Genomic DNA, 288,358 nt, shown 5'->3' on the forward strand with positions numbered 1-288,358 from the left:
GTGTGTATTCTTAATTACTTTTTTGATAGCTGAGGAATTAAAGCCCTGTAAGGTAGGCTGATCTATTATTTTTCCTATTTTAAGACATCTATTTAAGGTAGAATTTGCAATGTGATGTGTAATGAGCACACATCACATTACATATGTAATGACTATGTTAATATTGGGTGCTCATTGTGTGCCAGGCAATGAGCACCCAATTCTCAAAACTCTCATTTTGTTTACACTTCACATCATCATCTGGTAGTCATTATTTTTCATGCCAGTTGAGTTGTAAAATGAAGACATAAGAAATTTCCCAAGTTGCCCAACATGGAAGAGCTAGTCAGTGATAGAAGCAGGGTGGAACCTACTTCAATATATTCCTTTTTTTTTTAAGCTCCATAATGTGAACTATCTTTTCAAAGCTTTATCTAATGCAATTAAAAAGAATCTTCAGACCTTTGCAAAAGGTGAGACTTGCCCGAAGCTGCAAAACAAATTAGTAATAGGTGTACCTTACAGATAGCTTGAATCACAGATCACTCTGTTTTTTCACACCACCATATTCTCATAGCTTGAAGCATGCAATGCACTTGAGTAGCAGGGTTTTCATGCTATAAGAAAGGTATTTAGCATGTAGCAGTGATCATTTTAAAACAATCTTTGCTTTGGATGATGATTGAATTTTAGTCCATAGCAATCTTTTTCAAAATGTTGAAAGTGTTACATATGTCTCCCCGCGCCCCCCCCCTCCACCCCCTTGACCCCTTCTAGCCTGCCCTTGCCCCCCACCCCAGGCCTTCACCACACTATTGTCTATGTCCATGGGTTATACATATATGCATGCAAGTTCTTTGGTTGATCTCTTCCCACCCACACACCCACCCCCGCCTTCCCTCAGATTCCATAGCCTGTTCCATACTTATATGTCTCTGGATCTATTTTGTTCATTAGATTTCACATATGAGTGAGATCATGTGATACTTGTCTTTCTCCGACTGGCTTATTTCACTTAGCATAATATTCTCCAGGTCACTCCATGCTCTCTTAAAGGGTAAGAGGTCCTTTTTTACTGCTGCATAGTGTTCTATGGTGTAAATGTACCATAGCTTTTTTTATCCACTTATCTACTGATGGGCGCTTGGGCTGTTTCCAGATCTTAGCTAGTATAAATTGCGCTGCTATGAACATAGGAGTGCATAGATTCTTTCTGATTGGTGTTTTGGGTTTCTTGGGCTATATTCCTGGAAGTGGGATCACTGGATCAAATGGCAGTTCCATATTTAAATTTTTGAGGAAACTCCATACTGTTTTCCATAATGGCTGCACCAGTCTGTATTCCCACCAGCAGTGCACTAGGATTCCCTTTTCTCCACATCCTCCCCAGTACTAGCCATAGCAATTCTTGAAACACCCTAAGATGAAGCTCTTTTCACACCCATTTCATTTCAAAAGATTGGGAACACCAAGTCTAGAAAAATCCACAGTGCTTAGGAAACCTATGCACAGGTGAGCAGCTCTAGAGCGGAGTAAAGTGGCTGCAGCACCACCTCAGCTTGCAGACTTGGGGCTAGATCCTGCGCGTTCTTTGGTTGCTACGGCAACACTGAGGCAGCGTCACCTGTGGCTCTGGCGCTGGGCACGCGACAGCACTCCTGTTCCTGATTGGCTGTGGTGCCCCGGCGAGGCAGAAGAAGGAGTGTTGGCATTGGCTCAGCCGGCGCCGGTTGGTGGCCTAGAGGAGGATTTGATTGAAAAAAACCAACGGTGCCGCTGGTATTGGCGCCCCGAAGTTCCAGAGGCCGGGAGTGGGCTGGGGGAGGGCGGCCGGCCCTCCTATCCGGAGCAGCGGTGACAGCCGCAGAAACGATGAGAAGGACCATTTAGAGATTGGCCTGAAGGAGGGACCTCCCTCCAGCGCGGTGAGTCGGGCAGGGGCGGGCGTCCCCCTGGGCCCGCGCGCGGTTTGAGTAGCGTCTCCAGGGAGGTGCCCACTGGTCCTGGTGGAGCATCCCGAAGCCTCAGGGAGGCCACCTGAGGCCGGGGCTGCCAGTGCGCGCCCTTGTGGGCGGGGGAGTCCCTGTGAGCCTCCTCGTAGCGGATGGGTTGGTGATGGGCGGATGGATGGTGGGAAAGTGCCACCCACGGTGTTTGCTCCAGGAAGTAATTATTCTGGTTACAGGGAGCCTGAGCGTGCCTCTTCCATTCTGCCCCCACGTCTCTGGAGACTCAGGCATAAAACCCTTATGGCGCGTGCTTTTTATACGTTCCCCTGATATGATGCTGCTCGGACTGGCCCCCTGCTTTTCTGCTCCACGTGGGTGAGCCTGTCCACCTCCATGCCTCAGGCCCAGAGGTCTGCTGATAACTGGAAAGCTTCCACCTCCAGCCTAGTATGCCTCACTGAGCGTCAGACCCCCGAATCCAACTGCCAGTTAACTCCACACCTGTGCGCCCCTAAATCCCATTTCCCCCCACTCCCACCAGACTGCCTCACCCTTGGGTTCCCTGTCTTGGGCACCACCTATTCAGTTACCAAAACCACCTTCTGGGCAACATCTATTTTTAATATATTTTATTGATTTTTTTATGGAAAGGAAGGGAAAGGGAAAGGGAGAGGGATAGAGAGAAACATCAATCAGCTGCCTCCTGCACACCTTTCTGGGGATGTGCCTGCAACCAAGGTACATGGCCTTGACGGGAATCGAACCTGGGACCCTTCAGTCCGCAGGCGGACGCTCTATCCACTGAGCCAAACCGGTCAGGGCTGGGCAACATCTTTGACACTACCACCTCTTCTGCATTGCCAGCAATTGCCAAGGCTGTACCTTCTTCCTAGCTGCCGAGTCAATTCCCACAGCACCATCTCCATTCTCCCTGTATTGCATTTTCCACCAATTCCTTGGTTAAATTCAGCACCCATCCAACTCCCCTGATTCCAGTCTGGCCCTGTCAAATCCATTTTTAAAAAATATGTTTTATTGATTTTTTTCAGAAAGGAAGGGAGAGGGATAGAGAGTTAGAAACATCGATGAGAGATACATCGATCAGCTGCCTCCTGCACACTCTCTACTGGGTATGTGCCCGCAACCAACGTACATGCCCTTGACCGGAATCCAACCTGGGACCCTTGAGTCCGGCAGGCTGACACTCTGTCCACTGAGCCAAACCTGTTAGGGCTCAAATCCATTTTCATTCCTATTGTTAGATCTTTCTAAAAAAACATATAAGGATATTTCCCTGCCTGCAAAAATTCAAATCCAGTTAGGTGTTGTATTGGCAGTTCCATCTTGTTCCCAGAACATGCCACATTCTCTCCCATGCATCGTAATTTCACCTGTAGCTCACACTGCCTGCAGAGGAATCCACTTTTTGCGCCATCTCCAGCCCCGTTCTCACTCCCCAGTCATTCTCTGTGTGTTGCCTGATTACTTTTCTGTTTCCTCCTCTGGACTTTCTCTGTGAGGGCAGAGGCCCTGTTTGTCTTACTCACACCATTTGCTGTATCTATCACAGTACCTTGTACATAGCAGGGGTTCTAGAAATACTTGTTAAATGAATGGCTCTCTAAAATGAGAAATGATTGTTTTTCATTGGCCTCCTTATTAGTTCCAGAAAAGTCAGAAATAACTTCTGGCCAATGAAGCTTCTGCTTCTAAGAGCTGAATGTTGAACTTACAGGTTTTGCTCAGATTTTGAGATCCTTAATAGTTGGATATTATTTCAATTCATAGTCTGTATTTCATGCCATAATCATGATGCTGATAGTTGTTGTTATATGGCATAAGTTTAAAAGGGAAAACAGAGAGAGCACATCACAGTTTGCAAGAGAGAAGCTTTAGAGTCAGACATACATGGGTTTGAATCCTGGCTCCAACAGTTTCGCTCTGTGGCTCACAGCAAATTAGCCTCCTATTAGTTTCTTTATCTCTATTATGGGCTAATATTAACACCTGCCTCATAGGATTGTTTTAAAGACTAAATGTGAATAATCCATATCAAGTGCACCATGCCTTATACTTAGTTTATTTTCACATGTTTACAAAATGGATACATTTATGTGGATGTTGGTAGCAGCTTTATTCAGTCACCAATACCTGCAAACAACTAACATGTCCTTCAGTGGGTGAATGAATAAATAAACTGTGACACATCCAGACAATAGAATATTATTCAGTGAAAAAAGAAATGAAGTATGACACTGTGAAAAGACATGAAGAAACCTCAAGTGGATATAATTAAATGAAAGAAGCCAATCTGAAAAGGCTATATACTATATTATTTCATCAATATGACCTTCTGGAAAAGACAAAACAATGGAGACAGTAAAAAGATCAATGGTTGCCAGAGGGTGGGAGACTAGGGGAGGGGGAAAATGAATAGGCAGAGAAAGAAAGGTTTTTAGGGCAGCAAAAATACCTTATCTATAATAATAAAAGCCTAATATGCTAATTAGACCAGACATCCTTCTGGACAAAGCCGGGGCTGCAGTCTCGGGATTGAAGAAGCCACCGTGGCTGCGAGGGAGGGATCCAGGCCACCGCCCAAGGCTGCGAAGGCCTATTCTTGCACGAATTTATTTGGTGCATCGGGCCTCTAGTGATATTATAAGGATGAATACATTATACATTTGTCCAAACTCATAGAATGTACAACACCAAGAATTACTTAACTTTTCAGTGCCTCGGTTTCTTCATCTGTTAAGTGGGAGATACAACACTATCTACCTCATAGGATTGTCTTGAGGATTAAATGAATACGTCACAGTGCTTATAAAAGTGAACCCTAAAGAATATTAGCTTTAAAAAATTAAAATGAAGACTGTGACATTGAAAATGAAACTTTTTTTCATTTTATGTCTAGTATTTGTCACCAATGGATCTCAGTCAGTGAATCTAGTCAAATGATTTAAAATAAGCATGATAAGTTCTTCAAATTGAATAGTAATATTGCCAATGATAATATTTACAACAGCTATCATAATAGTAACTTATATTTCTATAGCCATCACCAGTTTTAAAGGGGCTTCCCTTTATGTAGTTCTGACCACCATCTTATAAAGGAGATGTTGTTAATTCTATTTTTGGTAAATTAGGAAACTGATAAAGAGGTCAGGGACTTTCCGAGGTCACTCAGCGGGCAAGTGGAAACCATTTGGCTGCATTCCAGCAGTGTCACCGGCAGAATTCACATCCCCAAACCTTTAACCTCTCGTCAGTGGAGACCACGAAATTCATTTAATGTGCAGGTGTATGTTGTACTTGATGTAGATATGAACATCCATCTTTCCTTTAGGAAATGTTACTGTCCCTTTCATGTATACTTGAGCTAGTCCATATTTAACATGGATATTGTAAATAAGATATAGAGAGATTTTTGTCTAACCAACATTTTGTAATAACTTGATACTGACCAACGGGCAAACTTATTTCGTGATAGTTTTTTCATTATTTTTTTTTCTCCATGTCTAAACAATGATACTCCAGTTGTACTTGGAGCTTCCAAATCATATTTCACAGGATTTGTTCGTTCATTCATTCATTCAGCAATCATTTATTGAATTTGTTGTTTGTTCTAACTAGTAGTGCTGTCCTGGATGCTGAGGATGAGCAAGCTAACTATCATTTCTATTCGTGACTAGTTTACAGTAGACTAAGGAGACAGACATGCATATTTATTCAATTATTGCCTGAATCTTCCCCTTTATTAAGAGCTGCAAGGCAGTGCCGGGTGGGGCTGTGACTATATTAAGGAGGTCAGCGAAAATTCCCTTAAAGAATGGATACTTGAGTTGAGACATGATGGATGAGCCTTCCAGGCCTTTCTGTACCAATCTGACCCTTGTATCCAGGAGTAAAGTCCTGAGGCATTGAGGAGAAGCAGGTCTGGGACAAGGATTCAGGGCCCTGTATGAGTGGAGCTGGCTAGGGGGTCAGAGGCATCATCTCATGAAACACCTCATACTTGATACTTTTTGTTTTTATCCTAAGAGACATGGAAGTTCATGAAGGCTTAACTGGTTAAATTTGTATCACACAAGGGGTGCTTTCGTTGCTGTGTGGAGAATGGATTTTTTGTTTTTGGGAGGAGGGAGAAGTTGAAAGTGGAGGGACCCTTTAAGAAGTGATTACTGTAGTTCAGGTGGTGATGTAGACTAGGGTGTTGGAATGAGCATGGAGAGACGTGAACAGACCGGAGCCATGTTGAGTAAGACAAGAGTCAGGATTTAGTGATCAAATGAGCAAGGGGGCGAGGAGGAGGGCGGTGTCATTTTCCTGAGGTTCATGCCTTTATTTGAGACTATTTTGTCCCATAAGTTGGCTGTAGTCTTGGAGGTCACCGCTCATTCATGTACCCATTATTCACTTCTTTCCAGATTTCTCAGCTCCAATCAACTCATCTACTCACCATATCCCTAAACTACTCTCAGGATCTAGCCTCCAAACCTCTGGTTCCCTCTCCTGGAGTATTCTTCCCCCACCCCACCTATTCTTATGGACCTTCCTCAGGTCCCCAGGGTTCATGAGCCTTTCCATAGCTCTTCAGCCACAGAGATCTTCTTTCCCTCGAATTCATTCAATTTGTAATCTCCTATGGACATTCATTTTCTCTGCTTTCTGACATTTCTAGTGTTTTCATTTAATCCCTTGCTTTAGGCCGAACTGTTAAAAAAAAAAAAAAAAAGACAAAATTTTTCGTATTAACTACATATTTATGACCCCCTCCCTCCCCCCCCGACACACACACTGAATTGTGGATGGATTTTTTTTGTAGTGCTCAGGAGTCTCTTCTGCACAGAGCAGAGTAAATAATAAAGTGCACTTAGAATGGAATGTTATTAGGGGAAATATTGTTTTATCTTATGGCTCAGAAAGTACTTCCGGTTTCTTGCAGTCCTGCCAATTGTTGTGAACATCAGTGTGTTTACCCGGTGTTCCCATCACCCTTCGAAGGTGTAGGGCTGAGCCCATACTCACTGATTACTAACTCATGACTCACTTATTATCGTGGCTTATTCCCATGACGGTTAACTTTTGGGGGCAGACATTTGGGATCATGTCTTATTCAGTGTCGTCGCCTCAATACCTGGCATGTACGAGGAGATCAATAATTATTTCTTAAAGGAACGAATGAATATCACTTTCACAGTTTTCTCTCACACAAAAACAGGAAATTGAATGTAATTTTATTGTGTTTGGGGCTAATGAGAAAAGGGAGATTTGGTGTGCTGCTTTAGTTATTTTCATTGACTGGCTAATAGAAACTCTTCCTTCATATCACCTGGACCTTTTCTCTCATTTACTTATTTATGTTCATATATTTTTATTGTTTTCAGAGAGGAAGGGAGAGGGAGAGAGAGATAGAAACATCAACGATGAGAGAGAGACATTGATCAGCTGCCTCCTGCATACCCCTTACTGGGGAAGGAGCCCACCATCAAGGCATATGCTCTGACGGGGAATTGAACCATGACCTCCTGGTTCATAGCTTGATGCTCAACCACTGAGCCACACTGGCCGGGCAATGGACCTATTTTTCCTTTTTAATATCACTACTTAATATATGGGCCTCGGGTTCATTTGTCCTAACACAGGCACAGGCTAAACTCTGTCATGCGTGGACTTGGGTTAGCAGCCACACAGACTGGAACACAGACATAACACAAATAACATTATGCAGTGACTGTTGAGGGGATTCATAGAAATTGCATTCATATCTTCAAGTATTTCCCTGTATCACAAAATATATGAGTTTGCATGGGAATAAAGCTTGAAAATAAGAAAGTTGTAATGGCATTTTTTGCTGCATATTCTATTTGATTTTGGAGCAGCATTCTCAGACCAACTTGGGTAGCTATTAGCCAGAGGAAAATGAAGGTAAACTTTTGAAGGAGTATCTAACATATAGCCTCTGGTCAATAAATATTTGTGGGAATGAGTGGGAGACAGTCAGAATACTGTACTATTCGAACGTTTGATTCTTTTAGCCTCCAAGTGCTTATTTAAATGAAAAATAGAAAATTGTTTACAGTATAAACTCTTTGCACAAGGAAGGTGTCGAGTCTGTTGACTCAGGAGCAAGGCCATGATGATACTTGCCCTTAGCTGGCGAGGCGCTCCTGCCAATGGAGGTTCTGTAGCAACTGGGTCTTTGTTTTCCACTCTGATGGTGATATTACTGAACACCACCTACCTATTTCACATGAGTGAACCGGGATGAGTGAATGGATGTTTGTAAGCACTCCAGGGTCCAGGAGGTGGAGTTATGCAAGCATCAATTCTTATTATATCACTCTTGGTCCTCGGCTAAGGGCCAAAGTCAACAAATCCCCTCTTTCCCATCTACCCCAGAGTTTGCCATTAAGATTTAGGCCCTGCAGGTGAACTGGGCTTTGTTCTCCTTCTACTCCCAGGTACATTTTAGCTCTTTGGGTCACAGTTTATTCATGTGTTAAATGAAGGACGTTGAATCAAGACCTGCAACTGGTGACCTGTAGATCTGCTTTGTATGTCCCGTGCAAGTGTTTCAATTTGTTTAGCTTCATTTTTTAAATATATTTTTATTGATTTCAGAGAGGAAAGGAGAGGGAGAGAGAGAGACAGAAATATCAGCTATGAGAATCATTGATCGGCTGCCTCCTGCACACCCCCCACTGGGGATCAAGCCCACAACCCAGGCATGTGCCCCTGACCAGAATCGAACTCGGGACCCTTCAGTCCACAGGCCAACGTTCTATCCACTGAGCCAAACCAACTATGGCTGCTTAGCTTCATTTTTAATGTGATTTTGAGTCCCTTTAGGGAAGGTATGTCTTCTCAGGTTTGACTGAAGCCCTGCCACTCTCTGTTATCTCCTCTACATCTGTCATTCATTTACATTCTGTTCCTGGGCATGGAAGGTGTCAGACCCTGATACTAGATGTTCTCTAAGTTTCTTCCTTATAGTAACTGTCTCTGTTCTGCTAGCTCCACATGTAGTTCATTGAAGAACAATAACAATGTTATGTAAGGGATAAAATCCAGCCTACAGTTGAAAGGACAGAACAGGACTGATAGCTGTGTCCCTAACCCCTCTTCCAAGAAACAAACCACAGAATGTGTCCGTTACCCAGCCCACCCTTAAATCAGCCAATGGGAATGCAAGGGGAACTAACCCAAGGCCAAAAGTATGCTGACCACCCCCTGTCTTTGTGTAACCAGACCCTAGCCACACCCTGCCTTTGCGTCACTAGCCCCTAGCCCTCACCCAACCAATTAGAAGTATGCCCCCACCTCCCGACCCCAAGCCCTATAAAATCTTTGTTCTCTTGAGACTCGGGGCTCTCTCGCATCCTGCCGCTGCATCGGTGGAGGCAGAGGTACCGGGCTCGAGCTTGAATAAAGGCTCTTTTGCTCTTGCATCGAACTCGGCGCTCCCTGGTGGTTCTTTGGGGATCTTGAAATCTGGGCATAACAAAGTTTAGAAACAGACTCCCTCTTTGGGCTATAATAGGTATGAATAAGTCATGTTTCTTATAGAAGTTCTTTAATTTTCCTATCACTTCACTTTTAAAATGTGTATGTGGCACCAACCAAGTGGCTAGGTTGGTTGGAGCATTGTCCTGTATACCAAAAGGTTGTGGGTTCAATCCTGGTTAGGTGTTCAGGAAGCAATGGATTGATGTTTCTCTCTCTTTCCCTTCCCCTTCCTCTCTCTCTAAAAATCAATAAAAACATATCTTCAAGTGAGGATTAACAAAAATAAAAATAAAAGGAAGAGTGTGTGTCTTTTATTTGCCATTAAGTTGTCCAATTTAATGTAACACTTTCTGTGCAGGATACATAGTTTTCTAACACACAATTAATTTGAAAAAGACCAAGTACCCATATCTGTGAGATTAAGTGCAATTTTATTCTTGTTAAAAAAAAAAAGAACCCTTCCTCTATTCTTAGAGCACTTTACTTAAATAAACTGCTCAAGTGGCCAACACATTTTTAAGTTTTTTAAAATATAATTTTAGACTCACATGAAAACTATAAAAATAGTACAGTGAGTTTCCATATACCCTTCATTCAGCTTCCCCTAATGTTAGTGTCTTGCAACAATTATCAAGATTTGGAAAATAATGTTTAACCAATGCATTTAACACATTTTTTTGCTTATTTCTGGTTGCTTTATGTGAGTTATATCTTATTTTTATCACTTTTTGCAAAGAACTACTATGAAAGGAATTTTAAGAAAAATATATCCATAGTAAAGGAAGTGGAGAAATGATTTTTCATTTTGCATTGCCAGCTAGTTACAGGGCTGGAGGTTCTCTAAGTTTCTTTACTGTTTACTTGAGCACAGACAGAACTGTAACTTGTCATCTAGTGGGAAGTTAACCATAATTCATCAATAGAAATAAGGACACCTTTGTGTTGATACAAGGAAGTTTCACTTCCCTTTGTGGTAAGGTTCATAGCAGTTTATTTTAGTTCTTTTTCAAAATAATAAACCCGATGTGGCCAAAGTGGCAATTACCTTTGGTTGTACCAAACTCTCTTACTATAATTACTTTCTAAGTGTTGTCTTTTTTAACCAAATATAGTAAATAAAATAAGGTGCAACCCTAAGTGATTAGAAGGAAAAGGAGGCATTGTGGGATTTGAAGTATTTCCATAATGAATCAAATGATTTTGTAAAGATGAGGCATTTGAAAATATTTGGAGCAGCCAAGTCAACTGTGGGATAAAAAAAATTTCCAGGTAGAAAATCTGAAAACCATATCACAAATATCATGATATGTAGTGTAGTGGGTTTAAATTGTACAGTTTAGATGAATTCCACTCAACTAGGTGATTTAACCATGGCTTGGATATCTTTCTCTGTCATATGTGTTTATCCTGCAATTACCAAGCGATTGAAAGCAAACGAGCTGTGTGTCTCTGGGGACTTCTTTTAGAATCAACCCAAATTTCAGGTGACAATAGAAGATAGGAATTACATTTGTTTCTTTTTTTTTTTTTTTTTAATGGATTAAAAAATTCATCAGATTTGCGATGATTTCTGTGCTTTACTGGGGCTGTAAACACCAAACCTGTGTGGCTCTCCTGTGATGTATGGAAAGATATTATCTCTCCCATGGGAGATAGGATTTGGTTCCTAGGACTGAGGTACCAAGGATAGATACCAAAAGTTTCTGTTGTTAAAGTAATATGCATTTGGATTTTACATATACATTTACATATAAATTTACATATAAAAATATATGATATAAATATAAATCTTTTTTATCAGAACACACACACATACACACACACACCATTTCAGCTTTTCCATTTAGAATCAAATGAAAGTCGATGTGAGCACAGTTTGTGTAGCAAGTATTGTAATTTCTTTGGCCTCATCTCATCTATAAAATAAATGACAGAAAATGAGTGGGTTTCTAATTGTAATTTTAGCAGAAGAACCCTTTTCTTAAATGAAACTGTACACAGAACCCCCAGAGAAGCAGGACTTGCTAGGGTTCATGCAAGTGGGGAGTCCATGCTCAGCCCTACTTGACCACACCTCTCCGCTCCCAGGCTCACTCTCGCCCTCTTATGGCTGTCTTGGGATTGACAATACTCAGGCTGTGTACTTGGGGTAGTGGTTCTCAGAGAACCATCTAGGGTTGCTATGAAAACAGTATTGTTATTTGAAAAGAAAGACTTCAGTTGTCTAGGCCCGTGGTCGGCAAACTGCAGCTCACGAGCCACATGCGGCTCTTTGGCCCCTTGAGTGTGGCTCTTCCACAAAATACCACGTGCGGGCGCGCACGTACAGTGTGATTGAAACTTTGTGGCCCATGCGCAGAAGTTGGTATTTTGTGGAAGAGCCACACTCAAGGGGCCAAAGAGCCGCATGTGGCTCGCGAGCCGCGGTTTGCTGAGCCGCAGTTTGCCGACCACTGGTCTAGGCCATTGTTATTTAGGTGGTCTCCAAACTGGTATGTTACTGTCTATGAGGAGAGTGTTTTAGAGATGTTTACAGCAATTTAACATTGCTACAACAATTTTTCCCCCCTCATTGACCTCATCTGGCCTATCCTCACCCTCTACCCCCAGGCCTTCACCACACTATTGTCTGTGTCCATGGGTTATGCATATATGCATGCAAGTTCTCTGGTTAATCTCTTCCCACCCACCTACCCTCTCCTGCCTTCCCTCTGAGGAGAGATTTTTTTTAAAATACTCACCGAAGGATAGGCTTTTATTGAATTTTTAGAGAGAGAGCAAGAGAGAGAAACATCAATGTAACAGAGAAACATTGTTCGGTTGCCTTCTGTATGTGCCCTGACCAGGAATCAAACCTACAACCAACAGAGCCACACCAGGCAGGGAGAGATTTTTGAACTAAAATAATGACACAGGTTTTAAAAAAATATTTTTTTATCCACTCGTTAATTTTTATTTAATTAATACAGGGTGGGGAAAAGTAAGTTTATAGGGAAAACAATTAAGAAATAGTAATACAAGAATAAACTCTGTTTCGTGTACTCACAACTGTAAAACCTTCTTTTGCCCCACCCTGCTCATTGTTTGCCTCTCAGGTGTCTGGTGACTAAGGGAGGGCCAGTCCCTGGTCTTATGGGGTGACCAGGCAATTGCAATAGTTCATGCATAAGTTTGCAATGTAGGGAGTACAGGCTTCCCTGGGGCACTGAGAAGGAGCACCAGGTTGGGGGGCCCTAATTCTAAAATTAAATAATTGTTAAAAAGCAAATAATTCACAAACTGGAAAAAAAAAAAAAAAAAAGACCTTACACCACTTTCTACAGATTCTGACAAGTATTTTTTGTTTTTATACTGTGTCGTGCACTGTTCTAAGTGCTGTTCTGTGTGCTGGGGACATATTTGTGGATAAAACAGACGCAATCTCTGCCACACGGGGCTTATGATCTTGTGCAAGGAAACCAATAAAGGGACAAGAGGGTTTCCGATGTTGATGAGCTCCAGGAGGAAATCAGACAGGGGGGTGGGGGTGGGGGGATGGGGGGTGGTAAAAGTGGGTGTGTGGGAGTGGATATGTTGTAGAGATTGGTCAGGGGAGCCCTCGCTGAGGAGGGGACATCTGAGCTGACACGAGAGAGCCTGCCGGAGAACATGAGAGGGGAGCAGCGAGTGGCAAGTGCCCAGGCTTTCAGGCAGGAATGATGCTGGGAGGAAGCCAGCATGGCTGCCGTAGAGTAAGCGAGAGGGAAGGGAGAGGCTAGAAGAGCTCCGAGGTGAAAGTCATGGTTAGAAGCCAAGTGCAGCAGCGAAGGCCACAGGAAGGTTGTAAACTACAGAGTGGCAGGATCTGCTTCAAAGTTTATTCATTTAGTATTAAAAAATAATTTTATTTTCATTTTAGAGAGAGAGGAAGGGAGAGGGATAGAGACATAGAAACATTCATGAGAGAGACCTCCTGCATGCCTCCCACTGAGGATCGAGCCGAAACCTGGGCATGTGCCCTAATTGTGAATCCAACTGGGGACGTCTTGGTTCATGGGTCAACTCTCAACCACTGAGCCACACCAGCCAGGCTGATTCACATTTTAAATCAATCCCATGGGTTCCTGCAGATAGAGAGGAGCAAGAGTGGAAACAGAGAAACCAGCGAGGAGGTGGTGACAGTGGTCCAGGCAAGAGCTGCAGTGGCTCGGAGTACAGAGCAATAGCAGTGGGAGTGGAGACGTGGGAAAGCTGACTGACTGGTCCCGGTGGTGGCTGGAATGTGGGAGGTGAAGGAGAGGGATGGAGAACATTGTCCAGACTAGCTGGGTGGTGCCAGTGTCTAGGTGAGGGCTCTATGGTCCGGGGGTAGGGTTCCAGAGTTTTGTTTGGGGTGCATTAAATTTGGGCTGCTGCGCATCGAAGAGCTCAGGATGGGGTTCAGGCTGACCGTATACATTTGGAATTAGAAAGCCATGGGACTGCCAGAGATCCCTTAGGGAGAAGCAGGTAGATAGAGAAGAGAAGAGGGCCAGAGACCAAGCTGACTGCTAGGCCACAAGGTCATGCTAGCATCTGGAGAGGTCAAGCAAAGGAGCAGGGACATGTGACCCATTAGCTGAGAGCTACTGCAGGAGGCTCGGGCTCAGCCTGGAGCCACAGTAAAGATTCTTGTTCCCTCATCACCCACAGCTCCTCCGCTGGAGTCGGTGATCCCAGTGGACGATGTGGGCATTCCGCCCAAGCCTCTTCCATCCCTTATGCCTGTTTGTTTGTCCTGGGTATTGGCTTCAATGTTCCTTTTTTGGCGGACTCCCCCCAAGCTATCAGAGGATCCTGAGCCCCCAGACAGGAGTGCCTGGGAGAGATGACCTCTCTTGGTGGCCCCTAAGCAGTGACTGAAGACGACAGGAGCAGGAAAGCCTGGCTCCCTTCCCTCGGCCTTAGACAGAGCCTGTACCCTGCAGAGTTCTCCTGGGAATCAGGCTGAAGCTACCCTCTGGAGAGCTCTTGCCTTAGCGAGCATCCTTGCTGGACCTGTCTTGGTAACACTTTCTCACTAAGCTGTCTCCTCTGGGCAACTTGACTGAAGCTCTCAACTGCTCTCCCCGCCACCACGCCTGCCCCCTTGTCCCCGGCCCTATTCTGAGATTATAACCACTGGTATAGTGTCATCATTAAAATAATAATAATAATAATAATAATAATAATAATAAAATTAGAGGACATATTTTAAAGCTTTCCCAAATTCTCAAAGTTATTATTTTTTGGAACAGTTTATATATTAACAGCCATCAAGTGGAAAGGATTTTGTTGTTGTTGTTTTTCTTTTATCATAAAGTCAATTGTCTGTTTCTACCGATTCTGATGGATTTATTTACTGTTCAATTAAGTGAGACATTTCCAGGGAGTTATTTATTTTCACTCTTCCAGCTCAAAGAGTAAATGCGAATCTTAAACTGATAAAACGATTAGCTGATTATTTCCTGTTCACATACCGGTCAAGACATTACAGAGATTAAGCAGGGGAGTAAGGTAGGTGTTTAGCAGGATTTGCCTGCCGTGGATGTGATCTCTGGCAGAAGAAGCCTGCGAGCTTTTCCACCCATTTTCATGTGCTAATCTCTGTAGCTTTCATTCCCTACTTGTAAGACAGTCTGCAGCTGTGGTCTGAGCAGGAATGGGAAGCCAAAGGGCCAGTGTGTCTATGTGGAATTTTCCCTCTGTTGTTGAGGGAAAAGTAAAATTAGATTTTATTTATCTTGACTGGATTTCCATTTATTTTAGAACTTCTGGGGGTATTTTAATATCTGTCTATAAAAAGCACTTGGATCTTTTAAGGAATAATTTTAAAAAATATTTTTATTGATTTCAGAGAGGAAGGGAGAGAGATAGAAACATCAGTGATGAGAGAGAATCACTGACCGGCTGCCTCCTACATGTCCCCCACTGGGGATCAAGCCTGCAACCCGGCATGTGCCCTGACTGGGAATCGAATCATGACCTCCTGGTTCATAGGTCGACACTCAACCACTGAGCCACACCGGCCGGCTTAAAGAATAATTTACATATCATACATTCTTCCTCTCATCCACCCCCCTCCCTCTTGCCTTTCTTTCCTTCTTTCCTCTCCTCTCCTCTCCTCTCCTCTCCTCTCCTCTCCTCTCCTCTCCTCTCCTCTCCTTTCCTTTCCTTTCCTTTCCTTTCCTTTCCTTTCCTTTCCTTTCCCTTCTTTTCTTTTCCTTTCCTTTCCTTTCCTTTCCTTTCCTTTCCTTTCCTTTCCTTTCCTTTCCTTTCCTTTCCTTTCCTTTCCTTTCCTTTCCCTTCCTTTCCTTTCCCTTCCTTTCCTTTTCCTTCTTTTCTTTTCTCCCTCCCTTCCACTCTCCCTTCATTCCCTCTTTCCTTCCTCCCTGCCTTCCTTTCTTTTTTCCTTTCTGAGTAAAGCCAATGCTAATTCACATCTGTAGCTGAATATCATACAAAACATATTTTAAACTTCCCAAGTGGGTTTTTCTTTGCTTGTGGTAGAATCACAAAATTGTGATAGCCTCTTTTACCTTTAACAGTTTTCTGTCTGAGATTAGACATAGTAAACACATATTTGTTAAATGGGTGAGTCCATAGTGTTATGTCCTAGGCACAATCCTTAAATACCAGCGATGTGTTTTTCTTGGTGTGCATCTGTGATGAGAGGCTTGGCCTCCAGCTGTTAGTTTCAGCTCAACTCTTTGTCACAAATATGACAACTATATTGGGAAAATAATTTTTAATTCCTTAAACTGTCTGTACATTTCACAAAATTAAATGTTACTAGATTCTGTTGGATTCTGTTGCCATGGAACACCCATTGGCAATTCTTTTTGCCTCTAAATACTTCTGAAACACTTGGATGCTGATCATTGATTTCATAATACATTGAGGCATGCAGTTATAAGACAGTAATACGTGCTTTTTCATGCCCGAGAAACACACCGTGAAGTGAAGCTATGGCATTGAGGCACAGTGGAAACATTTGCATCCAGTCAAATTAACCTAATAGTATACTTAATTTTGCATTTGCTATAGAGTTGAAAGTCTGGGTATCTTCAACTTCCTTTTTGTTTCTATTCTGGAAACTAAAACAATTGAACGAGAAGTTTGTTAAGGGTAAAAAAGCAAACAAATAAATTGTTCTGCCCCTTTGTGAACTCGTATTTTGAGTGGGGGTGGGAAATAGTACTAAAGTTGATCTGGGAAAGTTGACAATGACCACAAAGCTTAATTCAGAAGACTGAAATGCCTATTGGGTTGTATTTCGAGGTGCACTCTCCCACTTGTTAAACGAACAAAATTCAACTGAGTAAATTTTAAAACTTTTTATTGGCTTTATTCAGCAGTTTATAAATTGGGCAGCAGCATCCAATCTAGCAGATAGAAAGGAGCTTTGAGTTGCTGTACAAACAGAAAGACTTTTAGAGGCAGAACGGAGCAGGAATGAGGAAGTTGTACTCGGCAGAAAGCAGGCCGGCTGCTGCAAGGTTGCTTTACCGAAAGGGGATGGTAGGAGTTTGTCAGGTAGATTACCTAACTAATGCTGGTTTGAGTTTCCACTTCTGGACGAGCTGAAGCTGTAATTAAGTCTTGGTTCAGTAATGTGGGGCTTAGCATAAGTGACTCCATTTTGGGTCTGTTGAATTGTTTTTAACAAGATGGTTGAGTGAATTCAGGGCCTGTCCAACTGTCGCAGAAGAGCTTATGACTGGAATTGATCCATGTGGGGATTCAAACACTTAGGAATTCTGGAAATCCAATGACATGTTGCGCGTTGCTCTGGACACTGTAATGCTTATTTGCAAGTGGATGAGGCTTTCTCTGGGACTCTTATGGACATGACCTGTAATGAGGGAGGAACCCCTAACTAGCAGCTATGGTCAAGGATACTTGTCAAGAAAGACAAGTAAGAAGGCATAATAGCATCAGTGGGGATGTAGGTATTTGCTTATAAATATACATATTTTAGAAACCCCAAATGAGGACACTTTTCCTGACATGCAGAACAATACTTATTTGTAGTAATGGGTCAGAATGTTTGAAATCAAGGATGACTTAGAAAATATAGGCTCTGGAGTACTATAAACCATTCTCTAAATCTACCCAGAGGCCTTCGGATGAGAGTAGTAAATGGTATTCATATGGACATATTTTTTTGCATATTTAAGTAAACGTTATAAATGACTTTTTGGCTGTATTAACTGAGAATATTTTGGAGCATCCGACCCAACTAAAGTTTTTCCCTCCGGTTTGCTTTGAAAGGAATGCAATGTTAATTCTGGGGCGTTGACGTTCTACAATGCCTGATCAAGACAGAAAGGTGAAGACCACAGAAAAATCAACCGATAAAAAACAGCAAGGAATCACCACCACCAGGTAACCCCATACTGAGTCTTTGCTAATTATGAACTCAGGCAGTGGCCAGCAATCAGATTTAATAGGTTTCTGAGAAATAGCGTGGACCCTTGACCACTGCTACTCTGGGTTGCGGTGTTTACTGTAATGTTTGACCATTTGCAAAGTTCTAAAGAAGTGTTTAGTGTGCGTATGTCCATAAAAACAGGCCTCCAGGTGGCAGTGCCATCAGTGGGTGACATGCCTAGTTCACCTGGAGTCTTCTGCTGGCTGACATTGTGGTATTCTTTCTCCTAGGGACTATTCAGATCTCAAAAGACTTCGGTGCCTTTTGAACGTCCAATCAAGCAAACAACAGGTAGGGTTTTCAAAGAAGGTGTGGACATCAATAAAAAGGGAATCACGTGTTTCCAAAGGGATCCATTCAACATCTTTATGAATGATATGCCTACTTCTCTTTTTTCTTTTGCATATTTTGTCTTTCTTTATTCAGTTGTTTCTCTCAAACCTGCCAAGACTTGGGGCATTCATAGTCTTTTCATTCTTCTCCTCTCAGGCTTTGGACCTGCTCTAGTCTATCCTTTTGCCATGTGTCCTCATTACCAAAGCTCTCAGGTTTGGAAACAGCATGTCTTCTATTGAATGCCCGATGTTCAAGTCTTCAGAGCTTTGGGGCAAGTGATTTTTTCAAAACACTCTTCACCACATTTCCCTTCTTCTCCTCTTCACCCCCCTCATGCTGCCCACCTGCTACAGCAACGCTCTTGAGGATTGCTGCAAATTGTCTCTTACTGAAAAGAGGGGAAAGGAGTGAGTTGGGGCTATTTTTATAATAGTATTTTTATATTTTTATTAGACAGAAAAAATATTTTATCTGGACCATGTCTTTTTTGTTTTGCCTCTGTAAGACTTTGGAGAGGCATGAGATTAAAGGCCATCCCTGGAGTTTTGGAAACCAACCCAGCAATGCTAATAATAATAATAAAAGACACTTATGTAGCACTGTTAACTAGTAAGTGGCTGGGATGGGACTTGACCGTGGTGGCATGGCTCCAAAGCCTGCTGTGCTATTCTCGTTTCACTTGTGTAAGAGCTCGTGTGGTGGTAACTCAACATCGATGGTCTTTGCTATATCAACCAAACTTCGCAGAGAACTGCAGCATTTCTCTCTATTTATTTATAGCAGAGAATGACTTTCTAATGATTTGAGGGCAACTAAAGGCCAAATAATGATAGTTCATTTTAGGGAACACTTACTATGTGCCTGATGCTTTTCCTGCCCTACCCTGCGTAACAACCAAAGCTCCCCCTTTTACAGGTAAGGAGCCAGAAGCACAGAGAGGTTAGATGGCTTTCCCAAGATCACACAGACAGCTAATGGTAGAAGACAGATCTGAACTCAAACACGCCATCTCTGCACTGTGTGCCTCTAACCACTGAGATACCTTTTAAATGACTTGGGAAATTCAATCATGTGCAGTTAAAAAAGTAGTGGAGTAAGCTCTGATTTGGAGTAAACGTGGCCTTAAAACATATTTTCTCCTGTCACTTCCTTCTTCTCTGTTACTAATGCCACACCCTCACTCCCCTCGCAGTAATTCCTTCCTTTTCACCCGCTGATGTCAGCAGTCACTCTTACCCTTTGTCTGTCTGAACACTGCTTAGTCTCCTTCTGGCTTACTGCTCACAACCTTCATGAATCATTGCCCCAAATCCAGCCCATTCTCCCTTAGTAAGGTGAGCAGGATGACTCAGCATGCAATTTTGGTTGTAGTTCCCATTCTCTCTCACTGCAAGTTGTTACCATATCGTCAGACTTCTGCCTTTTCTTTCTATTCCCTTCTCCTGAATTTCTTACCTATTTCCAAGACTCAAATCTAGTGATGCCACCTCCACAAAAAGCTTTCCCTTTCCCTTCCATTCTAGAAGTGAGCCTCTCTCTTCTCAAACCACCATCTTTCACTCTCGTAGCATTATTTTCTCCATTGTTTTGGAAACTCTTGCCTACGTGTCTGATTTCCTGGCAAGAGGATAGATTTCCCAATGCCAACAGCTTTGACTTAAGCCTCTGCTTCACTGTATCCTCTATTCCGTGAATTCTTGGTCAGTTTTTGCCAAATTGAACTGTGTCTTAAGAATTGGGTTACCACATGGGTATGTATAACAACTCTCTAGCCAGGGTAAAAGAATCACCAGTGGTGGTTTTGGCAGTAGTTTTCCACCTTTGAAGCTCATGCTGCACTAGATCTATTGTGTCCCCTTTCAATACCTGGCTGTTAATGAAAGTGAATTGAATAGTTTCCCTCTGCCCTTAAAACCAGTTTTAGAATTTGCAATCTGTTGTTTGACAAGTTCATATGGCTTATCTTTCTGTGAAATATTTCACATGTATAAAAATGTGTATTTGTAATGTTTTAATTACTCAGAAAGCAGGTGGTTCTATGAAAAATAACTGCTCAACTATGTGAAGGTCCCGAGGTTCACGAAATTCATTCCTAATTCTGTGTACAAAACTTTCATTCATTTTAAATTCTAAAATAATAAATCTTATTCTGAACACCCTATTCTCCTTTCTATAAAATAGTGTAGAGGCATTTATAGGAGAAGAAAGAAATTGGAGGGAATAAATCAAGAATTTATTTATAGCTTACTTGTTCCAGAAAGAGAGTAAGAAGGCTTATAAAGATACATCAAGTATGACAGATTATCGTTAATTAAACCAGGGCCATGAAGAAAGAAAAACAAGGGTTATAGCAAAGTAGAGTCATAGGCAGAAATGCCCATCAAAATGTGTAAGCGGGGCACACATTGGTTCTGAGACTTATAGTAGCAGTCAGTTTGAAATCAGAAACTTGGGATTAAGGCCCACTCACCTGAATTTAGGTTCCAGCAAGTCCTGGCCTGTTATTTGTAAATGGGCCAAGATGGCCAGTCAACCGGTTGAAGAGGAAATATACTTTGTGGGTTTGGGCAGAGAATTGCAAGAACTGAGTGTCCTTCATCTGAATCTAATGAGTCCCGCCACTTCCCTCGTTGCTTCCTGTGTTCCAGTGTCTGCCTTCGCTGTTGGTCCTGTTTGCTCTTCAGCACATTAGCGTCTGCTGCTCCATGGGACAGACCCACAGTGCGACAGAAATGGGGGCAGGCACACACCGAGGCAGATGTAGACCTGCCTTTATCATAAGCAGGGTTAGAATGATCGTCACCCAGTGACGCCAAATAATTCCAGAAAATAATTGCTCCAGGGTTGTTGCAACAAAGGAAAATTACAAAATTGGTTGGAGATTTCACCAGAGGTTTTCACAAATCTTTTTTAAAAAAAATATTTCCTATTGATTTCAGAGAGGCAGGGAGAAGGAGAGAGAGATAGAAACATCAATGATAAGAGGAAATCATTGATCATCTGCCTTCTGCATGCCCCACACTAGGGATCAAGCCTGTAACCTGGGCATGTGCCCTGACTGGGAATTGAACCGTGACCTCCTGGTTGATAAGTCGACACTCAACCACTGAGCTACTTAGGCCAGGTCATTTTTCGCAAATCTTGAAATAATCTGCCTAGAGCTGGAATTTCAGCCCTCTTTCCACCCCACCATTCCCCTACCCCACCCCCACCACATACACACACACATTTAAAGCCATAGGGAGCTGAGAAATTGGTTTGCAATAAAAAATAGGATAAAGAAATTAATTAATGACAGGTCCATTAAATGCCTCTGAAATAAAAGGTTTTGATAGATGCTGTGGAAAGAAAAAGTATAAGGTACAGTTCTAGTCGTCTACAGACCAAGTGTAGGAAAGACAGCTCCGGTACATGACAAGGCAGGACCAGAATCCTGGGTGAAGGTACAGACGTGGGTACAGATTTTAAGGAGGATGGTTCTTGAAAAATGGGCTGGTTTTTCATCAGCAGAATGGATGGGAAAGACATTCGAGGTGAAGCGAATAAAGTAATGAGATATCTGAAGGAGAGAAAAGAAGCATTGCAGAAGCCAAATGGTGACTGGACATTTCTCCTGGGAGCAGTGATAAATGAAGCTAGAAGAAGTCGCGCAGTATCTGATGGCCCATCTACAAATGCTGTGCTGGATCCATAAGCGACAGGGAATATTGACCTTTCCAAGTAGAAGTTGCATGATCAAAATTTTAGGAAGGCCCTTTGCTTTATTCTCTGCTCTCTTTCCTTCCCACTCATATTATTCAAGCTGCCCAGGTGGCTTTCAGTTTCTAAAGCACCCACAGTTTTTCTCTGCCCTCCAGCCTGTGTAAAAATCTGCCTAGAATCCTCTGGATTACTCCTGGCATCCTGGTCCATGGCCCACCCTATTCTCTTTACTTTCTCCCACAACAGACTCTTGTTCACTAATTTTTCAGCATGTTCTTATGCTAGTTTAACCCCTTCCCCACCCTCATGGGTCTGCAAACTCCTTGAGGGCAGAGGCCATGGCCATCCTGCTTACTTATTCTGAGTGTCTCACACATCATCTGGCAAACAATGTGTCTGCAACAAACATGAGAATGGATGAACTTGGCTGGAGGTAACATACCAGATAAATCAGATTCGCAAGACACTGGACAAGGTGAGCATTCATTCAGCAGCCTCACCTATGTGCCAGGCTCTGTGAGAGGTGCTGCCCTCAGGGTGGTCAAATTCGAGGAGGAAAGGCCAATGTGTTTGAACACCTATGTGCCAGGCTCTGTGAGAGGTGCTGCCCTCAGGGTGGTCAAATTCGAGGAGGAAAGGCCAATGTGTAAACTAGACATCTCACTAAACCGTGATAAGTGCTCCACGAGAGATCAGCACAGTAATGCCACCAGGGAGGGAGTGAACAGCTCAACCAGGAAGGCTTGGGCAGGTGCGCACCAGGAGGCTGTTGGAGCTGAGCCCTGAAAAGCGATCTGGAGTTATAGTTGCAGCACACGCCCAGGCATGGAATGGTGGTTCCGGGATGGGTGACTAGTTTGATGGAGCCAGAACTTAGGGCATGGTTTTTGGTTTTTTTGTTTGTTCACTTACGTATTTATATTGTATGGCCTTGTGGGTCCTTATTTCATTCTGTGGTGGATTTGTCATCAAATACTGCATAGCAAATCATTCCCAATCTTAGTGGTTGATAGCAACAAAGGTCATTTATTGTCCCTCACCCATCTGTGGGTCATGAATTCAAAGCAGCTGGTCCTGGCTCAGGTTTCTGATGGGGTTGCAGTCAGGTGTCAGCGAGGCTGTGGTCCTGTCAACATCCCTGGGGCTGGAGGACCCACTGCCAACGTGACTCACTGCACGGGCTGCCAAGGCGGTGCTGTTTGCTGGTGGAAGACCTCTCCACAGGGCTGTCTGTCCTCAGAGCATGGAGTGTGGGGAGGCCCTCCAGAATGAGTCGCCTGACATGTTTAAAGAAACAGTCATATTTGCCAATGCTATTTCAGATAAGGGTTTAACCTCCAAAAATTACAGGGAACTCATACAACTTAACAAAAGGAAAATAAACAATCCAATCAAAAAATGGGCAAAGGACCTAAAGACACTTTTCGAAAGGCCGAGGGACATATGAAAACATGCTCAAAGTCACTAATCATCCGAGAGATGTAAATCAAAACAGCAATGATATACCATCTCACCCGTGTCAGAATGGTTATCAACAAATCAACAAATGACAAGTGCTAGCGAGGATGTGGAGAAAAAGGAACCCTCGTGCACTGCTGGTGGGAATGCAGACTGGTGCAGCCACTGTGTAGAACAGTATGGAGTTTCCTCAAAAAGTTAAAAATGGAACTTCCATTTGACTCAGTAATCCCACTTCTAGGACTATATCCCAAGAAACCAGAAACACCAATCAGAAAGGATATATGCACCCCTATGTTCATAGCAGCACAATTTACAATAGCTAAGATCTGGAAACAGCCTAAGTGCCCATCAGCAGATGAGTGGATTAAAAAACTGTGGCACATCTACACAATGGACTACTATGCCGCTTTAAAAAAAGAAGGAACTTTTACCATTTGCAACAGCATGGATGGAACTGGAGAGCATTATGCTAAGCGAAAAAAGCCAGTCAGAGAAAGAGAAATATCACATGATCTCACTCATATGTGGGGTATAATGATCAACATAATTTGATGAACAAAAATAGATCCAGAGACAAATGGCAGGGGAAGTGGGGGCGGGGGGTGGTTAGAGAGCAACCAAAGGATTTGTATGCATGCATATTAGCATAACCAATGGACACAGACACTGGGGCGATGGGGGCTTGCTCTTGGGGGTGGGAATGGCTGGGGGAGTCAATCGGGGAAAAAGGAGACATATGTAAAACTTTAGACAATTAAAAAAAAAAGAAAAAAAGAAACAGTCGTGTCCTTTCAAATGTGAAAAGTGATGATGCTGGACTGGAAGACAGGGATGGAACAGTGTGAAGGAGACCTCTGAAAAGCACATGGACTGACTCAAGAGTGTGTTTCTCCTCACTGGAGATAAATAGATGTTGGAGGATTGAGCACGGTGGAGAGGGAGGGAGATTGTCTAGATCTGAATCTCAGCTCTGCCCTTTGCTAGCTGTGTGACCCTTAGGCAAGTCACTTGGCCCCTCTGTGCCTCAGTTTTCTCATCTGTGAAATGATATTTACCTCAGTGGGGCCAATCCACAGCCACCACAAGACACAACATCCTGTTTTACAGGATGAAAGATTTATATTACTATTTTGAGAGAATTCAACTGTGGCTTGCATATGGCAAAGAAGGATTCTGAGTTTTTTTATTTTTTATTTTTGCTAGCTATTTAACAATATTCTCATTATAATGCATTGTTTTATAAGCTGACTGCCTTATAGGAAGTCAGACATTCTGTTTGGATAAGGAAATGATGTCTTTATGCAGATTTCTATCAAATATTTTGATAGAATAAGATAAGCACAACATATTATAGCTTTATTTGATAAATATGGTATGTAGAATGAAACAACTTACTGAAAATTGGATGCATTATCCTGTTATATTATGATCTACTTACCTAATACATAGTAATTTAGCTAATTATAGAACATCCCTTGTTTGTACTTTGGGAAGAATAGGCTATTTGTTTGCACTATGCTCAGCTTCACTGTGGTACAAAAGCAATTCTCAAGGTTATCCCACTTGTAAGTACATATTAGTAAATGAAACGATTTGAATGCTGATAACTTGAGAATTTATTATGTAAGTAATTACCAGTTCCTGTTGTAAATGGAGCATGCTCAAGTTGTTGTGGTTGATTTAAGCACATTTTACTTTTCATATGGTGAATTACATAATACTAGAGGCCCGATGCACAAAAATTCATGCAAGAGTAGGCCTTCCTTCCCCCCGGCTGCCAGCACAGGCTTCCCTCCAGCACCCGGGAATGGGCTTCCCCTCTTCCAGCCACCAGCAGGCACCCAGGACCCGGCTGGTTCCTTCCCTCTGGCCCTGGCTTTGTTAGGAAGGACGTTACGGAATGACATCTGGAAGATGTCTGGTCTAATTAGCATATTACCCTTTTTTATTATAGATAATTTCATGAGGTTAAGACTAATTAAAAGTGATAGAATCTTCTTTACCTTTATATCCATTGCACCTGGCAAGTAGTGTTGTGTGATTGGTAAATGTTGAAGGATGGATGGATGGATGGATGGATGGATGGATAGAATGAACAAATGATGACTTTCAGTTTGGGGCTCCACTCTATACAAGCGTGTTCTGGCTAGACCCTGAAACTCCCCATCCTGGTTGCACATTTGAATCACCTGAGAAACTTCAAAATATCCTAATGCCCAGGCCTTGTGTGGACTTGTGTCCTAGCACTGTTTGAGGTGGGGGGATCTGGCACTGGACCAAACAGCCAGTTCCTGTTCACTTTCAGACTGAAAATGCATAAATAACTGTAAGATATGACAGGAGGTGTGATGAGTTATGAAGGAAAACGAAGCAGTCTGAGATAGAAAGAGTAAATGTTTAAGTCAGTGGTGTTCAATCTTGGAAAACCCCTCCATTGGGCATGGCTATCATGTTAACTATTGGTTTGAAGAAAGACTCGTTCCCTTCCCCCTCCATTCCCCCTTTTTGTTACTTTCTTTATCCTGGGCTGAATTGTTATCCTCACGTACTCTGTGCTTCTATTTCTGTAGCTTCCAGCCATTACCTTCGATAGTGCCCAAAATAGCATGACGAAGTCTGAGCCCGCCACCAGGGCGGGTGTTCACAGAGCTCGAGGTCAGTGGCACGAGTCCACCGAAGCTGTTGAACTTGAAAATTTTAGGTAAGAAATCCAGGATCTCCCTTGCCTTCAGCATCCTATTCTAATTAGCCCAAAGCTTTCTGTAAGTTTATCAAGGGGGCTGAAATTTAAAACTCATTTCAAAATTTACCACGAGGATTCTTAATAATTTTTGTCAGTGCCTAAACAATTCCCAGAAATAGTGTGTACATTACAGGCTAACTGGCTGCCGGTGAAACTGACTGGGAGCTTCGGGAAACTTGGATGACACGCAATTGGCATTTGCTCCGTGAGGAAGTGGCTCCACGGTATTGACTCTCTGAGGCTGATTCCAAGCTTCGTCTTCAGCGTGGTGTGTCCATACCTCGCCAGCCATGAGGAGAAATTAAATAACCCATGGCCATGAATGATGTGGTGGCTAAAGACGGTGGTTGTCAAAACAACCGAGCTTTTCAGAGGAAGGGCTTGCACCTCACCTTTAACACGGACAGTGTCAGCCCTTGTTTGTCTCTCCTGTTGCCATGCAGAGCTTCTAGAAGCTGCACGTTCCCATGGCCACTCCCCTCCCAGGAGCTGGTTCTGTCAGTTTTACGATGCACGAAGGTCATTTGGCACTAAGTGTCACGTAAATAGTGAGTGACATGAAATGCCAACATGAATATTCTAGAATGATCATTTATTTATTTGGCCTAGATTTTGTTTCCTTGTCATTTTATGACAGTGAATTAAGTAGTTCAAAAAAAGTCACAGGATGTTACAAGTTCATATATCTAAAATATAGTTTTAGTGAGGGATGCTAAATTCTTTAAAAATTGTTACATATTCAGTTTACCAGTGTCCATGTACTAAGACACCATTATAACCCTCGCCTGCCGAGGGTAGGGACACACTGTCCACTGTAATCTGTGAAGGCAGACAGTACAGATGGCCGTGTAAGGGTCCACAAATTGCTTTCGAGGTGGTATGTTTATGTGATCACAGCTTATTAGGCCTAGATCTTAAAGCTGGTCTACTTTAACATTACACAAAAATGTTCTATATCTTCTGTAGCAATGTGACCCTTTTGTACACTTATCGCTTATCCTCTCCCAGTTCTAAAGTATAATGTCTGGGATGTTTTTTACCTCTGATGGCTGTAATACCAGAAAAAAGAAGCCGGAGCTGGACTTTGTTACACACACACACACACACACACACACACACACACTCAGCAACCAAAAACTCTCACTATCTACAAGGAAATATGTGTGACAATGCCTGGGGTTAATAGATATAGTAGCCACCACTTTTCTACCCACTTTTTCACAGTCATTTTCTACAGTGAGTAGAAAAGTGAAAGGAGGAATTCTCTAAGTACTGCTCAGCTGTCTAAATAATGTGCCCCAGTCATTCTTTCCACATACTCTTCTCCTTCCTCTGACCAATTTTAGCTGTTAAGTGTTTGCAGGGTGTAAGTTAGTTAATGTGGTAAAATGAAATATATATATATGTTTGACTGTGATCTTAATGTTAACTTTATAACCGCATTTCTTTTTCTTATTTTAATAACTGATATTTGCCTTTGGCAATATATTAAAACCCAAGAGTCCCTGAACATTTGCATGAATACAGGTGATCATTCTTTGGTAACTTTGCAGCATCCTAAATAATTTTTTGTTATGAAATACTTTTCTGTTTGTTTCATCTCAGTATAAACTACAAGAATGAGAGGAATTTCAGCAAACATCCCCAGCATCAACTATTTCAGGAGATCTTTACAGCCTTGGTGAAAAATAGGCTCATATGCAGGTAAGATTGTCCCAGGAAAGATAGACCTTTACAAAAATGGCATATTTTACATATCTCTTGCATATGGTTTAAAGCCATTTACAAGACTGAATATAACACACATAAAGGATAAAACAGAGCAAAAGCCATTTAGAAGGAGATGACTAAACAGGCCTTGCACATGGTTTCATTGAGATTACTCTGGTTAGCTACCGAAGTTTGCTGAATTTTATGATAAATATGGTAAAATGAGAAAGGCAAGCTACACTGTTTTCCTTAGTTTGAGTTTGGCTACTCAGGCAGAGGTTATGGTCTGGGTCCTTCTGAGGGAGACTTCAGGTAACGCAGGGCAACATCCTCACAGTGCACTTCTGTAGTCTATACAGAGACTGACCACGTGGGCTGCCCAGCCTGGACCTTGGCGAAAGGGTGAATATGTGACATCCACTCGCAGCCCGATGACGACCTGTCATCCCAGGACCAACTCAAATGCTCTTTCCTTTGCTCCCCTTGGTCTTCACACAGGTGCAGTGTGGGACTGTAGAGAAGGAACAGTTGGCCAGTTCTCTAGGTTCTCTCTCTCAAGTCTCAGGGGGTTTTGGTGAGCCACTGCTGCTGCATTGCAGTCAGGATTGAGTTTTTCCCCCTTAAGTTTCTGTTCTGGGCTGCTGGAAGGAGGCTCCCAACACTTGGTCGTGGTAGGACCTGATCTTCTACTCTGCCCAGGAGGCCCAGACCCTCTCCCCGACCCAGCATTGGCTGAAAAGACGTCTATGAAAACTTTACATCTTCCCCACCACTCGAGACTTGATTGAGATAAATGAATTCTGTCCCAGTGAGATGAGAAAAAAACACACTGCTCTTATTCTGGAAAATAGGAGAGATAGTAATAATTTAATGCCTTGATTGAAAGAAAACTCTTGACTTGGTCCAGTGTAATAGCTGACATTAAGTAGAACATCATGCTAATGGGTCCTCCATGATGAATCAGCTACTAAATGCATGCCTAAGTAGTGGCCTAATGCTTGGGTCTGTTGGACAGGATTATTTAGTATTGAATATTTACATACTGGGCAGTGACTGCTAAGTATGTCGAGAATTGGGACAGCATGTCATACTTTTGTACTTGATTTAAGCAGAGGGTGATTAGACTGGCTCAGATGACACAGAAGCCTAGAATCTTGATGATGGTCATGTAATTAGGTCAGTGCTCAATTTTTGACAATATATGCAAAGATCATTGAAAGATTAATGGACATTGCAAAGGACCTGAAGTTGTCCTGTGTTATTTCTTCTTGAGCTTGAACAGAGTAGAATAATGATTAGTAGCAGAATAATTATGCCTGGAATGGTATCAGAAAAATGAAATTCTTTAATTTGTTTTGAAGACAACTATCATGGATTCTTCAAGGGATGTTTAGGAGGCTATCTGTCAGGTTGGTACTTTGAAAAAAGGAGCGGATTTCCTGGGTTAAAGCTGAAGAGACCTCTCGGTGTCCCTACACTGAAGGCACTAGATGCAGATATTGTTATGGAAAATGATTGGGCAAGGGTTGGCTTCCAACAGTTGAAAAAGATCTTAACAATTCTGAAGGCAAGAGATCTCTTGTCAGGACCTTTCCAACTTCTTAGTGATTAATGAGGCATCTTATATTGGATGGTGTTACTGGTTTGCAATATGAGCAGTCCCTGGAAATCTTCAAACCAGGAAAGGATGATTATAGATCTCTTTGCTTTCATAGTATGAGAAGGAATTTGGGAATGTTAACCATCAAGAACATCCTTTTACATCATCCTTTGGCTGCTGACAGATTGGTATGTCCAGTTCTATTCTAAAAGCAGGGTTGGGTAAAAGGTCTAAAGGTCTATTGTTTCTCAGACCATGTAACCTTGCTAAGTTGGGCAGACTACCCTTTTGTCCTTCTCTGTCTAACTTTAGACTTACAGAAGAATTAAATCGCAGGGCTGTAATTCTTTTCTGGTATGGCCTTCTTTGTGAACATCAGACTTAATGTTGACTGGAAGGCTTGGCTTCAATTCAATAAACAAATTGTTGAGCATCTACTATGTGCAAGGAAGAGAGATAGAGCAAATGGTAGAGAAGGAAGAGTAGGTAAAAATACAAAGATGAATAAGATGTGTGGTCCCTTTTTTCTAGGGACTCGGAGTCTACTTTGGTCAGCAAAACAGTTATTTTCTACCACCTATAAGGGAACATATGGTAAATATAAACTGTGTATATGAAGACCACCAAAGGCTGGAGGTTCTGGTTGTAGACATGATTGGCATATTCAGGATGTTATGCCACTCACTTTTATCCTGAGAGTATGTCTGATTGGGAATTTAATCTCATCTGTGGAGTGTGAGCTCTCCCAATTCCTCTCCCTATTTATGCCCAATTGATGTTGTTCCTCTTCCATTCCACTCCCCAACTTCAGTCAACCCCTGTCCCCCACTTCTGGATACCTCACTTCTGGATTATTTTCCTAAGATTGACCCGTGATACTCCCTTGTTCTCAGAAATGACATTGTCAGGCAGCCTCTGAAATGAAACAGGACTTGTTAATCCAGAGTCAGATAAGGTAACACTGTAAACACCTCATGGTAGATCTCAAAGGGTAAGTGAAAGTGTGGCCTCTGAATCTCAGGTTACTGCTGGTTACACATGGTAATGATCCCTATGTGGGCTGAGTATGGGAGCAAATTTTGATCTCCCAACTTTTATTTCTGCCATAACATCATTTGTCTATATAGTAGACTCTGCTGTTGCTAAACAAACCTACCTCTTCTTATCTTATCTGGAGGAAATTGCAAAGAAAGCACAAAGGGTGCTTGCTATCCAAAATAAGGTTCTGAGGTTCTGTAGAGAAGTACAAGTTGTCACAAAATTGACATATTTCCCCATTAACTGACCACTTATAAAATTGGCCTCGACTCAACTATCTCTTCTGTGTATCTGCCCCTCTGAGCCTCCTCTCTGTTGGTTCATTCCTTGCTGATTGTCAGACAAAGCAAATGTACCATAACCTACTTGTGAAATGAGCTTGTGAATCTGGCTAAAGATGTAGAATGTTATGAAGTTACTGAAAGTAACTTTGAATCGAAGAAGAGAGTGTTTACAAGGAAGATGACAAGATAGAACTTCAAATAAACATATTTTAAATAGCAAAGAGTAGGAGATGCCATTAGGAAAAATTGATGAATCTAACATATTTGCAAAAATGAACCTCTTAATGCTGCAAAAGTCAAAAGTGAAGTCAAGGATATTGGATCACCTTATACAATTTTGCTAGAAAGAGCGTGCCAAAAGAGGTCAGCAGAATCTATTCTTGCTTTTTTTTTCTGCTTGTTAGAGTTACAGTTATAATATTTAAATGGGATATTGCCTCTGCTATTTATTGTGAAATTTGGTGCTATTGTAAGGTGGGTTCATTTAACTGGCCTCTTTCTGATACAATTATTCTAGAATTGCCAGGATAGCCCCTCTTTCTAACATATTTCCAAACATGGACCTCTTTTTGCTGTAACTTTTATAGAGGTGAGTATACCCCAGGTTCTTTAATTCCAGTTAAAAGCGACCCAACTGATTCATTTAGCATGATCTTTTCTGTCCAAAAATGCAGTCACTTTTCTGATAAGAACAAGTTGATATCATTATTTTACATCATATTTCCTGAAATACTTTCTACAAATTTGAAATATTTTGGAAATGAGTTTGAAGGGAGTCTAGCTTGGGAAGATTATGTTTACATTCTATACAAGAGCTCAAGAACTGCTGGAACTAGGGGAACACATCTGGCCCAAACATCACAATCTTGTTAGAAACGCTATTAGAAGTGTTCTGGGAACTTCACAGACACCCTCACCGAAAGGACCTATGTAGTTATTTGTTTACTCATCAGACCTTTGTGGCCAGGTCCACTCCTGGGCATATATCTGATGCAGGTGACTCTTCCTTTGAACTTTTCCTGATCCTCAGCATTAGCTATCCGGACCCTGTCACAGGAGGTCAGAGGAGAGGACTAGAAGTTAGGATGCAGCAGCAGTCTCTTCAGTGTCTTGATTGGGGTCTTAAAATATACGAAGTTGATGGGAGAGATGCTTTCTCTGGGATTCTATCTCGTCAGGGAGTAGAGAGGCCACTAGGGGCCTTGGAAGGCTTCCTCCTGGCCTAGGAAAAGAGAAGCCTGGTCACCTTGGTCAAGTCTGCCAGATCGTTCTAACCTCCCTAGAGAGGTCTTTAAATCAGCCCCATAAGTTGGATAAAGATAAAGGTTCATTAAGGTCCCCAGAAGGATCCATTCACACTCTGTCCCACCATGGCAGTCCTCCGTTCAAAGCCTTCAGTGACCTTCCAGAATAAAACGTCCAAAGTCCCTATTCATATTCTTCAAAGCCCTGCAGGTGTGGCTCCTGCTCTCTCTGACTTCCCTTCTGTAACTCAGTCTTGGCTCCTTCTATTCCAACCCCGAGGGCTTCCTTGCCCTTCTTGGCACAAACCACCACACTCCTGCTCATGTACTATACGCTTGACTCTTCTGCTCTTCCCACCCAGACTCTCTCCTCAGTTCACTCAGATGCAAATCTTATTCGAGAACCCTTCTCCGTCTGACTGTCCTAAAATAGCATCCCCAGAACCCCTATAGCCTTGACCTTGGTTGTTCTTCACTGGTTAGCGCCTGATGTACATTTCTCTCTCTCTGTGTGTATTATTGGTCTTCTCCCTTTAGAACAGTGGTTCTCAACCTTCCTAATGCCGCGACCCTTTAATACAGTTCCTCGTGTTGTGGTGACCCCCAACCATAAAATTATTTTCGTTGCTACTTCATAATTGTAATTTTGCTACTGTTAGGAATCGTAATGTAAATATTTGATATGCAGGATGTATTTTCATTGTTAAGAATTGAACATAATTAAAGCATAGTGATTAATCACAAAAACAATATGTAATTATATATGTGTTTTCCGATGGTCTTAGGCGACCCCTGTGAAAGGGTCATTCAACCCCCAAAGGGGTCTTGACCCACAGATTGAGAACCACTGCTTTAGAAGAAGTGCAATGTACACCAGTGCATGCTTTGTCCAGAGCTGTACCCCTGAGGGGGCAACAGTGCCAACTCCTACTAGGTAATGAGTAAATATTTGAAAGCATTCTACCTCTGAAACTTTTGTCAACTAACTGGAAGAAACATCTAGAAGACGGTCCTTTCTGCTCACTATCTCTCTGAGTTTAGGGGCCAGTGTAATTCACTGGATGGACTTCTGATTGGGTGCCTGTGCTGGCCTAGGTTTCGGGGTAGACAGAGATAAAGAACATGGGCCCATTACGAAGAGTGGAACAAGTTAGTAAAGAGTCCTTGAATATTCTTTTATAATCAGTTTCTATTTTGATGTTACTTTTACTTTTTGAACTATCAAAAAAAATAGGGCTCTGTCTTATGAATTTGTCATAACATTTATTTTGAAACAGGCTTGAATTCCTCCACTTTAAAATCTTGAGTCAAAAGTGGCAGTTTTGTTGCTGTGCTTGGTGTGAACGCAAACGGTATGACAACACGAAAAGGGAAATCTACATAACACTCTTCCCACGAAGTTGCTGCTTATTCTGAGTGAGAGTCAGAGGGAAGCATTGCCAAGGGGGGGGTCTAGGTTGGAACCTCTGGCATTTGCACAGCCCCTGGTCAGTTAGCCCCAGACCATCCGATGCTCTCATTTATCTTGGTGCTTGAAGCTTTATAATCATTCAATAATCAATACCACAGCTCCGTGGCTGGTAGTCCCACGGAGCGCTCACATGGCATACTGGTTTCCCCCACTGTGCAAGAAGGTGAAACCCCAGCTACCCTTTCTCTGTTCACAGGCTGGGCCTCTGGTGATGGCAGAAAGTGGCCTCCGAGGCTGCAAGTGCCGTGGCAGCGGGTCCGAGGCCAAGGCCGCGGGCGCCGATCACGCTGCCATGTATTAATAGTCCTGTGAAAGCCGTGGCAGAGGTTCAGTCACAGCGGGGATACATATTTGCCTGCTTGGAATCCGCGGCCGTGTGGCTGCTATATCGGGCCCTAATCCTCAGGGGAAACACTATCTTTGCAGACAGACAGGTTTTCCAGAGTTGCCTCAGAGGATCCCCTGGCCTGTGCCGAGCATTCCTGCTCCCATAGTAAGAGTCCCTTTCTCCCCGGCCATCCCCTGGTGGAGGACCCTGGCCTGGGAGCCGGCCCCGCTGCTCCAGGCCGCAGTGGCTCTCCGGCCGGCCACCATCATGCTCTGCCCCTCTCTGCTGGCCCTGAGCGTGTGTTTCCTAGTCCCCCAACCCTTGGAAACAGAGAGGGATATCGTCTTACAGAGCACGTCACTCCCCTTGGACACCAGAGCTCCATGCGACGTGCCATGCTCTCGTGGGGGGTCAAGGGCGGGGAGCCAAGGCAGGAACAACTGCTCCTTTAGAGGTCAGTGCTCGGAGAGGAAGAGCCAGAGGACTCAGACACCAGGAATTCTATTTACATTCACCGCAGCGGAGGCCAGGACCATGCAGAAATATTAATAGCTTCGGGCTTCTGTCCCAAAAAAGCAAAAAACCCCACACAAAAAAACCCCACAAAAACACACATAAAAAATGGCAATTTGTTTGGAATAGGACTTTCAACTCTGTTCTGGAGAGTTGAAAGTTCTTTTCTGGACTTTCAAGACTTTTCTGGAACTCTTAATTTACTTACATTCTCTTAACAGTTAAAAATAATAAAACCTACGGTGGAATTTTTTTTTTCTTTTCCTTTTTTTTTTTTAAGTAGGGGAGGAAGCAAAAAACTTTCCCTACTTATTTTGATATGAAAAAACCCTGGAAAGGCCATGAACTTTGCTCAGGAAGATTGCATATAGTTAGGAAAAACACCGAGTGTACACATATTTGTTCCATGAATCACCTCTTCACAGGCCCCTGGCTTTTCCTTTAAGTAATGAAAGCAGTCAGCGTTAACCCTCCTCGGGTTGCCGGCAGCGGTTGCACTTGATGGTTCCTTCTGGTAGGGTCTCTGGGACGGAGCGTTTGTGCCACAAGTCAGCCTTTCAGCACCGAAGGGAGAGTAGTCGTGTGCCACCTCCCTATTGATAAGATCAACGTTTCTCTCTGTGACAGGACCTCGAATAACCACATCCTGACAAGTGTCCCCATAGTCCGTGGTCGGCAAACTGTGGCTCGCGAGCCACATGCAGCTCTTTGGCCCCTTGAGTGTGGCTCTTCCTAAGCCTTAGGAGTACCCTAATTAAGTTAATAACAATGTACCTACCTATGTAGTTTAAGTTTAAAAAATTTGGCTCTCAAAAGAAATTTCAATCGTACTGTTGATATTTGGCTCTATTGACTAATGAGTTTGTCGACCACTGCCATAGGTGATTGTGTGTTAGATTCAAAGTGTATTTCAAATTGGCATTATTTTTCCCGCTGTGGGGAGGTCAGATAAACTGTCGTAGTTTCCCAGTGTGGCCTGGGGTAGTTCTGCCTGGCTGGTCGCCCTGCCTGGGATGGGTTGCCTCCGTAGGCAAGGTGTCGCTGTCACGTGCCTGGGCTGGAGAAGGGTCGTAGGGTCGACTGCCGCTGTGGTGGGCAGCTCCAGCCAGAAGCCTCTGTGATGGCAGGAGGAATAGTTCTCGGCCAGCAATGCTCTCGGGACTCCTTGCCCAACTTCTCCCCACCGGGCCAGGCCTCTGCTGGGGGCTGTGTCTATAAAGAGCTGCCAATCACCCCTGGGAATATAAAGCCATGGGAAAGCAGGCTTCCCAGCCTCCTTCCTAGGAGCCAAGTCTAGGTAGATGGAAGGAATGGTGAGTGGCTTGGGGTGGAGTGTGGGTGGCATAGGGTGGAGGACGATGCCTCCAGGGACAGTGACCACAGATGTCCGTCCTGCCTTTGAGGAGGGTGGGGTTTCTGCACTCAGGTTGGGATGTGCAGGTTTGGGGGCAGAGTTGATTTTCAGGATCTTAGAGAAGGCGTCGCTGAGTTCTACACTACGGAGTAACAAATATGGGACAAGCCAGGCGAGGGTTGGCTTGGGGTCACGGCGCAATAAATGCTTCACTTGACAGATCTTTAATAAGGTAACCTTGCCCCATGCACAGCCAGCCCAGCTGGGGAGGTGGGAAGGGGAGGGAGAAATTCTGTGGAGTGTCATCTGGAATCTTCCTATATCTTTCTTAGTTTTTCTCTGCTAAGCAGGGATAGCAGACGCTTTTATTTTAGGTTTCTGACCATTTTTGCACCACGTGCATGTGGGACCAGCTTGGAGGGCAGTGTGAGACAGGTCTCACCTGGCAGGGCCCTCCGTGCACGGGTGACTCAGGCAGTGCACGCGGCAAGTTCCCGGCACCACCAGTGCCCAGCCTCCTTCCTCCTCGGTCAGGGGTCCCCCCTGTGCTGTGTTGGTGGTATGTATCTGCATGTTCCAGCCTCATGTCACCTTAGAGAACATCCTTCTAATTCCCTGGGAGGGTCCAGTGTGAGAAAGTCGCAGAAGGCTGGCATAGAAAACACCGGAGGCTCAGGGCCTCAAACTGCTTGCTGAGAACTCCCAGGGGTGTCATGGGTATTTTACATTTTCAAGGAAAACAGCGATGCTCGACATCCATCAGACACAGTGCAAGCTCCTCAGGGTAGCTGACGATTTCCACATTAAGCTCGTGCTGCTTCCTAGAGGTGATGGCATCGCCTACTGAAGCTGGGTTTTCCATGGTCAGTGTGATAAATAGCAGGTGGAAGAGGACACAGTGGGGTGCTGTCCAGTCTGATTCCAAGGCTCCAGAAGCTGCTTGGTGTCCGAGGGGGTACTCATCCCATTGATAAGTAAATGTGGTTATTTAAGCATAAAATACAGACCAGCCGATGTGGCTCAGTGGTTGAGCGTCAATGCATGAACCAGGAGGTCACAGTTCAATTCCTGGTCACAGCACATGCCCCGGTTGCGGGCTCGATCCCCAGTAGAGGGCATGCAGGAGGCAGCTGATTAATGATTCTCTCTCATAACTGATGTTTCTGTCTGTCTGTCTGTCTCTCTCCCATCCTCTCTCTCTGAAATCAATAAAAACATATTTTAAAAAAGAATAAGATACAAATATCTTCCTTTTAATGTATGTGTATTATTTTTTAGTCATTAGGACATACATTTGTATTAAGGTAAATCTAATTATTGGACCTTCTAGCTATTTGTTCTGGTTGGGGGCTGCCCGGAGTCAGTGACGGCACTGTAAACCACGTAACTGTGGGGGCTTCTATGTCAGAGTGATAATGATGGCTTTTATGTGTTTTGCATTAAAATGGGACAGATGTGTAAGTTCAAAATAACCATTCCCATTGCAGATTACGTTTGAAATAAACTAATGCTATTCCTTTGTATGTTCCTCATTCTCCTTCATAGTCGTGTGTTGTTCATGAACTGGCATGTTCGTCTTTTAGACATGAACAAACATGTTCTCTCTTGTTTTCTTCTTTCAGAGAGTGGGTTAATCGAGCCCCGTCTATTCACTTTCTGAGAGTGTTAATCTGTCTGAGACTACTCATGAGGGATCCATGTTACCAGGTTGGTTGGAAAAAATAAAGATATTTTGTGCTGGTGATGAAGATAAAATAAAACACTGGTGGGTTTTCTTTGAAGCAGACCATGTTAACTTTCTCTTTCTCTCACAACTCAATAGCTTTCAAATTTGGCAAGTATCTCATCTGCTATTTGAAAGATAAGAGAGAAGTGATTTAATGAGGACCAAAAAGAAAATCTATATATTTCTACTATATTTCCTATGGGATTAAGTGGATTACTCGTTGGTCTATGTTTTCATCATTAGCTGGCACTGAAAACCACAGGCAGTTCAGAGAGGTATGCACTTGGCCACACCTTCTAGCATGTTCAAGGCTAAGCAGCTTGCTAGGTCAAAGTCAGCTGTGACCAGTGGGGGCTCTTGGGGAGCTCTAGAGTCATGGTGGCTCCACATTTTTCCTTTAGAAGAACCATTCCCTTCCTCCTCCTGTATTTTAGGCTGGCTTTGTGTTGTTACAGTTTAGCCAACCATAATCATTTGACTATGAGACTTAGGGCATCTCTGATGGCTTTCTGTCCTGGTTGCTCACAGTTTTCTGGGAGTTTCCATTCCCCTCATGACCAACCACACAGAACTGTGTGTTCCACACATTTCTGAGCTGCCATGAGCAATGCAGTGTGGGTCACATATGATAAGGGTAGACCATATGTTCCACTTTGCCCCAGTCAGTCCCAGTGTGTGTTCACTGTTCCTACGTAATTATTAATAGCACCCTCTTTTTCCCTCCAGCATGTCCCAACTGGGGTGAGAGCAGTGCATATATAATGTGAAGGAAAGTGTTCCTGGAGGCAGGTGGGGAGCTAGTGCTTTGGCTTATAGAAATTAGGAAAATATTTGCCTTAGAGATGTCCTGTTTGTTCAGAACACTGATGACAGTTGTGTCATGCTCGGCTGATCTCCTTTCTCAGCCAAGTTCTTGATGGAATGAAACAGGGTTGATTGTACTGCTCTCCGAAGGAAAGAATGCAGTAACCTCTTTGTTTATGGGATTTCATGACCAAAACACATATTAAACTATATCTCTATCTGGTTTCATCTTTCCATAGAAGGGGATGCTCTCCGAATCGCTCCTTCTGGCAGCCTTTTCACAAAGAAGAGCATGTGCTCAGGCAGTTATTCAATATCTAAAGTTGCCAAGAATTGTTGGCCAAAGTCACAAAGCAAGCCTGGGGTTTACGACCGTTTATGCCGCAGAGTCTCAGCGAGCCTTCGCCGCGGCTCGGCATTCCTGTCCCCGCTGGTTGTATCGCAGGATCCACAGCGGCTGTTCCAAACCATCTCCACTTCTCACACCCAAACCGCCTCCTGCCCCTGTCACTCTCATCACCGTAAATCTGTTTTACAGGGAAATCTGAAGACATCCCAGTGGGAGCGCTCCTGTTTCCTCCTCTTTGTTGCTTGAAATATTTGGATTATCACGCAACTTTACTTCTCTCCTTGTTTCAAAGGAAACATCCCCCGTCCTTGCCAAGGCTTACCCTCCCATCTGTTCTCTTTCTTATGGTGTCAGTGGCGCCCCTTCTGTTTGTCTTTATCATCAATACCCTCTTTTTAATCCGTTATCCCTTCCAATCTCCCATCTTACTGTCATCACTACATTTTTTGAAAGGTCAGGACGCGAACCCACTTCCTTTCTATCTGGACGTGGAATTCTGTGTACAAGGTTCTCTCTGGAAGCCATTGAAATAGTCCATAGCAGGGGTCCTCAAACTACGGCCCGCGGGCCACATGCAAATACAAATATTGTATTTGTTCCCGTTTTGTTTTCTTACTTCAAAATAAGATATGTGCAGTGTGCATAGGAATTTGTTCATAGTTTTTTTTTTTAAACTATAGTCCAGCCCTCCAACGGTCTGAGGGACAGTGAACTGGCCCCCTGTTTAAAAAGTTTGAGGACCCCTGGTCCATAGTGTGGCAGGCTTCCATCATCATTCCTTCACCCAGAGGCTGCAAGCTGGTGGCTTGCAGATTGAGTCTTTCCTGTCAGTGTACAGAGGCTTCGTGCTATGCCTAATGGAGATTCCTGCAAGAAAACACTGGATGAAAGAGAAGTCACAATTGCTTAGCGTTTTCCTTAATTAAAGGCAGACATGCGAGGTTTCAGGTATCGTCGGAGCTCCAAGCAGCATAAAGATAAATTCCCAGCTGGATTCATTATAGTGAAACCGAAGCACATTACTTATCAAGGATAAAGGGAAAGTCTTAAAAGCGCCAAACTGCAATTACATTAGCAGCAACAGTGAGAAGACAGTTCAGCGGAGCGGCCTTGTCTCGGCCTCGCCCTCCCCAGCCCTCTGCAGCAGGGCACGCCTGTCCCGCACTCTCTGCCTGCACCAACCCCCAGCTCTTCCTCAGCCCTTTTCATTCTTCTTCTCTGTTACTTACTGTACTTGGTCCTTTTTTAAATCCTGCTTTCCTAAATGTTAACTTTCCCAAAGTCCTTTTCTTTCTTTCTTTTTTTAAAAAAATAATATATTTTTATTGATTTCAGAGAGGAAGGAGGCGGGAGAGAGAGAGAAACAGCAACAAAGAGAGAGAATCTTTGATTGGGTGCCTCCTGCAAGCCCCACACTGGGGATTGAGCCTGCAACCCAGGCATGCGCCCTGACTGGGAATTGAACTGTGACCTCCTGGTTTATAGGTTGACACTCAACCACTGAGCTGTGCTGGAAGGGCCCAAAGTTCTTTTCTTTATCATCTTCTTCCCCATCTTCCTAGCTCTTGGCTTCAACTATCATTTTTTGTTGCTGTTGCTGTTCTTTGCTCCCAACCACATATCTGCATTCTCAAACTTTCCCCTTTATTTAAGCCCCACAATTCCAGTGATATGATGGGGACAGCCATCCCGGTGACACAGTAGCGTAATGGCTCTCCAGGTGTGATCCAGGAACTGCTTACAGGTCTCTGAATTCCTTTCAGGGGTTCCATAGGTTCAAAACTGTCTTCAAGATAGTGCTCCTTTGCTCTCACTCCTTACAAGTGTTCAGTGCGGTGTCCCGGAGGCTGCAGGTTGCGTGATGATGTCATGGCTGTGACGGCTGATGAAACATGTGCTGTGTGCTCTTGTGTTTTAGGAATTTCTCACTTGCGATTTCTAATGTGGTAAATGTAGGTAGACATAACCCATATAAGCAAAGTCTTTGGGGTTCTGAAGAATGTGTAAGGGTGTAAAGGGGTACAGACACCAAAGAGTTTGAGAAGCACTGTTGTAGCACATTATATTCAATAACTTTCAAATGGACCTCTTCAATTCTCCCTCAAGCCTTTTAGAAGAGTGGTTACTATTACTCCTGGGGAGATAAGTTGAGGCCAGTGCATAGAGGGTTCTTAAAATTGTGATGGAGGAATCAGCATCGTGGAAACACTGATAAGTTAGCGCAGAAAATGATCAGGTTAGTGATTCAGGATCAAGGGCTCTGCAGTGTGTTTAGCATTGCTTTAGTTGCTGAGCAGGTTTAGGATGAGCATGTCTAATGGCAATGACATTTTGGTAGAAATAGTGGTGGACTAACAACACCCATGTTGGCGTGCAGTGTGTTCCATTTTTTTTTAAGGCATACTTTTTATCTGTGTTATATTATTGTACCCCCCCCCCCTTTTTTTAAATAATAGGAAAAACTTGGGATAGGCAGCACAAGGACATTTGCTCACATTTTGCACATCAAACTGAGGTCTGATTCACTAAAGGATTTTCTCCAGGTCATTAGGCTCAGAAGTACAGACCCCAGTCTTGTGACCCTCTGGGCTGTGACCAGGGAGAAAACACTGAGGCCTGGAGGGCAAGCAGGAGGTGTCACTGTGCTCTAAACAGGCAGCCAAGTTTGCTTTTCAGATCAGTAACCAGAGCTGTCAAGCCCAGGTATGTGCATACCTTGTGGTCTTGCTTTTCTCTAGTTGATGCTCTCAGGTTGGAGCAATCCCATTGGTGTAACCAAAGGAAATACAAGGACGACCATGGGTTTGTGAGCAATCTCCTGGCCTTGCTCCAGTCTCCATAGGAGAATGGGAGGGGGCGGAATGTTTATTTCATAAATGAAGGGTGAAGTCTTGAGTACATAGCAACAAAATTCTCTTTGCTCTTTTTAAAAATTTTTTTAAAATTATTTTTTAATCCTTACCCAAGGATATGTTTTTTATTGAGAGGGGAAGGGAGAAGGAGAGGGAGAGAGACAGTAAGGGAGAGACAGAGAGAGAGAGACAGAGAGAAGCATCAATGTGAGCGAGAAACATGGATTGGTTGCCTCCCGCATGTATTCGACCGGGGATTGAACCCATAAACTGGGTATGTGTCCTGACAGGGAATTGAACACGTTACCCTTTGGTGCATGGGACGATGCTCCAACCAGCTGAACCACCTAGCCAGGACCTCTTTGCCCTTCTTATATTTGATAACAGCACTTCTCAAACTGTGCTTCCCAGTGGTTAAGTATTCTGTGAACAGAATTGTTCTCCAATGGGTATGTTTACGAAAGGCTGCACTCTAGGTCTCCCATTGGAGCAGCATAGTAAAAGCTCTGAGGTGTCCTATGATGAAGCACTTTGTTAAACTCTGTGTAATCTAGCACCTAGCATTTCCCAAGCTAATTTGAATTTGATCACAAAACTTTTTTTTTTTGGAATTTATAATACCACCCACTGCACAGAGTAGAATGATCATCCCCATGACATAGTTTGGGAAACATTGACGTAGTCCCATATTGTTAACATTAATTTTTGGATTGATATATTTCTCATCAAGGTAAACATTTAAAGATGAACTTAAAAAAAACCCCACAAGAACAACAACAAAATTTTTAAAAAATGAACTTGACCATGACCAATCATTTAAACATTATTCTTTTCCTTGGTGTCTTCGCATTTCCTTGGTGTCTTCTCATTCAAATTTAAATCTCCTTCATGTCAGCGACTCTAAGATTTGAACCTTTTGCCCTTATCTAATTTTTCATGGCCTGTTGTACTTTTTTTCCCACCTGTATATCCTATCAGCAACTCAACATATCCAAATGAAGTCTTCTCTAACCTAGTCTAGTCTTCTCTCTCTCTTGGTGTTTGTTAATCATGGCCCTGTCTCCTGTCACCCAGGCTCTAATATGGTGATGCCTTCTTCTTTCTTCCAATGTGTCTTCCTCTTCATACCACTTCAAAGACTATCTCCGCCTCTCCATCTGCCTTCCCACTGCCATGGCAAACCACCTGGGCTTCCAGATGACACTTTGCCTCTCCAGTTCATTCTAAGACTAGAGGGGAAGCCCTTACAGCTGATTCTGATCAATCCCTTGTTCACACATTTCATTGGGTTTCCTGGTCCACATGATGAAGCCCAAATCCAGGCTCCTGTCTCAGTCCTCCCGCGGTGTGATCCCACCCTGCTTTTCTAACATTAGTCCCAAGAGTGTCCGTACTGGAGTTATGGAGGTGCTTTGCAGAGTTATGGAACAACTTGATGTTCTTTCTGCACAACTTCTGTGCACCTTGGAGCTTACTGTTCTCTTTGCTTGGAATCTCCTTTATCTTCCCCTCTTCCCCCATTTTGTTCACAGCAGATTTTCCCATCTTTCTCAGCCCATCAGAGCCCATCACTCTTATTATGAAGTTTCCCTTAGTCTTCTCAGCAAAATAGCACGTGTCCCTTCTCTGGGGTATCATAGCACTTCATGAATAACTTTCTTATAACACTGGCCAAATTCTGCCTTAAATTCCAGTTTTCTGTATATCTATCTTATTCCTGAAGTTCAGGAAGTAGGCCTCTGCCATCTACATATTTGTGTCCTCGTTAGAGCCTAACCCAGGGCTTTTACATAACAGAAATGAAAAAAAGATAATTGTAGAATGAATATTAATAGTTTTAAAATGTTATTTCTATTTTTATATGTATAAAATATCCCAACACCACTAGGGATAATGTATACAACATTCCTGTGTTCTTTAATTATAGCTTTTCTGGCACGAATAGCAATGAAGAAAATTCAAATGAATAGGTAGTCACAGAACTATTTTTAATTGAGTTATAAATGTCCCTTCACTCTTAATTTAAACATGGATATGTTTAGTGTTTCCAAATTCACTTCGCCCAGAAGAAGGAAACCTTGACCCCGGAGGCCTTGAGAGCCCGTGCCTGTCCCCCACCTGCCCCACCTGCTCCCTCGGACGGCTTCCTGGCGGGACTTCACTGTTCCCTCTCACATTCGTGTACTCAGCCTCCTGCACTTCCCAGAACTGCACCGATGGCTGATGTTTATATTTCAAATAACTTCCTTGTGTGCATGTTAAGTAAGAAGTGAGACGTCAATACAGCTTTAATTAAACAGGTTAGGGCCACCTGAACTACGTTGGCCTGAAAACAAATGTCAGTGTGAACAACCCGAGAACACTTCCTATTCATAGTTCCAAGCTAGTCTCCAGCCTCCCAACCCTTCTCTTCCTCACTAGCACTTTCAGGAAGCTTCGGGATTGTGCTGAGGTGCCTTCTGACCGGGAATTGGGTTTTAAGACCTGTGTTGGGAGACATTTGGCAAAGATGACCCTCACCCTGGCTCAGAGCGTAGGTTTAAGAAGACCATTAGCCTAATCATTTTAAGGAGAAGCCTGCAGTCTCGTCTGATCTTGTTGAAACTCAGTGTGAGTCAACAGGAGATTCCACGTTTCCACTCAGTCCCCAGGCCGGGCTGAAGCCCAGAGGAAGGGTCTGGGAATTTGGTGATCCTGGACTCTTCTCATGGCTTGTCACTTAGGCAAGTGGCTCACCTTTCTGGGTCTTAGTTGGCCTATCTGCAGCATGAGAGGATTAAAGGGAGCAATATCTAACCGTTCCTTTGAGCTCTACCTGTTTCTGATGACATTGGAGAAGGTGAAAAAGTGAGGCGTCTGGCTGAAGTTATGAGCATATTGATATTTTCTGATTCTCAATCCAAATTGCATTCTTTTTAATTAACAGTTTATCTTAAATGTACTATGACAAGCATTCAAGTTTTCCACATTGATGTTAGAATGTGGACCTTCATAAAATAATTCTAAATCTTATGAATTAATAAAGAAATTGCATGCAAAATACAACTTTCCCCGCATCTTTTATGTATGCTCTGTTGTTTCTGTTTTATTAGGAAATACTCTACAGCTTGGATGGGATTGAAAGCCTAGCTCAGGTAAGATTCCTTTTGCGGTGGCTGGTCTTGCCTTTCCATTTTGCGCCATGGCTTTGGGTGAGGATTACATAGGTATGTGACAGAGGATGGCTTTTTCAAACCATAGGCTGCCTGCCCAGGGGAGGAGTAGGCAGGGTTAATAAGTGAGAGTGTGAGGCAGGACACTCACGGGGCAGGGCGGGACCCATGACATTTTGTTCTGGATAATTGGGCTCACTTTACCTAGCCTGTTGAAACGAGAAAGTGCTATTAAAGGTCACATGTCTTTAGTTAGTAATGAAAAGAAATAGACCTTGGCTGGCAGGCCCAGTCCTCAGTGCTGCACGTACCCAGTGATGGGAGAAAATATTGGCGATGAAGCTGTTCGCAACTTTCTCACTCTTTTGAAAAGAATTACTGTGCTCACCAAAATTTTACCCAGTAAATGACAATGTGAGGAATGATTTTAACTTCATTTATTTTTCAGCTTTGGTAACTACTGAGGGAAAGTAAGTAGGAGAATACATGTGTTGAGCTCATCAAATGTTTGAGTTTGTTAATTTGCTGAAACATGGCATGGCATGGCATTGAATTGAAACAGTCCATTCTCCCAAAACCCATAGAAAAATGGTTTTCATAAGAAGTCTGTGGCCCTCAAAACTCACTCTGAATGATAAAGGAAGATGAAGTTTAATGGCAATTTAATGTTAAATCTATGTTATTTTCATTTTGGGGATCTAGCTTTTGTTTTTAAGATTTTAAAAATTTGGCTGGAGATTTACCTCATTTAATGAAATAGTCTTTCATAAAATTGTAAATGACATTCTCATCCACTTTAACCTCCATTATAATATCAGAAATTAAATTCTACTAAAAAGTCACATTGAAGAAATAAAATTCTATGTACTACATATTATGCATCTTATTTGTATCTTATACTTGGAGACTAAATTACACTACAAACCTATTCATCTACAAATTATTTGGGGACTTTTGAGAGTTTATGCAGTTTTTGCATGGTCCCTCCCTAACTTCAGGGCATGCAAGAGAAGGCAAAGAATCCAGAAACGCAGTCACCTATTTGCACTTGAATGAAAGGGACTCGGAAGCACTATTATTTGGTGAATCTGTTGCGCCACCTACAGCTCATTTTTAGAAGTGCACAATCTTGTCACCTGCTTGTGTGCTTTTGGTGTCTTCTCCTCTGACTTGTTGGTTTGGTCCCTCCTGCAGTACATGGAGATCGTGGCCACTGAGTACCTCAGCTACGGCGAGGAGCAGCACAGCGTGGGCAAGCTGGTCAACATGACGTGTGAGCATGGGGTGGGGGGGCGGCGGTGGGCGGGGCACAGCCAACTCTGCACGTGCAGAATAAGCAACATGGTGTTTGCAGCGCAGCAGGAAAAGGGATACTTTGAACATTTATGTGTTGAGACTCCATGCCAATTGTCATAGTCAGTGCCAAAATATGCCCAGAAGGAAGACTTGTAGATCACAACTGTTACCTTGAAAAGCCCAATTTCACGTTTCAGAATATTTTCATTGAGCCCAAGCTTTCGCTATATATTGCAAGAGAGACTTCCATACCAGCAGATTTTGGCAAACATATTTTTTGGTTCCTTTAATTCCTATTAATATGTCAGAGGCTATTCAATTTTCATCTATAAAGTTAGGTTAATAATGATGCCTACCTCCAAACATTTGGAACATCAAAAGCATATAAAAGAAAAAGCCTTGATGTGATTAACAATAATGTGAAATCATTGGTCTGTGTGGTGAGCTGTTCTCTGGTCACCCAGTCTTCTCTCTCTGGAGGCTCTTCCCGGCCCCACCTTCCATCCTGTTCGGGTTTGACGACCAGAGCCTTCCTGCTGTGGGGTTTCCCAGCCCACTTTCCTTGTGAGCAGGCTGGCTTCCCGCCGGTGTCTGTTTACTGGACAGCACCCTGATTCAGTTACAGGGAGAGAAGTGTAGGTGGTGAGCCCTGAGCATCAGGAAGGCTTTTTGAGAACAACCGCTTCCCTTAGCCGAGGACTCCTGCTGGGTCCGTCACATCTGCTGGCCTCCCTTCTCCTCTTTGTCAAGCTGACATCTTTATGGGGAGGGTCTTGGAAAGACAGGTTTCGCTGTGGACTTATAACGAAGTTAAGAAACTCATTTAACTTTAGGTGGAAGGAAAGCTTTGCCTTTTTGCTATCTCCCTTATTTAATTAGATAATAGTGTTATACAATAAATACTAGCTGAGCTTGAGAGGTACTTCTTTTTAAAAAAAATATATTTTATTGATTTTTTACAGAGAGGAAGGGAGAGAGATAGCCAGAAACATCGATGAGAGAGAAACATCGATCAGCTGCCTCCTGCACGCCCCCTACTGGGGATGCGCCCACAACCAAGGTACATGCCCTTGACCGGAATCGAACCTGGGACCCCTCAGTCCACAGGCGGATGCTCTATCCACTGAGCCAAACCGGTTTCGGTGAGAGGTACTTCTTGAATTAAAAAACAACCACACATCACCCAGTTCCTCCTTCCTCCATTGTTCCTTCTGTGCTATCTCCTTTCCCATTGCCCTTTCTCTGCTTGCCCATCAATGCTTCAGGCGTGAGGTGCTAGGAGTACCACCCTCCTTAAGTTCTGAATCCCTCTTTGAGTTATTTCCTTTCTTTATAGATATTTTCCAAAAGCTTGCTGCTGTCAAAGACCAAAGAGAATGGGTCACCACAAGCGGCGCCCACAAGGTGAGTGGTCCTGGAAAGCCAAGACTTAGCTCCACGTGGCAATGGCTCACATTGCGAGGCGTTCAGAGCCCTGCGGTCAAGTTCTATGTCATTATAACTCAGATCTGCTAACCGAGCCTCAATTTATAAATCTCTGCTAACCTTCTCATATTCTCTATCAGCCCAAGGAGCAAATCAGGGGTTTCTGAAATCCGCCCCCCAATATCACTTAATACCAGCTAAGTTTATTACTTAATTTAAATGTTGCAAAGCCCTGATCCTAGGTGTGTGCTTACAAATAAACAGATGCAATGTGTATATTCATAGAAATACATTCCATGTGGCACCAGAGGGAAGACTTTTAGATCACAGCTCTTGTCTTGAAAAGACAAGAAATAGAGGGAAGTGTGAGAACCAGGCTGGCCGTGTGGCTTGGCCCCTTTTCCTTTCTGTCCTGGGCAAGGGATGGCTACAAGGTGCTAGAGCCGTGGTTCTCAACCTTGGCTGCACATTAGAATCACCTGGGAATCTTTGTAAAATCCTGATTTCTGGGCCCCATCCTCCAGAAATTCTGTTTCTTTGTTACTAATGATGAGGCCCAGAAATCAGGATTTTACAAAGATTCCCAGGTGATTCTAATGTGCAGCCAAGGTTGAGAACCACCGGTTTAACAGAACTCCCTCTGAGGTTAAGCCTTTATGATCTTTACATGGAAACATTATACTGTTCAAGAAACGTGTGCTACTTAAGCAATTAAACTTTCTTTTACTCCATTTTTTCAGACATTAGTAAATTTACTCGGTGCCCGAGATACCAGTGTTCTTTTGGGCGCCCTTCTGGCTCTGGCTAGTTTGGCTGAGAGGTAAGTGTATTTTGATGTACTGTCCAGTTCTACTACTGTAGCAATTTAGGTGGCAGAGATACCAAACAGATTAGTTTCTCTAGTTACTTGGCTACCTACTCAGAAAAATAACCATGGCATGCCATTAACATATATATTTAAGAGGATTTTGTATAGAAAAGCATCATTTTAAATTTTAAGCTGTTGGAAAGGCAAATCACAGTTTAAATTTTTCTTTCTTTTTTTCCCCAACCAGAAATATTTACCTAGTCTTTCATTCAATGTTTAGTTACTTCTACTTTCAAAATTACTACAGTATTTCTTTGACAATTAAATTTCCCTAACCTTTTTTTCCATTTGCCCACCTTATTTTGACATCTACAACATTTTCAAACAATTTTACCCTTAAGAAAAACCTAAATAACCTGTCCTCTTATAGATGTGATTACTTAAAATAAAAGAGCTATAAGTATATTTTATGCCAATAAGTGAATCATTGCTTTTTTTTTTGCTCTTTGAGTTTTTTCTCCAACTTTATAGGAAACAGTTGAAATATAATTGTATGTATTTAAAGTGTACAACATGATGATTTATATATATTGTGGAATTATGACCAAGATCAACGTAATTAGTACATCTATCACCGCACGTAGTTAACTCTGTGTGTGTGATAAGAACACAGATCTGCTCTCAGCAACTTTCAAGTATACAATGCCACATTAGTACCTGTAGTCACCATTAGATCCTCAGGATTCATTCTTCTTATAACTGCAAGTTTATACCTTTACTTTAACCTATATATTCCAATTTCCTCCTCTTCCCAGACCCTGGTACCCACCCACCATTCTATTCTCTGTTTCTACTTAATCAGCTTTTTTTTTTTGTTTTGATGCTATTTTTAGATTCCACATACAGTATTTGCCTTTCTCTTCCTGGCTTCTTTCACCTAGTGTAATGCCCTCCATGTCCATCCATGTTTCTTATTTTCATGGCTGAATAATATTCAATCGTCTATATCACATTTGCCTTATTCATTCATCTGTCAGAGGACAAATAATTCATTTACATATTTTAGCTCTTGTGAATAGTGCTGACCATTCCTTTTTTGGTGAACAGCATGATTCCCTTTGCAGAAAAGGAATTAAGTTATCATCACACTATTATTAAACAGATTTATGACCTATAATGTTAATTGAATGTTGGAATTTGATGCAGCCCTGCCCCATGGAGTTATAATGCATTTTGTTTTCCTCTTGAGATAGGATGAGAGCTGGGATATTAAATAAGTGAATATGGTAAACCATGTTTTTAGTAGTTACTAATAGTTTTCAATTTGTAGCCCAGAATGTAGGGAGAAGATAAGTGAACTCAACGTTGTAGAAAATCTGCTGATGATTTTGCATGAATATGACTTACTTTCCAAAAGGTAGGATTGTTCACAGGGAAAAAGGCAATGTCTTATATTTGATGAAAATGGTTATTATTTTTTTATTATCTCATTTTTTTACATTATTAACTGAATATCATGAGTCAGCTTTGCATTTGTTTTCTATTTAAGTTTATATGAAGTAAGTAGAGCAAAGTGGTGTATTGATTTATCTTTCTTTAGTCATATTACTTCTAGATCTGGGCATAGAATCAAATTGTATAAATCTTATGATCACATCTTTAATATATTTCTTATTGCATTTATTTGCATCTTGTCTCTTTAAGGAAAGAAAATCTGACACAGCTCTATTTTTAGTAATTTCAGATTGTGTGTTGAAGAAATGATTAATTGCTTAAATCTATTTTGCTGAAGGCCAGTAAAATAAATTAAGACAGGTACTGGCCTGTTTCCTGACCTCCTGTTTTTATAACTCAAAACAGAAAATAGTGTAAAATTAAACCATTCACTTGAACTACATATTGCTCTAAAGAATTACTATATACAGATAGTTATTAGTTTGTCTTTAAATAGAGTTGCAGCCAACATCATTTGATATATAGTCAAGTAAATAATTTTTCTAAAGAAGCAAAATAGATAACAGAAAGTCAAGTAATAGAACTCTGACACTTAAATTCATAGTAAATCCCCCTAGGTTTTCTTTAAAGCCATTTTATCATTCTTTTACAAACTATCCTTAAAGACTTGGCTATCTGAACTCATTCACCCAACTAACAGCCTCCGCACAAGTGTTAGCGAACCACAGATGAATAAGGTACGAGTGAATAGCGTAGGAGAGGAGGACAGGCACGCACACCAGCGGTTTTGCCACAGCACCGTCCGTGGTGAGGTCCGTGGTGTGGTCCCTGGTGCGCTGGAGCATAGAGCAGAACCTCCGTAGAGGCATGCAGTTCCCCAAGGGCAGGAGGAGTGATCGAGGCAGAGGGAGAGAGCGAGTGGAAACAGAATATGCTCCCACTTGAAATGGTATGTGTTAGAGGATCTTGCATGGTCGGGCACAGCTAGAGCCAAGAATGCAGGAGGGAAAGTGCCAGAAACCTAGACTAGACAGTATTAATGACACATTAAAAATACAGCTAATTTTGGTTAGGCCCTGCTCTAAATCCTTCTGTGTGTTCACTCATCTGAGCTGCACAATAACCCCATTAATGTCCATATTTTATGGCCAAGGCAATAAAACATCATTAGTCAGGTCATGATGGGCTCTTTGTGCTAAAGAAGGAGTGTAGTTTTTTTAATCATGAATAGCAAGGGGGCTCACAGAAAGATTTTAAGAAGGATCAGGTTTATTTGGGGGGACGATTACTCTGAAGGCAGTTTGTGGGGGCCGTGGGGTGGGGAATACAGCTGCACAAGATCCACGTAGAACAAGGAAGGAATGTGTTGTGTAGAAAGTCTGAGAAGTAAAGAATACTTTTTACCAAAGAACATATGTTCTGAATGTCACAGCATGAAAGTGAGGAGGGAGAGGAGCTATGGAAAATTGCCTCAGGGGAAAGGAATTTTGAAGGGACTGAGAATATTGGAGATGTAGATGACAGAGGGGCTTATACCTGGAGCATAATCAAATATTACAAGAATGGGAGGCGCTGTGGGGTTAGCTAGCTGCACCACTTACAAGAGACTTGATCCCAGCAGTTGCCCAGGAAACAGGGGCACTGAAGGCTCTTGATTGGCAGTGGCAGGTTGAGATGATTTCCACTCTTATATGGTGTCATTAATCAAGATCAGGGACAAAAGAGGAAGAGCTGATTTTGGGAGGCGGATAATGTCTTTGAGTTTAGACACAGTGGGGTGAGTACCTGTGGAACTATCTTTAAAGACTTGGCTAATTCTCCTGTATTACAGTGTTTTTGCCATTTGGTATTAATGTCTTGTTTTTGCAACCATATAGTAAGTTGCTGAAGACCAGGATAAAGCTTATAGTTCTTGTGTCTTGAGCACAATACAGATCCCATTGTATGTATCTGACACCTTTTTGCTTGTTAGAAGTTTTTTAGCCAGACCAATGGGGGTACAATGAGAATATGGCTTAGAACAGCAGTCAGCAAACCATGACCTGAAAGCTAAAGTTGGCCCCCTGCCTATTTTGTAAATAAAAATTTATTGAGACACCGCCAGGCCCCATTTCTTTGTATGGTTGTCTGTGGCTGCTTTTGCACATTTTGGCGTGACTGGGTAGTTGTGACAGCCTATATGCCAGCAAAGCTGAAAACATTTGGCTGTGGCCCAGCCCTTCACAGAAAATGTATGTTGGCCTGTGATTTAGAAAACCTTAGACGTATCCTTCATGCAGTGATGATAGCTCTAGTCTAGATGTAGTCAATGACCCGCTACTGCCTGACTCTCGTCCTCGCCTCCTGCCCCTCAGGCTGACTGCGGAGCTGCTGCGCCTCCTCTGTGCCGAGCCCCAGGTGAAGGAGCAGGTGAAGCTCTACGAAGGGATCCCCGTCCTCCTCAGCCTGCTCCACTCTGACCACCTGAAGCTGCTCTGGAGCGTGGTCTGGATCCTGGTGCAGCTTTGCGAGGACCCCGAGACCAGTGTGGAAATCCGCATTTGGGGAGGCATCAAGCAGCTGCTTCATATTTTACGAGGGTGAGTGAGGGTGGGCGTTGGCCCACTTTGCCCTAGTCACTGACTGCAGATTGGAAACGTGCTCAGCTCGCTCCCTCCTCGTCTCTGTCATTCATGCTTTGCAGTCAAACACGCTCTAAATCCATGTGGGGGGCATCCGCCTTTTCAGCTCCTTGGGAGCCCCGAAGTGTTTATCGTTACATCACCAGCCCCCCAGTACAGTGCCAGGCAGGTAGGAGGCCATCTGGCTGCAAATATAGGTTGAATGGAAACTCAATAACCCAAATTTGAAAACATTTGTCTTGCCACCTTTTTCTTGAATCAGTATATGCCCATTGTAATCCCAACAAGTACAATAATGACTATTTTACTAAGATGTCTGTGTGCGCATATATGTCATTCACCTACAAAGAGAAAGCAAAGCCTACATTTAAGGAACAGATGTAGAATATTTAGTTAAAATAGGAGAAAATATTGTTAATCAAATGATCGCCATGGTTCTGACCCTGGTCCAGTTACTCTTCTTTTCTCACTAATCTTCAGTGTGGTGCCCTTGGTGGGTTGACCCTTATTATCTGTCTTTTAAAAGCAGAATTCCAATGGCATTCAAAGCCATGAGTATGAGTTTGTTGAAATCATTTCAAATTGAAATTCTCTTGATGTTGTAATAACTACTATACTACATGTAGTAGATATATGGAAATGTTGAATAACAACATCGTTTGGTACCATCAGTGGGAAGGTTCTATTACCTAGAATTATTACAAAGCATAATTCAATGCTATAGGCGATGAATCAAAGTTGCAAAGAAATATGCCTGCTGAAAGGACTCACATTGTGATCAGTGGCATATAAATAAAGCCCATGCTAATAAAAGCAGAGTGACCTATCAATTTTAATATGACTAGATATTATCAAATCAATATTATTCAGACTTTGTGTTTGTAATGTCTCCAGGGATATTGCAGAATTACATGTTATCAGTTACATTTTTTTTTTCCTGAGGGAACATTCCAAAGCATAAGAACCAACTGTAGAGATATGAACTGTAGCTTTGTTAGCGATTTCTGTCATTACCAATACAAAAAAAAAAAAATGTTGACAACTTACTTGCTTTTCTGAATATCACATAAAGATCTCAAATACTTTAAAGAACAAATTATAAATCTTTCATTAGTACTATGGCATAATAAGCTAGTCCCTTGGTCAACATAATTACAGTTGAGAAACTTTTGCTTCTGCTTTAGTTTGTAGGATGATGATGGTGATGTCAATAGTGGTTATTATTACTTGTCAATAAGATTATTACAACAGCTATGGGTTACCTCATTGGGGAAAGTTATTTTTGTGATGATGAAATTAAATTCTATAATAGTTAAGCAATAATTCAAAGACAAAAACCTATCCTTTTACCACATAGAACTGAGTTTAACTCAAGGAGCCATTTTTCCTCGTTGGCTCAAGCCATAACTATCCTTGAGAGAAAAGAGTTCTTTCACGTCTAACGAGGCATTTTCCCAGTCCATTTATATGGTGCAATGTTAGAATACTCTTCTGGGAAGATGAAAGATGTCAACACTTTTTCTATGTGAAATATGTCTCAGTGCTCTGGGAGAATTTATTACCCCACCTGGATAAACAATATCCTTTCAGAGCCTGTGCCTGCTCCTGAGCTGCCTCAAGCTGGTTCGAGGCGTGGAGGTTGCCAGGTTTTCTGCTGGCTTGAGTATGAACAGGTGTTGTTGTCAGGGCAGTTTCCAGGGAGCCTGTTCATACCCATTCACCTGCAGTCACCAGTGGATCCAGATGATGAGGGAGACTCTATCCAAATTATATTTCGGCACAGAAATCCAGGCAGAGCTGCTGTCAAAAAATAAACAAAAGAAAAAATATGGTGCCACATAAAACAAAATGGAAAAAAGCAGGTAAAATACATAAAGACTCTATTGTGGAAGATGTTGCATTACATAAACAGAAAAACAAATGTTTTATTTTATCAAAGATGTTAAACAGTACAGGAAATTTAGGAAATGAGATTAAAGATGAGAGGATAATAGAAAGGGGAGGAGAGAGGTTGCGAGCTAGGAAAGAAGACAAAGATTGAATAACCTACACAAAACTACTAAATTCACTAGAAACTGGAATTAGGAAAAGGATGAGCAAGCTTGAAAAAAATTACACATATTGCAGAGGAGAAAGACAAAGGAATAAGAGCAATTAGAGAATGAAAGATTTGTCCAGCAGAAGATGGGGTGTCAATGTAGGGTTGATTGACATTCCTGAGTTAGAGAATAAAACAAAAGGAATAAAAAATTTCAAAGATATAATACAAAAGAACTTTTCTAAAATAAATGAAGATTGGAATTTCATGAAAAAAGAAGGCACATGATGAAGACTCAGATGCATTCAGGTGAATCGACTGCAGCAGGATAGGGTTCAAGATCAAAAGTTGCCAAAGGGAACAGTGGTGAAGGACAGTCTTTTCAATAAGTTGTGCCGAGTCAGTTCAGTAATCATATTCTTAAAGAAAGAAAGAAAGAAAAAAAAAGAAAGAGAAAGAAAAGGTGAAATGTAAGAAAGAAATGACTCCTACCTCACACCATATACAAGAAAATAATTCTAGGTGGATTGGAAGGTGAAACAATAAAGATAACAGAAGAAAATTTCATGACCTGGAAGAGGCCCCTTCCTTCCTTCCTCCCTCCCCCACTTCTCTCCCTCTCCCTCTCTCGCTCTTACTCTCGCTCTGTTTTTGCAAAGATTTCTTCAGCAAGACTCAGAAAGCACTGACGAGGAAGGAGAGTTGTTAAACTGATCTGTGCACTAACTTTTCTCTTCCAGAGATAGGAATTTTGTTTCTGACCGCTCTTCCATCGGAAGCCTGTCCAGTGCTAATGCGGCAGGCCGCATTCAGCAGCTCCATTTGTCAGAAGACTTGAGCCCTCGGGAAATACAAGAAAATACTTTCTCTCTTCAAGCAGGTATTTATAGCATATTATTATGTTTTACTATTGGGTACTGTTTAATATTTATTGTCTGATTATTCTCTTTATTTTTTATTTATTATTATTTTTTTAAATCCTCACCCAAGGATCTTCTTTCATTGATTTTTAAAGAGAGTGGAAGAGAGAGGGAAAGACAGAGAGAAATATCCATGTGAGAGAAACACATTGATTGGTTGTCTCCTGCATGAGCCCCAACCAGGGCCCAGGCCAGGGAGGAGCCTAAAAACGAGGTATGTGCCCTTGACAAGAATCGAACCCAGTACCCTTCCGTCCACAGGCTGACGCTCTGAGCCAAACTGGCTAGGGCTTATTATTCTCTTTATAAAGTTAGTATGATAGTATTAATTAGGCATGATTTATAAGTTTTAAAAAAAGTGAAATTAAATCCATGTGGCTGCCCGAAACTTGTTGGTACCCAGTGTTGGACTTGCAGGTTCATGACAGCACAAACTTTCCTCCCCCTTCCACGTCCTACACACACCAAGAGGTCAACAGAAAGGTCAGACGGAAAGAGAGCGGATGTTAGCTTTGTTACTGGGAAGGCTGCGTTCGGACCCCTGGCCCCTTCCACTTAATAGTTCCGTGGCCTAGCCTCATAACCTCGGTTTTCTCATCAGTAAAACTGGTAATCATTGTACGTACTCTGATTATAAGGATCAGTTTGGATAATATACTTAAAGACCTCATTCATTCAACCAGTGTGGGCGTATTTATTGAGCACCTGCTCAATGGCAGGCACATCTTGGCACTGGGGATTCCGGTGAACCAGACAGATCCGGTCCCTGCCTCTTGGTGCACAGTAAGTGCTCACTAAAAAGGCTTCTGTGGGCTGCACGTGTACACACATTACATACAGAGGAGAGTCCCCTTCCCCCGGAGCCGGGCCTGAGGAAGGTGTGTGTTCTGGGGCTGACTGCTGACAGATTCCCTGGAGTTAGATGGTGACGTGCCGTGCGGTCCCGCAGTCACAGCGATGAGACCTGACCTTGGCGGTTCTCGTTCCAGCCTGCTGTGCGGCCCTCACCGAGCTGGTGCTCAACGACACCAACGCCCACCAGGTGGTTCAGGTATGCGTGCCGCTGCCCGGGAGGGGGGTGGCGGGGGCCTCCCTAGGCCGGTCCGACTCTGTGTCCCAGAACGTAGCTTTGGGGATCCCATCACATGGTTTTAAAATCTTTTAATATGTCTTATTTAACTTACAGAATTCCATTTTTATTCTTGTCCTTCTTTTAACTTGCTTGGCTTAAAAAGAACAGAAGTTTAGAAAGATGTTAACTGTGTTTTTATGAATAATGTTCATTTTGTTCTTTTTTTTTAGTTTTTAAATGTAAAAATGTGGTTATTCACAATCCTTGACAATTATCATTCTTGTTTCTTTTATTTTTCCATAATAATTAACAGATATATTACTTTATTAAAAAACTATAAAAGGAGAAATTACCTTTCATAATTAGATATTTAAAAGGCAGTGTATACAGATTAAAGAGATATTTAAGTACCTTTCTATCCCCTACTCTAAAGTATTTCATAAAGTATTAGATTAATATACTTTATTATTTATAATCTTTAAAGACAATTGAGGTTTTAAGGTTGTGGTTGTAGTCTTTGGTATGTAAAAGATACACTGACACTTTTAGTATTGTCCTGTTATATTTACTTGAAGCTCCCAGATTATACTAACTATCACATGACATCAGTTTGGGGGATTGTTCAGTTGCTTCTTTATGCTTGTGTGTCTCGGTGGCATTGTCCCTGGTACCTGACCACATGCCCCTTTATTCTTCCAGGAGAATGGTGTGTATACCATAGCAAAATTGATTTTACCGAACAAACAAAAGAATGCAGTAAAAACTAATCTACTACAGGTAACAAACATCTCTCTTGCTCTTCAATATCAAGTTACTGAAATGTGGGGAAATTCTGATAATCTAATCTATGATTTTTTAGAATTTTTGGCTTAGGGCTGGTCCCTGCGCTGACTGGGAGGGGAAATACCTGGTGAGGGAGGCTGGCGTGGAAGCAAATGCTGTTAAAGTAAAAGGCTTACTTTACTTTGCCTGCGGGAGGGAATTAGGTGATTTTATTTAGACATTTCTTTGCTTATCAGTTAGTTCTATAAGAACATGTATTGCTTGAGTAACAGAAAATAATGAGTTGAAAATCAAGCATGGACCCCAGTCACTAACATTTCACCTTTACAAAGGAAAGCCTGTAAAGCAGCGGTTCTCAACCTATGGGTCGCGACCCCTTTGGCGGTCGAATGACCTTTTCACAGGGGTCGCCTAAGACCATCCTGCATATCAGATATTTGCATTACGATTCATAACAGTAGCAACATTACAGTTATGAAGTAGCAACGAAAATAATTTTATGGTTGGGTCACAACATGAGGAACTGTATTTAAAGGGCCAGAAGGTTGAGAACCACCGCTTTAAAGGGATCTCTGTGGATGAGTAAAGACTTGCCAGATGGATGCAGGGATATGAGCGGGGCACCAATAGCATCTGCTACAGGGTGGAAGGGCATCCACATGGAGGGAACAGTATGTGCAAAGTGTGGGAGCCTGACAGCTTCCAGTTCAGTGCTGAGGCTGCTCAGTGAAGCTGGGTGTGTGGTTGGGGGAGAGGGTACTTCTGGAGGTGAGGCCTCATTGATAAGATGGGGACATATTATGCGAGGTATTGTGTGCTTTAAAAAAAAAGTATATATATTGATTTCAGAGAGAAAGGGAGAGGGAGAGAGAGATAGAAACATCAATGATGAGAGAGAATCATTGATATGCTGACTCCAGCACACCCCACAATGGGGATTGAGTCTGCAACCCAGGCATGCACCCTGATTGGAAACCATGACCTCCTGGTTCAACCACTGAGCCACGCCGGCTGGACTCCTGAGTGCTTTTTTGAGGAGTGGGCATCAGGGGTCGCTTGAAGACACTGGAATGATAAAGTCAGATTTTAAATAAGCCTTTATGGTAGCTGCAGCTCATCCTTTTTCCCCAGTCATTTAGAGAAGTACGAAACCTCCTTTGCCTCCAATCTGACTAAAGAGCTATTTCCCAGAATGGTGGGCAAACCTAGCAGAGAGCCTTCGGTGGTATCAGGGTCGGCAGCCACAGCTTTTGGAGAGCTACGAAGGAGGACACACGGGCGTGGGACTGAATGTTCTCACTGCCTGCAGTGCACAGCCCTGGGCCCAGGACTATTCGTGTTTTGGGGGGAGTGACTGCTAACAGAATTCCCTGGAGTTAGAGCATGGGCGTAACAAGCACAGACACAGTCAAACCCATCCTGTCGACGCGTTTTGTGAAACAGGAGAGGGTGTTAAAAAGTCACATTGAAATGGCTTTCGAGGAACCCACGTGTCCTACACACACTTAGTCGCCACGACCCTCACGGCTCCTGCAGTTCATTTTTTTACCCATCCGGCTCCCCTGGGCAGCTGTGTGTGTGTGAACCTTCCACTGCATTCAGATCACTGATTTTCTGAAACGATTTCAGACTCAAGCTCAGCAGACCCCGGTCACCCCAGGGGCGGCCTGTGGTGCGGGTGCAGACGCAGGCTGGAGGCTGTCTTTCATTTCTCGGCGCTGCCGAATGCCAGACGTTTCTTTTTCTCCAGGCCCATCTCACAGGCCTCTTTGTGAGTGTTCACAGGAGTGGCTGTAGATCGGTCTATTTGGGGAGCGCTGAAGACTCTTGACCCAAGAGACCCATTTGTCAAGTCCGAGTCCAGTGTGCCCGCGGCTATTTCTGTGTGTCATCGTGGCTCGTGTTTATTTTCTCACGGAACCCATGTAAACATGGAGGCATGCGTGGCAGGCTGGAAACCAAACCAACCCCGCGCTCCCAGAGCTCCTTGGACGCTTGGCTTTCTCAGCGGAGGGATTTTCTTTCTTGTCTCTGTGCTCACTTGGTACTTTCTAGAAAGGAATGTGTGCCAAGTCCCGAGTGAACCCAGGCCCAGATCCCTAGCATTTCTGCGGCATAAGTGCTCTTTAAAAACAAGCGTTGGCTCCCACGTAGATCAGCTACACTCATAAAACCATTTTAACGTTTACCTCCTGATAGTGTAGCCTGAAAGGTTTTCTTCCATTTCTGGAGCTGCCTTTGGAGAATCACACGTCCTTGTCTTTTCCAGTGTTATGCTTTCAGAGCCTTGAGGTTTCTCTTCAGCATGGAAAGAAACAGGCCGCTCTTCAAAAGGTAGGAGCTTCGAGAAATGTAAGCGACCAGCCCTTCCAAGACTGACCTGTCTCCAACGTAGCTGCCTTCGATGCAGACAGCAAGGGAAGATGAGTCAGAATGCAGAACCCGGGGCTCCAGGCTTCGGAGTATCCACAGAGAAAGCTGAGCTACCCCAGGGACATCTTAACATTGAAAATGAACAACATGACGGAAGAGCGTGAATCATGATATCAGTTCAACTCTCCTTAATGACATGTGGCTGCTGTAGTTTTAGTTTCTCTCTCTTTGTTTAAACCCGAACATTTTAAATGGATGGCATTAAAACCTGTGCTTGGGTTAGCCCATTCATAAGTTCCAGTTGATGTAGTTATTTCCTCTTGCAGAAAGAAGAGGATTTGCCTGGATATCTGCCAGAGGGTAGGGGTTTATGGGAAGGGGAGGAGGCTGATGTGTTTGGGTCGGAGGCTGTGCTGGTGAGCATGACAAAGGTCACCGCCTGGGGAAGCAGACCCTGGTTCCCTACTGGGGTGGTCTGCGTGCCGTTTAGCTGGGCAGGTTAGGCAACATCACAGGCCCAGGATCTTACAGGAAGGTTATTGATAAGGCAGACTAGAAAGAAAAGCTTGAGTTAATGCAATATTGTTTGTTTAGAAGCATGGAGCATTTTATGTTGTTATTCTATTTCCATATGGTGCTTGAATTTAGAGGGGGCGAAGGAAAGGAAATTATTCATTTATTAAAATCTTTAATTTCAAGGCCCCAAATCATTCATTTTGAGTGGATATAAAGATTGTAATAAACCCTCTAGCCAATACCTTGGAAATTATGGTAAATCTCTCAATTTTTTTCCTCATTTACCTGTATTTTTATTTTATCTTCATAAGACATTAAAAAATTGGGTTAATATTTACCTCCTAGGGCTCATATGAGGGTTGAATCTAATAGCATTTATGAAAGTGCCCAGTACTCAATAAACATCCAGTAAACATCCCTTTGTAACATGTTTAATACCTATACCCCCAAATATCTCACAAATAAGGTATTTTTATAATCTGTATCGTATTTATTTTTTTATTGTAGTAAAGAACACATAACATGAGATATACCCTCTTAACTAATGTTTAATGGTACAATACAGTGCTGTTGACCATAGCAAAAATGCTGTATAGCAAATCTCTAAACGTTCCATTGGTTTTCTTACCTTTATGAACTGTGGCTATAATTCACTTTTGTGAGATAAGCTGGTCTTTCCTTCCACTTGGTCCATAACTTAAGGAAGTGAAGTGTTTTTAATTAACCTGTGAATGAGCTAGATCCAACATGGAAGGAATGAGCAACAGTGTGCGTGTGTGTTTTTTCCCTGTAGACTTTTTCCCACCGACTTGTTTGAGATCTTCATTGACATAGGACATTACGTGCGTGATATCAGTGCTTATGAAGAATTGGTCTCAAAGTTGAATTTATTAGTGGTAAGTCATGAGTCTAAAACTTTGGCAGGCTGCTATGTGGTCAGGATGGAATTTATCAGAGCAACCCACTTTCTTTTTATTTATTTTTTTGGTTAGGAGGATGAACTGATGCAAATTGCTGAAAATATTGAAAGTATTAATCAGAATAAAGCTCCTTCGAAATATATAGGCAACTACGCAATTTTGGATCATCTTGGAAGTGGAGCTTTTGGCTGTGTTTACAAGGTGACTTTGCCCTTGGAGAACAACCTTTCTTATGTCCTCAAGCACACCATTATGTCCCACTTGTACACCTGCACTCAGTTGAGTTGGAGCCCCCTCATTGAAAAGTAGTGAAAATAGATATAAAAATTAGAATGATTGTTTTTGTCCACCGTATAGTTGCATCAGTGTTGTCTTATCTTAACTTTCAGCCTTAGAAATTGATGACTGATTTTTGAAGAGAAAAGCCATCGTTAATCTCTCATAAAAAATAGTCACAATGGCTTGTCCCCATGCATGGCACATTCTCTTAATTCACACCAGTGTTTCTGTATTGACGTAGTAAAATCCTACGTACTATTGCAGATTGACCCGGAAGATACCAGTGTTTGAGCTGAGCTTAGTGTAAATACAGAAAGAATTTGAAAAGTTCCAGGACTTATTTAAATGACTTGCTTTAATCATGTGATCTTATTAATGTATCTCTTTCCTCCCCTTTCTACCTCCACCTCATTTTTTTTTTTTTTTGTCTTTTTAGGTTAGGAAGCGTAGTGGTCAAAATCTCTTAGCAATGAAAGAAGTCAATTTACATAACCCAGCCTTTGGAAAGGATAAAACGGATCGAGACAGCAGCGTGAAGAATATTGTTTCTGAATTAACCATAATTAAAGAGCAGGTAAATATTTTTTCTTGTTTATGAAGGTATTTCCCTTAAATAAATGCCATCAAAAGAAAGTAAAGTTTTTATGCTATTCTTCTCCAGGCTGTTTAAGATCTACTGTTTAAAATAATTCATATTAAGGGGGTGATATTTCAGCCAGCTTTTTTTTTTCATAAGGCTTGACATTGAACCATAGAAACACGTTCTGCAGTTTATATCAGGGCAAGGGGGGCGGAACATTAGAGTTTACAGCACAGAGTGATTCTTATATGAAAAAATCCTTCTCTTTTCATTGGGAACATATCCATTTCTCTCTCCTTATATTGTAGAATATTTGGTTACTTAGTTACATGCATCAGAATATGACTAAGAGTGCCCTGACTTTTGTCAATGGAACCAAGCTGTTAACATTCCTCAAATATGGCTTATTAAGTCTAAAATATGGCTTTTCCAGATGGGCTGTTATTTATTAGCATGAGCAGGATATTCTGACATAATGTAACACGTCAATTAACTATCATTATGAAGGTTTGTTTGGGGAGAAGGAATAAACATGTCAGAAGAGAACTGGGATTTCTTTTTGGGACCCAAGAATGCGTGGGTTTGTGTTTCAGCTTTCCTTCCTTGTACATTCATTTCGGATGCTGTTCTTTTATAACGCCTGTGGAGAGCCATCCACTACCTGCGCTTCCTTCTCCACTAATTACGTTTGCACAGCATCTGTGCCGGGACACAGCGGTCACCATGAATAAGATGATCTTTATGCACTGATATTTACAGCTTTACTCCAATTTGCAAATTATAGTAAATATTATCATAACTAGCTTACTTATAACAGACCTTTATATAGTAGTAGTTTGCTCACGCTTAGTATAGCCTAGCCTTCAGCAGTGTGCTGTCTCATTATAACACAGGCTGGAACGTGGCTTCTGCCCTAAGCTGATCCAGTATCCTCATTGGAAATGAAGTCTGGGCGGAGTCCTGGCCAGTGAGCTGGGTCTAGAATATGGTCCTGGTTGCTTACCTGGATTCCTGTTGTTTAAAACCTGCTGGGGCCTTGCTAGTTGATGAGGTAGACTATTTGTTTTAGTCCATTTCCTAAGGAAAGAAAGTATCAGGGTCAAGAAAGGAGTTTTTGTCAATTATTATAATTTCAGCAGCGTTAATAACTCTCACTTCAGTTTCCTACTAATCATTTTGGAGAGCATAAAAGGGCACAGATAGTGTAAATAGACACAAACAGTGAATGTAAATACCTCAGTGGTGAAGAGAGGTAAAGAGCAAGGAGATCTGTATTCACCATGAATTGCTTCATTTTTGTTTTCTCCCTCTGCATTCTGTGTGTGGTATTGGGCCTGGGAGTCTAAGGGAATTCTTAAGCTTTCTTCTAGTTCCGCCATTCTCTGTTTTAGTTTAATGTAAGTGATAAGCACAATCAGTGTTTAATTCTATTTGATAAGGCTATAGGAGGTTGCTATTTTCAGATTAGTTTGGTAAGTAGCATAGAAAAAGAATCATGAAAAAAATCTGAATTAGATGATAACTTTTTTCCCTTTTTATTGAATTTATTGGTGTGACACTGGTTAACAAAATTATACAGGTTTCAGGTGCACAATTCTAGAACATATCATCTCTACACTGTATTGTGGGTTCACTACCCTAAATCAGGGCTCCATCCATCACCATTTATTCCCCCCTCTACCCTTCTCCACATCTCCCACCCTACTAGATAACTTAAAATGCTTAGTTTTAGAAATAAAAATAAATACAACACTTTCTTTGTTGTTTTCAAATATGAAGTATGTAAAAAGTTTGTATTTTGAAGTAATGCTTGTTATTTATTTTCTTATAGCTTTATCATCCCAATGTTGTACGCTATTACAAAACATTTCTGGAAAGTAAGTATGAATTTTCATGATATTTCCAATTAAGGGAAAGTATCTTTGTTACATATTTGCTTATTAGAATGTAAAAAAATTAAGCTCAACCACCTATTTACTTTACTTTCTTTGCTGTTTATATGACAGTTGACAATCTTGTGCATCATTTTCTTGATGAGTGAAACAGTGATGTAATCGGGGACCTAAAGAGTTATGTATAAAGTACCTAGACCCTCATCTGAGAGACACTGAATGAATAAACCAAAATAGCTATTACAGCTATTTTCATACACATAACAATGACTTCGGATCTGTAGAGAAGAAACTTAAGGATTAGTGGCTTTCTTAAGGAAAAAAAAATCGAAAGTTGTTTTTATTGAATGAGATAACATTTTTCACCTCCAAAATAAATTAGAAGAGGGCTGGCTTTGAGGTTTTTTTTCTTTATTGATTAAGGTATTACATATGTGTCCTTATCCCCCCCATTGACCTCCTATTCCCCCCCCCCCCCCACACACACACACACTCTTGCCCTCACCCCCCTGGTGTCTGTGTCCATTGGTTAGGCTTATATGCATGCATACAAGTCCTTTGGTTGATCTCTTCCCCTTACCGTCACTCTCCCCTACCTTCCCTCTGAGGTTTGACGGTCTGATTTCTTTTACTTGAAGTTCAATTAGTTGCCACAAGGTGGTGATGGAGCCCTGACCGATGCTGCAGGCAGGCAGGCTCTTTCTGCAGGGTTGATGTTGAGATGCAGCCAAAACAGTCAGTTGTTCAAAACAGCATAGGGCCTCTGGCTGCAGTAATATAAGTATTGATAAACCTTAGTACGTCACGCGTGAGCTTTCACAGTAAACCTCCATTTGAGGGAAGATTTAAGAAATATAAGACAACGATTGGGGCTTCCTCGCTGCCTCTTCACAGTTGCTATTGTTAAGCAGACCTGTCGTGTACTGTGACATACTATGGTTTTACCCATCTCCCTCCCCCTAGATGACTCAGAGGAGCTTGGTGCCGAAAATCTCCAGTAAATCCTGCACCCCTGGCTGTTGGTTCTTGATAGTAGAATAATTTCCTGTGATTTAATGCATATCCTATCACACAGAGATCTCGATTGGCTCTTAACTTGTACTGAAGTGGCACAATGTGTCTTACTTAAGCATAAAACAACACAAAGTGTTTTTTGCAAACTAACTTCCTCCAAAAAGAAATGGAAGTGATTAAAAAATACATAAAATGTGATAAAACAGAGTAGAAAATTGTGATGAAAGGAAATAAAATGTGAGAAAATAAATGAAGAATAAAGCTAGAGGTAAGGTTAGTACATATAAAAATATTTCTTGGGATTATGAAAAATTGGAAACAATATGAATGTCTATCCTTGGGAGAATGATTAAATAATGATTGGGAGAATGATTATGATCCAACTGTATTGTGGAATACTAATGTAACCAACAGAACGAATGGCATGGATCTATGTATACTGACACATAGCAAAACACTACAAGTTGCCAAACACGTGTGGTATGATTTTGTTTTTGTAAATATTGTGTACATGCATATTCTATATAAACCCCAAACATCACAAAAGATACACAGTGCATACCACTGGGAGTAGTTTCATATTAGTTTTGAAGGCGGAAGTAGAATTTTCTCCTTTGTTTCTTGGCATCCACAGCAGAGAGAGGAACACAATTAGCTATGAGGTTTTCAGTGTCCATCGGGTGGAACCAGGAGAAGCGCAGCTTTCTGTGCTCTTGAGGCGCATAACAGAAATTTCTATCCTGGGTGGTATTTCAACCCTGTCATTCATTACAAGGCCATGGTGTGATTCCATTGTAAAAGTCAGAAAGGTAACCCTATGAGACTACAAACAATGCAGTTTAAAATGCAGTTTTCTGAATGGCTGGCTTGATTTAAGGGTAAATATTAGACTGTCGAGATGAAGTGGGTTTACATGTTCTTCAGGGAATCTCCATGACTTGAGATCAGGGGTCCTCAAACTACGGCCCGCGGGCCACATGCAAATACAAATATTGTATTTGTTCCCGTTTTGTTTTTTTACTTCAAAATAAGATATGTGCAGTGTGCTTAGAATTTGTTCATAGTTTTTTTTAAACTATAGTCCAGCCCTCCAACGGTCTGAGGGACAGTGAACTGGCCCCCTGTTTAAAAAGTTTGAGGACCCCTGCTTGAGATCATTAGCTCCTTCTCTTGGGGGCCTTCTAACCATTCCATGTCACAGCGAACATAGCGTATGATAGTAGTTGCCAGTGTAAACTAATGCTGTAGCCGGGAGAGACTGTTACTGGGCTCCAGTTGTCCCAAGATCCCCCCCCCACCCCACCCTCTCACCCCCTCCAGGGCTGAGTGGATTCATATCTTAAGGCATCTCGAACTCTTTAGCGCTACACACCTATTGGGAAACTCAGATTCTAATTCCTAAGTGTTTCTGAAATATCTTTATTGAGCTTAAATTTCTATTGTCTTTTTCTTTTTTTTTTTTTTCCTTTCTATAGATGATAGATTGTATATAGTTATGGAGCTTATAGAAGGAGCCCCCCTTGGAGAACATTTCAGTTCTTTGAAGGAAAAACAACTTCATTTTACTGAAGAAAGACTATGGAAAATATTTATTCAGGTACACGTTTATTTTCATATAAAATGGTGAAGATCCGAGCTGATATTTTAGAGCTGCATGTAGTATTCATCAGTGGTTATATGTATATTTGGGGAAATAAAATTTTGTCTTTGCTGTTTCAAGCTGTGCTTAGCTCTTCGGTACTTGCACAAGGAGAAGAGAATCATCCATAGAGATCTGACGCCAAACAACATCATGTTGGGGGATAAGGACAAAGTAACAGTGAGTAAGTAGGAACATCTTAAACATTTGAATTTCAGAATTTCTGAATTATACTCTGGAGCAGAGCTGTCCCATGGAACTGAACTGTGCTGATGGGGATGTTCTGTACCATCAGCACTATCCTAGAGAGCAGCCGCTAGCCACAGGTGACTGTTGGTCACCTGAAATGTGGCTAATGTGACAGAGGATGTGAATCTGAAATTCTGTGAAACTTTAAGTTGAACATCCCTATGTGACTAGTAGCTACTATTGAGTTGTATATTACCCACACGAGAGAATAAAGTATCCTTAGGATTCATGAGAATTTAATTCCCAAACCAGCAGTCTCTAGGTATTTTCTTTCTGTAGAATGTTACTTCATTAACACAAGCTTTTATGACCACCATGTGAGCATGTTTTGTTAAGCGATTTTAACATGGTCTGTACCATACGGGTAACAAATGTACTTATCAAGGGCTATGAAAAAATTCAGCCATTTATATATTTCAACATCAGTTTTTACCAAAGTATTTTCAACTGTAGCAGATAGGCCTCATGTTGGCTAACATTTTACAAATGAGAAAATTATTTTTCCCCAACACTTGGTTAATTCTCAATCATAGCTTAACTTTTTAATGCTTTAATGATATACTAGCTTTTTCCTGCCTTTCTTCACTCATGAGCATTTGTGTTACTCTTATGCACTATTAATGGTTCACCAACGATAAGTGGGGAACCATCTCTAAATCAGAACTCTCTCTATGTTTTGATCATGACATTCTATCAGTAAAAAGTTTTTTGATAATATGCTTCCATTATATGTAGGCTTGTTTATAAATTCTATACATACATCACTGTGTAATTATTCTATAGTACATTAAGTCTACAGAAATAAAATACAAAGGGGTATCCTATATAATAAAAGGCTAATATGCAAATCAACTATCAGTCAGACATCCCCTGAGGGCTCCCAGACTACGAGGGGTGCAGGCTGGGCTGAGGGACTCCCCCCACCCCTGCCGAGTGCACGAATTTCGTGCACTGGGTCTCTAGTCTATTATATAAAAAGCCTGTGGTCGTCACGCCATCACGCCATAACAACCGATCAGCAGGAGGCTGTGTGTGTGGGTGGGCGGGGACTTGACTCTGGAGGACTTGACTGGAGGCGTGGGTGGGTTTCTGGGGCCCACTGGGGTGGAGGGCGGGTTTCTGGGTTTACATTATTATTGTATAGTAATAATTCAGTGTTGATTACCTTTCCTTTCTCATAGACCTTTTTGTTTTTCTTGGAGTTAATAATTGCCCTCTTTTTTATTTGTTTTCCTAGGGTTTTTAAAAAATTGTACCTATTATTTCTTCTTTCTAAACTTTCTGAAAACATTATGAAAGCCCTCTTTGTACTACTTATACATGATCAAGCATGACAATTTTTCTCAATTTTGTTTTCCTGGGCAACCAATTCCTGTAGCTGTTTGCTGCAGTGATGACCGGATTTGAGTTTAGTCTACTACACAGACGTTGTCTTGGAACTTTCATTTGCTCCTCTTCTGATTGGAGTTCCTGTTTCTTGTATCCTGTGTCTTTCTCTTTCTGTGTAATATTCTCAAAGGAAAGTCATTATCTTTCCAAATTTGAAGGTGTTACTTCAATCTTCTAGCATCTGATTTTGCTGTTAGGAAATTTAATGCTATTCTGATCCCCATTGCTTGATACATGGACTGTTGTTTTTTTCCTTTGGAAACTTTTAGAATGTTTCCTTTATCTGCTTTGGATGGGTCTCTTTTCATTCAATGTGTCTGGAACTAGGTGTACTTCTTGATCTGGAGACTTAAAATTTTAGTTTTGGGAAATTTTTCTGCATGATTTCTTCACTGTTTTTCACCCCTCTACTTTCTCTGTTTCTTCTTCTAGAAATCCTTTTAGTTTTAGATCTTTATATTAAATAATGTCTTAGTTTTTAAAATAATTATTCTCAGTTGTTAGCTCTTTGTATTTTTGTTTTACCATTTAAAAATATTTAAAATAAAATAGTGATGAAATATGTTTTTCAGTGTCTATCACGATTGATATAAGTATAGACATTGAAGACTCTTATTTTTAAGAGGAATTACAGTTAAATTAAAATCATACAGCATTAATTTGAAAACAAATGTATAAGATTTCCACATTTGGGGAGATTTAAATAAAGCTGCAATTCATAGAGCCTATAAAAATAGTTTGTGTGTGTGTGTGTATGTGTGTGTAAGCATGTCACCACTAAGGGGCAGGCTTGTCATATTTTATTTTTCTCTTTTCTGTGCTAGAAGGTTTATTTACTCCCAGAAAAGAAGCACAGAATTCCCAAACGATATTTAAGATACATGAGAGGTATTAAAAATGTGACCAGAAAAAAAAACTTTAGAAAAATGAAAAATTCCTTTTTTTTCCTCTCTCTTTTCACTCACTATAGGTGAATTAGATGTTTTAAGATGAAGATTAGTTTGCAGTTATTTATAGTAACATGCTGCCTGGATTTTTGCCTTCATGAGGCAGCAGAGTAGTACCAGCATATTTAGGTGTGCAAAATTTTACAAGTAGTAGCTAATTTTAATGTATAAATATATTTCCATATAGGAGACTGTATCTTTTTAAAAAAATCCTCACCTGAAAATATATTTATTGATTTGAGAGAGAGAGAGAGAGAGAGAGAGAGAGAGATAGACATCGATATGAGAGAGAAATTTCAATTGGTTGCCTCTAGTATGTGCCCCGACTGGGGATCGAACCTGCAACCTAGATATGTGCCCTGATTTGGAATTGAACCCACAACCTTTTGGTGGATGGGAGGATGCTACAATCAACTGAGCCACCGGGCCAGGGCAGAAGACTATCTTTGAAGTCATCTTTTAATCACTTGTTGCCTTGAAACATGTCCAGGTCTTGTCACTGCACTTATTTGCAGCCTTGGAGGTGACACAGACCCTGACTCAGTGGCACATTGGGCTCAACGTAGTCAGAGTTGGCCCCAAATGCTGCCACCTGCCAAGTAAGATCCACCTTGACCGAAGCTGTTGAGTGGTTTTTTAAAAGGAAAAAATCTGTAGGTGACTTGAAAAGTTCATCGAGTGCTAATATTAAATATAAATATTTGGTGTTCTAAATTGAAAATCAGAATTATGTGGTGATGTATAAATATTTTGAGATGATTCTGAACATCATATTTACTGTGATTTAGTACCAATAGATGCCATTTAATTTCACATTTTTAGATCTTCATGGTGGTTATTTATGTTTGCCTTATTTTTTAAAAAAAGTATATTTTTATTGATTTCAGAGAGGAAGGGGGAGGGAGAGAGAGAGAGAAACATTAATGATGAGAGAGAATCATTGATCGGCTTCCTCCTGCACGCCCCCTACTGGGGATTGAGCCCGCAACCCGGGCATGCGCCCTGACTGGGTCTCCAACCATGACCACCTGGTTCAGAGATTGACATCCAATCACTGAGTCACAGCGGCCAGGCAGGCTTACCTTATTTTTAATTCTTATTTATTTTTTGGCCAGATGAGGTTATGACTGCCATATGCCAAAATATTAGATTAATTCAATTAATTTGAAATTATAAAAGGTAATTTGAAATGTGAAACAGAAGTTCAATTAGTACTTTGTTCTATGTTTCAGTTAACAAGACTTACTTTAGTATTTTTTAAATGCTAAGCCTCATGTCAAAATACATAGCATACTGGAATATTGTATGTATGCCATTCATTAAGGCTGGTGGTTGTGTGGAAGATTGATACATAGGGTATTCTGTAGAAGGTTGTGAATTGTAATAACTATTATACATAATCTCAAAGTCTAAGGAAAGATGCTAATTCTGGGGGAAAAAATGCTAACATTGTTTTGTTTTATGAATCGTAGCTGACTTTGGCCTGGCAAAGCAAAAACAAGAGAACAGTAAACTCACATCTGTTGTTGGAACAATCCTGTATTCCTGGTAAGCACAATTATTTTATGGCTCTCAAACATCAGATTTAACTAGTTTGGGCTTTCATTCCTCTACTTGGCTCACAAAGGAAAGACAACTTTAGGAAAAGAAGCTTATTTAGTAAGTTTTCCCGAATTACCCAAGTAATACACATGTATAGAATTATATATCACTCTATGTGTTTAAAACAATGACAACAAAGTACTGTTCCTCTATTCCTTGTGGGGACTCTTTTATTACTTAGATAGGTATCCCACCATCTGGCAAATAATATAGGTGCTTAATAAATTTATTGTGTGAATGAATAAATGATGACATACATACTTAGACATATATTTACAAGGTTGGTTGTTTCTTGAGTAAATGAGTGTTTATATTTTGATGAATTGAGACACTTGTAGCTTCTTAGCATGATCTGAGGATTTATTTGCAATTCATTAATTATTTTGAAGTAAGGATCTTCTTTTGCCTATTTCACATCATTTGTCTGAATCTTGAAATTAGTAAATGGATGTGATAGTAGACATACAGATTTCAAGAAAATATTCTGAAATATTATTCATCAGGTCAAGTAATCAAGACACTTCCATTTTCTTTTAAATCTAGTCTATTGTTGTGCATTTGAGTCCTGGGGATAGAATTTAGAATGAATCTTCTCAAGGGAGGATGGATATTATCTATAAATAAGTGTCATTTAAAACTCTGCCCCTGTGTCTGGACAGGTTCCACTGGGGAGTCTCATGCCTATACTGCTTACCCCTGGCCCATGCCTGACATTGCAGGAAGCCTCTTCCTCCAGGTGCAGGTGGAAATGTCCCTCTAGCACCGTGTCTAAAGAAAGCTTAGTGTTGCGCTTACTTTAAAGGAGAAATGTTTAAAGGAATTCCATCGTTTATCGAAGGGTGCATTAGGATCTAAGAAGCATTAAATTGATAACTGACACAGTAAGTAGCTCCGGGGTTGACCAGCACACCCAGCACGGGGCACCAGTAGAATACGGCTGCCCAACTGTGTGGCCTGGGCAATGGCCTGACTCCTCCCACACAGTAGGTGTTCTATTTCTCTGTGCCTTCAGCATTGGTACATCTCAGGAGTGTCTTTTTGAATTGTGAAAATGAAATCATCCTTCAGTTCAATTCTGAATGGACTCAGCATAATTAGGGGAGAGCAGGAGCTGTGGTTTGATTGGATTTCGATTTATGTTGAGATATTGGGAGACCTGGAATTTTCCTCTTGGCATTGTAGCCACTGGGTATCTCTCAACCTGACAGTCACCTAATGGAAGTGCTTTTTTTTTTTTTTTTTTTTAAAGCTTTGCGGAATTAAACTGGGAAAGGGAAGGGAAGGGAAGAGAGATGTGCGTGTTTATCATCTTACCTGTCCCTTATGTAGACATCCCACAGCTTACTTGTTGGGAGTAGATGACTTAAATCCTTTTCCATGTGATATGCTAGGAGCCTTCATCAGGGGCATTGTCCCCAGGGACAATGCAGAAAGCCAGGGCAGAGCAGAAACATGGCATGCATGAGGGGAAGGCCCATGGCGCTGGGGTGGGCACCCTACTGTTCTGTGTAATGGTCATGCCATGTTCTGTGTAGTATGTAAGCATTTTGCAAAGGGATCTATAGCTTCCTCCCTTTCAGATGTTATGACAGAACTTGCTTGGAAGTGAGTCTGACTGACTAATAAAATAATAACAGGTCACACGTGAAGAACAGAGATAACAACCGTGATGCGGGTAAACGGGAAGAGGAAAGAGTTGGGGAAGCCAGAGGATGTAAACAGTGGGGAAATAGGGAGGCAGATCACCATGTCAGAGGCCGTCTTCTCACTGTGTCCTCACATGTTGGAAGGGACAAGAGAGCTTTCTGGGATTTCTTTTGACAAGGCACTAATCTTACTCATGGGGGCTCTGCCTTCATGACCTGATCATCTTCCAAAGGCCCTCCTCCTAACTCCATCACCTTGGAGGTTAGGACCACAACATACCAATTTTGGGGAACACAGACATTTAGTCCATAATAGTGGTCTTTATATTTATAACTAGAGGCCCGGTGCATGAAATTCATGCACAGGGGGCGGGTGTCCCTCAGCCCAGCCTGCGCCCTCTTGCAGTCCAGGACCCCTCGCTCCTTACCGCCTGCCTGCTCGCTGCTCCTTACCGCTTGGCTTGCTGCTTCTTAGTGCTGTCTCTGCCGCGGAGACAGGAGAGGTTCCTGCTACCACCGCTGCACTCGCCAGCCATGAGCCTGGCTTCTGGCTGAGTGGTGCTCCCCCGTGGGAACGCACTGACCACGAGGGAGCAGCTCCTGCATTGAGCGTCTGCCCCCTGGAGGTCAGTGCGCATCATAGCAACTGGTTGTTCTGCCGTTCAGTTGATTTGCCTATTAGGCTTTTATTATATAGGATAGTTTCTGCTTTATTTTTTAATTCTTTTTAAAATTTCTTCTGCTTTATTTTTATATAATTTAATGCAGATATGTATAGGTCATGAATCTTTATTTTCAGTTGTACCTTTTATCAGTGAGAAGTGGCTAGTGTACTAAATACTTCTTTGTTTGCTTGTCTCAAATATTTTCTTTGTTTTAATTTAGTATTGTGAATTCTCGTTTTTGTTTCGGCCCTCAGTCACTTCTGTTATTTCTTATTGTGGTACTGAATCTGTAATGACTGTCTGGAATTCTTGGACCTTTCTTGGGAATGACCTGTTTTTCTTTCCCAGACAATGAATCTATTCACAAAGCTTGTTAGTTTATACTTTTTATGCATTTGAGAAAGGAGAGGAAACTTTTAAAGAGACCTAGTTATCAATTTAAAAGCACCAAACTGTTCAGTGTTGGTACAATAAATTAAGGCGACAATTTCTAAATGTGGTAAACAAAACAAAGTACAATCCTTATTTCACTTTCTCTGTTTACCTTTTCTTAAAGCAAAGTACAATCCTTATTTCACTTTCTCTGTTTTCTCCCATTTAAACTGTGGACATCCAAGGAAAGGGCCGAGTATAAATTATTTGAGTAAATACGGCATCCTGGGCCTTATATTTTGAAAATATGTTGCATTTCCTGTTTCATGGGAAAGGAAACAAAGTACAAAGAGCATATCTCACAGGGTCATTCCGTTCAGCCACCAGGTTCTTTGCTAAGTTGATTCATTCTCTCTATGGAGCTGGCATCCATGGGCTACCCTGAGAGCAGTTAATCCCTGAGTGGAACACAATAAATTGGGATCTGTGTAAGGTGCTTTATTTCTTTGTTTTGAAGATCTGTTATTGTACTGAAAGAGAGAAGAAGGGACTCTTTTCATAAACGATCAGATTATGAAGATGAATTTTAGCAGTGTTGGGAATATGGACATTTTCAAGGACGAAGCTTCAATAGGAAGTAAAAGCTGCCGGCCCTCCATTTCAGTGACTTGAGTAAGAGAAGAGAAGTAGAGGTAGATCATTTAGCTCCTTGCCAACGGGAGGAGGGAAATTAGCAATTTAGTACAGGTACAATGGTAGCAAAAACGGACCCTCATTCTTTAACTTTTGCCCAGAAATCTAAGAGTCACGCACTGGACAGTTGCTTTATTAGAAAAAAAAACTTATTTTTTAGTCAGGGTAGTAGAGATAATAGCCAATTATGGCAAACCAGAATGTCAGCCAAACAAAGTGGCAAGGAAAACATGTTTCTTGTCATGTTCGTTACAGATAGTAGAGAACAGTTGTAATAAAATATGGCTTAAAACTCCTCCTCTTTTGCTCTTGAAAATCTTTTTCTTCTTTATTCCATTTATAATTTTTTAAAGCCACACTCTGATTTTAGGGAAATTACTGTAAAGATGCTTCATGTGTAGCCTTGGACTCGATGCTATATCATGCTATTGTTTTTTTAGCTCGTTGTCAACCAGACAGCCATTATCAAACATGCTCCGGCCATGGATTTTCCATGTTTTAATACCTCCTTTCCATCTCCCCATATGAACTTCCCAGGCATCTCTGCAGGGTTTCAGTAATGGCAGATATTGGCCTCAGGGAAGACTCGTTGGGTGAAAGGAACTTCTCTGTACTCCTGATAGCACACCGGATCTGTGCTTCTTATTGACAGCTTGCTTTGTTGGGGTTTCGCAAATGGTTTACTTATCAGGGATAGTGAGAAACTGAAATCATTCCTGAGAAAGCTGTCAGAGGTCACGGCCAGAGGTTTTTCATATATTCAGAGTTATGGAACTATGGAATGTCTATTTAAAAGATGAAAGAGAAATGCATTTTTTTTTTTCTTTTTCAGCCACGGAAGTGTGCAGATTTAGGATGTATTTGCCCAGCACTTTATGAGGAAATACAGTGGGGATTCAGTCTAAGAAATCTATAACTAAAAAGAATGAATTCTAAAGAGTGACTTTGAAAAATGTGCTAACTCTCTTTTAGAATAAAAACCCTTTATTTTGTCTAAAAGTCTTAAACAGAAAATAGGTTCTAATAGTCTATCAAAGGAGTACCTCATCAGAAATTGTTGATATGCTCACCAATTTGTTTTTGAGTAGAATGCTATCTAATTTTAAATATAATGTTGAATATAAGGTAGGCATCAACGTTATATTTCCATATGCTTAGAAATACAGAAAAGTGAATTTAATCTTCGTTTTAAAACGGTGTATGTACCTGTCATTAAGATGTTTTAAACCTAATTGATGGGCACAGCATTCCAGAGCAAGAATATGTCTTACAAACCTTTCTCTTATGAAGGTGAGAACAAGACCTCCAAAGGGGAAATAGCTGCTTGATGCCACAGAACAGTTAAATGTAACTCGCGAGATACACTTTTTCTTTTAAATAATGATTTTCTTCATAGCACTTATTAACTTTTTATTTACTTACATGTCAGTTGTCTCCCTTAGTAGAATGGAAGCTCCATGAGGCCAGGGATTTTTTTTTTTTAGTGTGTTCTATTCACTGCTATGTCCCCAACACCTGCAACAGTGCCTGGCACATAGTAAGTGGCCAATACATATTTGTTGAATAAATGAAAATATGACTTGGGAGCTTTTAGAATTTGGTGTCAGGCCATCTGTGTTTGCTGGCTTGGTAAGAGAAGGTTTCACGCAATAGGTAGAACCTGATCTATATGATAAAGAATGGCATTGCTTGGGGATGAAGAGAGTGAATGTGCTAGATAAGGGTTGCCATGAAATAGGAGCGAAGATCAGAAGGATTTAAATGTTAATGTAATTGACATGGGTGGGGCAGGGTGAGAGCAGGCCACCACTAGTGTTTTGAGATCAAACATACTTTTCTCAAACTGGACCCGCTGGAAAAGACAGCTGGCACCACTGTTATCACTACAGACTTTTTTTTCACTGAGGGTGGTGAAAGTTCTTGCGCTACTTGACTTTGACTTGAATAGGCCAAAGGTCAAATATGTGTTTGTCCACTCAGACCTCGTCAGGATTCAGGAATATGACAGTCCCATCCTCACTACTATGTCTGCCATGCTGCCTGGTTTTTATCTAACCCACTTATTGTCACAGCCCCCACGAAAGGTGACAGATTTCTCTGTAGAATAACGATGATGCCACTTTGCATTTGTATTTTTCATTCTTAATAAATTGCAGTGTCAGATAAAATGATCTAGAATCAATTGTGCCATCTGTGCAACGTTCACTCACCCTAGTGGGGGGATGAAATTGAACGTAACTTGACGTTTCATTGTCTAGTAAAACGCTCTTCCACATAAGACGCTTATCTAGCTCAAAGAAGTGTTGCATTAATCAATGAAATAATGGGTCAGTTTTAGTTTTAAATAGCATCTACCACTCATTCATGGAAAGTGTATTGATAATTCTTCCACCTAGAGTGTCTTGCCCCACTAGTTCATACAGTGTTACTTAGGGTTCTGAATAATACACCTCCCGAATCCACAGGAGGCGGGCGACCGAAGGGGAAATTTTGGCATCTAGAAACCAGTCATGGCCCACCTCGACCTATGGAACTCATGAGGCTATTCTGATGGGTCATAGTCCACTTTACTTATTATTTAACTAAAATGTTTACAGATAATATATGGTCATTGCAAAAATTGGGGCTGGACTTAACATGTCACATATATGCATTTCACATATATATACATATTTAAAAGAACTTTTATACTTAAAAGTTTATATTTAAAGTGCTTATATTTAAAATAACTTTCTAATCATTGATTTCATTGGTGTTAGAACACATCAATACATGTCTGTATGCAAGATGAGAGAAATGTGATGCTTTTAGAGAAAAATAAATACGCGGCTATCCTTATTTTTTTCTAAAGTAAGTGCAGAAAACCACATTTAATGCTTAAGCTGCTTTCCATGTGCCTTTCTGTAAGAAGGATGACTTGAGCACTAACCAAGGAGAGGACACAAAGAATATCGCCACTGGAATAAAATACAAGATTCCCAATGAAATTGGAATTTTAAATGAACAACTGAGTTTTTTCGATTTATGTCCAAACATTGTATTTTTTAGTATAAATACATCCCAGATGTTGCAAATTTTTAGTAATTGAAATTTAGCTGGTGATCTGGGTTTTTACTGGCTAAGGCTGCCAACCCTAGATGCAATGTAGGTCCGGCAGACTCTAAAATCTATGATGAAGGTGTGGCCTGTTTCCTTCAGTGGCATGCCCATGGCTCTTGAATGTGTCATCTAGTTCTCCTTTCTCTCTGTAAGAACTTTGTGTTTAGAACAAACTCAAACCTATGTAGATATCAAATCTCTGTAATTATCTGCCTAATGGCACCAGCATCTGTGAGTTGAGAATATTTCAGTGGTGCTGGCTACAGAACCTGTCAAGATAGGGCTTTCTGAGTCTAACAGCTTCCAGAATGGTGTTACCCATTGGCTATCTCTAACTGTGGCTCTCTGAGGCATGAATCAGTGCACTCCAAATTGATCTAGCTTCTACTAGTCCCCGCCTATGAACACACACGGCATATTGTAGTGTGTGTTCATCACCCCATCACCCAAGCTAGAAACTCGGGAGCCTGAAAGATGAGAGGGTCTTCCCCTTCCCTTATCCTCCTCCCCATGTGCAGTCAGTCCTGGGGATTTCCTCTTCTCCCATTTCCTTGGCCACCACATTAATGGAGACTCATTCTTTCTGTCCCTCCTCCAGCTCAGTCCCTCCCGCCTCCATAGAGGAGAACACCACTGGGCTGATCAGAATGCCCCCTAACTTCTGTGGCTCCAGTGGGACTAGACATATTCCATCAACGCCTTTAGGTACTTTCAATACTAGGGCCTCATAGGAAAAGATCTGAACATGGATGGATCTTGCAACTACATGCGTCCTTCTGCCTAGAGTCCTTTTTGCTGAGCTCTGCTCATCTCAGCAAGTGTCTGAATATCATATTGCTCACTCCTTCCCAGAAAATGCACCCAGGCACTTATTCCCCCTGAGTCTTCCCAACTTCCCACATCCCCTTTGATTTTCATTGCCTTCCATCCCGCCATAGTGATTGTTGTCTGAGCCATTTCTCAGAATCATTTTACCCAGCCTCAGCAGCCATAAACATGCACTGACAGGCACACACACATGCACGCATATGTGCACACACACTATGCATGTGTGTGTTTTGGCCATCCTATAATGCTAAATGCTCTACGTGGAATCATTCCAAGATACGGCACAATTTACTTTTCAGTCTAAATAAACTGTAGTTATTGGCATATAGTCTTAATTACGTCACTTCAGATTTTTATCCTCATGAATTCATATGGGTTTTTGCCTTCTTGACTGAGCAAATAGCAGATCTTGTGTTCTCAGACAGATGGTTTATATTCTTTCGGAATTTACATTTTAGTTTCTCTTTCAGTTAACAATAAGTTAGTTCTCTCTCCTCTGTTCTGAAGGCAGTCTAGGGAGATGAATGTTTGATAGCCAGAACCAGGGAACTAAATGTACTTTTTAATAGACTGAGATTAATACATTGCTGGGAGATGCAAAAATCCCTTTTCTATCTTGACTCAGTGAAGCAAATATTGTGGGGTGAGTTATTTCAATAAGAGAAACTTGTCTCCAAACATTTAGTCTTGACTATGTCCCAAACTCCTCAGAGTCCTTTTATTAGTATTTTCTAACATTTGCTGAGGAAATTTTTTAATTTATTGGTTTTCTCAGAAAACCTGCATTAGTTTGCCAGGGCCTGTAACAAAATAACACAGACAGGGTGGCTTGAAGAACAGAAATTTATTTTCTTACAGTTCTGAAGGCTAGAAGTCCAAGATCAAGATGTGGGTAGATTTGTTTTCCTCTGAGGCCTCTCTCCTTGGCTTGCAGGTGGCCGCCCTCCTGCTGCCTCTTCACATGGTGGTTCTGTGTACACACATTCCAGGTGTCTCTTCTTCTTCTTAGGACACTAGTTATATTGGATCAGGACCCATCCTAATGGCATCTTCTTAATTCAGTCCTCCTCTATATACCAGTTCTCTAATCACGGTTACATTCTGAGGTACTGGGAGTTGGGACTGCAGCATATACAATTTGGGGGGCAAAGTTCAGACTGTATAACAGAACATTTTGTTGTGTCTTCTAAATATCAGATTCTATTTCCAGCTTGTCATTACTTTTAGTTGTAATTATGAAACTCTTATCTTAGAGATTAATTGAAGTTGGATCCCAGAAGCAAAGTGATCGTTAGCAACTGTGTTGTTTGTCTCTCTTTCTTTTCTTATTCTCTTCCAGAGAAGTGATTCTCGGTCTTTTTGAGGGACCCCTGGACAGCGTTGAGAATCTGATGAAAACTATTATATCAGTCAACTTTGACAACCTATCTCAAAACTTAGTGGTTTAATATAATAACCTGTCCCCACTCCCAATACACTGCGGGCTGGTCCCAGCAAGGACTGCGCTCGTATGGTTGCCAATGGCTTGCATTCATAGTGTTTTCAAGAGCAGAAAGAGAGAGTGAGTTCCAAAGAGGGTGTTTCCCAAGTATCTCTCTGCATCACTTTTACTGACGCTTCCTTAGCCAAAGCAAATCATATGGTCCAGCCAAGATCGGAGGGGTGGAGAAGCAGGCTCCCTCTCTAGATGGGAGGACCCCGAAGCCTGTGGAAAGGGGGCACGCCTGTGGGAATGGGAGGAGTTTGTGGTCTCCAGTGAGAAGGAGGAGGAGATGTAATGGTGAGAAAAGTAAACGGAGTACACTCTCTTCTTACAAGTGTTTTCCCCCACATTGAGGAATTATCTGTTGAGGAGAAATGAACTGTCTGCAGAGAAGTCCAGATGCTGCTGTGGAGAGTGACTGGAGAAGGGTCCTGGGGCCGTGGTGGGCACAGAGCATCTGCTTCATGAGTTCTTGGAAACAGGAAGCACATCTCTTGCGTTCTCAGTAGATAAAAACACGAGGAATTTGTCTGTGGGGAGCCAAGGGCATCTTCCTCTTGAGGACATTATTTCTTGTAAGGCATGTCTTTTTAAATGTGAGCAGTTGATCAGGTGGTAACAAGGGACACCTTTTTAGTCACTTAGGACCAGCAGGGTCCTGCAAATCACCCCCGATTCCCCTTTTGCCATGTGATTGAATTGAAAACCACCAAATATGACAATGCTTAGCTCAGGGACTAGGAGTCACACTTTCCTCTGCAAATACATAATGGGAATCTTAAACCAGGAAGTCCCCATAATAGCACAGGTATAGCGGCTCCTTGGTTATTCTTAGCAGTCAGTACTGAATTATACCTACTCTGTCCTGACATTGATTTATCAATATATTTAAACCTTAACTTACTGTCCAAGTTAACCATTGATCCCCACTCCATTAATTTAGAGGGCTTAGCACAGTCCTAAGTCTACGCTGTAGGACTGAATTATCAAACTACTCTATTTGGGGTGTGTGGGTTTGACACTTTGCTGAGTTTCATTCTACAAATATGATAGAGGAAACTTCTATTAGTCCAAAATATCTAAGGGGACAACATTCCCCTCCACATTAAAAAAAGAAAAAGAAAAACATGTCAAACGTGTCCCTCACAGCTTAACTTCGTTTAAAGGCTGTCAGCATCCTTGTCCAGATCAGAAATACAATTTCAGAGAAGCTGACATGATGGGTGTTGTCATTTCCTGCAACGTATTTAAATGTAGTTTTCCACCTATTTTATATATTAAGTTGAATAGCAAAGGAAAGTGCTGTATCAGTTAGTTTTTCCCATAAAAATGCTGCGTTAGAAACCACCGCAAAACCTTAATGGCATTCGACAACAAGCATTGACTGTCAGACTCACAGGTCTGGGTCTTCTGGGCTGGTTCTGCTTCAGGCTGCAGGTTTATGGGTTGGCTGGACCAGATCTGCTCCACGTGTCTTATTATGGGCTCAGGCCAGAGAGGCAGCAGCTACCTGGGTCATCCTCTTCTAGAAGCTCCTAGAGGGACAAATGGAAGCCCTTGAACCTGTTTGGACTGAGACTTGATCTGGTGCACGGTCCCTTCCACATGGCATTGGCCAGAGCCAGGCAACGTAATCACAACCAGAGGCAGGAGTGGGTAACAAAGACTGCCTACTAAGAGGCCAGGGTGAGATGTACAAAACTTCCAGAACAGAAAAGAACGGGGGCCAGTGATTCCATGCACCACAGAGGCGTGGTGGTTTCTGGAAATAATAACTTCCCTGGACACCTGGTAGGCAGTGTTTATGGTCAGCTGAAGTCTAGTGCTTGAAATGGAATCGCTTGCTTGTGCTTGTGGTTCATCCAAGTCTGGGCGAATTCAAAGATACTTTTTAATGCGTGTACTTAAATAGTGATAAACAGTTTCACTTGTTTTCCTTGTATCTCCAACTATAGCTTAAAAAATTGGACTTCTTTCTGAACTGACCTCTCCGCTTTTCAGTGTCTATTAACATCCTCATTTTCGTTCAGCCCTGAGGTACTGAAGAGTGAGCCGTACGGGGAGAAGGCTGACGTTTGGGCCGCAGGCTGCATCCTGTACCAGATGGCCACGCTGAACCCCCCCTTCTACAGCTCCAACATGCTCTCCCTGGCTACAAAAGTAAGCAAGCGTGGGAGGCAACAGGGCCTCCTGCTGCTGATAATGCCACTCCTTTTCTGCTTAAATAGAACCTTGTGACATCAATAAAACTCTCAACAGCAGGCATTGATTTTTCCCCAAAAAATGTTTTTATTGATTTTTAGAGAGAAGGGGAAAGGAATAGAGCAATAGAAACATCGATGAGCTCAACCACTGAGCCACACCAGCTAGGCAGCAGGCATAGCTTTATTAACCACATGCTCCAGTTAATTTTTCCTCCTTTCTTCTAAATCTACATCATGTGCTATGGCACATTTCCCCCTATAATTGCGTTTATTTATAATAGAAAATTATAAAATAAGTATGTCAAATTACTTTTTGCTCTATTCTTTTTTTTATTTAAATCTTTATTGAAAGCATTACATATGTCCCATTTTTTCCCCCATTGACCCCTTCTAGGCCGCCCCCCCCCCCCCGCCCTTCTTCTCTGTACACCCTTCCACCCAGGCCTTCACCACCCTATTGTCTGTGTCCATGGGTTATGCATATATATATACAAATTCTTTAAATTCTTTTGGTTGATCACATCCACCTACCCACTCACCCCCACCTTCCCTTTGCGATTTGGTCCGTTATTCTTAATTGAAGTTTGGACTAACCATGATCCAACATAACATAGCATAACATAACATAAGATAACATAACATAACATAACATATTATATTACCCTCCACATCATTCATATGAATCTTTAGCTCAGCTTAAAGAACATAATTCCAAGCTAAAGAACTACTTAATTGATGTCAATTTTGTATTTGTTGGAATGCTTTTGCTCCTGATTAGAATTTGTGCACAAAGTTACAATGCTTACGGGGTAACTCTCGTGTGGTGGCCAAGCACTACTGCTCAAAAATATCAATGTCCCTTCGTTCCCGTCACTCCACTGCGTTTGTTTTGCAGATAGTGGAGGCGGTGTATGAGCCAGTGCCAGAAGGCATCTACTCTGAAAAAGTGACAGATACCATCAGCAGGTAATTAGGCTCCCAACTTTGAACCTAGAGGGATCCTCAAGAAATACCTCACACCTACAAGGATTTCCTTTGTAAATATTCATGCGGAGGGAGGGCTCCCAAGTAATCTAAACCTAGAAAAAATATTTTCTATCATCAATAATAGTGACCATTTGGAAGCCATGAAATGTCCAAGAGGAAGTAGTGCATTCACTTGAAATATTACGCAGTCACTGGAATGATGACTCTGAGTGCTTTGTTTCCACTTGTAAAACACATGCAGTATGATCCTAAGTACAGCAGGATGTCAAGTTGTTTATAACTATGACAAAAAGTTTAAAAATATGGCCTAAATGTGGAAAAAGGCTGGACAGGAATATATGAAATGGAAAAGGGTTATGTTAGATAAAATTATAAGCATTTTTCATTTCTGTTTTTAAATCAGTAATGTTGTATTGTATAATACATTTTCAAAGAAAGTTGGGAAGAATTTTTCTAGCTACCAATATAGTAGGAGTTTAATGAAAGGCATTATCCCTTTGCAAAGTTCTGACCCCACAGGGCTTGTCCCAGCTGACCCCGCCCCTCTCCCCTCTCACTTTTCCTCTTTTCTCTTCCTTTGGACCTTTGACCTTGCTATTCCCTCTTTCTGGAACTCTCTTCTCTGAAGCATGCATATGGCACAGGCCTTCACTTCCCTTCTGTTTCTGCTGAGCTGTCCTGTGTCAGGAAGCCAGCCCCACCCTCAGCCTTTCTGCACCCTCTTGTGCCCTTGCCTGCTCTCTAAAGCTCACAGCGCCCATCCCCCTGACGTGTTGTGCCTGTATATACGGACTTGTCTCTTTATTGTCTCTCTGTCCTCACCGGACTCCACAAGAGCAGGGACTTCTTCAGTTTAGCTCACAGCTGTTCCATGCCCAAAGCAATGACTGGCACAGTGTAGCCCTTAACTAATTAAATACTGGTTGTACGAATAAATGACTCTCATTTATCTGGCTGATTGTTATTTCTAGACCATTTTAAGTACTTAAGTTGGCCCAAGATGACTTCTCTGCCCCATTGAGCTGAGTCAAATTCTCATTATTATGATGGAAACCCTAGAGTCACCTCCTATATAGACTCTATCCATGCCCCTGCCCGATTCCCGTCCAGCTCGGTTCTGTGTCTGCCCCAGCACTGAGCAGCATCTCTGGGGGGATGTCATAGACATATTACCCTGGCTGTGCCCCTTCCCCTTCGTCTCCCCTCCCAGCCCATTGTTTGGCAGTAGGAGGCACTCCTCACATGTTTGCAGGGTTACATCTGGAGTCTCTCCTTGTGCAGCGCAGTGCTGTCCTGCTGTTCACTAAGAGCCCCAGGCCCAGCTCGGGCGGAGCTTCACTAACTACAGACTCTGAACAAACCATTTGACCACTCTTTCTGCATCTCTGTTTCCTCATTTAGTAAAATGGGGATCCTAGTCGCACCAACCTCATCAGGCTGGTGTGCTGATTACACAGGGAATATATTGTTAATATTATAGGAAATGAGCTGAAACCCCTTCTTAAATCATCTGAATTCTGCATGTCCTGGATCGTGCCTTGTTGCTAATGAATCCAGACAAATGTATTTAAACTGCTCATCTTCACAGTCTGTCCCCGTTCTCTGCTATCTGTTTTTTGTGAAGTGCCTTAAAAATCTGTCTCCGGAGTTGTCAAGACAGGAGTACCAGACGTGCTCGTTTTACTTCCTCCTTTTCATAGGTATTTGATTGCCACAAGGGGCTGGGGACGGGTAGTGCAGAGAAAAAGAACGGAGACATTATTCTGATTTTGTGGCACCGGGCAAACAGAACCATAATTTGCTTCTGACAGGCTCCCCGGCTATTGGTACCCATGCCTCTTGGGGCTAAGAGGCTGCGGCAGAGTCATATATCAACATTGTCATGAAAAGGTTAAAAGCATCAGTAGGTTCTGGAATTAACTGAATTCATATTCCTCCTCTTCCACTCAACTGAACATTCCCAGCCCCACTTTCCCCCCCTGTGCTGTGTGGGTAGCAATGGCAACTACTCATGGGCTCACTGCAAAGCCTGAATAAGATAATGCTTCTGATGCTCTTTGCACAGTACCCAGCAGATAGCAAGCACTCAATAAATCCAGCTATCGCTATTAATAACAATATTATTTATGTGTGGAATTAAGTATATAAAACCAATTGTGATAAACGTGATGCAGGGCAGTAAAGTGGCAATAAGAGATTACAGAGGAATTTGGCCTGGTCTGGAGATTTGAGGAAAATTACTATGAAGAAGGGATATGTAATCTGGACCGGAACAACTCTCAAATAGTAAATAGAGTAGAGAAAGCATTTCATAGACGGGCATCTGTGAAAGCTTTCCTGGGGGAAAGAGCTTGTTAGTTTGAGGAACTGAAAGACATTGAAGATGGAGCGTGTTAAGTACGGGAGAGAATAATGAACACATGATTAGGGACTAGGGGGAGACCAGATTGACCAGGTCCTGTAGGCCACAGTGAGAGTTTGGAATTTTTATCTCGAGTACTGAGGAGAGGACTAAAGGGCTATTAACAGGATGGGCACAGTGAAAATTTCCTCCTTAGCACAGATCAGGGGGGACAGACTGGAGGAAAAGAGTGTGGAAGGGAGAGGAAGGCCCAGCTGCCCATTGAGAGCTGATGGTGGCTTTGACCGGAGTGGGGTTGGTGTTGATGGAGAGAAGTGGGGTTGTTTCCTCTATAGGCTGGAAGTTGAGTCAACAAGTTTGGGGTACAGTCATAAGAGGATTAAAAATGCTTTAGTTAACTGGGACAACATAGTGCCATTGAAAAAATGAAAGCAATCGGATTTGTTCTGTGGAACTTCAGAAAATGGAGCCAAGATCATGGAGTAGAGAGTCCTAGGAGGCCAAGGTCAGCTCACCATTAGGAAGTAAGTGTCAGAATTAGAGGCTCACACCATGGAACAGGCTGCTGGGTGGGTAGTGTCACCGGAATGTTTAAGAGAATGAATGATCACTATTAAGAGATTCCAGATTAAATGTTTTTGAGGATAATTTTTATTCAAAATAATAAGATGCCATAAGAAGAACTGACAATTAGTTTTATAACTGACTATAAATTAAGATTGCAGCATGCATTCTGTAACAGATGTTGTTTTCATTTAAAGTTATTCAAGACTCATTGTCTGGGTTCACATCACAAATAAAGTTTTATCTTTAGAAAATTTGACACACAAAAAAACAAAATCAGTCATGGGTTGCTTGCAGTCACATATTTAATTTGCTTTGGATTTTTAGACTTTAAAAATTTAGTTCCCAAAGAATTAGGGAACAAATTCAATTTCCTGTTTTCCTTGGGAAATTGGTACCAGGGACACATCAAGGCAGAAGTGTTTTTAATGATCATTTATGACTCAGCAAACCAGGCTCAGAGCCAGTCACTAGTACTGTTGTAGAGCTTTTGAAATACAAGACAACCATTGATGGGAAAATTCACTAGACTCATTCTTAATTTTCAACAAGGTGTTGTTTCTGATCATACATCTGCTGTACCATCTTCTCACTTTTACTTCCTGCATCTTGTCAACTAGAGCTCATACAGTTTGTTTTCCTGTTTGTTGAGGTAGTAGAAAGTGGTCATTGGAACCTTTGTTTTTTCTTAACAGGCTTTTAAATTAGGAAAATATCTTAGCAACCCTGAAGAGTTTGGGGCAGAAAATAAATACATTTCATTACCAGCATTACTACTTTTACCTTGCAGTAGACTGTCAAGGGAGCATTGTCTGTTTACTTTTGAAAAAGGAAGAACATTTCTTATTATGCACAAAATATTCCAATTGCCTTATTTTTCACTGTCTCTGCCTGGTTGCATAAGCTGGCCGGCCCTTTGTTTCCCAGGCAGTGGGGAGACTAACAGAGTTAATGCTTTCAGCTCTTCTGAGGACAAATTGATCGTTACATTTTTCACTCCACCTTCAACTCTTTGCTTCTTTAAACATGAATTGAGTACAACTTAACATTGTAGCCCTCTAATTCTTTCCCTCGGGCCTCAGTGCAGAGTGGGGGCAAGGTGGGCAGGCTGATTGGAACATCCCAGATTTTTTTCTAGAATATGATTCCATGCTTATTCTACTTGAGAATCATCGAAGCATTGGGTTGCTCTTAAGAACTTCTGTGAACTATCTACACAGGGAGACATTTCAAAGCAATGAAGCTAGACTAGAACTTCTGGTGGGAGATATACCTGGTAGTCTCAGTCTGTGGCCAAATAGTTTGGGTATGGGCGGTAACTTCTTAAATGTTAGGCTAAGTTATTTAGTTATTTAGTTTGTTTGTTTGTCCACTCACTTGCTGAGTTCCTCTTAGGACCCAGACTCCATTTTACATGTTGGGGGGAGATCATGGCGAAGGTGGACACATGTCCCCCCTCTCAAGAAATTTCCAGTTTCTAGTGGTGAAAGAGACCATTACAATACAATAATTATAGTTGTTTTAAGTACTTAAATATAGACAGTGCAGTGGGAACATATCAAAGGGAGACAGTGAGTCTACCCCAGGGTGTTCTGAAAAGTCTTACTGATAGAGACTTGCAAAAGAGTGGGATTTTGGTAAGCAGTTAATGGATGTGGTTTAGGAAAAGGCAGATACCATCAGCAAAAAACAGATTCAAGCAGAAGGGATAAAATGAGCAAAGAAATGGAAGCATAGAAAAGCCATGGGCTATTTGGGAAAGTACAGGGAGGAGCATTTGTTGTGTTGCTGGGGCAGAGGGAGAAGAGGAGGCGAGGCGGTGGAGAGAGGTAAGGGACAGTTCAGGAGGGGCTTGTATGGCATGCTGGGAGTTTCCATTTTGTCCAGTTGGGCCACTGAGGGGCTATTGAGCAGTTCTGAGCAGAGGAGCGACATAATCAGTTTTGGAATATTATTCTGTAGCATTTCGCCATATGGAGCAGAGGTGGGCAAGGGATGAGCATGCCACTGAGGAGATTATTTCAGTAGTCCAAGCAAGTGCTGATGAAATAGGCCAATGGCCCTGGGATCAGAGGGGAAGGATACAGAGTCAGAAATTAGTGAAAAGGCAGAAGCCACAGGACTTAGTGTTGGTTGAATGTCGGAGGGGATGGGAGAGAAATAAAGTTGTGGATTTTCTTTTCCATTTATTAGGCTTTTATAATATGTCAGCACTTTACAGGGCTGGCTTTATTTCATCACCATGCCAGCTTGATCTTATGGTGATACCATTTTACGGATAGGCTGTCTGAGGCTTAGAAACGAAGTGTTGCCCAACATCAGAGGTAATGAAGGACGAGCCAGGATTTAAACCCCAGTGAGGTGGCTCAGAGCCTTCAGACCTAATTATGATGCTAAACTGTACCTCCTGGATGGCAAATGCAGGATGGAGAGTAATTTGGGAGAGAAGGGGATGGATAGATGCCAGAACAGAGGCCATGCTGGTTCCCATTTACCATAATATATAACTATATAATTTGTAAAATTAGTTTATGTTGCCTTTTCAATTAAAAAACAGCAGATAATTAAACTGCCAATATTATGTTGAATTAGTTTAAAAATCTGCAGACTAAGAATTTAGAATATCTGCATTGATGAAAGGCTCCGTTGCTGGGAGCCATTGTTTTTTCCCCCCTCACATAGCAGTCATAACCAACACTAGGTCAACCAAACATTTTTTTTATGAGCTTTAATCCCTTTTGCTAATTAAGTGAGGGTAGAGAAAAAAGCCCATCTAGTTAGAAGGTGAACTTCAACACTTGGCTTCTTTTTTGGTTATGAACAAAAGTAAGAAACTTGAACAGAAATTTGTCATTGCCGCACAAAGCCGGCTTTCTGTGCTTATGACCAATGCATGGGGCCTCTGCACTCACATCAGTCCTGTGCTCAGGGTAAGGGGCTGCATTCGAGGTCAGCAATTGCATCTTTGAATTGGTCTGTTGGAAGCGAAATATTATGGGACAAGGAGCATGTGTGTTGAGGGTTTGGGGCCTCAGCTCATGCTCCCTGCCTCCCTGGCATAGATTCTCAGCCATCTGCTCCAGTCCCCTGGACCTTTACCTGGCCTCCAGCTCCAGCTCCCTGTTTCTGTCCCATCATTGCTGCTGCCCCCAACCTGCTGTGGGAGGCCTGTGTTCCACCTTTACCCTCCTCCCCTTGGGGTGTTGCTGAAGGTAAATAAGGAGGGGTCAGGATGGTTCGTGTGCCCTGCTATGTCTTGGGTCAGGGCCAAGAAGAGGTCATCCCTGACCAGTACCATGGCTGTGTTTGGAGGGTGATTAAGTGGGGGTCTCTTGCCCACCTCCAATCCAGGTACCAATTGCATCCTGCTGGCACAGAGGCTGCAATGTTTGGGGTCTCCCATCTACTCTCAGGATGCTGGACTGTGGAAAGGGGAGATTGAGTTCCTACTTCCTGGGGCCCGTAGTTTCATTTTGTACTGGGAACCACACAAATTATATAGCTGGCCCTGTCTCCATGATCTCTCGCCTTCCTTTGTACATAATAAAGTTCATAGACTGAACTTTGTTAAAGATGAATTCAGAAGATGTATAAGTGTCGATCATAACCATAATAGAAGCCAACTGCCTCAGAACTTAAAAAGAAGTAGCATGAAATGGAATGTCTTAAACTCTGATTAAGATGTGTGTAGTTTGCTCATGGTTAATAAACTCAATAAGAAAGAATAATTAACATATTAGAATCTTATTTTGAAGAATAATTGTGTGTAATAATTCTTCAGTTTTGCCTGGAGACATCAGTATAGGCACAACTTGTATTAACTATGAGTTGCTAAATAGAATACAAGATGTGAAAATTAGATCTCTTTCTCAAAGTCCAAACAATTTAAATTTTACTGAAAAGCACAAATAACTTTAGTGAAGTTGGTGAATTTGAATTTAAAAATAGAGAAAATATTGCCTAGCTGATGTGGCTCAGTGGTTGAGCATTGATCTATGAATCAGGAAGATATGGTTCGATTCCTGGTCAGGGCACATACCTGGTCAGGACACATATAGGGCTTAATTCCTAGTAGGGGGCACGCAAGGGGCAGCTGATCAATGATTCTCTCTCATCATTGATGTTTCTATCTATCTGTCCTCTCTTCCTCTCTGAAATCAATACAAATATATTTTTAAAAATAGAGAAAATATTGTAGTGAGTTTCAGAAGCATTTAAGGATGCTAGCCAATGATCTTGACCACTGGTTCCCTGGGCATCTAGTGTTTAGCTGTGACATGAACAATACTCCCTTTAGTAGGCTGATTGATATTTCATACCTCCAACATCATAGAAAGTATTAGTAAGCAATGTGTCAAATTAGCTACTTTAAAAAAATTTATTACAAACAGTTTAAACCTCTTAAGTAACTGGGGTGCATGTTATATCTATGACCTCATGTTTTGAAAGACACTCACTAATTAGGTTTGTTAATATTTGCCACTCTACAGCTGGAAAAGGTCAACTTGTGACCCTCTTCCCCCAAACATTTCTCCTTTGATGCATCAGGGGTGATCACTGGGGACTCTCTCATCAGTTTCTGCCTTTGTTTCACTGACCAGCGAGTTGGTGGCGATTTTAGAAAACAACCAGTTCACACAGGAGAAGATGACTCCATCCGCCTGTCCTGAGGCCCAAGGAGCAGCTTCATGCTTAGCCTGTAGCCCTTGCCTGCGAGTGCAGCTTCGAAGAGAACAGTGCTGTCTCCCTCCCCTCCCCAAACTTGTCAAATGCCTTTGGAAAAGTCTTGGATTCAAAACTATGCTTGATGTCCATCTCACCGTAGGTTCTCTTGGGTGCAGACACCATGGTGGACGCAGAGTGGAATTTAACCTTCACCTTCCAAGCCCCCTGGCTGGTGCTGATGCCGATCGGACTGTAGTAATGAACGAATTTTCTCTTAGGTGCCTCACTCCTGACGCAGAAGCCCGCCCAGATATTGTGGAAGTCAGCTCCATGATATCGGATGTCATGATGAAGTATTTAGATAGCTTGTCTACATCCCAGCTGGCCTTGGAGAAGAAACTGGAACGGGAACGGAGGCGCACACAGAGGTATTTTATGGAAGCCAACCGGAACGCCATCACATGTCACCATGAGCTGGCCCCACTGTCTCAGGTAAGTGTGAATCTTTCAGTCTCTTTACGATGCACTCTAGTAGGTGCTCTAAGGTTGTTCACGCCGTCTTAAGGAATAACTCCTTTATTTTTTTTCTTTTTATTGAATTTATTGGGGTGACGGTAGTTAACGATATTATACAGGTTTCAGGTGCACAGTTCTACAACACATCATCTGTACACTGTATTGTGTGTTCACCACCCCAATAGTCTCCTTTCATCATCATTTTATCCCCCCTATACCCTCCTCTACCTCTCACTCTGGTAATCCCCACACTATTGTTCTGGTCTGTGAGTTTGTTCTTCTTTGTGTATGTTTGTTCCCCCACGTCCCATGTGGTTCAGTGTTCAGGATCTTGAAGAGGAGCTGCACACAAATGAAAGAGAAGAGACAAGAGATAATTTGGAAATACTTGGGGGCCAGGCGGGCAAGTCCAACTCAAGGGGAAGGACTTCCACTGGTGCCCAGGCCTCACCAGCCTTTTATTCACTTTGGTTAAGCATAAAACCCTTAGTCAGGCAGGTAATTGCAGTAACAGGCTATCTTAAAAGGTCAGTAAATATTAGGAGGATTTACTCTGAGACTATTTGATCAAGAAATAGCTTAAGCCCCCATTATTAGGACTAGACGATCGGTGCATAACTCAGGTCCTTGCCATGGGTTCAAGGGTCACCAGCATTCCGGGATCCTTGTTTGCACTTCTCTGCTTGTGAAGATAATGGGTAACCTCCTGCATCTCCTGCATTCTTTTTTTGCTCTGTCCTCCTCCCCTCTCCCTCCGCCCCCACCCCCCAAACACACACACACACACACACACACACACACACACACACACAGAGCTGTCAGCATGCTCTCCTTTTAGAAGGAAAGCCCTCCCTACTGTTAGGTGGGTTTGTCTTGACGTACTTGGAATCCAGGAGTTGAAGATTCAATATAGTTTTCTTTGCAGGGAAACTCATCTTCATTGCCTTAGATGCTGATCCCAGCTGTAATTTCACAGAGCAATTCATGGCGATTCTCCAAGGCCTAGGTTTTTGTTTAGGAGCATATATCTTGGCGTTACAGCTCTTGCAGAACAGTCAAATCTTACACTCAGGGAATTAGAGTGCACTTCGCTTATTGTTTTGCTACCTGACTTTGTAAAAACTAGGCAACAATGAGAAACACACAGATGCCATGTTGCATTCAGAGTTAGTATTTCCAGTAAACTAAAATGCAAGGGAGTTAGCTATTTCTATAGATCTTAAGTATCTGGGGCCTTCTGTCAAGTTCTGCACTGCAAAGCTCCTTGGCCAGTTTCCAATGGGATATAAAGGAGTCAGTTTATATGAGATTCATGTAGCTGATAGGTGAAGTTAGTTTAAAATCTTACAGCAGAAATTCTCTTATCTTTAGCAAAACACCTTGAGAAAGACCATTTACTTTATTCAATTTTATTCCTCAGCTTTTTAAAAAAACTCTATTGTGGAAAATTTGATACAGTTATGGAGACAAAGAAAGTGCTTGTGTACCCATCCTTGAGCCTTAACAATTTGCTGCTGTGGACCAGTCATGCATCATCTCTATGCTTACCCGCTACCCTCTCCCAAATCCAAGAGGCCATAACATTTTAACTGGAAATCCAGCTGTCAGGCCATGACTGGGCGAAATAGAGGGAGAGACCTACAGTCAAGGAGGGAGTCTTGAGGTTCTAGAAGTTCTTTACTCCTCTGTAAACCAGTCGGGAAATATTACCAATTGCAGAGGGATTAAATAGATCAATGTGTTTGAATACTATGCAAATTAAAAAGTGGCATAAACTGTGAGATAGCATCAGTTATTTAAAATGAGCAATGCCCATGTTGAAGAAGAGTTTATTGATGCAAATTTTTAATCTAATACTAAAAGTCCATTACTTCTAAATCCACGTCTGTTACTCATGCGGTTAATAGACATTTATTGAGCACCTGTTCCTAGTTAGCCTCCAAACCCTGCTGGAACCATCAGTGTCAGGGACCATAGAGAAGTGCTTTACTGCAAAGCAGAGTTTCCAGGGGTCCTCAAACTTTTTAAACAGGGGGCCAGTTCACTGTCCCTCAGACTGTTGGAGGGCCAGACTATAGTTTAAAAAACTATGAACAAATTCCTATGCACACTGCACATATCTTATTTTGAAGTAAACAGACAAAACGGGAACAAATACAATATTTGTATTTGCATGTGGCCCTCGGGCCGTAGTTTGAGGACCCCTGTTATACTACTACTTTAAAGAGCAATGAATATCTTCTTTTGTATTATATGTAGGCGTACTGGTGATTTTTCATTTCAAGATTAATCAAATGATAACTAGGAGGAAAAAATGCAGCTTTATGAAAGAACTGAGATGAAATCATTACATTTCATTAAAGACAGCATGCAGTTAATTGGCTTTATCCTCACTGGGTACCATTCTTATTTTTTTAAACTCACATCTACACCATTACTGGCAAAAGAATTTTAGTGTAAAATTGTTTCTTTTTTTCTTAAGCAGTATTGTGGTATTGTAATTGTTTCATTTCAAATATAGTGGCCTGTTCTCCCAGAGCATCTAATCTCAGCAATGCAATTACACAATCTAATGACAAATCCTAGTCAAAAGAAAGGCAAATGAGTGGGTTCAGTATAACTGTATGAATTCCCAGCACCAATAAAAAGATCTTCTGCGAATTACTGAAATTTTGCAAATTAGCAGGTAAGCAAACAATGATAAGAAGCATTAAAGGTTCTTATCTCATGGTGGGAATGCTGTTTACTTCCACATGTTAAATTATTCTGAACTATGAAAGTGTTCATTATGAGCTAGTAAAGACAAGAATTAACATAAGCCTCAAAAGCACAGAGAAGTCTTCACTAATAAGTGCATGCCTGTGTACTGTGGTTTATTTAGCTTTTATGAAAGAACCAAGACTTGCCTTTGGAAAATGTTATGATTTCTGTTTCATAATTCAAAATAATCTATCTCAAGGAGAGCACAGAGTCAGGAATGGCAAGAATTCAGAAAAAACAATGAAGTGCAATTTTTACTTAAAAGTGTAGTAATTAGCCCGGCCGGCGTGGCTCAGTGGTTGAGCTTTGACCTATGAACCAGGAGGTCACAGTTTGATTCTGGGTCAGGGCACACTCCTGGGTTGCCAGTTTGTTCCCCAGTAGGGGGCCCGATTCATATTTTCTTAATGCAAAGTTTTAAAAACGTTGTGCTATTTGTTTACCTGAAAGTTTTGTTTTCATTATGCCAAATGTCATTTACAAGTGCTGAGCACACAACTAAAGGCACGTGTCTGCAGTCCTCTGCTTGAGGTTGAATAAGCCATGTGGAAAATGATGTATTTTAAAAGGACAATATTTTAGTGAACATCTTTGCTTTTATTGTGTGGTTAATTGTTGACTGAATTTCCCCCAAGGCTGTGAAAATGCAACAAGAAATGATGCAGTGAAAGAAATATCAGGAAAAATCATGACTTGTTTTGGAAATGTTCTATATTTATTATGTTTTAAGAAAACAAAGCAATGCCTTATAGGTTCCCACACAGATATATATGCAATCCACCCTTCTATTTTTTTACATATAGTTTACATATAGTAAACTGTATAAATTTCAAGTGCTTAGTTTAATCACTTTTGATTGTAGGAAGAGCTCAGGAGATTTATCTCAGTGCTGTGGCGGATGCAATGGCGTGAGCAGACTCCGTCTGGACAAGCTTCCTCGGCACACTGGGAAGTAGCAGCGCCCGCCTGAGCAGACCCCCTAGAGCCCCTACATAGTACCCTGATCTTTCCTACTATTGGTTGCCCTATGGCTGTTGTAAACTTCTGATTGGTCCAAAATATTATATATACTGCTGCACTTACACAAACTTGGATCTGCGTCACTGAACCTGGTCTCCGGAGTCGGGCATGCTTCGTTAGGGCTCCGTTGGCCTCACCCCGGCAGGACCCCCTGCTTCATTTGACCATGCATAACTCCCACCCAAAACAAGATGCAGAACATTTACATCACTTCAGAAAGTTCCCTCTGCCCCTTTTCACCCAATTCCTGGCCCACAGACAGCCTGGGGTAATTCCCATCACTATAGATGACTTCTATTGTTTGACTTCATATAAAAATCAGACACATGCACTCTTGAGTGGCTAGCGTCTTTCAGATGACATCATGTCTGTGAGATTCACCCATGTTGTCGTGTATTGCAGTAATTGGGTGCTGCAGGGAAAAGGAGGATGGGGTTTCATGGAAAGCTTTATTGATGATGTAAAATTAACTGAGTTCCCCTCCAAGGTACTATCTTCTTCCATCTTGCCATGGAAGAAGTTCAGCAGGACTAGAATTAAGGCCACTGCCCCAAATTTCTATTCCATATTCAAGTCCAGTCCAGCATCTGGCTAGCTTAGCTTGTGTTCCCAGCTGCAGTCCATTGCTTAAGGCCACATGGCAAGCTTAAGGACACATGGCAGACTAGTGCATGGGGCATGTGGGTCATGGAGCTAGAGAGAAAGGGGAGTAAGGGGAACAGAGCAAACAAGAGACAAGGAAGAGAGAACTCTTTGTCTGGGGGTTTTGCCCTTCCAAGATTTCACAGGCTTACATTGGGGTCCACCCTTCTAGCCAATGAGCTTCCTCCCAGGCTAGACTGACAGGCCAGCACCTCCCCTACATCGCTCCGACTTCACTGCACATGTGTCCATCTCCCCCTTTGTTCCGTCTCTTCCCCAGTGATTGGCAGGGAGCATGAAGCTGTGGCCTCCTGAGGAAGCTGCCCCATGACCATGCTTATAATGTTTGACCTCCCCTTTGCTCTCTTCCTTATTAATATTAATGAACTATCTAATTATGATGATAGCATTTTGTTATAATTTTGTGACTAGAATAATGAAGAGATTGAGTTTTTTTTTCCACATGGGTATTCAGTTCTTCAGACATAATTTCTTAAAATGCCTAATCTTTCCCTATTCATTTTATTAGGCATTTTTGTTAAAATCATTTGACAGTATATATGTGGACCTATCTCTGAACTCTTTTCTGTTATATTGTAGGTTTTTAATATGTTTTGAAATCAGTTGTGTATTTCCTCTGATTTTGTTCTTCTTTTTTAAATATATTTTTTATTGATTTTTGATTTTTACAGAGAGGAAGGGAGAGAGATAGAGAGTTAGAAACATCGATGAGAGAGAAACATCGATCAGCTGCCTCCTGCACACCTCCCACTGGGGATGTGCCCGCAACCCAGGTACATGCCCTTGACCGGAATCAAACCCGGGACCCTTCAGTCCACAGGCCGACGCTCTATCCACTGAGCCAAACCGGTTCCGGCTGATTTTGTTCTTCTATGTCAAGTTTGATTTGGCTGTTCTAGGTCTGTTGTATTTCCTTATTAATTTTAGAATCAGTTTGTCAATTTCTTTAAAAAAATTATGCTGGAATTTTGATTTCTACCTGTTGTTGTACAACACTTTGAAAAAAATCATTATTATATTTCCCTTATTCAACAAAATTTTTTTTTGAAATATATTTTATTGATTTTTTACAGAGAGGAAAGGAGAGAGATAGAGAGTTAGAAACATCGATGAGAGAGAAACATCGATCAGCTGCCTCCTGCACATCTCCCACTGGGAATGTGCCCGCAACCCAGGTACATGCCCTTGACCGGAATCGAACCTGGGACCTTTCAGTCCGCAGGCCGACGCTCTATCCACTGAGCCAAACCGGTTTCGGCTATTCAACAAAATTTATTGAGCATCTGCTTTCTTCTGGGAATTCTTGTTTGATATTATAACAGTGAACAGAAGAGTCAAAGAAATTCACTTTCATAGTTGGGGAAGGCAAATAATACATACAAAATAAATTTAAATGTTATGGGCAAAAATTATAAGAAGGCAAGGTAATAGAAAGTGATTATTCATGTGGAAAGAGGCTATTTTAAATAGAGATATCGTGGAAAACCTCTATACTTATGTGACATCTGAGAAGAGACCAGGATATATTCAAGGGATGAGTCATGCAAATATCTGGAGGCACAACATTGATAGCTGAGGAATCAGCAGAGATCATGAGGTGATAGTGTTCCTGCCAAGTTCAAGGAGTGAGCAAGGAGGCCTGTGTGGCTGGAGTGGAGTGAAGCAGGGGGACTGTAGGAGATGAGGAGGCTATAAGTCCACAGTATAGACTTGAGTGATGTGAGTTTATTGAAAGAGAATGACATAATCTTTCAAAATGATATAGCAGGCTGCTGTGTAGTAATAGACTGCTGAGAGCCAAAAGTGGAAGCAGGGAAATTGGTTAGGAGGAGATTGCATCGGGACAGGCAAAAAATGATGTAGACTCTTTTCCTTGATTTCTAATTCTTTGTCTATTAGTTTTTTTTTTTTTATCAGTTTGGTATTTTAGAAAAAACTTTTCTGTGCTGTTTTTAAGAAAGCCTTTTCTTTAGAATCTTACATCATATATATATATATATATATATATATATATATATATATATAAATATATTTTATGGATTTTTTACAGAGAGGAGGGGAAAGGGATAGAGAGTTAGAAACATCGATGAGAGAGAAAGATCGATCAGCTGCCTCCTGCACACTCCCTTCTGGTGATGTGCCTGCAACCAAGGTACATGTCTTTGACTGGAATTGAACCTGGGACTCTTGAGTCCGCAGGCTGATGCTCTATCCACTGAGCCAAACCGGTTAGGGCTAAAATATATATATTTTTATTGACTTCAGAGAGGAAGGGAGAGGGAGAGAGAGATAGAAACATTAATGAGGAGAGAAAATCATTGATTGGCTGCCTCCTGCACACTCTCTACTGGGGATGAAGCCTGCAACCCAGTCATGTGCCCTGACCGTAATCAAACCATGATTTCCTGGTTCATAGGTCAGCACTCAACCACTGAGCCACATCGGCCAGGCTCAATTTGGCATTTTGATATTCTGTGCTAAGAATGCTGTTTAATAAGAATTAGACCCTTCCTTATGTAATTCTGTGTTAAAAATGGAACAGTAAGTGGGGCTCCAATTTGCAGGTCTCATCTCTATTGATAAAACCCATGTCTAATTTCATTCTGTTTATTGCCTTAAGCTTTGCTGATTTTCAATTACATTTCTTGTTTTTGAGCAATCCAAATTAGAATGTCTTAAAACTTGACTGCTTGATAATTCTCTGTGCATTGTTTCTTCTACATGTTAAGTGGCATTGCCTGATCTGGCCTCTTTTGAAATGCGTTGGAAATATTAATAGACATTCAGTTGTTTTTATCTGTCTGCAGTCTTGGAACAAAATGGTGGTCGGTAGTTGATGTAGACCATATTGTCTGTATTTTTAATAAGTGATATTTTTAGATTATGACACTGTTCTTCCCCTCATCTTTATTATTATTATTATGTCTAGCAAATCTGTCTCTGAATTAGGAATACTAGGTTAGTTATGGGGTGGCAGGGAAACATTGCCAAACATGGTAAATTTGATTCTAGGATTTTAGACTGAATTATTATAATTAATTCATTTTCTAATTTTATTTAAGTTAGTGACAGTTCATTAATATGTTCTTATGCGTTTAAGAAGTTCAGAGAATGTTGTGATCATAATTATGTGCATTTAATGATATTAAAGTGAAATGTTTAGCTTTGAATGAATATTTTTAACAAGTTCAAAACAAAAAAGTAATTAATATTCAAATGTGAAGAGACCATTTTCCTTTATTGTGTAATATTTATAAATTTAGCTATTTTCAAGGCTCAAACACTAGCTTTTCTGGCTTAAATTGAACATATTATTCTCGTACTTGATGTGTGGGGCATGGGAGAAGGGAAATGCTTCAAGATTTTATCAATGAGATTAAACATTATCCAAAGAACTTTGGAGCTAAAAGAGCTCCATCCTCCATATTGAGGGACCAGACTCCAGCCTTACTGCACCAGCCTACCTCTCTGTGATGGCAAAGCCAGGGTCCCAGAGCGCGTTCCTGGAAGGAGCCTCTCATTGCCCTTGCTGAGTGGACAGTCCACTCAGCTATGGCCGGGTCTATGTGGCCCCTTCAGCCATCTGACCACACTGGCTGACTTTTTAAATACTTTAAAATTCAGTAACTAAGTTTATGTACAGTGATATGCAGTTATTAATCTGTCTCTTGTTTTGAGTTTTCTTTTAAAATATGTTTATTGATGTCTGAAGGGAAGGGAGAGAGAGAGAGAGAGAGAGAGAGAGAGAGAGAGAGAGAGAGAAACATCAATGATGAGAGAGAATCATTGATTGATTGGCTGCCTCCTGCACACCCACATTGGGAATCGAGCCCACAACCCAGGCATATGCCCTGACTGAGAATCGAACCGGGACCTCTGGTTCTTAGGTCGACACCCGCCGGCTGGGCCTCTTTTGAATTTTCTTTGTGCTACCAGCCATAAAAAACATAAAACTTAGTTTGTCACCTAAAAGAGATCACCTCATCCTGGTGAATTTCTGTCAAGCACTGGATAACCCTAAATTCATGTATTTAAGGTCACAATTATTAATTGAATAAATGGAAGAAATGCAGTAAAGATATAACAAATAGAATATGAATATTTAGAACACAACATATATAGTGCATTCTTTATGGCTCTACAGTAAAGCTTCTACAGGATGTAGCTGGTGTTATGCTTTATATTTATTTCTTGCTTTTCTTTGTCTTGTTATAAAACTAACATTCTGGGCAATTTAAAAATATTGCACTAGTTTTAATAAACTAGGCTCTCTTAATTCTTTTCCTACTGCCACAGTTAATTTGGGCATTGCCAGTCTGTTACTGTTAGAATTGCTATTCAACTAAAAAATGTATTATGATCTGCTCCACACATAAACATTACATTATAATGAGCTAAACATAATTGTGTTTATATCAGCAATTGTGACAGGAAAATGGCTTCTCTAATGGTAATGACTACCACGTCAACGATCATTTTATTATAAAATGTCTATTGTCTTCTCCTTGCTGCCATATCAATACTCAGAATGTGTCCATCCATTCCTAGGAGATACAGATGCCAAAAAAATCTAAATTCACTCTCCTATTCCCAGAAAAACCCTAAGTAATTAGAAAGTACAAAAAATGACAGCAGTCAAATTCTACCCCCCAAGGTGTTCTCCCCGCCCCGCACCCCCCCAACTTGCTTTAATAGGTTTATGTACTTGCTGAGGCAACTTTTGAAAACATCTTAATGGCCTCAACTATTATCGCTAAAAATACCCAACCATGTCTGCCTTTGCCCAGTGCCTGCTGGGTTACAGGTGCTTGTTGTCATTGCTGGGCCGGTCATCTCTAAGACAGGTGCACTTACAGCCTTGTCTACGTGCACAGAGGGAAAGGGAAGGGACAAGTTCGCATCACCGAACAGTCCCTTCACCTCTCAGAAATGTCACAGTGTAGGACCCTGCAGCTAGGGGCAAGATTAAAAACACAGCAGTTACAAAACCTGCTCACCCTATCAGGGAATTCACCTGTTTTCCTAACCCTTCTCTCCCGTGGATATCAACACAGCAACTACTTATCGAGCATTTGCTATGTGCAAGGTATCCAGGGATTTAAAAGGGACTGAAATAGCCCAGAAGTCTTAAGGGAGTGAGTGGGATAATAATGTGAGTACTTAAATATCTACAAGCAAAAACTCTGGAAATCACACTTGGGAAAGTGTGTCTATTGTGGCATTTAGTTTATGGCACCTACAAATGTTGACAGGAGTTCCCTTTATCGACATTTAAGCCAACACCCAATTACCCATGGTTGCAATTTTGACAATTGCAAAGGACTTGATTTGCAAGCCAACTGGTTCTTGGGTGTTGGTGGCAAGTCAGACCTCCTTAAGTCTGGAATAGCAAACTTGAGCTGGAAGAAGAAGGATCTGTGGAATAGGACAGAAAAAGGATAGGGCCCGGAAAAGGTTGAGTGGGTTTTGCAGGCAAGGAAAATAAATATCGGGGTGGCGGGGGGGGGGGGGGGGGCGGGGGAGGATCATGAGCCTGTCTCTGTAGCAAGCATGGCTCATCATCGGAGTTGACTTGTGACTAAGCAATCTGACACACTTCACAAGCAGATTTTTTTTCTTTTAATAAATGCACTCTTTTGCTTTCCTCTCATGCTCTTCAACTTGTACTTACCTTTCTTATGGCCTTTCTTCCTTTGTCTTTTCATCTTCCCGGTCTATGTCTTAGGGTCAGCATTGTTTAGCCCAACAGCCTAAGGTTTTACACACTTACCACAAATTGTCACACACAATAAAGGTTTTAGGAACTGGGACTCAACTGAGTAAAGAAACAGTACTTTTCCTGCTGAGTCATATGTGGTTCCTTTCCCTGTCTTTTTCTTAGAAAATGAAAAACTTTAATAAGTGATATTTTTAGATTATGACACTGTTCTTCCCCTCATCTTTATTAGTATTATTATGTCGAGCAAATCTGTCTTTGGATTAGCAATACTAAGATGATGGATTAGGAATTTAATGAGAGCAATCTTTCTTTTCCCCTTTATTCTTATTGAACTGTCAGATATAATCTTGCAGTTTCTAATACTTGCAGTTTAGGGAAATGTGGACTCACATGGCCAGATGGTAAGCTTGGGGCGCTTTCAAATGAAAACACAGCAGTTGGAGGAGCCCGTGGCTAGCGAAGCTCTGTAGAGAGTATTGACTCTGGGCAGTGGCCTGGGGTCCTAAGTGGTTTGAAGTCCCTTTGCTGTAGGTCATTTCTTAGGAGCCCTCATCTCTCTCTCTCTCCATGGCCAGGCTGTATCTGCTACTAATTACCCTTGAACTTTGAAGAAACTAAGCCTTACTTACTTATTCTCTGTGGTGCTGAGAAGATGTGATAGCAAATCTTTTCAAAATAACAAGAGAACTCTCAGTTTAATTGATACACGTTGGTTCCTTATTACTGTATTTTCTTTATTTTTTGTTGATATTTTTATTGATTTTTAGAGAGAGAGGGGAAGGGAGAGGGAGAGAGAGAGAGAGAGAGAGAGAGAGAGAGAGAGAGAGAAACATCTATCAATGGGCTGCCACCTGCATGTCCCCCACCGGGGATGGAGCCACAACTTGGGCATGTGTCCTGACTGGGAATTGAACCAGCAACCCTTTGGTGCATGGGACGATGCCCAGCCAACTGAATCACACCAGCCAGGGCCTTAGTACTACATTTTTTCCCACCAGCTTACACAGACCTTTGTTACTAAGCATCTTGCCACATCCATTTTTTTTCATCCAATGGTACCTTTACCAAAAAAAAATATATATCTATATATCTATCTCTATATCTATCTATATCTATATCTATATATCTATATCTATATCTATATCTATATCTATATCTATATTTATATATTTGGACTGAATGAATTCTATGGCAATTCTACAGTTGGAGCCTCTGATGCTACCTCAGCACACATATTTGTAATGCTACTTTAAGTATTTTAATATATGTCCTAACAAGCTTTGTAACCTGCAGAAGGAACACAGAAGTGTCTGCTAACGGTTGCGTTTCTCTCTCAGGAGACCTTCGAGAAGGCGAGCCTGAGCAGCAGCAGCAGCGGGGCTGCCAGCCTGAGGAGTGAGCTTTCTGAGAGCGCGGATCTGCCCCCCGAAGGGCTCCAGGCCCCCTGTGGAAGGGAAGAAGACAGGGCCTGTGACGAAATTCTGTCGGATGATACCTTCAACCTGGAAAACATCGAGAAAGGTCATTCTAGTGAAGGGCTGGCAGCACTCTGGACTCCTTTCCGTTTCAGGGCTCATGTGCTTCTTCTTTTTATTAATGTGCAGATATATACTCAGAGCTCGACGATGACTTGGACATTTCCGACAACTCCAGCAGCTCCAGTTCCAGCCCTTTGAAAGAATCTACATTCAGTAAGTGTTCTTTACCAGTTGTGGACTCCAGCAGGTAGTAGGTTGGGCGTCAGGTAAATGTCACCCCATACAGAACCCAGTGGTTTGTTTCCCAGGTGCAATGCTAATTGGCACAGGTGTGTCATCACTCTGAGCCCCCAAACCAACCAGCACTGTGGTTTTTTTGTTGCCTCAGTGGTCAAATCGTACCTCAGTTGCAGGTTAGATCTCCAGCCTCCGTCAGGCCTGGTGTGGGAGGCAATCAGCCGAAGTGTCTCTCTCACATCGATGTTTCTCTCTCTGTCTCACTCTCTCTCTAAAGATCAATGGGAAAAATATTCTTGGGTGAGGATTAAAAAAAAACAAAACCTAGAGAATAAATTAGTGTTGGTATAGACTAAGTTTTGTAAAATTTTATTTACATTAATGTAAAGGGATGTATTATTCTTAAAACACTAAAGTAACCTAAATAATTTAATTGTTTAGAACTATGAAAAAATATGTTATATAAATTCAGTCCATATATGTTAATTTAACTCTTAATTTGAAACAGTAAAGAAAACAGTCACATTGGGATATGGGAAAGAAAAATAATAGATATATTAAGATAAAATTTAAAGATGATAAGGAGAGAGAGGATTCAATTCACTCAACAAATCTGAAACTGAAAGAAAAGATGTTATAATAGAAAATGGAGAGAAAATAAAAACTCTTTTAAAAGAGTAAGTTCATGGGATATTACATCGGGTAGATAGAAATACTCTCTAAAATAAATGAAAATAATTCTTACCAATGACTGTGTGACTTCTCACCAATGACTATCTCAAAAAAGAAGGTTTAAAATAGTCTCCCTAAGGATAAAATTAGAATCCCAGGGATTTAGCTTCATTCTTTGTCCCTTTTCAAACTTAATTGGAAAATTGGTGACTAGATGTTTCAGATTTTCCAGGATAATCCCAATTTCTGACACTCTGCTCTGTTTTTCCTATAAATTTCAGACTGCTAAGGAAAAATGTCTTTTTAAAATTTTTAAAATATATCTTTCTTGATTTTAGAGAGGAAGGGAGAGGGATAGAGAGAAACACCAATGATGAGAGAGAATCATTGATCGGCTGCCTCCTGCATGCCCCCTACTGGGGATCGAGCCCACAACCCAGGCATGCACCCTTGGCCGGAATCAAACCTGGGACCCTTCAGTCCACAGGCCGACACTGTATCCACTGAGCCAAATCGGGTAGAGCCTAGGCCCTAGGGAAAATGTCTTGCTTTGTAATTGGGTAAACATGAATATTGTACTGTAAAAATATCCATGCATATTAATATGTGTAGCAGATTCCAGAAGCAGTTAATTACTGACTGTTTTAAGATGAATTAAGTGTTGTATATCTCCAGTAACAATGGCGGGAGGGTCAGTGAGAAAGAAAAAGTTGGACCCTTAAATTTGCACGTGGTAGCTTGCAGCTGGCTGTCTTGGCAAAGCTTTGGATGATTGTGACATAGATGTGTTATCGTTCTTTGTTAGCTATTAATAATGGAGTTTCTTTGCTTAGCACCTTTTCTTTATTAAAAAAGACCCTAGACAAACCTGTCAGGTAAATATTAATTTGCAACATTATATTTTAGCTGGTGCTTTCATAAATGAAGATCGTCTTTATACTGTGTACAATTTCTCAGATAATAGAATGCGGCACGTTTTAAGCAATCAACCAACCAAATAAATGATTTGCAATGGGAAACTATGTAATTATTTTTATTTTCTTGTTCCAGGCACTTTAAAGAGAAGTTTTAGTGCTTCAGGAGGAGAAAGACAATCCCAAATGAGGTATGTACACATTGAGCTCTTAGAAATACTTTTAGACTCCATGGAGTTGAGTTATTGCTGGCTAACCGGAAACCTGATAGCTAACAGTTACCCTGGGCATGTGGAAACGGAGGCTGTGAGAGCCCACCCTCCCAGAACTGATGTAGTTTACCAAGCAGCATATTGGGAAGAGTGCTAAGCTTGGACCTGGTTTTAGTCTGGCTTTGTGACCTTCAGCCAATCAGTTCATTTCTTTGAGCTCAAGGGTGGGACAGGGAGGTAGGGCAGTTGTGCTTTTATGAGATCATCTGGAACCCTGACTCCTTATATTTTGTTTTGTGTTTTTGTTTTTTTTTCACATCTCCAAGGAATAGGTTTTATCCTCATGGTCAATGTGGACCACATCACACCCACCTGTGGCCAGCGGGAAGTGGAAAGGGAGACACGCCCCTTCCTTTTAAGCACATGACCCATTTGTGCTCATCCCTTCTGCTCACATAACCATTGGCCAGAACTTTGTCATATGACCACTTCTAGCTGCAAGGGAGGATGAATATGTGTGAGGGATTCTGTTTTAAAAGGAATAAGAAATTGTTGTTTTGGGATAACTAGAAGTTTCTACAAAAGTTGATTCCTGGGCTTAGGACTAAAACAAAACTATTCAACTTGGCCTTCCGCAAGTCCCTGGCTACAGACCTTCCTGGGAGCAGTTTCCGTGGCACTGGGGGAGGCTGGTGTGAACAGAAGCCTGGTTGTGGTGGTTTTAGAAGTGACAGGGGGAAGGTGTAGAGCGATTGAAGAAAGTGAGGGGTGAGCTGGGACAGTTAGCTGGTAGGGAATGTCGATGGAAAAGGACCTTCTAGAATCTTCTGCAGGCTGAATGGGACTGAGGAGAATCAGGCCCTGGAGAGGAGAGATTTAGGATGGAAGAGAAGTGATGGTGGACAGTTGCCAAGTGGCTTGGAGCCAGAGAGGGGGCCTGGGAAAGGTGAAGTGACAACCGTTTCTCTGTGTCTGAGAAATGGAGGCAAAGATAGACTGTAGCTTAGAAAGCAGAGAACAGGGATATTAAGGGAAGTAGCACACTTGGTGGGTTTTGTTTATTAGATGATTGGATGGTCTAGATTTGAGGAGTGTGATCAACCAGGGAGAAGCAGATAAACATTTCTGAATTGATATGGACTATATTTTTTGTTATCTTGGCTAAATACCTAGAGTGACATGGTTGGAGCATATGATAGGTTTCTGCTTAACTTTTTAAGAAACTGCCAAAGTGTTTTCCGGAGGGGTTGTATCACCTTTCCATCCCCACTTTGAGAGAGATGAACTTCATGTGTATATTGAGAGGGGGTGAAGCAGATGATAGTGTTTGTGGAAATCATGCTTTGATGTGTGTATCTCTGAAACGATAAGGAGTAAGAGGGAAAATAGAACTCACTGTTCATGATGGAGGAACTCTCACAAAATATTATCTACTTTCAAATAACCATATGAATAGACATCCTTATTGTTAACATTTGTTTGATGTTTTGTGCATCAACAGAGTTAGACAAAAGCTGGGTTAATGTCTGTCAGGAAAAAGCCATTCCAAATTCAATAATTAGGACTTTATTTGCAATTTTCAACTTTAATCATTTTCAGTGATCCAAGTGATATAAAATCTTCTTCCTTTATTACTATTGCTTCCTTTATTACAAGAATTGGGAATGGGCTTGACTTTTATCAGTTTCTAGCTGGGTTTTATAGTCTCACTCGGTATATATATTGATAGTTCTAATCCAATAAGCCATAAAATTTTATTTCCATTTACAAAGAAATTATTCTGTTTGGTGGAATTTGATAATGCACACAGGGGCTTCAGCCTCTTCCATTGTCACATACACCCCAATCCTGCTAAGCTGTGGTCACTGTATCATGACCTTAAGAACATCAATTGATATTTATTACTGTGTGTTGGTACATAATAGACTATGCCCGGTCTTTTATTGCATTGTCTAGGACACAGTGCACTGCACAGAGGTTCCAATCCACAAATACCTGTAATTAATAGTTGCATGATTTTTATCTTGGCAGAAATTCTATATTTCTCACTGTACTAGGACTGAAATCTCACCTACTGGCTTGAACTTACAGCCTTTGCCATAGTCACAGCCTAAGGCCCCACTCCCTCTTTTCTTTAAGATTCTGTTGCTCAGGCAACAAGATTTTTCCATGCTTGCTTGCGTCCTGTTGCTAAGGCAACAGGGTATAGTTGGCAGGCTAGTTTATGCCATCGGATGTTTGTGGCAGCAGAGATGCCTGTGGTTCACAACTTTGATAAATCAGTGAATGCATAATTGTATTCAGGGGTGGGTGCCTGACTCTAGTCTTTGTATATAAAGATGAATATGGGCATTTGTAACCATCCAGTATCCTACACGTGGCCAGAAAGGCCCTTTTGTAATCTCAGGACCTATGGATCTTGCCTCCTTTTCTTTTCAGATATAGTGGAAGGGGAGAAGGGAGGGAGGGCAGGAGTGGTGTGAGGAGAGCGAAACATTGATGTGAGAGACACATCGATTGGTTGCCTCCCTCAGGTGCCCTGACTGGGGCTGGATCAAACCTGCAACCCAGCTATGTGCCTTTGACTGGGAATTGAACCCATGACCCTTCTGTATGCGGGGGAAACGCTCTAACCACTGAGCACACCAGCCCGGGCTGAGCTTTGCCCTCTTTGAAGTTTCTGAGGGCAGGCAGAGGCCATCCCTTTTCTTTCTTTATACATCCCCTTATCCCAGGGCTAGGGAGAGTACATTAACTGTGCAAGACTGGCGAGATTCATCTACTTTTTAAGGCTCTGGAAACATGGGCTGGAAATGGGACAGAAAAAAATAATGGGATCAAGAAAGGGCTGGTTTGGTGGGAGGGTTAGGAGGAATGGAAAAGGATAGGGAAGGAACTCACAGTTGGATGTAAAGATTTTAGCATTATTCTAGTACTTAGATGTTAGGTGGTAGGTAAGGAGTTCTAATTTTGTTATTCCTCATAACTTAGGTATATGTTGCATGCATGTATCAAGATCTCTATGATGAATATGAATAGGGTAGGGTAAGAGAATCACCAATCATGTTTATTTGAATCCCTATATGAATGCATTACTACTCAGCAAATGACTATCAGGCGCCTCATACTTGGTTGATGTTGTATATATTTTTGTTGGATTGCATTAAATTGGAGTGTGGTTCTTATAACTTGCGAGGACACAGATTTTTTTTATTTAAAAAAAAATCCAACTATTAAGAAACGGGGTCTAAATTTTAGTGGAAAAAAACAAGGTTGAAGGTTATTTATAGCTGTCCTTGGTGGGGTCTTAGGCCACTTTCCCTGGGTTGAAGGTGCTGAGACCAACTTGCAGAATGATCAGAAAATCTAGAATTTTAAGGCAGTGCAAACAAGTGATGTTGATAATACTGGAAACTTTAGGAAAGATATAATCCTTTTAAATGAAAAAAATCATCTTATCTCATAGTTTCTTCTTTAGACATCAGGGACAAAGTGTAGAAAAATAATATATCTAAAAATTAAATATTTCTTTTCAATACGAATCAATATATTCATTTTAGTGTAACAAGAAAATCACTCAAGATGCTAAGAGATTTAGGCTCCTAGTCACTAGAGCTGATAAACAACTCTGACGGGACAAGGCTCTTCTGTTGCTCAGTGGGCTGTCAGGTCCGCTCTGGGTTCAGATATGTTTATTTTCTTTTTTACTGAACTCTTGAGAGTGTCTTAGGGGGGAAAACTTTATTCATTTTTATAATCTATTTTCAAACCATAGGCTTTCAGTAAATGTTGGTCAAGTCCAAGTTGAACAAGTCCTTCTAATGACCCCTAATTCTGTTTTCAGGGACTTCACTGGGGGAGTGGTATCAAGACCAAGACCAGGTAATTTAGTGTTGACGGCAATGAAATCATGCATGCCTCCCTGAAATTCAGTGTAATGTATGTTACAGTTTCTTATCTTTCCCCCTTTTATTTCTTCAGCTTTGCTGCCTCTTGACCTGCTTCTGAAAGTGCCACCCCTCATGCTCAGGGCCCACATTAAGGAGGTAGAGGCCGAGCTAGTGAAGGGGTGGCAGTCCCACAGCCTCCCCACTGTGATCCTCCGCAATCTCAAAGATCATGGTAGTACTTATTAGATCAAGTTCATGTCAAGCGCACAAAGAGTGAACACAGAATTCTAGTTGGGCCTGAAATGTCTGAATGATGCTTGGGAGGTAATTTTAATTCAAACAGCAGAGGAATCTTGTTTTGTCTATCATTATTTGGCATTTAAGAATATCAAAATGCTTTCTGTGTTCACTTATTTGATGTAAATATGGGCTGTTTTTTTTAAAAATTTGCATTTCTGCTTTGGTGGGAATAGTAACCAGTTGAACTATTGGTGCTTAAAGTGCATACATACGAGAAAAAAAATATAGTAGCTATATTTTGCATACATGTTTCTATAAGCTCTAGACCTATATGATACAGGAGACTAAAGCACATTTTTTTTCTCTCTCCTCTACTCTGATACAGATAGTTCTTTTTAATTATTTGTATTTGATTAAAACAATATTGTATCACATTGTTTCCTTAATAGTCTAATAATTATGGATTCTTAAAATAAATATAACTATTTACAATAATGGTTTGAAGGGGGGAAAAGAGTTTCTGATTTCCATTAAGGAGGACCGAAGTACAACGGTAATGGTAAAATTGTCAGCTAAACCTGGACAGTTCAGGAAAAAGTTTAGTGATTGCGCTTTTAACATGAGTAGGAGTATATGACTCAAGTATAAAGTTCTGTTTGACTACTTTGGTTAATTTGGAGTTATTGCTTAATGCTATTTTCACTTTAACTTCCTTAATTCACATGTTTTTGTAGTGTTAACACATGTAGTGAACAAAGGTGATGTGAATTGATTTCCTGTAATATTAGTCCATCTCTCTGTATTTATTAGAGTTACTTTGAACAGTTTTTGAAACTTTGGGGCTATTTACACTGTCAACATAGATGCAAAAAAGGATGGTTTTGTTATTAAGATGCCCAAAGCTCTCATGTTGACTGTGCTCCTCTGCTCCTACTATTTTGGCATAGGGTAAGTTCATAGCATCATTGTGAAGCTAAAACAGACATTGTTGATTAATTTTTTAACAGCAAGAGCAGATCATACACACACACACACACATGTAAATGACTCACAGTTCTGTTGTGACCCATAACAGGGATTCCTTTTCTTAAAGGGCATGATTCCTTTTCCTAAAGGTCAGATTAAGATTTGACTTGATGTCAGTGAAATTGATCAGATCTTTGGACCTCTTTTAACACAGTTTACATGTAACATACTGTTTGTTATACTGTTCAATTTTTAAAATATTCACTGATTCATATATATGTTTTAATTTAAAACAGAATATGGTATAGCATGTGTGAGGTTGTCAGTGAATGCTAAAGTTTACCCATAAAGGAGATTAATAATCTAGAACACATTCATGCATATGACAGTTGGAGTTACAACTTATGGTAGTAGGTGGTAGGTTTCTATTTTCCAGTGGAAAAAAAATTCTGTATATTTTCCATCCTAAAACAATTGGTACCAGCCCCACCCTCATCTGCAAATCATGCCCCTCTCCAGTTGTCCCCTCTGTATCTCTATCCTAACTCAGAGAATAAAAAGGCAGAGACACTGTTGCTCTGGTTATACTTTAGGTTTTTGTTACCCAGAATAGGTATAGCACTGGAATGTGTGAATGATTTATTTTAAAAAACAACAACAAGCAGATCATATTAGTAGTTCATTTATTTAAAATTTGATTTCATTTTCTTGGATAAAAAGAAACATACTGGAAATTATGTATAACCAACAGCTACAGCTCTGTATTACCTAAATGTTCTAGAAAAAATGGTCAGGGAGGGGATTTATGTCAAAGCCTGGGTATGCCCCCAGGACTATAACTAGTATGTGAACATCATTTTCTATGGGCTCTGGCAGAACAAAGGGTGAGAACTATTATTTTAGAGTCCCACGTGGCTGAGTTGTAATAAGATCCTGCCTACATTGTACTCCTAAAATGTGGACTTCTAGGTCCATATTGTGATGATACAGCAGAATCAAAACTCCTGTAGAACAAATAACTCTGGAACCATTTCAGGTGAACACAATGACAATGAAAAGTTTTACAACGTATATTTATATTAATTTCAGAGAGGAAGGGAAGAGAGAGAGTTAGAAACATCAATGATGATTGTTGCCTCCTGCACGCTCCACACTGGGGATTGAGCCTCAACCCGAGCATGTGCCCTGACCAGAAATCAAACCATGACCTCCTGGTTCATAAGTCGATGCTCAACCACTGAGCCACACTGGCCAGGCTTATTCTTTCTTTTTATGCTAATTAGATTGTGTAAATGTTTTATAGACTTTCTTTAGGTTAGATAATAGACTATAGTTCTCTGCTAATAGAAATAAAAATTTAGGAATTCCCATGGTGCATAGGTGAAAATACTAACAATAATTAACATGGAATCAATGGATGAATAAAAATTTTAAACATGTTGATTATTTTAGCTCTGCTTCCCTAACTTTAGTCACTTATAGATTTTCATTGCACAGCTGACCATACCTGAGTACCATCTGCACTACTATTTTTCTGATATTTTTTAAATTTTTTGAGAGGAACATTAAATTTGATTTTAAATTATAGTTTATATTTAATATTATTTTGTATTAGTTTCCAGTGTACAGCATAGTGGTTAGATAATCATAAACTTTGCAATGTGTGCCCTTCCTCCCTTCCCCCCTCTGATATTTCCAGTACCCACCTGGCACCATACATAGTTTTGACTGGATTGACACTGATATTTTCTCTCCCTTGCTCAGTTCTCATTTCCTTTTTTTTTTTTTTTAATATATTTTATTGATTTTTCACAGAGAGGAAGGGAGAGAGATAGAGAGTTAGAAATATCGATGAGAGAGAAACATCGATCAGCCGCCTCCTGCACATCTCCCACTGGGGATGTGCCCGCAACCCAGGTACATGTCCCTGACCGGAATCGAACCTGGGACCCTTCAGTCCGCAGGCCGACGCTCCATCCACTGAGCCAAACCGGTTTCGGCTCAGTTCTCATTTTCATCAGCATTAGTAGGCACCAAATTGATGTATGGAGATTCTTATTCTCTGTGTTTTGACTAGAAATTGTCACTTCATGATATCTGGGCTCTTAATTTTGTTCTCTTACTAGGTGACAGAGAATCTATTTTTATACTTATCTTTTGCTCATAATGATCTGATCTAAAGAAAATAGTCAGTGTCGCTCCCAAATATTCCAGAGAGTACAGCTAATACTCTCTTCTAATGAGCAACCATTCAAATTAGTAGCTTACGTTCAAATTAGTCATTCACAATAGGTACTTAATACTAAATTTCACAATTGCAAAAATGATTCTGAGTCCATGCCTTCTCTCATTTTACTGCATAACAATTCTTTTAGCATAGAAAAATGTGCTCCCCAGATTTTAATCAAAACTTATAATACTAGTTTATACTATGCAATTTGGCATATAATTATATACTTCCTATATTGCTTGTTGGGATTTGGTTATATTAGCTCTACCTTCCAACCAGATTATAAGTGTCTTTAGTAAAGTTTGCATATATTTGGATCATTTCCTCTGAGATCAGGCCCTTGAAAACTTACTGAGTGACTGATGCAGACCTACCCTCTATCCATCCTTGTCTATCCTTGCTAATGGGAACAGCTGCATAGTAATCTTATGATTACTTCAAGGATGAAAACAATGATATTTTAATGTTAGACTTCAGATTGTAGAAAGGGTAGGTGACATTTCCTTTGCCACCGATAATTTGCTTCCTACTTCTTCCTGCCAAGTGAGGCAGTGAAGGAGTATAGACCAGGTCCCAGAAGGATGCTGCCAGAGATAAAGATTTTCTTTGTCATATTCTTTGTAGGATAATGTCTTTCCAAAGAGGTACTCAGACTCACAAAAGTTACCTATGGTCCCAATCCAAGACCAGGTGCCAACTGCAAATCAACTGTTCAGTGGCAGCTCACATCCCGTCCTGAGGGTTTCTGCTCTGGGGGAAAGGCCAAGCTACACCCCCTCTGGTAGGAGGAAAGGGAGGTCAGTGTGGCTTGGGTGATGGGGGTAGCACTCTGTTCAAAATAGCTGAGTCAATACAAAAGCCAGGCTCTCAAGTTCCAAATTGGCATTATTCATTATTTTAATAAAATTAAAAAAATAGTTTCGGAGTATATTCACCTATCCTTTTAGTTATCATCATACTAGTATAGTTACTTGAGTATTGAGGACAGAGACAAGTCAGTCAAGACTAATGACAAGGGGCCTCTTTCTTCTAGCTGGGCCACCTGCCTGCCCTCCTGTACATCCGGGACCTCACCCATGCTTGACTAACATTCCCCACTATGGACTCCATAGATTATTGGGGATGCTGTAGATAGTGAGTTATGTAAATAATTTATGTAAATAATTTTTTCAAACCATATTGGAATGCAAAAGCACAATTCTTAGAGTTATTCTTTAGCAAGTGTTCCAGTTTTATTTAATCTATTAATGATGGAACCAGATGGAGAATAAAAGAGCTGGTTCCAAGAGCATTTAAGGAGCAGGGCTTAATATAGTCAGTCAAGAAAGAAAAGCCGAAATAACATTGCTAAATTAAGCTTAAGACTGGTGAAGTTTCTATAGAGGAATTAAACCATGTGTGTTTGTGATTAACTTCTTGTTTGGCCTATGAAGTCATACCAATAGGTCAGTTTCTGCAGGTAAATCCCTAACACTACAGGCTGTAAACTACATGCACCTCTATCGGTGTGGATTGTTAGTTAAATATACTGAGACGTTACCCAAAAGTGTTAGGTTAAGATCAAGTGAGGTTAGGAAATGATCTAACATGATGCCAGAGAATTAATCAATGATCATTTTGCCTAGTCTTTCCATGATTGGGATAAATTTTTCTTGTTCAGGTAATTGAATGGGGTTGGGGGCATCTTTTCTTTCTGTTTTTTTTTTTTTTTTTTAATTTTTTTTGATTGATTAGCCTTTGGATTCTCAATGCTGAACATAGTGTGGTTTTCACACCACAATATTTTATTCTTGAGAATTTGGGCTTCATCAATCGAGTTGACTTTCAGAGAAAAAAATAGTTCCCTTTAGCAGGAATAAATGAGTCAGCATGACTTGGTTAGTCATTGTAGCATTGCATAAGAAATAACTAAGTGAGAAGAGTCAGGCTGTATAGACCAGACCAAATGCATATGTTATTTTTAGTCCAAAAATTCAGGAATAAAATTTAACTTTCTGTATTTTCCCAACACTGACCTTAATTGTTATATTGAGCTCCCTTCCAGATATCAGAAAACATGGTCAAGTACCCGAAATCTAAGTGTCAATGTGTTGGTGATTTCTTAATTATATCAGGTTCACAGTCAGACAAACCGAGGATTGCCCTTCTCTCTCTCCTTCCCGGGGTGATATTTTTATGCCAAGGATTTAATTGGCGTCATGGTACTGGGGCTTTGAGACCACCTGTGCTGGGGTCTGATCTGATTATCGAGCGTGGTTACTCTTTCGCATTGGCATCCAGGGACGTGACACAGCCCCTCCTGACTTCCCGTGACAGTCCATGTTTCCACGGTGGCTGTGGAATGAAGGCAAGACCTTTGTAGGGAAAGCTCTCGCCCTGTTGGCTTCCCTTTTCCAGGGGCTGGGAGGTTAGTCTGACATTTCTGGGCCTGGAGATTTGAGATCTCAGCACAGCCTCTTTGTCTCTGACACCCCAGGGAGCTATCTCTGCGGCCCCTCCCAACCCGTGCCATTGCCGATGATGCAGGTAAGTTCTGCATGACCAGGGCCTCTCAGAGTTCCCCTTGGGAACCAGCACCCAGTCTTGCCCTCCTGAACCCCCAAACTCAAAGACAATTCCATCAACCAATTCTTTCCTCCTTTCTGCTCCCACCCAGACTTCATCTAAGGTGAGCTGTAATTTGAGTCTCTTCTGAGGCTTTCTTTTCTCCTTTTCTCTGTATCCTCCCTCCTCAGAGAATCTTTATGTCATTCAGGAAGGGTGGGAAAATGAGTTTATTCAGCAATTATTCTTTTGAATCTCTCTGACTTCTGCTTAGACAGATTATTATTTTTTTAAGCCCAGGAATGTACTTGCTCTTTTCCTTGGTTCCTCTTTGCCACTCCATCCTGGGGAAATGCTGGTCGCACTCTGCTTGCTCATCAAGGGGAGTTCATGAGGTGGAAAGGGAGTGTGGGAAATAATACAACGGAACATTTTCGACAGCCTCTTATCATGTGTATTGTGTAGTCATTTCTACGAACTTTGACTTTAAAAATATTGAGGTTATAGTTTATATTTTGCAGAATAACTAAAGAGGTAGCAAGTTTAGAATTGGGGACCCCCTACCTAGGAGAGAGAGAGAGAGCAGGATGAAATGCATTACATCAATGCAACTAAGTCAGAATTTAAGAGCGAAGGGCTTCAAAGCAGCCTTGCTTCTTTGGCCTTCAAACAGCTCCTATGGTTCAAATGCAAGGGGGTTGAAGGGAGCCTGATCACTCAGAGGGTGAAAGAAGCTGAGACTTTGATGTAGCTCCTGCCATTTTGTGGGAAATCCCACCAGGTATGGCTTTAGGGGGACTTGGCCCTACTTGCAAGCACTCCCTGTTGGTCTATGATGGGAAGATTCCGTGCCCAAGCTCCCGGTCTTCTCTCTCACTTCCCTCTCCCTTTCCACCAGATGTTCTCTCTCAGTGACTGGAGCCCATACTTTCGCACCCTCCTTGGCTCCTGTTCCCCCCAGACAGTCACACATGCCAGTCCAAGCCAAGCCTCTGACTTCAACTCTAGGCCTCTTCTCATGAGATCACCTTCCCTGAAATACAGTGTCCCGCATGGCTCCTCGCCATCATATATGGTCCCTGGCTATCTCACCAGCCGTACCCACACCTCCTCATTGTACTGCACGTTGGGTAAACTGGACACTAGCTGCTCTCCGGAGGTGGCCCCACTTAGCTGACTCCTGTCCTTTGCTGGAAATGTTTCTTCTACTCAGAAGCTTTCACTCAAGTCCACCTTCCCTCATACCAAAGCCTCCTCATTCTACATGGGCTTCACAAAAGGAACCTTTTTATAACTCTTCGCCCTCCATTCCACGGTTGTTTGGGTGAACTTCCCATGGTCCTTTGTTCAACTTCTAAGCACAGAAGTTGATTGTTGAATATTTGTAGATTTGAACTACAATTCAGTTACTTCATTTCATCTTACTTAAAAGTGAAGGAAAGAAACCAGAGTGAATCTGTCCACCATACTTAAATGTAAAAGGTCGTATTGTCTTTTAACGGAGAAGTTGGTCCAAAAGAGCGAAGCCCGTGTATGTTTCAGCCCCATTCACAAAGGGAAAATATTTTTCACTTCTTCAGGGAGCTCCTGCCTGAAACTTTCTATCCTCCAGTTGTTCAAAAATTGCTGACTCTCAGCAGAGAGAATTCAGGAAAATAGTAGGTTGATACTATATCTTGGTCAACTGGGGGAATACAATGTAATCCATCTTTTGCTCAGTTTATAGCAATTAACAGCTTGCACTGTGAGCTGTAGTTTTAATAGAGTGGAGCCCTAACTGGTTTGGCTCAGTGGATAGAGTGTCGGCCTGCGGACTGAAGGGTCCCAGGTTCGATTCCGGTCAAGGGCATGTACCTTGGTTGCGGGCACATCCCCAGTAGGGGGTATGCAGGAGGCAGCTGATCGATGTTTCTCTCTCATCGATGTTTCTAACTCTCTATCCCTCTCCCTTCTTCTCTGTAAAAAAATCAATAAAAAAATATATAAAATAAATAAATAGATTGGGTGTATAGTGTAAATCAAGTCTCAGAGAACAGGGATGGGCCATGACTGACCTGGTATTGTAACGTGCCAGGACCTAATCAAGCAGAAGATAGTGCACGGCACAGGTGACAAAGGCCTAATGCTTTTTGCGTGAATAGTTAGGATGCATAGTGTTTTCAGTGTACTGATCTGAAAGATTTATTGAGAGAGAATGCTTTAAATCTCAAAATGATATGGCTAACATTTGCCATGAACCTGGTAGTTATTCATATTTAAATAAGAAATACAGGTTTTGAAAGGTATCTATTTGGATTTTTATCCCTTTTTGTTTTCCTAAAATTATTAAGAGCTTAAGTATACATTTTGGGGTGAGGGAATATAGGAAATTATGAAGATTTGATCATGTAGAAAAGAATAATAGTTCTCATACCCAGAATTAGCCGAAGTTGTTCAGGAAATCAAGAGAGTTTGCAAATGTTATAGCTAGACTCCCTCTTATTATTTCCAGTCTCAAAGTTCCTTTTTCTCTCCAGCCATAACTCACATCTCAGTAAATTTTCCAGAGCACACCAGGAGTGCTGAACTGGTCATGGGGTCCTGCTTTGCCATGATACAGCAGCAGCAGGTACCCGAGCGACTGTTCTCGTGGTACCTGAGACTAAACATTACCTTTAATCTAGGTGATGGAGTGGGAAATAACTTTAAATTGAAAAAAAGCAGCAGATTACGTGATAATGCTTTTAATATATAAAATGCAATAAAAGGATTAGTATTCAGAATATGTAAAGAGCACTTACAAACAAATAAGAAAACAACAACAACACCACATGGGACACAAATAGGAAATTCACCAAAGAAGTATAATAACCTCGTTGCCTTCAGATACACACACACACACACACACACACACACACTCCTAGAATCGGATTGGTAGAATTGAGAAATATAATATATAATGTTGATCACGTTATAGATAAATGGATTCTCTTCTGATCAGAGTGAAAGTTGAGTTAGCCACTTCAAAATGTATTTGTTAAAATAAGAAATATGTATACATGAAGGCCCAACTAGTATTTAATTTCTCCTCAACTTCCCTGAAAGACCTTTTGTAATTATGGACAACGAGACATGTGCATGTACACACTGTGGCATCACTTATAAGCATGAGAAATTGAAAGCAAACTCAGTACCCATCAAGACAGAGGTGACACCCTAGCGGTTTGGCTCAGTGGATAGAACATTGGTCTGCAGACTGAAGGGTCTTGGGTTTGAGTCCAGTCAAGGGCACATACCTCTGTTGCAGGCTCCTCCCCAGCCCGGGCCCTGGTTGGGACTTGTGCAGGAGGCAACCAATCGATGTGTCTCTCTCACATTGATGTTTCTCTTTGTTTTCCCCTAAAAATAAATGGAAAAATATCCTTGGGTGAGGATTAACCAAAAAACCCCCACAAGACAGAGGTGGCTAAGTAAACTGTGCTGCATGCAGAGTGCTCAGTGCTACTCAACAGTGGGTATGAAGAATGAGCCAGAACTCTGTGTTGGCAAAAAGAATCTCCATGCCAGACTGAATGAGAAAAAATCGAACAAGTCTTATGATGTATCACCATGTATTTTTAAAAAGAGAAAGAATTCATAAGCTAATGCTGTAGATTTTCTACAATAGTAGTTCTCAAAATCTTTTGGCAATGACCCTCAATAAGAAACACATTTTATATCTTGAATGAGTGAACTCTTGCTACATGCAGTGCACTCTGAAAGTTTTCTATCCTGTTCCACTTCATTCCATCCCATTTTTCAAAATGCTGGTCATGGCCCAATAAACTCGTTTCAGGATCAACCACAGTTTGAAAAATACTGTTGTGACGTTAAAGCTTATGTATGTAAATGGAGGGAAAAGTGACTTGGCAACACACCAAGCTGATAGCAGAGGCTACCTCTGGGGAGGAGGCTGATGGGTGGTGGTTCCAGGGGGTCTCCTGCTCTTCTGTAATACTTAGGTTGTTAATATGTTTGTTTGCTTGTTTTACAAGGGACATGTGTAATTAGACATTTTTAATTTATTTTTTAGAGAGTAAGCAATCAAAACTACTTTCCAAAGACAAGGATCTATGGACTTGAGGGAGAATAGTCAAAGGTTCTTAAGAAAAACAAGTTTACGTTATTTTGCGTAATTGAGTAATTCAGAAGATGGGCATTCTAGCTAACCATCTCTGTTTTTGTATCTAGGGCCACAGATGAGCACATTCTTTTTTTTTTTTTTCTGCTTTTTTTTTTAAAAATATTTTTTTTATTGATTAAGATATTACATATGTGTCCTTATACCCACGTTACCCCCTACCTGCCCCCCACCGGCTCATGCCCTCACCCCCCCCCCCCCCCCCCGTTGTCTGTGTCCATTGGTTAGACCTATATGCTTGCATGTAAGTCCTTTGGTTGATCTTTCCCCCTTACCCCCACCTTCCCCTACCTTCCCTCCAAGGCCCGACAGTCCAATCAATGCCTCTCCGTCTCTGAATCAGTCCTTGTTCATCAATTTATGATGTTCATTATATTCCACAAATGAGTGAGATCATGTGGTATTTATCCTTCTCTGACTGGCTTAGTTCACTTAGCATAATGCTCTCTAGTTCCATCCATGCTGTGGCAAATGGTAAGAGTTCCTTTTTCTTCTTCCTCTTCTTAAAGAATACCTTTCAGCATTTCATATAATGCTGGTTTGGTGGTGGTGAACTCCTTTAGCTTTTTCTTATCTGTGAAGCTCTTTATCTGACCTTCAATTCTGAATGATAGCTTTGCTGGATAAAGTAATCTTGGTTGTAGGTTCTTGCTATTCATCGCTTTGAATATTTCTTGCCACTCTCTTCTGGCCTGCATGGTTTCTGTTGAGAAATCAGCTGACAGTCGTATGGGTACTCCCTTGTAGGTAACTGTGTTTCTTTCTCTTGCTGCTTTTAAGATTCTCTCTTTGTCTTTTGCTCTTGGCATTTTAATTATGATGTGTCTTGGTGTGGTCCTCTTTGGATTCCTTTTGTTTGGGGTTCTCTGCGCTTCCTGGACTTGGAAGTCTATTTCTTTCACCAGGTAGGGGAAGTTTTCTGTCATTATTTCTTCAAATAGGTTTTCAATATCTTGCCCTCTCTCTTCTTCTGGTACCCCTATAATTCTGATGTTGGTACACTTGAAGTTGTCCCAGAGGCTCCTTACACTATCTTTGTATTTTTGGATTCTTTTTTCATTTTGCTTTTCCAGTTGGGTGTTTTTTGCTTCTTCATATTTCAAATCTTTGACTTGATTCTTGTGATCCTCTGGTCTGCTGTTGGGAGTCTGTATAATATTCTTTATTTCAGTCAGTGTATGCTTAATTTCTAGTTGGTCCTTTATCACAACATCGAGAGTCTCACTAGATTTCTTGGGGATCTCACTACATTTATCGGCAGTTTCCATAAAATTCTTGAAAAATCTTAGAAACGTGGTTTTGAACTCTATATCCAGTCGTTTGCTGTCCTCCATTTCTGTCATTTGTGACCTGTTTCTTTGTCTTCGAATTTTGTCTGCTTCCCTGTGTTGGTAGAGTGGTTTTGTGTGCTAGGTGTCCTACAGGGCCCAGTGGCTCAGCCTCCCCAGTTACCTGAGGTGGACACTCTTGGTGCACCCCCTTGTGGGCTTTGTGCACAGTCTTGTTGTAGTTATGCCTTGATTGTTTTAGGTGTCACTGGGAGGAACTGACCTCCAGGCCAATTGTCAGTGGGAATCAGCTGTGCCCAAGTGGGAGAACTTCTGTGCTGAAGACACCCTTCTGGGGCAAGACTTGCTTCAGTGGGGCTTTGGCGCTCACTGAGTCTGCCCCCTGAGTGTGTTCCTTATGAATCTGAGGAGTTGTAATCTGGATGGTCCCACTCTGACCACTGGGTACACTGGCTCTTGGATCTAAGGAGGTGCTAATTAAGCCTCTTCCTGAGGTTACCCAGCAGGAGATATGAAGAGATATGCAGATTCCCCTTCCTTTTTGGGGAGTTTGGAGGTGCCCAGATGAGGCCCAGCTGTGAAACAATGCAAGCTGCTGTGGGGCCTTGGGCCTTCTCTTGGAAGTTCTGGGTCTGTCTGGCCCAGCTGCAATTTGTTAGGTAATTTTCAGTTAGCAAAGGACCCAGGCATTCATATGCAAAAGTCTTTGCAGCAGCCTGGATGGGGCGGGGTCTCGGAATCAACAGGGCGGAGCAAGCAGCTATGGCTGATTCTCAGCCCTGCCCTAAGGGGCCGTGCGTCTCAGTGTCCCGGTAATCGCTGCCAGCACCTCTGAGGGAAAGCCCCCCTCAAGTCCTGAGTTCTGCCTGCTGCCAGACAGTCCAGTTTCTCCCCGTATGAGCCCTGGGACCCCAGAGATTTCCCGGAACCGGAGTTCAGAGCAGTCGGGAGCTTGTGACTCCCTCCCGATTCAAAAAGACAGCCGCGTCCTCAGGTGCCAGCCCCTTTCCCCGCGCGCCGGAGCCTCCGTACCTCTGCACTTTACTTTCGTAGCTCCTCTGAGTCTGTGTGTTCTTCTCTCTCCTTCTAGTTGTAGAATTTCCACTCAGCCAGCCTTCCTGTGGTTCTGGATGATGACCGTTCTGTCTTTTAGTTGTATTTTTGAAGTTGTTGTCGGAGGCAGCAATTTCCGGTGTTTTCCTATGCCGCCATCTTGGTTTCTCTCCTGAGCACATTCTTGTGGCAAGGTAGAGTCAAACCCATGTGACATCCCACTCAAAATGTCATCACAAATCTAAGAACACTCTGCCAGGCTGGGAGATTGTAACTCGTTTCCTAGAAGTATGAAGTCCACATATCAAAAACATAAAGTGGGCAACATAAAAATGATCAAGAACTAAGCTGTTTAGTTTATGAAAATGCCAAGTTAATATTCCTGGTGCAACATCAACTTGGCCACATTACATGGTCTCTAATTTTTGCTATGGGTCTAGACCAGTGGTCAGCAAACTGCGGCTCGGCAAACCATGGCTCGCGAGCCACATGCGGCTCTTTGGCCCCTTGAGTGTGGCTCTTCCACAAAATACCGACTTCTGCGCATGGGCCACGAAGTTTCAATCGCACTGTATGTACGCGCCCGCATGTGGTAATTTGTGGAAGAGCCACACTCAAGGGGCCAAAGAGCTGCATGTGGCTCGCGAGCCACAGTTTGCCGACCACGGGACAAACAGTTGCGTTTTCACAATTGTTTCGGCAAGAAACCACCACTGGAGAAAATATGGCACATGTACTCTCAGTCATCTCTGCAGGCTGTAGCTCCAGCTCTCTGTTTTCTGTTTTAGAGCTATCTTAATTCTTTCTGATTTACCTTCACCTTTTTACCCCAAGAGTAATTTATGAAACTTCATTCTAATGGTCAAGTAATTAGTGCTTAAAAGGAGTTAGACACAGTTTTTAGGGAAGATAGATCCTTTAAATTTTAAACATTTAAACAAAGTATTAAATGCAGATGAACTAGAACTAGATTGTTTCTTGCATGAATGTCTTAATTAACTCAATAAAGATACCCATAAAGAAAATAGTATTTGACACCAACCTTGCCTAAAACTGTGAAAGTAGTGTAGCTCTATGATGAGAATTTGGGATAAATTATAAATGTGTCCTATTGAGACCTGGACAGAAATCCAGGTGAAAATTATAATTTGTAATAATCAAGAGTTTGAAAGTTACTTAATTTGAACTTTTGTTACTTAGAATTTTTTTATTGGGGGGATTTTTTTCCTCTCTCTGTAAGATTGTCTATTCAGTGTTTGCATAAATGAATTAAACACTTAAAAACATGATATTCGCTGGGGGAATGTCAAGGGGGGAAAAATAGGAGACATATGTAATACTCTTTGTAATACTTTAAGCAATAATAATAATAATAATAATAATAAAAGAAAACAAAAAAACATGATATTTTCTTAACTGCACATATCTGAATCCCAGCTTTTCAATGGCTGCCACTGACTCCTGGTGGCAGCCTCATGTAATTGCAGGCAAAATTCCAAGAGATAACTGGTCTTCCAGATGTTAGAAAGTAGAAGTCCGAGAAGTAAAAGGAAGAACTTGTGCATCTCCTATTATAAAATATTGAAGTGTTACAAGGTCCCTACATATTGTCTCATTGGTAGGATGAAGGTCTTTGCTTAACTTTTATTTCAGAATTTTACCCCATTTTCTACTAATAATCACTTTTAAGAGAGACAACCAGGGTCTTGACTAACTGAAAACGTATCATCCACAGCATCTGCAGGCATCGCTGTATCCCAGAGGAAAGTCCGTCAGATCAGTGATCCCATTCAGCAGATCTTAATTCAGCTGCACAAAATCATCTACATCACGCAGGTCAGTGTTTTGGCCTTTCATTTCCTCCTCATCTTAAATATAAATCTGCTGCTAATATTGCTTTACAGACTTCGTGGAACGTTTAGTTGAGTGAGTACTTGTTTTTATCCTCCCCAGCTACAAATATCTGGGGACATTATGGCTTAGCAGCAGAGCTAGGGAGATAGAATAAAGAAAGCAAACATGGCTGGTTTTCCCTGTGACCTCCTCCCTGCTCTTTCACTGTTAGTGCCCAACCCAAACCAAACTTCAGTGCGAATGTGCCGTCAGTGTGGGGTGAAAGTGAGGACCGAGATGGGCTTTTGAAACAGCTTTACTGCAGGCAGGAAAGAGGAAAGTAATGTCCAACCACAAATCCTGAGGATGCTGGCTTAAAACCAGGACATCTCAGAGAAATGTAAACTGTAAGCACAGAAAATGCAGGATTGTGAAAACTCCCTTTTTCTAAACCTCAGCAACTGTCTGGCCCCGGGGAAGCGAGCACTGTTTAAAAATGGCTACCATGTACTTACAGAAGTGTGTCTGGCTTGGTTTGTCTACTAAGGAGAGGAAGAGAAATCTAGAAAATAAAGGAGGAGCAGAGAGGGGAGTCACTACTTAAAGTCCCGAGGCAGAGCACACAAAAGGGACAGAATAGAAGGGGACATCCCAGCCTGGGCTGAGGTCTGGACCGCCCTGGAAAGGTCAGAGAAGTCCACGGAGGTGCTGTTCTAGGGAAACTCGCAGGGCAGCCTCCCTCAGGGGGTTGGGGTGAGCCACCGATGAGGAGGTGTCCTACCATGGAACTTGCTGGAAATCAGCACGTGAGCATGGCGTGATGGGGAGTGCCCTCTACAGGACCAGGAGGCTGCCCACGGGTAGGTGCCGCCCCAGGGACTCTCTGGGAAGCCACCTGCAGGGTTGAATCTGGCTGGGGGGACCCCATTGCTCTGACTGCTTCATGCTAAAGGCCCGGGGCAAGGCAGGAGCATCCCTGGGAGCAGGGACAAGCTCCGCCCTCCTCCACTGTCTTTTCAGTGCATCCCTTCAGCGCCCTCTCTGATACAGCTGACCATCCTGCCAGCTGGCAGGGGAGAAGTAGTCCAGTATCCCAAGCAGGGCTGTGAAGGGTGTATTTGGAGCTAAGAAGCAATAAATTGACAGCTGGCACATATAACCTGGGGGAAGCGGGCAGACATGGGAGACCTTTCTCTGGGACCTCCCCATCTACAAGTTCTCAATAGGAGGATGGGGGTGGGGGACTTGGTTAATAAATCAAATATAATGTGCCACATCTCTATTGAGTACAGATATTATATTCAAAATTGCGTTTCCACTTAAATACTGACATAGATATATGGGGAAAGCATTCTTAACTTCAGTGTTATGGAAATAGCTTTAAATAGCTTATTGGTTGCCTCAATGATTAACTCATAAATTGAGAGAAAATATCCTTTGAAATTTAAATACAGTGTTCATATGCCTGTCTTGCTAATTTATATATAATAAAAAACTTTTTAATGGATGTATTCTATAACTTTATTAGATTTCAACCTATTTTAAAGCAAGAATGAAACTATTAAGATGATCTTACCATTATACTCTCACACTGCCAGCATAACAAATGGTTTCACATTTTTTTGGCAAGATGGCATTCCTTGCTGTAAGTTCAGATATAACCATTGTGGTTTTTTAAATTGCATTTCCAGGACCCTTTAAAGTTTATGACGTTGCACATAGTAAGGAATGATTCCTCTTTGGGGAACTTTACATTACAGGGCTAACTAAAGTCAATGCCTTTCAAACACAGGAGACAAAGACAAGTCTAACCATTATACTAGTGAATTTGCTGGAGGTTTAAGACCAAGATCACTTTCTCTCTCTCTGCCAATTGCTCAAAGTAAAATGGAATTGACAAGACAAAATGAATCAACAAAAAAAATCTTCTTGTCCACACATTTATTTACTAGTCAAACTCTCAGACTTCTGCTGTGGAGGCCAACCCGGATTGCAGGGCCGGGCCGGTCCCTCCTGACAGCCAGCAGATGACCTGACAGGGGAAACGGTTCACTTTTGGCTGGAGGTGGCCTTTTCTCTCCAGTTTCCATGGAGACAGATCTGTAGAAATCATCCAAGAGCAACTATTTTAAAAGGCAGGATGTTAAAATCCTTACCCTGCCTTCACTGATTTGACATGTTTTAATCAACGCTGAGATGTAATCTTAAGACCAAAAAGCTGAGAATGAAATCAGTGGTTCATTTCCATCGCTGGAAGCCAAAGTCAATCTCTGGGTATATCAGGTGACCAAGTACATATGTTACCTTTTAGCTGAGTCTCTGTGTGTTTTCCCTTAGGTAAGACCTGCCTAGCCAACATCAGCTTTGGATGTAACTCAGCATTTAGGGTTTGGTTGTTTTGTTAAATAAATGCTTTGAAAATTAGCATAGAGCTACTTTCAAGAATTAAACATCTGTCTCCCAGAGAACAGACAGGCAGTTTGGCCAGAGCTGCTTTGCATTTTGCATCTCTATCTTATCAACCACAAACGTTGCCAACAGAACAAAAATATCTGGTTGGGAAGAGCACTGTGCCGTCCTCAGATGCAAGTTGCACTATGGACTGTGAAACATACTGCCTTTCCCATAAGTGATGACGGATGGAAAGAGAACCATCCACACCCTCGCAGCTGGATCTTCTGGGTCCTAATGGCGAGGGCAACAGGTTAAATAGAATTTAGGGTAACACTGTGTTTCTCAAACGAACTCAGGCTTGCAGGGTTTGTAAATTCTAAGAGAAAGTCTTACATTCTGTGTATTTATTTTGATGATAATCTTGGCACATTTTACTTTAGCATTTAGAGAAATCTCTTAAAGCAGTAATATGTCAGAATAGGGTTTTTATTATGGAAAAGATATTAAGTCACTATCAGATGGAGCCCCACGGACTCCAAATGGTCTGCCGATGTATTCTTGGAGATACTAGAGAATGATGTTCTTTAAAAAGAATCCATATATTAAGCAAGTTTGGGAAAACCTACTATAAAACATATGTATCGGATTTCATTTTCCCTTTTGTTACTTTGTAGTGAAAACAAACAAATGAAAATCAAGCTTTTTGACGTGTGAGTCATTATCTTTTCTAGACTCATTTCTTTCATCAGTAAAATTCAGGCAGCTTATGGGGCTATTGTGATAAAGAAAAGAAAGACCATGAGATGTTTACAAATGATAAAGTACTATACTACAGTACAGCTTGTGGTGACGCTATTTGCTCCAGATTATTGGTTGTGCAAGAGGACTCACTACCTCAGGAAGCATCCTTGCATGTTATGTAATGCCTTTAAGCTCCATTTTCCTCACATATAAAATAGTACCTGCTTTATAAGTTTGTTGTAGGAAAAACGTGCCTTATTGTGCATAAAAGAGTAATCAGAGCGCCTGGCACATAGAAATCATAGGTATTCATGTTTTATTCTTAGTACTATAGTTTTTATATATTTTTATACTTATGTCATCTGCAACTGGGTAAAATTTTAAATTCTTTCGTGAAAACTTTAAAGATGCAGTGCTGTCCAGTGATAGTTATTCTAATAAGATACAATATCTTTTTAATACCGCCCTGTGTATGAATATGAATCTTAGGTTGATGGAATTTTAGCTTACTCAAGAAAGTTTTCATGAGGATTAATTCAAGCCATCAGGAGAAGTAAAATAAGGCTCATTAAGTTAAATAAATAATAAGGATTTTACGAGCATCTGAATTAGTAAGTTGATACTGGTAGCTGCCAGTACTGGGGTAAGCCACCTTTAAAGGAATCTATGGACCACTGATGATTCACATCTTCAAAAGTTTGCCATAGCAGACAATTAGGTGTATCAGAACAGACTTTCTGCCTTTCTCTCTGACAGTGGGGACCATGCTGGGCAGCTACTAGACAGTACCAGGCCAACACTGCCACCTGGTGTTTAACTTAGGGAAGTGGCAACTTCTGGTGGGTAACAGTAGGAAATTATCAAATTCAAAAGTATCTCGCTCAGGCACTTTCCCCATCTCTTTTCCACTCCAACCCATCACCCCCTTGCTAGGAAAGCATGCACATGCTCTCTCTTCATAGTCTGATGCACTTCAGGTTAAATTCACCCACTTTTGCTAGTCTCTCATGCACACAAATGTCATTTATACTCATTTTCCTTCTCATCTGTCTTCCAACTGTTTGCTCATTAATGCTGAGAAATCTGTCTCTCTACATTTCTTGATTTCCCCTTTTTATTAAAGGACAGCATTAATTACGACTTTTTGCCTGGGGTAGGAAATAGTAATCGCGTCTGGCTCAAGGTAAAACAAGCCATAATATTGATGTAAAAGTAGATCAGCAGAGGTTCAGTGCAGTCAACCTATAAAACCTTTCAGGGTACACTGAAGGGCTTCTGAATCTCCCATCTTAATTCTTCTGTAATTAAACTGCTTTGACTCAAGCAAAGTCAGAGGATTAACTAGGATTATAGATGCATTTTAAAACTTTTTTCAATTGCATTATTCTTATTTTATATCATTACCATGCTTCATAATGGATCCCATATTCTATTGTGTTTGAGCTTATGAATAGTTTTTCTTTGCTGTAAAATCAGTGGTTGTGAGCTCCTGTAGACCCTGTTCAGTGCTCTACTATTACCTTTTATATATCTCCCTGTTTTGTGGAACTTGAATAATAGATGTCCATTGTATTAGTCAGGATATGTTAAGTGATGCTGCACTAACAGATGCACCCTGGAGTCTCTTGACTTGTCACAATAGAGGTCTACTTCTCACTCAGCTAACGTTGGCTGTCATTCACCTGTGGCTCTGGCATCAGGACTCCAAGCTTCTTGCCCTAGAGGAGGGGCAGGGATGGAGGAAGAACATTGGTTTTGCATGGCCTTAATCTTAGAATGACACATGTCATTTTCACTGGTCACAAGTAGTCACATGGCACCAAACTAAAACTGTAAGAGGGGGGTGGAGTAATAATCATCTCTGCTACATTACTCTTTCTTTTGATCTGAGCTCTGTGTTTTCTTTTAAATCGTTAGAGTTCCTACTACCACATTTTTCTTCCTATTTAGTCTTTCATTTTTCTTACTGGTTCCTTTTCCTCTCCTTGCAAGACCTCTCCATATTTCAACAAACCAAATGCCATTTTCACCAGGAGACTCCTTATCATGTTGACCCTATTTTTTCTCTGTTATCCATCTCCCAAACTTCACTTTACCCCTCTGTGCTTTTTAGGACCTTTGATTTCCTTGTATAAATCCGACCTGCAAAGTAGTAAAAAAACCAATTTTTTGAAATCCCCATTGACATCCAATCCCACATTTTCTAAGATTCTGCAGTGACTTCCAACTACTTACTTATTAAACCTAACTCATCCTGGCTTGGCCCTCATGTGTACTAATTCATTCTCTCCTTCTCTCTCTCTCTCTCTCTCTCTCTCTCTCTCTCTCTCTCATTTTTTTATTTTTAGAGGCTATTATATATATATTTTGATATTTTTATTGAGATCAGAGAGGAAGGGAGAGAGAGAGATAGAAACATCAATGATGAAAGAGAATCACCGATCGACTGCCTCCTGCACACCCCCCACTGGGGATGGAGCCCGCAATCCGAGCACGTGCCCCCAACCAGAATTGAACCTGGGACCCTCCAGTCTGCAGTTCAAGGCTCTATCCACTGAGCAAAACCAGCTAGGGCCATTCTCTCCTTCTTGATAAGACTGGTCTCTACAGTGTCCAGCTGTATACTCAGGAGCACTCCCAGGCAGGCATCTGATTATGTGCTAATGCAGGTATGTGCTTCCTGGTCCTAAGTATGAGAGCCTTCAGGACAGGGCCTTGGGTAGAGAGTAAGCATGGTTTTTGCCTATGAGCATGAGCCAGACACCTAAATGCCTGATAGAATACATTCTTCCTCGTCAAGTCTGTTCTTTACAAAAGTCAATTTATATGTGCAATTAATATAATTTAGTTGTTATATGAAAAAGAATGTCAATACAATGAAAGAACAGTAAGATAAATTAAGCAGCCTTTTGAAAGGCAGCAGAGTAATATATTTTTTCTGGATTATAGAATTAAAAATTGCAACATAGACTCATGCTATTTGGAGTACAATTTAAATTCTTAATTTAGTCCTGTTGAGCGAACACTGACCCCCAGTAAATGCTTCCCCGGAGTCAGTCAGCTGTGCAGTGTGAACAATTTGCTTATAATGATTGTTTTCTCACTTTATACAGCTTCCTCCAGCGTTGCACCACAATTTGAAAAGAAGGGTTATAGAGAGATTCAAGAAATCCCTCTTCAGCCAGCAGAGTAACCCTTGTAATTTGAAATCTGAAATTAAAAAGGTATGGTATTCTACATTTAGGAATTCTTCTTTGGCTAACAAAAACACATCCTTTGAGTTAAATTTCCCACCTCCTTTGCCTGTTACTCTCTCCTCTATTAAAGGGTCTTATTATTTTCTTAGTCCATTCAGGCTGCTATAACAAAAACACCATAAACCAAGGAGCTTATGAACAACAGAGATTTATTGTCCACAGTTCTGGAAGCTGGAAGTTGAAGATCAGGGTGCCAGCCTGAGGACCCTCTTCGAGGTTGTAGACTGTCTACTTTTCATTGCATCCACACGTGACAGAGGAGACAGGGGAGCCCACCTAGGCCCCTGTTATAAAGGCATTTTTTAAAATAAGAGCACTTACAGAAGGCTTCCTTCCTCTGACCTAATTACCTCTCAAAGGTCCCACCTCGTAATACAATCACCTTGGGGATTGGTTTCAACATATGAATTTGGGGGGGACAAACATTCACATTGCTTCAGACACTAAGTCAAGAATATGTCTTTGCTTCTCATTTTCTCACCTTTATGTCTGAAGTCACTATTCTCAGAAGACCAGCAGAAAGTTCTTTCCATATTATTGCATGTTTTCCTAAGACTAAATGTTAGTAAATATTTTTACTCTAAATAGACTTTAATCTTGTTTTAGAGAACTCTATCCCAATTTTTTACTAGAATGTTCTTCAACAAGTCCCTAAATTGAGCTTTGCCAGTCTGAGCAAGTCACGTAACCATCTCAACCATGATTTTTTATCACCTCTGAGAACCTTACAAATAGGCTGAACTATTTGTAAGGTTCTTTCCATCTTGACATTCTGCCACTTCCTAGACTTCAGGTGCTAGTAAATATTTCTATTCATACATTCAGAAACTAAGTCACAACGAGGTCAAGTCAACCAGACAGGAAGAAAATGGTTTGTTTCTGTTTAACAACATGGTGACAGGAAATCCCTTTGTCCTGCTCAATAGCATTTTAATACAGTCGTGAAGATGGTCATAAGCTCCCATACCTGTCCCCAAAAGACCCAAGGCCCGGGCAGTTCGGGCCCACCTGGGTACAGATCCTTGGTCCCACTCCATTTTCATATAATTTTAAAAAGTTTCATCAGATACTTAAACGTTGGCACAGTCATGATTCTAATGACATTTCTTAGGGTTTCTTTTTCCTTCAGTGTCTCCAATTTTAGACATAAATGTGCTCATTATTTAGGCTCTTTGATAAGAAATTCAGACAGTGTGTTGGCTCTGTTACCTTACATCGGTGGTGGCTGCACATACACACACAGGAGATGGAAAAAATAAAAGGCACAGAAGCAGGTAAACAAAGCCTAAGCCCGCCTCACCAGAGATTAGAGAGCCGGGTTTCTTCCATGGGCTGTGTTGGCAAATAAGGCCAAGCAACAAAGCTGGGGGAGATCAGAACAGAAGTGGGGGAGGCCGCAGATCAATATTTATTTTAATATATTTCTGTATCATCTCACTCATACCAATAAATAGATTTTAAAAAGACAGAAGCTCCAATCTCCCCTGAAAAGATGAAAAGGTTTTTATATCCTTATTAAAATGATATTCAGAATAACCCTGGTTGTACACAAAACTCATTTGAACAGAAATCCCAGCTTTAGGAGATGAAAGCGCCAGACACGAACGGTCTGGTGCACAAAGGTGGTGCGGCTCTTCCCCCGAAGTAATTTTCCATCCGTGCGTGTCTTCCAAGCAAATCATTTTCTCTTTGATTACTTAGGTTTTCACTTTTGATCCCTTCCCTGCTGTCTTTTCTCTCCTAATAGAAGAGAGACTTCCTTTCGTTAAATTGCACCCCAACCGTATCTGCCTGCTTCTGTATTATGGCGGCATCTCTCATTAGAGCACCTGCCTTCTGTCCTTGGTCTGGGGAGGTAGAAGCAGGGATGGATGGGTGGTGGCGGGTGTTCAGGGAGCATGGGTGAGGGGACCCAAAGGGACATCAATTCATCTTTAATTTCACCTTGGTTAAGAGGCAGATTAAATTCTCCTATGAAGAGAGCTCCGGTCCCCTCCTCTGACAGGAGCTTGTGGTGGTTCACGCACCATGGTGTCTACCCTCCTGAGTCAGTTGGTCCTCATCTCCTAGGTGCTAAAGAAATCTTCATCCTGGGATGTCAACATATTTTCTATCCTTCGCCACTGAACTGAGAAGCCAACTCCTTCATAAAAACCTTCCATCATTTCCCTGTCCAGAATTCATCTCCCTTTCCCCATACTTCAGGCCCTTCTCACACATATTGCTGTGTTTTAAGTACCTTGTCATCTGCCTTACTTTCCTGTTTTTCCCAAAGGCAGTAAATGTGTCTTATTCTTCTTTGATTCCCTCAGGGTCTTGCACAGTGCCTGGCACATGGTAGGTGCTTGATGTGTAGTTGTTGAATATAGAATATATTCCACATATATTCCATATAATATATTCTATGTTGGTTCTATATAATATATTCACATATGAATATAGAAGGAAGCCCTTCTGCCCCACCTAAATCTAAATGAGAAAAACCAGTGGCCTTTGTTTTTCCTCCTTTCTGGCACAATCTCTTGTTAATGATGACTTTTGTTCAGAGATGGATTTTTCATCCCCTGTACAACCACAGAAGAGTGGCCAACTAGCCTTTGACTGACACGGTCACCCACCAGGGCCCTGGAAGCAGTGAATGGTGAGGGCACCTCAAATGCATTTGATTTCCACCTTCCCCTCTGGAACTTCTCCTGAAACTTAGGGACAGGTCTCTAGTCTGAAGGAGTCGTTACGGGATCACTGTGGCTATGACCCAGCAGGCTATAGAGAGGAATTAAAAATAAATAAATGAAAAGGAAAATCCCTTTTCTAACAAATGAAGGTCCTTATTCATAACTCACCTGAGGTGCTTCTTCAGTCCAGTGGGCTCCACCTTGGCCAGAGCTGCAGAGGAATAAAGCATCCGAGTCATTGTGTAGGTGTCTCTGAGAACTAGAACTTCCAGTATGGGAGGAAGGAGAAAAAACAAGATAGCAGATAGTCACTCAAATTAGAATAGAAAGTATCAATATGAATGAATACGAATCACATCTTTTAAAAAATACAGATATTTTCTAATGTTTTCACTAAAGTGGTCTAGAAACTAAACAAGCAGCAACGAACTCCCTTAACACCCAAGTTTTCAGGAAAGTAAAAGGATAGAACTGTATTTTTTTCTAAAGTGTAGTGTTTGGCTACATGGAGATTGAAAAAACACAAATGGTTTGTTTTTACAGCATCCAAAGTGCATTCCTGGGATATATGTTGCTAATATGAAATGTTTTTTATTAAGGTATAAAATGCGTAATGCACACAGAGATACACTTACAGCTCCCTGAACTTTAACACATATGTTCCCCTATGTGTTTAACACATATGTTCCCCTAGGTGACCACCACCTACACTGACACAGAACAGTTCTTCTCCCCCAGAAGGCTCCTGCCTGCCCTTTCCTGGCCCCTGCCACAGTGCACTTGTGTTCCCGATTTCTATCCCCATCAGTTAGTTTTGCCTGATTGTGAAAATGTATTATCAGTGAAGTCATATGCTTTGTATTCGTTTGATTCTGGTTCGTTCGCTCTACCCATTTGCTGTGGGTGTCCAGAGTCTGTTCTTCCTCATTGCTTTGAAGAAGTCCATTGGGTAAGCACACCACAACACGGCATTTCTATTTTCCCGCTACCAGGGAACATTAGGGCCGTTTATAGTTTAGGGTATTGTGAGCAAAAGTGCTATGAACATTCTTATACATTTCTGTTGACGGACAGACATAGTCATTTCTTTTGTGTAGCTACGTAAGAGTGGGATTGCTGAGTCATAGGGGAGGCATATGTTGTTTAATACATACTGCCAAACAGTTTTCCCAAGTGATTGAACATGATGTATTTTATTTTATGGTTTTTTTTTGTTATTGTTGTTAATTCTCACCCGAGGATATTTTTCCATTGATTTTTTAAAAGAGAGTGGAAGGAACAGGGAGAGATATATAGAGAGAAACATTGATGTGAGAGAGACAAATCAATTGGTTGCTTCCCATAGGCACCCTGACTGGTTCCGGCAACTCAGGTATGTGCCCTTGACTGGAATTGAACCCTGGACCCTTCAGTCCACCACCCGGTGCTCTATCCACTGAGCCAAATGAGCTAGGGCACTATGATGTATTTTAATTCATTAACAGAGTATGTGACTCTAAGGTAACCACTATTATGTGGTCCAAATTGTGCCATATGTTTGTTAATATGAGTCGACATTTTAAAAATATATTATGTCAGCACAGGCACTCAACCTTGGCCAGTCCACATGCTGGTTGGAATTAAAAGTGAGAGGAGGATAAAAAATGTTTATAGTAAAAAATTTCATTAAAAATTTCAGCTGCACAGAAGGGCATTAAACAATTGCAACTTCAATAAATTCTGTCATTTGGTGAATTACTCTTTCCTTTAGATCAGTGGTTCTCAACCTTGGCTGCACATTAGAATCACCTGGGAATCTTTTTAAAATCCTGATTTCTGGGCCTCATCCTCCAGAAATTCTGTTTCTTTGTTACTAACGTTGTGGCCCCACCCCATAACAAAGAAACAGAATTTCTAGAGGATGGGGCCCAGAAATCAGGATTTTAAAAAGATTTCCAGGTGATTCTAATGTGCAGCCAAGGTTGAGAACCAATGCTTTAGAGTGTTGGGAATCAATGTGTGGAAATTAAAATTAATTAATAGTTATTCAGGCAAATGTATTAAGAAATGTGTTTGCTTTGGTAGAAGAAGAAGGCATTGTTCAAAGCAGATAGGTGGTTTGGGCTAAACATACTGTTCTGTTGAATAATTGAAGTTCATTCCACCTACGCATGATTAAAAAAAAACAAAACAGCACATTTTGATGTCCCAATCCGTGACATTATTTTTCTATCTATTTCTTATTTCGCTCTCATAAAGCTATAAAGTGTAGCGTTTTTTTTTCTTTTCATATGACCAGGGAATTATCTAACTTGCTCTCGGTGTAACTTGGCTGTTTCTGATTTATACGTTATTTTGGAAGGAAGAAGATGTGTGTTTATCTATTTACAAGGGATTGAAATGCACAGAGCACTAAATTTTCTGTGCAGTCGCAGGGAAATGGAAAAGCTCACATAGAGGCCTCCTGCCATTTGCTTCCGAGTGTAAAAGATGATGTGGTTTTGCTTTTTCTGTTCCAGTTATCTCAGGGATCTCCAGAACCGATCGAGCCCAGCTTTTTCACGGCGGATTATCATTTATTACATCACTCAGCAGGTGGAAACAGTCTGTCCCCAAGTGAACCGGCAGGTAATGGTCCCCAGCATGGGCAATCTGACGCTCACAGAGAAATATAGCTGTTGGAGCGAGACCTACCTTTAAAGATTATAATCTTCAATTTAAAAGAAAAATAGAGCTTATTTTGATTGTCTAGAGAAGTAGTTCCAAGGGATACAGTAGGAATCTAGAAATCCCCTAGTCGTGGCAGCTTCCTTGATCATTAATACTGTAAACAAACAGCAGAATCCGTGTGGGTGAATTATATTTCCTTTTATTTCTTCTTGCTTATCTGGTCATGACAAATCAAATGCCCCAAAGCATCCAGGGAAATAAAAAGCAGAAATGAAGAGTTTGGATATTTAAAATGGAGAAAATTTGAACCTTATGTGAAGGATCCACATCCGACATATTTAATTTTTTTCTTTTGCACAAATCTCACATCAGGGGGCTATATACAGCATAGGGACTAAAGGTACAGATTCTTACAGATTCTAGACATAGATGCCTAGATTCACATCTGGGCTCATCCATTTAGTAGCTGATTTGGGCAAGTTATTTGGCCTTTCTGCATCCAGTTTACTTGCCTATAAAATGGGGATAAAAATGGTACCCGTATCACAGAGTTAAAGTGAGGATCTGTGTAAACTCGGAAAAAGTGCTTGGCCATGAGTAGGGGCTCAGCACATGTTACATGTCTTGTGACATTTGAACTCTCAGAAGTTTTCAAGCTACTTGAGGTTTCAGAATTACCCATAGTTTTTGAGTCCCTGTAAACTATAGTCACATCACTCAGTAGAATGGATAGAAGTCAAGTTTACAGTTAAATGAAGACTTGTCATCTCAGCCTAGAAAAATACTCACTTTGGTTGTGTCTTTGTGGTTGCCTAATGTAGGCAAATTATTTCACGTATTTATTATTAAATGTTCCCTAAGTCTTCGATTCTTGGGATAAAGCTAGCCTGTGTAGGCAGAATTTCACGTGAAATAGATCCCGAGAAATCCATAAGGTGAAGATAAACTGTTGTCTAAAGTCATTTGCTTTTGAAAGCATCTCCCAGGCAGGCGAGTCAGTCTGCAGGTGAGCCTTCTGACAACAGCAGCTCTGTGAACTGAAGAGTCTGGCAGAAGTCTCTCTGTGGCCTAAGAGCAAGTGGACAGATTGGACCAGGACAGCTGGACACCCCACCCCAGAGCAGACCAGGAATATCCCTTGTCACAGCAGGCTGGGCAAAAGCAAAGACAGCAGACCCCATGGGCTTTAAAAGCAAGCTTCCTCACACCTCCCATGCTCATGCCTCCCCTTGACCTTCAACCCATTTTTTTTCTTCTCTCTCCAAACTGGCAGGGGAGCCCCAGGGCATCCACAAGTCAGTGTTGATTGATTTGAGTGGAAGCTGGTTGATGTTGCTTTGGGTGGCATCAGCGTGGCTTACGGTGTTAGCATATCATACTCAGACCAAACATCAAAACAAGTATTGCCTTTATTTTATGGGGTTTTTTTTGTTATTGTTAGAAAGGAAGGCAGCTCCTCCAGGCAATAAAAGGCCACTTTGGGAGAACAAACTCCATAAGACTGTGCTTCCTACAGCTACTTTTAGCCATATATAATGTGTATGTGGATTACACATACACTGTTGTCTAAAGTCATTTGCTTTTGAAAGCATCTCCCAGGCACTTATCTATTCTCTACCTTGTGGACTAGTAAGAGTTCAATGATAAGAACATTCACCCATCAGGTAGTTGCAGTTTGGAATCATCTCTCTCTCTCTCTCTCTCTCTCTCTCTCTCTCTCTCTCTCTCAATGGAGGAATACCCTAAATCTTTGTGTATTATTTTGTGATGGCTACCTCAAAAGCACCTATGTATTAAAGGAAGAGAAAAAGTTTGACTGCTCTATTTGGAATGTTTGCAGTACTCATCTTCATCATTAAAAAACTGACCTGTTCTCCCTGCAGTTGAGCCATAATTGCCAATAAAGTCTAACTAAGAAAATGTGAACCAAACGTCAGACTTTCCATCATTTATTGCAGGCCTCCCCACCAGCTTTGACTTGGAGGAGGGAATAACGTATGAGCAGATGCAGGTGAGGTTTCGGCAGTACCTCTGGATGACTTTATTTTGTTGCTTTTAACTCAATGCTAACCCGATTTTTTTTTTCCAACTGTAGACTGTGATTGAAGAAGTCCTAGAGGAAAGTGGTTATTACAATTTTACTTCTAACAGGTGAGCTCTAGAGTTTGCTTTCCAATTTGAAATATCATTTGAGATCATTGGATATTAGATCTAGTTTCTCTATATTTGATTCCAGAGGGCTTTCCCAACTTTTATTTTAAACACTTTTATAAAATATCTTGTCTCGGACTAGATACACCATTGGTAGAATATATGTTTCTCATCTTTTTTTACAGATGCAGTGTTGTGGAAAAGAAAGGGTGACCACTTAGTAATAATTTACTCCCATAAAAATATGAGCACAGTAAAATTTTTAGATTTTTTTTTAAAAAAAGCAGTTGTTTGCTCCATTCCATTAGAGCTGTAATCTCAGATTTCCATCCCTGAAATCTACCCATTGCTTGTATATGATGCAAGAGGAAAAATGCAGCAAAACAATCACTTCTGGTCACTTATGTTTGTGAGAGAGGGACTTGTTGTTATGTGTTGCCATTTGAGTACACTATACAGGGGTTGTATAGTATCTTCTACTATAACCATTATTGATGCTCTAAAAATATACTCTATTTTGTCAATTTAGTCCAGTTCTGGATTCCTACAGTTTTACTCTTGGGCATGGTGTTGGACACAAAGATTTGAGTATAATTAGTTTATTTAAGAGGCAATTCCAGGAAGCACTGGTAGGGGAAGAGATCATTCAATTAAAAAATCAACTAAATATTAATGATCTCTTCCCCAAGCAAGTTACCATTGTAGATGACTGGAGCTTGATCCCACCAGAGAATCTGAGAGCCTGTGTAGAACATGGGCCTCACTATTCCTCCAATTTCCATCAATTATTGTTTGAGGCATTTCCCCAGGAGATGTTAGTTACCCGGCATTTCTGGCCTTCTAGAAAGTGGACAAAGCCTATTCTAGAGGCCAGAGAAACTCTCAAGGAAAAGAAATGAAGATGCTGGCCATTGGAATCAGGCCGGCATGCTTCGAAGTGGTAAGGATGAAGGAATATGGGAATTGACAGTGTCTACTACACACCAGTTGTCTCTTGAGTTTTCCAAGAAGCCACACAGAATATGCATGGATAGTAAGCAACCACATACACATTATATATGGCTAAAAGTAGCTGTAGGAAGCACAGTCTTATAGAGTTTGTTCTCCCAAAGTGGCCTTTTATTGCCTGGAGGAGCTGCCTTCCTTTCTAACTAGTGAAACTATCTTGTGACATGATTTAAATTATTCAAGAAGTCTTCCCCAAAGATAACTATTAGTAGCCATGGTGAGAGAAAGAGGGCCCAAGAACATCCTGTGAAGGTCATTATATGGAAATTAGATTCTTTGTGAGGTAAGTTCAGTTTCCAACATTGTTTTTCCTTCTGTTTCACGAGTTGTTCTTATGAATCACACATGAGATTATTCAACTGCTTGTTCTTTTGGTGTGGCAATATATTTCCAAAATACTACCTTCATAAATGTAGTTCTGTTTTGATTTGTAACTGAAGTGATGAGTAATTCTCATTTTCCAAGGATATATTGTTAATAGAAATCTCCATCTCTGTGTTCACTAGCTTTCCAGCATTCCTGGAGAGATGTAATTTTTCACTGTCTACTCCCGGACTGGGAACACTCAGCCTTCCATGGATAGTGTGAATGTCTCTGTTCTTGACTCTTAGCATCTTATTTCAAGTGATTTGTCTTAAGTGTGGGCAAAAGTAATACTTGTCAGCTTTTAATATGTATCTTCTCAGAGACTCAGGATCATGGGCAATAACTATCTTCATATTTTGCAGAAAAATCAACTAAATATTAATGAAAAAAACAGGTGTTTAAGGAACTTAGAGAACTTTTTACATGAGCTAATTTTCCTTTAAAAAAAAAACAATTTCAGCCTTATTTTGAAAAATTTGCTTGTTTTTCAGTTCTACTATCACATTTTAAAAATAAAATCAAACATTACTTCTACTTCCAAAGACATATTCCCGTATTAAAAGACATTTCAGATTCTCTTATTATGATAGATAAAATGCTTAATAACAAAGGCAAAAAATTATTCACATTTGTATTCAGAATTGTGAATAGAATAGGAAGACATGATTTAAATGATCAACTTCAAGCAAAATAGGATATATATGAAATATTCTTGAAAATGCTTTAAATGAAAATGATTCACCCATGTATAAATCCATATAACCATAACACTCCCTTTTCTGCTTCTACTAGCAATGCCTATGCACATTAAATATCCATTTTATATATACATCAGTTAAATGGGAGTGGGGGGAGCAATGCAAGTTGATTCAATGTAGATCTCTTTTTATCTTGCAATATCCCTATTTCTCAACACATATTTCTTGGGAGAAAGACTCTTTACAGTTGACCAGTAAAAATAACCCTTGGTTTTGCTTAAAGCCATCACTTGTATACTGGTATTCCAAATTAATTCCCAAGAAATAATTCAAGTTCTACTTAGAAGAACCTAATACTTTAGAAGCTGGAAATACACATAATTTCAAATAATCAAATCAGCTGTGACAGTAATGATTTTTTTTTATAATCAAAGGATAGAGGATGTTAACTATCACAGAACATGTATAGGTATTTAGAATCAGTAGGTTATGTTTTCCCAAATACCTCTTAGAGAAGAGCTAATATTACTAGAGATATTAATAGATGTTCCCTGAAAAATAAAGTTTCATGACCAAATATATTTGGGAAACTCTGAATGTACAATTTTCCATTTGTGAAGAATGTTGACACACATACTGTATTAAAGACTCTGAGATGGACTGTAGGAAAGAAATCTGTTGACTTTGTTTAGCCCAGTAATTCCTCAGCTTTTACTGGGAACACAAGTTGAGAAAAACTGCCCTAGCAATATGATTAGAAATGGGAAACATTGTTTTATCTCCTCTGCCAGTGTCTACTCAGATCTGCTATTGTTCTCATTATCTTCATCATCATCATCATCATCATCATCATCATCATCATCATTATAAAATGTTATTAAATTACAATGCACAGCGAATTATATACCTAATTCATGTTTACAACTTAAGACTGTCCAAATTTATACACACATCTACAAGGCATCAAGATAGCAACTAAAGCATTAAGCCAAAAGATGACACATTTTCAGCTTAAAGGCTTTATTTAGGGATAGAGCCATGCCACTGGCATCTAGCTATTGGCTATCTTTTGGGAAGATTTCTAGAACTATTCAAATAATGAGGATAGTGCTGGGGCAGTTGGTAGAAAGAATCTCTCTGGCACAAAATGCTGTATTAGTTTTAAAAAATGGTAACAGAAACAGAAATAGCAGCAAGAAACCATAACCAAATAGGGGATTCTTCATTTCTGGGCTTCTGGGAAGGGGAGGTAGGCCAGAGTGGAGAGGAAGAAAGCAGGGTAAAGAAAATGAAACAAGGTCAAAACAAACTTGGCCAGCCCAAAGCAGATCATTTCTAGGGTTATATGATTAATCATATTTGACACATAAACATTTAACTTTCTTACCAGAAAGATACAGCCTAGCATGCCTTAATGTTCTCATTGTTGTTTGTGAGAGTAAAACTGAGTTCTGTGAACAAATAGATGACAAATATATACTTAGAGGTAACATTAATATTTTATTTTGTAACGATAAAATATGTGTTGAGAAATAGGGATATGCAAGATAAAGAGAGGTCTACATTGAATCTATTTGCATTGCTCCCCTCCCCCCATTAACTGATGAATATATAAAATATTTAATGCATAGGCACATTAAATATTCAAGCTACTTTGAATAGGTGTTTATTTTTGCACTATACAAGGTTATCAGTTCCTATTGAGTTCATAATTTGAAAAAGGCATTGTGTTGGTCCTGAACATTAGTAAAAGGTTACTTTCTAAAAATCTCCTCATTCTATTATCATTTAGAACTGCTTTTTTACTTGTTGTGATTTATTTACTTATACACCTGAGCAACTGCTCTGGAAATGGAATGTGTAAGCTAAAATATTCATGACTCTATAGAACTCTCTCCACTTCTGAATCTTCTAGGTATCACTCCTATCCATGGGGGACCAAGAACCACCCAACCAAAAGATGAAAATGCTGCACTCTGAATGAACTTGGTTTGCCCAGTGAAGTTCAAGTTCGGGACTTCTGCCACCACTGCAAGATGCCTGAGGACTGGGTGCTGTTAAAAGCATGTGGAGGATGCCATGGTGCTGGCAGGACCTATTTCTGGAGGTCTGGTGGTAGGCTCTGTGAGGGCTGCAGTGCTTGGAGGCTCAATTCCTGGGATGCATTACACACGGGACGACAGGGCTCCCAGTGTGCTCCTGGGAGAAGATGCTGCAAATTCACCTGTGGGAAGAAAACCCACTCCTCACAGAACTTTCCTCCAAGTTAGAAAAAATGAACACCTTGTCATATGTTTCAAAGAAATATTTTATACTTAGAATTGCTAAGTTCAGAGACATCTAGCCTTCCATGTATAAAAAATAGTTTTAGATAAAGAAAATTATAGGACTCAAAATAATAACATATTGGGTGATTCACTGTATCTCCCATTTTTTTAATCTTAAAAGATATTTAAAATGTGATTGAATTTTTTTGTTTGTTTGTTTTAATGAAAGGATTGGTTCTCTCTTAACCACTTGGGTGCTAGTGGTCTTGAACCCGGATACAGTGTAGACAGTATTGTAACCTTGCACAGCCTCTGGGAATAACTATCAAATAGTCATATTTAAGTTAGAGTAATAGACTATATGGATATACAGTGTGTATATGTACATATGAGTGGGGCAGAGGGGATTTGGATTAGGCTAATGCTTTGCTGCTAATCAAACTTATAGTGTTTTTAGAGCACTTTAAAGAATTCATAGAATCTGTGAAAGAGATGCAATATTCCTTATTCTAAGTCCCCCCCTTACTAAAATTACATTGTTATAAAATTTCTTTTGTTGAAAATTTGAAATGAAAATAAGTTATATAATAAAATTGAAGTTCCTTGATTCATTGAGACATCCCTTAAAAAGAGAAATCAGAATACCAAACAGTGTCCCATTCCTATATAGAAAGAATTTACGATGGAAACTTTCTAGATTCTTATTAGGCTATAATATCTTCATTTGGCTTCCTATAACTTCTGTAATGTCAAGAAATGCCCTTATTGTCAAATCAGACTGCACTTCTAACTCCTTAAAGAATATTTTAATGCTATATAATTAGTAATCTGAAATTAGTCTTTTTGTTTACTTTTCACTGAGTTCTGTTATCTTTTACATTGGTATATTTTTAGCATGATTGAATAGGATTTATTTCAATATATTTGCAGCGGTTAAAACACTACCTTTTGTATAGAATGGGAAACTATTTTAATGTGAATCCATCTTGTTTTACAATTAGCATGTTTAATACTTAAATGATACCCAAATTCCCTTTAGCTAATGCCTTTGAAGACTGTCAATGAATCTTTGTCTTCAAGCCAAAGTAATAACAAATACAGTGCAATTTATAGATTCACATCTAATTTAAAATCATAGATGCAAATATAGTAATGAAAAATTTCATTTTCAGCTTTCAAACCAATTCCATCCAAATGTGAAATTTACATGTGAAATCAAAATGCTGTGGTTTTGTTGATTTAAACCAAGCAAAATTTTATTCCTCTTCCATTTAATTTGAACCGGAACTATTACTTTTTATGTGTGTGTTTTTTTAAAAATATATGGCACATTTTCTCATTGTATAGGAGGCATAGGCCTAGAGGGGCAGTACTTAGCAATAACCCAAGCTCTGTGGTGAAAGTTTGAACAATAAAGTTCTTTATCAAATGACAATATATAGAAAAGAATAGTCTTCAGAGGTCACAGGTTGGTTAGAGAAGAGACATTATGTCTGGAAGACGGTCTTCAGTGCATGTAGTCAATCTCATTAATGCACTGAGCAGAAGATTTCCATCTCACACTTTCAGGCCAGACGAAGAGCGTGGATTATTAGGAGCCAGTAAAAACGAACAAAAATAAGCAAATGCATGTCTTGTTCAGCAGCAGCTTCAGGCCCAGCACTGATAAGTGGATTCTTTTGCCAAAATAATGGAGGTGTGCTGTTTGAATCCCTCCCTTTAACTACCAGTTACTGAATCAACATTCTCCCAGGTAAGAACTAGCCTTTAAGAGGAAGTTAGGTCCTGGTAAGGAACCACTTTGTGCACGGAGCACATCCCAACAGCAAAGTTAACTTTCAAAAGCCTAGTCTTTCGAATAACAAGCTCCGCTCCCCCTTACAAGGGAACAAGAAGGATCGTTTTGTTTTGACGATCTGAACTGTCTTCTAGTGCAAAGAAATTGTTACTTGAACTTAAGAGACCTCATCATGTTTCCTTGATTGCATTTTCAAAGGTTCTCTTTCTTTTGTACAAGTTTTAATTATGGGTTGCGAAATGAAATCCCTGTGAATCTATCTCATGCTCCATCGCTGAGTATTTGTATGGGACGGAATATGAGTCAGTCTTTTCAGATCACCTTTGTTACACAGGCACTTCAGTGAATGATGTTATGATCCACCAGCTCTATCTGAATATGTGTATTTGAAACCTTAGTTTGCTTCTTCAGAGCAAAATGTTCCTTCTCAGGGAAGTGACTGCAGCAGGTCTATGAGCTTCCTGGTTGTTAACCTTGTCTCCTTCCAGATGTATTTCATTAGAGATCTTCAGGACATAGTAATATGCACACTAGACCCAGTGCTCACGGAGGAATTTCAGAAACCCAGAGAAATGCTGCTTGAGTTTAATATGGTCAGTGTGCACAATCTGTTTCGGCATTCTGAAGCAGAACCTCATTCGCAAACGCTGTTATAAAGTTTACCCAAACGGTGGCACTGACTAGGAGTTAAGGTCTTCCTAGAGGTACCATCTATGACTTAATAAATACCATTTTTTTCCTTTTTTTTATTGTCTAAAGTTTTACATATGTCTCCTTTTTCCCGGCTTGACCCTCCTCCCCCAGCCATTCCCACCCCCTCACCCCCACCCCGCCAGAGCAAGCCCCAACCGCCCCAGTGTCTGTGTCCATTGGTTATGCTAATATGCATGCATACAAGTCGTTTGGTTGTTCTCTAACCTCCCCCTCCCCTGCCATTTGTCTCTGGATCTATTCTTGTTCATCAAATTATGTTGATCATTGTATCCCACAAATGAGTGAGATCATATGATATTTGTCTTTCTCCGACTGGCTTATTTCACTTAGCTTAATGCTCTCCAGTGCCATCCATGCTGTTGCAAATGGTAAAAGTTCCTTCTTTTTTATAGCGGTGTAGTATTCCATTGTGTAGATGTACCATAGTTTTTTAATCCACTCATCTGCTGATGGGCACTTAGGTTGTTTCCAAATCTTAGCTATTGTAAATTGTGCTGTACCATAAATTTTAATGTACGAAAACAAATATAGGGCTGCTTGATTATGTGCAATTGCAGCAATATCCTTAATCATCACTCATATTGAAGACATGTGAAGGCGATAATATTGTTTAGTCAACTCTGTCAGTATTAATATGCGTAGAATCCACATCCTTTCTTTGATTTGCTGAATTGTGAAATATATTTATGGCTATTCCTTTGCTTGGAGTGGCAAGGAACTGAGTACAATCGATATGCTGGCTTCCTTTAGAAGTAGGCCCCGCTTCTACCTGAAAGCAGGAAACGCTTCTTTATAAGCTGCTTTTATTGTTTGCCTTTCACTTGTCTAATGTTGTGTATTCATGAGCACACAAAGCAACTGGAGAGGCAGGCAATGCAGCTGCAGAGGGTGCCTGAGCAAGGGATGCTTGGTGCTTTTAGAGATTGACCTTGACTTTGGGTAAATTTCTGTCCAAATATGCAATTGTTCATGTTTAGCAACTAACTGTGATAAGTGTATTCCATATCTTTATAATTTCTTTCAGATTGCACACATTGGTGGAAGTGGGCATCATTTTGTATATCTTTTCAATTGAAACGTGCTGCTAACTGTATACTTCACCTTGAATGCTGTTTTTCATGTTGATGGGAAGATTCAAACGTCTCAGGGAAAGAACTTTGTGATAAAGAAATCCTTATGTGTGTGATTATTATAGCTGGTTACGTTCCTGCCACGGTGTTGCTTTGAGGTTTGCAAGAGGAACAGGAAAGAGTTTATAATTTTGATGGGATGGATGTTGCCAGTTTACACATGCTCTGGGTCAATGCACAGTAGTTGTTTTTTTTTAAAAATGAAGACCAAACACCCTAAAATGATAGCAGCATTCTTGATATGTGAGGTATGCTAGAGTTTTAACTACATATATGCAGTGATTAATAATATACAACAATTTAAATACAATTTATTGCTTTTATCCTAAAAGTAAATGAGCTCTATATTCTCCATTGAAAACTAAAAATCACTCCTCTAAACATGACAAGTTGTCTTTTTTCATGTTGTACTATGGCCCTCTGCCCTGTGCCCAGAAACTGCATTTAGGGGTAGCAGATGTGTGTTATAGCAAATGTATGACTTTTTAACTGCTGTTCTTTGGAACTAGCTTACCTTTGTTTTCCTCCGAACAAAGTTTTGTCTTTATAGAAAAATCAGTCATTTTGACAGTTCATCAGCGAGTCTGGGTTGATACTCAGAATTGATCTGATGAGCTCACACATGAAAAATTAGCTGAAGTTTTTGCAATCATATGACAGAATGGTCCCATGTCACAAGTAGAGAGGTTTGGACTAGAAGTAACAAACCTAGAGGAACACATACTTTAAACCCTTAGCACCTTTAAGTCAGACTGTGAAAGTCACATTCAGAATGATATTCTTCACCCATGAGTCAGTTCCGCATTTCAAGCACCATCGAGTCAGGATTCTGAAAGAGAACATAAGGCTTATCAATGACTATTGAATTTGCTTTCCTTGCCCTCCACATCCTCTGTGTCTGCCTCCTACGTCAGTGACTTGTGAAGGGAATGCGGCTGGTTTGGGGATAGCTCATGTCAGGAATGAGTACCTGAAGTGTTTGTATGAGTCCAACATTACATCGCGGGGGGTGAGGACATGTAAGCTCTCGGGAGTGAAATCCCAGCTTATCAAAGATGAAAGATGGATCCCTCACGGACATGGGATGGTCCCCCAATAAACACTATTTTGAGAAGTTGGAGTCCATGTAGAAGGCAAGTAGTTCCCCAGCGCCTGATATTGCCCTGCAGGCTCCTCACAGGTGGTGAGCAGTTGGCAAGGGACCAGGTAACTCCATGCACTGGACTGACTCATGTCACTCCCCAGAGTGCAGTGTCATTGGACTGTGGTCTCTGAGCTCTCGCCAGTCAGGTGACCCCCAGAGTGGCCTCCTGAGGCTCCCAGTAACTTGTTGGTCAAATCCCTGGGGCAGGGTCCCTATGCAGCAGGAAACACCTCAAAGAAGCACTTCTGTCTGCCATCAAGTGAATGCAGTTCTGCCTCTGGGAACCATGGTTTCTCCCCTGTCTTTCCTCTATGGCCTCAGGCCTGTTTCCTCTGATAATGCACATTTTATAAGAAAGATATGTGGACCTTAGGTAAGTGCAGGCAGATTGGAGTATGCCGACACTTAGCTAGATTAGATAAGAAACATTTGAAGGTATTTCAAGCAAACCACGCACTTGACTGATGACTCATGGAGAGATCCCATCAGTTCGCTCTTCCGAAATGGGAAACAAAAACCAGTTAAAAGAAAAATCCTCTGAGGGCATTTTGTTTACTGGCATTTAGTGGACCAAACGGAATTGGAATGCTTCCTGTGTTTTATTGTTCTCAGCGGTGAGTTCGTCAGGATCGACAGGAACAGAGCTGCTCTCTGCAAAGGGCAGCCCCTGATCCCACGTTGCTCAGGATTTCTATTATCTGGGCGGCCGAGGTCTGAGACAAAGGCCTGGGCCCACAGGACGGAAAAGTACTGCCGATTTGCGCTCCTCACCTCAGCCTCTAAGAGGGTATCTCCTGGAACACCCCCACTCCATTCCTCCCCCAGAAGAGACTGTTCCCGGGTGTCCTGCTGGGGTCCCTGAGTTTTTTGAGATGTTGGCAGTTCTGTGACCACGTGTGATGTGGAAGGCAGAGGATGGCGGACCCCCCTGCACATGGTCCCGTCCTCCCCAAACCTCCCAAACACCTTCCTGTGTGAGCACATGGAGCCTGAGCTGCTGATGACCTTGAGGCCTTGGAAGCAAAGGAAAATGAAACGCCTTTATAAAGGACTTATAAAAAAATGCAAGCAGCCTTTATTGTTGCTATCGCCTTAGATATGCTCTGTAAAATGCTAAAGAAAATTAAAAATGTATTTTCAACCTTACTGGAAATTGTTTTTCTTTTATCAGGCGTTCATAGCAAATGGTCATATTTTTTCTCTCACCAGCCCCCGAATCTCTCCTTTTATACTTATAAGTCTTTTGATTTTAAGAAAAATGTTCCAAATAGGCAATGATGCACATGTTTAATCTCAAAAGTGTCCTGCAATTTTAATTGGTGGGTCCCTTCCTGCAGCAGTCATCTATTGTCACAAATGTGGCACAGTGAAGCCCCTCAAAATTAATGGCTTGAAATGACAAGCATTTATTATTTCTCATGAAGCTGCAGGTCAGCTGGGTGATACTCTGCTGGTCTGAGTGGGGCTCAGCTGATTTCCACTGGATAATCTCCGGTGTCTGTGGTCAGCTGGCAGGTTGCCTGGGGTCTGGCTGGTCTAGGATGGACTCGGAGGGGAAAAGGAAGCTCTCCTCTGCGTCTCTCACATCCCTCCTGCAACTTAGCAGACGAGTTCTTGTGGCTGGCAGTAGCAAGGGCTGAAGAAAGAATGTAGACATGCAAGACTCCTTTGTCAAGCTTCTGCTTATGTCAAGTTTTCTCCATTCTCATTAGCCAAAGCAGATCACATGATCAAACCCCCCCACCCACCCCCGTTAGTGTAGGCAGATGTATCAGGTTTTTATTGCTGCGTAACAAATTGTTATAAACTTGGCAATTAGAAAAAGTACGTTTTTTAATCTCTCGAGAAGTTTGGCCATGGCTTTGCTGTGTCCTCTTATAGGCTAGAACAGGGGTGGGCAAACTTTTTGACTCGAGGGCCACAATGGGTTCTTAAACTGGACCGGAGGGCCGGAACAAAAGCATGGATGGAGTGTTTGTGTGAACTAATATAAATTCAAAGTAAACATCATTACATAAAAGGGTACGGTCTTTTTTTTTTTTTAGTTTTATTCATTTCAAACGGGCCGGATCCGGCCCACGGGCCGTAGTTTGCCCACGGCTGGGCTAGAATCAAGTATGGGCAGCGGGCAGGCTCTCATCTGGGCCTTGGGATTCTCTTCCAAGCTCCTATGATCACTGGCAGACTTCAGTTCCTTGTGTTTGTAGGACTGAAGTCCACAGCAATTAGATGTGGCCAGTAGGAGTCCCCTGCCATGTGTAGACAGTTTACATCAAGGCAGCTTGCTTTATCAAACAGTAGCTAGAGAGTCTCTCTCTCTCTCTCTCTCTCTCTCTCTCTCTCTCTCTCTCTCGTTGACTAAAACAGAGGTTTATAACATAACCAAATCAAGGGAATGACATCCTGTTACCTTCACCATATTCTAGTTGTTATAAGCAAGTCACAGGTGCAGTCTACACTCAAGGGGAGGGGGTTATATAAGGGAATGGATGTTAGGGCCACCCTACGGCATGTCTGCCACAGAGTGCAATACCGAAGCGCACACACATAGGTAGACCTGAAAAATTAGGGCCATGAAATACAAAATATCACAATATCCAAAAAGCTGGAGAAGAAAGAATTGTGTGAGGTAGTCTCATGAAAATGACCTCAAACTGCAGAACCTCGGCCCCGTCCCAGGATTCAGTTGGCTGTCCCCAGCAGGCTCCTCGAAAGGCAGGTCCAACTCAGCAGACAGACAAACCTCAGCCACTGGCATGAGAAGCAGGAGAGGAGATCAGTCTTCCTGAGGCCAGAGGAGCTTTGGGGGCATCCCTCATGCCCTCCAGACTCAGGGCAGTAGACTCTGCTATTCTTAATTTGGTCCTTTATTAAATGGGAACAAATTGATTGTTCTCAGTAATTATGTTTATATGGCAAAGAGCAGGAATTAAGTGAATTATAGAGCATAGCTTTTTATAACTACTAATGGCCATCTTTAAAAAAACACTTCATAAGTAACGAATAAAAGAAAATATCGTCCAAATATAAGGATTCTGTCCCTCTGCTCAAGATTGAGAGTATAACTCATATTCACTTTGCTCTTCTATGAATCTGTTCTTACAATGCCGATTTAAGTTGCTATCGTACTTTAAAGACTGAAATGGCATGAATTAATTCTGTGCACACACTGGTTTTACCTCTTGAGCCATGGAGACTTGCCACGGACATTTTAACCATCTTCCCACGTGCAGAACAGTTGTTTACATAACCCAGGAAAATAGTTGTAATTGTCCTAATGGGTATATAGGTACATACTGTGAATTGTTTAAGGATCAGGAAACAGATCACTTAAAGTCTAAAGTTCCCTAAATGTATTTGCACAGAAAACAAGAAGTGACCACGAGGAAGGATCTGGGCCTTTGGCTCACATGGACCTGGGTTAGGATGGCAGCTCACGATTTCTCTTGGATGATCTCAGACCAAGGACTTGACCTTTCTAAGGCTTAGCTTCTACATCCGTACAATGGAGATAGTAGGAGATTCCACTTTAAAAGTCACGGAGCCTAAGCTGGATGCAATGCAGGTAAACTGCTCAGTACCAGGTTAGCCTGTACCCACCCAGGTCCAACAGACCCTGGGCCGTGTCTGTGCGCGTGGCCTCCTGGGGCACTTTCTCCCCCAATAGCCTGCATCTGTGGCTCATTGACGGGAACTGCCTTCAGGTGGCAGGAGCTGGTTTGGCCTGCCAGCAATGGTAGCATCGGAAAAACTCTGCCTTCAGACGCAGCCGTAAAACACTGGCAGATCCATAGGAACACACCTCCAGCAGCCTCGTGCCTGACTGGGACATTGGTGAGGTGTGTTCTTCACTGCTTCACAGCTCCCCTGAAGAACGAATCAGAGTCACCTTCGGCGGAACTGTACATGTTCAGGTACCTTAGCCGGGCTTCCCTCCTCTTTTTCCCCCTCGCCTATCAGTCTTCCTGGCAACACTTTCTGGTGAAACTGCCCCAAATCTCAGGACATGCTTCTGGGGAAACGCCCGGAAGGCACTGGCAGAATATAAATGGCCAAACTAATTAGCTTACAATTTGTGTGACTAGGCATGTGGATTGACAACTCTTCATGGTACATGTGCCTAAGGAAATGAGGCATTGATTGGTGTCACTGCGGTGTGTTGGGTATGGAGTCCCTATTAGGCAGGAATAAAACTAGGCATTATGATCTGGTAGTTGGGGCCACACTCCCTACCCCAGGCTGGCGGCCATTTGTGGCTGTTAGAGGAATAATATCAGCTGCCTAAGAAAAGCACCTGCCTACCCTCCCACAATGTCTTGGAGCATTCCTGCCTGTCTTCGGGGAGCCAGCTGCCTCTCTCTGTGATGTATTGTTGTACGTTAGATTCAGTGAGGTCGGAATTCCAAGAAAAGGAGAGGACATCACAGGAAGCAAGAAGAACCATTAGACAGGGGTCCTTCCCCTACCTCCATTGGTCACACACAAAAGGAGTTACCTCCCTGCTGTCTGCGACAGAGGAAAGCTTGGCTGACCCTCTTTTGATCTCTATGAGAGGTGGGATGTTTTCTCCTTTATCCTTCACTAGTTTTACTTTGAGAGTGTTTACACTTAAAATCATTGAGTTATGTAGACCTCTTTGAGGTTTTTCCAGAAAACCTCAAGCAAAGTAATGAGCATCTTGGTGTCTGCTAATTATTTAAAAGTGCTTTTGGATGACGTTGATTAAGCTTATTGTGAATCTTTTAGATCAGTGGTTCTCAACCTTGGCTGCGCATTAGAATCACCTGGGAATCTTTTTAAAATCCTGATTTCTGGGCCTCATCCTCCGGAAATTCTGTTTCTTTGTTATGGGTTGGGGCCACAATATTAGTAACAAAGAAACAGAATTTCCGGAGGATGAGGCCCAGAAATCAGGATTTTAAAAAGATTCCCAGGTGATTCTAATGTGCAGCCAAGGTTGAGAACCGCTGTTTTAGATAGTCCTGGCTCCTGCCTTTCCAAAAAGTGAATTTTCATGACAAACAAGTAACATTCAACATGAAGTACATAACAAATGACTATTGATTCACGTCCAATGCATATCAGCATCTCTGGTCAGTTACACATGAGGCACTATTTTTATTGGACATTTTTTACGACAACTTTCAGGGGTTGACATGTCCCATTTTGTTCCTTTCATCACCAGCCTGGTTGGATCTTATCAGTAGCAACGTTAGGGTTTTGACATCAGCTGCTCCAACTTGGAGAGAGTATTCCAAAGGAGAAAAGTGCAGAAAAGCAGGGAGGGGTAGTGAAGTTCTGCTTGTTCAAACTCTGCTTGACACTCAGTGCAATTGTAAGGAGGAAAAGCTCTCACTCCTGGCCATGTTCTTAAAGGAATCAAGAGAACGCTACCAGAAACTGTTTCCCAGCCCCTTCTACTCCCGACACTTGTTCTGCTCCTACATCCCTGTACAATAACACACACACACACACACACACCACGACCCCTCTCCTCGCCCAACCACCACTCTTGAGAAGGTGAACAAAATCTCCCCAGTCCTTTTCCTATTGGTTAGCATTTTCATTGGTCAATTGAGGTAGCACCAAGCTTTGGCTGCATTTCCAAGTATCTACTCAACTCTTTCACTGTTCCCTCTTTTTCTTATTCTAAAATTCAGAGTGTGTTGGTTCATATGCTAATATTAACTCTATGTCTACTAGGAAACATTGCTCAGTCAGTCTACATAACTCAATGACTTTAAGGGTCAACACTCTTTATATCATTGAATGCTAAAGCTTATTTTCTTTTCTCTTCCACTTTCTTCTAATTATTCAATATTTTTAATGTGCATTGCCTTTAGGGATAGGAAATGTAATAGAAACATTGTTTTCCCATTTTTTATCCTGTTCTCCCCCTCAGAAACAGAAGTGATTTGCTAACTTGGAAACAAAATTTCTGACTACATCTTGACCCAGCATTTTTATGTTAAAAAGTTTTATTGAGCTACATGGATTAAAAACAAGCATACAAATAGGAGGTCGACAAATCATGTGAATCAGAAGGTCTTTCATTCATTCAAAGGTTAATCAGATCGATTTAAAGAAGTGCTAGGTTTATTGGGAGCAATAAGTTTACTGCTCTCAATAAATTCTCACTGGGGAGGGAGAGAGTGTTGAGTGGCTGCTGTGTGGCATGCGCTGTGCAAGGCACTTTCCATATGTCTACTTAGTCAGCACAATGGCCCCCGGGAAAGAGGTTATAACTAACACTATTGGGAAGAATTGAGATTCAGGGAAGTGAAGATGCTAGTAGCTAGTGGGTAAAAAAAAGTCAGGACCCTGGGAGAAAACTTAGATTCTGCATGGCTCCAATTCTGCTACTCTTCTTATCCCTACCAAGAAAAACCCTTAGTTGATATTGTATACAAAGGATTACTAACTTTATGAGATTTTTAGAATTCTCTGTGTGCCTTATTAAATGGTAACATCTTGTCTATAGCTCATAATGGCTGCTTTGTATGAATATCTTAAATAATTATAGGAAAAGATGCTCTATTATTCATCCTTTTCAAAAGCACAAATGCTGACTACATTAGAATTTCAATAATTCCCTGATGCTGAAGCCCAAGCTACCCCAGAAGACAGCCCGGTTTTTAATGTTTTCACTAGGACCCAACTTTCCATAAAGTGCTTCGATAACCCTGCTCATGGAACCTCTTGATCTGTAGTGAGTTTTCAAATATGATTTTCTAATTAAATGGATCAAAAGCCAATCAGGCATTTTGGCTTTAAAAATCAATGGGGGAAATATCAATGGATTGAGGCTTCTCCTTTTTCCAAGGTGAAGGAGATATACCACTGGCTGTGTGACCTACGGGGAATGGCTTCACCATTCTGGACCTCAGTTTTCTGAGATAACAGTGCTTTTCTTGTTGTATTATCATGAGGTGCTAACATATCAGCAATAATTAATTCAATGAGTAGACAGAGGAAACATTAAATAAATAAAAACTACTAGCCTTATTAACTGTAGTTTCCCAAAGGTTGAAGGGCAATCTTGCTGAACATAGAAGTCTGTTTCCTAATTTTTAAAGTGGTCCAGCCAGCACTGCCTCTTAAGGATGTCTGACCTTGAAAATGGCTGTTCCAATGGGACAGTGTCAGAAGGGTCTGCTGGTACCCCAGCATCCTCTTCAATTCTCAGTTGCAAGAGATAGACTACCAAGTAGTTCAAAGAGTAAAAGGGAATTTCTTGGCTGATATAATTGAAATATTCAGGATCAGACATTGCTAAATTCAAAAGCTCAGAGGTAGCAACAGGACCTCTCTCTCTTTCTCAATCATTCTCTGTTTTTCCCTGCTTCCTCTCTCTTATACTCGTTTCTGAGTTTTGCTCTTCATTATGGCCTTACTTCCAAGCAGGTCTTCTTCCCACACTGGTTTAAAAGAACACTAGGATTATATTCTTCCAGTTCCCAGTACATCAGAAAGATTCCCTTGTCAATTTGAGAGAAGTTCCAGAATGAAGTCTCAGAAAACCAACCTGGGTAACAGATCCAGTGCTTAAACTAGAAGAGAAGATAAATGAGTTGAGATGATTGGCTTGGGCATGTGCTCAACCTTGAGGCAATCACTGTGGCCAGAAAAATGTGATGCCCATCCCTGGAACCCAAAATAAAGGAGCCTATGGAACACCACGGCTTGAGAGTGGGAAGGGGCAGTTATCCAAGAATGATAGTGGGGAAATGATGAATCTAAGGATAATGAGGAGCAGGATTTTTTTGGCAGACAAAAGCAGATCCTTATGAACTTGGTTTAGTCTCATCAGAAAGCATTTACATCTGATCATAGACAGGGATTTCTGGCCAAATTGTTCCTGCCTCACCACTTCATCACCTCAGTTTGCTTACAGGTACTGAGATAAACTATCTTTTAATCAAAAGATTTCAGCAGAAAAGCAATATAATCAAAGCAAATCAGGAAGCCCGGGGAACGACTGTCTGCATAGCTCTTGTGTTTCATTTGTCAGAGAGCCCACTGGGAAATCTAGGCAGAATAGTAACACCGAGCAAGCTGGAAGAATAGATGCATCCTTCCCTGGGGGCAGCAACTTTGCTGTAATAATACCTGTTAATTCCTCGGCCTTCAGTTCTACAACATCTCAAAAGGACTCAAAAGGACCGTGCAGGGATGCTAGTCTTGTTTCCCTCCACCACACTCCTCCATTTGGGCCAGAGCATGGCACAGCCTTTCCCTAAACTCTTCTCAGTCTGCCTCATTGATTGTTAACCTGCAGGTTCAGGCCTCCAAGCCTTGGGCCCAACCTGATTAGAGCAACCAGTAGACACTTTTACTAGAAGCTCAGAGTCATACACACACACAAAACTCTTCCTCAACCCACCACTGATGGGATCTGGCATTATTCTTGCTGGCCCAGCAGGTGTGTCACATAGAGCTCAGGCCCAAGCCAATCTGCATATCCCAGGTGTTTCAGGGGTTATCTGCCTGACTGTAACCCAGGCCCTGGCTTGACCTTCAACCTCAACTCATTTGGCTGAGTCCAACACAAACTTACCACCTGGAACCTAACATACAGCCTGCTACATGCCAAACACCAAGTAAGCCCTTAGATAATGACTCACACATCAAGTCAAGCTTTTCAGTCCCCCTCAGGATAATAAAATATGGGCAGCAGCCCTCCCTCCCTCAGCTCACAGAGGTCTCACTTTTCCTACTCTCCCACTTTAACTCTGTACTGTGCTTCTAAGGTCCCAATGGGCTTTGGTGCCAAGCCTGCCCACATGACTTATGGCACCGAGGGAGTTCTCCCTCCATCAGTAAAGCAAAGCTGGGTTAGCCTATCTTGTGAGCCAAGAGCGTTCATTCACCCTTTTATTTATTTATACAACAAATGTTCATCACACAGTCCAGTGCTTCTAAAACTTGAATATGCATACTAATTGCCTGTGGATCTCATTAGAATGCAGGTTCTGATCCAGTCGGGCTGGGCTGGGTCCTGGTCTTCTGCATGTTTAATAAGCTCCCAGATGATATACCTGCTGAAATTTCATGAATGAGCATTTCACTGATAAAGAATATAGGAACTCAGTAAATATTTGTTGAAAGTTAAATAAATGAAAACCTGCATCAAAGTTTCAAATGATAGTTTCAGTTTAGATAGTAAGAAAATAGAGGCATGATGTTGGCGGGTTATTGGTAAATGACAGGTAAGGGGCCAGACTCTTTAGCCTTTGCCAATTGAGTCTTCCCTGGTGCATTCTCCTCATTAGTCATCCTAATAGCCTTCGCCCCACTGCCCCTGCCTCTTGCTAAGGGAACCATAGACAACCTTAGATTAGCATTTCAATTACCCGACTTAAATTTTTTTTTTTAAATCTTCACCCAAGGATATTTTTCCATTGATTTAATTAGAGAGTAGAAGGGAGGGAAGAAGGGGAGAGAAACAGAGAAACATCGATGTGAGAGAGACACATTAATTGGTTGCCTCCCACATGCGCCCTTACTGGGGCTGGAGAATCTGCAATGGAGGTATGTGCCCTTGACGGTGAATTGAACCTATGACCCTTTGGTCTGCAGGGTGATGCTCTAGCCACTGAAACGAACAGGCCAGGGCTTAATTTAAAACACACACATATTTTTATTGATTTCAGAGAGACAAAGGGAAACGGAGAGAGAAATAGAAACATCAATGATCAGAAAGAATCATCAATCAACTGCCTTCTGCATGCCCCCTACTGGGATTGAGCCTCCAGATATGTGCCCTGACTGGGAATCGAACTGTAACCTCCTGGTTCATGGGTCAATGCCCAACCACTGAGACACACCTGTTGGACCAATTATCTGACTTTTAAAGCCTGTTTTTTTAAACCATACTCACAGTTTTTCAAGAATCTTGTATAAGCATAGCTTTGCATTTACACACATGCATACGTGCATGTGCATACACACACACACACACACACATGCACATACATGCCAGATGATGCCTATTTTCCAGCCATTTTGGTGTAACCAGTAACCTACATCCCCCAACCTTACTAGACACCCAGACTTTTATTTTTTTTAAATATATTTTATTGATTTTTTTACGGAGAGGAAGGGAGAGAGATAGAGAGTTAGAAACATTGATGAGAGAGAAACATCGATCAGCTGCCTCCTGCACACTGCCTGCTGGGGATGTGCCTGCAACCAAGGTACATGCCCTTGACCGGAATCGAACTTGGGACCCTTCAGTCCACAGGTCTATGCTCTATCTGCTGAGCCAAATCAGTTAGGGCGACACCCAGACTTTTGATGATCTTCCATGTCTATCTGGATTTCCACCAACCTCACATCATTTAAGCCAGGTCACAAAAGAAGCTGCCCAGGAGGTCACGTAGAGACAAGACCTCTCCCCACCTCACCCCTATTCATCTTCTTCCCCTGTGTCTGGCTTGATTTCTTTGCCAACACAGATTTCCTAGCTGGACAATGCCAACACTCCTTTGTACCCTCGGAAAACTCCTTTTTCAGCTCACAGCATAGCTTGTGGAGAGGTTTGCTCGGGAAGAAGGCACACAGCAGGAAAAGGTAGGCTGTTTCACGGACGTCAGTTGGAAGCCCATTCTCCGTGGATAATAAGAATCTTGCCTCTCGAAGAGCTCATTAGAGATCCCCGAGAGGCCTAGCGAGGAGGCTGGGGTTGGGCGAGGGGGATAACAATGCCTGGTGAAAATGTTAGGGCTGTCATTCCTGCCTCAGAACTCTGGCTCTCCACATAATGAACAATTTGCCCCTAACTCGCTGGAAATGATGGAAAGCTCATGCATTAGTTATCTCCCTGCCTGCAGCCAAGAGCCGTGCTTCGCTGCATTCCTGTAGATCTTAGACATGATAGCCCCAGACAGGCACTGGGAAGACCTCTGCTTTCTCGGCTGTTGTGAACTGGGGGCATATCTTTGAGAGTAAAATGTAATGGGGAGGTTTCCTACAAGCACCATCTTAAGCAACTTAGGCTTTGTTCCCAAACCTTACCCCTCAACAAGTTAAATTTCATCTGTTCTCTCTGAAATGGGCCCTCCTTCCAGCTTAAATAGCAAGTGAGTTCAATTAAAGTTCCCTTTCAGCTGGCATACCATTTCAGTTAAAGCTGCCATCCGCATGAGCTCACCTGAGAACATGGATATAACATGGCCATGTCCCATTACCATCATTCAGTGGTGAGCTTTAGGAGACAACTAACAGCATTCAATAACTTTTTAAAAAATTATTTATTTGTTTTATATTTATCTTTATTGTTGAAAGTATTAAAGATGTCCCCCTTCCTCCCCCAATGACCGTCTACACACCCCCACCTGTCCCCCGACCCAAGCCTTTAATGATTTTTTTTAGTAGGCAGTGTCTGGCCTCAAAGTTTCAATGTCCTTGCTGTTATCACCACTGTAGATTTAACAGGCGTCAGTGGGCTAAAACTACTGTCTGTGAATGGTCCCTCATTGTAATCACTAAATCGGGAATATTTATTGCAGGATGAGCCTGGAGAGATGATTCTTGGGCTTCACTCTGCAGGTTATAAAACTTGTCCAAGGTCTAACTCAGGGAAAAACCCATACTGGGGGGAACCCTCAGGCTGAATTTGGGAGGATGCATTGAAAAGGCCATACTTGATTTAGAAACGGCTTGGATTGGGCTTGTTCCATTAATGCATGTTAGTTTTTGCCTGTGCCTGGTGACAATATGGCATTTTCAGCTTCCGAGTTGGATGACCATAGCTCCAAACTGGAAGATTTTAAGAGTATCATTGTTCTCTCTAGGGTGCTACTATTATTATTTTAATTAAAATGCCCCTTTCTGTTTGGCATCTCACTTTCCCCAGAAAAAAAGGAATATAAAAAATATGCAAAAAGGTAAAAAGTAAAACACCTAGACACCTTTAGACACCTTTAGATACCAGGTTTCAGCAAATGTAGCCTGCAGGCCAAATCTTGCCCACTGTCTAGTTTTGTAAATACTAAAATGTAATGGGAACACAGCATGCTCATTCATTGGTGGATTGTCTCTGGTTGCTTTTAAGCTCCACTGCCTTAAAACTGTTTAATAGCTCCAAAGAGTGACCCTCAGACCAGCAGCAATGGTATAATCTGTGAGCCTCGTTAGAAATGCAGAATCTCAGGCCACACTCCAGACCTATGCAATCAGAACCTCATTTGACAAGGTCCCCCAGGTGATTCTTATGCACCTTAAAGTTCCAGATGTGCAGTGTCAGGTCAACCTAAGTCCTGCCCTCTAATTCCAACCATTTCTCTCCAGAATCCAGTGGAAAGAATGAGGAAATGTGGGCTGTGAAGCCCAGGATTACAATTGTTTTTTATTTTTAGTTAAAAGAGAAAAACAATGGCATGCTAAGAGCTAAGAATATTCATTCAAATGTCCTCTGTTTATTCAACAGGCTGCCATTGCTTCTGGAAGCTGTCAAGGTTTATTTAGGCTGGAGAGAAACTTCTCTTTCATTCACCAAATACACAGAGAGATGAGTCCTATTCCATTAGGAACTGCTTGAGAAATAATTTCCTTTCTTGCTTTTTTTCTTTTTTAAGGCCTTTGTCTGCCCAGAGGACACAAATGCTTCTTGGATTCTTGCAGACAAACTGTTCATTAGGAAGGAACACTGAGCTCTGGGGACACGGGATGCAGTACAGCAGCTGTCGCTGTGTTGAGCCTGCAGTCCCTTTTACAAATGTAGTTACTTGTCTGGGGCCACTTCCCAGGAGAGGTGGAGGGTGAACAGGCTGATAGGAGAGCTGTCCAGGCTGCTCCATATCTGGGACTCCCTGCTGCGGGGCCCTGAGAGGGGAGCCTGCCCAGGGCACTGGGCTTGTTTGCTTGCTGGTTGAGCTGTCACCATTTGTTGAGGAATTTTCATTAAAATACAGAGAGGTTGTTGAAGAAACCAGGGTATATAGATAAGTGCCTGGGCTTTAGAAACAAATAGACCTGCATTATATCCCAGCTCTGTCATGTACTTACTTGCTTTGTTTCCCTGCCTCCCTAAATGAAAACACTTAAAACATTCAATGTTATTATTATTACTAGAGGTCCAGTGCACGAAATTCGTGCACTTGGAGGAGGGAGCGGGGGTCCCTCAGCCCGGCCTGCACCCTCTCACAGTCCAGGAGCCCTCAGGGGATGTCCGACTGCCAGCTGCGAGCCTAAGCTGGCAGTCAGACATCCTTAGTGCTGCCACAGAGGTGAGAGAGGCTCCTGCCACCACTGCTACGCTTGCCAGCCATGAGCCCAGCTTCTGGCTGAGTGGTGCTCCCCCTGTGGGATTGGGCCAAAACTGGCTTTCTGACATCCCCCAAGGGGTTCTGGATTGTGAGAGGATGCAGGCCAGGCCAAGGGACCCCAATGGTGTATGATCAGGCCCAGGAGAAATGCAGGAGGTTGGCCAGCCAGAGAGGAACTGTGGGAGGGCTCTAGGGTGTGTCCAGCCCATCTCACTCAGTCCCAATCGGCTGAACCCCAGCAGCAAGTTAACCTACCAGTCGGAGCATCTACCCCCTGGTGGTCAGTGCATGTCATAGCGGCCTTAGCATATCAGCATATTATGCTTTGATTGGTTGAACGGCAGACCAGTGGACTGAACACTTAGCATATTAGGCTTTTCTTATATAGGATTATTAATATTATCTCCCACAACTGCCTTGTGAGTACTTTATGTCTTGATGCTTTCACATACTTTCATTCATTTTCTCACAGATGTATATTGAGGGTCTGCTCTGAGCCAGGAATGCTTTGGGCTCTTTGGCGGTGAAGAAAAGAATGTGATAGCCAATTCTTTCAAGTTGGTAGGAGGAGAAAACTCAAAGATGTCAGCTTTGCAAGGACCAGACCTTGCTGTATTTTCCTTTGTAATCCAAGCCCTAGTGTGGAGTAAGACACAACACAGACACAATGGGAAAATGTATATGGATGTGGACATGGGCATGCGAGAGAGAGAAAACATGTCACAACTTACCCTTGGCCATGCTTCCTCTTCCTCAGCTCTCCATTCCTCTCACCCCCACCTGCTCCTTCCTGATGGTTCTTATTACCCACAGAGTGAATATCCGGTCCTCCACACTTGGGCTTTACCTACCTCATTTCCATTCTTCTTCTCCCTGTTAAACTGTTTTGGAGCACATTGTCCCAAGGTTGTCTCTCATTCTCTGCCATCTTTTCTTCCTGTGGACTTCCTCTTTTTTGTGCTGCCCACTCTTCAAGGTGCGATTCAAATGCCACATCTGCAGCCAATGCTGCCAGCAGCTCACCTCTAACCCCTCGGCACCTTTTCCTGTGTGTGTCAACTTAACTTCCAGCGGCCAGTCTGTGTGAGTCGGCCTGCGAGCTCACTCTGGCCATGGAGTCCATTCTGCCCATGTGCCATGCTGGCTGCCAGCACAGGGAAACTCACCTAATGTCCCTCCCCTGGGACTTAGCATCCCCACCAATAACCAGCAGGATTGCTTTTGGGCTGAATAATCCCAAGCTATGTGTGGCCTGTGGGCCCCCAGATCATCTAGCATGATTGATCTTGATAACATGGCCCTTATTGCTTTCCTTCCCCTGTCTCTGTTCCCACGCCCCTATTGGTGTGTCCGGAGATCACCTCCAAAACAAATTACTTATCCTCATCTCCTCAGCTCAGGGTCTGCTTTCCCTCCTCTCTGTTTTCTGAGAACTCCCCAGGAAAAAGAATAGCTTCCCACCTATTGTCCTGTAACATTTGCACATATCTCTGGTACATTATTTATCACAATGTATTACAATTATTTGTTTATGGATTAGACTGGAAGGTGGAGGAGGCAAGACCCTTGCCATTTAGATCTATGTGGCCCCCTTGCCTAGTGTTCGCCTGCCATATAGTTATTTCTTGAACTCAAGTGGTTTCCATCAACTTCCCCTTCTCAGGTCCTTGCTCTACCCTGGCATGGCTGGGGTGCATCAGCAATTTTCTCCCAACCCCTATTTGCACAGATACCTCCTCTGAGAGCTAGCAATGTTATGCTAAGATTCCCAGGACTTCAACCAAGCATAGCAATAAGCAGTTACTGAAAAATTACAGAATGGTCCCAAGGTTAACCAAATTTGCAATTACAAAAAGTTTAGCCTAATAGCCCTTGGGGAATTGTGCATTTGTGTGATGATTACTAACAGGAAGGTTTGGCTAATGAGGATGTGTTCCTGACCCAGGGAGGAAGGAAACTTGCCAAGAAGAGCGGGGGTAAGTCCTAGTCATGCTGAGTCTTCCAGGTTTCACTGGGATAGAGTCAGGAAGAGCATCACTCCCACCCTTACAACAAGAATACAGGCACACAGAATACATCAGATAGCAAAAATCACAGGGCCACCAACTACCTAAAATCTTGGGAAAGAAAGGCACCTTCAAGTGTTTATAAAAGTGTTATACAAATATTAACTTCTTATTTTTTATATTGCACTATGTTTTTAAAAATATTTTTATTGATTCAGAGAGGAAGGGAGAGGGAGAGAGAGAGAGAAACATGAATGATGAGAGAGAATCATTGATTGGCTGCTCCTGCAGGCCCCCACACGGGGATTGAGCTTGCAACCCGGGCAGGTGCCCTGACCAGGAATTGAACTGTGACCTCCTGGTTCATAAGTTGGTGCTCAACCACTAAGCCATGCCAACTGGACTATTGAATTATTTTTTAATTGTAAGATGTCCACAATAGAAGAAGCTAGATAGGTGCATGGTATACAGGAACTCTTATCTTTCCAACATTTTGGTAAGTTTAAACTGATTTCAAATTAGAATTGTTAAAAACATGTTAAAATTCATATCTATAATACTATCAAGTTTTTGTTTATTGGAAAAATATTTGGAAGCAATAACAAAATACTACCAGTGCTTGTGTGGTTGATGGGATTAGAAGAAGGAGAGTAACATCCTTCTTCCAATTAATTATTTCTCTTAATTTTCAAAAACATACTCTGAGGTAGCATCACTGTCCACATTTTATAGATGAGAACAAAGGCTCAAAGAGGTCAAATATCTTACTCAAGGTTACAGGTACCAAGAGAAAGATCCCAAAAATTAGCCTAATTTTTCCAACTCCAAGGACCATGGATGATGCTACTACAGGGTGGAACAAAAGTAGGTTTACAGTTGTTTGTATGAAAAATGATACAATAACTAATAAATAATAATACAAGAAGAAATTACCTTTCTTGAACTCACAACTGTAAACATACATTTGCCTATGCCTATACTTCTCCCCCCTCTTTTCTCTGTTTCTGACTCTCTTCTGGATTATGTAGTTATATTACCATTTTATTAGGAAAAAAATAGAAAAACACATAATACAGCATAATAAAAAATAAATGAAACCTAGTATCTGAAGATAGTAAAGTGCTGAAAATACAGCAAATGAGAGGAAAAAAATAGAGTTCCAGGCCTGAGTTGCCATGTATTGATGACAGGCCACTGCTTGGTTGCATTTGTTAAAACCCCTGGGAATATTACTGGGATTGCAGGGTGAGGAGCTGCTGTGTTTCTCTCATTTCCTGGGTTTTAACACTCACCGATGCATGAGTCCCTGGAATACATTAGGAATATACGAAATAAGAATTCTTTATTTACTAACTTATTTTTGAGCGAGTATGGCAGATCCCAAAAGAATCTGATGAAAGCAGTTGCATCGCTCTGGAGCAATGCATATGCAAAATCATGTTACAATTGCATTTTCTTTTAAGGCTAAGCTCCCAGAGGCCTAGAACAATAAAACAGATGCCACATACCGCAATTAATTAAAAAGTATTAAGGCCCCAGGTGTGCTCTTTAACATGTAACACATGTCCACAGGCTTTATCTGGCCTCTAGCACCCTGGATGACCTCTGGCTTTAGAAACGCTGGGGCTGTCACGCCATCTCTCAGAGTCACTAGGAATCATAGATGAGCCCCAGACCAAGGGGAGTCAGAAGTAAGAATGTAGGCATAGCCTACATTGAAGAAGAAAACTCATCTGTCAACCCTGCAGTGACAACTTGGCAAAGAACATTACCCATGAGTTTATATTCCTGTTTCCTCTGTTTCTCGCGGGGCCCATCAGTCAGGTAGGAGATGGCAGGGGCTCCAAGGTAATAGGTTGACCCAATGTCAGTGGAACTCCAGCTGTTGGCTGTGTCTTTAATAGGGGGAATCAGGCAATTTGAATAGATGTGGTTTTCTTTTCCTCTGCATTTCTCCATGTTTTGGTGATTGCCAATGAACCTTGTAGCGTTTAGTCTTGGAGACAGGAATAAATAAAAGTGAAAGAGTTCTCTTGGAGTCCAGCCAAGGACTCTGAAAATCATAGAACCAGTGAGTGCAGACCCCATGGGGCTCACTCCTTTCATTTTACAGAGGAGGAAACTGAGGCCTGTGAGGTTATGGTCTTGTCTCACTGGCAGGCAAGGCCTTGGAAGTCTATAAGAGGCCATGGCATGCTGAGTTCCTTAAGGAATTCAGTTGGAAAGTTGGGTCTCCATGTTGCCACATGTATTGGAACAGAGGAACTCTCAGTTTTGAGGTCAAATCTTGTGAGCACTTGTAGTAACTGAAGAAAATTATGATGATATTATTGAGGGATTGTAGATGCATTTCAGGTTTATAACTGGAATTGTGGACTTGACCTAAATTGTCCAATGCTATTAGCCATCTATGTTGAAGAAAGAAGGCAGTATCTTTCATCATCAGAGAGTTTAATAGGGGATCTCAAATCTGTTTGTCCATCCTAGTACAGCCTTTCCCATCTTTAACATCAGCAACTTTCTGGGCACCCAGGCTCGTATCTTCTGATTTATGGGGCTTCTGATTGCCCTGGGCCATGGACAAGGTCAACTGACTCATGGAGTGATCAAATGATACCACTTGTATTGGAGGACCCACAGGCTCATCACTGGCTATTCTGTTTGTTTGTTTTTTTTTTTTTGTTAATCTTCAGCTGAGGATATTTTTTCCATTGGTTTTTAGAGAGTGGATGGGAGAGAGGGAGGGAAAGAGAGAGAAAGAGAAACATCAAAGTGAGAGAGACACACTGATTGGTTGCCTCTCATACACACCCCGACAGGGGCCAGGGATCGAACCTGCAACCCAAGTATGTGCCCTTGACTGGGAATCAAACCCACAATCCTTTGGTGTGTGGGCTGATGCTCTGACCACTGAGCACACCGGCCAGGGCTCACCACTGGCTGCTGTGGGTGAGTGTTGTAATTGAGAAGGGGGATGGTACATAGTAGAGACAATGGCATGATACACCCTTCACTGGCAACCAGAATCTCTAGACAGGAACTCAGCTCCTGAGAGCTCCCTGATGCTGCCAGCTAACCTCTTCTCTCAGGCAGATTCTGAAGACCTTCTGACACCAACCCTGCTACTGGTTACATGGTCCTTCCCAGCCTCTTCACACAACCCTCTTTGCTTCCCCTGCCCCACCCCCAGTCCCTTCCTGGTCTATTCTTTCCCAACGCTCTAGGATGGGACCAGGTGTTAGCCAGATCCTAATCCTCAAATCTACTATTGATTAAAACATTTTTCTTTTGCTACTCAAAATACCCAAGTTTTTGCAAAGAAAGCTTTTCATTATAAAAGCAACTGTCTTCCCCAAGGGCCTCAGAAGTGTAGTTGGAAATTCCAGGCTGTGCAGCCACCCTTTCTTTTTTCTCTGCATTTTTGCTATAACAAACCTACGCTGAGGGCAGCACAGAGAACAGAAAGTCCTTGTGGCTGTGTGAACCGTGGGGACAGGATAGTAGTGAAGGGAACTGCAGAAGAACAATGCAATGCACAGGTTAAACTTGTTACCTTGCAACACAGAACTTGGGTCATATCCCACCCACACTTGGTGTTTGCAAACTGTCCAGATAATTAACAAGAAATTGGGGCTTTATTACCTAAATTAGCCAGACTCTCACTCAACTTTCCATTTGGTATGTTGCTTTGTTGTGATTTGAATATAACGGATCTCACTCAAGAGGAGAACTGATTTTTCTATAGGAATAATATTCTTGTCTTCCCAGAGGCTGCATTAAGGTCTGTCTTTCAGGTATCTTTTACCCAGAAATAGAGAATCTTAGGAGGGCCCTGGAAGCTAGGAGAAACAGTGAGAAAAAGAGCATATTCAGAAACCAATAGGGACCTGAGGAAGAATATATTGTCTGTGCTTTTTCTTTTATGGTTATTTATTCTCATATGTCCTTGAAGAAACCTTTCATTTAAATATTTGTTTAATTTAGATATGTGATAGAGTTTGAGTAATTGTCAGCCTGTCTACTAGGGAAAAAATTCCCGAAGTGACCTCATTATTATTATTTCTAAACTCTGTTTCCATTATTCTAGTTGTAGATTTTTGCTTAATTAATAGTCCATTTCTGATTAGAGGTTTGTTGTAGTGAGAGGTGGGTGGCTATTGCTTATTGTGGATTTAAGCAAGACCTAAGGAATTGTAAGTTCATTTTATGACTGTTGAATCACCCATTTTACTAGTTTTAATTCTGACTATGGCTGCAAAACCTGAGTCAGTCTCCAATTTCTCCACCCAATCCTGAAGTCTGCCCTGTTTCTGGGTTTCTTTTCACAGAGAGAATAATTTACTTCCTGGTTAAGTCAGTTTGAGGAAGGGGTTCTATTTCTTGCAGCCAAAAGAATCTTAACTTACAGTAGCAGTATTGGCAGTAATAAATGAGAATAAAGCATTGAAAATAAACATGCGGTCAGCTCACATTACCTTTTATTGTGAATAGCATTTTTAATACAACTTCTCTGACCCTAGTAGGCCTACCTTGGGGGCTGGGCCTATGTTCTCAGACCTTTTCTCATTTACTCCTGGCATGTGTGTTTCTAAATCTATTGCTGCTGAAAGTTCAGCCTATCCCATCCCCAATCCTTCCTGAGCTATGATCACCAGAAAAGAGAATACATATATGTGTCCATGGAACCATTAGAAGTTGTCCTCAGAGATACTTGGATGCAGAATGAGTGAGACTAAAAGACATGATTCATTGCTTGATTCTGCAGGCACCAGGTAGCTTTATTTTGAGCTCTCGTGTGTGTGTGTGTGTGTGTGTGTGTGTATGTACCCATACTGCTAATATTATTTTAGGATTTCTCCACATGATCCTTAGTTTCAACTCATTTACTCTTCTTTGACCCGACTGAATTCCCATTTACTGTCTGGTGCCCGCCTCTGCTTTCTCTCTTGGTCTGCTCTCCAATAAACAAGCTTTGCATTATCCTGGTCCACAGAGCCACTGTGAGGCCCTTAACTTTTTGCCCATTAGTGTTCAGGATTCATCTTCTACTTGTGTTTCCTTAGAGTTCTCCCTCCCTGCCCATCAGCATATAGACACACACAGCCCTGCAGTCTGATCTGTGAAGTGTACCAAATTTGGGCATCCTCAACACAGACATTTCATCATAGAGAACTAAAATACAGATCTACTTCCAATGACCACACATAAATAGTTTATCTGATTAAAAATTACAAATGCAAGAACATTATCAAGGTGAAGTTTAAATGATGCATTTCGTGTTCAAATTAACATGTGACTAATGCTTTCTTATGCTTAGCCTATTCACACTTGGTACTTGAAGACCAGGTTCATGTATCATTCCAGGTTGTTATAATCAATTTATATATCTCTCTGCTTGAGAGCCATGTGGTTAGGAAGACCTTGGGTTGCCACAATGCTATCATTTTCAGGTTATTTTTTTTTTGTTTATGTGTTTAGTTTTTCAAAATGAATATAAAATTGTATGGTGAACGGAGAAGCTGCGATTCAAGAATTTGTGTAGGCTGGGAACAGAAAATAAAGAATTTCATGTGTCAGCTGTCAGAGCAGAGATAATATTTTAAACTCTATTAGGATGCTATAATTAGGGAGCATTATCCCAACCTGAAGAATATTATAATTGGAGGATATCAGCTGGGAGATGGGTTGAGTAAGTAGTTATCATGACTGGATTTAAACTTATTTCTTACGCTAATTCAATGTCTAAATTTAGAGGCATGAATCTGCAGTGTTCTCACAGGGGAAAGTACACATCCCTAATTCCTTATGAAGTCTAATATTAATTCCTTACAGGTGTATCATCCTTTGTGGTTATCTCGCTGACATTACCTTGAAGTTCAATAACATGCTCCATTGCTCAAGATAGTCAATTGTCTGTCACAGGATACGCCGGATGACCTAGAAAAAGAATGTAAGTCTACAGGTAACCCTCACAGTCCACTTAGCCAGCAGTTTTAATGTCACTGTTTTTGCCTAGATGTGAATAAACTGCACATCTGATGGTTAGACAGTGAGTGTTTCTGCTCTCCTTCTGGACTCCTTCTGTGATGGAAGAGATGCCAAGCAGTGAAAAAGGTTGTCAAGAAAGTTATTAAGCAGCTGTCAGGGTTTGACACTCATAACCCCATTTTCGTTTTATACTAAATGGTGCTTAAACTGTTCTGCATGAGAATCACTCCAAAAGTTTTTAAGCTGCATCCCAGATCAAGACCTTAGTATTTCCTGAGCTTCCCAGGGGATTTCAATGTTCCAAGAAGAGAACCATTCTTACAGTGGCCCCTTTTGCATACTGGCATTTGAGGTCCTGTAACTTTATTTTTTTATTTTAAAATATATTTTATTGATTTTTTACAGACAGGAAGGGAGAAGGATAGAGAGTTAGAAACATCGATGAGAGAGAAACATTGATCAGCTGCCTCCTGCATACTCCCTACTGGGGATGTGCCTGCAACCAAGGTACATGCCCTTGACCGGAATCGAACCTGAGACCCTTGAGTCCACAGGCTGACGCTCTATCCACTGAGCCAAACCAGTTAGGGCGAGGTCCTGTAACTTTAACTTCCTCAAGGTAACAGCCAAGAGTAGGTACGTGTCCCAGCTTAATGCTCTTTTGTTTACATTTCTTTCTTTAAAAAAATATTTTTAATTGATTTTTTTTCTTTTTTTTAGAGAGAGAGGAAGGGAGAGGGAGAGGGATCAATGTGTGATGGAAACATTGGTCGGTTGCCTCCTGCATGCACCCTACCAGGGATTGAGCCCACAATCAAACTGGCAACCTGGCCAGGGCTACCTTTCTTATTGTCTCAGGAAATTGGAGGGCACTGTATAAGACCTAATATATTTAAAGTGCTTGGCATGCTATGTATGTTAAATGGCTTTATTTTATTCTTTTTCATTTTATTTCTTATGCGGTTGATTTTCTAGAAACTCTCCATGGCAAAGGCAGCCATGGTGCTGCTTTGGTTGAGACCCAGTGGTTGTAGAATGCACACTCCTGGGTCAATGATGTCTCCTGCATGTCTCCAGAGCCCCGAACTGTGTATTTCCTGTGCTGAGGCTTGCATGGCCCTTGTCACACCCTTGCCACTTCTAGCTGAGGCCTGAAGGCAGTGAAGACAGCAGCCTCCGCCTCCACCCTCTGTCTTCTCTTGGGGCTGGGCTGTGGTCATTAGCATTTAGATCAATGAAGGAATTAGGTTCCCAAGCCTGGGCAGCCCATTTCCTCTAGCCATTTTTAAACCTCAGAAGATTGCCTGATGTGACAGAAAACATTTCATGTGAGACTGAATTTTAAGGAGGAAATGAAGCCGGTGGCTTCGCTGAGCGCAACGGGGTAGAACGTGAACTCTATTTGTGCTGGTTATCGAATCTCCAGGGAGAGCTTTGCCAGTTAGCTTACCTCTTCTAAAATTCACCAGGACCATAGCCTACTGCCGAGGACAAGGGTGGAGGGAGGGAGGAGAGTGGGGAGCCAAGGGGGACTAAGCGATCCGAAAGCACCTTAAAAGGAGATGCCAGGATCACCTCTGGCAGCTGGGAGGCCCGGGGCTGCAGAGGCCAGATGCTCTCAGGCTTGTCAATAGCAGTTTTGCAGGTGATCTCCGCGCGGACGCTTCTCCCTGCACCGGCAGTTGGCATTTTAGCTGACAGCTCGGGCAGGGGAGGCAGTGGAAGCTCTGGGTCTGTTTTATCACCAAGGCCTTTCAAGTCCACAGAGCTCCCTGTATTTGTTTCTGTTGGCAATCAATTCCGGCGGTACGGGGGATGCACTTGGTTGGTGAGGAGAGCTGCCAGGAATCAGAGCCCCCGCAGAGCAAGTGGCTGGGGACTTTCTGTCCGCCTGGTTTTCAATGCAGAGCACGTCTTGGTGGGGTAACAGGAGTCCCAGGAAATAACTGAGTCTGGGGCGTCCTTTCTGACATGGTCTTCGTCTTTGCCTCATTCTGGCAACTGTTTGGGAGAATATAATGTTCCGAGTTAGGAAACAGTGCGGGTAGCCTGCCCCCAAGGAGGGAAATCGGGAAATTTCTCTGAGAGGAAAAGGTTCTCAAATGCAACCATCACAGTATCAGGGTTAAGCGAGCAGCCCCAGGAAGCAGACACACCTGTGGTTGTGATCCAGGTGTGTCACTGCAGGAAGTAACTTCCTCTCTCTAAACTTCATTGTCTGTGTGTAAAGCATTAGCGGGAGTCCTGGTCCTCAGTGCATTTGCATCAGCAGCCCCCGGAGGGCTGGTTAGATAGACATCCCTGAGCTCCACCCAGAGAGTTTTGGGTTCAGCAGGTCTGGGGGCACAGGTTTGGTAATCTGCCTTTTAAAAAGTTTACTATTTTTTTTAAAGTTTTTAATGACAGTTTATGTTCAGTGTTATTTTGTATTGGTTTCAGGTGTACAGCGCAGTGGTTAGACAGTCATATACTTTACAAAGTGTCCCACCTAATATTTCTGGGACCCACCTGGCACCATACATAGTTACCACAATATCATTGGCTATGTTCCACATGCTGTACTGCATTTTAAACTAGTTTTCCTGGTGATGCTGATGTTGCTGGTCCAGGGACCACATTCATTTCTTCTATGGATATTTATTAAACCATGTTCCAGTACTTGACTAGGCCTGGGTCACAGTAGTGAACAAAACAAAGTCCTTGTATCCAGTTGTAAGAGAGGGCAATAACCAAATAAGTAAATAGCTAGTAAAATAAGCACGTAGCATGATAACTAACATTAAAAATTAAATCAGGATGAGGGCTTCCCCAAGTTGTGGAGGGAGTATTATTTTACACACAATGGGTAGGGTGGAGTTCACCAACATAGTGATGCTTGAGCACAAACCTGAAAGAGTAACTCAGCCTTGCAGATAACTGAGAAGGAATATTTTAGGCAAGCATCACAGCAAAGGCCCTGGCAGGTATTTTTGCTTGAAGAACAGCGAAGTGGCCACTGTGGCTTGATCAGAAGTTATCACAGCAGAAAACGGGGGTAGGGGGAGATGGGAGGGTGAGGTCAGAAATGGAGTTTGGGGCAGGGAAGGCCTCCAGGGTACTGAAATGGGCCATTGAAATGGGAAGCCAGGATCTAGTTGGATCCAGGGGGAACCTGGTCTGACTTCTACTGCAAAAGATTTACTGCTGCTGTTGTGCTGAGTGAGGATGGAGTGGAGATTATGTAGGAGGCTATTGCCATAACCTAGGGGGTGCATACTGATAGCCTGGAGCAAGGTTGGGAGAAGTGGTTGAAATTCTGCATAAATTATGTAAGTAGTGCTAACAAAATTCACAATGGATTTGACGTGGGATAAAGGGGAAGAGAGGAGTCAAGAATTACTCCAAGGCTGGCTTGGAAAGATGAGGTTGCTGTTGGCACAGTCAGGGAAGACAGAGGGATGCAGCTTGTGCAGGCAAAGAGTGAACCCCGCAGGTGTGAGGTGCTTAAACCCTGCACACTGCAAAGAGAGGCTGGTCTTCAGGACTGGTCCTTAGCCAGCTCCTGGGCCCTTGGAATATTCTGCCCCATTGGAATGTTCTTGTATGTCTGAAGGTTTGGGCCACATGGCACCAGTGTGACCAGGTAAGTTTCTCCCAACAGTATGATTTGTGATGAATGCCCGTGTTTGCTTTGTGGGGGCTGGAGTCTGAGTAACTGAGGTTAGTCATGTGAGTGATGCATGTCTCCATGACTGACACCCCAGTGAACTTCTTGAGCACTAAGGCTCAAGTGAGCTGCCCTAGTTGACAACACTGTACATGGATTGTCATACATCTTTGCTGACTGAATTAAGTGTGTCCCCCTCTGACTTCACTGGGAGGGACACCCTGCAACTTGCCTGTGAATTGCCTGGACTACACTTTATGTACCTTCACTGTTTGGTGAGTTTAATCTGTGTCCTTTCATTGCAATAAATCATAAACATGAGTATAACAACTTTTCTGATTCCTGAGAGTCTGTCTAGCGAATCATCAAGCTTGAGGGTGGCCTTTGGGACACACAGTGTGCAAGGGAAAACTGAGAATTGGGTTTTTGACATGTCAAGTTTGAGATTCCTATTAGATATCCAGATAGAGATGTCTGCTCAATAGTTGATACATGAGTCTGGATTTCAGGGGAAAGACCTGGGCTGGGGATGTAAGTGTGAGAGGTGGTTGTAGAGCAAAATCTATTGTTTTTCACAGTTCTCAGTGCTCTTATTTTTCATACGCTTGGGTTGGGCTGGAGCACAGCAACTGGAATTCCTTCAAGAGGTAATATTTACAATTTTGTGTTCTCTGTCTTCAGTGTGGTTGGTTTTGATATCTTACTTAAAAGCATGTTTCCATGAGGATAAAGTGAAAAGCATGTCATTACTGAGTTGCTGAGAAATAAGGGAGTAAAACTGGGAGGGAAATGGCCAGAGGAAACTGAATTGATTTCAAGCCTTGCTGCTCTCCAGCCCTCTGTCTTCCAGCCACTCCGTGTTTTGGATGCCTTCTAACATCACTTTACACCTTTGCTTGAGGAATAACAGAGAATGATAGGAGGACTACATCTGCTACTCCTTGGAACAACGACAATGAAAGGCAAATCCACAAGGGGGATTGCTCTGTTTGGGCCCCTATGTATGTCAGCATTTGTGAGCAAATATCTTTTCCATTAAGCCCAGAAATCCACTGGGTGGGTGAACAGGTTCTTGGTCACTGCTTCCAGACATCCAATTCAGATGCTATGATGAGATGGACTCAGTGAGGACTACTGAGTGTGTGGACAGGTGAGCTATTAAGATCACTAGCTATAGACACTTAGCACTGAGTTTTAAGCCTAGCATAGAGCTGACACCAAGTGGATGCTCTATAAAGACTTCTTCATTGAATGAATACATGAATGAATGGATGGTTGCTATGGGCCAGCAATTGTGGCAGAGTGAATTTGGGTCAGAGGGTTGCTTCTTAGAGTTTGAAGAGGAAGAGGAGCATGGTAATAGCCTGGTGCTAAAGGCGAGTGGGTGTGCTGTAGGTGGGTGGGTGAGCTGAAGGTGGGCGGGTGTGCTGTTGGAGGGGGCGGGCATGCTACAGTTGCAGGACATCAGTAGCATAACCCAGGTAGTTGAAATCTGCCTTCTGGTTCAGGGCCCATGCTGAGCTTCAGCAGGGTTTGCTATGGAGGTGAAAACAGAAAGACCCAAATAATTAAAAGTGAGTAAGACAAAGTGAACTTTAAATGATTGTCATTAGGGTCTGCCTTTTATATGCACAGCGAACACAATGAGCTAATTAGGAAGTTAACAAGCCTCTGATTTGAGCTAATATCTGGCTTGATTGCATCTGATCATTATTATTACAGACAAGAGGAGAATTCAAATTAAAGTTTGCATGTCAGTATGAGATAATTAACTGAAACCTGTGGGGACCTTGATTGGACCCCATCTATGCCTCTTCGGAACACACATCAACCTTCTCTCCAGGGGAAATCATAGCTTGTCAAGGCCTAAGGAAAGAAAACTGGCTTGGCACCCACATAGGGGTGACCAGGAATCCTCGGTGGCAAATTGGTCCGGCAGATAATGCTGTCAGTATTTAGAGCAGCTGTGGGCAAACTACGGCCCGCGGGCTGGACCCGGCCCATTTGAAATGAATAAAACTAAAAAAAAAAAAAAAAAAAAAAAAAAAGACCGTACCCTTTTATGTAATGATGTTTACTTTGAATTTATATTAGTTCACACAAACACTCCATCCATGCTTTTGTTCCGGCCCTCCGGTCCAGTTTAAGAACCCATTGTGGCCCTCGAGTCAAAAAGTTTGCCCACCCCTGATTTAGAGTGTTAAAAGAAAAATTCCCCCAGACATTTCCCAATCTAACAGGCTTTTATTTAGCAACCTATGAGTTGGGCAGCATCCAAACCGGAAGACAGAAAGGAACTTTGATGACCTCCGTACAAGGTGAGAGATTTTTCTAAACCAAAGTGAGCAGGAACAAGGATGTTATACTGGGTATCTGATGATTGGTTAAAGCAGGTTACTTTTCTTATATGGAACAAAAGGAAATCTTGCAGTTGAATTAGGTAACTCGTGCCAGTAGGCAGGCAAGCACTGATTGGTTGACCTCGGCCTTACTTTTCTGGGAGACAGACGTGTTAAGTCATAGACATTAAGTTTTAGTTTGCTGATGTGGGGCTTAGCAAAAGTGACTTCCTCTTGGACCTAATCTTGTACTTGAGCAAGAGTTAGGTTCATATGAATCAAAAGGCCTCCTGCAAAGTATATTGTGTGTAATGTGAGAATAACCCCCTTTTTTATTTCTGTATCTATCTTTGAAGGCAGGGCCTCCCAGTGCGTGGCACAGTCTCTGACAGAAAAGGTACTCAGTGTGAGTTTGTTCAAAGAATGAATGACTGAATGAATGGGTAGAGTTCTATGTGTTGAGTGGGCATTGGGGGATGAGGAGGAGGATACTAGCGTTTCTTGCATACCTACTAGTAAGTACCATGCGATGTCATTCAAAATAATGATTCTTCTCTACGTCAACTCTGAAATCGATGAGACGTCCTGTTTCTCCCATGAGTAGTTTTACCTTTTACCAGCTGTCAACCTTAAGTAAGGTGACTGAATCTTCCTGGCCCTTAACCCTCTCAGCAGTAGACTAGGAATAAAAATACATATTTTATAGGGATGTCATGAGAAGTAAATAAAATAAGCTACGTAAAGTACTTCGCAAGTAATGGACACTATTAATATTCAGATTCCTTTCCTCGGTAAATATTTCTAGGGTAATTACATGGCAGATTTAAAGACATTGGCTTATAAAGGTTCTTTGGCGGGCCATAGGTGGGATGATATCATCACACAATTTTTGTTTAGTCCTTATGAGACAGCGATCATCCAAAGAATTCCCTGAGTCTAAGATAGAGGTTATTTCATACATGAGATTTCATTTCCCTGGAGCCCCAGGGATGTGATGTCCGGCCAGGGTACCTACCAGGTGTTAACCCAGCAGAAGGAGGAGGAGGGGAGAAATTTTCAGGGGGAGGGAGCACCAATCCTCAAGGTCATTCTCCTTCTTGGTGGTGATGCTTGGTGGTCCAGCCTCTGTGGCCAGAGCCTTCCTCCTGGGGAAGAGCCACACACTCCTAGGATATGAGCCACCTGTCATTGCATCCTGAGTCCCAGGATGAAAGGAAGTCCTACATGGATGCCTTTTTTATGGCAGTTTGCTTGCTTCCAGAAGGGTTGTTGGAAATTTCACTGCCTTGTAATGTGTCTGGTTGGGGAAGACAGTATCGGTTTTCTCCTTAGGAGGATCTTTTTTATTGCTTGGCTTATTTCTCTTCAGTATCTCAAAATTGAAAAATTGGGAGTGACAAAACATGCAAAAATGAATCATAGGTAAGAGTGATAGTTCAGAAATGACAAAATAGGCTGCAGGTGGGATGCAGTTTAAAATGGAACAAGAAGAGTATCAAGATTTTCTTTTCCTTGCTCTTTCTCTCCTCCACCCTACTTCTAACTCTTATCTAGGAATAGAGGCAAAGGACAGTGTGGAGAATGCCATATACTCCACTCACACAGGCCATGTGAGGGATCAAATCAGAAAAGCACATTACTGGGAGCAGGGAGAAGGGATAAAGGGCAAGGCCAGGGATGAAGGCTGCAATGAATACATAAGAATTTAATTATTAAAGCCTGGATTGCATTGTCCTCTTTTACTCTGGGATAGGAAAGTGAGGGAGTGGGCAAAATAAGAGGAGAATGAGATAGGGAAAATGACAAACTATGGGCTTTCAGTCTAGAACATCTGTGGGCAAACTACGGCCCGCGGGCCGGATCCGGCCCGTTTGAAATGAATAAAACTAAAAAAAAAAAAAAGACTGTACCCTTTTATGTAATGATGTTTACTTTGAATTTATATTAGTTCACACAAACACTCCATCCATGCTTTTGTTCCGGCCCTCCGGTCCAGTTTAAGAACCCATTGTGGCCCTCGAGTCAAAAAATTTGCCCACCCCTGGTCTAGAATAAGTCAGGCAAAGGCTGAAATTCTTAGGAAGAAGTGATTGATACACATATTACACCAGCATAGTTGGTGTATCAGCTAGTTAATGCCATGTAACAAACCACCCCAAACTGGGGGCTTAGAACAATCATCATTTATTCTTGTTCATGTACCTGTTAGTCAATCAGTGGAGACTGGGCTTGGCTAGCAGCTGAGCTTTGAGTTGTGAGCATCACTGGGCTCAGCTTCACACTGCATATTGGGCTCAGGGCTCTTTCATGTGTATTCACTCTGGGGCCCTGGGTTCAGAGGGCACCAGTAACCTGGGGAAATGCTTCTTATGTTGACAGCAGAAATGCAAGAAAGAAAAAGGAAACAAATGATGCCTCTTAAGGCCTGGTCTTGGAATTGGCATGGGGCCACTCCTGCCCACATTCCATTCTTGGCCATTTTCATGAAAACCCATGAAACCACCACCCACGTCAACAAAGAGAATGTTGCTAACATCCCAGGAGGTTTCCAAGTGCCTCGTCCCAATTGTAGGCCCTCTCTTTTTAAAAAATAAGCATCGTTTTAATTTTTGAATAATAATTTTCTTGTATGTTTCTATGTATCAATTCCCAAATATTTATTATCTTAATACAATAGTTTAAATTTGACCATTCATTTCTATTTTTTAAATTTTATGTTGTAAAGTCTCCTTTTAAATCGATAGGTTCCCCTTTCATCCTTCTCCTTATATTTTATCTACTGAAAAGCCTAGGCCATTTGACCTGCAGAGTTTTGCACAGTCTGGATTTTATGGATCACATAATGATGGTGCAGTTCAACTATGCCCCTCTGTATTTCCTGCAAATTTACAGGAAAATGAAGTTTCATCATACTCAACTGTTCTAAATTTAAACTTATAGGAGTGGTTTATTTTACAGCACTGTTATGACCATGGCTAATGGATATACCTGCCAACATGTTACTTACAGATAATTTGATATTTAGTCATGCTGGATATTTGCAAGCTTTGTAGAGATATAGGGCCAGGAACTTGGGAATCCTGTGTGGAATGGGGCATAACAGGAAAACCTGACTTTCTGCCTAAGGTGAAACTCAATGGAAATAGCAGGAAATTTCACTATAGTTGGGCGGAAATGGAAAAATTGTATAAATCTTACTGGATGGAAAGAGAGAGGATGAGGTTATAATTTATAAAAATACTGATTATATTTTACTCATTTGATTTTGTCTATTGAAGAACCCAAGGATGTGAGATTTGCTTTGCTTATTTGTTTTCACCCTTTACCTGAATAATTGTAGTCAGTTCCTTGAGTACAGTTGGTCACCGGTCTTCTTTCCTTCTTGTAGCTCCTCTGGCTCTACCCGCCTACTTATATTCTGTTGTTAATGTCAGTCTATGTCAACAAAGGCATGACACTCTTAGGGACCTCTAAATGATGAACCGTACAGAAATGCAGCATTTTATTATTCCACAAATGGAAAAGTCAAGTACTTTTTCAGAGTGATTAAACTCAGCAACTAATCCATTATTGAGGTAATTATTTTTTAATTTGCTGAAATGTTAGAGCACAGCTGGCTGTGACACTGGGAAAAAATGACTGCTTATGGGTATTAGAGGCAAAGGGATTAAACCAAGTCTGACAAAGACAAAATGTTCTCCTCAGTCGGTATAAAAGGCCTGATGGTATTTGATGTTCTCTTTGTTAGAAGTTAGTGGCATGATCCAGCTTTTAATGTGCGAAACCCAGGTCACTTACACAGCTGTACTGCTGGGTACTTCCCTCAGCTTCTAAGAATAAGCAATGGGTTTCCCTTCAATGTTAACTGCAAATTACAAGGTGTGACCTTGAGAGAGTCATTTCTTCTCTCTGAGTTAATTGTTCTCACCTATAAAAGGAAGCTTTGTTTGATATTATCTCTGAGGTCACATTCTGTACTACAACTATATTATACTCAAAGGGTCAGGTTAGAGAGGGGTAACTTAAAAGCCATGGACAAGGACCAAACAACCAATTAGAATCTGTGTGGAGTTGGAAGATGGTAAAGAGAATCTCCAGTTAGTGCTCAGCTGGTCCCAGGAAGTGTCTGAAATCATCAGGCCACATTTGCCAATCTCGAGTTGCCCACCCATTCAAATATTTTGGAAGCTCACACTACTGAAAGGGAGATGTTAGGGGCTGGGAGGGAAGGCAGGATAATAAAAGTCTAGAACTTTAAAGAAGTGAGCTCCTTCAAATCTTTGCCTTTTTTTCTGGAGAGGGGGATATGACCATTACCATTTTGCCGCATTTTCTCCCAAGCTAGCTAGCTTGCTCCCAAAGTTCCTTAGCAATTTAAGCTCCAGTGGCCCACCAACCGGGGTAATTTGATTGATGTTGAAAATGGGGGCAACTGAATTGTCCAAATGCGAACCCAAAACATAGTCTTAACAGGTGTTTTCTTTTGTTGTTATTGTTCTGTGAATTTGTGTATATGAAAAAATGCTAAAAATGTGTCCAGTTGATCACCTGGATTGAAAAGAATACAATTGTATTAAATCAATGACTGAGCAATGATTTAGAAAGACCACTGCCCCTTTGGATTTCATATTTGGCTGTCTCTCTAGCTGTATGTACAGCAGTGTGCCTCTTTTCTTAACATCTGTCTGCACTCAATTATTTTAATTAGTCAAATGACCCAATCATATATGTTAGTTGTTGAAGGTGGTGATGCCTGGGAAGAAGCTAGCTGGGCAGGACTTTGGCTTCCCACCCCATTGAACCATGGCCGTGCTGGAACTCTCTTCTCATTTTTTTATTGTCCAATTCTCCACTCGGTGAAGCTGGAGTCCTTCTGACAAAGCACTTCTAGACCTTTTTCAAAGTTCACCCAGCAGAGACCTCCAGACTTTGCCCCGTTTCCAAGAACCTCTGTCAAATTGCTTATTTAAGATTCTGTGAGCCACCATCTCTCCTTCCTTCAGTGGAGACGTCATCAATGATGGTAAAACCCAGAATATCAGCGTGCCTGCTAGTAGAAGGCATTTCCTCTTCCAGAGCTTTTCCGTGGATGAGGCCTGATTCTGAAAATGGCCTGGAAATAATACTTCAGACAAACATAAATGAGATGGATGAAAGTACAGAGTCAGTGCCCCAAATTCAAGGCATCTGGTGGATTTCTATTACCTGTTTTTCCACTTGAGGAGGAAGATTAGTTTCTGCTGCTTTCTTTGAGTGCAGAGAGGGAACGCCGTGGTTTTGGTTGAAAAAGCACTCTTATTATCCACCCTTATTTTTAGAATATTTTAGACGTCTAACTTATTGACTTTAGTTTATAATTTAGGCCTGTAACCTTTAAAAAAAGCGATCCTTTCCCCTAGAAATTTATCATGCATGATTTTAACCCAGAGGAGAGTTTTTTTCTGAAAGTTTAGTAAAATCTGCCTTATCATCATAGTTATAGAGCTATTCAAAGAGAAAAAAGTAATGTGTTATCTATAATATCCTGGTATACTCCCTAAATTCCAACTCCCTGATGTCATATTAAGGACCTGCTGAATATACATAAAAGAAAAATTTTGAGTTTCATATAGTACTCAACATTCATTCACCTGATATATATTACTTAGTGTCTATTTTCTGTTTAAATAGAATATTCTATTCTGTTTAAATAGAATATATGGTGAGGGTTGGAGGCACTCATGGGAGGTGTTACAGAGATAGCCCTTTGGAACAAGCTAAAGTAGCTGTAGCAAATATTGCTGGTCCCATTTATAGTATGTACACCTGTGCCCCAGCTGCTCTGAGTTTAAGGGCTGAAAGTTGTATCCGTCTCCAGAGACTTGTTCTCACTACGGGAACTATATTTTTAGAAGATACCTGAAAGGTTATGCCCTCTTCTCTAGGCAGATAGCCACAGCTCACTACTAACTGAAACAAGGTACAAAAGCCTGTCCCCATTGGCTCGGGCTATATCTCAGCATGCATCCAGAAAACCACATCTAACTGGCTATCATCTTTGTGAATTATGGGAGAAATTTATGAGCAACTCTCCTTTGACATGGGTAAAATGGGGAAATGGATGTCTAAGTGCATTTTTTGAACACATGCTTTGCTTAATGATGGGAATCCGTTAAGCCAGAGTTCCTACTCTCAAAGACATGATTAATGTTGTTCTTTCAAATTCAGTTTTGATGCCAGACATGATCATGGTTTCATAAATGATTTCTAACTGCTTGGAAAATTTTCAGACCTGGAGAAATGCTGAAAAAAAATATGTTGATACAGTCCCAGAACTGCCAGGAGTGCATTCACATCCTCTTAATGATGCGTTGCAGTGGGGTCACGTGATTTCACTTTCTGTGTCCAAGCCTTGGTTCCAATGTGAAGAGATCTCTCTAATGGGATTTTGAATGCATGTGACTTTTTCTTCTGAGATCTTCCCACAGCGGGAGCTGACAAGAGACCATCTTGAGCACAACTTCCAAGTTGTTTTTCCCCTTTCTTTCATCCTTTTACTCTCTTCCTCCTGCCTTCTGAACAGCTCGATTTCCAGCCTTGCATCTACAGAGGGAACCAGATAAAATCTCTAGGGCCAGCAGTCCTGTTTTATTTTGTGTGAGCAAAGTCCAGCCCTACATCTGAACATGGTTCTTGTGGGAAATTTGCTTCTGATTTTAATCATACAGCTTGCAATGATTACAGCAACTCAGCAAAGGCAAATTTTATTCCAATTGCCCCTCAAATAAAAACTATGGTATTGAAAGTGGTCATGCACTTTTTTAAAAGTGTTTTTTTAAAAAAGAGACTCCACTCTATTCCTTTGTGTGTCCAAGAAAATAAGAATGCAACACAGGGACCAATCTGTGATGAATTACTTTTCTGATGGTATCACCAAGGGACCTTGGTGGGATGAATTGCTTGATGTTTGTGACAAGTATTTCAGACTCTCTGAACACCTCCAAGGCCTCTGATTTGAAGTTGATGATTCCTTATGGTTTTCATATTCATAAATGTATCTAAACCTCTTTGTATTTAGTTCATGCCAAATTTCTGGTAATGAATGCATGCAGCTCCTGCTTTTAACTTTCAATAAAATTTAGTATTTTCTTCACTTAACTTAAAAACTTTTGTTTATCCTTAAAAGAATTTCTTTTTCCACAGAAGAGAAGTTATCTCTCATTTTAGTTACTTCTCTCTCTTTTGAAAAGCAGCCCACTCTTTGCCAAACGCATGTGAGTTCTGGGGATTGTTAGGCAACTTTCTTGAAAGCTCTTCCTAGCCCAATAGCCTCTCTTGGGACCCCGCTTTATAGTTCTCTTTCTTCACAGTTAGTGAGACTTTCAAAAGCAAACTTTGGAACTTATTATTATTTTGTATAAATCTGATTGAGCAAAGAATGTGATTTTTGGCCACAGTCTTCCTGGATAACACAGTTCAAACACATTTTTTGAAGGCTTATGAAGGCTGTCAGGCAGTCTTCCATTCTTTGACTTGAAAAGAACTACATCTGGTCTCTGAAAGTAGTTCAGAACAGTGCTTGGAAAAGACTAGCTTTAATAGTGGAAAGGGAAAGAATAGATTAGGGACAAGTTAAAGAAGTGGGGGTGGGGGGTGGGGGGCGGTGGGGAAGGTTCATGTTTTTGTTCTTTAATCCAGATAAACTTGGAAGGCTTTTTTAGCCCGTCATGTCCCTCCTCTCCGCATTGGCCTTCTGGCTTTTGAAGCTTGCTTCGTGAACATAGAAGAAAGGTCCTAGCGGGGATTGCCTCTACCTGCTGGTTTTGGAGCAGGACACTGCCCTCCTCAGCAGACATTGTACCACTACTGCATTCTCCTCCCTACTCCATGCTTTCCAATGTAACCAGTGAACCTTCCAGGCTTCCTGAAGGATCTCCTAGCAGGATGACAATAGGTGGTAAAAATAAACAAAGTTTTTCTAATACAATCAAGCAAAGAACTATGAACTACTCTTCTTGAGTCATTACTATGTATTAAATCCTTTGTTCAATTAAGCTCATTATATTCATTGATTCAAATAATAAACCCACCTCCCAATTGCTAGAGGATTAAGGAGTTTTATTATTCCCATTTTATAGATAAGAAAACAGAAGCTTAGCAAGATTGATATATCATTTGGCCAAAGATCTACAATTGATAAGTAGTAGAGCCAGAATTTAAACTCAGGTCGGACTCACTTCAAACTATACACCCTTAATAATTATGTTGATGCACTCACACTGCTAAGTGAGTTGTCTACTCACTCTGTTTTATAAGTGAGAGACCTGAGATCAAAACATGGGAAGAATAAACCTCAAGACATTTAGTTATTAGAAAACTAAATGTCAATAATAGAACTTGACTGAACTAAAAGTGAATAAGTAAGTATTCTTATTTGAGAAATTATAACTTAAATTTCAGATATGTATTTATTTACATATTCCTTTCATTTATTCAAAAGCTTAATCCTACAGTTTATATTTTAGCATCACAAATCCTGGTTTTTTCCACTACATACCTCATACCTTTCTCTAGGATACCACCAGGCATTGTGCAACACTTAAGACAAATATACCCTTTGAAGACATACTAGTTTTTTTTTTTAAATTTCTGTGTAACGAAGTTAACAGCTTAAACCAATATATCTACTTTATTAATTCACAGTTTCTGTGGGTTGGGAGACCAGTCACACACTGTAGGACTCTGCTTAGGTTGCAGTCTTGGTGTTCACTGTTCCTTTCTGACATTCTGGATCCTTCTCTAAGCTCACATAATTTTGTACAGAATTCAGTTCTTTATGTCTATTGGGTTGAGGTACCCACTTTCTTGCATACTGTCATCCAGGACCCACTATTAGCTCCTAGAGGAGTGGTTCTCAATCTTCCTAATGCCGTGACCCTTTAATACAGTTCTTCATGTTGTGGTGACCCCCAACCATAAAATTATTTTCGTTGCTACTTCATAACTGTAATTTTGCTACTGTTATGCATCGTAATGTAAATATCTGATATGGAGGGTGTATTTTCATTGTTACAAATTGAACATAATTGAAGCATAGTGATTAATCACAAAAACAATATGTAATTATATATTTAATATGTGTTTTCTGATGGTCTTGGGAAACTCCTGTGAAAGGGTCGTTCGACCCCCAAAGGGGTCACGACCCACAGGTTGAGAACCGCCGTCCTAGAGGGTTTCTTGCTCTTAGGGATTGTCTTAGTCTGTCCTGGCTGCTATGACAAAGTACCACAGCCTGGGTGGCTTATAAACAGAAATTTATTCTTAAAGTTTTGGACATTGGGAGTCTGAGATGAGGATGCCTGTAGGGTGGGGTGAGACCCCTTTTCCAGCTTGTGGACTGGCATCTTCTCATGTATCTTGACATTATGGAAAGAGAGTGAGCTAGCTTTCTGGCCTCTTCTTATAAGGACACTAATTCTATTCATGAAGGCTCCACCCTCATGGCATAATTACTTCCCAAAGACCCCACCTCCAAACACCATCACTGGGGGTTAGATTTCAACACATAAATTTGAATGGGACACAAACATTGAGACTGAAACAGAGAAACTCTCACAATATGATGATTTGGTTCTTCAAATCCCACAGGTGAACTCTCATTCCAGTCTGCTATATATAACATGACATAATCATGGAAGTGATTATTTCAATACCTTTTCCATATTCCCTTGGACAGAAGCAAGTCACAGGCTCCATCTGTAGTCAGGTGTTGTCTTTTGTTGTTATTGTTTTTTATAGAGGCATAAATCACTGAGAGTCATCTTTGAATTCTGCCTTCCACAGGAGAGAAAATTCAGAGATGATGGAACATAAACTCAAAGTGACAGAATGTTCATGCAGTGTGGACTTAGGAAAAATGTAGCCTCATGGGTCTCAGCCCTGGCTAAACATCGAACTTTAAACAAATAGCCCTGCTCCTGGAGAGCTATTTATTACTCTAGGGGAAGGCCTGGGCATCATATTTTTAAAAATTTTCCAATTTGACTTAAATCTGTCCAAAATTGAGAAACACTAATCTAATCCAACTGCTTTATTTCATAGGTTAGAGGATTGAAGTTCAGGAAGGTTATATCTTATTGAAGTACATGCATTCAATTAGTGGCAGAGATAGGATTGGACCCAGGTCTCCTACCTGTTGTCAAGCCTTCCTAACACTGACAAATATATGTTACCTTGTGGAGGTTTTCTAATGAGTCAGGTGAGATTCGAAGGACAAAAAAAATCTCTAAATTGCAGGTAGATTTGAACTAAACCAGCTTGAATTCTCTCTATTGTGTAGCCAACTTCTTAGTACTAACATGGATTTCCCAGATTGAGTTTTCTGTCAGCAGCTTCAAGAGTAAAAACATAAATAAAATTCACTTATTTTTGAAAAGTGGGTATACAAATCATTTCTAGTGCTTGGGGAAATGTATTTTCCGCTGTGGCTTAAATCATAAATTATTTGATGCTTAAGATGTTATTCATTTTCTGGCATGGGCGAATGGGCACATTGGGCTGTGCCATTTAGAAAGGTGTTTGAGCTCTTTTGGCAATATTTCACAAACCTGAAATACCAAGCTATATATACCCATTGGTGGGCTGATGTGTCCTGACCTAGTGATGAGTGGGTAAGGCCTTTGCCTGGGTTTGGCCATACCTTTTTAAAAGCGAGTTCTTTACTCTCCCTTGCCATTCACTCAGTCTCTACTGCTATAAACTCTTGTCATTCAGCTCTAATGTTCTCTGGGTTTGGGGAGTAAAGTTCCAGGCTGTAAAGAAAGAAACACCCTTACAGCATCAGGAACCTGACATGTTCCTGTTTCTCACTTGGCTCCAACAACCTTGTATCTCTATTGTGAAGGGACAGCAGGGCTACCAAAGGCCTGGACATGAGACTTGTCAGGCTCCCACACTTGTCAGGAATCATCAGTCGCTTTACTTGTAGAAAATATTACAGTGTTAAATATGACACAGGTAATGGGAACCAGTGGGAGTCTGGTACTCTCTTCAAGCTTTTCCAGCCCAGTGGGGGAGAAGGATCTAGCCTGGCCTCTGCCATATACTCACTGGACTAGCCTAGTGCTAAATGGACTCAGACCGAATGACCCCACCAGCTTCCCAGATGATGACGATGAGGACTCAATCTCTACCCAGAATTTCCCACCAAAAAGCCCAAGAATGTGATCATGCATTTAAAAGGAACCCAACCCTATTAAGCTTCATCTACATAAGGAAAAGTATGTTAACTCGTTTTGATTGAAAACTCCTCTAGCTAAGCTGAAGCATGTCTGTAATTTCTGTAGAGACCTCAATATACAATTAAGTTGCGTGTAATCATGACAATCACCATGGAAAGACAGCATGAGTTCCCAGAAGGCGAAGGGCAATAGTAATTAATGCTCCTTCCATTTATGCAGGTTCTTTTTTTTTTTATTTTTTTATTTTTTTATTTTTTATTTTTCGCTTAAAGTATTACAAAGGGTATTACATAAGTGTCCTTTTTTCCCCCCCGCCCTTGACAAACCCCTACCCTCCCTTACCCCCCAGTGTCTTATGTCCATTAGTTATGCTTATATGCATGCATACAAGTCCTTCGGTTGATCTCTTACTCCCCTCCCTCCTGCCCCCCAACTCTCTCTGGCCTTCCCACTGCAGTTTGACAATCAGTTTGAGGCAGCTCTGCCTCTGTATCTATTATTGTTCAAAAGTTTGTAATGGTCTTTATTATCCATGAATGAGTGAGATCATGTGGTATTTTTCCTTCATTGACTGGCTTGTTTCACTTAGCATAATGCTCTCCAGTTCCATCCATGATGTTGCAAATGGTAGGAGTTCCTTCTTTTTTACAGCAGCATAGTATTCCATCGTGTAGATGTACCACAGTTTTCTAATCCATTCATCTACTGATGGGCACTTAGGCTGTTTCCAGATCTTAGCTATGGTGAATTGTGCTGCTATGAACATCTGGGTGCATATATCCTTTCTGATTGGTGTTTCTGGTTTCTTGGGATATATTCCTAGAAGTGGGATCACAGGGTCAAATGGGAGTTCCATTTCCAATTTTTTGAGGAACCTCCATACTGCCTTCCATAGTGGCTGCACCAGTCTGCATTCCCACCAGCAGTGCACAAGTGTTCCTTTTTCTCCACATCCTCTCCAGCACTTGTCGTTTGTTGATTTGTTGATGATGGCCATTCTGACAGGTGTGAGATGGTACCTCATTGTTGTTTTGATTTGCATCTCTCGGATGATTAGTGACTTTGAGCATGTTTTCATATGTCTCTTGGCTTTCTGAATGTCCTCTTTTGAAAGGTGTCTATTTAGATCCTTTGCCCATTTTTTGATTGGATTGTTTATCTTCTTTTTGTTAAGTTGTATGAGTTCCCTATAAATTTTGGAGATTAAGCCCTTATCAGATATGACGTTGGCAAATATGTTTTCCCACGAGGTGGGTTTTCTTGTTGTTTTGTTGATGGTTTCTTTTGCTGTGCAGAAGCTTTTTATTTTGATGTAGTCCCATTTGTTCAGTTTCTCTTTAGTTTCAACTGCCCTAGGAGCTGTATCAGTGAAGAAATTGTTTTGGCATATGTCTGAGATTTTGTTGCCTTTGTATTCTTCTAGAATTTTTATGGTTTCCTGTCGTACATTTAAGTCCTTTATCCATTTTGAGTTTATTCTTGTGTATGGTGTAAGTTGGTGGTCTAGTTTCATTTTCTTGCATATGTCTGTCCAATTTTCCCAACACCATTTATTGAAGAGACTATCTTGGCTCCATTGTATGTTCATGCCTCCTTTGTCAAAAATTAATTGAGCATATTGGTTCGGGCTAATTTCTGGACTCTCTATTCTATTCCACTGATCTATATGTCTGTTCTTGTGCCAGTACCAGGCAGTTTTGAGAACAGTGGCTTTGTAATACAGCTTGATATCTGGCATTGAGATCCCACCTACTTTGTTCTTTCTCAGGATCGTTGCAGCTATTCGGGGTCTTTTTTTATTCCAGATGAATTTTTGGAGAGTTCGTTCTAGATCTTTGAAGAAGGCCATTGGTATTTTAATGGGAAGTGCGTTGAATGTATAGATTGCTTTGGGTAGTATGGACATTTTAATGATGTTGATTCTACCAATCCAAGAACATGGTATGTTCGTCCATCTGTTTATGTCTTCCTCTATCTCTTTTTTCAACGTCCTGTAGTTTTCTGAGTAGAGGTCTTTAACCTCTTTAGTTAAGTTTATTCCTAGGTATCTTAATTTTTTTGGTGCGATGGTAAATGGGATTGTTTTTCTGATCTCCCTTTCTGAAAGTTCACTATTGGTGTATAGAAATGCCTCAGATTTCTTGGGGTTAATTTTGTATCCTGCTACATTGCCAAATTCATGTATTAAGTCTAGTAGCTTTTTGATGGAGTCTCTAGGGTTTTGTATGTATAATATCATGTCATCTGCAAATAAGGACAGTTTTACTTCCTCTTTTCCAATTTGGATGCCTTTTATTTCTTCTTCTTGCCTAATTGCAATGGCTAATACTTCCAGTACTATGTTGAACAGGAGTGGTGAGAGTGGGCATCCCTGTCTTGTTCCTGTTCTTAGGGGAAATGGTGTTAGTTTTTGTCCATTGAGTATGATGTTGGCTGTGGGCCTGTCATATATGGCTTTTATTATGTTGAGGTATGATCCTTCTATTCCCACCTTTCTGAGAGTTTTTATCAAAAATGGGTGTTGGATTTTGTCGAATGCTTTTTCTGCATCAATTGATATGACCATGTGGTTTTTTTCTTTCAATTTGTTTATGTGATGTATCACATTTATTGATTTACGGATGTTGTACCATCCTTGCATCTCTGGGATAAATCCTACTTGGTCATGGTGTATGATCCTTCTGATGTACTGCTGGATCCGATTTGCTAAGATTTTGTTGAGGATTTTGGCATCTATGTTCATGAGGGATATTGGCCTGTAATTCTCTTTCATTGTGATGTCTTTACCTGGTTTTGGTATTAGGGTGATGCTGGCTTCATAGAATGAGCTTGGAAGCGTTCCTTCCTCTTGAATTTTTTGTAGTAGTCTGAGGAGGGTAGGTTTTAGTTCTTCCTTGAATGTTTGGTAGAACTCCCCTGTGAAGCCGTCTGGCCCTGGGCTTTTGTTTGCTGGAAGCTTTCTGATGACTGCTTCAATTTCTTCCATAGTTATTGGCCTATTGAGGTTTTTAGATTCTTCCTGATTGAGTTTTGGAATGTTGTATTTTTCTAGGAATTTGTCCATTTCCTCCAGGTTGTCTAGTTTGTTGGAGTAGAGTTGCCCGTAGTATTGTTTAACAATCATTTGTATTTCTGTGGGGTCTGTTGTTATTTCGCCTCTATCATTTCTGATTTGGTTTATTTGGGACCTCTCTCTTTGCTTCTTGGTGAGCCTGGCTAGGGGTTTGTCAATCTTGTTTATCCTTTCAAAGAACCAGCTCTTGGTTTCATTGATTTTCTGTATTGTTTTTTTGGTCTCTATTTCATTGATTTCTGCTCTAATCTTTATTATCTCCTTCCTTCTGCTCACTCTGGGGTTTTCTTGTTGCTCTCTTTCTAATTCTTTGAGTTGTAGAGTTAGATGATTGACTACCATTTTTTCTTGTTTTTTGAGATAGGCCTGTAGAGCTATAAACTTTCCTCTCAGGACTGCTTTCATTGTGTCCCAGAGGTTTTGGATTGTTGTGTTTTCATTGTCATTAGTGTCCAGGATGTTTTTAATTTCTTCTTTGATGTCATCGGTAACCCAATCAATATTTAATAACATGCTATTCAGCTTCCAAGTGTTTGAGTATTTTGGGTTGTTTTTATTGTAGTTTATTTCTAACATTATGCCATCGTGGTCTGCGAAGAAGCTTTTTATGATTTCAATCTTCTTGAATTTGTGGAGACTTTGCTTGTGACCCAATATGTGGTCTATTTTTGAATATGTCCCATGAGCACCTGAGAGGAATGTATATTCCGCAGCTGTGGGGTGAAGTGTTCTGAAGATGTCAATTAAGTCCATCTGATCTAGTGAGTCATTTAGGGTTGCTGTTTCTTTGCTGAGTTTTTGTCTAGCGGATTTATCCAGTGATGTCAGTGGTGTATTAAAGTCCCCTACTATGATTGTATTGTTGTCGATCTCTCCCCTGATATCTTCCAGAAGTTTTCTTATGTATGTGGGTGCTCCTGCATTGGGTGCATATATGTTTACCAGGGTTATATCTTCTTGTTGTATTGATCCCTTTAGTATTATGAAGTGGCCTTCCTTATCTCTGGTTATGGCCTTCACTTTGAGATGTATTTTGTCAGATATAAGTATTGCTACCCCAGCTTTCTTTTCCTTTCCATTTGCGTGAAAGATATTTTTCCATCCCTTCACTTTCAGTCTGTGTGAGTCGCTTCTAATGAGGTGGGTCTCTTGTAGACAGCAGATGTATGGGTCATGTTTTTTTATCCATTCAGCCACTCGATGTCTTTTGGTTGGAGCATTTAGTCCATTTACATTTAAAGTTATTATTGAAAGGTACTTATTTGTAGCCATTTCTTTGTGTGTGTGTGTGTGTGGCTGTTTTCTTTCTGAGCTTGATATTTCTTCTTTTTACACCAGTCCCTTTAGCATTTCTTGCATGGCTGGCTTGGTGGTGATAAACTCCCTTAGCCTTTTTTGTCTGTGAAGCTTCTTATTTCCCCTTCAATTTTGAATGATAGCCTTGCTGGATAGAGTATTCTTGGATTCAGTCCTTTGCTTTGCATCACTTTGTAGATTTCCGTCCATTCTTTTCTGGCCTGATGTGTTTCTGTTGAGAAATCATTTGATAATCTAATGGGAGATCCCTTGTATGTTACTTTCCGCCTCTCTCTTGCAGCCTGTAAGATTCTCTCTTTATCCTGAACATTTGCCATGGTAATTATGATGTGTCTTGGTGTGGGTCTTTTCGGGTTCACCTTGTTTGGGACTCTCTGGGCTTGTGTGACTTTTTTCTTCCCTACCTCAGGGAAGTTTTCTGATATTATTTCTTCGAATAGGTTTTCTAATCCATGTTCATCTTTCTGTTGTTCTGGCACCCCTATTATTCGTATGTTGTTTCGTTTCATGTTGTCCCAAAGCTCCCTTAGGCTCTCCTCCTGTCTTTTAATTTTTTTCTCCATTTGCCGTACAGTTTGAGTGTGTTTTGCTTCCTTGTCTTCTAATTCACTAATTCGGTCCTCCGCTTCTCCCAGTCTACTGTTGATACTTTCAATGGAGTTTTTTATTGAAGCTATGTCACTCTTCATTTCTTCTTGGGACTTACTTAAGTTGTTGATTTTTTCGTCTGTTTCTTCTAGCTTCTTGCATAAGTAGTTGAGTTTTTCATCTGTTTCTTCTTGCTTCTTGAACATCTGGTGCATGTACTCTAGGAACCTTATTCTGAATTCTTTTTCCGTCATGTTGCATATCTCTGTCTCACTTAGCTGCTTTTCTGGCGAGTCCTCCTTTTCTTTCCTTTGGGGGTTTCTTTGCCTGCCCATGTTTGATCTCGCTGACATATGTAGATGTTGAGATGTTCAGTGGCTGCTCCCTGGGTGGCAGGGGCTCCTTGGGTTGTGGTTGCTGCTCAGACGGTTGCGGTAGCAGCTGCTTTCCAGTTGGCAGCAGCTCCTCTGGTGGGTGTTGTTCACAGCTGTGTTGGCTCTTCTGGCTGGTGGGGGGAGGCTTCACGTACAGCTGCTGTTCCACAGACAGAGGGTGTGGTGATCAGGAGGCTGTGGTGATCAGGAGGCTGCGGTGATCAGGGGGCTGCTGTTGCTTGGATCTGCTGCGTTGATTTAAAGGCACAAAATACAACAGAGCAAGGCACAACGTACCAGGCACTGAACACAAGTATATTCACAATATTAATAACCCCAAATAAAGATGACCACCCGAATTAAGAGAATTAGGGGATAAGGGAGAAAGAAGAGAAGAAGATAAAAGAGAGAACAGAAAAGAAAAATAAGAAAAAAACAAACAAAAAAGGAGTGCAAAAATAGAATTGGGAAAAAAGAGGGGGGAAAAAAAGAGAGCGAAAAAAGAGAATGAAGTAGAAGCGGGGAAGAGACTATTGGTATGAGGAGCAAACTCCAATAGAACTGCCACTAATCTCAACAAATTCCAGCAACAGATCCCTGGAGATGAATGCAAACTACAAACCACCAATAATATCCAGAGGGGTAAGGGAAAACAGAAGCACAAAAATAACCGGGGTGGGGTGGGGGAGGGAAGGGAAAAACCAGCAGAAAAAAAAAAAAAGAAAAAGAAAAAGAAAAAGAAAAACAACCTCACAACCAGTCCTAAAAAAGAAGAAAAAACACAAAACAAAACAAACAAAAAAAAAAAAAAAAAAAAAGCCCAATATATTCAACAATCAAGAAAACAATAGAAAGATAAGAGAGAAAAAAATGTTTGGAAAGTGAAGAAGGATAAAGAATAGGTGTATAAGGATTTAGAGCAGTAGATTGGAAATAGGATATATAAGTAGGGTGGAATTAGACAGGGGGTAAAAAGAGGGAATTGGGAAAGTCTGGAGCAGGAATAGGGTAAGAGAAACAGGACACCAAAAGGGGAAAAGTAAGGAAGAGGGTTTTAGCAAAGAGGTGAAATTGAGATAGGGAAAATTAATGCTAAAGGAACGATGAAAATAGAATGGAGAACACTAATCCCAAAAGAAAATAAAGAGAAAATAAAATGGCACTTTAAAAAATGGTAAAATGGTAGCAGTAATAATACTGGTTAAAAATAAAAATGTGGTAATTGAAAGGGTAAAATCAGGTGATGGAAAAAGAAGGAAAAGAGAAAAAAAATTGGTTTCTTAGTAAAAAGGTGAAAAAATTAAAAAGAAAAAGAAAAAGAAAAAATTTGCAGTAGTGATGGTCTTTCGGTTCTTCTACTCTTCAGCCTGGTTCGCCTTAGTCCTGCCAGGTATTTAGGAGAGTGTTGAATTTGCCTGCATTACACTGTTCCTCCGTGTTGTAAATCACAGTCCTGATTTTAAAGCAGGCCGTATTTGTGATCCAGTCTGCCTTAATTTGTATTCCCCTAAGAGTCAGTTTGTGGCTCAGCCTCTGGGTGGCAGTGTTTTTGGGTTGGCCTCTGAGGCTATACAGCTTCTCTATCCTTTTTTAATCCTTACCCTGCTCTGTGTTGTTGGTGGGACTGAAAATCCCTCTATAGGCCAGACCCTGGTAACTCCCAGGGACTAATCAGCTTGTTTTAATCCTTTATCTCATACAGGGTGGAATCTGGGTGTGGCTGTGCTCCTTGCCTTGGGGGCTGGGGGGAGGAATTCCACCCTCTGGAGGAATGGCTGCCCCAGTCCTGGGCCCAGGGGGGTCTCAGCACTCAATTCGCTGCTACCTCCTCCGGCTCCCCCTCTTTCCTCAGCCTCTCCCCAGATTCCCCTCGTCTGCACCTTCACCCTCTCTTCAGCACAGGTGAGTGTCTGTATCCGAACTGTCCTATGAGCAGGGTTCAGTGAAAACAAAGAAACAGACAAACGCCGGCCGGCCGCGGAAACGCTCCTCTCTTACCGGTCTGGGAAACGCTCCTCTCTTACCAGCACTGCATGGTCTGGGAAACGCTCCTCTCTTATGGGCACTGCATGGTCTGATCAGTTCCTCAGGATGCCCCCTTTAGTCTCAGTTCTCCGCAATCACAAAATCCAAATCTCAAATCTCCTGGCGCCAGCAAACCCTCGGAACTCCTTACCCTGGTCAGGGTCTGTGTCTGTCCCAAGAGACGCGGCTGTCTGCCATGCGGTCTCCCTCCGACCCTCTGGGCTCAGGTCTGGCAAACTTTCCTGCCCAGATCCCTGGTTTTTAACCTTTCCAGGGGAGGTCTGCCCTTCCCGGCTGCAAACCGTCTCACCAGCTGAGTAAATTTGCCAATTCGGGGTGGGTGTTATTAGTTTCAGCTGCTTACTCCGTTTGCTCCGGGACAAGACCTGGGACGCGTCTGCCTATATCGCCGCCATCTTCAAGGCCTCTCTATGCAGGTTCTTTATTTTAATAGCAATTTGCTTTCCTCTCTGTTAGAAGAAATTGTTACCATTTACAGAGAAATGCAGTTACTGAAAAATGGAGTCCTAGGTCTAAAGAGACACACAGCAGGAGCTGCCTGAGTCTGAGAAGGAATACAGACAGTGACAGGAGAATTTAACTGTGTTACAAACATATGAAACAACCACACTGAAGAGGATGGGGAGAACGGTGCTGACTGAAGTATCTTTGGAAATAGAAGTTTGTGAGACCTAAGGCAAAAAGAACTGTACCCTAGTTGATAAAGTTGTTTCCATGGATGTATAGTTAACATGTATATTAGAATAGAATAACTAATTAAATGGATAGTAGGTGCTGTAAGTGGAAGGTTACAAATAAGCAAGGGGAATAAGCTAGAATGATCCACGTGACAACTGGATTAGAGCTAGAGATACCAGCATGAACTCATATTTAGCTCAATGTACATAGAGATGTTTACATATGAAAATGTATAGACATGGATAAAGTATATACATGGGTTAGTATAAACACAGTTTTTTGTTCTGTCAGATTAAGAGGGCCTGAAAGAAATGATACCCCATTTGCAATGAAGACACCTAGAACCCTAATCTTGATTTCTAGCACCATTCTCCAATAAAATTACCAGGGACCCTTAGAGAAACGACTGATTCCATGACTGGGAGAGGAACTATAGAAGATAAACCTGGATCATCTTGCAGCACCAGAAACCAAGGGGAAAAAAAGTTCACAGTGATGTGGATAAGCCAAAGGGAAATAGGAGGTAACAGAAGAGTTCCTTCTCAATGAGCCAGACTGGAATGAGCAAAACCATAAAGCAGTTACTGGACTTTAACTCAAAGTATAAAGTAAATATCTATAAGTCCATACTGATATGCACAAATTATCAGATAAATTAATAAATGAGGGAGAATGGACAAATCTCCCACACAGAAGAATTCCAGATATTTTATGCAGATACCCACCTTCAAGGAGTTGACGCATAAACCGTTGCTCTTTAGGTGTAGGCTGTCCAAAGTGACTTCCTTTCAGAGTGCACAGCATGGAAAGGGGACAGAAGGATAACTTTAACCTGAAGAAACCTGGCAAAATGTGGTCAGGGCCAACATCAATGTTCATAAGTCATGTTGATAATATGTATGCTTGCTAGGATGTGGTGAAAACAGCACTTTATCTCCCTGGCCTTCTTCCCAGTAACCCAAAACCCCAGTCTTATGATAAAAATATCAGACAATTCTAATAATGGAACATCCTACAAAATACCTCACCTGTACTCCTCAAAATTCTCAAAATCATCTAAACAAAGTCTGAGAAATGGTCACAGCCAAGAGAAGCCTGAGGGGACATAACTGTAAATGTGGAATCCTAAAACAGAAAAAGGTTTTTAGGGAAAAACCAAGAAATTTAAATAAACCAAGGATGTTAGTTAATAATAATGTGTCATTATTGGCTCATTATTTTGCGACAAATGTATATTAATGGGAGATATGAATAATAGGGGAAACCAATGTGAGGTAAATAACAACTCTGTACTATATTTTCAATTTTTCTGTAAATCTAAAATAGTTCTAAGAAATTTCCCATATATATATATATATATATATATATATATATATATATATATAAACTAGAGGTCTGATGCATGAAATTCGTGCAAGGGGCTTGGCCCTCGCAGCCCCTGCTTTGTCCAGAGGTTGAGTCAGGAAAATTGTACCTCTGTTCAACCATCCAGTCTAATTAGCATATTAGCTCTTTTTTAAAAAAAAAATGTTTTTATTGATTTCAGAGAGAAAGGGAGAGGGAGAGAGAGATAGAAACATCAATGATGAGAGAGAATCATCCAGTGGCTGCCTCCTGCACATCCCCCACTGGGGATGGAGCCCACAACCCAGACATGTGCCCTTGACCGGAATCGAACCCGGGACTCTTCAGTCCACAGGCTGATGCTCCATCCACTGAGCCAACCCATCCAGGGGAGCATATTAGCTCTTTATTATATAGGATATTTCTCATCTCCCCACTCATGGTAGAACAGGGCTCCCTCCCCTCCTGGCACCTGACATGTTTCAGGGTGTAGTAAATGGGAATCCTGAGGCTCTGATTTGAGAGGCACCAAAGGAAGGCTGGCTGCATCCCACCAGAGGCATAACTGAAGAGCAGGGGTGGCAAAAGGGAGAGAAGAACACTAGGATGTGAAAGCAGCCAGACTTCGCTTTGTGGACTGCCAGGGGACAGAGAGTACCCAATTGCAGCCATCCTTGCAGGCAGATGGCTTTTCCTTCGATTAAAATAACCACATTCATTCTTCATTGTCATTGGAAGAGAATGGGGCGAAGAAGAGGATGGATTGCTCTGAATCTTGTCAAATCTTTATTAATTGAATTTCTGATTAGCACACACATCACACACAATGAGATTCCGAAGAGCAGCTGCACACGCGGCTCAGTTTCACATTTTGTCCCCATGGTATTTCTGTGTAGTTGGGGCAGTTCGGCAGTCATGGAAACAAGCGCTGGCTGATGTGCCCTTGTCCTGGATGCACTTTGTAACAGTAATGAGATTAATAAGCATTCGGCAGAAGGCTTAAAATAAATCACAGCATTTATGCTTCCCCGGTTCACTTTTCATGTGTGTCTTCATTTGTGGAGGAAATGAATAGATTTTCTTCTGATAATACTTAGAGTTGTAAGATATGAGATTCTATAAGAAAATTGAGGCTGGGGGCAGTGAGGTGACCTCATCAATGTTGTACTGTAGCTGCACATGGGTTAGCACCTTGCCATTCAATTTGTAATGCAGATCAGCTGCAGAGCAGAAACATCAACATTATTTGCTTGTTAGCAATGCAGAATTTTAGCCCCTGTCACTGACCTATTGCATCAGAAATCTGCATTTTTACAAGCTTCCCTGGTGATTCCTATGCACATGAAATGTAAGATGTGCTAGTGGATAATCTACAACTGTCTCTACTGGATCATTGTATTGTACTGGATGTTTTGGGCTGCAAGCAATGACATCTTATAAAAAAACAGCATAAATAACAGGTTTCTAATGATTTCCCATAACATAAAGTCAGGAAAAGATGGCTCCATGATTGGTCTCATCAGTGATTAAAATTCTTTATCAGCTTTCCATCCCATCATTTTCAGAGTGTTGAGTTTGTTGCCTCCTTGGTACAAAAGGGATGCTACAGCTCATACAATGGAGCCCAAAGATAGGAGTAATGGGGAAGGGAGAGAGAGTAGGACAGGGAACCATAAGACTTCTTACACATTCAGCTTACAGTCTGGTGGAAAATCCTTCCCCAGATGCCATGGTATACTTTTCCTTGGGTCTTCTTAGACAAATTTTGGTCACATGATCATGCTCTAGCTGGGAGATAGGCTTAGAAAACCTCACCAGGTGGGGGGTTGTCTCAGCCAGTAAGGAAGTCAGGTAGGACATGGCTGTTGGGCAGGTGATTAACAGTATCTGTCTCAACCATGCTGCCTTAAAATCATCCTGGATGCACACAATCATGGAACATTAGAGATCTTTTATTTCATTATCCCATTCTTTTTGGATGAGCATATTGGAGACCTGGGGTTAAAGGCCTCCTCCATGATTAGATACTCAGATCAGAGGATTAGACAGAAGCCAGCACTACTGACTCACACTGTGCTACTTTGGCAGACACCATGCTTTTGTAAGCAAACACCATTCACAATCCCCATTTCTGTACCTTCCCCTAGCTGTACTGGAGAGCTAAACTCTCACTTTGATTTGTTGTGGCTGTGTGACCGAGCTCTGGTTTAATAAGATGTAGGCAAAGTCACCGAGAAGAGCTTTTGTCTTGTCATACAAAGACGAAAGCCGCATAAGGGGAAGGCTTTGGATGTTTCCCCTTTGTCTGACATGGAAAGTGAGTGGATGACTGAGGCCACAGCAACCATCTTGCAACCATGCGCACAAAAGGCACACACTGTACATTGACGTTGGTGGAGCTAAAAAGACAGAAGGAAATGGAATCTTTGATGAAATCGTAAACCTATGATAGTGACTGTTCTGGAAATCTTTGGTGCTTTTATTACATGAAAAAATAAACCCTTAATTATTAAACTATTATTAATTAGATTTGTGATTACATGCAACAGAATATAATCTAATTTGGTACAAGCACATCTCAAACATGTTCTCTTAAGGAAAACATTTTCTTAGGATACTATGTGGCGCGCTCTATTGTATCAGAATAGTTTTTATGCAATGACATCTTCAGATAAACTATTACTAGTATCACTTTTTAAAAATAATTGGCAAAACTGATAGACACAGAAAATGAAATGGAGGGTTTTGATGTTGGTGTAAGAGTTACAGAATTCTGTTTCCCTTCCTGAGCCTTTCTATACCTGACATTCTTATTGACCAATCTCTTACTCCAGGCCAAAGCAATGGCATTCCTCTGCCTTCAAATAGACCATTAAATGATGCTCTATGCCTCAGTAGTCTTGTCCACATTAGTTTCCAAGAATGTATCTTGGAATATGTGAGACTCTCTTTCCTTCACTCTTTACTGGCTCTATTGTAAGGAGGAGCATTCTTTGTCCAAGACTGTGAGCAATTCTTTTGATATTCTCTTTATTTCTTCTCATACCATTCCTTGCAGTCCTATAGAGAGTGGGCCCAAGTATTATTTACTTCTAAATCTGAGTAAGGGAACAAAATGGCTTTTGAAATAAGGTAGAAGTTCAGGTTCCTGGGGAATAGAGTCCCTTTGTTCTGATTAATAGTGGAAATAGGACTTGGGAGAAAATTAAACTATTCTGCGTAGTGGAGGGATAAAAACTTGCAGCTCTAAGGAAGAAGGCAGTGAAGAAATAGGGCAGGAAGGAGACAGAAGAGAGTAGTCAACAAAATGATGAGAGCCTCCATGACATCATCCCTGTCGAGCAAATTGTATTTTCCATAAATAACCACAAAAATGTTTCTGGTTCCACATGCTCTTTTAGATCCTTGGCACTCTCCTATTAAAAGGGGGTAATCTGGCCCAGCCGGCAGGGCTCAGTGGTTGAGCGTCAACCTATGAACCAGGGGTCACAGTTTGATTACTGGTCAGGGCACGTGCCCAGGTTGTGGGCTCAATCCCTAGTGGGGGATGTGCAGGATTCTCATCATTGATGTTTCTATCTCTCTGTCCCTCTCCCTTCCTCTCTGAAATCAATAAAAATATATATATTTAAAAGGGTGTAGTCTGTCTATTTCCCTTAAAACTGGGGACATTGTGACTTCCGTGACAAATAGAATGCAGTAAAAGAAACGATGGGTGACTTCCAAGGCCAGGTTAGAAAAGGTGAAATAGCTTCTGTTAGCTGTCTCTCGCCTTGGAGCCTTGAACCGCCATGTAAGAAGTCTGGCTGTCCTTAATCACAAATGCCTCAGTGAAGACAACATGGAAAGCTCATAAAGAGAATGACAGCCCAGAGAAAGTCCCTGTTCCAGGCCTCAACCATTTGAGTCTTCCCAGCCCAGGCACCAGACATGTGAGTGAGGAAACCCACCAGCCCCCGCCTCTGTAACTGCATGAGAGGCCGGAGGATCACCTCCTGGCCAAGCCCAGCCCTGGTCAACCCTGTAACCAGGAGCGGCTCCGAGAATAATAACAAGTGATTGTTGTTGGTTTACATCACTAAACTTGGGGGTGATTTATTTCAAGCAGGCCTTTGTAACATAGCAATGGATACCTAGAATATATTTTTGTGATTCTCAAGTTTTAGTAAAATCTGAAATAGTCATACATGCTTGCTATAAGTTGGTCGATGTGTAAGGCATGGAAGGGACAGGCAGGGTGCATTGCCTTCAGGTTGATGACTGTCATTAGGCTGAAAGGGAGATTGTGTCCTCACACATAGAAATCAGAGGCAGGGGGATCCAAGAATAAACTTCGTCCAGAAATTGTGTGGAGTGTGTTGTCATGTCACAGGCCCTGGAATTGGGGTCCAACCAAAGGACAGGGCCTGCCCAGTTAACATCTAGGTTACATCTAATGGCGATGTCTGCAGAATCATTTTTTAATCCTCACCTGAGGCTATTTTCCCAGTGATTGTTAGCCAGAATGGAAGAGAGAGGGAAAGATCGAGAGAAATATCGATGTGAGAGAAACACATCAATTGGTTGCCTCCTGCATGAGCCCCAAGTGGGGCCTGGGCCAGGGAGGAGTCTGCAACCAAGATACATGCCTTTGATCAGAATTGAATCTGGGACCTTTTGGTCTGCAGGCCGACGCTCTATCCTCTGAGCAAAACAGGCTAGGATGTGATGTTTGCAAATTTTAAATGGAGGTTTGCAACAGGTCTATTTCATGTTCCTCACTGAACATGAGGGACTCCCTTGCAGGGATTTTCTCCCTGACCTTTCTTTTGGCATCTTCTGGTTCTCTGGCATGATATCTTCAGATATACTAGTAACGGTCCCTGACTCTCAGGTCTATGAAAGGGAATGCAAAATTTATGGAGGTGATAATTGTACCTATTGAATTTTTTGAATAGAATTTTCCAGGAGGGTAATTGGATGGAGAAGGCCATTTTTATTTGAAAATCACCAGTATTTGGGTATCTGGGAACTTCTGCTTGAGTATAGTGTGGCCAATCAATAAATAACAGCTCTTACATATGCTTATGAAGTAGTCTTATTTGTAACCAGTTGTTATTTCCCCATCATATTATTTATTGTTATAATGCTTAAGATTTGGGAAACACCAGTAGAAAGCAGATATGTGCATTCTCTTTCTGCATAGCTTCTTCCTTCTCCCTAGGAACTGTCTCTCTTTTCTCTTTCATACAAACAAAATCCTTTGGGGAGGCAGAAAGGAACATTGGAAGGCAATTCATCACACAGATAAACCTCAGATATTTTAACTCAGTAGAAAATATCCAGCACAATTTCAGATGTGATTTTGAGCTGGTGTGAGCTATGTTCTGTTTTGACAGGCAGATTTTTTCTAGTGTTTGTTTCTAGTCACTGGAGACATATTCAGCTTCGGGGGGACTGTTAAATTTACAGGTGAATTGTGTTCTGATTGTTAGTGTACCTTCGAATGGAGGTGAGGATTGTATTCTTTATCTTACCAATATTTATGATACCCCCATGTATTGCTGAGCACTGCGGGGATGTACATCAATTTATTTAATAGGTGGATTACCAAAGGCATAAGCACAAAAATTTCCCATAAAATCGAAAGGCCAGAAGGAACCCTGAAAACATTTTGGTTCATTATTTCGTAAGCTATCATTGGGGCCACATCCAATGCTCTTCAGGGGCATAGGGGATAATTTTATGTGACACCTGGACAAGGCATTCAATGACATTAAATCACCCAGTGAATGGTGTTTCATTCCCAATACTATACAATCATCCTGATTATATACAGTAGAGAGTTATATCCAGGTTGATGTTAGTATGTATTTACCACTTCTCAAATGCTCATTAATCTCCATTTTCCTGAAAAAAGCAAGGGAACATTGTTTAGTCTTATTTGTATTTATTTCTGTGAATGCCTTCTCTTCGTGGCAGGTAACAATGGTGGTCCCTTTTCGGTGTCCCTTGGAAATAGCTAAAGTCATGAAGGTGGCACACCCATAACTGAACACTGGGAAACACTAATCTAGTCCCAGACATAGGAAAAGTCTGCTGCCCAGTAAGGCAACTCATTTATCATGATAATCCATCCTACGGAGGAAACTCAAGGTGATATTTGTAGTTATAGTGAGGAATACAAATGATAAAGAACAGAAGGTTATCTGCTTCTGATACAGCGCATAATCCATATGTGTCTTTATACCAGGGAGTCGGCATTATGTACTGGGAATAGTATGGACTTTTAAACTGAGACTGACCTGGTTCTGAATCCAAGCTCTACCAGTGGATGACAAAAATAAGTCTATTAACCTCTCTGTGCTTTAATTGTCTCATCTGGAATGTGATGAGAATGATCAAACTCACTGTCCTGAACCCTAGATAAGGCAAAGTACTAGTAAATGAATCCTGTTTGAGCACCTGAGCTGGTCCATAGTAGCTTGTGGCCCTCTGGCTTTGGTGTGCACCCTCACGTGATTGGGGGCATGTTGATATTCTCAGAATCTTTTTCAATTGAACACACAAAGCCACCTTTTCTTGGGAGACACTATTAAGATGACCAGTGGCCAAGTTGGGAATATGTAGGATGACCCTCCCTGAACTTACAGAACTTTCCAGGACTGCTTTTTGACTTTACAGGACTTGTCAGGACTTCATAGGACTGTGTCTTGACCCAGCCTGACTGTGGTGGTGGGGGAGCCCTTCAAAGTGTTTCTAAGAACTTTACGGACCTCCTAGTGCCAAGTGCCTAATGTCATCTTCATAACAGCCTTGGGGACTACAGGGAAAGACTTTGGCTCAGTGAGAAAAGGCCATGTGTCTGAGTTCCCACAATGAGTACACAGTAGAGCGAGGCTTTGACAAATTTTAGTTGGAGAATGGATAATCTGTGCAACAGGCAGGCTATGTGTAATTATACAGTAATAGATACAGTGCTCTCAGCTTTGCAGGAAGCAATATAGCATAGTGGTTAAGAGGACAGACAGAACACTGCCTGGGTTGACAATTCCTGCTTGGCGACTTTGAGTGTTAATTAATTTTACTTTCCTCTCCAAAATGGGAATAGTAATAGTACTCCAAAAAAATAAATTATGATAGGATTAAATGAGAAAATTCCTATAAGCATGATGTACCTGACATGTAAGAAGGTATATTGCAAATTAGCTGTTAAAGTTATAGCGTTGCTGATACAAATAGGTACCCAACAATGCAGGGTGAGTAAATGAATGATATTGGACAGATCAGCTTTTTCAAAATCCTGAGACTCTTGACTTGTTTCATCCCCATTGAGTGGATGTGTAGCTGTAGTTTTGCACTTACATGTACATCAGTGCAGGTTTTAATAAATGTGTGTGTGTGTGTGTGACAGAGAGGGAGAGAGAAACAATCAAGCTACTCATTCATGTAACAAGCCACAAGTTTCCAGCTCGTTTCATAAACAATGCAATTACTTAGCTTATATATAGACAACTCTTACCTGGTCTAAAGTGCTCAGTGAAGAATCTAAGTGTTTTAAACAACTGCACATGCATAATAGTCATGGCCATGATAATTCTGTGACCTGGGTGAATAAATACATTTTGTATGTGGCTTTGTTTTCACATGACTGCTTATTGGCACATGAAGCACTTCTCAAGGGAGGTGAGCATCATTTCTTGCATGGCTCTCTGTTGCTCCGTTCCTCTGCTTACCAGCTGTGTCTATATGCCCCCCATCTGTATTTTGGTACAATCTTCTCTGAGCTCAGGTAGTTTCCTGACTGCTGCCTAAATAATAATTTAAAAACACAGCTGAGATTTGTTAATAATTGTGTTGTGATTGTTTTTAAATATAAGGATTAAATTAATATTCTGGAATATTCTATACCTGTGTTTCTCAAACTTTAGTTGTATCAGAATCGCTTGCTAAACACAGATTGCTGGGCCCACTTGTTCAGTAAACCACGATGGGACCTAAAAATTTGCATTTTTCTAACCAGTTCCCAGGTGATGGTGATGTTATTAGTTCAAAGATCATTTTGAGAAACACTATTCTAAGCTAAAATGTAGGCACTTCAATTTCAGAGGATGTTCAAGTCTATTTGGCCTCTTCTATCGTACATAATGCCATAAAAATTAGCTCTTCTTCTGGCAAAGACAGGACACTTGTCCAGACAGTCTGCTTCCAGAGCTTGTGTTTTAATCATTTTACTGAACTACCTGGGGGAAATGTGTGTGATGCATTTAAACATCTTGGCAGATTTCTTTGTGTTCCCCAAGGCAATAAGATATGCAATGAGACATGGGTTTAATGCTGAACTTGAGCTAGGCAGTTGCAGCCAAATGGTATTTCCAATCACTCATTTCAGAGGTTTCACACTGGCTTGTTTACAGATTAGATGCCTATTAATTTATCAGGTGAACTGAAGCAGGAGAGATGAGATGATGTTATGTCTGTCCAGGGGATGTGTGGAGTTTGCAGTATGGTGCCCAAATAGTTGGCTAAATCTGCATGACTGATCCAAAGAATTGGGGAGAGGTGAGTGAAAAGTCTATTTTCATGGAAGGACAATGTTTTCTAAGAAAACATCAGTGCCTGCTGTCTTTACCAAATTCTGCGACTCAGGCAAATCATGAAACCCTCTCTGAACCCTCCTTTTCTCATATGTAAAATAAAGCTGAAGTAACATTTGTCACACAGCTCGGGGGTGGGGGTGGCGGTGGGGCTTCGAGATTTTCATTTCAGCTTTGTCCAATTATAAGGTTCTACTCCTAGTGATAAAACCAATAAAAATCACTAAAGATAAAATTTTTAATGGATTTTTTTAGAGATAGAGGAAGTGAGAGAGAGAGAAACTTCAGCGCAAAGGTGACACATTGATTGACTGCCTCCTGCATGCCCTCTACTGGGGATGGAGCCTGCAACCCGGGCATGTGCCCTGACGGGGAATCGAACCAGCAACCTTTCAGTGCATGGAACAACCAACCTACTGAGCCAAACCGTCCAGGACTCCACCCCTTCTTTTGAGTTCCTAGGTTCCTATGAGTTTCAGAGGGTAACATGGGAGGTAATTAGAAGGGAACTGTATTCATAATGGAATGGCACTCCTGATGGCCAGTCCTTGGGGCAGTGATGCATACTGACAAAGTTAAGTCCTCCCTGGGCACCCATGGGGAGGTACAGTTGATAAGGGCACTCAATCTGGGTGATGAAATGTTCACTTCCACAGCCTTGGTAGTTGGTGGTGAGAGATCAGCTTCTATGAAACTCTTAAACACTTGAGTCATGAAATGAACTCAGTTCCATTCACCCAGCTCTATGTAGCTTCTGCTGCTATGAAAACTTCCTTTGCACCTTCCATTTCTTTGCCAAGAAAGCTTGATAACTTACTTAACTAAGCCCTGGCACCGTTATAGCTGAATGCCTTGTTGCTCTGTTCTCAGGGGGATAGGACAGGCTTATTTTTCAAATCTTTGTTGGGGGTGTGAAAAAACGGAGCCTTCCATTCTGCAAAGAAAAGGAAGAAAGCAGAACGGTTCCGTTTCCATATTAAAGTTATCTGAACTAGCAACTAGGTGCTTGATTGGATCATCTCTACATTCTCTTCCAGCTTTCTCATATTATGCATTTGAAGCCAAGAGCAACAGAATGTTGCTTTTCCTTCTGGTGCTACTAATTATATAGAGAAAATCTTAGTGTTTTTAGATTCTGGATCTATGAAAACATACATTCCAAGGCACAGACAGGTTGAATGACAGCACTGAATCTAAAGCTTTACGGTCGTGGCTTAGTGGATTTATGACGCTAAGTTTACTGTTGCACCATTATTTAGAAAGATGAGCATGGTCTCGGAAATCCATTCTCTAAATATATATAGGGTGTCCCCCAAAATGTATACACACTTTAACAGCTGACGTTTCTTTATTTTCAGATTTAACCCATTGGAATTCATAATTATCCTAAGTATGTATACATTTTTAGGGATACCCTGTATTTATGAATTTGATGATTATCTAAGTTAATCAGCATGCTTTGAACAATGGCCCAGGAATTGTTCAAAGGTGTGTGTGTGGGCAAGTGAGTCAGGGGAAAATGACAGAAACCCCAATCAATTGCTTCACACTCGGAGAGTCAGAAGCAAACATCTGAGACCGTCCTCCTCTGTAGACTGACATTTTCCTTCATTGCTCAGTCTGTTTAATCAGCTTTCACGATGCTGCTTGAACCACAGCAAGCATTGCCCTTCCGAGTTTGTTCTGTCAACTAAAATATCCCCGCAGCATCACTAAGCCATTCTAAGCTGCTAAGAAGCTAGTGTCTAGGGATGAGGGTGTCTGGCCCTGTGCTTTATGCATGACTCGATGAAGAAGAGCGCTTGGGTTTTCTTTCATTTATTTATATCTGCATTCATTCATTCAGTCCATCTGTCAGTCTGTCCATCCACGATTGGGCATGAGCCGTGAATCAGATTTTTAGATACTTCCATTTGAAAATAAAATTTAGGGAACAGGAAAGAAACACCTTTTTCATTGCAGTATCAGGTGGTAAAAAACCATCAAGGGTATATGCAGGTACAGCAGATTTTTTTTTTGACGGGAAGTGGCTACTGTGAGCAATAATCTGGGATTAGGCTGCCCTTCCTGCCACTATGGGACATGAAAGACTCTTAATGCTGCTCCTCGGGAGGGTTAGGAGCCCCCGGGGAGCAAGGCAGGCTACCCACTTTCTCTTTATAGTCTAGGCTCACAGAAAGCAGCATTTAGGGCACCACAGGGGGCTCACATCTCCCCAGGCTCCTCTTTGCTACTATCTTCTCTCTGCATCCTCTTCGGGGAATTAGATGCTGCTCCAATATCATGCAAAGTTAATTAATAATCTCAGCACACACTCCCTCCCAGGGAAGCACTCAGATGAAACGACATAAATGCGCCTGCCTAAAAGCGAAGCAATTAACCTAGAAAGTTCCACACCCAGGGCTTCAGTTCCAGATCTATTTTCAACTGCAGCAGAGATTTAAGAAGCTTATATTCTTATCCAGCATATTGTCCATTCTCATTTCTCTTTCCCAACGGCCGGTTTTTTGCTGGCCCCAGTGGGAGAGGTCTTGACAACCTTCCTGAATGGATATTTTTGTGTAGAGTCTTAGAAACGTGATAAAAATAAGCAAACTCCTATTACATGGTCAGAGAAAGCCCGTCTGAAAAATGAGAATCGTGGAAGCTCAGGAGCTGTTGTAGGAGTAGACGGGATACTGTGATGATACATAGAGACTTGGCATATAGGCAGAGCTCAATAGTTGTTACTGCCTTTACGAAAAATATTGGTTCCCTGAGGGTGCTGGGGAAGGCCAGGAAGAGCGAAGTACTTCTGTTGCATCACCTGTTACAGATGTTTAAACTCAGCCTGAGACACAAGAGTGCTCTCAGCTTTCACTGAAGGGCGAGGAAGGCGTGGAGAGCCAGAAAGGTGAAGAAGGAGGAAGCAACCTTTGTTAGGTGATGCTGGGCTTGCTGAGACAGATGGCTGCTCCAAAGAACAAACATCTCTTTGAACTTGCCCTTCTCTAGGAGGGTGGACAACATTATTAGTTAATTAGCCCCTCCCTGGCTACTGGAGGGATGTTCCAGACTACTGTGGTTTTCAGGATGTTAAAACTGCAGGAGCCAAGATTCAGAGGGACCATGTTGAGCAGAAAGGCCCTCTTCCTGGGGGTATCTCTCCTTTTCAAAGGAGCCCTGGTGTGTGTTCATTTCTTCCACTGCCAGCTCCTGGATGGGCAGCCTGCACCTCGTGACCAGTGCCCTGGAAAGAAAACTGGCTAAAATGAGAGGTCTAAACCCATTCCTTCCAACACAGCACAACCTAACATGGTGGTTAAGAATGTTTTCTCTGGGCCTAACCGGTTTGGTTCAGTGGATAGAGCGTCGGCCTGCGGACTGAAGGGTCCCAGGTTCGATTCCGGTCAAGGGCATGTACCTTGGTTGTGGGCACATCCCCAATGGGGGGTGTGCAGGAGGCAGCTGATTGATGTTTCTCTCTCATCAATGTTTCTAACTCTCTATCCCTCTCCCTTCCTCTCTATAAAATATATTTAAAAATAAAAAAAGAATGTTTTCTCTGGATTATAGCTAGTAATTGGATGCAGGTCTCAGGTCTGCCATTCTCTCTCTCTCTCTCTCTCTCTCTCTCTCTATATATATATATATATATATATATATATATATATATATATATTATATATTCCAGTAGTTCAGGGAGGAAAGGAGAGGGAGAGAGAGATGGAAATGTCAATGATGAATGAGAATCATTGATTGCCTTCCACCAACATGGCCCACACTGGGGATCGAACCCGTAACCTGGGTATGTGCCCTGACTGGGAGTTGAACCAGCAACCTCCTGGAACATAGGTCGACACTCAACCACTGAGCCACGGCAGCCAGGCTCACTTAATATTTTTAAGCCTTAGTTTCCTTGACTCATCATAGAAATAGTTAATACCTGCCTAGTAGTGATATTGATGATGGCAGAGCCACACGATGGAAGAGCCAAGTCCCTAAATCCCTACACCTTTTGCCTGTAAGGAACACATATTTGACTTTTATACATATAAGAAAGAAGCTTCAATTCTGTTAAGCTACTGAGATTATTCCTTGCTTATTTTGTTTTATTTATCACAGAAACCAACATTACTTAATCTTTCTAAACCTTGAAAGGTTTTGGTTTAAATATTTACCCAAAACTTCTGAACATCATGCCTGGTACATAGCAAGCCCTCAATAAATGTTAGCTATCGTTATAAATATCATTCAATATTAGGACTGAAAAGCTGGGCTGAGGGAAAGGCATTTGAGTCATGTCCTGGGTTACTGGTAGGGTTTTTCCTGGTGAGCAGTCTAAGGGACAGCATCTCCAATGGTGATGAATAAAAGGCTGGAGGGAAAGAAAATTTCAGGAAATAAAACCAGCCATCTCATTTTCACTGAACAGCTGGGTAGATGGAGAGATTAATGGAGGATAAGATGGTAAGGTTGGTTGCTGTCCAATATTGGAGAGACTTAAAGTAAAACCAACGGAGGCCTGAGTGGCATCCAAGCACAGGAAAAAGAGTATTAATATGCATATTAAGGGAACCGAGTGAAAAGAAATCTACTGGAATAATCATTGAATTCATTAAGGGCGCTTAGACTGTTGCAAAGTAGGGGAAGTGGAACGTGAATGGGCTTTGTGACCAGATATGAAATTAAAGAGCAAGACACTATTAGTAGGAATGGCTTGGACACTATTAGCAGGAACGACTTGGTCTGTATTTGGGTCCCAGACCTTTTTGAGAATATAATGGAAGCTAAGAAGCCCCTTCCGAAAAATACACATAAACATAAACACTAAGTCCTCTTTGTCCATCCATGGGCCCCATGGACCCTGAGTCATAAATTCAAGAGAAGAGAAAATAAGCAAGCTTGGTTATGTTTGGTGTCTTGTCTGGCTGAAACCTAATAACCGAATATGTCTTCCACAATGACAGAGACATCATGCTGCTGGCAATTGGACGTACTCACAGTGACAATAAGAGTTAGACCCTGCATCAGGGAACATGCTGTGATTTCCAGCTCTATCACTCCCAGCGTGGCCTTGGCCAAGTCAGTAGGATACTCTGCAACTTAATTGCTTATTATGTGAAATGAAGTTGTTAATATCTGCAAGGGATATAGAGGAAAGAGCTTTCTAAAATTCTGAATGGTTAATTGCTATAGAAATGCATGCTGGTTACTCCTTAAATGATGCTTAGTTTGCTACTTTGCTTCCTCAAGAGCTACCATCTCTCATTCCCTTAACGAAGGCTGTATTGGATGACTACCCTGAGCCAAGCATTTTCCTGGATGTTAGGGATACAGAGCAAATGAGACATTGTCAGCCCCCAAGAAGCACCGTGTGCTAATGATCTTTCTTCCCTGAGCTTAGTTCTATTGTCTCAGGTTGGGGGCCCCTAGAAACATTCCTGGGAATGAAGATTCAAGGGTCGGCAGTTTATTTGAGAGGTACAGGCAGCATCAGTAAGGGAGTGCAGAAGTGCCACTAACGAGGAAAGGCAGTGAATACAGAATGCATATTATCAACCCTGTTACCACAGTGGATAAACTGGAGCTTCATTCCATGGGAAACCCCCAGGAAACTGTACACACACTTGAAGGTTATCCCATGTGGGGGAAAGGAACTTTAGATTTTATATATCACCATCCCTCAGGGGGCAATAATTCCCAGAATTCCCAGCCTGCCTTGCAAAGGGATCTTCTCCAGCTCCTGAGAAAGCCCTTTGTGGGGAAGAGATGCAGATGCTGACAGCTGGAATTCAGCTGAAGAGCAATGAAGTGGAGAGGCCCAAGGGACATGAACAAAACACAGACAGCAACTATCTTATGTCCTAAAATAATGAATCCCTCATTGCTTAGCTTTGAGTGGTTGCAGTCTCCTGATCCCCATCTTAACTGGGATGAAAGATCTCTAGCTAAAGAACCAGTTGAAGGAAACTATAGACTATTTTAATGATCACCTCTTTAGGTGACTCAAACATTTTTCCTCATAAATTCCATGGACTGGTTTAATCCTGAATGTTTATGCAGAGGAGAAACATGAAAGAAAGAGGCAGACCACAAATAGAATAGCTATCATGGACTAGAAGGGGATTCTTAGCTTCCATCATATTTTCTTTTTTTAAAAAAAAATATTTTTATTGATTTCAGAGAGGAAGGGAGAGGGAGAGAGAGATAGAAACATCAATGATGAGAATCATTGGTTGGCTGCCTCCTGCAGGCCCCCTACTGGGGATCGAGCCCGCAACCCAGGTATGTGCCCTTGACTGGAATTGAATCCAAGACACCTTCAGTCCACAGGCTGACGCTCTATCCACTGAGCCAAACTGGCTAGGGCTCCAACATATTTTCAAAGAGGTCTGTGACCCAAATAAAGAGCCACTGTCCAAGCTGCTGCTGCTAATAGTGTCTTGCTCTTTAATGACACTTCTGGTGACCAAGTGCATTCATGCTCCACTTCCCCTACTTTGCAACAGTCTAAGTCTACCACGTATGTGACCCCCAACCCTTCCTTGGTATAGTCATTGCACGGTATCCAGCCCCTTGTGTTTAGAGGCCATGCGATTCATTCAAGTCAATGAAAAGAGTGGATGTGATGTGTTATTTTAGGCAGAAGTGATTGCCTATCTGTGTGTCTTCCCCTGGCACTTCCTCCCCCCCTTAAGAGACCTTGGAAGATGCCAGCTAAGCCCTTGATGCCTGAGTTATTGCTTAGAAGAGAGCCCAGCCCCAAAGGACCACTAACCAGGAACGTCTGCATTGAACTTTCGAGAGTTGGGGCTGTGTAACAGACTCCTCTAATTAATGCACTTCCCAGTATTAACAACTTATTGAGAGTAACAAAATATCCTCCAATGGAGGACTAGGAATTGTTTATTCCTCATACAGATGCCTTTTTTACTGTCCTTATAACAGCCCATTTGGCACTGTGATTAGCTATATTTTCCCTCTGTGCTCATTGGCCCGGTCTTAAAGACAATCACGGGTATATTCCCCTATGGGATTCAGCAGGTTCTGGCATATATTTAGGGACTGAATGTTGAAAGAGTGAATTCATGAGCTGTCTTAGTCTATGCTCAAAATAATCTTTTCAGATAAGCAGAACAGGCATTTATTTTCATTGTGGAAGTAATGAAACACAAAATGTTTGGAAATAAAGTTTAAAAAACAGTTTTAATCTCATCACTTTTCCCTGTTATCATCTTTGTATATTTTATTTTTTCATGTTTTACATGCATGTTTGTATCCTTTTTAATTTAATTTTATAGCATGGTTATTTTTGCATGCTGCTACTTTGCTTCCATAACCATTGTTTTTAATCTCTTCTCATACCAGTGAATATAGAATATTTTCTCTGCTTGCAATATGTACTATGCAGATATAATCTCAGTAAAAGTCTGTGTCCATAGAACTTGTCCACATATTTATTTATATATTTTCCTTCGATTCAATTTTCAAATGTAATATGAGTCTGCCAAAGGGTATGAACATTTTTATTATTGTTGATACGTATTACCAAATTACCGTCTAGAAGATTTGTATTTGTTCACAGAGAATTATTGTACCCTTGTTCACATGATTAACAATGAAACATTTATTTGGATTTATTATATGAAATATCTCATTACTTTAAATCACATTTCTTTAGTTACTTGATAGAGGGAATCCTTTTGGATTGATTGTATTTTTTAGTTGTGTTTTTTCATTTGTAAGTTACCTGTTTCTATTTAAATTATTTTTTTATTTAAAACCCACTTATTGTGCCAAGCAATGTGTGGTGGGGTATAGTGAAAAAAAATGGATAGAAGTCTTTGCCCTTTACAAGTGCTCATCCTGGTAGGAAGAGATGGAAAGTCAATAAGTTAACAAATAAAGGAAACAATTTGTATCACTATTAGGTTTATAAAGTCAATTCATAGGATTGGTGAGTACTTTATGTAAGGTGGCTGCAGAGCCCTCTCTAAAAAGAAGTCTTAGCTAGACTTGAAAAATATGAAAGAGCCAGCCATATAAACTATCTGGGAGATGAGAATTCCAGGCAAAGAGACAAGTAAGTATAAAGCCATGGAGGTGCAAATGGTGTGGCATAGTCAGGAAAGAAAGAAGGTTATAGTAGTTGGAACATAGTGACGTGTGGGAAGTGGTATGATATGAGGTTGGGGGTTTGGGCTGGGACTAAACATCAAAGGTTTCACTGGCCACTGCAACAAGTTTAAGTTTTGTTCTAGGTGAGGAAGAAAACAATTGCAGAGTTTTAAGTGGGACAGTGATATAATATGACTTAAAAAGAGAATTTTGGTTGTTGTGTGGAAAATAAATTTGAGGTAGAAGAGGCAAGTTTATTAGGAGGTTATTACAGTACTAGAGGCCCGGTGCATGAAATTTGTGCACTGAGGGGGGGGACGGGGTCCCTCAGCCTGGCCTGCACTCTCTTGCAGTCGAACATCCCTCTCAAAATACAGGATCCCTTGCTCCTTACTGCCTGCCTGCTCGCTCCTTACCATTTGGCTCTCTGCTCCTTAGTGCTGCCATGGTGGTGGGAGAGGCTCCTGCCACCGCCGCTGTGCTCACCAGCCATGAGCCTGGCTTCTGGCTGAGCGGCCACTCTCCCTGTGGGAGCGCACTCCTGTACTGAGCATCTGCCCCTGGTGGTCAGTGAGCATCATAGCGACCAGTCGTTCCAGTCATTCCACCACAGTGGTCGTTTAGGCTTTTATTATATAGACTAGAAGCCTTGTGTGCGAAATAGCGCGAGGTGCCCTGCCTCCCATCCATGCCTGCCGTGTGAGGAGGTGCCCTGCCTCCCGCGTGCCTTGGGGGAGCCACTGCTCAGGGGCCAGAGGGAGGGCCCGAGAGGTGCTCCAGCCCTTCTGCTGATTAGTCGTTACAGTGTGAGGGTGTGATGACCATTTGCATATTAGCCTTTTATTAGTATAGATTTTATGCAAAAGGTAATGGGACCAGTGGACTAGGGCAGTGGCAGGAAGGAACAGAGATAAAAAGACCTTAACTTCTTTTGAGTTAGTCTAAAACCAGAGACTGAGACAACGATTCAGGTGCAGATAATATGATCTGGGAGGTAATCCCAGGAAGTGGAAGTGAGAGAACATGGTGAATGAGACAGGGAAGGAGAAAAGGTCAAGATAAAGATGCATCAAGGTCATTACTACAGAATAGAATGCCTTTCAGCAGAGTCCATCCAAGCACCTGGAGGCTGGGGCATTTATCCATGGAGTCCAAACCTCCTTTCACCATTTATTGAGGCTTGCCCTCTGGGTATTTATTCCCAGGTACATCTGGACTGCAGTCTCACTGCGTAGACAGACTCCCATAGCTTTGGACCTGGGCTGAAAACAAAATATACAGCTAGGTCTTGAGGTGGGAGGCTGTCAGGGTGCACCAAACTTCCACTGCAGTGGCAATGGAAATCAGAATCACAGTCAAGCCTCACGGGCCCCTTAGTGAAAGCCTGACATCCAGGCCTCTTAAGTATCTGAATCACAGAAGACCTCGGTCTCAAGGAGTGTGAGCAGGAAGCTCTTCAGCAGATCTAGGGACCTCACCAGTGGCAGTTTGTACACCATTAATGGGACTTCCCTTTTTTTAGATCTTTGCTTCATTCTGAATCAGTCTATGTTTTTTCTCAGTGCCTGTGGCCAGGACCACTGTGCTCACCTTGCTCTGGTGGGCACAGCCATGCCAGAGTGGGCACAGTTTGGATAGAAGAGAGCACACTGGATTTCCATCCCACCTCCCCCCTCAGCCAGGTGGAAGGTGTCAGGCACCACCTTCTCAACCTCCTGTGTGGCCGGCCCACTGGTTCCTCACCTTTCTGTAACTGTGTGCCTATAGCTTCTTGCTTCTTGATAGCTTCTGCTGCCTTATATTGCTTGTTTATTTATACCTTCTGCTCACATGCCCCATCCCCCTGAGTCTCCTGCAGGCTTTTCTGTGTGCATCCCTTTAATTCAGCTTTCACTGCCAACTGCTTGGTTTTCTCATTGATCTCCAGTTTAATTCCTGGAAATGAGGTTCTGATCGCTCAAACTGATATCAAGTTGGCAAGAGATTTTTCACTTCAAATGATCTTATAAGCCTGGAAGGCTTGGCTGCTTTAGAACCAAGACCCAATCCCTGGTCAGTTAAAAAAAAGTCGTTGAGTAGTGGGTAAAGCCACTTGGAACCCAAGGTGGGTACCTAAACCTGCCCCCTTGTGAGGAGCTTTGGGAAGGTAGGGGCATAATTGACATGTCTAGTTCAAATCTCACTTATAGTGAATGTTATTTGTAATTATGTGCTGTCTTTGTCCACAGAGAATTAGGAAAATCGAAAACAAAAACAGACAGCACATTTGAAGATGTAATCAAACAGAAAATACAAACAGAAGAAAAAAAAAAAAAGTTCTAGAAGAACACAAGCGTTTTGACCAGTGTGGTCAACATAGTTGCTTGATGGTGCTTCAGATTTGCTTCTGAGTTTCCTGTTGTCCAAGGAAGGAAGGGAAGGGAGGTAAGTTGTATAGTTCTCATGATTGGAAAGGAAATAATTGTATGTTTCAGTGTATTGGTGGAGGAAGCCTTAAGCTTCCTTAACATGGGTCCCTTCGGATAACAGATAGAGTTGGGAGAAAGAACTATGTTGGTAGAAACTGGAATCTAAATAAATGTATATAGATCATTTGTCTTTACTTATAACTGATACTTCATGTAGCAGACTATATTTTTAGCAAATTTGCTTCACTTCCTTATAACTCAGAGCCCTCAGGTAAGCAAATCCTCATGGATAACAAGACTGGTATTTCCCCTTGCTGCCCATCCCTAAATGTTTAGCACAGAAGTTGGTCTTACCAGGTCAAGTACCATTATATGGGATCACAGGGCAGACTCCAAAGTGCTCCTTCCACTGAAATCTTTATTTCAAGGTCTCAGCATCTTCAGCTTATCCCAACCTCCATGATCACTTGTTTCTCTAAAAGGAGACTTCAGGAACCTTTTGTGTTTGGAAACACCCAGCAAGTCAAGGCCATGGTTATAGAAAAAGTGTTGCTAGGAATATCAAGAGAGCTCAGATCCTTCCACCTGTGTGGCTTCAGTTTCTCCCCTTATGACTCTGAAAGGACTGGGATGACCTCACTGTTTCTCAGGGTTACTAAGAGCTAACTAATGACAATTTAGACTCTATGATCATATTCCAGACCTACTGAATCAGAATCATGTCTCATCCATGAGATTCTGCATCTTAACAACTCTCTGGGTGCTTCTGATGTACATCCAAATTTGAGAATCACTCTATTTCAGTGGTTCTCAACCTTCCTAATGCCGCAACCCTTTAATACAGTTCCTCATGTTGTGGTGACCCCCAACCATAAAATTATTTTCGTTGCTACTTCATAACTGTAATTTTGCTACTGTTATGAATCATAATGCAAATATCTGATATTCAGGATGTATTTTCATTGTTCGTGACCCACAGGTTGAGAACCACTGCTCTATTTGGTGACCTTCTTTCCAGTTCAACATTTATTTGATCCCACATTTCTGAGAAAATAATCATATTCTTCCTGGTGAAATTTTTCAGCCATGTAGGACTAGAATAGATACAGAAACAGATTAAAGACAAGGCTAGGCTTTTCTCCCTAGTTGGTTACACATTAGGCCACTTCTTTTTTTTTTTTAAGTTTTTATTGACTTTGGAAGGAGAGGGAGGGAAAAGATGAGAGAGAAATATCAACATGAGAGAGAAACATCCATTGGCTGCCTCCTGGAAACCCTGACCAGGAATCGAACCAGCCACCTTTTGGTGCATGGGATGCATGGGGTGACATGCAACCAACCATGCCACACTGGACAGAGCTAGTCCTCTTCTTGACATAATTATTTCCTTAAATCCCCCAGGTAATTTCTTAATTATTCTAAGTAATAACTAACACAAGTAGAAAGTTCTTGGAAGGGGGGGTGTTTTTTGGAATATTGACCCAAAAAGTAGCTGGAAGCTTGTAATTAGATGGCTGTAAGGTGATGAAAATGAAGGTCAGCCAAAAACATGTTCAGGACGAAAATTAAAAAATGAACTTCAAGTAACAGTCTGAAGATCTGAGATAGAGTCATTTTCATTATTTACAGATAGTTAACTTCCATGCCTATTAACTTTCCAAGACACATTACTCTTCTGGTAGCTGGCACTCATTTTCGATGGTCCCTTTAGTTAACACTACATACTGTATATAACTGAATGGAAAGGATCTCTCATTTTCCCTTCTCGGGCATCTCATGGAAAATTGGGCTCATCCCTCTCTAGTTTAGCCTATAGTTTTGGGCCTAAGTGGTTGCAACATCTATCATGCTTATCATGTGACAGGCCTCTTCTCAACTTTACATCTATTAGCTCATTTACTCCTCACAGCAACTCTACATATTAACTTAACAGGTAGGAATTCAGGCCCAGAGATGCTTTGTAATGTGCCCAGGATCACACAGCTAGTAGGTCGAGGAGTTGCAATGGGAGAATGATTTGATTTGATAGTCCTGAGAGAACACTCATGAGAAGAAAGCACCTGCATAAAGTACTTAGAGGCTTAAAGAATTAATTTGCCATTTAACTAAGTGGTCAGGTCTGTACTATGAGCGGTGGCTTGTGATGAACTCAACATTGTCCTTACCTTGGCATCTACCCAAAGATCTGGGTGACCTATGAAGAAGACTTTACCCTTTTCCTTACCTGTAAGAAGAAATACAATTTCTAGGTCTTCCAAGCAAAATTGTGGTGAGGCTAATATTCAATGATCAATGCACAAACCTAAGAGGTAATATTTTAAAGTGTCAGCCATTGTATGACATGAGCACCAAGCAGTGGAAAGTGCTCTGACATGGGTGTCAAGAAATGGTGAGGGACTCCAGTTCCAAGGTGGGTTTGTCCTATCCCCTTGGAAAAGTCACAAAGTCTCTCTGTCCTTGGTCCAACCATCTCTAAAACAATGGATTGAATTAGAGTCAATATGCAGTAAAACAAAATTGGGAAAATGCACAATCTATGACTCTTTTAGCAATTTATTGTCTGCATTAACATATAAAATGCTTTGAGAAGCTCTGCCATAAATAAAACCTGTTTATTTTAGTTTAATTAAGATTCCTAAATTTATTGGAATGCATGTTTTTCCATCTTTTTTTTCTCTCCTAAGACCAATAAACATCTAACGGAAAACACTTTCGGGACTGTTAGGTTACACAATTTTTATATTTTCAAACACAATTCTATGAATTCTTTCACTGTCTACTGTTGGATGGTTGATTCTTAGGGTGAAAGGATATAAGTACAAACAGTACTCTCAATAGATTGAAATAACTGTGTGTAGGGATCAGAATAAGAAAGAAAGAAAGTGGGATATTACATTTATAGACTGAGATGTTTTAAGTTGAAATCTGTCTTGTTGAACTGAATGCCTACAGTGAGTTGTCCTCATCTGAACACCTACCTAATTGCCAGAAGAGAGTTAACACCTCCAGCTCCATTTTGGGAGAGAGGGAGAGAATTCATCAGACAACAATTAGCTGATCTCTGAGTATGGGCTAAAGCTCTTAAGAATGCAGTTGGGCCCGGCCGGTGTGGCTCAGTGGTTGAGCACTGACCAGTAGGTCACAGTTCCAATCCAGTCAAGGCACATGTCCAGGTTGTGGGCTCCGTCCCAAGTAGGGGGTTGGCAAGAGGCAGCAGATTGATGATTCTCTCTTATCATTGATGTTTCTATCTCTCTCTCTCTTTCTCCCTTCCTCTCTGAAATCAATTTTAAAAAATGATTAGTCCAGCCAGCAGGGACCTGCATCCTTCTCCCTCTGGGTTGACCCGGGAACATCCATTCCCAATGTTGTCTGTGTGTTCCTTCTTCTTGTGGCTGAGCAGATTTAATGCCCAACTTTTAACAATCCAATTCCTTCTCTCACTAAGAGGACAGTAAATGAATCACAATTTACTTGTAAAACAGCTGAGATTTCAGGCATAAAAATGGGTTGTGAAGTAGAGTCCAGAATTGAAAGTGTTTTCCAATTACCCATTAGAGATCTCTCTTACAGAATTGGATATGAATTAGGGGTGAGCTCTTAGAGGGACAGATGCAGGCACTCCACATCCGTCACTGATCACCTGCAGAGAGGCAGCTCTGATTTGGTAATGGGTAGTTTCTTTTGCCTGGCATCTCATCTGATTAGTCCCTCGGTCCAAGAACACAGGCTGCCATTGCTCTGTGGGCCAAATAAAAAATCAAAACATTGCTTACTGGAAAAGGCTTAAGAAAACGCTTTACTGAATCTTTTTTTTATAGTAAATGTTCTAATAACATGTCACAACTCGGTATTTATTCTCTTCATCTTGTTCAGAAAGGCAGTTTCTCCCAAATACTCAGAAATGAGGTCATGCTAATTGTATTTTTATTCCTTTTGGCTGCTTTTAAAACCATTTTAAGCTTTTTATTTTAAAACATGAACAAATGTAGACAGAATAGGCGGAATAGGTCTTCAACAATTTTAGAATATGATCAATTGTATATTTTCTCTATCTTCCCACTCTTCCCACTCCCCTAAAATAGGATCATTTTGAAGAGATTCACAGACATCTTATAATTTTACCCATAAATACTTTAGAATATAGTATTAAGAGTATTAGAGATTCACAGACATCTTATAATTTTACCCATAAATACTTTAGAATATAGTGATTAAAAAATCACTAAAACGAGATTTTTTTTTTAGGATTACCACAACACTGAACACCTAAAACTGTACCAACAATTCCTTAATATTAGCAAATTGCTAGTCAATATTAAAATATTCAAATTTTTCTGATTCTCTCATGATTTAATTTTTAGTTATTTATTTATATTAAAAAAATTTAATGCTGACATTATTGCAGATGTCCCCCTTTGCCCACCTCCACCCACCTCCACCTTCCCCTCCCTAATTTTCTTAATTTCACAAAAAACAAGGTCCACAAAGGACTTATATGCACGCATATAGGCCTAACCACTGGACACAGACAACAGTGGGGTGAGGGCATGAGTGTGTGTGGGGGGGGTAATGTGGGGATAAGGACCCATATGTAATAACTTAATCAATAAAAGAAATTTAAAAAACAAGGTGCATACCTTGCATTGAGCTACTGATATTTGAGTACTGTTTGCTCCATGGCCTTACCAACACTTAACTGATCTTTTAATTTTAGCCATTAGGGTAACTCTGTAGTAGAATCTTATTGTGATTTTGATCTGCATTTCCCTTATTACTAATAATATCAACTGTTTTCCTTTGGACTTAATTGCAACAAAGATCTATGTCTCACTTCAGTCAAAGCCTGGTACAAGGTTGGGTATTTTTCCCGGGCATGTCTCCTGAATGACTTAGGGATCTGGGCTGCTTTCGGAAACTTTGCCATCTTACAGAACTTTGCTTCCGTTCACTCCTGCTCGTAACCATCTTAGACCAAAGCAGCATATTCCTATAGACAAGAACTCAATTATAAGCTTCCATCCTCACTATTAGTAGGGCTAGGAAATAGAATTTCCTGAGTTTGCAGGAAGGAGAAACAGTGTAGTGAACACAACATTATTTTTCACTGCAATTATTATTTAGCCTTATTTATGAACTCTCTTAATTAAACTCATTTAAATATTTTAAATTGCATCCATCTATTAATTTAATATACTCTATCTCCTAAGTACCTCAATTGAGTAGTTGAGTGTTTCTTATTAATCTAGTAATTTAAATTTATATGGTGAATCTTAAGTAAGTTTTATTTAGTATTCTAATAGTATTTACAATAACCCAATAAGACTTCAATTTAAAAACAAAATTTTAAGAGTATTTTCTCCAAAGGAATGAAAAGGGTTGTTGTAGAGAATGAAAAAGAGGATAAGAATTGTGGGAAGGTTACCTATTTGTTAACATATTTTTAATTTATTTTTAAAGATATGATTTAAAAGAATCTAAAAGTATAAACCAATAACACAATTGCACATTAATTTCTGAATTAGAATTACAAGTCTAACCTATTACCTTAATAGAATAAATTCTCCAGATCATTATAAATACTCAAGCACACCAAACATGCACAAGTTTAAAACAATACTAGTATTATGGCTTGGATTCTCTTACAGATTTCTAGACCCAATTATGAACCTTCCTTGTGTTTAGAGATGATAGCAACTAATGAAACAATTATGCTAAACCAAAATATTTAGGGTAACCTTTTCAAATAATTCTTGTGTTTACTTACACAGCTGGTTGAGGCTATTCATGAGCTAAGAAGTTTCCATCTGAGATGCTAAAGGCATTGTTGCAAACAGGTCACAACTACAGTGGGGCCTCGACTTACAAGTGTCCCGACTAACGAGTTTTTTGAGACACGAGCCATCTCTCCGCCGATCTTTTGCTTTGAGTTGCGAGCTAAAATTCCGGTTACGAGCCAGCTTCAGATACCCCACCGCTAGTTGGCGCAGCGAACGTCACAGTGAACGCCATAACATCAGCCCAGCATCACGTGTCATTGTAATGGTGAAAATTGATTTGACATACGAGTAATTTAAGTTACAAGCTCTGTCACAGAACGAATTAAACTCTAAGTCAAGGCCCCACTGTATAAGGCTGAGCTGAGTTTTATTCTTGTTCCTTCTACCCCTCATCTCAGTTTACAGCCTGCAACCCCTGGATTCACTTGCCATATTACCTATTTCTTATGTCTCCACATGGAAGTTGCTGCATTACTTGATAAGATTTCAACTAATCTATTGACTTCTCTAAATTCTATTCATATTCTTCCTGTGTGTTACTGCCACAACTTACAGATACTTAAATGTTAATTCAGTCATTCATATGACCTCAGAGTCAGGCAGTATCATGAGGTGGTTATGAGCATGATGCGTTCTGGATCCGGACTGCCTGGGTTCCCATCCCAGCTGACCCGTTTACTTGCTATGTGATCTTTACCAAGTAACTAGACTGCTCTGTGTCTCTCTATTCTTATCCATAAAACAGGAATAACTAGCACTACCTTACAGGGTTGTAGTGGGAGTTAAATGAGCTAATAAATACAGATGACTCGGAACAATGTCTCACACATACCAAGTGCCTCATATATGTGAGTTATTATTATTATTATGATCACTGTTATTAACATTATTATTACTTGAATGACTCTGAGGCCACAGGTCTGAGGTCTTGGCAATGACACCCAGAGGGGAGTGTGCAGAGCTCCACTTTTGGGGATTCATCAATGTTTATCCTCTCCTTGCACCCCTTCACACATTTCTCTCCCAGGGAATCCTGTTTGGGGATCAGAGGGCAAGAGGGAGAAATTACTGTTTCTTGGGATGATTTTGCCCCAATCTTTGTGGGGCCTGAGTCATTTCCCCCTTACAGTCTCTGTGCTCCCTTTCCAAGCTCTGGTGTGCTTTGCTTCCCGCACTGTGGCTCTCTCTTGGCAGCCTTTTCTCAGGCTACTGTTTAGCCTGTCCTGGCAGATTGCTGGAAATGCCCTGATATCCGCCCCCCTCCCCTCCTCCCTGGCTCTGGGGCCCCTTCTAGCCAATGACGGACAGGTATGGGAGTATGAAGGGCCTCCCCTTTGCCTCAGGTTGGGACTACTCTGAGGACTAATTTATAGCACACTGGGGATGGAATTACACCAATAAGACGTCATCATTTTATCATCTTGAGCAGTGGTTCTCAACCTTGGCTGCACATTAGAATCACCAGGGAATCTTTTTAAAATCCTGATTTCTGGGCCTCATCCTCTGGAAATTCTGTTTCTTTGTTACTAATGTTGTGGCCTCACCCCATAACAAAGAAACAGAATTTCTGGAGGATGAGGTCCAGAAGTTAGGATTTTAAAAAGATTCCCAGGTGATTCTAATGTGCAGCCACGGTTGAGAACCACTGATCTAGAGCATCTGTTGAGGAATGCACTGTCCTTTTGGAATAAACACTTTTGACTGAGGCAACCACCTGGGAAATGTCCTTGGTGACCTGGAGAGACTCCACAGGGGGACCTGGAAGGGCTCAGGGCTGATGCATCCCTCACCTCTAAGGCGGAGAGAACTCCAAGCACCTGGTGCTCTTGAAATGGATCTGATGTCTCAGTCCTTGAAAGTGACAGTGAAGATCACATGACTCACTTAAATGTAATTTTCTTTTCAAAAAACAAAACATATGCTTGTTTACTACAGATCATGTTAGGAATTCTCAGTAAGGACCCGCTGAAAGAGAAAGTGAACAGTTTGAAAGATGTGGCTTATTTATTTAGGAATATTTCATAATTTTTATGCTTAAAGTAGAGGTGGTTTTTATTTTTTAAATATAATGTGTTTTCTGGTTACAAAACTTAAAGTATTCTATTTCTAAAAAATTCAGAAAAACTTTGAAATATATGATGAATAATATTTAAAATGTCCATAATTTCTGAGAGAACCACTGTTAGCATTTAGCCAAATACTATATCCCTCTTTATATGTATATGCGTGCGTGCGTGTGTGTGTGTGTGTGTGTGTGTAATTGATTTCAGAGAGGGAGGTAGATAGAAAGAGAGACAGAAACATCAACGATGAGGGAGCATCATCAATCAGCTGCCTCCTGCATGCCCCCTCCTGGGGATGGAGGCCGCAACCTGAGCAGGTGCCCCAACCAGGAATCAAACTGTGACCTTCTGGTTCATAGGTCGACACTCAACCACTGAGCCACGCTGGTTGGGCTCTTCTCTTTTCAATATAAAATGTACATGTAGGGTGTAACAAAATTAGGATGTGACTTGGTTCTCTATCACGGATATGAAAAATGATCACGCGGTTAGTGGCTCAGCCAGATTTATTATCTCACGGTTCCACAGTTCAGGAGTCTGACCCAGAACTCCCTGGGCTAAAACCAAGGGCCCAGCAGGGCTGTGCTCCTCCTGGAGGTTCTGGGGGAGAGAATTCATTCATTTGCCTTTTCAGCTTCCACATGTTGCCTGCATGCTCTGGCTCCTGTTTCTCAGCCTCAGTCTTCAAAGGTAATGATGTGGCATCTGCCTGACCCTCTTGTGGTCACATCTCGTTTTGATGACAGCCAGGCAAGGCTGTCTGTTTCTAAGGGCTCAGAAGATTAGATCTGAGCCACCTGATAAAGCAGGATAATTTCTCCACCTCAGTGTCCTTAACCTTAATCACATCTGCAAGCCCCCTAGTGACATATAATCAAACACAGTCATAGGTTCTGGGGATAAGAGCATAGGCGTCTTTGGGAGGGGAGGGGCATTATTCTGCCCACCATAGGATAATAGTACACATTATACCAGGTAATTTATCCCCCCCCCCCCCCCACACACACACTTAACAGTAAATCTTGGGCATTTTCTGATATCATTAGACATTTTCCTGCAACAAGACTAAGGAAGAATGAGATCCATTGATGGATGTACGCATATAGCATTTAAACAATTCTATGGTGCATACAAACGGTTTCTAATTTTTCATAATAAAAAATAAGGCCAATATACACACATTTTAAAATAAAAGGGCACATCCTGATGACTTCATTAAGGTGAACTTCTGAAAATGAAATTCCTGGGTCAGAGGACATACAATTATGTTGAAAGTCTATGACTATACTTTGCCAAGTCCCCCCTTCGTCCCAGGGGTTGTGACAATTTAAACCATCATCATTACTGTGCAAAATAAAAATCTGCCTTGCATCTTTACCAGTGCTTGTATTGACATTAAAAAAGTCTTTGTCTAGTTAAAAAAATACCATTTTATTTTTTTTAAAAAATGTTTTTATTGAGAGAGAGGAAAAGAGAGACACATCGATCATTTGCCTCCCACATGCACCCCAATGGGGATTGAACCCACAACCTGGGTATGTGCCCTGACCAAGAATCCAACCGGCAACCCTTCAGTGCACAGGACAATGCTCAACCAACTGAGCCACACCGGCCAGGGCTGGTTTCTTATAACTTGCCTGGTTTGGGTTTATAGTGAGAAAAAAAAGAATGCGTATTATTTAAGGCAAAATATTTTTCCAAATTTAAGGTTTACTTCTTTTCCAATACGTAGTTACTATGTTATGGTTTGTGTTCATATCCAGAATATTGTCTATCTTTGTTGCTTCACATGCACTTGGGAAAGAGGCATATTCTGCTTTTGTTGTGTGGTGTGTTACATAGATGTCAATTAGGTGAAGTGGGTGGTTAATGTTGTCCAAGTTCCCTATTATCCTTAGTGATTTTCTGTCCACTTGTATTATTGATTGCTGAGAGAAGAATGTTGAATACTCCAACTATAATTGTAGATTGGTTCTATTTCTTCTTTTGGTTTTGTTAGTTTCAGATTCAATATTTTTAAGCTCCTAGGTGGATACACATTCAGACTTCTAATGATTCTAGTTTAACTGTCCTTTATTCCTCAAAATACTGCTTGTTTTAAAGTCCCCTTTGTGTGGTATTTGCAGCAGTCCAGCTTTCTCTTGATTAGTGTTTGTATGCTATATTATTTTGAATCTTTTAAGTTATGTATATCTTTATACTTAAAGTGGGTTTACTCTAGAGAGCATGTGGTTGGGTCTTCATTATTTATCTAATATGTATTTATCTAATATAATTATTTATTTTTTAATTGTTCTGCTTAATTTAAAGAATTATTCCACTATATTCTGGCCTCTATATTTTTCTGATGAGAAATTCAAAGTCACTTAAATCATTGCTTTCCTGTATGTAATATGCTACTTTTCTGTAGCTACTTTCCAGAGATATTTTTAATCTTTGTTTTAAAGAAGTTTGACTATGATTTTGTGTATCTGTAGTTTTGCTTGAATTTATCCTATTTTGGATCTGTTCACTTCAGACATGTTTTCCTTTATCACATAAAGCATGGTTGTAACAGTTGATTTAATAATAATTCCAACATCTGGGTTTTCTAGGGGCTGGCTTCTGTTTACTGCTTTTTGTTTGTACATGCTTCATTGTGCACTGAGTAACTTTGGATTGTATTTTGGACATTTTGAATGTTATGATGTTCAGACTCGGTGTCCTGTTATAATCTTCTGGGAGATGTTGATGTTTTCATTTGATCAGACAAATAATCTGATTAGATTGGAACTGAAAGTCTGTCTTGCCTTCTGTGGGGGGCAATTCAAATTCCAGGTCCAGACTCTAAGCTTTGCCATGCTGGTTTGTGCCCCACATGCTCCTGTGTAGCTCAGCAGTGAGCCCGAGGGCTTGAGCAGGTTCATACACAGAATTAGGAGATGGCTTTCTACATTCTGGGACTCTCCATTTATTTTGTAGCCATCAATATCTCCTTTTCCTGGTTTCTCTGGCCTGAAATACAGGGTTTTTATTCAAGTATTAGCTACCTGTGCTGCTGCCACCACCTCACAGCTCTGTTCTAAGAAGTCACTCTTTAGGTCTAGCTGTTAAAAACAAACAGAAAAAACAGAGAAACTCACCCTGTGCAATCGTGTCTCTAATTTTTGACATCCAGCCTTGATCCATCTGCTCTTATTTATTTTTCCGCATCCTTGGGCTGTTTTTTATGTATTATCCAGAACTTTTAGTTGTAATCAAGACAAGAGATGGGCTGTAATGGGCTCAGGTCTCCATGCTGGAACTGGTAATTCTCAAGAACTCAGTTTCTGTATCTGTTAAATAAGTGATCCTTAAAGCAAAAAATAAAACAATCTTTTTCAGCTTTAGACTCTAAATTCCAGAGAATTGAAATAGATGGGAGAAGCTGGCCCAGCTACTTAGGGAAGGCATATAATATAATGTAAAAGCCATGTACTTTTTAACTAGGTAGATCTGTGAAAGAACGACAGCCCCACTATTTATCAGTATATAATTAATGACTTTCTTGGCTTGTTAGTCTCCCCATCAACAGCAAATTAAACAGATAATAAGGCATTCCACTCCTCAACTTCCCCCTCCCCTCCCCACCACCTCTTAGAAATGCTATTGGTAGCCCAGAGCAGGAGTAGACTTTCCATGTGCTCAAGAAGTGGTTTGCAAGTCACCCCAGAGAGACAGCAGTGTTTGCTTTTAGGCCAGCGCGGCTTGTCCATCATTACACAGCTGCCTTCTTTTGATTCTACACTCAGGAAGAAACCTTTGGGTTGTGAGTTCTCTGGGAGTAGCTTGTCTGTAGGAAGAGAATGTTCTGGGCATACTGATGTGAGCTTCCAGGCAGACTGGCAGTTGTAGGTTTCATTGCATTTCCTCAAATTGGCATTCTGGCTTTCTTTAGCTATCTTGTAAGATTGGTCAGTTTGATTAAGCTTCCTAGAATTTGAGTAACAGGGGGATACTGACAAGACTGAAATCTGTGAGTTTCTGAGCCAAGTAAAAGATCAACCTTGGAATATAATGAATTTTCTAGAGAATGCACTTTTTAGAGAAATCCTTTTGCAACTGGGACTCTTGGTTGGCCAGTTTGTACAAAGTGTGGTACGAGATTATCTTAAATGTTTCATGTACAAATATTTTTAAATTTAATACTTTGTGTTTACTTTCAAGGTATTAGAAAACTATAAATAGCACAGAAACATTCCCCAATTGTTTCATAGATTTCAGAACTTAGAATGAGGTTTTAAGAGTGGATCATTTTAAAGAACACACATTAAATACATAATAGAACCATTGGTATGTGGATCTGACAAAAGTCATAAAAAATAAACACATGTTTTGAGCACACAAAATTAGGCCATAGCTGACTTTGAAATACTAATAAGATTGATGAATTCACAAACAAAATATTGAGGGAGAGAAGCCAGATACAAGAAAGTATATATATATATACTCTGTTTCTCTTCATGTAAAGTTCCAAAATACACAAAACTGATCTATTGTGCTAAAAAACAGGATTGTGATTACTTTGGGGGAGAATGTCTGAAAGGGGACAAATGTGGTCTGATATTGAAGAAAAGTTCTTTTTTTTCTTTGAGTGGCGATTACATAGATGTATGTGTTCATTTTGTTAAAATTCATTTTTATTTTTATACTTGTGATTTGTTCATTTACTTTTATGTATACTATAATTCAAAAAAGTTACATTAATAATAGAATCAAATCAGGAAAATCTAGAAATAAAATTATCCTTATCCCATTAGCAATTCTGGAGCATGTTCTTTGTAGCGGATTTTTAAAGGAGTTTCATATACACTGGTAGTATGGAAAAAAAAAGAAACCAGTGACCTGTACCTCATTTCCTATACATGCTTTTGGTATGTAGGTTAGATACATTTCTAGACCAGTATGTTTTCCTTGACATAGTTGGAAATTACAGTAATTGTGTTGTCAGTGATGTTCTTTGAATGATGGGTCAGCCTGTTGTACCAAGGAGAAGGGGGAATAGATAGAATCTCAGGATAGCATCCAAAAAAAAATGACTGCAATGCCAGCAGGCAGCATACCCCCAGTTATGGCTGAAATATAAAGGTAGCCTAGGAAAAGTTGAAATATGTTTATTATACAGTATTTGAGTTAATCTAGAAGTCTAGACTGCAATAGTAGTATATGACAGTGCTCATATTTTTAATTATGATTGGTCTGGTTGGCTAACAGACTTAACTTCTAGGTGTGAGTACTTTCTGGAGCAAGCAGCGAAGTTTTCTTTGCTTGGTCACAGTACCGTGTATTATAGAGTTAGGGAAGTATGGCCACTCAATGCCAGTATCATGTATATAATTTTTCAGTTATCACTTATCTTACTATTAACAAGGCTTTCTTTTTAATATAGAAGCATACACTGCCATGGAAAAAGTCCCTGCAGAAAATGGTAGGGAACTTAATGAGAATAGCACTTTGTGACAATACTGTCCTATGACAGTTTGCCTCTCATGGCTTTTCCCCTCAGTAAACTCACTGATATTTATTTATTCATGGAATTTCTCATGAAAGGAAATGACAAGAGGAATCTCTGGAAACCCCCAAACATCTCTTAGTTCAGTTACTACTGTGCTCTCCTACTGACATGTAGAGCCCACACCAGTTTCTGGACTCTCTGGGCGCAGAACGTAGTAATCTCTCAATTAGATCAGGTTGCTCTTCTGCTGCTGCCATCACTGAAATTGCCGAGGGATATCATTTTATCATTTTGGTGTCACTCTCTGGAAGAAGTGTTCTGGTCTACTATAATCCAGGAGCAATTATTTTACTTTAGGAGTTTCTTATCTTCCTCCAGGATTTAAAAACCACTTCGAGACCTGACCCTACAGCAAAAATATTAATCATGAAGAATGTAAGGAGGGTTAGATTCCCATGCGCTTGTCAAAAGAGTTATTGATACGTTCTAAAATACTTTAAGTCAAAGTGTAGAAAAGAAAAGAGGCAAAGGTGTGTGTGTTTTTTTAATTGCATTGAATTTATTTGGAAGTAAGGTGCAAAAGAGAGGATTTGGGTAATCGTCTACCCAGGCAATTCCTGGAGGAAAATATCTTTTCAGAAACATGCTCTGAAGAAGACTATATTACTAACTATCCCTTATCTACCAATGGAGACCTTTCAAGGTTGATGAAAGATTATGGAAGTGGCTGATGGATTGATCTCTGTGCCACAGAGAGGGGTGGGTGTGTGTGTGTGTGTGTTGGGGTGGGGGGTGGGGTAGATAAATTGTGTTTGCTAATAGGAAAATGGGTGCAGAAAAGTAAGCAAAACATCATTACTTTTCCCCTTATCAGTGCCCTGGAAGATAGATGACACTGGTTGGATTTGTGTCTGTTTTGCTAATAGCTAACTTCTAAGCATAGTCCCCTCAAGGCAAGTATAAATCATTAAACTGCTTAGATTTCAATCATTTTGATTGGGCATCATTCTGTCAATTACAAAACTTGTAAACAAATTTAATCAGCTTGTTGGATTTGGTTCTGTGTCTGGGCTTAATTAGATCCATCAAACACCGAAGGGGTTTTTAAGCTCTCGAATTAGCATCCACCTGGTCATCGGTAAAACAGCATCAGTTTGGGATTAGAAGGACTGGGATTTAAATCCAAGCTCCAATGTACTGTGTTCCTATTTCTGATTGAATTGCTCAGATAGCCACCCCCCACCCCCCCTTTTCTGTTGTTCTTCAGGCACAGATTTGAGACATCCCATTCGTCTCACATCCCTTAATGATACAGTGATGTACTGGCTGTGTCCACCCCCTGCTGTTTGTTTTCCTTATTACTGACTCCAGCCCTCATGTACCGGCAACTCTTAGGCTCTCAGATCATTTGTATGGCCGCAGTTACTGCTTTGCTTGTTAAATAGTAAAGTGAGTTGTGTTTTGAAGTGTTGCTTCCCTCATCACACGTTGTTGGTAAATCTGCTTTGTTTGCATTTGTTTGCTTCTACTGCCCTTTCGCCAACCATCATACATTTTTTAGTGGCTGCACACCTAATGAGACGGTCAGAAGATCTCTCCAAGCAATCTGACTTCCCAGGCTTTGATAAGCCTGGCTAGGATTTTCAATTAAAAGGAAGTTGAAAAGAGATAGCAGAAAGCAAGCAAGTAATTAAGCAGCAACAAGGCCTTGGCAGAAGTTGTTAAAGACATTATTTAATGAAGCAGTTTGGAGCATGGAGACCAGGCTGCCACTGGCTCCCGAGTCCCATAAAAGCCAGAGCTGCCTCCTACCCTCTTTATTGTGCTCTGATCAGGTGGGATCTGGCCAGGTGGATCTGGGGGTTTGGGGAAAGTGGGGAACTATGGGTGATAAACGTTTTATCAGCCAGGGGCAGGCTCTGACATTCAGAGGATTGCTGGGAAGGGCTTTGTTTGGGAACTCCCAACACCCCCAATGAGGGTGCATACGAAAGATTCTCTCTCTTTCGGAAGCATCCTTTTGTGACACCAGAGTTTCAAGGTCCAGCGCATCCCGGGGCAAGGCGGGGTGCAATGACTGATGAGGGAATCTGAAAGTTCATATTTTCATGTTTCCTCTTCTCTTTTCAGCAGCTAATGCAAAACACATGATTATCTCCTTCTGGCCATCTGGTGGCTAGATTTAACATCTGAGCCACCAGTTTAATTTGCAAACTCTGGGTCCAATAGTGTGAATGGAGGAGAACTGTAGAGAGTCCGAGCAGGCAGTCAGGCAGGGCACATGTTGCTGAGCCTCAGCTTCTTTGCCATTGGGTACCAAGGATGTAGTGTCTCAGCTTCCCTAACAGGAGGTTGTTGTGTGTGGCCATTCATGCTTTATGTCAAGTATTGATGTCAGAGAAAAGGGTCCTTCTGTTCTGTCCACCTGGACTTACCCATGCTGGGATGGAAGTGAATGGGATGCTGATATGTATCTCCACTTGCAGGACTTCTCAGTGATGATACCTGTTTGTGTATACAGCTTTGTGGTGTGTGTGTGTGTGCGTGTGTGTGCGTATGCATATGGTACAGCAGGATCCTCAGAGAAAACAAAACCACGTTTAAATAATGCAGGGGAGTAATGGAAGGGGCTGGAGAATGTGACTTAAGTGGCTAAGAGTGACCTCAACTTGCCAACAGGAAGCCTTGATGTACTGGTGTGGAGGGCCATCCTGAGCTTACAGTCCATACCCAGTGAGTGTTTACTATCCTTGAGGTGCTGCTACGAAGTTCAGCATCAGCAACGTGGGCGATGTTAACGGCTTCCGTGTGGATCTGGAAGCAAGAGAACATATCTAGAGAAAGGAGAGTAATTTAAAAGGGGGAGTGTTTGCAGGAAGAAGACCAGTGTCTCTCCTGGGAGGGGATAGAACCCACTGGCAAACCAGGCAATCGCATCCTAGTTAACACCGTCAGACACAAATCTAAAACTAAAAGTGTGCTCATCTGTTACATGGGTGTGTGTGTGTTGAGCTATGCTTATGATTCTGAAGTTAAATGAATGCTCTTGGGTTCATAAAACTCTTGACCAATGGGAATTCATTCTTGCACAATTTATTCCATGAGGTTTATTATTTTTTTAGTGGCAGACAGTACCGCATCATGTACAGAAAATCACCATGGTCAGGTCCATAAATCAAGCCTTCAGGTAAGATGGCAAGTGATGAGTAGATAACACAAGTAACTATTTACTCCTAATCATTGATGGTTTTTGAAATCCAGGAGATGGTACATGACCACAAGTTAAGAAAGCAGTCAAGAGCAGGTGAAGTGAGGACGGTATCCAAATTCTATGACTTCTCTCACGTTCCTGAACGATCACCCTCTTCGTGTTAAAAGACAGTGGTGATCAGGCCTGGGGCTCCTCCTGAAATTCTCTGAGCTGCCTTAGGACTGTGGAGAGTTTATCCCCATTCATTTTCCCTTAGCTTCCACTCTGTACCCCAGAATCATTAGGTGCCTTGAGCACATAAAGCATGTATTTTTTTGACCTTGCAGAATTTGAGTTACAAATAACCTTCTGAAATGGAACAATTATATAACTTGGGAAATATTTATGAAGTCCTTAGTCAAATGGTGAACATTAGCCATAATATGCATCATTTATACTGTGGTAAAGAATATAAGGAAAGAGAAATTTTCAGTACATTCAGAAGGTTCCCAGAACACCTTGCATTGGAGTGATTTCATAAACTGGGAAATGCCTATTTAGCTCTTGGGCAAAAACTGAACATTACCAATGATACACATGCTTCGTACTGCGGGAAAAGTTTTATGAGAAGGTAAAAATCACTGTCCATTGACACAATCAAGTTCTTTACTTGGGAAATTAACTCAATTCTGACCAATATTCTCATCACATTCCTGGAAGTTATTTTTGACACTGGCCTCAAATAAGGACACCCCATGATCAATTATTTAGCTGTGTCAGAAATAGATTATCATTCAGCTTGTTATCAGCTCTTGTACCCCTCGTCTTCAATTCTGAGATGTCATTTCTAATGATGACAATGGAAACTGATGTATCTCTTTCTTGAAAGGATGCTAATTTAAAAGAAACTGTGCACATTCTTTGCAATCTTTTGTAGCCTTGGGCCTCTAAAATAGTGTCTCAGGAGAAAATAAAGTAGAAACTTAAAAATTTGTCACATTCTCATTTCCCATGTGTTTAGGAATGATGTAAATATATATATATTTGAAATGAGAGCTATAACAAGAAACTCACCATAAATGAGATTTGCTATTATTTTGCTGTCTTTACAATTTGGTAGCATGAGTTCCCCTGAAAAGTGCTACAGATGTATGGATGAAATGTGGAACTCTTGAGATAATCTTAATCTTTTCTGACATGCTTTCTATACTTTTTTTTAATCCTCACCCGAGGATATGTTTTATTTATTTTTAGAGAGAGAGGAAGGGAGAGGGAGTGGGAGAGAGAGAGAGAGAGAGAGAGATGTAAGACAAACATCTCAGTTGCCTCCTATTCATGCCCTGACTGGGGATTGAACCCTACATCTAGGTATGTGCCCTGACCAGGAATCACACCTGCAACCTTTTGGTTTACAGGACAATGTTCCAACCAACTGAGCCACCTGGTTTGGACCTTTCTAGACTTTTAAGTACAAGATATAGAACATTGAATATGGGGAGTGGGAAAGAAGATTCTACTATGTACTAATATTACTATGAGGCTATTCTCAGTCTTTATCCTAATTTTTGACAAAACCATGTACCTGATGTGACATTGCAGATTAGACCACAATGTTCATGTCTCCGTTTTTAGTGGAGAAAATGGACTCAATATATCTATGCTTCATTTTCTTAATGGTAAAGCATCAATGAATATCTTCTCTATTATAGGAAGGAATTCATGCTGATTTAAAGAGATAATTGAGAAATAAATGATGATTTTAAAGCACATAATACATGATTAATGATAGCATAATAACAGCCAAATTAAAAATATTTTCAACACCATTACACATTTCTCATTTGCTCCAATGAGGCTGAAGTTTAGTAGAGAAAAATTCTAGGAGGATAGTGCCAAATTGAAAATCAACAATAATTCCCCAATGGAAGACTCAAGAAGCCAATAACCTATAGGCAAATCAACCAAAATGAACTATAACAATTTCAACCACTTGAGGGCAAATGAAAAAGAATGAAAAAACAAACTTCTTAACATTCAACAATAATAGCAAATCCAATCCAAGTTTTGACTCATCATAGTTATATAATTAAAATGGTGTCCTGCCTAAATTAACTTCTGTAACTCAGTGACAATGTGTTGATAGTCAGAGTTACTCAGTGTCTTTTACGTTTTTATTATGATACCTTTAAATTTATTTAACCCAAAATTTGTACTGAACACTGTTTATTTCAAAATACTCAGAATGGGCAACCAAGTATTATGTATGGATTTTAGTTACATTATCAATATTGACAGTTTTACTCAAGGAAGGGTACTAGGATAGAAAGTCCACATTTAGGAATTATTATTATTTTTTTAGGAATTATTTTTGATCAACCCCAGAGGCACTGCTGACTAACATATAAGTTTCCATTGGTGAAATTTGTGGTATGCATAATAATTGGATTAGATCGGTTAAGATATTTAACAGAGTCTCTATATTGTCTGAAGAGGGCTTTGAAATCCAGAGAAACATAGTCTTCATCTTTCTATAATTTTTTCTTTTCTACTTCTCTCCATCCTTCTTTCCTTCTCTCTTCCCTTTCTCTTCCTTTTTTTCTGTCTTCTTTCCCTCCCCTCCTCTTCCCTCTCCTCTCTCTCAACTATTTAATATGCAGCAGGAGGTTCTAGTCACTTATTTATGGCTCCTTCCCTGATCTCTGATATGAACCGTTGCTCAGTTGAAGATAAGAGACACTACTCTAGCATTTTAAGCAGGAAGTAATTGAATACAGAAAATTTTGGTGTTGAAATCATTGTTTACGAGCCAACAGTACAGAGCTGAGTCCATCGGGGGCCAGGATACCTCTGCTACATTCAGGAAGCACCCGCTGCGCCGGCATCATGCAGTCCTCGCTGGGATCAGGGAGTCAGATGTCCTTGCTTGTCCGCTGTAGTTCCACTTGGTCTTAGCTGAGATCCAGAGGTAGGCTGGCTGCTACCAGTTCAGAGCCATGCCATACCTATTAGATGCACACCAGCAGCACAGATCCCTTGCATGCCACGGTGCCCTGTCCACTTAAGGCATTTATTCAGATTCAGATTCATGCAATTCATGGAGGCATCCTAGTAAAACTCACAATAGTTTGTAAGTTTGGGCCCTTTCAATAGTTTGTTATGATGAATTTCCAGAAGGAGAACATATGTTTACTTTCAGGCTTATTTATGTGAATTGCATGATTGCCACAGAAAGATTGTTCCAATTTCCATTCCCTCTGGCTGACGAGGAGCCTGTCTATTTCCTTGCATAGAAGATAAGTTTTCCTTCTTCTCTGTAACAGAAGCATATGTGATAGCTGAAATAACCATGACACATTTTGATGTGAAAGATTTAAAGACCTTCTCTTTGGTTTTCATTATATTGTTTTATTACTGTCTGGAATAGCTGGCAGAGTTTCTGATCAGCTGGGGTTTCCTAGAGTTTCATGGGAGAGAGTCAGGAAAAACCAGTCGTGTTTTCGGGTGTATACCTTCTCCAGGGCCCTGGGGTCTCTTGCGAGTGAAATCGGGACGCTTGTGAACGTTAATAACATGAAACCAAGCCTGTAAAAATGGGTAACGATAGCTGTGGCATCTGAGGGAGGGGTATTCACCTTGTTGGAAATAAAATCATTAGTAAACTTAGACTTGGGGGTTATATTGAGAAGTTTATTAGTATCTGAGTTCATGAAATCGTGTGGCCTCCCCTATTTTTACCAGCTGGGAATATGAGTAATTATCATCTCCCTGAAGTTCTAAATGTTGGCATTTTGTCAGCATTGTTGTAATCATGGTGGTGGGGTGGGGTGGGGGGCAGTTAATGTGAGCAGCTATGAGACAGTTTATTTACACAAGTATCTTGATTCCCTCTAAGGATAAACTTGGGGCAGAGAGAAACATAGTAATTTCATATATATATATATATATATATATATATATATATATATATATATATAATATTTGATTTCAGAGAGGAAGGGAGAGAGATAAAGACATCAGTGAGGAGAGAGAATCATTGATCGGCTGCCCCCTGCATGCCCCACACTGGGGATTGAGCCTGCAATCAGTATGGGAATCAAACCGTGACCTCCTGGTTCATAGGTTAATGCTCAATGGCTGAGCCACACCAGCCAGCTAATTTCATATCTCTTAATAGCCACGATGAACACGTTGCATATTCCTGCAGATGTCTGCTGGCCAGCAGCTTCACATCACCTAGGTCCTTGTTAGAGATGGCGAATTCCAGACCCCACCCCCTACCTCCTAAATCAGAGCCAGCATTTTAATAAAATCTTCAGGGGATTTGTGTGCACATTCATGTTTGAAGAGCACAGTTGTAGGCTGCTCACCAGAAACTCTGCTTGATTCTACCATAAATTCTGTTCTCATTTTTGTGACAGTTGGTAAGTTATTGCCCCCTGTAAGCCCAAGTTTTCTCATCTATTAAATTATATTAACAGCATTTCCTTATAGAGATTTTAGAGCGTTATACTACGATGTGAGCATAGTGCTCTTATTATCTTGTATTATAAATCCAGCACCATAACGCTCGTAATGGCCACTGACTGAGGGATTGCCCTGCACTGATGTACTGCAGGGCATCATTTCTCTGCAAAGTAAGTATGAATGAGTTCCATTTCACCGACAAAGGCTATGAGGTCAGAAGGATTAAGCGACTTACCCAAAGCCATAAAACTGGTAAGTGTGGAAGCTGGGATTTCAACCCAAGTTCATGTGGCTCAAATTTCTGTCTTCTTTTTTTTATTTTTATTTCAGGCTTATAGTTGCTCTTCTCTCCACGATGGAGACAATTTCTTTTATATTCTGTATTGTTTATTTATCCCCACTACACAGACATATTTAACCTCTGTGCAATATTATTGAGGAATTTTAAGTCACAAAAATCTGTACCCTCACAGTGATGTTTCCGCTGTAGTTACTACTGTTTGTCATATAAACAACTAACATTAGCTTCATTTGGCATATTTTGCGTTACCTCCTTCACAGGGTTATTCAGAGTTGGCGTCATATTACTAATATGTGAATAATCTTAAAAAATGTTTGACAAGCGAGCTGCTGGGCCCAGCCAAGGCAAAGTAAAGGGGAACTGAGGAGTGCGGCCAGCCTCTCATGAAAAAGAGGCAGGAAATAGCAATGCCAGATGAAGAGGCAGGCTTTGCCCGTGCCTGCCATAAGCCAGAAACTCTAAGTATTAGGACAGAATGGTGGTTCTCACGGGGGGGTAGGACATTGAATCACCTGGGGAGATTTTAAGGTTTTTTCCAATGCTAAGATCACACTCTACCAATTCAATCTGAATCTCTGGGGAGGAGATGCAAGCACCAGTATCACCTAAATCCCAGACAATTCCAATGTCCAGCCAGGTTTAAGAACCAGTGGACAAGAGGAGTGGTTCTTAAAATTTTAGTATTCATCAGAATCACCGAGGACTAGTTCAGCAGGTCTCCCAAGGGGCTGAGAAATCTGCCTTTCTGTCAAGTTCACAGGTGATGTTGATGCTGATGGTCCAGGAAGCAGACTTTGAGAATCAATGTACAGTGGGGCCTTGACTTACGAGTTTAATTCGTTCCGAGACCGAGCTTGTTAAGCAGCTCGTTAACTCAAATTACTCTATCAACTCAATGCAAAAAATCGGGCGGAGAGACAGCTGGTATCTCATAAAACTCGTTGGTCGGGACCCTCATAAGTCAAGGCCCCAGTGTACTAGAATATGGGAGCTTAGAAGATGTGTCTATGTTCTCTCACTGTACCCATTGTTATTCCTGGTGTCGTTTTAAAGCACATGATCAAAATTGCTCACTTAGCCATTGGTCTTCATTGGTCCATGGCCTCTTTAATGTCAAGTACTGCCATTTCCTTACTTGGTACCTCCAGCTATAGAGTCAGTGCTTGGCATATAACTGCCCAGTAAACATTGTTCAAAGGAGTAGATTATTTCTTCTTGCAGGGTTGTCCCACGTTAGACAGTCTCCTGGTCACCACATCAGGCCTCCTTGATCAGATAATAAAGCAGTCTGGTCTGCCATGTGGATACTGGCATTAGCAAGAGGTCCTGCTACTTAAAAGCTGGTCACCCCTGGAATCAATATAAGCCTCAGAAAATAGGTTGGCTGAAGTCTTTTTGGTTTGATTTGATTCAGCTCTTCTATAGAGGATCTGGTTGGAAGCTTCGGTCTCAGTACCAACTTGTTAAACCTGGCCATCTGTTGGAGAGGATTTTCTTTTAGATGAGAGCATCTGGGTCCCCATTTACATTTGCCGAGGTTAATAGACTTGAAAACCTTTCTCTGTTCTCAGCAGGAGCACATCCTGGTGCTGATGGGGAAGAGGCGGCTGAACTTTTCACTGGTTGTTCTCAAATACACCCTTCCCACCTGAAAGCACTTTTATCTTTCATATTAATACTCTTATTTCCTAGCTTTCAAGTCCATAAACTGCACACAGTCAAAAAGCTGTCTTAACTAAGTTGAGGTTGTGGTAGATTATGAATCAATAAGAGGAAGGAGAGTCACAGAAACCTCAGGTCCAATGCCAGTCACTGCCACTTGGTAGCTAATCTGGGTTAGGTGGGCCAAAAATTTTGACCTTCATGAACCTTATTTTTCTCATCTGAATATAAAGGAGAAAATATCTATCCTGCAGTTTTTGTGAGAATGAAATAATACATATTAAAGCTAAGTAGTTGCCTGGCTGGTGTTCCCCAGTGGTTGGGCATCAACCTATGAACCAGGAAGTCAGGGTTCAATTCCCTGGTTGGGGCACATGCCCGCATTGCAGGCTCAATCTCCAGTGTGGGGCATCCAGAAGGCAGCTGATCAATTATGCTCTCTCATCATTGATGTTTCTTTTTCTCTTTCCCTCTCCCTTCCTTTCTGAAATTAAAATATATATATATATATATTTTTTTTTAAAAAAGCTAAGTCGTCATTATTTTTACCTTTCAGTTGGTTTTCACTTCAGAGATTCTGTAGGAATTTCACATACATTTAATTTAATTCTCATAACAACTCTGTTGCAAGTTGCATTTCCTGACTCTAAGGTGGACATGATATTTATTATAAGGTATCCTTGGGATGACCCTTGAAGAATGAGGGGGAAGGAAGCAGAATGGGGCAGAAGGAGAAGTTAAACTATGATGTAGGCCCAATGAGTTTTAGTCAATTCCGTGGGGACTTTGGAACTGGAAGGGTGTGCTGAAGAGTTGTCTTGAGTCTGGCCAAGAGGCCCAAATCATTAAACCCCTGCAACTGTCAGCCATTGAGTGAGGGCGCTTGTGTTTGATGGACAAGGAGTCCTAGTCAAGGGTACTCTCTGCAGTGAAGCAATCACTGAAGGAGGTGGAAACTGAAGGCTTTCCACCAATAGCCCTTCCAGCAACTGGGTGACAAGTCTTTCACTGTAGTTTCTTTTCTAAATAAATGAGAAGGGTACAGACTTTCCTCAAGTGAGATAGAAAGGAGTGTGTGTGTGTGTGTGTGTGTGTGTGTGGTATTTGTAGAGCGAGAAGAGAGAAAAAGGAGAGAGGAGAGAATGGAACTTAACAACATTTTCTTAATTGGAGGCCTTTTGAGAGTAAGGCAAACTTGTCTTATAAAAGGCAACTTGCTTTAAGAGGGACCTTTTAGAGCATGCACCCCAGGGAGATGAAGGAATCAACTATGAATCCTATTTCCCCTTGTTAAAAAACCATGAATGATTTATAGGATGAGCCCAGGAGGAACAGGGAGGTGTCAAAATAAGAATTGCCATGAAAAAAAGGGGGAGGGGATAGGCAAGGAAGACTTCCTGCAAGACTACTGCAAAGGGAGAGAGAGATTGAATTCAACCGGAGAAGGGGATGTTGCAGGTATCAAACTAGAGTTCACAGACCTTGCTCACAGGAGGGTTTTTCAAGGACTGTGATGGGGGAATCATAGCCACCTGTATTTACTAATTGGCTTTACCCAAAGGAAAAGTAAACTTTCTCCTATCTGCACGAAGGGAGGTAGTTTTACAGTTTGAAACAAGGTACCGGTGAAGCTAGGCCCCTACCCTCCCACAGAGACTGGAGGCTAGGGAGCTAGCTCCTTTGAATTTTACTTTACAAAGAGATGCTTCTCGGGTCCTTGAGAAAGACATTCCCTAGGTCCCCAAATTGGTAAAAGGCTTCTTGGGAGATTTATATATATTTCAAAAGGGGCAGAAAAAGAATTTGTGAATACCAGTTTTCTGAAGGAAATGCTCTCAGAAAAGGGAGGACAGGGGCCTATCATCAGGAAGAAACTTGCCTGAAGTTTAGTCACAATGAGGGGAACATTAAAGCCTGAGGCCCGTCTTGATCAGAGCTTCTCAGAAGAACTCAGAAGTCAGAACTTGAATGCCAGGTTTTGACAAGGCAGGCCAATGAGATGTGCTCCCAAACGAGCGGCACCTGGAAGGCAGGGCCTTGCTGATCTGCCTTGAGATGGATAATGAGGTGCTAGCCACCCAGAGAGGGTCTGGGTAAGACAAGCTCCAATCAGGAAATCAGAAAGCAGTAAGTACTCTAAATTAGAACCTTAAAAATGACTGCAAGTAATATAGACTCATCTGAAATTTCAGAAAGTACAGGCATGATCATCACTTCTGACATTGTGATGTGTTTGTGTTTAGTTATGTGCGTTAGTCATCTGAATTGTCCCAGGAATTGCCAGTCTCAAGGTAATGCTGGGCCCTATTTATGCTCATAATGGAAGTTTCACTGAATTTGCCTCCTTGAATGTTGGAGAAACTTTCCTTTCCTTACTCCTGCCTAATCCTACCCAGAGATTTCTGGAATCCCCATTGGGAAGGGTACGTTTCAGGTGTCAAGCATGAATTCACAAACAATTCTCACATATATTTCCACTTCAGGCCAGCAACTGCTTTTCATGCTGGAGAGAGGTTAGCCTGGCCTGGGGAGATGGTGTTGCACCTCAAGGGGCCAAAACTGAACTGCATCTCACACAGCTCGGTTCTGGTAAGTAAGATGTGAAGTACAGTATAACAAAAGAATTCTGTTTCTAAGGCCTTTTGCTGATTTAGACTTGTTTGCCCCATAGATCTATTCCTTGCGCTTCCTCTGTTGAGGAGGGTGGATGGGAAGAGGGGAGAAGTCAGGGGAATTCTCTACCCTCCTCCCTGCCTCAGGATTTACCTCCCCCATGGCTCCAACTCAGGCCAGACAAGCCCATCCTAGCCTCAGTTAGCCTTGAATGACCTAGCCCTTGGGTTGTGCTGTTACTACTACCCGTCTTATCCTAGGGGTGTACGTGGCTTCCTGATTTCCCTAATCTCTGGTTTTCTTACTGTCTCCTGTTTTCACCAAGCTGTTCTGTTGCCTGTGCCTCCAATTCCATAAATTAAATTCTGTCTATTTAAAATATGTAGTCATGTCTCCCTTATCAAACCCTGATTGGTGCAGACCTCTGCGTGGCCACAATGTAATCTAATATAACCTTTATCTTTCAGGCTAGCTCTTATTTTCTCTGTGGTATCTCACAGGGGAAAAAATTCTCTAGTTTCAGAAATCTTTTAGCCACTAACAATAAAAGAGGGAACGTTGTGTTAGCTGAATTCATTTCCCCCTCCTGGCTCTGTTTGCAGCAGAGACTGAAGGAAGGAAAAGCATGAGGTCATCTGCTAAACCTTCCGAGTTTTCTTTCTCTTTGTTAAGTGGAAATGGGGAAATAGAAATTCGATGGGTTACAATGAAATCTTTAAGAATCACAGTCCGTGCCATATTGCTTAAAGGAATATATTAAGAAAGATTTCTCTTTACTTATGATATCAATGCATTCATTGTCTGTGTCACAAATACCTAAGGCAGCTGGAATGTGTTAAGGTAAGTAAATAGCTTGGATTTGGTGTTTGCAGATGTACTATTTTTAGTTTCTTCATTCTAATCAATTCCTCAAGGCAATCCTTTGCTTATCTTTTCCCCCATAACATAATGAATACATTAAATGCAGTTCAATAAACAAATAAACTAGAGTTTAATTACTGCAAGGGATTATTAATGCAAAAAGCATCCTCGTTATTTGTAGTGAATTAAGAAAAATGATATTTCATACAGTTATTATAAAGTGTTTAACATAGTAGGCTCTTGGTAAAGATTAATTTCCTTCCTACTTCAACTAAAAATGCATATTTTTTGTTTTAGTCTTGCTTAAACCAATATTAAAATTGTTCTTTTTTTTTTTTTAAATATATTTTATTGATTTTTTACAGAGAGGAAGGGAGAGAGATAGAGAGTTAGAAACATCGGTGAGAGAGAAACATCGATCAGCTGCCTCCTGCACATCTCCTACTGGGGATGTGCCCGCAACCCAGGTACATGCCCTTGACCGGAATCGAACCTGGGACCTTTCAGTCCGCAGGCCGACGCTCTATCCACTGAGCCAAACCGGTTTCAGCTAAAATTGTTCTTGTGTGCTCTACGCACCCATCTCTTCTCTGCGTACCCCCACCACCTTGGCTGGTAAAAAGCTTGACTGGGCATCACCCATGACTACCTCCCTGACTCTCATTGTCCTACGCTTTCCTAGAGCATTCTGATCTGCTCTTCAGGGCCACCGACCCCCTTGTATTCATCACTTTGTAATATGTTTTTCCCCCCTTTGGTCATTAGAAAATCCCTCTACAGTCCTTAAATATAGAACAGGTTCATGTAAATTAGTTACAGTGTAACAGCTAATATTTAGACATAGGTGATATTTGAAATATAAGAATGTGACTGTCTTTTATATGCCTGGATACCTGGGTCTTGTAATGCCTGACCACTGGCTGTAAGAATTGAGAGCTTATAATTAAACGTATAATGATCATCTCTCCAGGGCTTCCTGAGATTATTGGTCACAGAAGGAGACTTTTGGGTAGAATTGCTCTTTTTTATTGATGAGTTTCTTAAGGGCATATGCCATATTTTCCCATTTACCTTGTGTTGGGTCCCTTAGAAATTGGTCATTCACTGTTTGTTGAGTAGAAGTTGGATGACTGAGTTTATGATGTTGGCACTGGGGTTTGCTACATGTAGGGACAGGAGACAGCATTCCTGGTATGAGACTCATGCTTGGCTATTGCTCTCCTAGGAAGGTCACGAGACTAGCAGACACTACAGTTGAGTCCTAATTTCAGAACTTTCTGCTCTGTAATCTTGGGCATCTCATTTCACCTGTTTGACTTTTAGTGCTTTTATTTATAAAATGGAATAAAAATATAGTGAATATTTCACTAGATGTTTTAAAGATCAAATTTGGTAATTGTATATGTAAGAATCATGTAAATTATAGAGTACAAAACAAGTATAATCAAGTAGTATTAACTTGCATAGAGATAATTATGAGATGAAAATTGAAAAAAGAATATCTTGGTCAGTACGTACCTAGCTATTTGCAAATTCTTCAGATTTACGGCCCAATATGCTAATTAGACCGGATGTCCTTCTGGACATCCTTCCAGATGACCCTGGGGCTGCGAGGGCCTCTAGTTTACATATAAAAGGAAAAGAGAAGGTAGGTTATAAATTTCCATCTTTTCTCATGGAAAATGTTGATCTAAATGTCCATCTACTCAACAGTCAATCTGTTATTTCTCTCTTTGGCTCCAATGATAAATACACTTTAAACTAAAATAAAAATGCTCATGAAGAATAAATTTGAAAAACCATGAAGAAAAATAAATAAAATAATATGTTGAGAAGAAAATTAAAGTAAAAGAAAAAAATCCCATTTTCTTATTATGTAAAAGCTTCTAACTCCAGCATAGTTATTCTTTTTTTTTTTTTGGTAACAATTGGCTAGCTTTTACCTACTTCAGGGTTCCTACACCCAAGAAAATGGTCTGCATTTTTATGGTAAAGAATGTATATACAACCTAGGAATCATAGGACTATTGTATATGTAAGAGAATTCTTTATAACTTTTCAGACAACTATTTGTGGATATATTATCTATTTATTGTTAATAATAATTACATATTTTCCTGCTCTGTAGCAAGTATTGCTTGTGTATAAAGCACCTCAGAAACCAATTACATTAAAAAACAATCTGTCCATTGGTTGTTTCCTCGACTTGGCCAATTCACTGGACAAATTGTTGAGGACATAACACATGGACAGAGTGAATTTTGACTAGATTTTTCTCATAACACAGATATAACTGGCCACATTCATGAATATATTAAAGTGTAACCTCATAGAAATGAAACTTTTTGAATTTTAATTTTACCTGGCACATGAGAGCAATAATAATGAACTTGCAGATTGATACATTTAGTTCATCAGGTATTGAGACATCAGGGAGACAGGACTGTGATTGGAGTTGTAAGGAATAAGTGTGATGCTCTGTCAAATCTGTTAGCCCTGTGGTACCAAATAGTAGTTGTATTAACACATAGTAGTTATATGTTAATTCCATTTTCTGCCACAAAACTCACCCAATTGACTGTTCCTTTACACTCAGAATTACCACTAATAGTCATTGGGCATCAATTTCATAACACTATTTTAAATGAGCTAGGCCTTTTAACAATATAGACAGATTGTGTTACAGCTACATTCTGACTTCGGATGCTAGACCAGTGCCTACCAAGGTCACTGCTACCTCAGCTAGGGAATAAATACTGTGGGAAAAGTTTCACTCTGTATTGCTTCAGCCCCAAATCTTCATCTGATCTGATCTGATCTGAGCTTGACTATGACAAAACCCAAAGCTTCTATTGGTACCAGTAGTTCTGTGTTCTCTTTGGAGTATTCTTGTTTTGTTTTGGTTTGGTTTTGGCCTATGGGGAACACGAGGTGGGGGGCCAGCTCATGCCATGGGCAGCCTCCTTCCAACCAGCTTCACCTGAGAGGGGCGAGTGTAGAAATCAAACAGTTCTGAGAAGAGAGGATTGTGATTACACCTTGTTCTATTTAGAATCTTCTTGCCTCTCCCCTTCATACAAAACAAACAACAATAACAACACATTCCACTTTTTTGTGTGATGACCCCATTTGGGGACCTTAGGAGCACATTTTGTGCTTGTCCCTCTCCTTGGGGGCAAAGCATGTCCATGGTCGGAGAGAGAGGAAGGATAGAGGGTGTTACTGCATTATAGATAGAGGATGGGGAATTTTCTGTTTGGAAAACGGAGCCACAAATATGTAAGAAAAATGATTGAAATGAGCAAAAGTGAACTGAAATCTTGTTTTGGTTCTGACACAATTGACGCAGATTTTGTGGTTACCCGTGTCCTAAGGAATGGGTGGGAAAGTACACAGACAATGACGCCTGTAAAACTGGGAGCTCTTCTGGGGACCAAGCTGTGCTCAGGAGCATGGGAGGAAAGTGGGAGGGGCTCATGTGTAGGCCAACCTGTGTGGGCAGAACCATTTTGAGGAAATTCCCATAACATTCACCAGCTATAGAACGCTGTGTATTGATGGAGAGTCCAATTAACACTCTGTGAAAGTATTAATTCTGGCATGTCAAAGACTGTTAACCTAGATGCATAGAACAATGGGCAGGGCTTGCTTAAAAACCTTCCACTGAATTTGATGAACAAGAATAGATCAGAGACAAGTGGCAGGGGAGGGGGGAGTTAGCAACCAAAGGACTTGTATGCATGCATATTAGCATAACCAATGGACACAGACACTGGGCCGGTGGGGGCTTGCCCAGGGTGGGAATGCTTTGAGAGGGGGGCGGGCGGGGTAAAGCGAGGGTGGGGGGAGGGAAGGAGACATATGTAAAACTTTACACAATAAATAAATTTAAATTAAAAAAAAAAGTCTTCCACTGAAGATCTTATAGGCTTAGGCCCAACCAGGGTGGCTCAGTGGTTGAGCATTGAACTATGAACCAGGCTGTCACAGTTTGATTCCCACGCAGGGCACATGCCCAGGTTATGGGCTTGATCCCCAGTGGGGGGTGTGCAGGATGAATGACTCTCTAATCATTGATATTTCTCTCTCTCTATCCCTCTCCCTTTCTCTCTGAAATCAATAAAAATAATAATAAAAAGAAGTTATAGGCTTAGGGCATTACTACTGACCATGATCTGCCCGGTTAGGAATTTATGATATATTACAGCACCCCTTTTTGTTCACTGTACACATGGTATATATATGGTTTAGGTAATCAGTGCATTAAACAAGAAAAATTCATGATAGGTGATCACAGAATGCATTTCCCCCACTCTCCCTTTACAACATATGCAGCAGGACTGATATTTCCCCTGCCTAACTCCTTCTAAAATACATTGCAGAGCACAACCTCCCAGACTCAGTAATTCCTTATACTCTATTTGCAATTGAAATGACTCATGTTTCCTTATCTCAAAGGCAGAGGAAATGAATGGCCCTCCCTTCCCAAGACAAATGCCGCCACTAAGAGGTGGGGTGGGCAGCAGGTCTGTTTCTAGACATCAAAGAGTCTGAATTTATTGCTTTTTCTAGTTTTCCCCATAGAGAAATAAACTCAGTCCCCATTATAACAGAGCCAGCACTGGAGGCCCCAGAAATCGCTCAGAACCTTCACTTCCCTGCCAGCACTGAATTTACCTTTGGAAGGACTTTTTAGCAATTGTATGAGTGTTTGGGGAGTTCTTTGTTGACATATTTTCTGAAAGATCTCACCTGTAGTCCTCTAGACATTTCCCAGTGTTTATTAATGCCTTGCCAAGTTAGAGTGTCTAAATTTCCCCTAACTAGATTAGTATCATATTTTTCAAGCTATTCTCTGTTATGTTGCTGAGGGAAGGGAAGGTACCAAAGGGAAATGGAGCACTGGTGTCACGTGATTGGGCACCGGCCCCTCTGCTCATACTTTCTCGGTTGTATGCATTCATTGCACACCTGTATTTTATGGTAGAATATGAAACCCCAACTTCTAGCATCTATGTGGGTCCATTTAGTCTGTGCTTCATATCTGTTACCTTAGCACTCTCTCATGCAATTTTTCTCTATTTAAGTTTTTAGTTTCCTCTAAAAATCTTCAGCCAATCAGCACATCCCATTGCCCTGGACACCATCATTGTTTCAGAAGAGAATATGAATTATGCTGATTAACTAGGGCAAATTTTAGATGTAGATTCTGAGACAGGAGCCACTTAGTTGTGACCACCTCCGTGGGGACACCTTAGAAGGGGTCAGTGAGAATGGCAAGCATTACAAGGCTTGGTAGATGGGTTACTTTTGAGTCTCCAAGCCTTGAGTTCCTCATCTGTACATTAGAGAAAATGCCATGGCTGATATGAACGTTGCATTAGATTAACATCTGAGACGCTCCTAGTGTAGGGGTGGGCATGCAGGAAGTGTGTTACTTCCTCTCTCTTCCTCTTGCAATGCAGTAATATATGAAATAAGGAGGCCCAGAGAGAGAATTGTGTGAAGTAATTTTCAAATTATTTTCTAGCTCTCAACTTTTATACTTCCATGATAATCTGTGTCACCCTATTTGCATTTTATTACCTTAAAAATTCCAAGGACTTTAGGACAAATATCAATGACTGAGAGAGCTTTCTTTTTCTTTCCCTTTTTCTTTTGATTTACACATTTTTTATTGTAAAGCATAATATGCATTAGACAATCCTTGCTCCATTTTGAAATGCTAAACTTTAACAGAATCTGTGGGAATAATAGAAACAACCTGTTAATTGCACTTAAAGGTAAATTCCATACTTGTGAATAAAGTGAAGTTTAATGCAATGTTCATACCAGTTTGCTTAGTTGATTGAGAGCCTTTTTTAGAAGAAAGAACAAACAAGACAAGCACAAATGATGAGGTTTAAATAAAGAATGTAAAGGGCTGAAGTAGTGTCTGCCAAGATGGTGTTATAAATAAATGGTAGTTATCATCATCACCTCTAAAATAACAAATATGCTTTTAAATATGTGTTTAATAAAATGAATCTATGTAGTTGGAAAAGAAGTTACTCTCAGGAAAGTAGTAACTCTATATAGGTTCCAGGTTCTCCAGGGAAACAGAACCAAATGGCTATCTATATAAGTATATGTAGTACATATGTGTGTGTGTATGTATATATATATATATATATGTGTATATATATTTATATAATGCATATGATATATGTTATGTGTATGTATACACATACACATATACACATAGAAACAGGTTTAGTTCAAGGAACTGGCTCACATAGTTGTGGGACTTGGCTAATCTACAATCTGCAGGCCAGGCCAGCAGGTGGAGACTCTCAGGCATGAGCAGATGCTGTAGTCTTGAGGCAGAATTTCTTCTTCCTCAGGCAAATCTCAGTTTTGCTTTGAAGGCCTTTCAACTGATTGGATGAATCCTACCCACATTATTGAGAACAATCTCCGTCCGTTATGTAAAGTCAACTGATGGTAGATGCTGGCCACTTTTACAAAACACTAATTGAGGTGTTAGGAATAAAGAATTTTGTGCACTGGGCCTCTAGTTTAGTTATAATGGCCCTAACATGACTTTCTTGTCTAGGTTCATATATCTTAAGATCTCCCTTTTTTCTTATTCTCTTCATTAGTTACAAATGATGAATAAAGTACATGTGACTAAAAGTACGTCTCTGTTTGGTGGTCTCTTTCTCAACAAAGATATGGTTGGAAAATAGACCATATAGACACTACTTTGATTGGAAGTTAGGGGTTTTGAAATCTAGTGTGTATCTTGACAAAATGGCACAGGTTTCTGCATTCTGATTTCAACTCAGTCTTACTTGAAGAATCGACCTTATTAAGGCCTGGATTCTTTCACACTGTTTGCTGACAAAGGAAACAAAAAAGTATGAGAGTGCTGTTCTCCTTTGACCTTTAAAGCTGGCCCAATTTTGCAAAAGTTTGGGTTGAAATGGAAAGAAATTTCTTGGCAATTCCCTCTCATCTGACGCTCTACACGGAACATAGGCTGCGTGCTGTTAACTGACTCTCTGTAACTGGCAGACTGGCAGTGATTACAATGAGGAGGGCAGGATGGAGGGGAAGCATGGACTGGCAGGTCCCTGCTTTCTGGTCATGCCAGATTGTTAACAGTTTAACAGTGTACAAATGTCATGGATGTCTCTGAGTGATTAATTGCCACCCACTCTGTGGATTGTAGGTGGAAGAGCCATTTTTATGCCAGATAATCCCTTGGAAACAAATGATCAGGCCATGTTTTTATCTGACATAGGGTGAAACGGTTGGGACCAGGGCGGGTGAGGCAGGCACTTGCCTTAGGTAGAAAAAGTTAGGAGACTCTAAAAAGGTAAGTACAATTAAATAATATATTAAAATAGCATTTATCACAATGAGTGAGTTGTCTTTTGGCACCCCCAAATATTGTCCCTGATCAAGCCAGGTGGAACACAACTCAGATTTTAGGGCCTTTTCTTTCTTTCTTGATTCCTAAACTCAGGTTGTTTAGGGTTTGCACTTTTTCTTGAATAGATAGTTTCTCTTTCATATTTTCAGTTCAAATTTATTTAAGCTTAGTATGCCCAGAGAAGCATGAGGCAAGCTGTTTAAGGTAACATGGTAATTTAAGAGATAAAAAAGAGCTAACTGGGCAAAAGAAAATACAAAGGGAACATTGGGGGGAAAACTACGTAGAGATGTTTTCTAATTATAAAATTAGGAAGTGCTTGATTCTTATAAAATTTATAAATTTAATGAAATTGTAAAGAAGAAAGAATATTACCTTTCAAACCATCCTTACTGCCACAAATGTGTTGGTGAATACATTTTCTTCCTATCTCTTTCTCACTCATTCTCTCTCTCTTTCCCTATCTGTCTTTAATATGTGTATATGTAATCCCAAAATTATATATTTGTGAATATATATGTAGTTTTATATACTATTATTTTCACTTCAAATTTTTAAGCCTTTTGCTATGTCAATTCAAATTCACACTTTTCAGTTCTGAATTTTAATAAATATCTAAGTTATGATGCACTGTATTGATATACTAAATTTTAGTTAAATATTTACATCTTGCTTTACATTAAACTCTATTTCTAACTTGTTTGGCTATTGTGAATATTTGTAAACATAAGTATTTAATCATTGCTTAAGAGGCACTCCTAGAAGTTAAATCACAAAGTCAAATGCTATAGGCCTTTAAATAGCTAGTGATACAGATTGCCAAATTATGTTCCAAAAGTCTTTTTTAAAATTACTGGTAACATTGTCTTTTTCTATTTTTAATTTTTAGAAAACCCTTTCCAAATCTGAGATGTATTATTCACTTATGTTTCCTTTTGGGGGGCTTGTTTTTAAGTAATTCTATTTTTTTCCTTTATGAACTTAATCCATTGGGGTGGCTGTTGTCAGCATCCTGGATGAGTTTCCAGTATTTAGCAGGCCATGGTGGTTCCATTGGACAGGGCTCATTCCATCTTTGTTTACCAGGTTATGAAATTCTGAGTCCTGAAATTTTTCCTGGATATCTTGAAGTTATCTGTACTGTATGAAATTACTACAGCTCCCATCTATGTTTGATTAGTAAAAATTGATTCTGACATCTGTCCAATTATGGACTGATATTATTAATTTCAGGTTCTTTTATTTTCATGTATTATTCAATAGGCAGGTAAAAGAGAATGAGTCGGTCTCTGCTACACAGGTCCCCAAAGTTTGATATTACTTTTATTTATCCTTTTCTTTTCTTTTCTTTTCCCATTCTTTAAATGTCACATTGTTTACAGAATGATTGAAAACAGCTCTAGTTTTTTCAAGAGCTGCCACAGAGATGTTGCTGTGAAGGTCCCCTGATAAAGCTGTTAAAAATAAAAGATTTATTTTTTAAAAAAAATATTTTTATCATTGGCTGGAATTAACACTGTGCCAAGCCAGAGCTAGTGGATGGATATGTATTTTCTCTGAAATGAAAATTGTAATACAGACACAGGCTTCCAATTTTGCTGTCAGGTTTTATTATTATGACTTGTGACAAGTCAGGACAGACATTTCAGACTTGTAAAGGGCTGACTACAAGTCTTTGGCTTGTTTCCAACTGGTATGGCACACCCATGCTCAAAACAAAGCCATCCTCCTCCTTGGCACAGTCTCCTAAGTTTCCCTTCCAAGGAGATGTTGAATAATCAGGAGATGTTCATGCTGAATAGTCATTTCATCCAAGAGATCCAAAACCTCATAGTTTTAAATGGCACTTCATCACCATTCATAAGACTTCTAGTTTTGCTCATTCATTCAGCAAATATTCACTAACTGCCTATTATGTTCTAGATAAATATCTGATAGCAGGAGATTCAGTGATGAAAAAACTAATAAGACCACTGTTTTTGTGGCGCTCACATTCAATTGAGGGACACAGGCAATAAGGCATAAGCAAATCAAGCAATTTTACAAATTTTAAGTGTTAAGAAGGAAGAGAGAGTGATAGTGACGGGGGAGAGGAGGTACCATGGAGGCCTCCCCAAAGGAGATGAATTTTGAGCTGAGACCAGGATTATGGAAAACAGCCATTCAAACACAAATAGGAAATGATTTCCAGGCAGAGGAAAGAGCAAGGCAATTTCCTAATGCAATTTCCTAAGGCAGGTGTGATTTGTTTGTATGTTCCAGGAACAGAAAAAAAGTCCATGAGGTGAAAGCATCGTGGACGAGGGAGACCCAAGTTGTAGATGAAATCCGAAGGGTTAGCAGAGGACATGGAGCATGCAGGGTCTTAGCCTTTGCTAAGAATTTGGGATTTCAAGTGTGATCATAAACCATAGGAGGATTGCAAAAAGAGACGTACCAGGATCATTTTTTACAATTTTAAAAGATCACTTTAGGGGCTCTTTGGGGAAAGTATTAAAAGAGGAGGAGGAGCTGGAATTTGGAAGTAGTAGTTCTGGGGCTATGGCCCAGCTCCCTGGCTTATGTAGGGAAACAGCAGACAGATGGAAGGTATATTTTGGAGGTTGAGCTGACAGCATCTGGAAAACTGTTGTGTAGCTGAGGACATTAATCGCCTTTTATTTTTCAAACAATATGAACAGGAACTTTTAAGGAAAATATCTGATTGTTTCTCCACCCATTGTTTTATTTTCTGTATTACATTTCTTTCAATCCTTAGAATGTTATTTTTAAATGATCCTTCATTATTTTCCTAATACTCGCGTACATATTATTCATTTGATGCTCATCCCAATCTTAGGAGACAAGCAATGCCGATTTTCTTTTTTTATTATTATTTTTAAATTACGGTTGACATTCACTCTTATACTAGTTTCAGGGGTAGAGTGGTTACATATTTATATAACTTATGAAGGGATCCCAAATAAGTCTCGTTCCCACCTGATTCCAGGCTTTATAAAGAAATTGAGCTTCAGATAGGACAAAATGATTCACCCAAGATTGCCTAGCCAGTAAAGCTACCATTTGGGATTTACAGCTCAATCCATCAGGTTGATTTTCCCAAGTTGAACACAAGGAGATGGATCACATGAAAAGAGTCTCCATTTTGCCCTTTCATTTGCAGTTATTTAGAAGTATATCACCCCCCAACCCCCCCCTGCACACACCCCTTACCTCTCCATGCCCATTGGAATGGTTCGGGGGAGGAAGGGTGAAGAAATATGTTTTTCCCTTCTACTTTTACTTGACAAAGCTACTAACATATTGAGATTAAGCATTTCCCTCATTACTTCATTTCATCATGCTGTGGCTAGGAACTCTCTCTTTAACTCATTGCTTTGGGCAGAGGTCTACAAAAAAAATTTACAGAAGAATGAGCCATCAGGAAAAGCCTTTGGGAAGTGAGCCTGCTCAATAGAGAGAATAAACAGTAGTCAGTGCTTACCCCAAAGCCAAGATGAGCTCAAGAGATGAGACTTATGGAGAGATAATTAAAATAGTAAAAGTGGTACTCACTTTAACAATCAAGGCTACCTTCAAATAAGTTAAATATGATGAGTAAAACTTGGTTATCACTGAATACAACCCACCTATTCTCAGATAATCTGGTGCATCTAACCCCAGATTTCCCAGAAATCTGCATGTCCATCCTTTCATTTTGCAGAGGGAACAACTGAGTGTTTTTTACCAGAGAGTATGCTAGATTGGTTGTGGGAATAACAGTTTAAAATAATATAGCCTTCTACTACATTTATTATTCTATTACTCATGAATTAATCAACAAATAGTTACTTAGTCCCTTCTATATTCTGAGCACAGCAACAAAGTGATCATATTCTACTCTTGCTCTCTCTTCCCACTCTGAAGTCCCTGGCCATCTTGCTGTTCCTCAAACATGCCATGCATCCTCCTCAGGGCCTTAGCATATGCTGTTCCTCTGCCTAAACTCTCTTTCCCCAGAATTTCATTTGACTCACTCCCACACTTCCTTCAGGTGGTCCTCAAATATCACCCTCCCAATGAGTCCTACTCTGATTATTCCATCTAAAATTTCACCCCCACCCCCACTACCACAACGTGTAAATATTTCATATCTTCCTCAGTCTTCCCCCAAATATAAGCTTTATAGGGACAGGGATTTTTGTCTTTGTTGTATCTTCTGGACCAAGGACAGTACCTGGCACACAGTGGATAATAATATACTTTAAGCAAATGAATGAATGAAGTGAATCCATGCATAAAAGTATTTGAAGTCTAGCCCAGCTGTCATGGCTCAAGGGTTGGAGGTCTTGATCCCTAGTGTGGGGCATACAGGAGGTGGCTGATCAGTGATTCTCTCTCATCATTGATATTCCTATCTCTCCCTCTCTCTTCCTCTCTGAAATCAATAAAAAATATATTTAAAAAAAACCTTTAAGTCTAAATTGACAATGTGATCACTGCCATGGGAAGTCTTTAACTCACAGCAGGAGTGGGGTGTCAGGGAAGGCTGCCAGGAAGACATGTTGCTATGCAGATACCCAAATATTGGTTGGGAATTAGGCAAAAAGAAGGATACTGGTTAAATTGCAAAATTTTGACTTAGCTTTGATCATGGCCTTGAAGGAAGGATCATGTGCTCATCTGTACACATAGCTAGAACAATGACTTTAACAAGTACAAATCCAATAAATAAATAAATAACTCAGAAGCAACTTTCAAGTTATGAGACATCATCACATTTTACATTCCTTGAACTGTGATATTTGCTCAAGTGAGAGACTTGAACTCATTTCTGGAATATTTATAAAATCACCATTAGCCTTTATTTGCTTTTTTGCTCAGGAGTCACAAGTTCATCATGCAAGAAGGTTTTGTTTCTCTCTTACACCCTATAATTGTGTTATCTGAAACCTTAGGTGTGTGATCTGAAGAATGTGCTAGCAGTTGAAATTCAGATTTCCTAAATATCTCCATGTTAATCCACTTATGAATAATCATTTATCAAACAACAAAGGGCAACACTGAAAGAACACTGTAAAGGGGATGCATGTTTAGAGTAGTATCGTAAAAGACTTAAGTAGCAAAAAGTGTTTAGAGTAATACTGTAAAGAATTAGGTGGCAAAAATATATAATGTGTTTATGGTTATCGAATCCTTCTTTTTACCTAATTTGCACATAAGAGAGAAAACACTGGCTCTGCTGCCCCTTATCAGCATCCAACTGGGAACAGCATCTTCCATCAGAGTTGAGAGCAGATCTGTTAACAATCTCACTCAGACTAGCTTAGTTCCCTGAGGAACTTCCCAGTGATAGGCACTCCTCCCCTTAAGTAAAAAGAGCTGGAATGCTTCGTGGGGTAAGCAGCAGCAGGGGGAAGTAAAGGACAGTCTTTGACCCATGGCTGCCACCCTCGTGGTTCTCAACCTTCCTAATGCTGTGACCCTTTAATACAGTTCCTCATGTTGTGGTGACCCCCAACCATAAAATTATTTTCGTTGCTATTTCATAACTGTAATTTTGCTACTGTTATGAATCATAATGTGAATATCTGATATGCAGGATGTATTTTCATTGTTTGTGACCCACAGGTTGAGAACCACTGCTAGGGCGCACCTGTTCTTTGAGGCAGAGGCAGAAAACAGAGGTCTTAGTTGCATTTTCCAGTAAAGAACGAATGCTCTTTTTCCAGTGCTAAAGGAATACGGTTCCAATTTCTGCTTAAAGCAACAAGGAGAGCATGCCCTTCTGCAGACAGCATTCTAGCTGCGGGCTGCTCCACCTGGTGCTGCTCCACGCTCAGCTGGTTTCCCTGGTAAATTAGATCGCCCCTAGCAACCCCAACTTTTCCTTAAACTGTTGTTATAAATCCAAGTTCATATTAAGACAGGATAGCATTTAAATGAAAAAAAAAATGCAACAAAAGTATGTGCAGACCTTTAAGATTTCAGGTTTCAAGAGATTTTTTGCCTCTAACATTCAAATGGTAATTTTTTAGAATAGCGGTTCTCAACTTTGTTTGCATTTTAGAATGACCTGGGCACTTTTTAGAAATTAACAATGCTAGGTTCTTCCCCCAAGAATCTTATTAGTTGATCTGGGTGTGACCTGATTCCATTTTTCTTTCTCTGACATGATCAAACATCAGCAATATACTTAATATAACAGAGAGCACTTGGCTTTAACCCTACCACTTTCTACCCACATGGCCCTACACAGACCTCTTAGCACCCCTGAGACTTACTATTCTCCCTGTAAAAGTATCGTCTGAGTGTGAGCTTGTTTGTTGAAATCAAACAAAATGATAGCTTTTGAAATACTTGGAAAATACATTCTAAAATGTAATAATAGCTTTACATGTGATGTTTGAGAAATGTGTGGAAACTCAGATATCATTTAAAATGTGCAGAGGTGGCCGTTTATGATCTGTAACTGCCTGCCAGCTATTTTATCTTGGGACTGTAAGCAGGAGGCCAGACCTCATTTCCACATGTGACCCAAAGCAGGCCAGTCCAAAGGTCCTTCCCGAGAAGCCTGGAGAGTTTCTGTGGTCCGTTTTCATTCAGTCCTAGTCCCAGACCCGAGAGATGTGCCTGCCCCGAGATTCAGGCCGTGGCCCAGTCTGCAGAGATGTCCCAGTGCCTCTGGATTTCCTAGCTTCATTCTCTACCTTCTTTTTATCAGTTGCGACTACTCTCTTTTACACTAACTGAAATGATTCAGGCTTGACCTTTAACAGATAGCTCATTTCCTTGATATTTCCTCAAAGACCCAGTTTCCCTGCAGACTCGGGCAGTCTGAGAAGGAGAAGAGAGGGCAGCTACACCACCACCTCACATCTTCAGACTGTCTTGTCTTCCTTTATTCTTTTTCTTTGTTTGTTTGTTTTTAATCCTCACCCAAGGATATGTTTTCATTGATTTTTAGAGAGAGAAAAGGTGAGAGAGAGAGGAGAGAGAGAGAGAGAGAGAGAGAGAGAGAGAGAGTCATTTGCATCCCGTATACACCCTGACTGCAGATGGAACCGGCAATCTAAGTATGTGCCCTGACCCGGAACCAAACCCACAATCTATTTTGGCGTATGGAAGGATGCTCCAATCAACTGAGCCACCTGGCCAGGGCTCCTTTCTTTATTCTTCATGGGCTTCTATGAGCAAGTGGTCCTATGGCCCTTTTCATGGCGTACATGCTTTTGTCAAACATGCCCAAGAAGAGAGATAATGATCTCCTAGAAACAAAGGTCAGGATAAATCGGGAACTTTATTGGTATGTTAAGTATTCAGTCCAGGAAGGAAGGCTGTGGATGTGATAGAGGCGTTGTTCCTGGTTCCAACCTTGGATCCATCCAAGGTGTGACCTTGGGCAAGTAGTTTAACCTCTCTGGGTCCAGGCATCAAAACCTGTAAATGAAATTCATAGCTAATTGTTTTAAACAACTAAGAGTGGTATAAGTCAAGTACTTTATAGGTAGCAGCATTTTTTAAATGTTGAATAATGAGGCTGAAGACTAGAAAGAAGAAATTGGCCTGCACACTTAGTTTGAACAATCATTTGTTTTGTTTTGTTTTGTTTTAATTGATTCCAGTAGCTGTTTCAGATGTTCTGGAAGCAAATGCTTTTCTAACCAATGTTCAGTGCCCACACCTACTCAGAGGATAGTCAGGGCACAGAGCTGTGGATTGTTAGGATCTTCCAATTTCATGGATCTTTTGTTCTAAAAAAAGGAATTTACTTTGTGCCAAAGAGGGTTTACAATTAATAGGCTGTAGTCATCTTTCTGGAGAAAACTGTTTTCTTTCTCATCATTCTGTTGCACATGTATGCACACATGTACACACACACACACACACATACGCACACATCTGGGTTAATTAATGTTAATTTTATTGCCAGTACAAAGGCAGAAAGCTTTAGCACCACCTATGCAAAAATGGCCCATTGTTATCCATCAAAAGGCATCTTTCTAAACTTGTGCTCCTACAAAAGCTTTGCTATGGGCTGCGGAGCTCTGTTAGGGGGATAGAAAAAGAACATATCCTCATTTTTCAGCTTCCACAGGTACAGTTTTGTCAATTTTGATGCCAACCTGGAGAGAATGCATCTTACATTTCCTACTCGGTAAGGCATGCTCTGCAAAGATCGATCTAAATCTGATGGCAAGAATGTGGTGTGGTGATTAGTGACTATCTCTCCCCACCTCCCCTGATATTTGCCTGGGTCAAACTCCTATTGATTCTGGCTGCTGTTTGACAAGATGGTGCTATAATTACAGAACAGACACTATGAGGAGTGTGGGTACTGAGAGAAAGCACCCACAGCGTTCTTTTGTCTGAATTTGAAGGGAAATATAAGGTAGGATAGTCAGGAATTTGGGAGACGTGTATTTTTCTGAGGACCAGGTTAGTATTTGAAGGGACCTGAGGAAAGAAAAGAGGCTTAGGCTTAGGAACACGACGGGTTACATGGGCTAAGCTTCCCCGATATGAAGCAAACAGCTGAGAGTCCACAAAGGTACACACAGGAGGAGGTGGAGTCTCAGGCTGATTTTCCTCGTGTGTCTGTTCTGTTACATGGTCCTAATAGCTCATGTTCCTGATGGATGAGTTGGGCTTCCATTAGCTTTGAGGCCTTGGACAAGTTATTCACCACTTTAAAGCTTCATTTTCAGCCTGGCTGGTGTGGCTCAGTGGTTGAGGGTCCCACCCATGCACCAGGTCCAGGAGATCGCCGGTTCAATTCCTGGTCAGGGCACATGCCAGGGTCGTTGGCTCAGTCCTCAGTGTGGGGCATGCAGGAGGCGGCTGACTGACGTTTCTTTCTCTTCTATATCTGTCTGTCTGTCTGTCTGTCTCTCTTTCTCTCTCTCTCTGAAATCAATAAAAACATAGTAAAAAATGAAGTTTCATTTTCAAAAGTGAGAATATAATACCTACATGGTAGGCATATTTTAGGCGAGAGGAGAGTTTTTAAAAGTTATATTCATTCAAAAAGTACATAATTCAGATGTGCTGGAAGCAAATGCTCTTCTGATCAATGTTCAGTGCCCACACCTACTCAGAGGATAGTCAGGGCACAGAGCTGTGGATTGTTAGGATCTTCCAATTTCATGGATCCTGAAAAGTGGGGCAAGGCCTTGTTTAAAACTGGAGCCAGGCTGCCTGAGTTTAAATTCTACTTCGGCTACTCAATGTGTTCTCATCTGCACAATGGGGAAAATCATAGTCCTACAACATTGGATTTTTCTGTGAAAAATAAAGGGGATGATATTTATGAAATGCTTAGTGTTCAATAAGTACCAGCTTTCACTCTAACAATTATTATTTTCTAGCAAAAGTGGTACACCTGCATGTTACCAAAGAGTAAATAATATTTAAAATTCTCCAGGCTTGTCATTTAAATTAGGCAATTCTTCATACTCTTTAAAATCGGGAGACATTTGCTATATTTGAAAATTTGTAAATAAAGTTGGAGCACATTGATCATTTTATAGTACATTCTTTCAAATTTGCATAATTAAAATTTGCATGATTTGAATTTCCATAAAATGTAAATAGCCCTGGATGTCACTGAGTTATCATGAGCATTAAATATGCTAATGTACACCAGTCTCACTTAGCCCAGGGCCTGGAATTATTAATAATAATGATCTTCAGGCAATGAGAACTGAGATTGGGCACTTGGGATAATTACTGTTTCCCCGTTACATCTTTCAGTAGTTCACCCAATAAATATCTGTTCTTTTCCATGCTATCTCAGAACTGATTTAGGAGTGTGAGGGAGGAACTTTATAATTGTTGTTTACATATCCCTGTCAGAAGGTATTTCAGGGAAGTACAGCAAACTCACAAACTCCAGGAGACCCTCTTCAAAAACTGCACTGAGGGTTGCTGATACCTGGAATATTGTCTTTATCTTTACAGCTTGGACAAAAAGCATGTCAAATTTTAAGTTTTAGACATAAATGTCTTTGTATCTGAGAATTTGATAAAAAAAAAAAAGTCCTCAGGACTCCTGCTTTCTATCTCATACTGCCCTGACCAACGGATATCAGTTTGTAGTATGGACTCCAAAATCAACTTATTCACTGTGGACAAAAGTCTGTTGAGGTTTATGCTAGAGCCCAAAGGGAATCCCGACTGTCTCCACCTCCCCCAAATGAAATTTTATCTATCTATCTATCTATCTATCTATCTATCTATCTATCTATCTATTTATCATCTATCTACCTATCTATCTTCTACCAATCTATCATGTATTTTTTCATCTATTCATTTACCAATTTATGTTAAGACTCTACTATATATTAAATGCTTAAATGCTGCTAATTTCTGGATAAAAATAGTGAATGAGTCACAGGCTTTTAGCGTACACACAGTCCAAATTGGGAGGGACTGATGGTCAATTATCATAGAAAGGAATAGTAAGTGCAGTGATAAGGAATAATATGAAAGCCAGGGGATGACCATTTAACTTGACCTTGGGAATGAAGGCAAGTGAATTAGAAGAAGTTATATTAGAGCTACTGGGAAAACAATAACCTCTTAAAGATCCCAGAAAAACAGATTATTTATTTATTTGTTAATCCTCACCCAACGATATTTTTCCATTGATTTTTAGAGTGGAAGAGAGGGAGGGAGGGGAAGAGAGAAAGAGAGAGAGGGAGGGGAAGAGAGAAAGAGAGGGAGGGAGGGGAAGAGAGAAAGAGAGAAAGAGAGAGAAAATACACATTTTGGTGCAAGGACCAACATTCTAACCATTGAAGAACACTGGCCAGGGCAAAAAAAAAACACCCAAAAAAACAGGTTGTTTTTCATGAACTATCACAATCAAGTGAATCTATAAAACTTACTATTGGCAAAAATTAAAGCTAAAAATATATCCTATCTTCATAGAACCAAGCAATAGCCCACATTCAAGTTCAAATAGCATTTTAAAAATAACTAGTCAACACTTCATGGAAAAACCTAAATAGAATAACAAACACTAAATAACAAAACCAAAGTACAAGGACAGTGAAAAAACAGATTAATTGAGAGCCCAAGAGTACCTAGAAAATGTCACCTAAATTAAGATCTGCTTCTTTCTGTAATTTTGATTCTGGAAGCTTAACATAGTTTGTACAACTTTGGAAACAAAACAACTACCCTAGAATGATTTGTTCATTTATTTACTCAACAAATATCTTTTGTTTCTCTATTATGTGCCTTTTCTAGGAAGATAGCAATCATCATGAAAAGTATACTCAACTATTAACCAGATTACCCATGACATAAACCATTCACCATATTGTATTAACATAGAAATACAAGGAGGTGGGTGTGCTTTGCTTACTTTGGGTGTGAAAGTAAAGCACAGGGAGATAACTCAAGGGCATGTGTAGATGACCCTTGAGTGCAAATTGGATAGAAATCTGACTGACTCAGTGTAATTAGTAAATCATGTTGAATTGGCAAGAATACGGACAGGAAGTTGGAAAAATCTTGAGTGAGTTGTCTTCTAATCAGAGAATCTAAACAGGCTGCTGCTTAAATGTGGTTGGTTTTGTTCTCTCAGAATGAGGAAAGCACAAAGTCAGTCAACAGGGAAATACTCCAAGAAACTTCATCCTGATGTTAAACACCTTGCTTCTGTAACCGTAGCCTGAACAATGAGTTTCATTATCAAGATAACTTCCAGATCCTTTTGAAGTTCATAAGTGTGATGATTGGGTGTTCACACTCATGTGTGAAATGTGCCTCCTTCAGACCTTATTAGGACATTGGCACATTACCTGTCTGGAGGGGGAGGGGGAGAGAGAGAGAGAGAGAGAGAGAGAGAGAGAGAGAGAGAGAGAGAGAGAAGAAGAAGAAGAAGAAGAAGAAGAAGAAGAAGAAGAAGAAGAAGAAGAAGAAGGAGGAGGAGGAGGAGGAGGAGGAGGAGGAGGAGGAGGAGGAGGAGGAGGAGGGAGAAGGGAGAAGGGAGAAGGGAGAAGGGAGAAGGGAGAAGGGAGAAGGAGAAGGAGAGGAAGAGAAGAGGAGAGGAAGAGAAGAGGAGAGGAGAGGAAGAGAAGAGAGAGAACTTCCCTTTCTGAAGGATGGTACATCCTATACAACTTCTAATTTATGATAAACAGGAACACCCTATTTAGAGACAACCTTAAATTTGAGATTTCACAGCAGAATATAATCATCTGTATAGTTTTCTTTTCTGAGAACAGTTCTCTTTTATAAGATAAAAGTTCTCATTTAAGATACCTCTGAAAATGTTACCTTCTTCTTCTTCTCAATCTGGAAATCCAACCATTTTTGATTTTCTGGCCACACTGAGAGTTTTCTTCCCCCACCCCTTTTGTCACAGGGATCTGAAAAGGCACTTCAAACCAAAGGAAATAATAGCAGACAACCTTGCAAATAAATTTCTGGTGCCATGTTCCATTAATACCGTTCAGCGACAGCAGCAAGGAGCAGTGTCAGAGTGTAATTTCACTTACAAAGTCAAGCAGAAAATGAATTTCTCACTGTAGGGTTCTGTATCGGAGCATGACTGTTTGGAGGCCAGATTCTGAATCACTGGAGCCAGTTCAGAGGAGCTTTAAATTACCATGAAAAGGAAAACAATTTGCATCACTGAACTACAGTAGGAATGGGAGTGGATTTTACATGTCATCCAACCCTTTAAGAAGTTGTTTTATAAAAGACAACTTTAAAGCTATTATAATGCTACACTAATCCTAATGTTCTGAATCACCACTAATATCCTATCAGTTACCACTAAGTTGTTTAAAAATGTGTAGGGATATTTCCATTAGTGATGAGGGGGTGATAAATAATGACTGAAAATTGGTACACACTCCAGGTCCCGCAAGGTCTACTAGGAGGCCTGGCAGAACTCTCCCTAAGGTTCTCTTACAGCACAATGAATTCTTTCTGGACAATTCCAAGGAGAAGGTCGTGGTCTTTGAGTTCCATAATCTCCTGAATTAAAACCTCAATTCTGCCATATATTGGCTGTGTGACCCAAGAGAGTTTGGCAAACATCCTAAGCCTCAACATTCTTATCTGGAAAACGGAAAAAACAAAACTGATGATGTTTTTGTTAAGATTCATGAGCTGGCATACATAAAATACTAACATAGTACCTTACTGATGCCTATTTACCTCTTGAGGAGTCTTTTCACATATATCATAGGGGTTAGACCTACCGCTTATCAGGTTGCTTCAACAGGTGAATGCTTTGGTCCCCAGGAAAAAAGGCAGATGCAATCTCCATTCACTCAAGGACAGGTCATGAAAAAGTAGAATAAGTGATCAAAGTCAAGAGAAAAGAATGCGAAAATAAGATAGATTGAGAATCTATAATAATAAAAGCATAATATGCTAATTAGACCAGATGTCCTTCGGACGACCTTCTGGATGAAGCCAGGGCTGTGAGGGAAGCCCAGGTCCCGGGTGCCAGAGAGAAGCTGGTGCCAGCAGCCGGGGGAAGGAAGGCCTACTCTTGCACAAATTTTGTACATCAGGCCTCTAGTATAATATATTAATGTTCTCCCTAAGATTCATTACTTTGACCTTTGCAAAATAGAATGACATTGACCACATAATTTGTACCATGAGTTGTAATGACTCTCTTCAAAGTTTCTGGATTCCTTTATTGAGTATCACTGGATGGCAAAGTCCTTCCTTTATCAACAGCCAGATGTATAGGGTTCCAGATTTCAGCTATCCTTTTCTGTAACTTTCTTTTCCCAATTGGCTTGACAAAATAATATTCAAATAATTTCAGCTCTTTTTGCCTTGTCTTTTCTCATTAGGTTGTTTTATTTTCTGCTGCATGTCGCAAAATATAGACCAAATTATAGTGGCATCACTGTAATCTGTTCTCCACATAGGCAGTCACGGTGATTTAAAAAGAAAAAAATCAATAGAGGAATCATGTTTCCCAGTGTAAAACCTTCAAATTGATCCACTAGCATGAAAAATAAAATTCAGCCCAGCTGATGTGGCTCAGTGATTGACCATCAACCCATGAACCAGGAGGTCATGGTTCGATTCCTGATCAGGACACATGCCTGATTGTGGGCTTGATCTCCAGTGTGGGGCATGAAAGAGGCAGCTGATCAATGATTCTTCCTCATCATTGATGTTTCTATCTCTCTCCTCTTCTCCCTTCCTCTCTCTAAAATCTGTAAAAAAAAACAAAACCCACAAAACAAACACCATAATAAAAATAAAATTCAAACTCCTTATCATGAACATGATAGAGCTTCTATCTCTCTCTGACCTCATCACCTTCCACTCTCTCCTTCAGGCACCACACTCTAGCCACATTGGCCTTTTTCCTCTGGGTTACTTGGCCATACTCATTCTGGATTCAGGCCCTTTGCCTCCATGCTTTAGAGTGGGCTTCCTCAGAGCCTCGCATGGCTGGGTCCTTGTAGTCATTCAACTTCTAGGGTAAGAGTTTATGTCTCAGAAGGACTTTTGTAAGCATTCTTGCTAGAGTTTTTGTCTTCAGAAGGGCTGATTCATAGACACTTAAATAAAAAATAGTCTAGTGAAAGAACAGAAAACTGAATAGCTACCCCAAACTTGTCCTCCCCCGCCCCCATAATAGTAAAAGGGCTTTGGGGTGATATCAGAGGATCTGAATTCTAGCCAATGATCTTGTATGAATTATTTGAGACACTTAGGCAAGTCACTTCACCTCTCTACGTTTCTGTTTCTTCATGTGTCAATGAAGAACTAGAAGATTTCTGAGACGTCTTCTATTTCTAATATTTTATCATTGTCATTGGAAATATTAGATCTGGGTAGTGTGTGATAGTAAATATTATAAAATTTTACATGAGGCTGAAGTTCATGGACAGGTAAGCTATTGCTGAAATCTCTGAACTTTGCTTTAGGTTTATGTCATAAGATTAAAAAAAATTCCTTAATTCCAGAATAGATAAGGGATTCCACCTGTCTCCCATTCTATTAACATATTGCCAATAATTGTGATCCCAAGCTTTTTCCTTCACACCATAGCATGTTAAACTAATTGTCTTGGATAGATAATTAATAGCTGTTCTGATTATCTATTGCTTTGCAGCCAATCACTCCAAAATCTAGTGGCTTAAAAGGACTATTTCTTTAGGCTCATGAATCTGCTCCATTAGCTAAATGACTGGCTACATTTGTTTCCTGCCATGTGTTTTAGCAAGTGTTTAGTCTCACTGTGGCACATATGCATTGTGCCTGCTGGAGAAACTTTGAGGTTTTTTCATAGGGGAAGATTTCTTTTGAAACTCTACACCCTGCACATTTTTACCTGACTCCTGATATTACCACAGGGCCTTGCTAGTGCAGGCACATCTCCTAACAGGTCACAGTGATGGTGATTGTCTGCTCTTGGCATATGTTCTTTCCATTGGCTTATGTAAGCACCAGATGGCTCTTATCCATAGTTGGCAACTCTAATTCTTAAAAAAAGGTTCATGAAAAACTTAAGAGTACATAACACTTATACCAACGTTCTTACTTAATAAAACTCTATCACTTAAAGTTACTAACTCCTAGGCAGAATTTAGAGTTTGTTTTTTAAGTAACCAAGTAAACTGGGAACAACAGGAGCCTTTATCTCCATAAATAAATTCTCTGTTTAAATTCTTAGATTTATTAAGAACATTTATTTATAAAGTGTAAGAGGCATTCATTCTATTTATCATCTATCATCTAGTATCTCTTATGAACCTGCCCCTCCTTTTCACTGAGATTAATTAAATGCCTCATTTTACTCTGAAACTTAATATCACAGTAATTAGTATTTATTCTTATTCTAAAACTCTTTTTATATAAAGTGTAAAACACAGCATCTTTCTTTTTGCTTTTCTAATTTTCCAGTTCAAGCACAGACAATTGAAAGGAGAAGCTAGGATCTGCCAGTCCCAATATTTTCTTGCACATTTTAGCTGTATTCTTGATAAACCATGAAGAATGTATAATTTGGAGCCTTTACATATACAATAGTTACCTTGCATTATTCTCCCTCCCATATTTTACAAGTATTTCGAGTGACCAAAAGCACTTAGAAATCAAAAGGAAAATAAGCACACCAAGGTTGAATCTCTTTTGCCTGGCATACTAGTATACAGCATAGGGTACCATTAGCTACTGTTAATATAGCCATAATATAACCCAGTATGGGGAAAGACTAAACGCCAGCTAAAAACCCTGGTAGTTAATGATTTGTTATCTTAGTTGCAACTCTTATGATAAAAAATTAAATATTTCTTTATTTGGTGATAGGCAATCCTTAGGAAGTGCAACTGAAATTTAATATTAACTACATTTTAATATCTCTTGCAGATCCATATGTTTCCCTCAGATGGAACAATTTCTTTATTCTTTTGACACACCAAATCTGAATCAAATTTTAAAGATGCCCCTTCCTTCTTTGATATACAATGAATTCACATGCTGTTATTGAGATTCTTGGTTAAAAACATGGTAGAGCCCGGCCAGCATGGCTCAGTCCTTGAGCGTTGACCTATGAACCAGAAGGTCACGGTTTGATTCCTGGTCAGGGCACATGCCCGGGTTGTGGGCTCGATCCCCAGTGTGGGGCATGCAGGAGGCAGCCAATCAAATCATAGATGTTTCTATCTCTCTCTCCTATCTTCCACTCTGAAATAAAAAATATATATATATATTTTTTAAAAATATGGTAGATTTTTTTATTTTAAGGGTAAGAAAGTACTTTAAATCATCAATTCTGACTTAGGTCTCAGTTGTGATTGGATGGACATACGTGGAGATATATATATATATATATATATTCCCTATTTTTTTCTTTTTTTAAAATTTAAATTCTTTACTGTTGAAAGTATTAAAAATGTCTCCTTTTCCCCTTATTGACCTCTATCCAGCCACTCCCACCCCCCAGCACATGCCCTCACCCCCCTAGTGTCTGTGTCCATTGGATGCATACAAGTCCTTTGGTTGATCACTTAACCCTATTTTTCAGGTAATAATCTTTCCCTCTTTTACATTCTAGGTTTATGCTTCATTAGATCATTTTAAATAAATCTCTATTTTGGTTCCTCTTCTTGGCCTTCAGTGTTTCTCAAACAATTGACTTAAAAATGGTACTATTGATCTAGTCCACTGATCCTATTCGACTCTTTCTAAGACTCACTGCGTGAGTAAATGTTCAAACTCTTAATGTGTTTCCCTTGAGGCACAAGAAAACAAACATTTTGTCACCAAACATGCTAGACTCATGCAGATGAAATAAAACTACATGTTACTGGTTCAAAAAAAAGCAGAGCTTCTACAGAAAAATGAAGGGCTTTTATGTCTTAAACACAGTTTTACAGCAAAGTAAACCAGACCATTACCTTAGGTCTTTGTTCTTTCCTGTTATAAAAACAAAACTTCTCTTCAGAGAATCCACATAGCACAGCACACCCTCAGGTCATGCTCTTTGCAAACCTGGCAGGACCGTGGGATTCAGGATGTCTGGTGACTTCAGCCAACATTTTTTTGAAAATCAAAAACAAGAAGCCTCTGTCAAACATGGGAGTTTCAATCCAAATGCTTCTCTCTGTTCCATCTCCAATTCCCACTAGAATGACCTAAAAGAAATGAGTAAGAAAGGAATAGAACACAGAGAGCTGGAGAGGAGGACAACAGCAGGAGAAGCCCAGGAAGCTGAAACCTAGCAGTGTACAGGGTGGATACTAAGGAGAAATCAATGTCCCTTGCTCCACCCTGGAATGTTCCAGGAACTGGAGAACCAATGCAGTATGGATAAAGGCATGGGGCTGAAGAGAAATATTAGTTAAATTAATGTATAAGGCGCTTACCATTCTCACCTTCTGTAAGCAGCTCTCCCCATTCCTGAATAAAAGTAGAGGTTCATTATGAAGAAAAATGGAAACAGTGAGTGTTGAAACTTTAGACGCACAGCACTGATAAAGTCAAAGGTGAAGAAAAGAAAATAAAAAAACAGGGAATTACATGAAATAATTGGTCTCTGAATAAACCTTCCTCCAGGTCCTCAGAATAGCAGAATCAAGGCTTATAATTCCCCAAGAAGAAGATGATAGAATTCTCTAGACACTAATGGGTCTCTCAATAAAATCTACAGATATCGACATTTGAAGTGCCATAATAAAAGTCTGAATGGCAGACTGAAATTGTGTTAATTCTGTTCTGTTATAGACCTTTTGCAATATAGTCTCACTGATTAAGGCTTTTAAGCTCAGCAACTAAAAGTGTTAGTTTTATAATTGAAGTCAGAGTGCTAATTCAGCACAGTTGGCATGGCTCAGTCGTTGAGCGTAGACCTATGAGCCAGGAGGTCACAGTTCCATTCCTGGTCAGGACATATGCCCGAGGGGGTGAGAGAGAGGGGGTTTTGGGCTCGATCCCCAGTGTGGGGCATGCAGGAGGCAGTCAATCAACAATTCTCTCTCATCATTGATGTTTCTATCTCTCTCTCCCTCTCTTTCCTTCTCTGAAATATATATATATATAAAGTGTTGATTCGTTCCATGTGAGAATTAAATATTTGAACAATTGAAAAATAGATGAGCAATGGATTCATGATGTATTTTGCAGGGGGAGGGGTCTCCCAGAAGCAAACCCTGAGACAGGGATGAAAGAATGAAAACCTATTAGGTAGGTGATCTTGGAGAACACCAGGAGGGGAATGAGGAAGTTAGAGGAGGAATACAGCCAATAAACATTTTGCTATTAATCCAGTTACCACTGTGGGTAAATGAAACTTAATCCTTCTGGGACCATGGAGCCAGTGTAGGGCACACTTCAGAGTCATTCCTCTTGAGACAGGAGAGAGCTGGGGTATTCATACAATCACTCCAATCCTGCACTGGTGGAGGGCTGCTCCAGGGGACCATTACCTCTCTGGCACATCCAACCTGCCCTGTAAGCAACAAAGAGCTCCAAGAGCCAGGGAAAGGTTTCGTGTAAAGCAGGGATGCAGTTGGAAGGGTATCAGGTTTGCAGAGTGGAAAGTGCTAGGGAGTTTGGGTAGGGCACCAACACCACCTATTACACATAATGAATGATTAATTTTCTTAAATTTGCTACATGGATTATGATCTGTTTGGGCCCCACAGATGGTTAAAGACCACAACAATACACAATAGGCTTCTTTATTATTTTTTTAAATAAATAGATGATCTTTGTATAGGAGTTCTAATGAGTCTACTCAAGTTTCACACAAAAGACTGCTTTCAATTATTTTCTGTGAAATTTTCCCAATATTTAAAAGTATATTTTAAACAATCTGATCATAAACTTTCTCTTCTTTTAACTAGATCCCATCTTTATTTCCAGAAAAATAATATTTAAGATCAAAGATGGGGCTGGTCCCAACACTGCCTTTATTTTAAATATATTTTTATTGATTTCAGAGAGGAAGGAAGAGGGAGAGAGAGAAACATCAATGATAAGAGAGAATCATTGATCAGCTGCCTCTTGCACGCCCCCTACTGGGATTGAGCCCACCATGCCTGGCATGTGTCCTTGACCTGAATCGAACCTGGAATCCTTCAGTCCACAGGCCGATGCTCTATCCACAGAGCCAAACCGGCTAGGGCCTGCTTTTATTTTAAAATAAAAACCTTAGAATCTCTTTATATAAATAGAGGCAGGGTCTGAGGGTAAAATAAAACTAGAGGAGGAAAGGGACATCCCTTAGCACTACAAGATGTACACAGGACAATCAGTTAAAAGTCTTTGCAGGTTTTGAGGTTGGGCAAACAGCCTACCTGGAAAAGACTGATTTATTATGGCCCCAGCACACATAAGACACATCAGATTTTTAGCTGAGAGCAATAGTATTTTCAGCACATATGCCTGTATTTATTTCTTGTCACTGATTACACCCTAGATTAGAGTTGGGTTATTTTTCATTATAGCCAGGCAGTGTTTCTATATTTCTCAAAATGAAACTTATAAATTTATTATTTGAATTAGTTGGTGCTTGGCTTGTTTGGCTTCTATAGTTGAGGCAGGATGTTAGAAGATTATTTCATGAAATATTTTGAAGTGTTACAAATGTTTGGAGTTATTCATATCTTCATCATTTAAAGGCTGTTACGTAAAATTTTTTTTCCTTTTCCATTTGCTAAATTAATTGCCTGCTTTGCATTGGAATCATTACTTCAAAAAATAAATAACTTCTCTCAGCTCATTCCAGGTACTTTCCCAGGTACAGAATTATACCTGCCCCCCATTTATTTTGCTTAATTTGATATTCCATAGGAGGGTGTCTTTAAAATGTTTTATTGTATTATTTATTTTGATAACACAATAAAACAAAATCAATGACTCCTCTCCAATGAACTCAAGGTTTTTATTTTATTTTAAAGAAACCATTCATTACTACTTGTTATGGGTTGAATGTTTCTGTCCCCCCATCCCCAAATTCATATGTTGAAGCTCTAGCACCCCAGTGTGACTGTGTTTGGAGATAGGATCTTTATGGAAGTGATTAAGGTTAAATGAGGTCCTGAGGGTGGTCCCTGATCCAGTAGGATTGGTGTTCTTAGAAGAAGAGACAGCAGAGAGCCCTCCTTCTTTATCTTTGGTTTCCTGCAGTTTGACTATGATGTGATTTATTGTGCTTCTCTTTTAATTTATCTCACTCAAGGTTTATATGATAGTATGAACAACAAGGCAGATGTCACAGAATAAATAGCTCAACAACAGACCCATATTTATATAGATAGTCCCTTGATCTTATGAAGAGGGTGCCACTGAAGGGAAGTGGGAACAGGTGGTCTTTTCAATAAATGGTGCCAGGACAATAGAATACCCCATGAGAAAATGAAATCTTGACAATATCTTATAACACACACACACACACACACACACTTGATAATTGGGAGCTGCACTATACAGGAATAGCACCTAAAAAAGTGGAATTTTATGCTAGTGAGGAGCAGGTGGTAGGGAAGGTCAATGGTAGAAGAACAGGCCTTTGAAAGGATGAAGAATAAGAGAGATAGAGCCAATAAGATAGAAGAAAACAGGAGAGAGTATATCATGATCCTTTCACATCATCCTTCAAGTTTTCATGAAAGTTTTTAAAGTTAGGATATTCTGAGTATGATTTAATTCCTTAGGGGAAATGGCTACAGGATTTACACCCGTCTACTGGTTGGCATGGGTCCGAAACAATAAGTATGCACTGATGCATGAATGCAACCTCAGAAAAAATGAGGAAAGAAGTATTGGAAATTACTGGAAGGATTCTGAAATGAAATTGCAATTGAGATTAATGAAGTTTTCCAAGTACATGAGGCTATAGCAGATGTTCAGACTCCATTCATTGCCCAGTTCCTATCACATTAGCTGGCATCAGGTAGGCACTCAATACAGGTATGTTAAATTGAATCACTGCTGAGAAACTGAGTAAAAGAAAGCATTCCATCCTCTTTTACAATGATCAGTGGATTCTGGAAAATGAACTGTTGGATGAATTCATTCTCTCTTAGTCCCTTTTAGTCCAAACAAATAGTGTATCTGCTGCTATAACATCCTTAAAAAACTTTTGCGTCTCCTGCCATATCTCAGGGATTGATTTCAGTAGACAAGTTGTTCCTCCATGAGTCCTTTCTAGATAATTTCATCTCTATTTTTGGTTTCTTTTGGGATGGCTGCAGGGATGCATAATTACACACCTAATCACTTCAAAAAGCCTCCTGTGAGGCTGAATATTGTGCCCTTTTATCTCTTTCAAGGATCTAGAAAAAGACTGTAGTGCCACACCCTTGGATTTCTCTTTAGAGCATACTTTCCTGACAGGGAATCTCCTAACGATTGACATTTCAAATTTAATAAGTTCAAGACTGAACTATTGATCCACTTTATCAAACCTGTCCTTCTCAGAGATTTGCTCGTTTCAGTGGATGGCGACTTCATCCCTCCAGTTGCGCAGACCAAAATCTCAGAATCAGTGCCAACCCCATTCTTTCTCTCATATCCTACCCCTTCGGACGTTCTGTTGGCTATAGATCCAGATATTCTCAAAACCTGATGACTTCTCCCCATTTCTGCTGCTACCACGTGGTGTCAGCTCTCCATCACCTCTCAGCTCTAATTGGACCTTCTCATGGAAGCTTAAGAAAAATCATTCTCCTATCTTTCCTTTCTGGCCAGCCCCACCCTCCCTCCTGTGGCTCATTAAAATATACTAGTTTTTATTCCATTTGGAACTATTTTGTGAACTTTATAAATAAATTGGCAATATTTTCCTGGCTGGTATTATCATGGAAGAATCTCAAGCATTAAACATCGGTCATGTAATCATCACACTGTACACAGGAAATCTGCCTACGAAAACATGAGGGTGGTTTAAATGTTCAGTGGCTGGTTAAGTTCCCATACCTTACCACACGCCAGGGAGAAGTTTGCTCTGTAAGAACCAGTTGCCTCTTCCCCCTAACCAAGAAGTGGTAAATTCAGGCAGGTCAGTAGAGTGAGGCCAATGAGGTGTGTGCAAAACTTAAGAGGGTGCCAAAAGCTCCCTAGTGAAGAGAAATACTACTGTAATGCACCATTTCAAGAGAATCAAAGCCATAAACTGTGGTTCTTGGTATAACTACTTCCTTTTGTCGGTGACATTTAATTAGAAGAGAACTCTTCATTTCTGAGGGAGATGAGTGCTAACCCTGGAGGAAGAGCAGTAGGGGGCTCTGTGGACAAGCTGACTAGTAGTCTCTGTGCCTGTAATTGAATCCCACCAAAAGCATCACCTTCCAAACGACCCTCATGCAATGGAAAGGAAATTAATTGGCTTGGGATGCTAATGCCCACTGTCCCGGGGCAAGACTTGTAAAACTCTCCTCATCCATGAAATGAAAGGCCCATAATCCATCATCCTCCAAGGTCTTGTGCTTCTAAAATTCTACAAAATATATTTGCTGAACATTCTCTGCGTATTTAGTCCCTGTTCCCTGAATCACACTTTTCTTTTTTTCCCCCAACCAAGTTCCTTTCACTCTTAGCTTAAACTTTGCAGTTGGTGATTGAATCTTGATGCATTGTAGTTAAAGCGTACCCTGGAGCAGCCTCCAAATCCCACAGAATACTGACCTACTGGCATCTCCCAACAGCACCCTCTGCTCTTCTTTTTGTGTGATGATCCTGGTACATGCTAGAATCCTCTGATTCTGTTCCTTTCATTCTGCTTTTACATCCTGTTCATAAATCTGCCTAAAAACGACAACTCTAAATTGAAGGCTCCTGGTTAGCAGCCTTATTCTGCTCTGAAGACCAAAGTGAATAGACACAAAGCAAAACGATTTACAGGACCAAAAGGAAGAACGTGAAAAAACTCACTCAAGCAGGTGAGATACTCTGTCCCTGAAGAGCTCCAAGCCTGGCTCTGATGAGTGGAATCCAAGCAGGAAGTGAAAACGAAAATTAGGACACCGAGTTCAACACCCTTGAGCAGTTGCAGCTCATTCCAAAACTTCATCCAGTCTCTGTTGTGGTGCAGATGGCTCTCTAAAAACCTGTTAATTTGCCATTATTTTAACCATGTGAAGACTAACAGAGAAGACAATATAATGGATGTCCCCATCCTCAAGCATATCAGCTTTTCTCCACCAATAAGTCTATTTCTTCCTCAAAAGTCTAATGAATTTGGGTGGATACTCATAGGAACCCGCCCTTTACCTATCTCTCACTGGTTTCATTTCTAACAAAAAAGAAAGCTAACCACGCAGCTCAAATGAGCTTTGCATTAACCAATAGCAATCTCAATTTTCCACACTTTTCCTGTCAATGAAAAAATTTTCTATTCACCACTCAGGGAACAACGTGACAGCCTAGGACTGATTGCCTAAGGGCATACATCTTGTACTAACTCCAGTGGCCAATAGGCAAACAGCCAATTAACCCAGTATCATTTGTCATTAGGGTTGGCTTGGAAATATCTCTTCCTTTCCATCCAAAATGATATTTGACAGGTCATTAGTCTTCAGGTGACCTTTACGTACACCCCTGACCCCCTGATGTGCCCCAAGCTAACCTCCTCTTCATGAATATAGAGCCCACCCCATCCACCTCCACAATCCATTCCTGGGAGATTCCCCAAAAGGAGGATGAAAGAAACTAAAAATAATAAACTGTTAAAGCAAGAATTGGGGTTCCCTAGGAAAATATTGATTAACAGAAAAAAATTATCTAGATGTTATCTAATATTAATATTTCATTTATTAAAATTAATTCAACACAAGTTTTTCTCTTATTTTTAATTCTACTCATCTTTTATTATATTTATAAATGTAGCAAAATATAAAACTCAGTTTTAAAGGGACTTCAACTAATATTCTGTCCTATTTGAAATGTTAAATGTTAAACTCTTTTGAACACTTTAAACTCACTTTATAAATTAAATTTTCTTATTAAGAATTTCCAATAACAGACATGTAAAAAATGTTTTTGAAAACTTAAATCACTCTTTCAAATCTATAAATTAAACATATAAAAATAGAAAATTTAAATTTACATTAAATAGTCCCACAATGTACATTGGCATAGTACAATTTTAACCTCAAATTACATGGCTAAGTCGATTAGTCAGTTACACATTTCACAGTGAAACCATAAAGTTGATATGTTACTCTCAAAGGCATAATTCTTGTAAATATTATAAACTTAAGAAATTAAGCACATATTTAATACAAAATCATGCTCTTTAAAAAGCATGTCTATATTTTCAATTTTCTCAAGGTTAAAAGATTCTTATTCGCTAACAAGGATTATATTATCAAAATAAGTTTGAGGTTACCTTCTCAACTAGTGAAGGTTACATAAACATTAGAGAAACTGTCTAGAACCTTAATTAAAATTTGTTTAGAGGCTTTTAATGATTGCTGTGGCAGGGACTCCAGAATTTCAACAGGGCAGATTGCCCATCATTCTGAGTGTCAGTCCTAATGGTATTTTCTTCTTTCACTATTTAAGGAAATTTGCAATCCATGCTACCTTACAGCTTGATTGGACTTATCTACTTGGTTATATTCTGAATTATTTTTATTCCTAGCTATGAGGGCTATACAACTTGTAGTTGTGTCTGATTTAGAAGGAGACATATCTTTTTAATGGCATGAACAAAAGAGGTTGGGGATGTACAGACAGAGCAGAGGACTTAGGAAACTAGAATCAGAGTCTAGTTAACTAGTTTACCCTGAGGGTGTTTTTACTCTGTCAAGCTCAGAACCACTGATATATTATGAAAACCCATCCTCTTTCATTCATACAAACATTCCACATTGATACAGTTAGTATTGGGCCAAACCAGATACAAATGACTAGTAATGACTGCATTTAAAATGTGTAGACTTTGCCCCCAGAGAGGAACACATCATTGAGGGAATGGGAGATGGCAGTGACAGTGAAAAAAGAAAATAAACAGAAATTAGAACCTAGAAAATGAAATGCTCAATGCTTATAAACCTTGCCCCTAGAATTCAAATTGAGGGGTGTGGGTGCTAATAATTTAAAGTCATTGGCCTCTGTTTCACACTGTCAATGGGAACAATAATACCTACTTCATAGGTTGACTATGAGGATTAAATGAGCAACTATATCCAAAGCATTTGCAAGCATGCCAAGTGTGTAATGAGTGCTAGACAAATATTCGTGATGAGTCTTATTAGAGCAAGGGTTGACACAGGTTGAGTAGAGAATGTAAACTTTGGGCTAAAAGGGTGCTGCTGTGGATTTTCCATTGGCCGAGCTCTCTGGACCCTGAGGCCGTGATGAAATGAGCGTCAGCTGTGGATTCAGTTGCACTCCATTAGAATGAAAAATGTGCCAGAATTATTTCCATTCGGCCTGGATCCTTATCACCTTTCAACAGTGCCTCTTTTCTATGCTCAGAGCTTTCTTCGACTCAAAAATTAAAAATCCAACAATCACAATAGCAACCCAAAGGGAGCTGTGTCCAAGGAAAACATAGAAACTCAGTGGCCAAACAATAGGACCTGAGTGGCTGGAGGTATCTTTTTTTTTTAAGATTTTCAAATTGATTTTTAAAGCAAGAGGGAGGGAAAAAGTGAAACATCAATGTGAGAGGGAAACATCAATGTGAGAGCCAAACACCTATTGGCTGCCTCCTGCATGCCCCCCACTGGGGATCAAACCCACAACCTGGGCATGTGCCCTGAGCAGGAATTGAATTGGCAACCTTTCGGTGGACGGGATAACACCCAACCAACTGACCTATACCAGCCAGGGCCGGAGAAATCTTGATCTGCTCTATCAGCACCACGTTCTGAGTCCCAGAGGTAATAATGAGTTGCATTTTCATTTTCCTCGAGGTCTGCTGGGGAGTTGAATCTGTAATTCTGACTTCTTTGGAGGCAGGTCCTTTGGAGTTTAGTTCTTATAGCATTAACCGTGTTTTAAATTGCGACTCATCTTGAGTGAGCAAGTTATTAGTGAGTATGCAATAGAGCCCTTGTTCTCTGAGGGCTGGGTCTAATATTTCTGCCCTTTCCTGCGGTTTGACCAAGTGGGAGGTTTGGGACTAGGGACCCAGGAGTGCCATCTGGCCAGCCAGCTCTCTCTTTTATTTCTCTTTGGTGGGGTTTTCTGTTGTGTTTCTTGTTGCATCTGCTTGGTGGGTGAATACTGATCCCAGCCAATATCTCCCTATTCTCTTACAAATGCCATCCTCATTATCATGTTTAGCAGACAGAGGCTACTGTTCTAGGCCAGAAGTCCATGCCTTGTCATCCTGCATTACACAGATGGTATGTGGGCCTAGATTCAGAATTGTCGTGTTAGAAAAGACCAGATCCATCATCTCTACCAGCGCTATTCCAAAGAACTCTCTGTGATGATGAAAATGGTTTCTAATCGGTGCTATCAATAGGGTAGCCACTGGCCACACGTGGCACTTTAAATTGGACTCATGTTACTGAGAACGGACATTTTAATTTAATTCACATGATGTTGTTAGGGGCTATCGTATTGGCCAATTCGGAACTCTAGTTATTTTATAAAGGAGAAAGCTAAGGCCCAGAGAGAGAGAAAGTGACTTGCCCAAAGTCACAGAGCTGGTGCAGGGTAGAGCTGGGGGATAGATTAGGTTCCCACACCTCCAGCTACTGCTTTCCCATTTCATCCTCCGGAAGCCATGAATGCAGGTCTGGAGTCCCACTGACCATAGAAGACAGCAGGACCCCTTACTGTTGTGATATCCAGCTCCCAGGAGACAGTTCCCAATCTCCTCCGCCCTCCTGACACGCTTTCCTTCTGTGTCCATCAGGGCTGACAGGACAGTGTCTCTGTTAATTCTGGAGACTGGATTGCATGACACACTTGCTGACCTTGTCTGCAGCCCGATAGGTTTTCTTTTCTTCTTCAGAAATAATGTGAACTCATTCACTTCAGGCCCTGCCTCTGGGTCCTTGCGGAGAGCTCTCAATGGCGAGAGGAGATCGTGCTCCTGAATACTCTCCCCACAGCATCTTCTGGGGTTTGTCAGCCTCAGCAAATCCCACGACGAATGGGATCCTGATTGTTCGGCACGTTTCAAAGCAAATGTTTTCTTGTCAAAGTTTCGCTGGCCTCTGGGTAGTTGCTTATGAGAACATCAGTGTTTGTTGAAAGAGCCATTTTAAAACACTGGCAATTGGCTAAGGGCTCCAGCTCAGGAAGATCTTTCAGCTGCTGAGTAGAGAAGTGCAAAATAAAGTAGTAAACAGTTTTTTAAAAGATTTCTTCCTGGGATTAGATACACATCCACCCCAAGGTGGAGTATTTCTCAGTTATGGCATCTCTGGGACACAAAAACCACCATTCAGGACCTTTGCCCCTGAAACACGGCCCCTGCACCTGCATTGATGTTGATCAACATTGACAAGTTGACCAGCACTGAAAGGCACAGAGTCATCGCAATTCACACCTCCTCCTCCTGCTTGTTCTTTTGATGGCAATGCAGAGGGTCCCTACAAACAAAAGCCACCATATCTCACATTTTCTGAGTTGTTTTTATTGCATAATTTTTTTCTTCCTGGAAAAGTTTTATAGCCAAACCTGTTTTTCCACCTTGGCATACAGTTAGTTCTTGGTAAGGCATTTTTAAATGTTGAACTTAGGCGATTATTCTGTGTATGCTTTCTGGGAAGTGGGGTGCATGGCGAATAGTAAGCATGCTTTGTGGAATTTCTTTCTCAACAAGCAGTTCCTTAGCTCCATAGTAGACTCTGAGGGTTTCTCCCAAATCACCTTGAGCCAAATGGAATGTTCTGCAAAGGCTAATATATGGAGAGTTGTTGTTCAATGGACGTAACATTTCAGTTATGCAAGATGGGTAAGTTCTAGAGATCTGCTATACAACATAGTTCCTATCGTTAATAATCTATTGTGCATTAACAAATTTGAGAGGGCAGTTCTTGTCTCAAATTTCCTTCTTCCCCCCCTACCCCGAAAACACACACAGACACCAAAGAACACAAGGAAACTTTGGGAGGTAATAGTTATGTCACCTTGATTGTGGTATAGTTCCTTAAGTCCAAACTGTGTACATTAATTCAAATATACTTTGACATCAAATAGTACATATTAAATATGTCCCGTTTTTTTGTATATCAATTTACTTTAATAAAATTGTTTAATAAGGTTCTTTCTTTAAAAGAAAAAGAACCTGAACAGAATGAGTCAAAGCAAGGACTCACAGTTAAAAGGAAAAACAATTTTCTCTCAGTTAAATAGATACAGCATGTTTCTGTTCCTCTTAGGTGTGAAGGGTAAATGCTCTTGGAAAAGGTGTGTGTTTATATAGGTGAATTTATGTTTCTTTTTTGCAAAGTCAGGGAACGATTTTATCCCCACTTAAAATAACCTCAGATGCACCTGCAGACGCTTGGTTATCTGATGAAGGGTGAAGGATGACGCTGCAGCCAAGATCACTTCCGTGGGCCAGTGATGACTCAGAGTTCTCCAAGGCCCCACACACTTGATGAACTAGATTCACTTTTGAACTTCATGAATCTTATAAAAATGCTGTGTCTGCAGAGCGTGAACCAGATGGCTGAGTAGGTTCTGGATAATTTCAGTGTAGATGAGCAGTAGAAATAATAATGGGGCAACAAGCTGTCTCTTCTCCAGAACTCAGTTGGTGGTGTCCGACGTTATAGTCTGGTCCACACAGTAGGTCCAAGATCACTGAAACAGAGGAGGTATCAGCTAGCTTTGGAGTCAGTCAAGCTTTGGTTTCAATACTTCTGGGCAAGTTGCTTGTCTTCTAAGCCTCTGTTTTCCATCTTTAAAATGCAGATAACAGTATTCAGCTTGAAGGATTCTCATGAAAAACTGTACATATAAATCATTTAGTGCATAGTTTGATGGGTCACCATCAAAGCATGGGACATAGTTTCAAGTTGGCAGTGTCTATATTTTTCCTGAATGAATAACTAGTTTATCTAAAACTATATAACATTCACTAGCATTTTAAAAAATCTGGACCACATGTTCCTGCTTTCCCAGAACGTTCCAGCCTATGGGGACAGAAGAAGAAAATAATAGTGATATTCAAATTTCCCTAATTCTTACTCCTTTTGCTCAGGCCCTGAGAAGTATGAATTTCTAAGAGCCCTCTGGGGAAGGCCCCCATACACTCCAGAATGTGTCTGCACCCCCAGGCGTTTTCTGGAATCTGGCATGTCTCTACTAGACCCAAGAGCCTTAGAATGATATGGCGGATGTGACATGATAGGGCTTAAGCTTTCTTTAATACATGTAAAAAAAATAATATCACACCTCCCATTAAAGTTGCTTAGATGGATGAAAAATAATCAAATAGTCAAATAATTTGGAACTTAGTTTTGCAAACTGATACACTCCTTTTCTTCATGCTTCCCCATGGGGATGGCACTGCCTCCCGTTAGAATCACCTGCCGAATGTTCTATTGCAGTAAAGGAAGACTTGTTGCTTCTTTTGTGCTACACACTATTAGAGCCTCACACAGTACTGCTCAGGTCAAAGAGCTTCTAAAAAGAAATAGCCATCTCTATATACAGCTCACACATCAATAGAAGGTCTGCTGCTACAGGACCATTGCATATACATGTGATTTAATACACAGTCCTAGTTGGTGCCATTCTCATAGATGGTGATGTGAATGGAACCCCATGGGTTGTGCAGGGTACAATCTGTCCAACTGTGCACAATGTTCCTGCATGGGGCATGGACAGCAATCTCCTTTTCAAGATCTGTCCACTGGTCACCATACACAAATCTCTTTCAGACCAATTTCTTCTGAGTAGAAATCAGTCCATGCAAATAGATGCTCAAGAACTATTATCCCTTAGTGTCTCCATGGACACAGAAATGTCTTACTACCCTCTACTACCAGTAAGAGTTTTGAAACAAATTTGCTTCCCCATCACCCACAGAAAGATCTTAGCTGGTGACTCATAGCTGAATGTAGCCTGAAAATATGCCTTGTTTTGTCAACATAATGCACACACATATGTACACATACATGCACCCTTTTCCTCCCCTTTCCCCCCCGGGCAATTGGGAGAAGTTCATGGGGTCTTTTGCTATACTGTAACATTCTATATAATAAAGAGGTAATATGCAAATTAACCCTCATGCCCTCACAAGATGGCTGCCTATGACCAGGCTGGCAAGTGAGGGACGATCAAATGACTGAACAGCAGGCTGTGTGGGGTGACCAGGCTGGTAGGGGGGTTAGTGAGGGACGATCAAACAACTGAACAGCAGGCTGCATGGGGCGACCAGGCCGGCAGGGGGGTTAGTGAGGGACGACCAGGCCAACAGGGGGGGCAGTTGGGGGCGACCAGGCCGGCACGCAGGTGAGCGATTAGGAGCCAGTGGTCCAGGATTGTGAGAGGCATATCTGACTGCCGGTTTAGGCCCAATCCCAAAGATGTTTGGGATTGGGCTTAAACTGGCAGTTGGACATCCCCCAAGGGATACCGGATTGGAGAGGGTGCAGTCTGGGCTGAGGGGTATGCACCCAGCCTCTAGTTCTATAAAATAAAAATGTTCACATAACATTTGCTCAAGGTTCTTGTTTGAGGAGACTATGCTTTAAAAACTTGTCCATTGGAAATTTCCTTTACATGCTTGGCACTGGATTTATATCTCAAAGAGTTTCCCTACAAAAGAGATTGATTTACCAGATTTTCCAATCCCCTACAGCATTGTAGAGTGGAATACACATAATGAAATTTTTATAAAGCCAGTATTTATTCTGCACTTCTTAGGGAAGGAAACTACTAGCTAATATGTACTGAGTACAAACTGTATGTCAGACTCTTTATTATCATATCTAATCTATGAAATAATCTGAGGAGTTAGGTACAAACTTGTCCTCATTTTATACAAAAGTAAACAAATAAATAAAGAGTATATGAATTTTCCTAAGTTCCCATATCAAGCATATAAGATCAAGCATATAAACCTAAGCAGTCAAATTCTAGAACCCATGCTCTTAACACCAATAGTTGTCAGATCCTATTTTTATATCAGCTCATTATCTTTGGAACCACCTTTATGGTCCATTTTACTGCAGTTTTATACTTTAGGAAAATAAAGTTCAGGAAAATTAAATCATGCATCCAAATTCCATGTATGTAGTGCTGAACCATAATTGAAACCTAAATCTGATTCCAAAGTTTGTGCTCTTAATCACAATGAGATATCCCTTCCTTAATTTCTAGACCTCTGGTTTGAGTCTGCCATTAACAAGACATGGAAGAAGTGTCTCCCTGTCTCATCTAGAATTTGCTCTGGCCTGTAGAAACAGAGGAGAATTTTTTTTTTGCTTTGCCTCCCCAAAGTCATTCCAATAGACATGGAGCTATGGAGGAGGTGAGGTGCCTCTAAAGAATAGTGGGAGAATCAGTGTGCAAAGGACATCTTCTCTTATTCATGCCCCACACCTCCTAGTGATAGACTAGGGAGAATAATCTATTGAGAGTGTGACATATCTGGGTGTGAATTTCATCTTAAACACTTACCAGCTATGCAATGTTGGAAAAAAATTTTAACCTCTCTGAACTTCAGGTTCTGTACCAGACAGCTATTCTCAACATGCTTTGTAACAAAACTCAGTTACAACAGAGGGTATTTATTCTAATGTTCATTGCCTGTAGTTCCACTGTAGATTGGCCAGGCTCTTTTGAGTGGTTCTGTTTCAAGTTGTGAGCTGGGCTTGCCTTCTCCCTGTGTCTTAGAATTTCTCTACAGGGGTCAGTTGTGAGGCCTAGGCTGAAGGCACAGCAGCTGTTTGGGGTAAAACTCTTCACATGAAAATCGGAAAGGCACAAGAGGCGTGCCCACATCACAAACTTGATTTATGCCTTTGCTTACATCACAGACACTAAACATTTCACTGGCCAAAGCAAGACATGTGACCAACCCCAACATCAATAAGGATAAGGAAATATATTAGAGAAGTTAAATATTTGACAGATAATTGAAATAATCATGGTTTTCTTTTAAATAAATGGGAATGATCAAACAAATTTTAAGAAATATGAGAATAGAATGAAATAACATGCATCAATAGGTTTGAAAGGCACGGAGAATTATTTAAAAGCCAAGTATTGCAATTATTTTTCCAGTGAGAGGCATTGATAATGTCTGCAGAATGTATTTCTATCTTGGGAGAAGTTGATATTTCCCAAAGCAATAGAGCAGCTAGTGCCTAAGCGATGATAGCTGCTGAGCCCTTTAAAGTAACTGGTGAAAATGCCCTTTACAGACAATAGGCTATGTCTGCCAGGCTTGGCATTTTAATAGTTCTTTATTTTTTTAGGGCAATTAAATGCTGGCAGTAAATATTCACACATTGCAGTGAACTGGCTAGATGACTGACATTTAAAATTAGCATTAGGTTAGATTGCAGGGAGTCAAATCTGAAAGTGCGCCTAGGTGTGCTGAGGGTGTCATTGGAGTAGCTGAGGATGAAGACGTGAAATCAAATTGATTAGATCAAGTCTTGGTAGGGAAGATAAAGTAAGTGGGGATAATTCACTGCTTTCTCCATGAATCAAGTGGCCTCCATAAAGTTCTCTGATGGCTCTTCTGGAATTTCCTCACTTCCTCTCTGGAAACATTTTTCTGGAAGATGGAACTGATGTACAAACAAGCAAACGAGATGGACTTCTGAAACTCTTAAAGAAAATGCTTAGGTTTCTCCTGAATAAGATTGGGGGAACCCTTTTAATGGGGGGGGAGTCCTTCCACTATAAAGATCTGAGCCTCGGGCTGGCTGGGGTCTTGCCCTGTGTCCCTATCCCCAAACCCCACCTTATAGTCACAGCATCCTCCATTCATTTGCAACCAGAGAACAACTGAATTTGGATCTGAGTATGGGCTCCAGTTTCAGATTCATATTTAGACAGTACATGTCTTGGGGAAAGTTCATAACTTCTAGGGGTTTATACACACAGTTGAGGCTAATACTACCCTCAAGGTGGGTCAGTCCATATGAAAGCCTGGGGCACATTAGGCTCTACTGTGTGCCTTCAATATGTGGTCCAGGAACGTGAGCGGAAGGTAGGGTCATTTGATGCAGCGTCATGTCATGCCTGGGCCCTGTGGGGGCATCAGAACCCCCAGGAGCCGCATGCTGGTGGCTCCTCACCAACTCTGGAGGCCAACAGTATTGTGACGTGTATCCTCGCCTGCATGTCCAGCCACAGCAGACCTCACGAGGATGCAACCCAGCATCCTGCCAGCCAGGCTTTCTAGGCTGTGGGGCACTTTTTTATGACTTTCTGCTTATGTTATTGTTATGATTTTCATTTTTAGTGGTTTTTATGCCTTCCAACGCTCTTGAGCAAAGGGCAAAGAGGAGCCTTTCAAAATGTCAAACCTCATATTTGTGGCAACATAAAGATGCCAGGAAAACAAACCCTGGTGATGCTTCGGCAGTGCTTCCAGCACAGTTGCAGGGATTAATTTGGGACTATGGCTGCAGAGTGTCTTAGTATGTTCGTTCTCTCTCTCTCTCTCTCTCTCCTTCCTCCTCCTCCTCCTCCCCTTCCTCCTCACCCTCTTCCCCTCTCTCAGCTGTTTCCTCCTCTTTCATCCTTGTGTCATTTCTATCTTCCTCCAACAGGGATGTCATCCCCACAGTCCTCTGTCCGTGCCAGATCCCAAGCTAAACCATCAATCCAGTGCTGCAGAAAACTAACTCAAGCTTCTTAATAAGTTATCGGCTAAGCAGGATCCCTTTCCTTGGTCCAAAGTTTTTCTGACCATCACTTTTCTATCACTTCTGAATATAACAATAAAAATTCATGCTTATAAGGGCTTCATGTGCACTTTTCCTTTTTATTCTTCACTAATCTAGTACAAGATAAGCATCTTTCTCTCATTTTCAATTCAAGGAAGTGAAGGCCTGGTGTATATACTGAGTAGCTTTAAATATTCTCTCTGTTTCATTAGTTAAAAGTTTTGAAGGCTCCAATTATGAATATGATGGATTCTTTAACTTTACCTATTATTTTCCTCTCTAATCTATCTTACTCTTTCCTTCATTTCCATGTCCTTCCAATGTTCTTATTTCTATCCTTTAGTTGCCCTCTGTGACTTTTGCAGAGTCTATTTCCATTTGCTTCTTTCAATTCCAACTTCATTTCTGTAATGGTTCTGTTTTGCTTTATTTCCTTCTTTCTTGAGCCCTGTCAGATCGCATCTCATTTTCTCCTTTTGCCTCAACATTGCTAGCTTCTAACATTTCTTCTTTGTGATCTTCCTGAATAGAGACGATTGCCTCAATAAAGTTTAGAACATACTTTTTAAATTCATGAAAAATGTTGGACAAATGTATTATCTGCAACATGGTATTTTCTTGGTAAGTTTGGGTTCTTTTCTCATATTTTTCTTTATTTTTTAAAATATATTTTTATTGATTTCAGAGGGGAAGGGAGAGGGAGAGAGAGATAGAAACGTCAATGATGAGAGAGAATCATTGATCAGATGCCTCCTGCACGCCCCACACTGGGGATCGTGCTCACAACTCAGGCATGTGCCCTTGACCAGAATCGAACCCGGGACCCTTCAGTCCGCAGGCCAATGCTCTATCCACTGAGCCAAACCAGCTCGGGCTTTTCTCATATTTTTCTACTGTAGTAGCTGTCTTCCATGTTAGACCCATCCCTCCTCATTGCTCATTATTGAGTAGTTGGAGGAGATTACTTTGAGGAAGAAACTTTCCAAATCCCACCCAAAGGTTCTCTTCTTTGCTGTTGCCGAGACAGACTGCCTCTTCTTAATATGGTGGGGAGAAGGAGCAGGGGGGAGGAGTTTTATCACTAGCCCTGCTCCCCTCAGATCTGAGCGGTTGCTGCAAATGAAGAATGCTCCTCAGGCTGAGTCCTTCACCTTCACCAAGGACGGTTCTGTTAGGTGTTCTGATTTCTGCCTTTAGTTGGCCAGCTTATCACCCTCTGAGCTGCTGCTTTCTCCTGAAAGGCTTTTGCACAATTTGGTTTGCTTGGGAAGCCCTTGACATATTTTGGAGTCTGCAGATTTAAACATACTTGATTTGTGGTTTCGCTGAAAATTAATTTTATATTTTCTTTGTTCCCTCTGTAAGATACCCAGGAGGTAAAGAGGAAAACTACAGGCCAATACAGCCATATTTATATTGAAAGTATTATATGTTTATAAAATAATATTTTCAATACCTTGGTAGTTCCCAGAGCACAACGGCTTTGGTGTAAAAAGTTTGCATTCATGGTTCTTCTATTAGAGATGAGTGAGGAATGAGAAATCAGTAAGAAGTGATTATCTCTGTGTCTGGATTAGGGTCTCTGCAGTTTGGTTCAAACTCAGCAACCTCCATTGGCATTCACTTGGCTCAAGGGAAACTTACCCATCTTTGTGGTGCCACACCATGAATTTGGCATCTCTCCAGTCTTTTCTCTCATTGTTCAAATAGGGAAATTGGGATTGCATGCGTATTTCAATAAAGTAAATCACATTAAACATGTAGTGAGTCCCACATAGAGAGACATGGTAGGTACATCTTTTCATAAAGTGAAGAATACCCCCGAGTGATTTTTTTTTCAATGAATCAGACTTGTATACATCAGTTGTCTAAAAGAAGAACGCATCTGCTCAGTTTGGTGTCCATGCAACATGCTACAAAATTGACTGAAAATTTTGAGTAAAATAACAAGATTGAGATAAGAACACAAGAAGCTAGTATTTTTCTTGGCTGGACTCCCTGGGAACCCTGAATACACCCACATAAATATACCATTGTCAGATTTTCATTAAATGATTATTTATCTTCTTTTGCAATGCCTTTGGTGTCAAGTATCATTTTCAAAAACATTAAAACTCTCCTATGATTTTTGAGTAACTTTCTCAAATGGGACTGGGAAATGTCCTTTTTGCTAAACAGTGAGAGGAAATGACTGATTTTACCTTTTAAAATATGAACATTTCTTAAAGAAAATGCTTAGGTCTTTCCTGAATAAGATTGGGGGAACCCTTTTCGTGGGGAGAGAGAGTGGTCTCTGTGGGTCCTTCCACTAAACTCAATAGGACTCAGGGGGCTGTTCCTAGTTCTGTTTTCATTCGTGGGCTCAAAAGTATGTATTAAAGACCTACAATGTTCCAGGCCCCACACTAAGAGCTGGGGTGGAGATTTTTAAAAACTGTAAATAAGACATTGTCCCAAGTCTTACTACAGTGAAGTGCAGGAGACAGACGAGAAAGTCAGCAAGCACAGAAGAGTAGAATGAACATCTTAATGGCTCCATTAGAGAGAAGTCTAGGAGCATGGGATCTGGAATCCTGGTAAATGGGGTTGGGAGAATAAAGTGCAGGAGGACAATGTGCAGACTGTGAGCTCTGAGGGAACAGGAGCCAGAGCCCCTTCACGGAGGAAGGCAGTGATTTCAGAAAGAGGGAATTGCATGTGTGGATATACTTACGCAGATGGACCCTCCATTGAGGTCTCTCTTTTCTTTTACTTTCCTGCCCTTGTCCCCTTCTCTTTATCAGCTTCTAAACGAGGCCTTCTTTTCCTCTTCTCACTACACTGACCACACAGTGTAGTCAGTACAGAGAGCTGCTAAAGCAGAGAAAACAGGAAATACTGTTCCTATTATGTACAGGAGCCACTAGCCTGGATATAAAATTGCCTCTAAGATCAACCAATGAAGGCATAAATAAGTGGAACAACAAATCTCTCTCTCTCTCTCTCTCTCTCTCTCTCCTTTTCTATCTTTTTCTCTCTTCCTCTCTCCCTCTCTCAAATCAATTTAAAAAATATCTTGCCTCTAAGGACCCTGGCCCTGACTAACAGTGGAACTGGGAGCTGGGCTGACACAAAGAGCACAGTGCAATCAGACACAAGTGATGGCTACAATGATCTCTGCCGGGAGAGGTGAATGAAGACTTCCGGGAATGAGAGGTTCTGGGAAAGGAAGTCTCCCCCTTTCTGGAGCTCCCCACCGGGCAGGGCTTCCCAGAATCAAATCCAATTTCCTTTCACTCAAAGGTAAGCGTCAACCTTATCACCTAGTGTGGGACACCCGAGAGCAAAACTTGGGATTCTTTTTGGCTTCTCCTCCAGGGCAGTAGGAGGCGAACTCCCTGTGGGAAGCCACAGGACCCTCCAACACTGCTGTGAGGGAGACGGAGTAGAAAGCAAAATGCTAAGGAACTGCTCCCACCTGGATTGATTTTTGTCTTTCAGCATTGAAGCTTTTTCACAGGTTACATTCCAAGAGAGAATATAGACAATGTGCAGGCTGTAGTGGAGGTTAAATTAGAGACAGAGCTTCCCCAACATGGAGCAATGCCGTTGTGAGGATGGGACGAGTTCCCTGGGGGACTGAAGGAGAAGGAAGAAATATCCCCTTAGCGTGGCGAACAAAACATTTGAGTACAGGCCTTTCACAGTCTTTCCTATTCCCTAAGACTTTAAATAATCCTTTCTGAAAGTGAGGCGCCATCTATCTTTGCAACAGTAAATTTCGGTGCTTGTCTCTTTTCTGCTTCATTGTTATGTAAGACTGTACAAGTTTTCAGGATGCAAAGTTCTCTGAAAACTTTCTTGAATCCTGGCTTTGCCCGCTGCAGTGTCTGCATAACCTCAAGAGTTCCCCTCTCTGAGACTTATTTTCTTCATCTGTAAATTAGGGAAATATCAACAGCCTCAGGACTTTCTTTAAGGTTAAATGAGAAAAATCCTTCTTAAGGGGTTGCCTAATGATTCTGTGGCAGAGATGTCTCAGTGACAGTAATTGATGGGAAATGATTATCCACCAGGGAGGACGTTTTCCAGCTCCCTTGCTGGAAAGAATGATAGGGTCAGTGCTGGCTAATAGTAAGTGGAGGGTCCATCCTTGGTCCTCAGCAGGTAAACATACCTGTGAACCCTCCTCACACTTTCTCCACTTCGTCTCTGGCTGGTCATGCCCCCCAGAACACTGGAGCTTCAGGGTGGAAGTAAATGTGTTCCTGAGTCAACCCTCACATGATAGTTACTCAAAAAAAATTTCATCATAGTGGGCTTTTCAGAAATGAAAAGAAAAAAAAGTCATTGCCTTAAAGCGTTGAGGTTTTCAGGTTATTTGTTATAAAGTTAGCATACCTTGATTAATAGGAGCTATTATTCCACAGGGGAGTCACTAATCTATTATCCACGTAGTTACTAACATCATTTCACATTTTTCCACATGGGTAATAAGCTTTAACATACTTTAATGTTAAAAAGAGCTACCAATAGGTTTTTCACTAAGTATCAGAAGGATGTTTAAGAACACTATACATTTTATGAGAGAAAAACTCATGTCATCTCTTTTTTGCCATTTTACTAGAGCCTTAGTATAGTGTAAGTGTTTAATAAATGCTTACTCATTAAATAACATATTAGTTAGGGAGGATAACTATTGAATAACGATATACCTAAGATTTCAGTGGCTGACCCCATTAGAACTTCTTTTCTTTTTTGCTTATGCATCAGTTCACTGGGGTTCTTTGGTGAGCCACTTGCCATGTGGAGATTCAGGGGAACAGGATCCTTCCACATTCTGGCTCTAGCCCCTCATGGAGTCTTAGAGATCTCTGATGCATCATTTTCATACCTCTAGCTAAAGGAGATCATTAAAGATCACTAAAAGTATTTGATTGTCCTGACCTGGAAGTGATGCATCTCACTTTTGCCTATTCCATTGTCCAGAACTCAGTCACATGCCCACATGGTATCTCAGAGGAAGTTGGGAAATGTAGTCCAACTGTGTGCCCAGGAAGAATGTATGTATATCCTCTTGCTGTTGTAACAAATTACCACACATTTAGTAGATTAGAACAGCACAACTTTATTTACTTACAGTTCTGGAGGTCAAGGTCTTAAAATCAAAGTGTTGGCAGGACTGGATTCCTTCTGGAGGTTCTTAAGGAGAATCTTTTTCCTTGACTTCTCTTCTAGCTTCTGCATTCCTTGGTTCATGGCACCATCTTTCATCTACAAAACCAGCTGAGTAGAGTCTTCCATCTCTACCTCTGTGACCTATGCTTCTGTCATCACACCATCTGCTCTTCCTCGGACCCTATTGCTTTCCTCTTATGTGGACCCTTGTGATTACATTTGGCCCATCCAGATAATCTAGGATCATCTTCACATCTCAAGATTCTTTTTTTAAATTTAATCCTCACCTAAGGATATTTTTTTCATTGACTCTTAGAGAGAGTGGAAGGGAGGGAGGACAGACAGAGAGAAACATTCATGTGGGAGAGATACATCAGTTGGTGGCCTCCTGCACACACCCTGACCAGGGCCCAGGCTGGGGCTTGAGCTGCAACTGAGGTATGCATCCTTGATCAGAATCAAACCTGGGGCCCTTCAGTCTGCCAGCTGATGCTCTATCCACTGAGCCAAACTGGCTAGGGACCATCTCAAGATTCTTAATCACATCTTGAAATTTCCTTTTTTCTACATAAGGTCACATATTCACAGGTTCTAGAAATTAGGTTGTAGATATCTTGAACATCTTAGTGGCAGGGGGTAGGGGGCTCATTCTTTTAACTACAAAGTGGCAACAGTTTGTGGTGAATATATAGCAGTCTCTGACATAGATTATTTAATTATGAGATGATAACAAGCATTTCCCTGGGCAGACAAGATCATCTTTGACTTTTTCAACAGAATACTGTTTCCTAGCAAAGTGATTAAGGTTTAAAGAAAGACTACACTCTGGAGAATTCAAACAAAAATAAAACAGGGATCTAATTTAAAAGAAATGGGACAAGTATCTAGCTTCTGTTCTGAAACTAGAGGGTAATGTGAGGCCTGCCTTCCTTCCTTTCCTTTCTCCTTCCTTCCTTCCTTCCTTCCTTCCTTCCTTCCTTCCTTCCTTCCTTCCTTCCTTCCTTCCTTCCCTCCCTCCTTCCTTCCTTCCTTCCTTCCTTCCTTCCTTCCTTCCTTCCTTCCTTCCTTCCTTCTTTCCTTCTTCTTTTTCTCCTTTCTTCCTTCCTTCCTTCCTTCCTTCCTTCCTTCCTTCCTTCCTTCCTCCCTCCCTCCCTCCCTCCCTCCCTCCCTCCTTCCCTTCCTTCCTTCCTTCCTTCCTTCCTTCCTTCCTTCCTTCCTTCCTTCCTTCCTTCCTTCCTTTCAGAATGAAGAAGCATCCAGTTGCTAGAATGACTTTTGGCTAGCTCTCTCATCTAAAATAAATACAAGTATCTCTGCCTCTCAATTTTCTTCCAAGACTCAAGCCATGATTTATACATAATGCCTTAAAACTCTGGACCCAAAAAACAGAGTCCTCCAGCAGAAAGTCCCCAGAAGGGCAAAATATGGTGAATGATATTTAACTTTACAAATCACAATTTTAAAATATCTATTTGCAAATTAGGAGGCCCTCCTAACACTAATTAAAATATCCTTATCAACTTTTGGCAGGAAGCAGTGTTCTTAATTTGAAGACATGGGTTTAGAAGGAAGGTTTGGGAATAGTAAAGGAAAATAGACTTTACTCCCCCCCCCCCCCCAAAAAAAAAAAATTTCTGACTACATAAACTTTGCATACATGGATAACTATATTGATTCCAATCATAGAAAAAAGAACTCTCTCTCTACTTTATAATATTAGAGATATTACATAGAAATCACTGTGTTTATTTTGATAGATATATATCTTACATTTATTCAACAAAACAAAACAAAACAAAAAACACACATCTCATTTGACCTTTTCCAAATGTTTGGTTAAATCTGAATGCAGGGGTTCTTTTTCATTTTTGGAAGGACGCCATGATGGAGTACTCTTGGTTCAGGCTGTTAGTCACTGACAGCAGAATCCACTGTGGCGATTAATCAGAAAGAGAGATGAGATGGTAGTAAGCAGTAAACAGGGATTCAGGCTTAGATGTCACTCAATGCAGAAGAATGCAGCCAAATGGATCAACACATACCCGGGAGCTCTCTACTAGGAGCATCACTGCTGACACCCCCTAGCAGTCAGCAATATGAGGCCAAGGACTAGACCTCGAGCCGTCCCGATGGTCTACAATAACCATATATTTGCTAGCTCCAAACTGGGTCTTTCCAATGTGGGGCACTGCTTTCATTCTCTCCCTTGACCTCTAAGACATATGGGTGAAATTTAGTTCTCCTGTGGATTTCTACCTTCCTGACAGTCTTAAAATGTAATTTTTAGTTTGACCAATTCTATACCTTAGGAAAGCAAGCTAGGGTCTGTGTTGAGAAAAGCAATATGTAGTATAAGCCACCAATGTAAAGTTTCCCTCTTTTGGAGTCTATTCCCCCCCTAAAAGTAAAGCATTTACTGAGCACGTAAAGGCATGTTCCTGGCATTATGTGCTTTTGCCAGGATGGAAGGTCAATACTACCAATTACATGGATCCTGGGTACCCTTGACCCCTGCCAGATCCACAAGGATTTTGTGGCATCTCTGTGTAACAGCGACTGGATACTGTTTCTGTCTTCTGAAAGATTCTATCTTCATTGCAATGCAGGATTGTGTTCAACTCAGCCCTGCAATTCCAAAAGCAGGAGGAAAGAAGAGTTTTGGCCCTAGATGTCATAGAACATACATGTCATAGGGTGCATGAGGATAGCAGCCCATGGCAGCTCAGAAGAGCCTGGGTGTGTTCTTCCTCCCTCTGATTTCCTGTTGTCAATGAGGCCAGGAATCAAGCATAAATCCTGTCAGGGAAATGGAGGGATCAATCATATTCATACACATTCATAGAACACTC

General features: G+C 41.0%; 1 protein-coding gene and 1 non-coding gene across 4 annotated transcripts; both read left to right on the forward strand.

The window, feature by feature from the left end:
- Positions 1–1,757: 1,757 nt before the first annotated feature.
- NEK10 (NIMA related kinase 10) lies at positions 1,758–146,419 on the forward strand. 3 transcript variants are annotated; one of them, XM_070433299.1, is made up of 37 exons: positions 1,758–1,904; positions 17,712–17,825; positions 18,102–18,162; positions 25,941–26,071; positions 27,719–27,817; positions 37,278–37,362; positions 44,479–44,520; positions 45,733–45,811; positions 47,171–47,238; positions 48,000–48,079; positions 49,398–49,484; positions 51,877–52,101; positions 54,922–55,061; positions 56,091–56,152; positions 56,873–56,950; positions 59,226–59,290; positions 60,639–60,741; positions 60,838–60,966; positions 61,481–61,618; positions 63,456–63,501; positions 66,006–66,127; positions 66,251–66,353; positions 70,227–70,302; positions 81,173–81,302; positions 82,242–82,312; positions 90,203–90,416; positions 101,940–102,123; positions 102,207–102,293; positions 104,040–104,094; positions 107,960–107,997; positions 108,097–108,237; positions 122,222–122,322; positions 128,568–128,678; positions 133,885–133,993; positions 135,994–136,046; positions 136,131–136,186; positions 140,174–146,419. In XM_070433299.1, exons 2-37 carry the CDS (start codon positions 17,749–17,751, stop codon positions 140,220–140,222), a joined length of 3,495 nt encoding a protein of 1,164 aa, XP_070289400.1. In that variant the 5' UTR covers positions 1,758–1,904; positions 17,712–17,748; the 3' UTR covers positions 140,223–146,419. The 3 variants fall into 3 exon arrangements, with proteins under 3 accessions (XP_070289400.1, XP_070289401.1, XP_070289402.1); XM_070433300.1 differs by lacking the exon at positions 108,097–108,237; XM_070433301.1 differs by lacking the exons at positions 101,940–102,123; positions 102,207–102,293; positions 104,040–104,094; ... (6 more) ...; positions 136,131–136,186; positions 140,174–146,419 and adding an exon at positions 94,063–94,225.
- A 111,381-nt stretch (positions 146,420–257,800) lies between these two features.
- On the forward strand, positions 257,801–257,904 carry LOC138992819 (small nucleolar RNA U13). Its single transcript, XR_011468154.1, has one exon. It is a non-coding gene; the product is annotated as a small nucleolar RNA U13 (small nucleolar RNA).
- The last annotated feature ends 30,454 nt before the right edge of the window (positions 257,905–288,358 follow it).

Source organism: Myotis yumanensis, unplaced genomic scaffold (assembly GCF_028538775.1).
Source record: "Myotis yumanensis isolate MYYU_CA2020_CCGP unplaced genomic scaffold, mMyoYum1.0.hap1 SCAF_14, whole genome shotgun sequence".
Classification (NCBI taxonomy): Eukaryota; Metazoa; Chordata; class Mammalia; order Chiroptera; family Vespertilionidae; genus Myotis; species Myotis yumanensis.

Excerpts from the sequence above, each read along its gene's own strand:
- NEK10 (XM_070433299.1), top strand. The coding sequence starts at position 17,749 with ATGCCTGATCAAGACAGAAAGGTGAAGACCACAGAAAAATCAACCGAT. Across the intron at positions 44,521-45,732 it reads GGATTGAAAGCCTAGCTCAG|TACATGGAGATCGTGGCCAC; the intron begins GTAAGATTCCTT and ends TCCCTCCTGCAG. Across the intron at positions 102,124-102,206 it reads CCTGGAAAACATCGAGAAAG|ATATATACTCAGAGCTCGAC; the intron begins GTCATTCTAGTG and ends ATTAATGTGCAG.